The 237899-nt window shown below is 47.7% G+C and overlaps 4 protein-coding genes across 19 annotated transcripts; 3 read left to right on the plus strand and 1 right to left on the minus strand.

Moving 5' to 3' along the window:
• Positions 1-23758: 23758 nt before the first annotated feature.
• Positions 23759-102227, plus strand: FSTL1 (follistatin like 1). Its single transcript, XM_054043095.1, has 11 exons — positions 23759-23941; positions 24092-24148; positions 83293-83397; positions 84801-84930; positions 85642-85674; positions 89893-90023; positions 94011-94129; positions 95294-95406; positions 96318-96428; positions 98120-98217; positions 98552-102227. Exons 1-11 carry the CDS (start codon positions 23939-23941, stop codon positions 98594-98596), a joined length of 945 nt encoding a protein of 314 aa, XP_053899070.1. The 5' UTR covers positions 23759-23938; the 3' UTR covers positions 98597-102227.
• LOC128844939 (uncharacterized) lies at positions 94210-197078 on the minus strand. Of its 13 annotated transcripts, none has more exons than XR_008446575.1 (5): positions 196971-197078; positions 190953-191119; positions 161708-161866; positions 131352-133059; positions 130826-131223 (listed from the first exon to the last, which is right to left on the minus strand). XR_008446575.1 is itself a non-coding variant. In XM_054043107.1 (4 exons), exons 1-4 carry the CDS (start codon positions 197000-197002, stop codon positions 94377-94379), a joined length of 819 nt encoding a protein of 272 aa, XP_053899082.1. In that variant the 5' UTR covers positions 197003-197078; the 3' UTR covers positions 94210-94376. The 13 variants fall into 13 exon arrangements, 5 of the variants coding, with proteins under 5 accessions (XP_053899082.1, XP_053899092.1, XP_053899109.1 ...); XR_008446576.1 differs by having other exon boundaries at positions 130826-131228; XM_054043107.1 differs by lacking the exons at positions 130826-131223; positions 161708-161866 and adding an exon at positions 94210-94786 and having other exon boundaries at positions 132850-133059.
• Positions 128804-142700, plus strand: LRRC58 (leucine rich repeat containing 58). Its single transcript, XM_054043083.1, has 4 exons — positions 128804-129312; positions 136712-136840; positions 138124-138401; positions 140299-142700. Exons 1-4 carry the CDS (start codon positions 128819-128821, stop codon positions 140505-140507), a joined length of 1110 nt encoding a protein of 369 aa, XP_053899058.1. The 5' UTR covers positions 128804-128818; the 3' UTR covers positions 140508-142700.
• On the plus strand, positions 191066-228991 carry GPR156 (G protein-coupled receptor 156). 4 transcript variants are annotated; one of them, XM_054043056.1, is made up of 11 exons: positions 191066-191148; positions 194704-194827; positions 195154-195320; positions 201316-201452; positions 207262-207397; positions 209320-209430; positions 212153-212278; positions 212898-212993; positions 216889-217125; positions 221974-222135; positions 223717-228991. In XM_054043056.1, the coding sequence occupies exons 3-11, from the start codon at positions 195216-195218 to the stop codon at positions 225112-225114; spliced, it is 2508 nt and encodes an 835-aa protein (XP_053899031.1). In that variant the 5' UTR covers positions 191066-191148; positions 194704-194827; positions 195154-195215; the 3' UTR covers positions 225115-228991. The 4 variants fall into 4 exon arrangements, with proteins under 4 accessions (XP_053899031.1, XP_053899024.1, XP_053899039.1 ...); XM_054043049.1 differs by having other exon boundaries at positions 195183-195320; XM_054043064.1 differs by lacking the exon at positions 216889-217125 and having other exon boundaries at positions 195183-195320.
• Positions 228992-237899: the final 8908 nt, after the last annotated feature.

The following is a 237899-nucleotide window of genomic DNA, read 5'->3' on the forward strand; positions in this document are numbered from 1 at the left end:
TGTTAGCCAAATGGGCTCGTTCTCGTCGTCCTTTAGATGGTCAAAATATAAAGGATTACCTGGCCCTAAAGGTCCCCCCAGCATCCCATCAGCTGAGTTGCAATAATTACACCTCCATGCCCCAGCTCCTGCTTTCCAGACACAATCGCAGCCCCATTTTGGCTGATTGGTGTTAGACCAGAATTGTTTAAAACCCCATACTCGAGTTCCATTCTGATTCTGTCATGCCCATTGAAACCACCATACCACGTGGTCCTTACTAGTGGTATTGTCTAGCTGGCAACTCGGGAATAGGGCATCGAAGAATCCATCCCGTCCTACCGCCCTGCAACCCTCGGCCGTAGGGTAGTATTGTTTGGAGCATTTCACCCAACTATTATTGGTGAGCCTCACATGGGTCTGGTTCCATCGCCCCTGATATCTAGAACAGTCATACGGACGACAATAAGGGTCCCAGCAATCAAACCCTGGGGATAGAGTCCAATCACACTTACTTTCTCCCAAGTACACTCCCTCCCGCCTTGTCCGATTAAGGCAGAGAATACCCATTCCAGAAGAATACAGTCGACAGGGGCTACTATCCTCAGTCCAAACCCCCGTTCCGTCGTGGACTATACTCAAATTGCTGAGCCACCATTTGGGCTGTACCGGCTGGGCTACCCAAGGCCATTCATTTAATTCCCCGGGGCCTCCACACACCCAACAGTTACTGAGGTTAAAGGATTTTGCTATTGTCTCCCCCAGCTGTAAAAACCTATTTTCCCAACCATAATAGTGGTGGAAGTACATAAACAAAGATATTAACAATAATTTCATTATCTTTTTCTAAACAGTCCCTTTAGTCCGTCCAGTTGCTGATACTCACAGGTGGAGTCTTCACCTGTGCCACCCCGGGCGTCCGGAGCCGGGGCGGGCAGAGGGCTGGTGTCCTCTTCCGCTGGTTCAATCTCCGGGTTAGGGTTCAGAAACCACTTTACCCGTGTATGGTGTGCCCATTTGTCACTCCCAAGAACTTTAACTGCAGCTTGGCTGATGAGCGAGACAGTGTGTGGGCCGTCCCACCGTGGTGTAAGGGGGTCACACTGCCACTTCTGGAAAGGGTATGTGGCCCATGGCCGGCCTCCCATTGGGGTGGGAGGGCCACACCCCTTTTGGTTGGTTCGTTGACAAACAGGGCAATTACTAACAATTCTCTGGGCTTCCATGTGCATGCCCAGCCCCTTAAGGGATCGGGTGGCCAAATCAACCATTGCCCTGACCCCATATGTCCCTCCTTATGTATGTGCCAAAGAATTTTCTGAAGCACTGGTCGGGGGACAAAAATCTTCCCCCTCCCCCCCCCTGGTAATTTCCACCATCCAGAGGGAACCTGCCGGGCCCCTGCAGCCTGCGCGTGGCACACTTCCTCAGTTGTGTATTGGGGAGGGGAGTTTTGAACTTCCATATCTTGAATCAAGAGGAGCCATGAGGCCCCTTCCCGTGCGGCCTCCTTTGCGGCCTGATCAGCCAATTGATTATATCTACGTTGTTCGGCCTCCGGGGCCCTTCCATGGGCCTGCACATGTATTACGGCGACCCGGAGGGGAAGCATTAGGGCCTCAAGAAGTGTTTTGATGAGACTCCCATGTGCAATTCTTTGGCCTGACGCTGTGATAAATCCCCTTTCTCTCCACAGGGTCCCGTGAGCATGTACCCCATGTAGGCATAGCGACTATCAGTATACAGGTTAATAGTTTTCCCGGTCCCCAACAGGAGAGCATCAATAAGAGCCACTAGTTCCGCTGCTTGGGCGGACAAATTAGGACTAAATTCAAACTTGTGTACTTCTTTGCCCTTAATTACTACTGCCGCTCCGGTAGACCTTTTGCCATCTATCACATAACTGGACCCGTCAACGTACCCTTCAATTTCAGGATTGGGCCAAGGCAAGTCCGATTTGGTTTCCTGTTATAAAACTTCAATACAGTCATGAGTGGGACTAGTCTCATGGGAGACTCGAAGATCGGGCAATAGGGTAGCTGGGTTGAGGGAGCTAACTGTCCTAAAGGTTAAGTTAGGGGCTAGCAAGAGCCCTACTTCATATCTGGTATGTCGGCTGGGATTTAGATGCTTTTCCCCAGCGCCTGTCCCCAGTATTTGAGCCACCCCGTGGGGAACCAGAACCTCAATGTTCCCCCCCAGGGTCAACTTTTCAGCCTCCTGTACAAGAAGAGTGGTGGCTGCCACGGCCCATAAACAGGCAGGCCACCCCCTGGCAACAGGGTCCAACACCTTTGAGTAATATCCAATGGGTCGCCAGGTGGGTCCTGACCTTTGACACAGAACTCCAAAAACCACCCCTCCCCTTTCATGAACGTATAGGGTAAATGGTCTCCGGGGGTCTGGCAGGGCTAGAGCGGGCTGCTGAACCAAGATTTTTTTTTTTTTTTAGCTCTCGAAATGCTTTTTTCATCTTTCTGGTCCACGTCCAATGGAGCAGACCTTCTTTAGTTAAAGATTCATACAGTGGTTTGGCTCTTTCCCTGTAGTCAGGGATCCAGAGCCGACAAAAGCCAGTCAATCCCAGGAAAGCCCTTAATTCTCGGCGGTTCCGGGGTTGGGGACTATTAAGTATCACCTGGATTCTTTCTTTACCCAGACTACGACTTCCCTGACACAAATAATACCCAAGGAAAGTGACCTGCTGCTTAACCAGTTGTGCTTTTTCCTTTGAGACCTTATATCCCTGTGCCCCAAGGTAATTAAGGAGTTCTATAGTTTGCTCTTGACAGGCTGCCTCTGTTTCAATACTTAAGAGCAAATCATCACAATACTGGACTATGTTATATGAAGGGTGTTTAGCCAGGAATGGGGCGAGGTCCCTTCTTAACTGGCTACCAAAAATCTCGGGTGCACAGGTAAGTCCTTGTGGGACAGCGGTCCAAAGGTATTGGGCTTTGTAGTGGGTATCTGGGTCCTCCCATACAAAGGCAAACAGTCTCTGAGACTCCAGATCAAGGGGGATGGAAAAGAAGGCATCTTTTAAATCTATGACAGAGAACCAACTGTGATTTTTGGGAACTTGGCCCAGAATAGTATGGGGATTCGGGACAACTGGATAGGGGGCCTCTATTAACTTGTTAATCTGTCTCAGGTCCTGGACCAACCGATACTGGCCATTAGGCTTAGGCACCCCCAGGATTGGGCCATTGTATGGGGACGTACCCTCCCTGAGGCATCCATACTGCAGAAACTTTTGAATCAGAGGTTTTAGCCCGATTCTAGTGGTCAACTTAAGAGGGTATTGTCGAATTCGGACCGGCCTGCTTCCTTCTTTGAGGGAAATATGCACTGGGGAATCATTCCGGGCCCGAGCGACGCCTCCCTCCTCCGCCCAAACCTCAGGGTTAATTCCTGCCAATTGGCTCCCTCCATTCCTTCTCGGACATTCCGGGGACTGATTTCTAGCCCTTCTCAGGGCCATCTGGTAATTGGAGGAGTGCTGTTTAGGAAGTCTAACTTCCATAGTCCCATTGTCGAATGAGATTTCTGCCTGTAGTTTAGTAAGGATATCTCGTCCGAGGAGCGCGATGGGACAAGAAGGACTGCAAACAAACTGGTGGGAGATTTGACGGTCCCCTTTTTTCACTAGAAGAGGCAAAGTTTTTTTCCAAAGATGTAGTTTGTCCCTCTATGCCTTGGACCATGGCACGTCCCGGGCTCTACCTCGGGGAGCCTTATTCATGGGGGAGCAAACTAAGGGTGGCCCCAGTATCAATAAGGGCTTCAATTGGGCGGCCCTCCACTTTAATTTTTACCGTGGGATCCAGACTGGCAGGTTGCGCCTCCAGGAGGGGCTGCTGGGTCCCCCGGCCCCCCTGTGGGGAAGATCCTTCCCCCGAAAGTCCTGTATTGTTGAAGAGGATGGGAAGGGACTGGGTTCTATCTTTACGTTCCTTTCCCATGGCCTGTCGCCGGGGACACTCATTCTTCCAGTTTCCCTGTTCCTTACAGAAAGTACACTGATTTTGACCCAGGCGAGGGGCCCTCCCCTTTCCCAGTGGCCCTGGTCGTCCCTTAATTTTGTCCCCCCTTTCCTCACATCCTTCTCTCAGGGCCATGGCTAAAACACGGGCCCCTTTCTTCCGAGAATGGGACATTCTGTTGCTTCCAATTATATAGATCACTAGTGGTAAAGGGAACATATAACATAGTGAGATTGCTCTCAGGGGCTACAGTTTCCTGCAGTGGACACAAATAATTCTGTCGCAGGGGCCCTTGGAGTACCAGGCCATTAAGGTCTTAATACTTTGATTTACATTTCTGCAACCCTGGGGGACGATTGGCCACGAGGTCCTGCCAAATATCTATATAGGGATATTGGTTCCTATGCCCATCTCGGGTCACAATGGTATGTATTGCTTGTATAATCCCTGGTTTGAGCGTCCCTCCCTCGGGCCATTCCACCCCGAATGTCGTCCATTCAAGAGTGCAGAATTTTACAAGATTGTCTTTACATAATACAATTCCATAATCAGCCTGGCGTCTAAACGCCTTCCAGTTTTCCAACATACATCCCAGGGGTGTCCCGGAGAAGGTGCTTTGTCTGGACCCCATGATGGTTTATCCAGAGTTTTCTCTTTTTTTTTTTTTTTTTTTTTTTCTTCCTTGAAACAAAAATATCAAAAGGGGGAAGGGAAAGGTATCAGACATCCACTGGGTCACAAGGTTTGACTGACCCCCCTTGCAATCAAGATATCCTGGTCACCGGGTTTCCCCTCGCAGGAGTCTTGGGGCGGCTGAAGTCAGTTTAGCCTCAGACCTGTCAGTGGCACTCATTCAGCTTTCACACAGATCCTTTAATCCGTTACAATCTCGTTTTCCAACACACCATTAAGAGGAGATACAGAGTTACCCATCCCAGAAACAAGAGTAATCCCTGAGATTACTCCAGGTCCCCACAATTATTACAAACGGCCCATAGACTTGTGGACCAAGTTACATTAGTTATTGGCCATTATCCTTTAAACAAAAACACAACAACAAGACATTTACAAAACGACAATAATGTTAACATACCTTCCTGTATACAGGTTACCTAGGGGATTTCCACCATGTCCGACCCACACCTCGGGGGCGTTATTCCTCAAACCCGGGAGGTAAACGCACTTTCCGCCCGAAGTGGCTGCGTCCGGCAGTCAGACTTCCCCACCTTCCGAAGCCGTCTTACTTCCGTGTCCTTCAGAGTTCTCTTCAGAGAGGACGCAGCCGCCCCGGCCGATTGTGACAATCTGAGGCCCGAGCAAACCAACAACTCGAGGTGGCCACTCCCCAGGATCGCCCTGGGCCGCCGGTCAGCGCCCTCTACAGGGAGAGAAGTCCCATCTGGGGTGCTAATGCCAGAGAGAGAGCACCCACTCAGCTGACTGGTCAATAAAAACTTAAAGCCGTCTTCTAGACTCCCGTGCCTCCTTGGGGTAATTGGGCAGCTCCAGGGGGAAACGAGCCCATTTGGCTAACAGAGGTAATACAGCTGCTGCTGCCAATGGCTGTGTGGCTTCTTTTGTAACCATGCTGCCAGTGGAAAGGGAAGGGAGCAGAGCCAGATGCTCTGTAGTTTTGTTTCTAGCCCAAAGTCTGTAAGGAAGAGGGGTGGGAGGGGGTGCTCCAAAATCCATTGCACCCCAAAATAATCCCTTCAGCAGACAGCATGTTTCAAGGAAAACTCAGAGGGGAATCTTAGAGTTGCCTTCCCCTCTCCTGCAGGTTTTCCATAAGAGGGCAATCTGGCTCTAAAAGAGCAAAGAGTCATTTGATCTCCCCAATTATAAATATCTCTGAGAGCGGAACAAGGGCTCTGTTGTGGTAGATACAGCAGTGCTAAATTATCAGTCACAATTGTCCCCTATCACTCTAGTGTATTTTGTGCAGTATAATTATACCGCTAAGCAGAGCTGATATGCAGTTTGAAAGAATGTACAGTATATTCATGTGAGTGCCAGCTTCCCTCAAGTAACTTTTCCAACTGTTACCTTGAAAGAAGAACTCAGCAGTTTGGGTGGTCTTGCCTACATTCTACAGTACAAGCCTTGCGAGCAGCCTGGAAAAGGGTCTCTCTGACCAGACCACTGGCTCCTTTTCTCAGCCTGTGATCACAGAAGCCTCTGGAAAATGGATTGGAGGACAAGAGGCAGTCTTGGTAATGGGAAACATCTGAAGTATTTGAGCGCTGGCTTGCAGTCCATAGACTAAATGCTACCTCATTTAGAAAAAAAACAATAGAGCTACAATTTTCATTCATTTTGTTAAATGAATATACACAATTTTCTTTGTGGCAGCAGGGCCAGGTTTGCTGCTGTTATGGCTGGGTAGCCCCAGCCTGTGACATAAATGGGTTAAAGGTACATATGTTTTAAGTTTGTGACTTCCAGCTGTTGATAAATGGTCTAGTCACTTGCTTAACCACACTTTGCTTCATTATGAAATATATTCAAGAGACTAAATAATATCAGTCAGGTTTATTGCAATAAGCCAATAATATAGTGCAAGAGAAAGATTCTATATGATACCAGTCTCCAGGAAGCCATCTTGTTCAGCAATGTTACATTCACCTTACGCAGAAGGTGAGCTCCCAAAATTACACAGTTCAGTTAGTTATAAGATATTTTACAAGTTATAAAACTCTTTACACATCACTAAAACACAACCCATCCGTGCATCCCAGGTCCTTGACCTGCTGCTCTGTTCCTTTCCTTAGCTTTGTTTTAGATACTAGCACTGCAGGTACTGTCTGTGAAGGTACCACACTAGCTTGTACTAAGACAGAAAAAAATATATCTTGATTTTTACAAGTTTCCTATTTGTTTATGCCAAATGCTGAGCTGTACTATTGCAGGGTATTGTGGGGTGTAGTTTATCATGAATGAACAGAACTCTAGGAAAAACATAGGCCAGTTCAGCTCTTATAACTCCCAGACATTTATATAATGTGTTAGGTTAGTATATAACACGTTTTGGGTAACAGGTCCCCAGTTGTCACTCTATTATTATATCAGGGTGACACCTTTGCTAAATTAATATATGAAGCAGAGATACGAACATTTGTTTGGAAGTTATACTCTTTTAGCAAAATGTGTAGGAGGCTGTATGTAATTAGTACAATTACAATGAATATTTTTTGTAAGATAAGCAAAGCTTTAAATGCAACTTCTATCCACGTGTGGTAAACTATTTTGAATTTTGGATTTATTCTGAGAAAGTGGATTAAGCATTATTATAGTCTGACCCATAATGCTACCTAAATGAGGAGTAAAACAGAAATTAGTGATATTACAAGTGAGGTCTTTATATGTAAATTTCTTGTAATTAGTAACTACACAGGTCTAACCATGTTATAGGTTACCCTTACTGCTGGTTGTCACCATCTAGTAAGCTTCGCCAGACAGGAGCAGCTAGCTTCTGTGTCTCGTACTAGTCTGAGTCATGGTGGCCACACACTGGAGTCTGTGTTATAAGTATCACATTGGCATACATATCAATCAGAGGTGGCTCTGTTTTTTGCCACCCCAAGCATGGCAGGCAGGCGCCTTTCAGCGGCGCGCCTGCAGGCAGTCCCCTGGTAACGCAGATTCGGCAGCATGCCTGCGGGAAGTCCGCCGGTGCCGCGCCATCAGCGTCCCCGCCGCCAAATTGCTGCCAAAGCCACGGGACTAGCAGACCTCCCGTATTTGCGCTGCCAAAAGCCACCTGCCTGCCGCCCTCACAGTGACCGGCAGGCCACCCCCACAGCTTGCTACCCCAGGCATGCGCTTGCTGCACTGGTGCCTAGAGCCGCCCCTGATATCAATATCCCTTAAGGGACCCTCAAACCATGTGTGGTATCCTTTAGGTTTGCAGTGTTGAGTGATACACCAGTAGTTAAGGTAGATCCCAACGTTCCTTGGAGATGCTGTCCATTTGGTAGCAATTAAACATTAGTTAAATATTTGAAAGCATTAATTTTAATAACCAATACTTCTTTTTTTAAACATAGCACAAAGGAAAAGAGTATAAAATTAAAGCAAAATGAAATTTAAATGTAGGTTTATGCAAATACTTTGAGGGTAATAAACTTTCATGACATTTGCTTGTGCTTGTCAGTATTCTAGACAGCCTGTGTCCCCTGGCTGACAGTCCAAACCAATTATGGCTTCTCATCTCCTGGGAGAAGAGGACAATGGTGAATGCCAACAAAGTAAAACCTAGACTTGGGGCTGTTATCCAGGTAGATGGTTCATCTTGTACAGCAATATATGACCATTGATCTGGTCAACTAAAGTTAGGTATGAGCTTGTGCAAGGTGAAAGACTCAGACATCTGGGTCTCATCAGTGGGGAGGCAGTTTATGCCCAGCTGCAATTATGTCCTAATTTTTCTGGGCACTAAAGGGGCCTGTTACTACTAGCTAAAGGACCATCAGCCATTGTTGTAGCAGAAAATCATGATACAGACTATGGAACAGTGTACTTATTGGAGGCACGTCCCCTCATGGCTGGGCATGGTGTAGTGACTCTCCTCCTGCTTTGGCATCCTCTGCTGACTGATGCTCCAGCCTCACAGTGGTCTGCCTCTTCCTGTGTCTTGGCCTTCCAGCCTGGTCACTCTGGATATAGCTATACAGCAAGTAGACACCTGTGGCTAGCCTGTGGCAGGTGACTCGGGCTAAGGGGCTGTTTAATTGCAGTGTAGACCTCCAGGACCCCGTGGGGTAGGAGCGTCCCAGAGTTCAGGCTTCAGCCCCAGCCCAGAAGTCTACACTGCAATGAAACAGCCCTGCAGCCGGAGCCCCGTGAGACTGAATCAGCTGCCATGGGCCAGCCCTGGGGTTTTCTTTACTGTGTAGTCAGACATATCCTTTTAGTCCAGCCTCTTCCAGGGAAACTTGAGTCCAATACACCACTGGCCTGGCAGTACCATAGCAGGGTTTGGTCCAACCTCAGGCTTTTGGGCCTGCCAGCCCACTGGCTTCAGGGTCTTCACACCCCAGCCCTAGCTGGGCCAGTAGGGGAACCCAGATCTGCCCTCTACACTGAGTTCCAGCCCAGGGACCCTGTATGAAGCAGAGGAGATCTGTTTGTTCAGACCCTCTGCTGGATCCTTGGGCTGCTTCCTACTGTGGCTGGCAGCTAGGCCTTCTTCACAGTCTCTTCCTCAGCTGACTCTTCTGCTAGCCCCAAAACAAAGGGGATCCGGACTAGTTATGAGAAACAACAAAGCGGCTGCACCCGGCCTACCTGTCCCAAGGAGGCTCTGCCCCTTAGGATCAGCTGGGGCAGAGCCTACCTAGAGACTCCTTTCTCCCAGGCAGCTTCAAGCAGTCTCCGGTTAGACTCTGGCCCTAGCCAGGCCTTCCTTCACAGGGCTCTCCACAAGGTCTCTCTCTCCCAGTCAGTCACCATTGACCTCTTTTATCTCCTCTCCCCAGGCTTGACACTTTACACATGCGTAGGGTTACCATATCTAATAAATAAAAAAAGAGGACCCTCCACGGGCCCTGGCCCCGCCCATTTCCCCACCCCCTAGCCCCGCCCCAACTCCGCCCTAACTCCGCCCCGTCCTCCCTCCCACTCCCAGCCACGGGGAAAGGGCTGCCCCAGCGCTACCGGCTTTGGGCAGCCCCCGTGCCTCCGGACCCTGCGCCCCCAGCCGGGCACTTCCCCTCCCGGGCTCCGGTGGCGCAGGGTCCGGAGGCATGGGGGCTGCCCGAAGCCGGTAGCGCTCGGGCAGCCCAGCTCTTAAACAGAGCCGAAGAGGAGCAGAGCCTCCAGCCGCGGTGGCTCTGCTCCTCCCTGACTCTTCGGCTCTGTTTAAGAGCCGGGCTGCCCGAGCGCTACCGGCTTCAGGCAGCCCCCGTGCCTCCGGACCCTGCGCCGCCGGAGCCCGGGAGGGGAAGTACCCGGCCGGCGGCTGGGGTCCGGAGGCAAGGGGGCTGCCTGAAACCCATAGCGCTCGGGCAGCTCGGCTCTTAAACAGAGCCGAAGAGTCAGGGGAGGAGCAGAGCCGCCATTTTCCCGGACATGTTCGGCTTTTTGGCAATTCCCCCCAGACGGGGGTTTGACTGCCGAAAAGCTGGACATGTCTGGGAAAAAGAGGACGTATGGTAACCCTACACATGCGTAATGGCGTGGGGTAGGGTTACCATTCGTCCGGATTCCCCCGGACATGTCCGGCTTTTTGAGCTAAAAATAGCGTCCAGGGGGAATTTGTAAATGTCCGGACTCCCACCCCCCACCCCCCTCCCCCATGCAGAGTGTGTGCGGCTAACAGGGCAGCCGGCTGCATGGTGCCACATACATGGGGCTCCGACAGCCAGAGAGAGCCCCTCCTCCCCCCTGCAGCTGAGAGCACTCCCTCCCTGCATTCGCAGATCGCCTCTGGCAGTCTGGAGCTCCTCCCCCGCTCCCCAGCGTGCCGGGACGAACGGCTCAGGCAGTTCCTGAGCAAGCTCACAGAGACATTAGGCGAAGGCCAACAACAAGGGGGCCAGGGGGTCGGAGAAGGGGCAGGGAGGTTCTGGAGGGGGCAGTCAAGAGATGGGGGGGTTGGGAGTTTGGGGGGGGCTTTCTGGGGGTGGGGGTGTGGATAAGGGTTGGGGCAGTCAGGGTACAGGTAGGGGGTAGGGTGCTGGGGGGCATTTGGTGGGGGGGTCTTAGGAGGGGGCAGTTAGGGGACAAGGAACAGGGAGGCTTAGGTAGGGGGTGGGGTTCTGGAGGGCAGTTAGGAACAGGGGTCCCAGGAGGGGTAGTCAGGGGACAAGGAGCGGGGGGTTGGGAGTTCTGGGGGGGCTGTCAGGGGGCAGGGGTGGGGAGAGGGAGCGGAACAGTCAGGGGACAGGGAGCAGAAGGGTTTAGATGGGTCGGGAGTTCTGGGGGGGGGGCCGTCAGGGGGTGGAGAGTGGTTGAATGGGGCATGGGAGTCCCAGGGGTCTGTCTGGGGGTGTGGATAAGGGTTGGGGCAGTCAGGGTACAGGTAGGGGGTAGAGTCCTAGGGGGCCAGTTAGGATGGGGGGAGGGTCTCAGGAGGGGGCAGTCAGGGGACAAGAGGCTGGGAGGCTTAGGTAGGGGGTGGAGTCCTGGGGGGCAGTTAGGGGCAGGGGTCCCAGGAGGGGGCAGTCAGGGGACAAGGAATGGGGGGAGGGTTGGGGGTTCTGAGGGGGGAAAGTGGGAGGGGCGGGGCTAGGACAGGGCGGGGCTAGGGCGGGGCTCCTCCTGTCCTCTTTTTTGCTTGCTGAAACCCCCCCAGCGTGGGGCTGACAGAATCTCATTAACCCCTTCTTGGTCAGTGTGGGGTCTGTATACCCCATCTCCAGACATTTCCGTAAAGACAGATACTCAAGTTCAATTAACCTTGTGTTCACTTTCTGTGCTATGGGGCTAGAACCTGTGGGTTCAGATGAAGTTCTACAGTTGGATCTAGAAAAGGGAGCGCTGCACTTCTACTGCAAATAGCTGCCCTACCTCAGCCTTCCAACAACTGTTAGGTCCCATCCCAATTTTACCTCTGTAACCTGTCTGCCCTCCTTTCCAGCTCTCCTCTTGGGAGGGCTCTTTCATTATTGCCTTTTACTCCTGTTTTCCTTCCTCCTCTCTTCCAATCTGTTTAGCTGTCAGAAACGTTACCTCTCATCTAGTTGTCATATGTAGCCCATTGGTGCTTCCTGGAGCATTGTGCTGACCCTGCATTGTGAGCGTCGTATTAGAACTCCCCTTCCTGCAATGCTTATTCTCTGATGGCAACTTGTCCAGTTTGGAACTGCAGCTCCAGGCGCCAGGGCCCACAAAAGGTTAACTGAGCCATGCCACTAGCATATGAGTCTCAACTGATGTCATTGAAGCAATAACCTCAGGAGGGTTTCTTTGCAGATCTGCAGCAGCAGCACTGGTTGAGCACCTCCTCCACAGAGCATTCAGGGCATGTCTATGCTGCAATGTAAGCCCAAGGTTAGTAGAATTTGAATGATCAGACACTGGGTTTGTTCACCTAGGGCTTGAACATCTATACTCATTTGTAACCCCAGGTTAGGAGTTGTTGACCCCTGGATCTCAACCTGGGGTTCCAGTGTCTTCATTGCATTTTGCAAGCCGGAGTCAAATCAGCCATATCCCAGGCTTCCTAGCGCTCTTCCAAAATGTAGCTGATCTAGCCCTTTTTTGTGGGGCAGTATGGGAAAACCTGACTGTTCACCAAACCTGACTGGCCCGAGGACAAATAAAATTGGCCAATGGAATACTTCTGGCAGACTCCCAGAGCACAAGTCCAGTGGGGCTGCATTTACACTGCAAAGCAATAGGGCTTGAACCCTGAGGTCCTCGCATGACAAAGACTCAGACCCTCTATCCCCGCAGGATGCTGGGACACTAAATCCAAGTCCTGGGTTAGTGCAAATTGCATGTAGATGGGGAAAGAGATTTAGGCTTGAACCTGAGTTCAAAGCCTGGGGTTACGGTTCAACGTAGACATACCCTTAAATAGCACTTCAGCTGTGGCTGCAAGCAGCATTGAAGTGGCACAAATGGAGTAGTGATGCCACAGGAGGGGAACGTGGCTAGATTGTTGGGGAGGGAGAAAATTAGACCATTTCGGTAGGTGGCACCTAATGGTGAGTGAGGGCAGCATCACATAGCATAATCGCAGCAGTTTGGCTTTTCCTTTCAGAGATAGACTACACTAGACCTGGGGGTGGCTGAAGTCTTTGGCAAAGCGGCTTTGCTCAATGCACAATCTTGTGTTAGCTGCGGGCAGAGCCATTTTGCTTTTGTTACTCTGCTCACCAAGCTCTTGCATTCTATACAAGCAGAAATGTACAAGCCCACACTTCACCCAACTAGCTCTCTGACACAGCATCTCAGAGCCACAAGCACCAATAGCAGAGCCATTAGCAACAACCTTTGTCTGGTTAAGGGGGTTATTTTTCCCCTTGTAACACAACAGGAGGTCAGACTTTAGCATCCTGATGGGAGATGTCGGACTATTCTGCTGACCATACCTTTCAAAGGGCAAATGTGACAGCAGCAGTTGGCAGGAGTGATACAGGACAGATATATGGAACATTTGTATTTTGTTGCAGATCACACCACAACTGACAGGTTATAATAGGTTTAAAATCGGTTTGAAAGGATGTTTTCTTGTTGTATGAATTAAATAAATCAGTTGTTTTAAAAGAACACTGGACAAACCAGAAATTTTATTATATGCAATCATAAGGACGGCTGCATGGGTTCACAGCAGGATTTGAACCCCTCACCCCTATCACAGATCCCTTCTGCTTGTGCCAAAGGAGGCATTTTTACCATATATGAGAACCACAATTTGTCCATGTGTTATACAATTATTTGCTAGTCAGCAATAGAATGTTGGGAATAAGGATTCCTGCGATCTACTCCTGCCCCTGGAAGGGGATTGTAGTCTAGTGGTTAAAACAGTCCTTACATACAGGCGAGCTAAGTACATCATTTTAGCATACTTACTGTGAGAGGCTCGGTGGGTCAAAATTGGGCCTGTCCTAATAGAATCTTGGAATCTAATCTGCTAGAAATGACCTTATGCAACCTCTCAATTAAATTATTTGTAAAATGAGCGAGTATGGGAAATGATACTGATCTTCTGCCTCAAGCAGGGGGATAAAGTCATGTTTAATAAAAAAATGCTATGAAGTACACAAAAATATAAAAATGTGGAAGAGGTGAGCTTAAAGCTTCTCACGGCCAGCGTAGAAAGCCTTTTGATAACCTATTTTGTGTGAGAAAGGGGAACAAATGAATACACACCCACCCCTGAAACGTGGAATGTTCCACAAAATCTGGAACAGTTGAAGGGTTTGCTGCTGACTATCTGTAACAACCAGAGCAGGTAGATCTCATTAGTTCCAGCTGAGGCATAGAAAAGGCTGGGTGTCTTTCAGAGGTTAAAAGAATAAACTCTAAGAACAGTCAGCTCAGGAGAGACGTTGGAGATAACATGCCAGATTTTTAAAGGTATTTAGGTGCCTAAAGATGCAGCAAGGTGCCTAGGGGGAGTTTTGAAAGTAGCAGTGAGTCAATCAAATGTATTAACCACTAATGAATGAATTTTACATGGACCACATTACTTGTAGTGCCAGACCGGTAATAAAAGGGCAGACAGTACCCCCAATAAAACCTATTAAAATGAAGATATCTGCTGTGCACAGAAAAACAATCACACAATCTTGTTGAAAAGAATAGATTGTGCATGCACTGAAATACAGCATTAGGACACCATGATCAGTACAACTGCAATAGCTGGGGCAGGAGAAGGGTCTGGAGAAGACACAGTGAGGGGGAAATTAAAAGATGCTGGAAATGAAGCAAAAAATTAAACTGGAAAGGAGAAAAAAATAAGTTATATTTAACTAAGGAAAGCAGAGAACCACATCTTGAAAGATGACCTAACTTCAGGAAAGTGATATCAGTTACAGAAAGAAATACACTATAGAAGGGTATGTAAATAGTCTAGACTCCATGGTATGTCTTCATTGCAGAGTTAACCCAGGCTCTGATCTGCTTTTACCCCTAAGTCCCCTACCATCCACACAAAAACCTCTGCCCTGGGTTTGGAAATGCTTTAAACCCAGAGTTGCTGGGGACATACATTAACACCCAGACTCCACTTAAACTCTAACACCCACTTTGCAGAGTGGATGCAGGCTATTTAACTCAGGGGCCCTATTTTCCTGCCCTTCTACCTACTTCTTTCTGCACCAGCAGTCACCTACCAGTTTATGTACCCGGGTCAGTGTTTAAACCCTGCATTCCATGAAACTTGCTACAGTTCTACCCAGTACTTGAACAGAGATGCCGTTTGGGAAATCATCCTCCCAGCATGATGCCAGCTCACCAGAGGTGGACATGAAGGCTCTGGTGAACCTCTCAGGTGAGATCAGTAAGAAGCCTCATTTGGGGAGATACACTGGAAATCATCACGTCTAAGGAGGGGATTCAGGGACACCAAATCCCTGCAGAGAAAGACTCAAAAACCTAAAGAGCATATACCACAAGGCCAAAGACTCTAAGGGACAGTCCAACAACTATCGACCTGCCCCTACCACAAGGAGTTTGACCAGGGACTTTGTGCTGCTCTGGAGCCCCATGATGTGCTGGACGGGCTTTTGAAAGCAGTTGATGTTATTACTGGACTAGGGGCTGGTGAATGAGAGGAGCCAGAAGAGACCCTGAGGGAAGGTAATCCAGAGGAGATGGGATAGATCCATGGGACAGATGAACTAAAGGAGATGGGACAGATACTTACTCCTTTGGGGCACAGCCATTATGAACTCAGCCCAAAGTCCCAGGAACTTTTTGAGATGGAGGCAGAGGACTAGCCAGGAGAGGAAGCAGCGAAGGAACTAGCATCACAACAGCTGGGTAGGATGCAACTGCCATCATTATTATGGGAAATATTATAACAAAGGAAGGCTAGTTTTGCTGGTTTATGACCAATCTCATTACTATTATGGGGGATGTTACATGCTGTGGGTGGTTTTGCCTCACTTGAGGGGGGGAAGAACCTCCATTTCCCTATCCCCTTTCTTCTCCTTTCCCCCAGCCACCTCTCCGGCCACATGTGATCCAAGAGGGCTTCTAAGTGTGTGTGGGGGGGAGAATTTAAACACGTAAGCAGTGATTTATTGTGGCACACACTACTATATGCATGCAAAGCAGAGATTATTAGTGCAAGCCAAGCAATGCCTGCAGATGCAGGGATATGGGTCAGCACAAGTTTTTATATATAGCTAGATATGTGTGTGAGCTTGTGACACCCTGCCCCTCATGTTCATCCTTATAATATGATTGTGTGGTATCTAATGCAAAGTTTGTTATGTCGGGTGTCTTCGGAAGGCTCATGATACACTGAGCATTGTAGTTATACATGAAATTACAACCTATAACATTATTATACCGTTATGATGCTGAAAATGTGTCCTCATGGCTTAAAACAAGCCCAGGCAAAACTCTCCAGGAACGGAGGGGCAGTTTATACCTCATCAGAGCATGTATGGGACAAACCCAGCCCAGCCTCACAGGAACAAGGGACACTGGCCTAGGCAGCAATAAAGGATCTGTTGGACTCTTGAGTGAGTCACCCCCTTTCCCTCGGTCAGTTTGGGACTATGATGAGGTAATGCTCACCTGACTCTGAAGGTGGGGGGCAAAGCCTAGAGGGAAGAAAGAACATGATAAAAGGGAGAGATGTTTGCCATGCTCTCTCTCTTCCACCTCCATCTACAGACACTATCACCAAGCGACTGAAGCGCTGATCAAAGGGGAGAGCCTGGCTGAAGGACAACCAGCCAGCCTGTGGTGAGAAGCATCTAAGTTTGTAAGGGCAATGAAAGTGTTAAGATCAGCTTAGAATGCTTTTTGCTTTTATTTCATTTGACCAAATCTGACTTCTTGTGCTATGACTTATACTCACTTAAAATCTATCATTTGTAGTTAATAAATTCGTTTGTTTTATTCTACCTGAAACAGTGCCTTTGGTTTGAGGCATGTCAGAGACTCCCCTTCGGATAACATATCAATTTCTTTCTTAAATTGATAAACTTGCAGCATCCAGCAGGCATAACTGGACACTGCAAGACCGAGGTTCCTAGGGTTGTGTCTGGAACCGGAGATATTGGCTAGTGTCATTCGGTGGCACAATCCAAGCAGCGGCTGGCCAAAAGTGCTCACTCACATAGCTGGGAGCAGCTTACATGCCAGAGGCTGTGCATGAACAGCCCAGGAGTGGGGGTTCTCACAGCAGAGCGGGGTAAGGCTGGCTCCGAGAGTTGAGGATTGGAGTGACCGAGCAGATAACACCAGGGGTCCAGATAACACAAGGGGAATGTCACAGTGCTGCAGTGTATTTTTTTTCTCATACTGACTGTAGCATTAAACATTGTCAGAGGCAGCCTAGATATGAAGTCCCACTGCATGACCTGTGGTGGTATTAAAATCACAAATTAACAATAGTTAGACTGATATGTATAGTACAGTACAAAAGATGTACACATGGAGTATTCCACATTATCCCCTGCAAAGCAAAGATGTGGGCACTCAGGGATTCTTTACTTCCCTTGCTTTCCTGGACCCAGCCCTATCTATCAGAGGGATGCTTGCTGGTTGCCTGTACTGGGCATATAAACCAGCACTGTATTTGATTCTTTCCTGGCAAAAGCTCTCCCTCTTCTCCTTGCACATGTTGTGCAGTGAATGACAGGCCCAAATAACATGAATGGCATTGGACACATTGGCATCCAAACAGGGGTGCAAGCAGCACCATCTCACATTCAGTCAGCCAAATGCACACTCCATCCCCAGCCTGCAACTGTTCAGGGTGGAATTAAAGCACCTTCTGCTGTGTGCTCTTAAACGGAGTAGGGTGTCATGAGCCAGGACAGAAGAGAACAGCCTGGGTGCCCTAAAATGACTGTGGGCACACACACATCCCATTGATATCTGTATTTCTGTGAGGTGGTAAGGTGATAGGGAATAGCCAGCATGGATTTGTAAAGAACAAATCATGTCAAACCAATCTGATAGCTTTCTTTGATAGGAGGACGAGTCTTGTGGATAAGGGAGAAGCGGTGGATGTGGTATACCTAGATTTTAGTAAGGCATTTGATACGGTCTCGCATGATATTCTTATCGATAAACTAGGCAAATATAACTTAGATGGGGCTACTATAAGGTGGGTGTATAACTGGCTGGATACTCAGAGGGTAGTTATTAATGGTTCCCAATCCTGCTGGAAAGGTATAACGAATGGGGTTCCGCAGGGGTCCGTTTTGGGACCGGCTCTGTTCAATATCTTCATCAACGACTTAGATATTGGCATAGAAAGTACGCTTATTAAGTTTACAGATGATACCAAACTGGGAGGGATTGCAACTGCTTTGGAGGATAGGGTCAAAATTCAAAATGATCTGGACAAATTGGAGAAATGGTCTGAGGTAAACAGGATGACATTTAATAAAGATAAATGTGAAGTACTTCACTTAGGAAGGAACAATCAGTTTCATACATACAGAATGGGAAGAGACTGTCTAGGAAGGAGTATGGCAGAAAGGGATCTAGGGGTTATAGTGGACCACAAGCTAAATATGAGTCAACAGTGTGATGCTGTTGCAAAAAAAGCAAACATGATTCTGGGATGCATTAACAGGTGTGTTGTGAGCAAGACACGAGAAGTCATTCTTCCGCTCTACTCTGCGCTGGTTAGGCCTCAACTGGAGTATTGTGTCCAGTTCTGGGCACCGCATTTCAAGAACGATGTGGAGAAATTGGAGACGGTCCAAAGAAGAGCAACAAGAATGATTAAAGGTCTATAGAACATGACCCATGAAGGAAGGCTGAAAGAATTGGGTTTGTTTAGTTCGGAAAAGAGAAGACTGAGAGGGGACATGATAGCAGTCTTCAGGTATCTAAAAGGGTGTCATAAGGAGGTGGGAGAAAACTTGTTCATCTTAGCCTCTAAGGATAGAACAAGAAATAATGGGCTTAAACTGCAGCAAGGGAGGTTTAGGTTGGACATTAGGAAAAAGTTCCTAACTATCAGGGTGGTTAAACACTGGAATAAATTGCCTAGGGAGGTTGTGGAATCTCCATGTCTGGAGATATTTAAGAGTAGGTTAGATAAATGTCTATCAGGGATGGTCTAGACAGTATTTGGTCCTGCCATGAGGGCAGGGGACTGGACTCGATGACCTCTCGAGGTCCCTTCCAGTCCTACAGTCTATGAATCTATGAAATAAAGTCCCTTCTTGTCCAAATTTGAAGATGCCAGCTCTCCAGAGTACCCTAGCATCGTGCAACCTGCCCGTGCATAGGCATTGGTGTTCATGAACCTCCCTCAGTGATTGACCAAGGCCTGCATAATGAGTGAGTTGTAGCCTTTCTGGTTGACATACCCATGTGCAGCTTGAGGGGGCAAGGGCAGACAGGGGCACACGTGTGCCATCAGTGGCCACAGCACAGTTCAGAAATCCATTCAGTCAAAGCCAGATACTGGCAATTTTCACCACCTATGGGGTAAATCACATCAATAATTGCCTTGCAAACCTCCATCACCACAGCAGTGACAGTTGCCTTGCCAACACCACACTTACTAGCCATGGACCTGTAGCGGTCTGGGATAGCCAGTTTCCAGATGGCTATAGCGACCTGCTTCTGTATTAGTACAGCCTCCCTCATTTGCATATTCTGGCACTGGAGAATTGGGGCAAGCTCCTCATAGAGCTCCATGAAGGTCTGCTTCCTCATGTGGCAGTTCTGGAGCTGCTGCTGGTCATCCCAGGTCTACATGATGATGTAATTCCACCACTTTGGGCTTGTGATCCTGTTCCAGAACTGCCGGCCAGCAAAGGGGGAATCCATAGCTATTAAAACCTGCATCAGCTGTCCCCACTCCACTATATCTGCATGCAGCCTATGTAATCTCAACAGGGACCGCCATTGCCTTCTCGGGGCGGCAAGCCACTTCCAAAATACCCTCCACCATCTTTCATGCCCTTCATTTTCCTGCTGTTGCCAAAATGAGAGTTGCATTAATGCCAACACCTAGAAGAGGCCATTGTCCTGAGCTGGATCCATGCCTTAGCATCAGTTGGAACGGAGCTTGCAGACAGAACTCTAGAGTGGGAAGCCGGAAGTGCTGTACTTTACTGAGTTGGTGGGCTAGGAACACTTCCACCCTGCTGCCTAGGAAGGACAGTCAAGTTCTCTCCCAGTACACTGTGAAACAATCCCTAGAGCAGCACAGCTTAGTGCAATGTTAAAACCCATAGAATATTCCTTTTCAGGTCCTAGTGCCTCATCTGGGCTATTGTAGCACCAGTGTGGATGGGGCTACGCAGATATCATTCAAGTATGATGTAACAGGGTGGATGATCACACCCAGGCTATGCTAACACAGGTGCCCAGACCTGGGTACCCAATCCAGGTACACTCTGGAGTGAAGACATACTCCATGAGACACAGTGAGCCTCACTTACATGTCTCAGAGTCCCAGTCTGGTTCCTGCCCTGCTCCTGGGGAACCACAGCTATATGCTGACCCTTCCTCAGGATGGATTGTAGGATTATAATCCAGCCCCTAAAAAGTTCATTTGCTAATTCAGGATAACACAAATACCTCCACTTGCGCACAAAATGTGTCCCCTAACTACAACAACAAACATCAGCTATGGAAAAAACAATCCACAACACCATATTTCCTCATCACATCATCTAAACAACACTATTGCAAATGTTATAAACCAGGGGTCAGCAACCTTTCAGAAGTGGTGTGCCGAGTCTTCATTTATTCACTCTAATTTAAGGTTTCGCGTGCCAGTCATACATTTTAACGTTTTTAGAAGGTCTCTTTCTATAAGTCTATAATATATAACTAAACTATTGTTGAATGTAAAATAAATAAGTTTTTTAAAATGTTTAAGAAGCTTCATTTAAAATTAAATTAAAATACTGAGCCCCCCGGACCAGTGGCCAGGACCTGGGCAGTGTGAGTGCCAATGAAAATCAGCTCGTGTACCGCCTTTGGCACATGTGTCATAGGTTGCCTACCCTTGTTATAAACAGTAATTTCTCAGCATGACAAACTCTTTCCATTTAAAAAACAAAGAATTCCTTTCATTACCAATCCTACAACTAACCATCAGCCAAAAATGTGTCCCATACACACTAACCATCAGCTTCTGCACAACAGCACCCTAATGTTCCAGACAATTAGAAATCACCCATTTCTAACCACTCCACACAGCCATGGATAACGGGTGCACATTTTGTATGGAGGTGGAAGGCAGAGGCATATGCGTGGTGGATCTGATTGAGATAATGTGGAGAAGGTGATATCATGGTTATAGACTACAAGGGTTTGGGTGAGGACTTAACTAGTGATTTCCTGACTCTTTTATAGTTGTCTTGATAGCATATGCCCTGGCCTTGAGCAATATCAATTGATTTTTAACAATGTTAGTGCTTGGGGAAATATATACATAATTTGTGGTCCTTTGTGACTCAGATACTATAGATGTAAGAAGGAGTTTGGATTAATAGCAGCAGTGATTGGAAATACTGATGTATGTAATTTTATTTCTGTAGAGGCAATAGCTTTCCTCTCACTAGTGCTTCTGATCCAAACTCTTTGTTATACATACAATACATAAACCACAAGGATTTCTGACTGATTATAAAGCAACAGAGAGTCCTGTGGCACCTTTAAGACTAACAGATGTATTGGAGCATAAGCTTTCGTGGGTGAATACCCACTTCATCAGACGCATGAAATGGGTATTCACCCACAAAAGCTTATGTACCAATACATCTGTTAGTCTTAAAGGTGCCACAGGACTCTCTGTTGCTTTTTACACATCCAGACTAACACGGCTACCCCTCTGATACTTGACTGATTATGTTCTTGAGTATTTAGCTGTTATGTGCCCCTCACCCATGGTCTGCATTGTTAAATGTTAAGTTTTGAATTTTCAGCTATAGAAGTGAAAGATATATCAGACAGCATGCTGTAGTCAGTTATGTGTCTGTTATGTGTTTGTTTTCTATATACAGCAGTTTTAAATCTTGAAGGACTCTGCTGTCTATGGAGGCCATCAGCCATTTTGTGTTCTTTCTGTGCAGACTGTGACAGAGAGATGCACACTGTACTCTCAGTGAGTTTACTTTTGTTCTTTTTTGTTTGTTCTCTTAATCTAAAGCAAATGTCATTCGGACTGAATATATATGGCTGGTCTTTGTGTATAGAAAAACATGATAGTACCAGGTTTCAGAGTAGCAGCCGTGTTAGTCTGTATCCGCAAAAAGAATAATATTGGGATAAATATTGAGGAGATATATATACACACATACAGAGAGCATAAACAGGTGGGAGTTGTCTTACCAACTCTGAGAGGCCAATTAAGTAAGAGAAAAAAAACTATTCCACTCTATATGCATCCGAAGAAGTGGGCTGTAGTCCACGAAAGCTTATGCTCTAATAAATGTGTTAGTCTCTAAGGTGCCACAAGTACTCCTGTTCTTTTTTGCATGATAGTACCATTATTTATTCCTGAAACATTATTGAGAGCCACAGTAGAGTGTTGAGGGTCTTTGCATTTTTCATACACACCGCTACACCTCCAGACACTCAAGGCCCAAATCACAGCCACCATCTTTCCACTGTGTTGTCTCTGTTGAGCCAAAACATAAAGGAATCAGAGAGAAGGAGGCCATGGCTGGCACTTACTGCACCCCAGGGGTGTAGGCAGAGGTAGGTCCGGGTAGTCCACATTCTCCCTCCAATTACCACCAAGGCCCACCCAAAGCTGAGCCTGTGAGCGTGCACCACCACCGTCATCACAACTACTGATTCCTCCCTGGAGGAGTCACCACATCCACTGGAAGAACACCCAGCTCCCATTGGTTCCTGTGGGCACACAGCATAAGGCAGAAGGGAGCTTGAGGGCAGCAGGGGCTGATGCCGGGTTTGTGCCCCAGAGGCTCGAGGCCCCTGCACCAGAGCAGCCCTGCTCCTGCTATGTATCAGAGTGGTGTGTGGGCTGAGCCATGCCAGCCACAGGGCCTCAGAGCCACCAGCACCACCACCTTCCTGGAGAGGTCCTGAGCAGCCATGCTGAGTCCAGTCCCTCCTCGACACATGCAGATGAGGCATGTGCTGCTCCCTGAGCCTGGCTGCTGCTCTCACGTGGAGACCTGCACCCAAAGTGTGAGCAGCGCCAGCAGGTGAGTGGCGGCCTTTGCCTGGGGTGGGGCGTTGTAGCCGTTTGCAGCAGTGGAACCTGTGAAGCTGTTTTGCCACAGGTCGGAAAGGAGGCGAGCATGTGGCACTGGGCTGGGAGGTGGGGTGGCACTGCATCTTGGAGCTAGGGTTGCCCATTTTGGTTGGTCGTATTCCTGGAGGTTTCATCACATAATTCTTACTAAAATTTCTGAAGGCTCCAGGATAAACCCTGGTGGGTTGGCAATCCTACTTAGAGCCCCCACTGCAAGAGGTCCTGCACCTCTGGGTCTGGCCCCAGAGCCTCTTACTTGCAGGGGGTGTGACCGCCCCTCTGCCAACCAGGGAGCCAGCAGGTGCCTCCGTGCCTCTGGGGCGCCTCACGGTAGGTCCAGCTACCGGAAGTTGGGGCCCAACCAAAATTCAACTCTTAAGCTATGTCACTGCTGCATCCCCTCCACCCTCTCCCTTTGTGCAGCTCCCACCTACCCAGATTGGAGCAGCCTTGCTTCAGTGCTGGGGAAGACACAGGATAGGACTCATCCCCGCCCACCCCCCATTTCTTCCCCCCTTCCAGCTACTGGGCAACTCCCCCGTCCCCCAACCAGAGAGCACCTTCCTCTCCTTGTAGGGTTGCCAGTTTTGGCTGGACATATTCCTGGAGGTCTCATCACATGACATAATCTTTAATGAAAGAGTCATCTTTAATTCCTGGAGACTCCAGGACAATCCTGGAGGGTTGGCAAGGCTGACTCCTTGGCACAGCCTGATGCCCCCCTGGAGGTGCTGGCAGGCTCGGCAGGGCCTGTGCCTGCACGTGGTCGGGATGTATGGAAAGCCTCAGCCCCTAGGCTCCTAGCCCCATAGCAGCGCTGGGTCCCTCCCACTAGGGAGCCGGAGCGGGAGGAGTCAGCGCCGGCTCACAAGCGCTGCTGGCCCTGGGTTAGCAGCAGCCGGGACTCACATCGGGGGGAGGAACTGGAGGGGAGGGAGCCAGGGAGGAGCGGGTGAAGGGGGCCAGGGGAGGCTGGCGGGGAGGGGCGGAGCTGGAGGCAGATGGGGGGGAAGCGCTTCCCTCCCAGAGCCCTGATCAAATTTCCAGAAGAAGAAGAAGGGAAAAGCAGCAAAGGTCCCTTCTCCGCTTCTCGCCCAGCCTGCCCCACTCGCGCTCCTCTCCCCGAGCCAGGAGCAACATGGTGAGCGGGGCTGCGGCTGGGGAGGGAGAGGCTGGTGCTAGGAGGGGTGGGGAAGGGGACCTCAGAAGAGGGGATCCCGAGGAAGTTTTCTGGGGCGCCTCCTTCTTTCCCTGCCCCCCTCTCACGCATCTTTCTTTCTTTCTCTTGCAGATTTGGAAAAGTCTGTCACTCTTTGCCCTTGTGGCCATCGCCCGGCTGCACGCTGAGGTATGTGAGGGGCTCCGGGCTCCCCTGGGCACTTTTTACCATGACTAGATTTCCAGCTCGCGCACATACCCGACATATTATTAAGTGTAGCTGCAAACCCAGACGAGAGCACGAGGATATTTGGGGTGGTTCGTGCTCGTAGTTCCACGAATCGCGAGCAGCTTTGATCTGCTGCAAAGTTCGAACCTGCAATCTAGGCAGCGGATGAGCATGAACGCAAATGTCTGCCTTTACCAGGGGAGACAAAGCATCCAAAGCAGGGGGATTGGGGGAAAGAGTAGATGGCGGGGGTGGGTATTTGGAGGAAGTAATGGTTCTGGGGGGTTCAGAAAAGCGCCCTTGATTATTTACACCTTCCTTCGAGCAATTTAAACAATTAACAGTTTCTCCCTCCAAAGCTTTCAAACAGTTTCATTTGGTGAAAAATACACCCACAGTTGGGAAAAGTAATTTTTTTTCTTGGGGTAAAAGTTTCATCATATAAGTGTGAATGGAGATCCTTGTTATGTATTCCTTTGGGTAGCTAAAGTTACATCTGCCTGGTTTAATGTTAGTGCCTTTTTATATTTTAAAAAGCATAACAGAATTTTGTTCCCATGCACTATATTAGGTTTTGGCAGAAGATTTACAGATCTAAGTCCTGTTGTGTGAATAGCCTGTGTTATATTACTGCACTTTCATGCTTTAAAGTGAGACTGTACTTTCTCTGAACATTTCCTTTTTTACTGCATTGACCTTCTTCAGGAATTAAAAGCTATTAACTCCAAACTCATAAACCCCAAAGTCTGTTGATAGAAAATAAGCGGTGTCTGAATTCCTGGTGCTACAGCCTTTGTGAAAGTGAGGTCTGAAACAAACTATTTTATAATTAAGGCAGGAAAATGTGGAAGTGATTTAAAGAAAATGAACTCAAGCTGCACTAGGGCGAGAAACAGAATGTGCATTTATGAAGAAAAGAGATCCCTGGGGGGGATCTTTCTTTCCACTTGCATTTTATCCCCCTTCACATTTGTTACAGATGGCTAGCCACACCCTGAAGCATCACAATTTGGCTCTGCCTAAAAATGTATAAACACATCTGATTTCCTACAAAACAACTCATTTTTCTGCCTCCCACCCATTGTCCTCACTACCATGGTTATGGCAGAGACAGGATTTAGAATAATACAAAAGATTTAAAAAAACCCAGAAACTAAAGCTCTCCAGTAAACTCCCCCAGATATCAGCATCTTGCTGAGGAGATGGAAAAGTTCAGAGTACTGTGGCATGCCAGGAATGGAGGTGAGATGGAAAGGTGATGGGGTCACAGCTAACACTGCCAAACCGGCCTTAGTGCAGTGTCCATGAAAACTGAGATGGAGTAGATTTGAGCTATAGCATGTATTAACATCTCACATTTTTATGTGCATAATAATACAGTAATACTAGCCTTCTCTTAATGCCTGACATCTTACAGAGTCAGTATTTCCATACGTCAAGAAGCTGGAATTCAAACAGGAAACAGTTTTACCCATCTTCTTTGGCACGTCTGCACTTGGAGCTGGGGGTGCGAGTCCCTGCTCATGTAGCCATACTTGCACTAGCTCTCATCAAGTTAGTGTGCTAAAAATAGTAGTGTAGCAGTGGCAGCACAGGCCGCAGCAATCAGCGGCATAGACTATTCGCCTTGAATACAAACCTACCTGGATCCCATGGGTGCATACTCGGGGAAGCTAACGCGTGCCGCTACTGCGGCTGCCCGTGCTACTGCAGTTACGCTATTGTTTTTAATGCACTAAGTTGATGAGAGCTGGTACAAGTATGTCTACGTGAGCTGGGAATCACGCCCCCATCTCCCAGTGGAGATGTAGCCACAGGATAGGTCAACACTAAGGCTATGTCTACACTACTGCGGTAAGTTGACCTACGCTATGCAACTCAACCTGTCAACGTGCCTTAGGTCGAGTTACTGCAGGGTCTACACCCGTCAACTTACCTTACTCTTCTCGTCGGTTTGAGTTCAGGGTCGACTGGAGAGCAATCTGCTGTCGATTTGGCGGGTCTTTACTAGACCCTCTAAATTGACCACCGGGGATCGATCTCAGAGTGTCAATCCCAGCTGTAGTGTAGACATAGCCTTAGAGTGGCATGTAGAGTACAGATAAGGCATGCCCAGATAGCATGGGTATAAATAGCAGGGTAGAAGGTGAGGCACTACTTAGGTGAGTAGCATAGAGTGTTGTACACGCATGACCCCCAGGGTATATATTCTACACGGTTCTCTAGAGTCTAAACACCCAAGCAGTGCTTCCCGAGTCTACACTGCCTTTTTTAGCAGTGTCTTGTCCCGCTGCTGGAGCCTTTACTCACTGCCTCCCCAGGCTGGAGCCTTCCACATGTAGGTACACACCACAGTGAGTGTGGACTCAGCCTGCCTCTGTCAATAGCTACAGGAATCCTACACACCGCCACAAGGGTAAACAAGTTTGGACAAGGCCTCAGTAATAGTAAACAAACTGTAATTAATTCTGGTCAATGTATAAGACAAAATCTCTTTGTAAGAAGGTGTGCATTGGTACAACTGCAATATAAATGTTAAATAATAACCATGATAGTGGTCTGCGCACAAGAGTAGGAGCCAGTGGATTTAGATCAGGGATGAATTTGGACCCTGATGCCAGCTGTGCTACTAGTATTCTGGGTAGCCCAGGGGTTCTCAAACTGGGGGTCAGGGCCCCTCAGGGGGTCGCAAGGTTATTATGTGGGGGGTCGTGAGCTGTCAGCCTCCACTCCAAAGCCCATTTTGCCTCCAACATTTGTAATGGTGTTAAATATATTTAAAAAGTGTTTTTAATTTCTAAGGAGGGTCACACTCAGAAGCTGCCATGTGAAAGGATTTGTAGGTGCCTTAATTTTTTTGATGCCCAAATTTAGGCACAATAATATCTCTGTGCCTTAATCTTCCCATCTATAAAATTGGGATAATAAAAACTTTAACAGCCAAAATTTTCAAAACCAGGTTTAAAGTTAGGCTGTTCAGTGTGGATTTAGGTATCTGAACAGATGGTTTGATTTTCAAAAGTGCCAAGCACCTTGCATTTCCATTTCAGTCTGTGGAAGCTGGTGAGTGCTCAACTCTTTTGAAAGTCAAACCTTTTAGATACCTAAATATGACTGGCACATGCTATGGGAAATCCTGGCCTACTTGTCTTATGAAGCTGGTTTTGTTCGAAGACTAACTAGTTAGTGTTTAGAAAACACTATGAAGTTTAAACCCCTTATCTAAGTGCTATGTATTATTGCTATATGTCAGTGACATGCAATAATATTGTATAAATATAAGTATGTTTTGTTCTGCAGTTAAGTACACATCATAGAAACATATTGTGTGCCTCTTTTAGATTTCAGAGATGATAACCTCTCTAGTTGTTGTCTGCTTTTGGTGGATTCCGTGTTCAGTGCCATTCAGTGTATTCAGAAAATTAACACTGGGCATTAAACCTGTAGTCCCTATGTAGGGAAAATTGCTACTAAGGTCTGCTGGAGTATCTCTCTCTCTCTACCTGTCTAGGTTTTTATCCTGCACTCACCCCAGTGCTATTGTTAGGCCCATTAGTAATCTTTCTTGAGAAGAAATTGCTTCAAAAAAGGTTCCTGCAGTTCTTTTGTGAAGACTGGAAAATTGTAGACTTGCCAAACCGTGGGAGCTTTTTTTGGCCAAGCTCAGTAACAATCACAAGAGCAATAGACCCTGAGCCCTACCACCCAGATGGAATCCAGCCATCACGCTCATGGAGTTCTATTTATCTTTCTCTTCTGGGGTCAGCATCTGGAATCCCCCTCCTGCCCCCTGGTCGTGTTGGATGACTCAGTTGGAGGGATCAGGATCTCAGTGCAAGATTTGTATGCTAGTGTCACAGGGGCTGCCATGAAGACGGGACTGCTTGTGTTCATAGCTGGCCTTTCTCTGGGTACAGGGGTTGATTCTTGGAAGCAGAGTTTATAGTGAGGTGATTGGATGGGATAGAAGGGAGGAAAGCGAGACTCAACATGTCTTTTACCTTCTCCATATCCTCTCCCATGGGAAAGAAAATGAGTGTATTAAAAGTTAATCCTTAAGTCTCTAAGTCTCCTATACGATGCATATCTCATCCCTGGGTACTGAAGGAATAGTATGTAAATACGCAGTTAACAAGAAACAAATCCAGACACTCTGTTCAGTTGTTTTTACGGGGTCAGAGGACTTGTATATATGGGAAAGTTTTACCAGTTTTTAACACATAAAACCCTATTGTAGACAGGACACTTTGTATTTGAACATGTGTTAGCTGGCAGGGGTCAACCCTAGTCAGTTTACCTTGACCAGCTAAGGTGTGTCAAAACTACAGCATGCCTTTGTCTACTGGTATAGACATGGCTTCAAGCTAATGGGAATGTTGCCATTGACTTCACTGGAAGCAATATCAGACTCAACATTTCTTTGAATTTTGTCCTGTCTGATATTTGTGCTCTGACACCATCCACCGCCTTGGAATCCTGCCTTTGCGTCTCCGCTTGGCAGGTGGTTGGACCTGCATGTCCATGGTGATGGGCACTGTAGTGAGTCGGTGTGGCTCCCCTCCTGTCCAGAAGAGGGAGCCCACGTGCCGGCACCAGAGTGGGTGGGACCACCACCGCCTGTCCCCGCCCCCCGGAAGTCAAGGGGCGGGACAGGAAGTATAAAGGCCGGCCGCCAGAGCTCAGTTGGAGCCCAGCCACCGCAGGGAGCAGACGTGCGGCCGGGAGCTCCTGCCCAGGAGACCGTTGAAGACCGGGGCTTGGACCCTGGCTGGCCTGAGCTACCCCGGGCCCGCTACGAAGAGGAGCCGCCGGAGCCCGCTCACGCCCGCCACTGGGAGAACCCCTGGGAACCGGACCCCACTAACCCTGAGGGTGAGACTGGACCCGAACCCCTCCGCCCCTGCTGCTACCCAGAGGAGCCGCCTGGGGACCGTTGGCCTGACTTCCCGGCAGAGCTACCGGACCTGCCACCGAGCCCCGGCCCAGAGGAGCCCATGCAGGTGGACTGGCCTGAGCCCGGCGCGACGAGCGAGGTAGGATCTGAGGGGGATCACGGAAGTGGCCCGGGGATAGCCGACCCCGGTCCGGCTGCAACTGAATGTGAGCCTATGTCAGTGTGTTGCGGTCTGGATACCCCACTGACCAGCAGCGGCAGCAACCGCTGTTAGGGCCCCGGGCTGGAACGCAGTGGAGTGGGTGGGCCTGCGTTCCCCCCTGCCACCCCCACTCACGGGTGGCAGGCATCCCCCTCACCCGACACTCGGCTACAGCAAGCCTAGGCGTGCCTTGCGTGGGCTTTGAACTATTTGCTCGCTCAGCCCCTGCAAACGAGGGCCTGAGCTTACCTGTGTTGGCCCGCCCTGATCCAGGGCCTGGCCTCTGAACTATTTGCTCGCTCAGCCCCTCCAAATAAGGGCCTGAGCTTAACTGTGTTGGCCCCGCCCTGATCCAGGGCCGGGGCTTTGAACTGTTTCCTCGCTCAGCCCCTGCAAACCCGGGCCTGAGCCAACCGTGTTCGCCCCGCCCTGATCCAGGGCCTGGGCTTTGAACTCTTTGCTCGCTCAGCCCCTGCAGTCAAGGGCCTGAGCTTTAACTGTGGCTGCTCCGACTCTGCACTAAAGAGCCGGAGTTCCGGGACTAACTGACTACTTGTTCCCACAGCAGTGAGTCGGTGTGGCTCCCCTCCTGTCCAGAAGGGTCGAGCCCCGGCTAGGACCTACTACATTTGGCGCCCAACGTGGGGCCCGAGCCCCTGCCCCTGTGAGAAGGGGCTAGAGGGGGAGTGGCAGTTGCCCCCCCCCCGTTCTAAGGAATGGATATGGAGCGGCTGTTTCAGCTGCTCACGGAGAGCCAGGAGCGGCAGCAGACGGCCCAGCTGCAGCAGCAACAGCAACAGCAGGCCGCTCAGCTCGCACAGCAACAACAGCGAGATGCCGCCCAACTCCAGTTGCAGCAGGAGCAGCACACAGCCCAGCTCGAGCAGCAGCAACAGCTGGTGCGGCAGTTGGGAGTCCAGCTGCAGCAGCTGCTGGTCACGCTCCCTCGCCCCGCGGCGGGGCCGGCGGGGGAGGCTGCAGAGATGCCACGGTTAGCTGCCCCCCTTCGCTTGACAAAGATGAGCCCAGACGACGACCCGGAGGCATTCCTGGTCACGTTCGAGCGGGTAGCCCTCGTCGCCGGGTGGCCCAGGGACCAGTGGGCTACCCTCTTAGCCCCCTACCTGACGGGGGCGGCCCAGGTGGCCTATCGTGGATTGGCGGCTGAGGAAGCACGGGACTACGACCTGGTGAAGGCCGCGATATTGGACGCCCTCGACGTCAGTCCCGAGACTTTCCGACAAAGGTTTCGGGGCCAGACTTACCCCACCGGGGCCCGACCGCGGGTGGTGGCCCAAACCCTGAAAGAAGCTTGCCGACGGTGGCTACAGCCCGGCACCCGGACGGCGGAGGAGGTAACCGAGCAGGTGGTGTTGGAACAGTTCGTGCACACCCTACCCTCCCGAGGGCGCGCCTGGGTGCTTCGCCACCGGCCGACGACGCTGGCCCAGGCAGTGTCACTAATGGAGGACTTCCTGGCCGCCGAAGATGCAGTAGGGCCCACCTTCCGCCGGCCCGGGCCCGAACCAGTCCGCGGCGAAAAGAAAGGGGAAACCCCGAGCGGACCACGACACCCCGCACCGAGGCCCGACCCCCGCCGCGAGATCCGGACCCGGCACGCAGACCCGGCTCCTCGGACCGGACCAGTGGCCCCGGGCCAGGGGCCCCCAAGGGCTCGGCGAAGCCCCCCCCGGAGCCCAAGCCGAGAAGGCCCCCGGAGCAGACGACCGGAACTCGGACCCTGCTTCAGTTGTGGGAAGATGGGGCACCTCCGGCGAGACTGTCCGGAGATGGACTGCAGCTATGGGCAAGTGTGGGCGGGCCACACTCGAGCCAGGCCGGCCATGAACCCCAAGCTGACCATCCCGGCGGCCGTCGGAGGACGGACGACGCGGGCCTTGATCGACTCAGGGTGTGGTCAGACGTTGGTCCGTAAGGACCTGGTACCGCCGGGTGAGACCCGCCTAGGATCTATTCATCTACAATGCATCCATGGGGATGTCCGACCATACCCCAGCGCCCGGGTCCCCCTAACCATCGCGGGGATCACCCGACACCTGGTGGTTGGGGTAGCTCCCCATCTTGCATATCCTGTGATCCTCGGTCGGGACTGGCCGGCCTTTGAGGAAGTCCTACGGTCCACGCCGGTCCTGGGGGCTGATCGGTTGGGGCCCTCCTCAGAGGACCCCGAGCAGGGTCCGGCGACCGAGATAGACGACACGGACGCAGCGGGACCGCCACCAGAGCCGGCCCCTCAGCCCCGCTTCGATACCGATTTCTGTCGGGACCAGCGAGAGGATCCCACCCTTAGCCGCTTCTACGAGCAGCTCGCGGCAGTAGATGGGAGTGTTGTGGACCCCCAGCGGGCCACCCTGTGGCCCCATTTTGAGCTACGCCGGGACCGGCTCTACCGCCTGGACCGTGACCCCCGCACCCAGGAGCCGCAAACCCAACTGTTAGTGCCCCTGTGTCACCGGCGGGCGGTAATGAAGTTGGCCCACGATGTGCCAGCCGCCGGGCACCTGGGGCGAGAGAAGACCCTCGCTCGAATCCTGGCGCGCTTCTTTTGGCCAGGAATCTCTCAGGAGGTGAAAGAATATTGCGCCTCCTGCCCAGAGTGTCAGAGGGTCGCCCCGCCCGGGATCCCCAAGGCGCCCCTGGTCCCCATGCCAGTGATGGAGACACCCTTTGAACGGGTCGCCATGGACCTCGTGGGCCCCCTCCCGAAGAGTGCCGCGGGGTTTCAATACATCCTGGTCTTGGTGGACTATGCCTCTCGGTTCCCCGAAGCTATCCCCCTACGAAGCATTACCGCCCGGTCTATCGCGGGGGAATTGCTGAAAATCTTCGCCCGAGTAGGACTGCCTAGAGAAATACTGACCGACCAAGGAACGAACTTCACGTCCCAATTGTTGCGACAGGTATGTGCCCTCTTAGGCATCAAACAACTCCGGACGTCCGTGTACCACCCGCAGACGGACGGGTTGGTGGAGCGGTTTAACCGCACTTTGAAAAGCATGTTGCGGAAATTCCCCGCAGAGGACCTCCGCCACTGGGACCAATTCCTTCCACCCTTATTGCTAGCCATCCGAGAAGTCCCGCAGACCTCAACAAAATTCTCCCCTTTCGAGCTGCTGTATGGACGCAGACCGCGGGGCCTCCTAGACCTGATGAGGGAGACCTGGGAACAGTCAGCGTCCCCAGCCCAGGGCCTCCTGAAATATGTCATCCAGTTACAGGAGTACCTTGCCCAGGCCGGAGCCCTGGCCCGCGAAAATTTAAAGACAGCGCAGGAACGGCAGAAACGGACCTACGATCAGGGAGCCCAAGTCCGGGAGTTCCAACCAGGAGACCGTGTCCTACTCCTCCTCCCGTCTAGTGAGTCAAAATTGTTAGCCCGGTGGCAGGGACCTTACGAAGTTGTGCGTAAGGTCGGTCCCGTCACCTACGAGGTGCGGCAACCGGACAAGCGGAAGGAAACCCAGCGGTACCACGTCAACTTGCTGAAACGGTGGCAGGACCGGGAGGGCCTCTTAATCAACCCATGCCCGCCCGAGCCGGAATTGGGACCCCAGGTACCCTCGACGGATGACCCCCCGGCACCCCAATTGGGACAATCGCTCACGGAAGAGCAATGTAAACAGACTAACTGCCTGCTGAAAACCTTCAAGCGAACCTTCACGGCCGTACCGGGCCATACGTCCCTGGTCAAACACTCCATCCAGACCGAGCCGGGAAAGGTGGTTCGAGAAACGACCCGGCCCCTGCCCTATCGGATGCGGGGTGCGGTCGAGGAGGAAGTAAGAGCCATGCTGGCTCTGGGCGTCATCGAACCGTCGCAGAGCGAGTGGCGTAGTCCGGTGGTCCTGGTGCCCAAACCGGACGGTACCCGCCGCTTCTGCATTGACTTTCGGAGGGTAAACGCCATCTCGCGCTTCGACGCCTACCCGATGCCCCGTGTAGACGAGTTACTGGGCCGCCTGGGGGAGGCCCAGTATATCACCACTTTGGATCTTAGCAAAGGCTACTGGCAGATCCCCCTCGAGGAGACCTCAAAAGAGAAGACCGCCTTTGCCACTCCAACGGGGCTGTACCAATTCACACGGATGCCATTCGGTCTCCATGGAGCCCCAGCCACCTTCCAGCGGCTGATGGACAAACTTCTGCAGCCCCATCAGGACTATGCGGCGGCGTACATAGACGACGTGGTCATCTATAGCCGCGGCTGGGAGGATCATCTGCCCCGGGTTGCGGCGGTCCTAAGGTCCCTAAGACAGGCGGGCCTGACCGCCAACCCCAAAAAGTGCCGGATTGCCTGGCAAGAGACCAACTACCTCGGCTATACCGTCGGGGGCGGACGGGTCAAGCCCCTTGTCGGGAAAGTCCAGGCCCTCCTGGACTGTCCCACCCCATCGACCAAACGGCACGTTCGGCAGTTCCTGGGCCTCGTCGGGTATTACAGACGGTTCATCCCTCAGTTCGCGACCATCGCAGCACCCTTAACTGGGCTTCTGACGAAGGACAGCCCCCGGCAGGTACGATGGTCCCCCGAGTGTGAAGCGGCCTTCCGGACACTGCAGAAGTGCCTCTGCCAGGAACCGGTTCTCTATAGCCCAGACTTTAAACGCCCATTCATCCTGCAGACGGACGCCTCTGGCGTAGGATTAGGGGCAGTCCTGTCCCAAGAAGTGGAGGGAAAGGACCACCCCGTAGTATATCTCAGCCGGAAGCTGTTCCCCCGTGAGAGGAATTACGCCGTGGTGGAAAAAGAGGCCCTCGCGGTGAAGTGGGCCTGCGATGCCCTGCGCTTCTACCTCCTCGGGGCCCCGTTCACCCTCGTCACAGACCACGCCCCCCTCCGGTGGCTAATGCGGATGAAAGATAATAATGCCCGCATTATGCGGTGGTACCTCGCTTTACAACCCTACGCATTTACGGTCCAGCATCGAGCTGGTAAGGACCATACGAATGCGGACTTCCTATCCCGCATAGGGGAGATGGGAGGACCTGGCCCCGACAGGCGGGAGCCAGTCTTAAAGGGGGGGGTGTGTAGTGAGTCGGTGTGGCTCCCCTCCTGTCCAGAAGAGGGAGCCCACGTGCCGGCACCAGAGTGGGTGGGACCACCACCGCCTGTCCCCGCCCCCCGGAAGTCAAGGGGCGGGACAGGAAGTATAAAGGCCGGCCGCCAGAGCTCAGTTGGAGCCCAGCCACCGCAGGGAGCAGACGTGCGGCCGGGAGCTCCTGCCCAGGAGACCGTTGAAGACCGGGGCTTGGACCCTGGCTGGCCTGAGCTACCCCGGGCCCGCTACGAAGAGGAGCCGCCGGAGCCCGCTCACGCCCGCCACTGGGAGAACCCCTGGGAACCGGACCCCACTAACCCTGAGGGTGAGACTGGACCCGAACCCCTCCGCCCCTGCTGCTACCCAGAGGAGCCGCCTGGGGACCGTTGGCCTGACTTCCCGGCAGAGCTACCGGACCTGCCACCGAGCCCCGGCCCAGAGGAGCCCATGCAGGTGGACTGGCCTGAGCCCGGCGCGACGAGCGAGGTAGGATCTGAGGGGGATCACGGAAGTGGCCCGGGGATAGCCGACCCCGGTCCGGCTGCAACTGAATGTGAGCCTATGTCAGTGTGTTGCGGTCTGGATACCCCACTGACCAGCAGCGGCAGCAACCGCTGTTAGGGCCCCGGGCTGGAACGCAGTGGAGTGGGTGGGCCTGCGTTCCCCCCTGCCACCCCCACTCACGGGTGGCAGGCATCCCCCTCACCCGACACTCGGCTACAGCAAGCCTAGGCGTGCCTTGCGTGGGCTTTGAACTATTTGCTCGCTCAGCCCCTGCAAACGAGGGCCTGAGCTTACCTGTGTTGGCCCGCCCTGATCCAGGGCCTGGCCTCTGAACTATTTGCTCGCTCAGCCCCTCCAAATAAGGGCCTGAGCTTAACTGTGTTGGCCCCGCCCTGATCCAGGGCCTGGCCTCTGAACTATTTGCTCGCTCAGCCCCTGCAAACAAGGGCCTGAGCTTACCTGTGTTGGCCCGCCCTGATCCAGGGCCTGGCCTCTGAACTATTTGCTCGCTCAGCCCCTGCAAACAAGGGCCTGAGCTTACCTGTGTTGGCCCGCCCTGATCCAGGGCCTGGCCTCTGAACTATTTGCTCGCTCAGCCCCTGCAAACAAGGGCCTGAGCTTACCTGTGTTGGCCCGCCCTGATCCAGGGCCTGGGCTCTGAACTGTTTACTCGCTCAGCCCCTGCCAACAAGGGCCTGAGCTTAACTGTGTTGGCCCCGCCCTGATCCAGGGCCGGGGCTTTGAACTGTTTCCTCGCTCAGCCCCTGCAAACCCGGGCCTGAGCCAACCGTGTTCGCCCCGCCCTGATCCAGGGCCTGGGCTTTGAACTCTTTGCTCGCTCAGCCCCTGCAGTCAAGGGCCTGAGCTTTAACTGTGGCTGCTCCGACTCTGCACTAAAGAGCCGGAGTTCCGGGACTAACTGACTACTTGTTCCCACAGCAGTGAGTCGGTGTGGCTCCCCTCCTGTCCAGAAGGGTCGAGCCCCGGCTAGGACCTACTACAGGCACGTTATAAATGCATTAGAGAAGTGACTTAGCTAGTGCCACACAGCAAGTGCTCAGGTCTGCAGGGTGTTGAATCCTTTGGCCCAATCCAGCAAAACACTTAAGCATGTGCTTAACTTTAAGTGCTGTGCTGTATTAGGCCAGAGAGCTGAGCACTTGCAGGACTGAGGGCTAAATCAGTAGGTGAATCAGCACTAGAACCTCGGAGCTCTGTCCCAAGAACCCAGTGCCATGCTCTAACCCCTACACCACACTGCCTATACATAGGGATGTTACCAAGGATGAATTCAGCAGCCTGGGCTGATTGGGTGGATATTGCCAGCTTCAGAATATGACAAATGTAGGGGTGTAATGCATGAGTGTATGTGACTTTGTGGCATCCCTCTGCAAACAAAGCTGCTGTTTACTGACAAGTCTGGGCTGTGCAAATTCACCAGCATTCAGCGAGGGCCTTCATCTGCCAGAGCACAAATTCTTTGATTGTAATTAACAGGGAGCTACTGGTGAGAGGCAGCGTAGTGTGCAGATCCCCTCCCCACACAAGACGAGGGGAGTGATTGAAACTCATAGTGTTGCCTACTGCATGGGCTCCAGCTGCTGTTATTGGAGCAGCTGCTTCCTCGTCAGGAGGGACTGGGGGCACCTTTGATCTTTCTTGTGTGGTGTTACATGTCGAGGAACATTTTTCTTTGTACAGATGAAAGTTTGTGACAAAACTCTGCCAGATGCATCCTTCCAAAGTAATGAGACTCCTGTTAACCAGACTTTGTTTTCACATCCCATCCCAGGAGCCAGATGAGATTCCCAGAAGTGCCTCGTTCAGCCAGATTGTGTCTGTCTCCACGGGGGCCTCTGTTATAGACGTTTCTGCTATATTCCAGAGTCTGAGCTGATCTAAGAACAAAGTGAACGTTCTTTGTAAAGGTTTATCCCTCAGGCTGGTATCTTTGGTGTTATCAAAAGAAAAGACTAAAACTGTTAATACTCTGGTTTATTTTAGAGACGGGTCTGAACAGCAGAGTTGGACTTAGATCTAAATTTTTGCAGAGTTTGTGGGTGCTCTAAGCTGTGGGTATGGGTTCTAATGTATTCTGTGTCATCCTGTGAGTCTATCAGTTATGAGCTCTCTGGAGCTGGAACTGTCCTCTTTGTACATATCTGTACATAGCCCAGCACAATGAGACCCTGATCCTTGATTGAAGTTCCTAGGCCAGTGGTGGGCAAACTACAGCCCACGGGCCGGATCCGACCCCTCAGGGCTTTGGATCCGGCCTGTGGGATTGCCACCTAGGTGGCGCCGCGGGCCCCGCGCCGCTCCCAGAAGCGACTGGCACCATGTCCCTGCGGCCCCTGGGGGCAGGGGCGGGGCAGAGGGCTCCGCGCACTGCCCTTGTCTGTGGGTACCTCCCCAGAAGCTCCCATTGGCCGGGAACGGGGAACCGCGTCCAATGGGAGCTTCGGAGGAGGTACCCACAGGCAAGGGCAGCGCGAGCCCTGTGCTCCCCCTCCCCCAGGGGCTGCAGGGACGTGGTCCTGGCTGCTTCTGGGAGCGGCGCGGGGCCCGTGGCGCCACCTGGGTGGCAATCCCACGGGCCGGATCCAAAGCAGGCAGGGAGCCTGCCCTGGCCCCGCTGCATGCCACTGCCATCCTGGAGCCACTCCAGGTAAGCGATGCCGGGACGGAGCCCGCACCCCGAACCCTTCCTGCACCCCGCACCCAACCCCCTGCCCTGAGCCCCCTGCTGCACCCTGTACCCCGCACCCCTCCTGCAACCAACCCCCTTCCCTGAGCCCCCTCGTACACCCTGCACCCCTCCTCTGCCCCAATCCCTTGCCCTGAGTCCCTTCCTGCACACCGCAGCCCCTCCCACACCCCACACTCCCTCCTGCACCACAACCCTCTGCCCCAGCCCTACATTCATGGCCCTGCATTCAATTTCCCCACCCACATATGACCTTTGGGCCAAAAAGTTTTCCCACCCCAGTCCTAGGCACTACTACCATAGTATAAATAATAACTAGTAATTGAAAGCCCAGGCTGTCACAGGGGTGTAAGTCATAAAGTCATGTGTAAAAAATCCCCAAATGGTTGAGAACTTAAAAATTGGATGATAACGGACCACAAATCCCAGTGATAATTGAACCTGGTGATATTCTGAACAGAGAGAGTGCTCAGCCGTGCGTGTGGCTGTTTCCATCGCTTCACACTGATTCAGCAGACATATCAGTGACACACAGAGTGACAATCCTGGAATCTTTTTATGGAGATAATAAGGTGCTGGATTACCAGGCCTAGAGGCTTATGTCCTGTGTTTAAGCAAGCTTTTCCTGTCACTCCATCAATGTGTTGCAACCCTGACCTTCTTTAGTGGTCAGACGGAAGTTCCAGCCCGTGACCCATTCAATCCTTGATCTCTCTGTTGGAGCTACCAGTTCAGATACCAAGGTGCTCCGAACGCATGGTGATGGGCACCATGTAAGACTGCTGATAATCATTGTCATTTATGCTGGCACTGATGGCAACGTGAGCTCCTAACAATTCTGAAATGGGCTGAGACCAGTGATTCATCTCACCTAGGCTACTGAGCAGACATCAGATAGTAATAATTGATTATTATTTTCTTGGTCTGCAACTCAAACCACCTACTTAGAGGTCAATGTCTGTAGAGCCTATTCCTAATCTCCTGAGCCCTGTGAAGTCTGATTTCCTATTCCACTCCCTAGTTCCCTAATTCCTGCAGTAAATAGTTGGAGACCCAGATGTTGTTGCTGATTCCTGTTAGTTACTGTACAGTTAAATTAAAGAATAGCCTTTGTGATCAGTCAGTCACAGCAAAGATATTGGGACCCACTGGGCTTGGACTCAGGCTGTAGGCTCCTTTGTGATGAGCTGGCTAGGAAGGGGTAGGGGGTCAGGTGGATTTGCAGGGAAGGGGATCTCGTGTCTCCTTAGCTCAGCTGTATCTGGATCCCTCAATCCCACATTCAAGAAGCTGAGCAAATGTGGTGGTGAAGCAGACTAAAGGCTGATTTGAAAGCAGGAGCTGGCTCAATGGCTTTTATATCATTGGGGGGTAAACTACTCCTCCCTTGCTCTCTGAAACACACCCAGAATGCAACCAGACAGCCAAGAGATAGGAGCTACAGATGGAAAAGATCTGTTAGGTCCCATCCAGGCCATCTCCTGCTGAGTAGCACAGGGTGGTTCCCCATAGTGCTCCGGGGCTGTACCCAGTCCACTTTTGTCCCAAATGGTATGATGCCCACCATTTCCTTGAAACACTATTATACTGTCTAATGTTCTCACGGGTAGCAAGCTTTTCCTGCTGGTCAGCCTAAATTTTCCTTTGCTTATTTCATCCCATTATTCCGAGTAATACCACCCTGAAACTGTAAACTCTCTGGCGTGGAGATTATCTTTTGATTATGCGTGTGTACAGTGCCTAACCCAGTGAGGCCTTGATCCCTGACCTGGATCTCTAGGTAGGTGCTGCTGCAATCCTAATAGATAGAAGAATCAGTGCAGACAGAGGATTTGAAAGACTAGGTAACATGACAAGAGAAAGGGGCAGGTTTCAGAGTAGGAATGCAGGGTGACTGTGCACGCCTCATGCTCCACCGCAGCTCTCCCAAGCTAGGCTAGGGCAGGGTTTGGAGCAGGCCAGAGGAGGGGCTGAGGTGTGGCCAGGGAGTCCGTGGACTTTAAAGCATGGGCACCTAATCTTCATCCATTGACAGGAGATCATCAGCCACCATCACCAGTGCAGTGTCTGCACAGCTCCTGGACCAGAACCCCAACTGAACAGGTCAGAGACATTTGGACTCTAACTCGGGGTGGGCAAACCTACGGCCCATGGGCCGCATCCAGCCCAACAGCCGTTTTAAACTGGCCCTCAAGCTCCTGCTGGGGAGCAGGGTCTGGAGCTTGCCCCGCCCCGGCACTCCAGCCGGGGTGCAGGGTTGGGGGCTGCTCCACGTGGCTCCCATTGGAGCGACATGGCCCCCCTCCGGCTCCTACGCGCTCCAATGGCCCCCTCTGGCACTCCAATGGGAGCTGCAGGGGCAGTGCCTGTGGATGGGGCAGCATGCAGAGCCCCCTGGCTGTGCCTCTATGTAGGAGCCGGAGAAGGGACATGCCGCAGCTTCCGGGAGCCGCTTGAGGTAAGCGCAGCCTGGAGCCTGCACCCCTGAGCCTCTCCCCATGCCCCAACCCCCTGCCCCAGCCCTGATCCCCCTCCCGCTCTCCGAACCCCTTGGATCCAGCCCGGAGCACCCTCCTGCATCCCAAACTCCTCATCCCCAGCCTCACCCCAGAGCCCACACCCCCAGCCGGAGCCTGCACGCCTTCCCGCACCCCAACCCCTTGCCCTGATCCCCCCTCCAACACCCTGAACTCCTCATTTCTGGCCCCACCCCAGAGCCCTCACCCCCAACCAGAGCCCTCACCCCCTCCCACACCCCAACCCCCATTTTGTGAGCATTCATGGCCCGCCATACAATTTCTAGTCCCAGATGTGGCCCTCGGGCCAAAAGGTTTGCCCACCCCTGCTCTAGATACTGCTGGAGTTATCTTGTTCTTGATGATTTCCCCCAGAAATTGGCATTTCAACATATGCTGATAGCTGGAAAGATTATCTGCAGCCAAAGGTGGTTTCTTTGTAATTTTACACTCTGGGTCACACAGAATCTTTGACAGAGCTAAGACTAGAAGCCAAAATCTTGATGATCTAGCCAGAGGTGGGGCTTGCTCCCACCTCACTCCCTGCAGATTGCCTGTAAATTTGTGAGAATATTTCTTTAACTGGCCTTCACTGGTAAATATTGGTAAGAACTCAAAGCCATAAGCCTTCATCACAAAGCTCCATTCACTGTTGATTTCATAGTTAAGTCTTCTCAGGTGCCTGTTCTGCCAAGCAGGAAAGTCAGTGGAGATTCAGAATGTCAGTTGGAGTGGGAGGTAGAGTAGCTTGATGCGTGACTGAAGCCCAGAGAGAAATGTGCCAATCTAAGAAATCTGTCCATACTTAGGACACAGTATGGGACAATAAATCTCCATCTATAGCGGTGGCCCAACCAACTGCAACCTCAGGGCCAAATCTGGCTCTCAGGATCCTGTAATACAGCCCTTGGCTAGTCCCTCCTTGTAACTTCTGCATAAGGATAAAGCTGATCAGCTCCTAAGACTTCAGGTGAAAAACGAGGCATCCATCAGGAGAGATACAAATGAGGCAGAACCTTCAAGTTGCTGGCACATTGCCAGCACGGCCCTTGGTGGTATACAGTCTGGGTGTTGCTCCAGGTGTACAGTCTGGGGCTGTTTACTTGATGACTAATCAGTCTGGAATGAAATTCCTAGAGGCCTTTCTGTGCCACTGGGACCCCTGCCATTAGAGCACGGGTAATTGTAGCCCGAAGCCAACTGCTTTCCTGCTGCATGCTGTAACTCTTCGCAGATGTGCCAAGCTACCTTTGGGCTTTTGTCTTCAGCCTTGTCTTTGGCTGCTCTTTTCCTTTATGGTTGAGGAAAGGGCACTGTATATGAGGAACTGGTTTCCAGCCCTCAAAGCTCAGGGGTCATGTTAGTCACATCTGGATTGTTGTCTGTGCTTGGGAGAAGTAACATTCTCCAGGGACAGTGGGAATGGATGATTTGAAATGATTGTAATCCAGTTTTCAAAGAGGGTAGATTCATGTTGGAGAACAGTTCATTGAATCCAGGAGTATGGACAGCTTAGGTAGTGAAACTGGACCATTCATCTTTAGGTCACTGGTCTGAATTTGGCCTGCATCAGCAGAAACTGTAGTATCTTACTGATAGGCAGACCAGTGTCAAGATGAACCTTTTATTATGAACAGGGACTATGTATAGCAATGAGGTAACAAACTTCCTACTGCCCTGTGTACTGTAGCTTGTGATTGCCCTGCCCTGGGCTGCTTTGTTTCTGACCCAGCAGGGAGTATGTCCCAGGAAACCCAAAGACTGCATGAAGAGTGTACAGGAACGCTTGTAAGTGCATTACTACACTTCCTGGAGGACGTAGGCCTTGTCTACATTGCGGGGACTCCAGTTGTATAGCTGGCTCGTGTAGCAATGCTGGCATAACTCTGTAGACATAGCCTACAGTGATGGAAGGGGTTTTTCCATCACTGTACGAACATCACTTCCTGGAGCGACAGTAGGTAGGTTGACAGAAGCATTCTTCCTTCACTCTGGCTGTATCTACATCAGGGGTTAGGTTGGCTTAACCACGGCACTCAGGGAGTGGATTTGTCACATGCTAGTGCTGTAGCCTCGCCGACCTAAGTTTTACATGTAGACCAGGCCTGACTCTATAGGAGAGAAACTGCAAGTCTGATGGCTGTTTGGTTGGTGGCTCCATGTGATGTGAGCTGGTGAGCTCATTCCTGTCCCTAGAGGTGGGGGTGGTGGTAGGAGGAATATTAAAATAACTTTCCATATAGGGTACTCATGGGGGCCGTCTCAGCAGAGAGGCCCAGGATTGAATTGCCACAGAGACTCCATTTCTCTTTTGCCCCTGCAGGTGAGTCTCCAGCTGGGGCTAAATCACGTCCATAGGGGGTGGCGTGAGGGAAGCTTGCTCTGCCACTGCCCAGTGCCCAGGCTGCACCTGTTCTGTGGCCAAAGAAAGGACTTCAGTGTTCAGGGTTGTCAGCTACAGCACGATATCCACCCAGAGAAAAGCAGCTTCGCCTGACAAGAGATCTGATTATTGTTACCTTGTGAAAACAACACTGTGGTCCACTATCACTGAGTGTCCCAGCTCACCAGGTGTGAGTGTGTGTGTGGGGGGCGTCTTGCAGCCCCTTGCTAGTCTAGTAACAGTTAATAGACCTTCATCCCAAAATAGCCACCTGGACTTTTAATTCCACGTAGCAGAGTGTGGCAGGGCCCCCTTGGCTTCTGCCTCTGCTAGGTTCACAAAGTCACTCAGAGACCCTGGGTTCAGTAACCACTGGTGCACTTTATTCTCAGGCTTGTTCCCATCACCGTTTCACTATGTATAAGTAACCCTTCGCCATCTGCAGGGAGGGGAGAGCTACCTCCCTGCTTCCATTCCCCGCCTTTTCCCTTTCATTCTGCTCTCCCTGGCTTCCTTCCCCTAAGGCTTTTAAGCAGCCCCAGGCTAATTAGGTAGCAGCTGTCTCCGCCTCCCCAGTTAGGGCCAGGTTACCTCCAGCCCCCACTAATTTGTTCCCCTAACGAGGAGTGAATGACACAGAGGGCTGAATCTGCAACCCTTTGCCCAGCACCCTGTCACACTCCACAACAGAGAAAGTTTGTCACACTTTGTAATTGAAGGTGCAGTCAGATTGTCAGGCCATGGCCTGGGGCTGGGTGTTCTGGGTTAGATCCAGTGAACTTCTCTCCTGCCCCAGCACCACCCAGCACCTCCTCTTAGGAGAAGCAGGCAAACCTTTTTATGTCACCTAAGGAGTCCAGATTGCTAATGCCTGATGGAAGTGCTTGGAGACCTAGGTTCACTGCCTGTCCTTCCCAGGTGACACTGTTCTTTGGGCCAGTGTGTCAGGGCAGGGGCACCTCCAGCAGGGGGCACAGAAGAAGTATAGTATGCCTCGTCACACTGTTACACGTTCCCGACTAACTTGCGCTGTCTGTATTGTGCTTTTGAAAGAATCCCTGTGCAAGTCTCTGTGTTCACTATGCTGAAGAGTCAGGACTCAAATGTTACAAAATAAGGGTGTGTAGATGGCTGGATTTGTTGTGTTTTCTCAGTCCTATTACCTACAGAGCAGCCAAGTTAACTATGGGGCAGCCTGACAATCTGGTAGTGCACAAAGCAACAAAGCAAGCTGTGATCGAAGGAGGAGGGTGGGTTGCTTACAGGGAATGAGTCAATCAAGGGGGCGGGTTTTCATCAAGGAGAAACAAACAGAACTTTCACACTGTAGCCTGGCCAGTCATTAAACTGGCTTTCAAAGCTTCTCCGATGCGCAGCGCTTCCTGGTGTGCTCTTCTAATTGCCCTGGTGTCTGGCTGTGTATAATCAGCGGCCAGGCGATTTGCCTCCCACCCCGCCATAAAGGTCTCCCCCTTACTCTCACAGAGATTGTGGAGCACACAGCAAGCAGCAATAACAATGGGAATATTGGTTTGGCTGAGGTCTGAGCGAGTCAGTAACGTGCGCCAGCGACCCTTTAAACGTCCAAATGCACATTCTACCACCATTCTGCACTTGCTCAGGCTGTAGTTGAACAGCTCCTGACTACTGTCCAGGCTGCCTGTGTATGGCTTCATGAGCCATGGCATTAAGGGGTAGGCTGGGTCCCCAAGGATAACTATAGGCATTTCAACATCCCCAATGGTTATTTTCTGGTCTGGGAAGTAAATCCCTTGCTGCAGCCGTTTAAACAGATTAGTGTTCCTGAAGAGGCGAGCGTCATGAACCCTTCCCGGCCATCCGATGTTGATGTTGGTGAAACATCCCTTGTGATCCACCAGTGCTTGCAGCATCATTGAAAAGTACCCCTCGCGGTTTATGTACTGGCTGCCCTGGTGCTCCGGTGCCAAGATAGGGATATGGGTTCCATCTATCGCCCCACCACAGTTATGGAATCCCATGGCAACAAAGCCATCCACTATGACCTGCACATTTCCCAGAGTCACTACCTTTGGTAGCAGCAGCTCAGCAATTGCTTTGGCTACTTGCATCACAGCAGCCCCCACAGTAGATTTGCCCACTCCAAATTGATTCCCGACTGACCAGTAGCTGTCTGGCATTGCAAGCTTCCACAGGGCTATCACCACTCGCTTCTCAACTCTGAGGGCTGCTCTCATCTTGGTATTCTGGCGCTTCAGGGCAGGGGAAAGCAAGTCACAAAGTTCCATGAAAGTGCCCTTACGCATGCCAAAGTTTCGCAGCCACTGGGAATCGTCCCACACCTGCAACACTATGCGGTCCTACCAGTCTGTGCTTGTTTCCTGGGCCCAAAATCGGTGTTTCACGGCTATAACCTGTCCCATTAACAGCATGATCTCCAAAGCACCGGGGCCCGCGGTTTGAGAGAATTCTGTGTCCGTTAGGGTTACCATATTTTGTCGCTCCTAATGGAGGACACTCCCGGGGGCCCCGCCCACACCCCCAGCCCCGCCCCCACCCCCCCGCCCCAACCCCGCCCCCTCCCAAAGTCTCCGCCCCCTCCCCTGCTTCCCGCGAACATTTAATTTGCGGGAAGCCTGAAGCAGGTAAGGCGGGGTGTGGGGGGGAGGAGGCGCGGCCCAGCCCAGCTCAGCCCAGGCTGGCTCCCCCGGCGGCTCCAGCCTGGGTCGGCTCGGGCCCTGGGGTGCCGGCCCCGGCCGACCACCCCCGGCGGCCCGGCGCACCCCCCGGCTCCCAGCCCCGCGGGCCCGGCCCCCGGCTCCCCGATCCCAGCCCGGCTCCCCGCCCCACGGGCCCGGCCCGGCTCCCCGCCCCGCGGGCCAGGCCCCCCGATCCCGGCCCGGCTCCCCGCCCCGCGGGCCCGGCCCCCTGATCCCGGCCCGGCTCCCCGACCCACGGGCCCGGCCCCCCGGTCCCCAGCCCCCCGATCCCGGCCCGGCTCCCCGACCCGCGGGCCCGGCCCGACCCCCCGCCCCGCGGGCCCGGCCCCCCGATCCCGGCCCGGCTCCCCGACCCGGCTCCCCGACCCGCGGGCCCGGCCCGGCTCCCAGCCCCGCGGGCCCGGCCCCCCGGCCCGGCCCCCCGACCCCGGCCCGGCTCCCCGCCCCGCGGGCCCGGCCCCCCGATCCCAGCCTGGCTCCCCGACCCGCGGGCCCGGCCCGGCCCCCAGCCCCCCGACCCCGGCCCGGATCCCCGACCCGCAGGCCCGGCCCGGCCCCCCGCCCCACAGGCCCGGCCCCCCGGCCCGGCCCCCCGCCCGCCCCGGCTCCCTGCCCCGCGGGCCCGGCTCCCGGCCCGGCACCATGCCCCCGGCCCCGCACAAAGAGGCCCTGGCCGAGCCTCCCAATTTTTCCGGACATGCCCGGCTTTTGGGGATTTCCCCCCGGACGGGGATTTGAGCCCCCAAAAGCCGGACATGTCCGGGAAAATCCGGACGTATGGTAACCCTAGTGTCCGTGTCCTCATCACTCTTGTCGCCACCCTGCAGTCGCAGCCTCCTCCTCGCCTGGTTTTTGAGGTTCTGGTTCAGCATAAACTGCACGATAATGCGCGAGGTGTTTACAATGTTCATGACTGCTGTCTTGAGCTGAGTGGGCTCCATGCTTGCTGTGGTATAGCATCTGCACAGTTCACCCAGGAAAAAAGGCACGAAACGGTTGTCTGCCATTGCTTTCACGGAGGGAGGGGTGAGGCTGTACCCAGAACCACCAGCGACAATGTTTTTGCCCCATCAGGCATTGGGATCTCAACCCAGAATTCCAATGGGCGGGGGAGACTGCGGGAACTATGGGATAGCTACCCACAGTGCAACGCTCCTGAAGTCGACGCCAACCTCGGTACATGGACATACACCGCTGAATTAATGTGCTTAGTGTGGCCGCATGCACTCGACTTTATACAATCGGTTGCCCAAAATCGAATCCTGTAAATTCAGAGTAATCCCGTAGTGTAGACATACCCAAAGCCACAACCTAATATCTCTCCAAGTCAGCCAGTTTTTCTTTATATTCTTCTCAAATAAATAAGGCAAATACATATTCCCTTTCCTTATTTCATCCCATTAGTCTTAATTATAGCCCTATGTTCATGAATACATAATTCCCCTCCTTCCTTCTTATCTCCACCCTTCGACCTATGTTGCCTCCACTGCTCCGTGTTTAGCTCTTTAATGTCCTCATAGCACAATCCCTGCCAAAGAATGGTCACTCTTTCAAGTGTCTCCAATTTGGCCATATCTTTTTGGTAACATGGTGCTCAGAACTGAACATTTAATGGCCTCTCCAAACACTGTGGAGGAAAGTGATTGGCGGTGCAGTTAGTCATGGGGTAGTGGGGGATGACATGTCAATCAGATGCCTGCATGGCAATGAAGTAAAGTGGGTTCCTCCCCCCTAACTCTGTTATCTAATGTTTTGCCATTGACTGAAAGATCTCAGATGCTCTTAACAGCCTAAGAGTGTATGAGACACCAGCACAGAGTCCTTGGAGAGGTGAACTAGTTGGGGTCATCATGATTTTATCAGGACAATTTTACATCCTGTGCATGGTATTACTTTGTATGGGGCCCCTCTGCTGAAGCCTATGGCCAGGACTTGCCCAGAGTTACAAATGCATTACTATTAGTGAAGCTCTTTGAGACCCTTGGATGGAAGGTGCTGTAGACATGCAAAGAACTATTATTGTTTTATATTATCTGTTGATATATTAATAACATTTTTCCAGCCACACTGGGCTAAATTATTGAAAAATGAATAGATGCACATGGGGAGTAGCAATGAAATTGAGTTCTAAAATGGGGACCCCCCCCTCATTTGGGATGGGGTACACTTGAATGCTGTCAACTGACCCAGAGATAGAGACAGACATCCATGGAGGCAGAGCTGAGGTAGTGCATAGAGGGGGGGGTTGCATTTTTAAAGCTCGCTTCCTCTCTGAGGGGAGCAGGAAGCAGCTTTCATGGCTTATCACTTATTCATGGCTTTTGTTAGTAGCACAGAGATAACAAATGGAGACATGCTGTAGGGATGGCACTTGACATTATGATAATATAGATTCTCCATTAATTTAATGTTGTCGTTAGGCAGCAGCTCTATGCACAGGGCAGAATTGCTCACTATCCCTGACAGGTCTATCTAAGGTTGACAAGGAGAAGATGGGTTAGCGATTCCCATTAGTTGCTATGGCAACCAACGGAAATTACTTTCCTTCCTCCACTTTTTTCATCCCCCTCTCCCCAGCAGTGAAGATGTTGTTAAAACAACAAGATAATTTTTTTAAAAATATTTCAGCTGCTGTCTTCTGATTTTAAAAAGTATGTTATTCATATTTTTATAGCGAAGTCTTTGTGTATAGGAAAGTAGAGGCTATAGACTAGTGATTAGGCAGGGGTAGGCAACCTATGGCTCCTCAGAGGGACTTAGGCATTGCAATGCTGAGCATCATGGTGCCTAACTTTTAGACACCTAGAAAATCACAGGAACCCTGTGATCCATAAAGCATGAGTTAGACACCTAGGCTCCTATACAGTGCATGGGGAGAGACAGGCACCTTAGCTTACAATGCAATCTACAAAAACCAGCACACTAGGGAGGGAGACACCTAAACTACCCAATGAGAGATGCTGATGACAGAGGTGTGTCCTTAGCCCTGCCCTTTTCATGGAGTTCAGCCCCTATGTTCAGGCTGAAGGGAGGCACCTAGCTCTGCTAGGGATCCACAATCAGGACCCCCTCTCCTGGAGCCAGGTGACTTAGGTGTCCAAGTTGTTTCTTGTGAGAATGAGTGAGTCACCTGCCTCGCTCCACACAAAACAGCTGGAGAAGAAGGAGGTGGTCATGCTGGTAACTTTCAGCCCACTGGTTAGAGCGCTACCTGGGATCCGGGTTCAATTCACCTCTCTGCCTAAGGGAGAAAGAAGATTTGAACAGGGAGGTCTCCCCCCTATCAGTCATTGGACTGAGAGAGAATGACTTTCCAATCCAATGGTTAGGGCACCCATGTGGGAGGTTTGAAACCCAGAGTTCAGTTCCCCTTCTCCAATGACTATTTAAGTATTTATCCACAGAGGAACAGCTTCAACAGGACAGCCTGAGGGAATCCCCCCTTAGATGAGCCCATGGCTCACTGGGTAGAGCACACTCCATGTCGGGGAGACTCCCTTGTTCAAATCCTTTCTCTCCTCAGGCAGAGGGGAGAATTGAACCTGGGTCTCCCACATCCCAGGTGAGTGTTCTAACCACTGGGCTAAAACTTATTTGGTGAGTGTCAGCACCACCAGCACCTCCTCTGGCCAGATTTTGAATGTTTCCCAGTCTGCTGGTAGGTGGCCTCTGAGCACATCTACCAGGTAGGGCCCTACTCGTGAGTTAGGCAGATGAACACTTATCTTCCCCTGGTTTGTGGATCACTCTGGGACTTATCCAGCAGGTAGGCCCCCTGATGCCTAGTAGGGCAGAAATATACATGCACCTAGGGGACTTTTACTGCAAAAACTTAGGCAGCAAGTGAGTTTGGGTGCCTACAGGGTTCGGCAGCAGCCAAGTGGGAGTTTTGTGAATTGCAGTGGAGCCTAAAACAGGGACTTAGGCGCCTAAGTCCCTTTGTGGACCTGGGCGGGGTCTGAAGTGCTATGTTACTGTGACAGCCATTTCCAAACCGTGAGACCAAAGATTCTTCTCTGACTTGTGTCCGAAACAGAACTAGGACCCAGCACCAAGAGCGCTGATTCAAGCTCTGTCACTGACTGTCTGTATGACCCTGGGCAGATCACTTAACTGCTCTGTGCCTTGGTTTCTGCTTCTGTACAATGAGGATAGTATCACTTTACTACTTCACGGGGCGGTTGCAGGGCTAAATTACCTAATGCTTGTACGGTGCTTTGAGATCCGTGGAGGAAGGTGCTTTCTCTCTGTCAGATCCAATGAATTGCGGTCTCTATCAGCCGCTCTTTTCCTTCAGAATAGAGTTTGTGTGTTGTCTGTACTGTTGTTCGTCTAATAAATGGTGCTTATAAGAAAATAAGAGCCCCAGTTCTTGTCACAGTGAACAGTCTGACCTCACAGTCTGACCCTCCCTCCTTGTCCTCTGGCAGCTGAAGCCCAGCATACAGGAAACTGTTTTAGAAATGCGTCCATTTACCTATAGAAATGACCTATTTGTGGGCGTTGAACATAGATTTAGAATGTTTTGCTGGCCCCTGCTACTCCTCCACCCTCTGTGTGTCCCAACCCTCCCCAGACTCCTTGGGGTGAGGTTAGTTAAAGTCTAGACAGTTTCTGCTGAGCCCTGCATTCCTTCCATGCAAACAGCTCAGTCCAGCCATCTGAACGCCCTTCTGTTTCCCCCATACAGTGAAACTGCAGCATAGGCATGGTTCTCCCAGAGAAGCTAGGATTGATCTTGGGTTTGCCTATGATACTGAGGGGGGTTAGTAATAGCTCTGCTACTGGTAAAATAAGAGAATAATCTTCCCACACACACCCGGGTAAGAATAGAGCGAGCTTGGCCTCCATTGAGTTTACAACAACCTCTGAGGCAAGCTGACAGGCCTCATTTTCTCAGCAGGGGAAGGCTGAGGTACTAATTGAAAAACCTGGAGATTGCAGGGGGCACATTGAACCTACTGGCTTAGCCCAGCTCAAAGAGCTGTAGTAATCCAATGGTCGATGCTCAGCCCTCTCTGTAAGGAATGACGTGTAGCTGTGCCGCCTTAGGGAAAGCCCTGAGAGTTGTCACCTCCAAGACGCAGAAAAACCGGCCACCCCTCCTGACCAACAAAAAGGGTCCTTGTGCCGACTCTAGCTAATTATTCATAAAATGTTTTAGAGAATCATTTGACACAAAAAATAACACAACCTGTGTATTTTTATGTTGGTCTATCATTTTTCTTCCCTTATCCTAACATGGCACTGCAGTCTGGACTATAGGGATGTGTACTATGGAGACCTCTGATGTGTCCCAGTGAAAAAAAAAGCCAGCATGTTAAATCTGTTCACTGGCAAGGCAGTACAGCAACCAGGCAGGCCAGTTAAAAATCAGCCAGTTGGCAACCCTAGGAGTCCTGGGATTGAGCCTCAGTTGTGACTCAGGGAGTTGCTGCCCCACAGCACATCACTAGCCTATGCTCCTCATTTCCTGATGAGGTCACAGGGCAGCAATGGTTTGCATCACCTTGGGATTTGCCGTCATGCTGTTTGTCACTGGCGTGCACTCCCCATCCCCCCCCACGCTGTGGAGGGTGCAGCTGCCCTGGCTACACAAGGGCAGGGCTACAACAATCCAGAATCCTTGAATTCTCACTCAGCTGCCTGAACTAGTGAGAGTGCAACCAGGTGGGCTTTTCCCAGCCCCTTTCCAACAGTGCTCATCCTGACCCCTGGCCCATCAGCACAGGACGTCACCAGAACGACACCACCAGGCTCTTGGGAAAGGGCGACAAGGGTTTCAGCAGCTTTAGCTGCCCTGCGAGCGTCCTCCCTCCCTAAGCCCGGCAAGCAGATGCTGAGTTTAATCAGGGGACATGAGAAGCATATCCAGAATAGTCTCAGGCTTTGCAGCAGCACGTTCTGGCGTTGATCCAAAGAACATTCACTCACCCACGGAGCAATTCGATCAGCACAGTGCAACATTCTGAGAACCCCGTAGAGCAGGGCTTGGGAGGGGCCATGAGAAGGTCCTTATGATGCTTTCTGAAGAATGAAACAGCAAGGAAGCCAGGGATTTCCTTCCTTCCTTCCCCTTTCACCTCTTTCTGTTTCATTTCTCTTACCATGATGTGCAAAGAATCCAGACGCATAAATAACCCTAGAGGTGGAGCCAGTCCCTCTGCACTGCACTGCCTGCAGCAAATTTATTCATCCCACACACAAACTCCACATTGTGTATTTCCCAGTCTAGGTGATCTATTCCATATTCAGGAAAACCACAAACAAAGAAAGAACAAACATAAAGGGCCTGATTCTCCAGTGCTTTGCACTTTGTCTCATCAGTTATACCTGTGCAAAATGAGTGTACGATGTTATCAGTGATGCACATGTGAGAGGAAGGATGGTCCAGTGGTTTGGGCTGTAGCCTGGGACTTGCAAGGCCTAGGATTTATTCCCTGATCCATTACAGACTTCCTGTGTGACAAGTCACTTAACCTCTTTGTGCCTCAGTTCTCTATCTGTAAAATGGGATAATAGCACTTCCATATCCTACAGGGGTGTTGTGAGGATAAGTACATTACAGCTTGTGTGTACAGCTTGTGTGGTGCACAGATATTATGGTAGTGGGGACCATATAAGTATCTAAAATCAAATTCTGATTGGGTAATACTTCATTCAAGTGTAAATGAAAAGGCATAAAACAAAAGAGTCCGGCCTTATGTCTCTAGCTGCCATGCTCCTGTTCCATATATGGACTGGTTACGCACATGGGCCGCAGGTATAATAGGCTAGAGGAGGCTAAGTCTCCCCTGGCGCAGCCGCTGCTGACCCTGCCACCGGATGCCTGTCCTGTGGTGGCCCCGCCTCTTCCCCTCCCTGCTGGGAAGGGGCTTCTGCCAGAAGTTTTTGCTTATTTATTATGTGCCATGCAGGTTCCCAGGCGGCTGAGGAGGTGGTATCTGCTACTCGGCTTCCTGGGTCCCTTGGGCCCCCCCAGGGAGATTACTGATGAACCCGGGAAGCTGAGTTGCAGATACCGCCTGCGCAGCTGCCGGGAAACCTGCATGCCACATAGAAAAGCTCAGCGTTCTCCGACCGCCGCTGCCCGGCTGCTTCTCTCCAGCACTCGGCCCCTTGCTCCAGAGGTCCCCGCCCCCACTCGCCAGTTACTCCTCTCTTCCCCGCTCAGCCCGCTCCCCGCTTAGCCCTCTCACCGCATGCGCCCCTCCTCTCCTTCCCCCTCCCCACTCAGCCGCCCAGCTGCCACTTGAGCAGGGAAGCGGGAGGAGGAGAGGAAGGACAAATGCAGTGAGTGGTGGCGGGGGGACCGAGCGGGGGAGGAGAGGAGGGACACACGGTGAGCGGCGGCTGGGGGGGGCAGAGTGAGGAGGAAGGAGAGGAGGGGTGCACCCGGCGAGTGGGGAGGGGGCCAAGCGAAGCCTGGGGTGGAGTGTGGGCGGGGCTGCAGGCAGAAGAGGCGGGATTGGGAGCTAGCCTCCCCGAGGGGAAGCTTCACCCGCCGCCCATGGTTACACAGAGCTTGTTTATAGCACCAGATGTATTAATCAAGATCCTTTAATGCTCTGCCAGATATGGCTGAGGTTCCTTTAAATAAGGTATTTTACACACAGTGTCACCTAGTGGCCAAACAGTATTATACAGTTTAGCATTCCATTACATCTCTCCCTTTAAGTTCTACATTCCTACCATTTACAATATTTACACTGTCATGCTGTTTTTGATGTTCAGTACATATCAATCTGTTAAGTGTCGCTGAATTGTACTAGTTTTCTAATTATGTAACCCGAACACGTAACACTTGGTAAGCTGGCTGTCCTTTAGTTGTAACGACTGGCGGTGGTTCATCTGGAATCTTTTTTGTCTGATTTAGCTACTCTCTTCACATCTGGCCACAATGGAAATAGGTTCTTTTCCATAGTTGGGGCAGTAGTCCTGAGTTGTCTTCCCATCAGGAGTTGTGTTGGACTATAGCCAATAGCCACTATTGTTGTTGATCTGTAACTCAGAAGAGCAAGGAATGGATGTAGGATTTTCTTGCTGTCTGTACATCTCTCTCAGCCTCTCCATTCACTTGTGGGTATTGTGGGTTGCTAATAATATGACCAAAATCATATTTTTTTTGGAATGACTTAAATTCTGCTGCAATGAATTGTGGTCCGTTGTCCGTCACTAGTTGTTCTGGAATACTGAAGTGATCAAAAGTTAACTTCAGTTTCTCGATAACCTGCGATATGTTATGTCCTTCAAGTTCATTATTTCTATATACCTGTAAAAATAGTCCACTATGACCAGGTAATGATGTCTTCTGAACTCACATAAATCTGCAGCTAGTCTATTCCAAGGTCTTTCTGGTAGGGGTGTTTGTACATTGTATGGTTCAGCATTGTCTCTTAAGTTGATTTGTACTGGATCTCATTTCAAAAGTCCAGTGTCATCAAATTCTCCATCAAGTTCTTCCACCTTTCTCATTAAGCCCATCATGGCTGCAACATTGCGGCAGGGAACACTGTTGGGCTGTGATCCTTTGATCACATACACTCTGAATGCATAGCTTTTGTCTTTGTAAGTTATTTCTGTGATGAACTGGCCCATGCAGTTCAGAATACCTCCAGGGCTAGTCAGAGCTGTGTCAGGTGACTTCAGCTCAGGTACGGGTTTCAAGGTGATTGCAAGTCTCTTCTGAGATGACTGTGATGTCAGCTCCTGGGTCAGTTTTAAAGTCAGTAGTCTTGCCATGAATATTCAATTTCACTCTCCAGGCAGACTCTGTCTTCGTAAGTGATAGAGGCCAAAAACAATGGCTCTTGATTGTAATATGAGCCAACTCCGTGACTGCTTTGGTGCAGAAAACAGCTGCAAAATGTCCACATTTTATGCATGGATTACACTGTGTGCCTCTGGCTGGACATGCATCATCTCTTGGGATATTATTTTTTCCACACCTTGGGCATGCAGGCTGGAATTTGTCTCTCTTAGGGCTTGTCTACACTTACAGGGCTGTGCTGCTGTAACACTTAGTGAAGACACTACTTACGCCGATGGGAGAGCTTCTCCTGTTGGTGTAGGTACTCCACCTACCTGAAAGCCTTAGCTCTATTGATGGGAGAAGACCTCCCATCGCCATAGCGCTGTCTACAGCGGAAGTTAGGTCCGTATAAATGCATCGCTCAGAGGTGTGGATTTCCCACACCTGGGAGTTCTCTCTCCTTTCCTCAGGGGTTTTATGATGGTGACTTTTAACACTCATGTGTCTGTCTGTTTCTAGCTTCTAAGCTGGTTTCAGGTTTTTCAATTGCTCTTGCCTTTTGTTTTGTTGTTTGATTAATTCTGTTTCGCTATCTGTACAGCTGTGGTGAGGTTAAATCTCTCTTCAATCGTAGCTGTTATGAAAGGTTTTTATCTTTTATCAATAACCAGCCCCTGTCTCTGATGTTTTCATATTTTGTATTTCCAAAATCACAGTTTTCAGCAAATATATGCAGGGCTCTTATAAAACATTCAGCATTTTCCGCTGGTTCTTGAATTCTCTGGTGAAAACATGTTCTTTCATAATCCACCTTTCTTTGAGGTATAATGTGTGCATCAAACATAGCCAGAATCCTTTCATAGTCATCTTTGTGACTGTCTTCAATAAAGTCAAATGAGTTAAAGATATGCTCTGCCTGTTTCCCCATAGCATACATTAAAAACGATACCTGTATATCTCCAGTTTCTTTGTGCAGCTTGGTAGCAATGTGAAATCTTGCAAAATATTGTGTCCAATCTGCCCATTCTGAATAGTGAAGTTCTCCGGGGCATTGAAGAGCGGCATGTTGATGAGACCCTGCCATGTTTGTTGCTGTTCCTTCTGTCTGCAACCTGTGCTTTGTTCCTTCTATTTCTGTTCTTGTTTACTCCTGACACCGTGTCATATACCAGAAATGGACTGGTTACACAGAGCTTGATTTACACATCAGCTGTCTTCATTGTAAGATCCTTTAATGCTCACTCAGGCATAATGTGCCTGAGGGTCATTTAAAAAAGGTGTTTTTCACACAGTGCCACCTAGTGGCTGAACTGTATAGTGCAGTTTAACATTCCATTACACCAGGGGTTCTCAAACTTCATTGCACCGCAACCCCCTTCTGACAACAAAAATTACTACATGACCCCAAAAGGGGGGACTGAAGCCTGAGCCTGCCCAAGGCCCACTGCCCCAGGTTTGACTCTGGGCAGAGGGGGGCCAAAGCTGAAGCTCAAGGGCTTCGGCTTTGGCCCTGGGCAGTGGGGCTTGGGCTTTAGCCCTGGGCCCCAGCAATTCTAAGCCAGCCCTGGTGACCCCATTCAAAGTGGGTCACAACCCATTTGGGGTCCCGAACAACAGTTTGAGAATCGCTGCATTACAGTATCCCAGAGAGAGCGAGCACACTGTGATTGTCTCTGTGCTATTCTGCACTGGAACTGCAACACAAAATGACATCACAGCTGCCACGGCAGCAGACAGTGACACTTCTCTACATTTAAAGGAGCAGTACACAGAAAATAGAAAGACATTTCCTTTCAGTTACATAGCTACAGTGTAACTATACCTCCACCTTAATTTTGTTTTATTGGTGGGTTTTCCTTGTATTTCACTTGGAGGGTTTCATACCTCTATCTTTTAGATGAAATATAAAACCAAGATCTTCAGACATTTTCCGCAATGCTAATACAGTCTTGATCACGTTACAGCTCAGTTAATTCCATGCAGTCTCCCTACATTCCTCCTCACTTCCTGTCCTAAACTTTTGTATAGTTTTGGGCAGGATGGGAGAACTTTCCACCCCAGAGATGGCTGCATATCAATGGTGGGTGAAATGATCCTTGGGTATTTGGTTTGTTGGGAACTTTGGAATTTCTGGAGGAGAGGGACTCTCCATATGCCAGTCATTATTATTCATGGTGTTGAGCAATAGATTGTCGGGCACCCCACATGCTGCTGGCTGCCTTCCCAGTGTTAGTGTTGCCTGATCCCTCTGCACTGTAGTGTTTCAAGAAAATGACAATGACTTGGCTCAAGTGGGGGTAGAAGACTAGGAAAAAGGCCGAGAAATATAGTACCATAAATTCCAGCACTGAAGTGTGTAGGAGATTAGTGTCTGTTTCTTGGAGTGTTGCTTAGTACATTTGCTGGGGGATTAGGAGAGCAGAGAGGGGTTCAACTAACTGCTTATTCTGCTGTGCATTGAAAGAGCGTGCATTCTGTGGCAGAACTGCACTGATACTTTGGTTTGTCAGCGCATGTTAGGCATTTAAAGCTTGGTGGATTTTTGCTCAGGCTGGGCACTCATCTTATCCTGCAAACACTTACTGCTGAGAGTAACCTTTACTCATGCAGCAGTCCCATAGCATCAAAGGGGCTACTTGCATGAATAAGAAATATTTGCATGACAAGGGTTTGGCGGATTGTTTGCTAAATTAATATCATAGCCAACATACCAAATTGAAAGTTTTCAGCATATCCAAACAGATTCTCTGCTTTTCTACTGTGAAAGATATAGGACAGGGGTCGGCAACCTTTGGCACATGGCTCGCCAGGGTAAGCACCCTGGCGGGGCGGGCCAGTTTATTTACCTGCTGACACGGCAGGTTTGGCCAATCGCGGCCCCCACTGGCCGCGGTTCGCCGTCCCAGGCCAATAGGGGTGGTGGGAAGCGGCGTGGGCGAGGGATGTGCTGGCCGCAGCTTTCCGATGCCCCCATTGGCCCGGACGGCGAACCGCGGCCAGTGGGGGCTGCAATCGGCCGAACCTGCCGCGTCAGCAGGTAAATAAACTGGCCCAGCCCGCCAGGGTGCTTACCCTGGCGAACCTCATGCCAAATGTTGTCAACCCCTGATATAGGATCTGCAGTAAGGCGCTTCTTTTCTCTCTCTCTTTTTTTTTTTTTTTTTAAGAAATAGCACAAATTATTTTAAATCACCCAGAGTTAAGGATGACTGGGCTCAAGAGGCCAAAATTAAGATAAGCTGGATTCTGGAGACTCTGATCTGAGTGAGCTGGACTTGAGAAGCCTGCTCAAGGGTAGCTAGGTTTGGAAGGTTTGAAATCAAATCACCCCAAAATGATAAAACTTACATTCTGTGTAAGTGACTGTCTTTGTTTTCTTGTGGAAAACAAGCAAACAAGGATATCGCTAGCAAAGACGGCTACGTTACTGCCCATTCGAAAGTCAGGCAATGTCAAAAGCTACAGCTGTCCACACAACCTCAGCTCTGCCCCATTATGGTTCCATCTGTAATTACTGAAATTATACTATTTCTCAAATCACATTAAGTGTAACAGCTATATTTCCCTACAAACTTACATACACGTGTAGCAATTTGTATTACTCTGCACAACCGTGTGTATGTAACACAGAGTATGAAAATGTTTGCTGTGAAGAATGTAATTAAGCAGTGTCAAATCCTCAGTATTCAAAGGGTTACTACCGAATAGCCTAGCTCTGTTGGTTCACAGCCAGCTCCAGAAACATATTTTAATAGATGCTTTGTGTGTGTGAGTTTCCGTGGGTTGGTTTTTTTTTTAATTTTGGGGCGGGGGGGGGGGACCTATTGTACCTCCTGAGTTTCCTGGCTCAGGTTCTTTAAAACTGCCTGAGCACACTAAAAACTCTCCCTCGCCCAAGAAAGCTTGACATGATGGATTAGAGGATGTACTGAGCTAGATTTTAAAAAACACTGTTTATCTGTTCAGTTGATCACAGAGTGTCTAAAGCCAAGTGCCAGAAATGAGAGGGCACTTTTGAAAATACAGGCCTTGTGGCCGAATTCTCCCCTTGGGTTTGTGCACTTGCACTGGAGTCCATGGAAGAAGCTCATTCACAACCAAGGGCAAAATTCGGGCCCTCAGTTTATAATTAGAACTTATAGTTACAAAGTGCTTTTCATACTAAGATCCCAAAGTACTTTACAAACAGGGGACCCTTGTCACAGTTACTGGGCTAACAGCCTCTGGCCCTTCCTGGTCTCTTCAGGTGCATCCCCTCAGGCCTTGAGCTGTCACCTCTCTTAGGGTGAAATCATTCAGTTCTCCCACTCTCAGCCCAGGCCGTAGGTTCTACTCCTTTGTTCAACTGTGATTACCTGAGCGGTTCATTTCCCTCAGGGACAATGACAGTGATACCCAGTGACCAAACAGCCTTCTTAAAGCAAAGTATTATTTATTTAGAACAAAAGCATTCAAGAGAAAACAGATCTTACAACAATAAACAGACTGCGTGCATGTCTAGCTTACCAGGTGTCTGTCCATCTTCCACAGGGCATTCCTGGTAGGTCTAAGCTTGCTATAGACCTCCCAAGACAGCGAGGGTCTGGGTGATATAATCTGTTCCCTTAACTCATAAACCAGTTCTCTTGCCAGTGTTGAGAGAATGTCCTTTCAAAGCTGCTTAGTCCTTTTGATCAGCCCCAGTGTATTTCAAGTGTATGCCAAGATGTTCTTATCTGGGGAGCCATTCTGTGACCACCCTACTTGTTCTGCCAACAGCCCTCATTGAATTAAAGCGGTAAAAGTCTGTAATAAATGCCCTCCCCCATATAAGTTATACAGTCTATCTCAGTAACTACGGTACATATCAGTATGCTTAGATTATTACATAGCAGATCCATGCCTGTCAGAGTCCAATTCTCCTATTGAACACTATGGCAAAACTCCCATTGGCTTCAGTGGATGCAAGATCGGATCTTATCTTCTCACAGGAGTTCCTTCACCTGCCACTGAAATGCATCTACTTCTGTGACAGAACACAGCAGCTTTAACAGTGTGAGGTAACACTGCACACAGTTTAGGACAGGAAGTAGAGTATCCTGATTTAGCTGAAACTGCAGAAGAGATTTAGGAAGGTAGATGTAATTATCAGAGGTGGAATGTGACCAGATCATGTTAGCACCGCACAAAAAAGCCAGGTATTTTGTTAATGACCACAAGTGGTCAGGGCCTTAGTTGTAGGTCTCATCCCACAGTACAGTAGAAGGTATGCCATAGGCATACTGCAGCCATGTGTCACTCACAGCATTGCTGCCATATTGCAAAAATAGAGTGGACTCTTTTCATAGTTATTTGTCTTGGTCATTTAATGGGAAGTTTTCTCTTCTCTGTCAAATATCAAAATTTACACTACATTAAACACTAAGAACTTGCCAAATATTTTACGCTTGTTAACTTAAAATATGTCCAAATTTTTTTTTTTAACTCTTTGATTTGATCTCAGCATGAACTATGTAAATGCTGAGTTTCAGCCTGGAGCAAATGTTTCCATGGCAGTTATAAAACTCCACAAACAGGGGATTGGAACAGAAATATTAACTAAGCCATTACTATAATCTGCTTAGGCTTTATGGAACTGAATACTCTGAAATTTAGGGGGGATTATCTAATTTTAGGTGCCACAGGTGGCCTGATTTGCAGAGATGATTGATACCCACATCTCCTATTGACATCAGTGGGAATTATAGGTGGTCAGCATCTCTGAAAATCTGGTTATTTAAGGGCAAATCCTGACCTAGCAGCAGAACCAGTATTGCTCCACTGAGTAAGGAGAGACGTGATTTGTGGGGGTGTTGCAAGAACGTATACAGGGGGCTAGAAGTGAGAGGGCAGAGGACTGCCGCATTGTCAATCCTCCAGGCCATGACTTGGGTACTTAAGGGGAATGGAAGGCTATTTCAGCCAATAAGCAAGGCTACGACAGGTGCTGGGAAGAATGGTAGCTATGTTAACTATGTTGTGGCCACAAACCCTGGCCCTAACTGGTTATAATCTTTGTTTAAAGGAGCCTAAGACAGCTCCCATTCATTCCTGCCTACACTAGGAAACTGAAAAGTCCCCACTGCCACCTTTTTCCTCCCTGTCACTAGGGAAAGTAAATTGACATGGAATAAGCAATTTAAAAAAACAGAGCATGAAAATAATATCTCCTGTAGTCTAAGTGAAGCTGGGTAGAGGTCAAGCTCAGTAATTCAAGAGCTGTTGTCTTTGCAGGAGCCAACTCTGTTCAAAGTGACATTGAAAGTCCTAAGATTTCAATCCCCTGTAAGCCAGAGGCAGTGACCAGTATGGCCACCCATTCACTCTGACTGCTTGGACAATGTGAACTGCTGTGTAAATGTTGTAAACACCCATGTGAGCTAAGGATTTGTCACCATCTTACTCCATCTTCCCCACCCTGCCTAGGATGCCGCTTGTGGCACTGTGACATACTCCAGAATTCCATGACAGACATGAGCTGCAGCTGCTTTTTCATGAAAAATGCATTTCTTCTGGGAGTTGTACACAGTTGAGGCACAGCTTGTTTGGTGGTCGCTGTTTATGTAGCTGGGGCACAGGAGTGAATTGCTTCCAACTGACAAAGCCTGACTGCCCAGATGGACCCTGAGCCCTAGAGACAGCAGTGCAGAACTGTGGGCCAGGGGAAACTGTCATCTTACAAAGACAGAGGTGAATGGACCATCAGGAGGGCAAAGATCCCAGAGAAGAGACTCAGGGATGCTGCAATACAACTGTAGTTTGTATAGCATCCTTCATACACATGCCATCCCCAAATGCTTTAAGTGACACAATAACAGAGGCAAACAGTTGTGATTATACTTCGCCTTCCAGAGCAACCTTCCACCTCAGCGTCTCAAAGCACTTTGCAATCTAGTTAATTAAGCCTCATCCCAACCTCTATAAGGTAGGTCAGCCTTAAACCCTTTTCACCATTGAGGAACACGAGGGACAAATAAGTGAAGTGACCTTTCCAAGGTCACAAAATAGGTTTGGTAGAAAGCTGGAATGAGAACCCAGGATTCCTGATTCTTAGTCTCTGCTCTGACTACTAAACAGCACTTCTCTTCTAGAGATGTGAACAGAACCCTACAGTCCAGACTCCCAGTCTCCCCTTTTCTAACCCTGAAACAACACTTTCTTTCAAAGAAATACATGGAGAACAATAGCAGAGGGGGAGAGAGTAGCATCACAGTTACTTTGGCAGAGAGAATTGCTGGGCAAGGGATGCTGTAAAAATACCTAAGACATCCCCTGCCTCGTTCAGTACATAGCATAGATGGGGCTCACTGCATGAGATGCTAGTTTGCTTTTTCCTCACTGTTCAAGGTATGGCCCAGGCCTCAGTTATTGTACACTATTCAAACCCTGCTCTGAAGACAGAATTATTAATTTCTTTGTGGATTTTTCTATAGCACTCATTGCTTTTTATGAGTAGTTGAATGCTTCATGAACAATAATTAGTTTATCTTCACCACACTCCTGCGAGGTGCAGGGTTGCATTATCCCCATTTTACAAATAGGAAACAGATACCAAGAAATTAAGGTCAAAAGTGTCCTCACCTAATCTGGGGTGCCCAATTGGAGATAGCTAAAGCCTGATTTGTCAGCGTATTTAGCATTATATAGTACTTTACATGTTCAAAGCACAACTCCCATTGACTTAATTGCTGTGAGCACTCAGCACATCCGCAGATCAGACCCCAGAGTCATGAGTTGAGCATCCAGAAAATGAAGAACACACAGTTAGTGACCGCCTGTGGAAAGTTTGGTTTAGTCTAGGTTTTTTAAAAGGCATGCTGAAAAACAGAAATTCATGTGACATCATATTGACATCCACAAGAATCATCAGCAGGGTTTGGACCTTTAGATCCACAGCACAGACTTCTGCCACTTGAGCTGTCAGAGAGTTACAGGTAGCAGTAGTAACTTGTCATCCTCTATGTGGACCAGCACTAGAGGGGGATGAGATGCTCTGCCGGTGGGTTGCACGGCTATTTGCTGACAGCAGAGGAATGAGGAGACACAGGAATCTTGGATTCCATTCCAGACTGTGGAGGGGAATGAGCTAGGGCTACAAGCCTTATCTCTTCCGACCTGTCCCCTCCAGCCTTTCATTGTCCCAGTCCTGTCTTTTCTATCCCCTCCAACCTTGACTCCTCATCCCAATCCCAATCTCCCTGACCAGCCAGTCCCATCTTTCCCTCCTAGTTCCCTGTCAGAGATCCAGTCTCCCTGCACCCCTCCTGCTCCTTATCCAGTCTCCCACCCCTAAGTAGCTCCCAGTCCCCTACTGCTTCTGTTCCTCTCCATACCACAAGTTCTTGGCCTGGCTAGCTCCATTCTCTCCTGCCACTCCCAGCTCCTCATTCAATTTCAGTCTCTCCCATGATCCTGATTCCAGCCCCCACCTTTGGTTCTCTATCCCAGTGTTCTTGCCCAGCTGGTGCCAGTCTCCCCTGCCCCTCCAGCTCCCAGTCCCACTCTCCACCCCACGACACTGCCTGCCTTAGAACTGGACTCATCTCCTGCAGCCATGAGGATATCTCATAAATGTTGAATATTAAGAAAATAATGATTTGGCTTTGGTTTTATGGTTTTCTCTTTTGTGAGCTTTATCAGAATTAACTCTCTCTTTTGGCAAACATGATGATTACTGGAAAATGTTAACAAAATAATTGCAGAAAAATACTTTAAAAATACCCTCTGAAAATATATTCTTTGTTACATTAAGACATGATGAGATTGTAAGTGTATGGATGTGTTTGTATGCCATTCCTCTTACTTCTGCTTATTGTCCAGGCTTGGTTTCCTGGCCTATATTTCATGGTAAAAGTGTGCAGTGTTCTTAGGAAAGGAGTCCAACTAGAAAGTGCTGGACACTGCAGTACAACCTTCCACTGCACCACTCCAGTCCATATCCCTCTGGAGGCACCACTTCTACAGCTCAAAGGGAGATTCAGTCTTCACAGCCCATTCAAGTCTTGGCTTCTCTTCTATGGTTGCCAGCCAACGAGTCAGATGGTGCCAATGAGTTCAATGCCATGAATCAGCCTTCAGATGGATATGATTTCTGGTTTCCAGTGACCTGAGCCACATTTGAAAATTGTGACCTAAAGGGTAAAGGATGCATAACTCAATCCATTGTGACAACTACCTTTTCTATATCCTTGACCTTTTTCCATGTATTTCTAAACACTGCAGATCTATGTATAGGAGCACATCTCCTATTAGAGTTCATCTTGTCCTTCTGTCTGTTCATGCAAAATACTCACGCTCACTGTGTCAAGGACAACGTTGTCTAGCTCAGAGATTTAATATTATAGGATTTGCCCTGGGAAATCATATAAATTTTTTTTATAACAAAGCCATTATGTTGTCAAAAGTTTTCGTTTCTCTTGCATTATCCAGCAGCCAGCAGTGATGTCTAGGGAAGGAAAGTGATTAGTTTTAAATTTTCACTAGCAAGAAAAATGGAATGAAAAGAAAATGAATCTATGATTAAATGGATTTATTAGCGGGTTGAATTGATGGAGGTTTTCTGGTTGCTGCTGCTGGGTTTTTTTGTTTGTTTTTAACTTAGTGAATTTAGTGCCAGATTGGCACCCATGGAGACGAAAGTCCATTATTTCCCCAAAGAACAGACACAAGACAGGCATCAGTAATGCAAGCTTCCCCGACACTCTTTCCAAAACATTCCTCAACTCCTGATCTGGAGGGGTCATCTCAAATGGGGAGAGGGAAATTCAGATTCCATGGTCCATTCATCCTCTCTGCTAAGGATGCCAACAAGGGCAAGTGATTTGCACAAGGTCACACAGCAAGTCAGTGACAGAGCTGGGAATACAACCCAAATCTTGTGACTCCCAATCCCAGGACTATAATGCCCCTCTAGATAGCAGCATTTTGTGGGGAGGGGCAGGACTTGGATCCATTTTCACTTGACCAGTTTTGTAAGTATTACCAGGGGAGCTGTTAGGGTTGAGGTCACCACGGCTGTTGTGGGAATGTAGAGAAGAATGACTATATATCTATGCTGATTTCAAATGGCAAGTAAAAAACCGTTCTTTTCTGTGGGAGTTAGGGCTAGGGAAGCAAAGTGTGAAAGCCAGATGTGAACTGGTCTGTGGCGGCTTGTACCCCTCCCCCCTCCCTCTCTTTCTAAGGAATTGTTCTGGAGTCTTGAACACATTCCATCGGTGTGGGCCTGTGAGCTTAAATATGTGAAGAAATCCCAGGCCGTAGCAGCAATTACTGCATGCAGAATGGTGATTTTAATTGCAGGATGTGTAACTCTGGTCATTAGGAAGGGGGAACAATGCTGGTAAATGCTGCTTTTCTTCTTTTGCCTACTGACTGAGATCATGGGGTGACTAACAGTAGATACCCACTTGTAAAAAGAAGGGAAATTTATTGTGGTGGAGCGCTAGTCCTTCACAGTTTATGGCTGAGGCTCGCTTCCCAGTATAAGCCCTGTTTCTAATCATTCCCATAATAAATAGTGTCATCAAAACCAAACCAATCCCCCTGAAATTTTACATGCTGCTTCTTGTTTCAGGGTAGGGTTTTTTTCTTGGAAAATTTGGGCCAAATAAGAAATTTGGGGGATATGGTTGACTGCAATCTTGATTTATTCTCCACTTTTGAAATTTTGGCCAAACTTTTCGTTGTTGTTGCTTGTTGTAGGTCTAAAATGGCTTAATCTGAAAACTTCAAACCTGATTTATATTATGGTCCCGTACTAATAGCCATGCCTTTGACTGATATGGAGGGGTTTTGGATAACAATTATTTCTATATTTATTTGGATTCAGGGTTCTGATTTGGCCCATTACAGAGCTGTGCTCCGGATTTGAAGTATGGACTAGTAATTGAATTTGAGCTTTGCTAGTGTTCAGGGGTGTTCATTTTCAAAGTTTTGGTGTAATCCAAGTCTTGAAGTGTAGATCCAGGTCTCAAAACTCTGTTTGGGGCTCATCCATAATTTTCATATACAAAAGGAAAAGCAGCAAGGATTTTGGGGAGTGCCAAGATTTTCAATGCCGGTTTAGTGGAGGTGGTTGGGCAGACACCTATCACAATTTGTCCCAAAAGCTGCATTTCATTGGTAGGCAAGTGATACATACAAAGAGTCTGTGAAGTGCTTTGGGAACTTTGGGGACAAAAGAAATAGAAATGTAAATGACTATTAGGTAAGATTGCTTGCAATGAGCACATGCCTTGTACATTTCTGTACAGGGTCTCTTTAAGGCCATTCCAGTCCTCAGACAAAGTAGAGAACAATGTTTTCTGCTCCATTAGTTCAGCCATCAGGTCCCAGGAGGTCGCTGCAGTTTTAAAGCAGGACTTTCAACTCCAGCCTTGTATAGTACCTGGCATACTCTGATTGGTCAGCCTCTCGGAGACGCTGAAATCTGATTGGGCCACATGGTTTCTTTTCCTCCTCCAGCTGTGCATTTGCAGCTGTTTCAGAGAAAGTATGTGAGCGAAGAATGTGTAAGGAGGATGGAATCTGCATAAGGCCTTTTATCTTTGAAACAGCGTCTGGCCAGGCCCTGGGGCAGAAAGTAAAACAGGGCAGGAAAAGTTTAAGAAACATTAGGGAATACTTTGTGCATTTGGGCCTTACTGAAACATTTGTCCAGTGATCACCTTGCAGGGAATGAGGGGATCATGAGCTACAGGAGAAGTTAGGTGGCTTGGGGCATTGGTAAGGGGACTCCGAGCCTTTTTTCTATAGGTCACTGCCTCAAATCCAGTGCAAGTGAATAGAGTAAAAATCGTTAGTGTCTGATGGCCATTCTGTGGCCAGTATGAAAAAAGAGAGGTTGGTGATCTCTTTTTGTGCAAGTATCCACATCGCAAAAATAACCATCACAACCAGCACCAATTGGTTCCCGTGATTGGCAGTCTCAGTAGAGATGTCCAGGTTTGAATGGGCCATGGAGGTGCTGAGCCCAATTCACTGGTTGACTTCAATGGGAACTGCTGGGTGCTCATCTTTGCAATTCAAGCCACCTATCTAGGTGCCTACATATGGATTTAAGAGCCAAACTTTAGGCAACAGAGAAAATTCTGGTCTGAGTAGATCACTGAAAGTCGCACAGCAGAGAATGAAAAATCTGGGAATAGAACCCAGGAGTCCTGAGACTCAGTCTCCTGACCTAACCTCTAGACATTCTATCTCTTAGCAGACAAACTTAATGTCATCCTAAATAAATGTGAGTGTGATATCCTTGTTGCAGGACAATGCCAAACAAAGCAATTCCTTCCTTTTTTCTCGAAGCAACTAGCACAGGCTTCTAAGGAAATGGGGCATGGGAGAATGGGAGGATGAATGTTTGGGAGGAGGCTGTGATGAAGTAGAAGATGGGGGCCTTGCAGCCCAGACAGAATTATGACAGAGAGTTGCCTGGTTATAACAGCACTGTACACTTAACTGGAGTGAGTCAGAGGAGAGCTGCTCCCACTGTAGCACAATTGAGTTTGTTTTTTAAAGAGAACCATGGGAATGTGCATCAAAATTCTTCCTAAGTGGCTAACAGACATTCCAAAGCCCATGATGAGAGAGAGATGCTAGAGTCCTAGATTATTTTTATTAGTTACACACCCACTATGGTGGAAAGGCCCAGATTGCAGGGGCAGAAGGAATGGGGAAAGAATATCTCCACTTTAAACACAAAGTGGTGATGATTTAGGTTAGGAGTTATTAGAGGTCAGTAAACCCTAGATTTATTCCTTAAACAATCACAAAACTCCTGCTCTTGAGCCCCCAGGCCTACACAGTCCCATGCTTCATGCTCTTAGTGGCACATAATCCACATAGGATGGTTCTACAGATCTTAGAGCAGGGAACTAGATGCTATTCCCAGTCCTGTGAAGGATTGTGACTGAGGGGAGAGAGCAGGGGGCTGGGAATCAGGACTCCTGGGGTTTACTGCAAAAGAACCTCCCCCCAAACAATCCCTCTTTCTAAATAACACCCAGAACAATGTAGCTGGCATCCTTTGGGCATGTTTCTGCTCCCGCTTACATTTTCTGGTGTAAATCAGGAGTAACTCCTGGGAAATCAATAGAGATACACCAGGGTAAATCAGGACAGAATCCAGCCCTTTATGTTTCTCTTGAGCTCATTGTTTAAAACCCCCTCCCCCCCAATAGGCTTTATTTTTAAAAATTAGCTTCATTCTGCAGGTCTTAAGAGCTGGGTCCTGAAGTTCTCATGCAAGCTCTGTTCCCACGAGGCTAAATCCTCTGATCCTTTCTCTGTTGCTGCTCAGCCCTCACACTGAAGTGTGTCATCTGCGTTCAAAAATAAAAAATGTAAAATTGTAGAGGCTGCAAGTCCACTCAGTCCTACTTCTTGTTCAGCCAATTGCTCAGACAAACAAGTTTGTTTACATTTGCAGGAAATAATGCCGCCAGCTTCTTACTGACAACGTCACATGAAAGTGAGAACAGGTGTTCTCATGGCATGGTTGTAGTCGGCATCACAAGATATTTATGTTCCAAATGCTCGAAAGATTTATATGTTCCTTCATGCTTTGACAACCATTCCAGAGGACATGCGTCCATGCTGATGACGGGGTCTGCTCAATAACAATCCAAAGCAGAGTGGACCGACACATGTTCATTTTCATCATCTGAGTCAGATGCCACCAGCAGAAGTTTGATTTTCCTTTTTGGTGGTTTGGATACTGTAGTTTCGCATCGGAGTTTGGATACAGTTGCTCTTTTAAGGCATCTGAAAGCATGCTCCACACCTCATCCCTCTCAGATTTTGGAAGGCACTTCAGATTCTTAATCCTTGGGTCAGGTGCTGTAACTATCTTTAGAAATCTCACATTGGTACCTTCTTTGCGTTTTGTTAAATCTGCAGTGAAAGTGTTCTCAAAACAAACGACGTGTCATCATCTGAGACTGCCATAACATGAAATATATGGCAGAATGCGGGTAAAGCATAGAGCTGGAGACATACAATTCTCCCCCAAGAAGTTCAGTCACAAATGTAATTAACGCAATATTTTTTTAACGAGTGTCATCAGCATGCAAGCATGTCCTCTGGAATGGTGGCCGAAGCATGAAGGGGCATACGAATGTTTAGCATATCTGGCACGGAAATACCTTGCAATGCTGGCTACAACAGTGCCATGTGAAAGCCAATTCTCACTTTCAGGTGACATTTTAAATAAGAAGCGGGCAGCATTATCTCCCATAAATATAAACAAACTTGTTTGTCTTAGCAATTGGCTGAACAAGAAGTAGGACTGAGTGGACTTATAGGCTCTAAAGTTTTACATTGTTTTGTTTTTGAATGCAGTTATGTAACAAAAAAAAATTTACATTTGTAAGTTGTACTTTCACCATAAAGAGATTGCACTACAGTACTTGTATGAGGTGAATAGAAAAATACAATTTATTTTATCATTTTTACAAATATTTGTAATAAAAAATAGTATAAAGTGAGCACAGTACACTTAGCATTCTGTGTTTTAATTGAAATCAATATATTTGAAAATGTAGAAAAACATCCAAAATTTTTCATAAATTTCAATTGGTATTTTATTGTTTAACACTTTTTTTAATCGCAATTATTATTATTTTTTAGTTAATCACATGAGTTAACTGCGATTAATTGACAGCCCTACTTTACACTGAGATCACCAATTTTCTGCTCCTCTTCCCTGCTAGATCCTTCACCCTATCACAGCTCCCCTGTTGTCAGTGTCAGCAAAGAGGCCAAGGATCAAATGGGACACAAAGATTTAACTCCCCACTCACGGCTAGAAGGGCCCCCTCCTGATTAGAGGTGAGCAACAATGGTCTGTCTCCAAGGCTGTCAGTTTGGCAGCATTAACTGAAGGAAAATAGCCAATAGTAACTCAGGGTTCACAGTTCCTCTTGTGCTGGTCCCCAGATGGCCCAACTCTGCTGTTATGCAGTTATGCAGTTATGCAGGGGAATCAGCTTGCCACTGGTTTGCTGTTTCTAGACCCTTGTGAGAAGAGAAAAGTGTCCCTCTCTGAAGCATTGTATCCTTGGGACGCCCCCTCTGCTCTTCTTGTACTGATTCTTCATTTCACTGAGCTCTTATAGCTAGGTTTTAACTCCCCTCCCTCTCCCTCCCAAACCCACACATTCATTTGCTCCCCAGTCGTCAGGATTTCAGTAGAAAAAATATCACATTGTAAAAACCAAGAGAGCCTCCTTCGCTCCTGTCGTTACACCACTGCCTACCCCTCAAAAGTTGGCCCCTTCTTCAGGGAGATTATATGGCAAAGCTTTGCAGCACTGGCATTCCTGCCTGAAACCCCATATATCTGCAGACCTTTTCCCCTGCACGCCCCTTCTTAGCAAGCCCCACCTCTCAGCACAGCCCTGTCCTTCCCCAGTTCCTTGATCTTTGGCAGTCCTTCACCAGTGCCCTAATAGATCCTGCGTGTCCATAGCAGAGCTGCACTCTCCCCCAGACTCCCCCACTTTGGCAGATTCCTCTTACTCCATCCCTTTTCATAACCTTCCCATAGGCTGTTCACACACCCCAGCCTCCAGCCTGGGCACCCACACCCCTTAAAGCGAGTGCCACCCATTGGAGACTGCGGCTGTAGAAGAGAGTTAAGACCTAATAACCACAACTCTTGGTGTTATTTCCCATATGTTTTCTTTCCTTCTGAAGGAAATATCAGAGGGGGAAGATGGGAGGAGCTAAGAGAGTTCCTTGGGTCCCTTAAAGCTAGTCTGGGGGCTATTCCCTGGGCTACCACTGACTCACTCTGTGACCTTAGGCAAGTTACTTCACCTTTTTGTACTTTAGTTTCCACCTTGTAAAATGGAGATAGTGGTCTGGATTCTCCATCCTGTCCTGACCTCTATGCTGTGCCCCGGAGTATTGAGGGGAAGTAGTGGGCTCTCATGAGTAGTCCTAGTGCAAGGGGACTGCCTGCGTGGCAAAGAGTTGCCAGAATGTTTTTTCGCTGCCCCACTGGCAGAAGGAACATTTCAAAGCAGGGAGAGGACAAGGCAGGCAGGAGGGAGCCACTGCTGCTTCAGCTCCCTGTCCTTACCCGCCAAACCCAGAGAAATTACAGCCTCGTGGACTCCCATGAGCGTGAACGATCTAGCCCTAAGGGGAGAGTTCCTATCTCTCTCTCATGCAGCCAAGGGCTCGGTCTGGCAGCAGTTAAGGTTGTCGTTTAAGCTCTCGCCAAGCTCAGGCATCCACCCATGTGCAAAAATTCCCAAGTGTCATAAGTCATGGATATTTTTTTAAAAAGTAAACAAACAGGACGTGAAAAGCATAGATTCCATAACCCCAGCCATGACAACATGGCGCCTTCCTCAGAATACAATGGCTCTGGGAACTAGAATCCCCACCCACTAAGAACAAGGAAATATGTCAGATTATTGTCCTTTGGATATGAAAGGCAGGCGTCTGGTCTTGCCACTGGTTCAGGGCACTGAATATCTTTGTTCTGTTCCCAGCTCTGCCTTGTCACTGTTTGACATTGGGCAAGTCACTTCACCTCTGTGCCTCTGTTTCCCTATTTGTAACGGGTATAATGGCCTAATAAAAACAAGGACTGTGAGGCTAAATTCATTAATGCCTGTAAAGTGCTTTCAGATTCTCAGATTGACGTGCCAGATGTTTTTGATTAAATGCAATACAAAATAAACCATGCTACGTGTTCCTCCCCACAGTATTCAAGCACATGATTGTGGCCAGCAAAGTGACTCTGCAGCAGTGGTATCTTGCTGTCTCATAGCTCTTCCCTTCCTTTGGGATCAAATCTGCTACCTCCATAGCTGAGACTGCAAGCTCAGCTTGGTGTCTGCAAATCAGTTTCTGCTCTCACTGTCCAATGCCTTGTCCCTAACCAGCACTGACAAGGAAGTTCCTGCAGTGAGGGTTGGCTGGCAGTTTTGTTGCATGGAGAGGCACAGTGCAGTCCAGCTCCTTGCACTATAGATGCTGCAGTGCCAGCTGGAGGAAAGGAAAAACAGCACCGTGGTTTTGGCCATTAAATCGCAGTTACTGTGGTTCAAAGAGATTCCCAGGAGAGAGATGAGCAGACCCATGGGTAGCCAGGAGAGTGAGGCCGACAGAATCATTCTCTTCCTTCCTTTCCAGATCAGTTTTTATTAGCCTAGGAATGGCCTCCTGCTCAAGAATCTCTTGTGTCCTTGTCCCATCTTCAGGGCATCACAGAATGTTGCTTTGGGATTTTAGATTTAAAATAGGAGTTCCCAAGGCTTATGGGGCATTGATCAGATATTCCTGCTAGCTTAAAAGAAAAGCCAGAATCTTGTTACTATGACGCCTCTGTAGGGTGACCAGACAGCAAGTGTGTGAAAAATCGGGATGGGGTGGGGGGTAATAGGCTTCTATATAAGAAAAAGCCCCAGATATCAGGACTGTCCCTATAAAATCGGGACATCTGGTCACCCTAAGCCTCTGATAGTGACATGTCCTTCTCTATAAAACTAATTCTCTATAAGCAGAATTTCACTATAAAGGAGAAGCTCTGCCTGGCAAAAGATTCTCTCCTCTTCACTAGGGGGTTGGGGCCTGGGCTCCGTTCACCCCTGCAGTTGGAAATGGATGCCAGGGGGAGCTGTAACAAGGCCAGCTCCTCCTCACTCCCCACTGGGAGCACATGCAGCAAGACTAAATGTGGGTGTATGCTTATCAGAGTTTCTGTGTCTTGTAGTGCACCTGTGACATGTCTAAGGATTCTCTCTGCTGTGAGGCCCTCCATTTTGGAGATCAGTTTCACTTCAAGAGAGCAGCTGTTACAGAGTGAATCACACAGACTGGGCCAGATTACATGCTCAATGTGGGCTGCACAGGAGTGCACCATAGAGTTACGTGTATCAGCCCTACTCTGCTCCTGCTCTGGGGGAATTCTCCCAGGGAGCATTGTGGCCTCTTTGCATTGCTGTGAGCATTACATGTTTGTTAACATGTTTTCTAACATCATACATTTCTGCAGTGTGGACATGGCTTATGTCTTGTCTCCTACTGGAAATATCACAAGGGCAGCCTTTTTTTGCAGTATTACAGCACTTCTACTCCCTGGTGGAACAAAGAACTAAAGGCCAAAAATGGAGGGACGGAAACAAGAAATATTCTCCTTTGAATCCTAAGAATTTCAGGCCTGTTCTTCCCTGGCCCATCTGCCTCTACTTCTAGGCTGGGTACTTGATTCAAATGCCTTGATCTCCAGCATAATCAGAAATGCCTGCCTTTATCTTCCATTAGCAAAACCTAGCCAAGCCTCAATTAAATATTCATATTTTAAGCATTAAAAATCTTCCAGGGGCTGCATTTTATTGTGTAATTCATTTATAACAACTGAACCAATCCCCTGGTGTTAGCTGAGAACAGGAGCTACAGGACGTGATTAAGGTGGCTCACATGCATTGTTGCAGTTGGATTGATGGATTTGGGGCACAGGCTTCTCTGCAGTCGGGGCTTCCCCAAGGAAGGGCTTCCATTCCTGGCACCATGGCATACTGGCTGTTAGCAGCCCCTCTGCATTGCCAAGCAGACATCCACTTCTGTTGGAACTTTGCTGATCAGTGAAGAATGAAATGAAATGTTTTGACAATGGAGGTGCTGTTAGAGGCAGATTAAGTAGGGTTGCCAACTTTCTAATCACACAAAACCGAACATCCCCGCCCTTTCCCTGAGGCCCCATCCCTGTCCTGTCCGTTCTCCGAGGCCCCGCTCCTGCTCGTGCCATCCCCCCTCCCTAAGTCACTTGCTCTCCCCACCCTCACTTTCACCAGGCTGGGGCAAGGGGTTGGGGTGCGGGAGGGGATGAGGGCTCTGGCTGGGGGTGCGGGCTCTATGGTAGGGCCAGGGATGAGGGGCTTCAGGTGCGGGAGCGGGCTCCAGGCTGGGACAGGGGGTTGGGGTGCGGTGGGGTATGGGCTCTGGGCTGGGGGTGTGGGCTCTGGGTGGGGCCATGGATGAGGGGTTTGGGTTACGGGAGTGGGCTCCGGGTAGGGGCAGTGGGTTGGGCTGCAGGGGGAGGTGAGGACTCCAGCTGGGGGTGCAGGCTGTTGGGTGGGGGGTGTAGGAGGGGGCTCCGGGCTGGGGTAGGTGGTTGGGATGCAAGGAGGTGAGGGTTCTGACTTGGGGGATGGGCTCTGGGGTGGGACTGGGGATGAGGGGTTTGGGGTGTAGGAGGGGGCTCAGGGTTGGAGCAGGGTATTGGTGGGGGGTTGCGGACTCCAGGAGGGAGTTTGGGTGCAGGAGGGGACTCGAGGCTGGAACAGGGAGTTGAGGTGCGAGATGGGGTGCTGGGTCCCAACGGCGCTTACTGCGGCTCCCAGGAAGCATCAGCCAGGTTCCTACCGCCCCTAGGCAGAGACGCAGCCAGGCGGCTCTGTGCGGTGCATGATGTCCTCGTGCCCACAGACGCCGGCCCTGCACCTCCCATTGGTCACAGTTCCTGGCCAATGGGAGCAGCGGAGCCAGCAGTAGGGGCGGGGGCAGCACACGGAGCCTCCCTGGCTGCCATGGGGCCGCAAGGACCTGGCAGCCACTTCCGGGAGCCACACGGGGCTAGGGCAGATAGTGAGCCTGCCTTAGCCCCTGGATCCCTGGTGCGCTGCCGACTGGACTTTTAACAACCCAGTCAGTGGTGCTGACCGGAGCTGCCAGGGTTCCTTTTTGACCAGGTGTTCCAGTCAAAAACCGGACGCCAGGCAACCCTAAAATTAAGGTGGGAGACTGGGGCTTCCCGGGGATGAGGGGAAAATGTGGAGGAAGGATAAGTTTGGAGTGGGTTAAAAGGGCTTTGAAAGTGCAGTTCCCTAGGGCCATCCAGCCTCCATCCAGGTATCTGCAGCTCCATGTTATATATTTGCCTCTTCTCAAACTCCATAATGGGTAAAGGCCCAGGACTGAGAGTCAGGAGATCTGGATTCTTTTTCTGGATCTGTCTCTTTGATCCAATGATACCAGCTCTAAGGATCTGTTTGCAGTGAGAGGAAACTGTTACAGAGGCATCAGTTGGAAGAAATGTTTGGTTCCCTCGCATGTCCTTGAGATGGTTTAGCAACTGCACAGAGCACAGCTTACAAATGTGGATGTGCCAGTGCATTCTGGGACTCCTGATTCACCTCATTGTGCTCATCGGCACTGGTAGGAGAAGAGTCTTTTGAGTACTTTCCAAACACAAAGCACTGCTTTGTGAGAAGGGGAAGGAGGACTGGCTGACCCAACATAGCTGCAATGCTTATTTTCTCCTGTCTGTCTCGGGAGAGACTGTGGTAAATTGTACCAATTACACCTAAACTACTACTTTGTCCCAGGTGTTGCAGCCAACGGATGCAACCACCTGTGGACTCAAGGGGCTGCATAAACTTTGTAAACGCAGGATGTTCCAACCAACATTTTGTTGCAACTTCCTTTTGGTCTAGCATATGCCGGGGCTTCTGTGCCTCATTTTTCCCCTTGTAAAATGGGCATAATGAACTGCTTCCCAGGCAGGCTTGATTCATTAACATCTGTAAAGCACTGTGATCTCCTTGGATTTTGAGCAGGATAGAAATGCAGTCTTGTTATTACAGTGAACAGTACAGAGCCTAGTATAAGGGGGTCTGGGAATTTTACTAAATTCCGTAAGTAATTTTGGCAGACAGGAGAAAAAGAAAAGAGCCCGAACCTGTTTTCACTACAGTCAGTGTCACAGCTACCTGTTGATGTCAATGGCTGCAGGATTGGATCCCAATTGAATAGCATGAATTTCTTTCCTATTGCAGCGAGGACTGTAGGTAAGGGGGTAAGGAGAACAGAGAAGATTTTACAGTGTATGTATCTACACCAAATGACCTGAGTGGTTTGTTTTATGGCTTGTTATTGAGGCCCCCCACCCCCAATGTAACATGTTGGTTGCCTTGCCAATTTCTCATAGCCTGTGTGCCATTGGGAATAGCTGCCTTACCACTGCACAGGTTTGCAGGGGAGCAGAGTGGACATATGGTCACCTGCACTGTATGCTTTGTACCCACCGTTCTCCCCTCCATACAGCTGTTTTTGTTGTAGAACTGCTCACATTTCTGCCTTCCCCAGATAGTCACATTCATCTTGGGAAAGTCCCCACATCTAATTTGGAAGTTTGTAAAGTAAAAGTGGCTAATGTGGCCCAGCTCCTAGCGCAGGTGTGAGCACCAGGCAAAGCAAGGAAAGGTGCAGTGCATACAGGATTCCCTGGAAGAACATGCAAGGCTAATACTGCCTGTATCTTGAGATAGTTGCCTGTCTTCAATATGCAACTATAGCTCCTCCTGCAGACTTATTCTCATGTACACACGCACCTATGCTCACCGACAGGCTCACGTACACACATATGTGCACTCTTGCATGCCATTCCTACACAGAGAGACACGCTCTTGTCTTGTTAGCGCACACACACAGGTATAGTGCCCCTCCCTCCGTACTTGGGAGAGAGGCCCTGAAATGCTCCCATTGAAATCCCCTGTGCTTCAGACACTTTCATCACTTACAGATTGTGCTGAAGAAGAGAAGCCAAAATATAAACCCAGCTGCCTAATTTTAGAAATCCACCTTGAAGCCTGACATTGTCTGTTGCCATGGCGATTCCTTGTAGCAACACATGCCTGATGAGCACCATTGCCTACAGGTACCTGGTAGATGTCTCTTCCCTGCCCACTCACTCTCTGCAGCTTGGAAGCGGCTGCTGAGGAAGGAGGCATTTTATGTGTCTCGCTGCAGGCCTTCCTCTGCAGTTCCAGGCCCTGTGCCCAGCACAGCACCTCCCTCCTGACTGAACCATTCTTAGACCCCCCCTTGCAAGAGTGGTTGCTAAATGCTCTTTAAATAGAGCTTGTTCCCATCCACACTGCCCAGCCTTCTTTGAAACCAGCTGGGTAGGTATGTTTCCTGGCCCAGTGTCAATAGTCTTGGATAATCTGGGCTGTGTGTGAAGCTGACCAGGACATGGCTGCTTTGGGGTTTGTCCCATCCAGTCTGTATATACTGATGATAGTAGCAAGCAGCCTTCCCCATCATCTCTGAGAAAATAGCTAGTGAGTTTATGGCCACTGCAGCTTTAGCAGGGAGAGACTGAGAGTCCTGCATCCTGCTGCCCAGAAACACTGGGGACTGTACTCCGTGGAGAATGAGAATCTAGAGAGATTTCAGTCCCCGTACTGGGCTCCTTCCTGCTTCCTCCTGAGTCTGAAAAGGAAAACTGGCTTTTTATGGGTATCCTTGTAAATGTCACCACACAGCAGTTAATAACCCGCTGCCCTTTGCTTTCTCTCTATCCAAGCACTTTCTATACATGAATTAGACTTCATAAACCCACTGTGACAGGTGAGGAAACTGAGGCACAGAGAGGCCGCAGTGTCACCAATCCCAAGTGTTCAGAAATCACCAGTCAGGCCTACAAATATGAGATTAGTTTAACTATCATAACATTCCAAAAATACATTCTGGGTTCTTTTTATTCGCCTTCTGGTGTTTGTGCCTTGACTGGTCATGTTTTCAAGTTTTTCTCTGCAACCATGTGGGCTAACTTTGTACTACTGAATGAAAGCCGAGATTCTCACATATTCACATGACTCCAGGAGTTGGGGCTTTAAGACAAACACCAAATACCACCAGGCTCAAGATACAACTATGAGAATTTATATCACTGGGAAAGTACTTGCCCAGTGTCACCAGGAAGCCTGTAACAGAGCCAGAGTAGAGCCCAGAAGTCCTAATTCCCATGTCTAAGCTGTAACCACTAACCCATTATTTACCTTCCCCTGAGTTGCTCCCCAGACTCCACTTAGGGGATCCATGCAGATGATAGCCCAGAATGTAGTCTGGGGTGCAACTGGCTGAGTGGAAACTGGAGGAAGAATACATCATAGTAGTGGCTGGGCAGGCAAATCAGATTTTTTCAGTCATTCAGTAATTTCTACAAAGAAACCATTCTGTTTTCATTTGCAGCCTCACGCCTGAGGGGCCCCTCAGTCAGTGCAGCTGGGATTTAAATGCTGCTCCGAACCAAGGGTGTATGGACACAGGACTGGAAAGGACCTTTTGGATCAGGGAGTCTAGTCCCTAGCTATGAACAATACGGGTTAATTCAAAACAAAACAAAACATCTCACTTCGATTTAAAATTAAAATCAGAGCAACTGGATTTCCTATTCTGGCAACTGCATTTGAGAGGCAGGTTGTCCTTGGACAAGTTGCCTTAAAAGATCATTTCCTGCTGTGTCATCCTGCCAACATTCCTGTCCCACGCCTGGCGAGCAGCAGCCCTTCTCCTGGGGTACAAGGAAGGTGCTGCTGCCAGAGGTGGGATATTGCCAGGCCACAGCAGGGTGGTTTGAGGAGGTTTGAGAATTCCAGCTAGCTTGGCTGTGCCCCCTCCAGGCGCCTATAGTTGTTCTAATGCTCCTAAACCTCAGCTTAATGAGAACAGGAGACTGGTTTGAACTTCAGAGGAGGCACATACAGAGCACACGTTCTGCGGCCTGCGGGAGAAGTGGCTAGGGAGAGGGAGGATACTGCCACCTGTTGCTAGACACTTGAATTGCAAATCTGGTTGTTTTAATTTCAAAATAACATACAACTTTATTTCTTTTTGTTCTGGAATCTGGTCTTGTGTGCTCCTTAGTATGGTGCAGTGCTTGGCACTATATATAAAACCCTAAAATAGATTATTAAGGATCTTACAGCATATTTTAGAAGAGTAGATACCCTACCCAAATTCCAGCTTGGATAGCTCCATATTGCTCCCCTAACACCATTCCAGAGGACATGCGTCCATGCTGATGACAGATTCTGCTCGATAACGACCCAAAGCAGTGCGGACCAATGCATGTTCATTTTCACCATCTGAGTCAGAGGCCACCAGCAGAAGGTTGATTTTCTTTTTTGGTGATTTGGATTCTGTAGTTTCCGCATCAAAGGCCTTGGCTACACTCGCGGATTCACAGCACTGCCACAGCAGCGCTGTGAAGCGCGAGTGTAGTCGCGCCTTTGTACTCCACCTCTCCGAGGGGAATAGCTTGCAGCGCTGCGAGTGAGCGTGCAGCGCTGCAGGCGCTGATTACACTGGCGCTTTACAGCGCTGCACTCAGGGGCGGGTGTTTTTTCACACCCCTGAGCGCAGCAAGTGCAGCGCTGTGAATTGCCAGTGTAGCCAAGGCCTCTGTGTTGCTTTAAGACTTCTGAAAGCTTTCTCCACACCTCGTCCCTCTCAGATTTTGGAAGGCACTTCAGATTCTTAATCCTTGGGTTGAGTGCTATAGCTATCTTCAGAAATTTCATTTTTTTTTTTTTTTTTTTTTTTGCATTTTGTCAAATCTGCAGTGAAAGTGTTCTTAAAATGAACAGCATGTGCTGGGTCATCATCCGAAACTGCTATCCCATGAAATATATGGCAGAATGCGGGTAAAACAGAGCAGGAGACATACAGTTCTCCCCAAGGAGTTCAGTCACAAATTTAATTAACGCAGTATATTTTTAACGAACGTCATCAGCATGGACGCATGTCCCCTGGAATGATGTTTGAAGCATCAAGGGACGTATGACTCTTTAGCGCATCTGGAATGTAAATATCTTGCGACGCTGGCTACAACAGTGCCATGCGAAAGCCTGTTCTCACTTTCAGGTGACATTGTAAACAAGAAGCAGGCAGTATTATCTCCCGTAAACGTAAACAAACTTGTTTGTCTGAGCAATTGGCTGAACAAGAAGTAGAACTGAGCGGACTTGTAGGCTGTAAAGTTTTACATTGTTTTGTTTTTGAGTGCAGTTATGTAATTAAAAAAAAATCTACATTTGTAAGTTGGGAAGAGGCAGGGTGGGCTAGGGCCAGGTCACTCACTGCTGCCGGCACCAGGCCCCCCGCTAGTCCCCCAGGCCACCCTGGACCCCACGTCCTCCTGAAGCGCAGGGCCTGGTTTAGTTGCCCGGTCCATCCTATGGAGGGGACGGCTCTGCTTGGACCCTTCTGGGCACCACCAAAAATCATACAATCCTGGCACCCCTGGATCCCATCACAGTGCCTGATAACTAAGGCTACGATTTTGTCATGGATATTTTTAGTAAAGGTCAGGGACAGGTCACGGGCAAGAAACAAAACATCACGGAAGCTGTGACCTGTCTCTGACTTTTACTAAAACCATCCCTGACAAAATGGGGAGGGAGGAGGGTCCAGCACCCTGCCCCTCCCCTGCCTGCAGCAGCAGGGAGCTGCAGAGTCTCCATTGCCCTGTGGAGCAGGGCGGGGGGGTCAGGTTCCCAACCCCCACCAGTTGGGGAGCTGTAGGGGGCTCCTTCCAGCAGCTGCTGAGCAGCTCCGGGATCCTCTGCCTGCGCGGACGGAGACCAGCTGCTCTTGGCGGGTGAGCAACTGTAGGGGTGGGCCCTGGCAGCGGTGGCAGCTGGGGAGCTCATGGGTCCCTGCTGGAGGCCGGTCAGTTGCGGGGGTTGCCCGCGGAGACTGGGCTGCTGCAGGGGTCCCCCGCTGCTGGCTTCAGCAGATGTTCCTGAGCATTTTCAGCTCGTGTGAGCATGCTCAGTACACTCTAAGTAGCACATTCAGTCAGATGGCAGTTTTTCACACTACAGGGTGGCTGGTCAGCTGTGGGGGCCCCCAGTGTCACAGAGGTCGCTGGAAGTCACGGATTCCGTGACTTCTGCGACTTCCGTGACATAATCGTAGCCTTACTCATAACCTTTAATGTATTTACCCTCACAAAACCTCTTTGAAGTCAGGCTGGACTATTAAAAACCTAGAATGATATAAAATTAATATGGCACACATTGAATGGATTAAAAACTGGCTAACTGATAGTACTCTAAATGTAACTGTGAATGGGGAATCGTCATCGAGCAGGTCTGTTTCCAGTGGTGTCCCACAGGGATCAGTTCTTGGCCTTATGCTATTTAGCATTGTTATCAATGAGCTGGAAGAAAACATAAAATTACCACCGATAAAGTTTGCAGATGACACAAAACTTAAGGGTGTGATAAATAATGAAGAGGGCCAGTCACTGATTCAGAGTGAAGTGGATCACTTGGTAAACTGGGTCCAAGCAAACAATATTCATTTAAATTCGGGTAAATGTATCCGTCTAGGAACAAAGAACGTAAACCATTCTTACAGGATGGTGAACTCTGTCCTGGGAATCAGAGACTCTGAAAAAGATTTGGGGATGTAGGGGATAGTCATCTGAACATGAGCTCCTATTGTGGACAAAAAAGCTAATGCAATCCTGGGATGCATAAACAGGGGAATCTCGAGTAGGAGTAGAAAGATTATTTTACCTCTGTATTTGACACTAGAATACTCTGTACTGTTCTGGTGCCCACAATTCAGGAAAAATTGGAGAGAGTTCAGAGAAGAGCCACAAAAATGAGTAAAGGGTTAGAAAACCTGCCTTATAGTTAAGGTTAAGATTTTGTTAGAGGTATTTTTAGTAAAAGTCACAGACAGGTCATGGGCAAAATTTCATGGAAAATTCATGGAAGCCTGTGACCTCTCTGTGACTTTTACTAAAAATGCCCAGAAGGGGCTGGGAGGACTAACAGGGGAGCCCCACCGAGGGCTGACTGCCAGCCACTGCTGCAGCCCCACTGCTGCCAGTAAAGTAGCTGGGGGGGAGCGGCCGCTCCCCGACCGAGCACAAGTGGTGCCTTTTTAATTTTATTCACCCGGGAGCCTGGGTTCCAACTCACACCAGTGAAAAAAAAAAGGTGCCACCCCCCCATTGGTCTATCCAAACTCTCCCCTTCCCCACCCCCGCCACCTGAGTGACCCTTTAAAGAACTTTACTGACGCCTCCCTCCTTGCATCGGATTGTAACATGAAGCAGCAGCTGATTGGTCAGAAGGCCCCCAATATTATGATTTGATTGGCTGATACAGCACCGCCCCAGGACAGAACGGACTGTACCATGTGCTGGAGAGGGGGAAAGGGGTTAGCGGCACAGTATGCAATCTCCGGGGAATGGGCGCGGGGACGGGGTTGGGACATCCCCACCCTGCGGGTGCTTGGGGGTGCTCTGCTGGATGCATTAGTCTTCGTGGGGGGGGGGGGCAGCTGGGTCCCCTCTCGGGAGCTGCAGCCCGCCCCTCTCCCTCCCCCCCCCTCTCCCCCGAGACGGTACAGCCCGGCTCAGGGATCCCCTGCTCAGCGTGCGCTGCGCTGGGTCTGGCCCGTCAACTCCGAGTCCGCGCTGCCCCCGAGGCGATGCTGCTGCCCCCGCTGCAGAGATCTGGGGTCCCCACTGGGAGCCCCCCGCTGCTGGGATCTGGGGTCCCCCCGGCAGCACCCCCTCCCCACATGTCCCCGTCCCCCCCCAGGCCCTCTCCCGGCATGCGGGGTTCCAGCGCCCCGGGAGCTCCAGCCGCCCCCTTCCTTTCACGTGCGGCCCAGCCAGGCCTGATGTTCCACTCCTTGCCGCGGCATCGGTGTGAACTAGGCGCCACCCACTGCGGTGCTTTTACTGACGGGGCAGCACTCCGGGTCTTTGCCGGCACTTCGGCGGCAGGACCTTCACTCGCTTCGGGTGTCTTTGGCGTCACTGAAGCTTCATCGCCGAAATGCCACCGAAGACCTGCAGAGTGAGTGAAGGTCCCGCCGCCGAAGACCCAGAGCACTGCCCTGTCAGTAAAAGCGCCGCAGCGGGTGGCATCTTTTTTTTTTTCCGCTTCCCCTCTTCCCTCCACCTGGCTACGCCACTGGCTGCTGCTTCTGCGTTGGGGGCTGACTGCTGGTTGCTGCACCAGTCCTGCTGCTGCTCAAGGCCTGCTGCTGCAGGAGGAGGTCCATTAAAGACAGAATCTGAGATCTCTGTGACACAATCGTATCCTTACTTATAGTGACAGACTCAAAGCACTCAGTCTATTTAGCTTAACAAAGGGAACGTTAACGGGTGACTTGATCTCAGTCTATAGGTATCTACACAGGGAACAAATATTTAATAATGGGCTCTTCAATCTAGCAGACAAAGGTATACCGTGATCCAGTGCCTGGAAGCTGAAGCTAGATGAATTTAGACTGGAAATAAGGCATAGATCTTTAACAGTGACAGTAATTAACCATTGGAACAACTTACCAAGTGTCGTGGTGGATTCTCCATCACTGACCATTTTAAAATCAAGATTGGATGTTTTTCTAAAACATCTGCTGTAGGAATTATTTTGGGGAATTTCTATGGCCTGTGTTCTACAGGATGTCAGACTAGTGATCACAATGGTCCCTTCTGGCCTTGGCATCTATGATCCCATTTTACAAATGGGGAACTGATGCACAGAGAAATTCAGTGACTTGCCCGAGGTCATTCAGGAAATCTGTGGTAGAACAGGGAGCTGAACCTGAGACACCCAAGTTCCAAGCTAGAGTCCTAACCAAGGAACCATCTTCCTGTCTCATAGCACAAGGACAAGGGGTCACTCAATGAAATTAAAAGGGAGCAAACTAAAAACTGATAAAAGCAAATACACTTTTATAGAGTGCATCATGAACCTGTGGCAACCATTGCCTCTAGTTGTCATTGAGTCCAAGAGCTTAATAGTATTCAGAAAAGGATTGGACACTTGTAATAATAACAAGAATATTTGCAGTGACATTGGATAAGATAAAAATGTATAAGGCAAATAAACCTCATGCTTCAGGTCATAGGACAACTACTACCCATCTGGGCCTAAGAAGAAATGTCCCCCATGGGAAAGTTATTGCATAGTTATCCATTTATGGAATTTCTTCCTGTGATGCATCTGATACTGAACTACTAGTGGAGGCAGGATACTGAGCTACATGTGCTGGTGTAGTATTGCAGAGAGACACTGGGACCACTAGGCCATTGGTCTTATCCATGGTGAGTTCTCTGTTTCTGTTCAGGATTGAACTCTAGAGTGTATTCTCTCCAGGGCGCTGTCCAACTTACTTTTAAGGCTCGCACACAAGAAAGCTTCCACCCCTTCCCTTGGGAGATGATTTCACAGCCTAATAAGTCTCACTACCAGGAATAGATTCCTGGCAATCAGACTAGATCTTCTGCTCAGATTCACCCCATTCCTCGTTATATCCCCTTGCATCACTCTGAGCAGGTCCTTCCTTCTTGGAATTTCCACCCTCTGGAGTGGTGTCAGATTCTCACAAGCTCTCAGTCATTGGCTGGCTGAGCTGCACAGATAGATTGGTCATTTCCTTCTCATTTGCCCACCTATGAGATGCCAGTCTGGGCAATTTGGTTCAGTCTAAAATGTGCATGAACTTTGCAAAAAGCTATGACCCACTGTGAGCTGAAGGTGGGGCTGTTTTCAGTAACACTGCCTCTGTCTCTGTCTCTCACTTTGTATCCTGCAGGAAGAGCCAAAGAGCAAATCCAAAATCTGTGCCAATGTTTTCTGTGGAGCCGGGCGGGAGTGCGCAGTGACGGAGAAGGGGGAGCCCACCTGCCTCTGCATCGAGGTAGGGCATAGAGCAGCTTCCAGATGACCGGAGGTAGAGAGGAGATGGGGAGAGGGGACTTCTTGAGGTCTAAGGGATCCAGATAAAATACACTAGGGCTCAAGCACTAGCCAATATAGCTTCAATGGGAGTTGCTCTTAAGTAGTCCCAAACCAAGAGGGGCCCTTGAGTCTACAGCCCCTTTTCTTCTCAGCTCTCCCCTGCCAATTCCTCCTCCCCAGTCACACACACTCTGTCTGCCTCTGTCATCCACTCTGATACTCTCCTCCCGCACGCCCAGAACTGGCTCCTTTTTCTCCCCTCATGAGCCCCCAGTGCCCCGCCACAACCTGGTGCTCTCCTCTGGTGCATTGCAGCACAGATGCTGACCCACGCCAGGTAGTGCCAGTGTGGCTGAGCTGCCTATACCCTCGCCACTTACCCCGCAGCCCAGAGTGTCAGACTATGCAGGGGAGAGCTGGCTGGAGCACTCCTCATGTGGGGAGGGTGTGGCAGGGTGTCAGCGCACAGTTGGACTGGTGGAGGGAGGGGCACATACTCTCAGCAAGCCTGCTGTCAGCATAGCCAGTCTGCGTGAGTTAGAGAAACCAGCACTAAACACTTTTTTAAATAAAAAAATCTCTACAGGTATACTGAGATGGGCCTTGAAAGAAGGGACAGTTTTAGAGACATGGAATCTGCCCATTTTGCTGTTCTCTTCCCATTACAAAAAGCCATACATTCTTACACCAATGGAACACTGTTTTTTAAAGAACCCCGCCTATCCCCACCCCCTCAGCATTTGCAACCTGGATGCTGCTGCCCTGGGAACTGGAAAGTGAAAGGAGCTGTAAGCAAACTGACTGGGTTGATTACCTTTACCCAGGCTAAGAGAAACACAAAAAGGAAACCCCCAGCCCAAACGTTGGCAATGCCAAATTGGTTCTCAGCTGCGAGCCTGCCTTCAGTTCCGCAGCAGAAACCTTGAGATGGTGTCTGCAGCCCATGCAGATAGATCCACCCAAAGAAAGACTTACACATACACACACACACACAAAGTCACTCAGAGACACACAGGTTTGCACACACACACCCAGAAGTAGAGACAAACATAGCATAGATACTGAAGAACACAGAAATTAATCACTAGTAAATCTGCTTTCATTAAGTCACCTGTATGGTGGTAGTGCTGGGGAAACAAATGTTTGTGGATGTGGGATCCCCATTTTACAGACCACTCAGCTCCTGCACAAGATCTTTCAGGTTCTGGGTGGTTAGTATCTCTCAGTCCCTACTTGCACTGAGGAAGATGTGCACAGTGCCCACGAGCTGGGCTGAGAATGGGGCTTACACACTGCCTCCCTCCAGCCATCCTGGGACCAGAGGCGTTGGGCAAAGCTCTTCTCTTTCTGGCTCTTTTTCAGCAATGCAAACCTCATAAGAGGCCTGTGTGTGGCAGCAATGGTAAGACGTACCTGAACCACTGCGAGTTGCATCGTGATGCCTGCCTTACTGGCTCCAAGATCCAGGTGGACTATGATGGCCACTGTAAAGGTAAAGCCAGCCCTGAGAGCTTTGGACCTACTGTCACTCAAACAAGACCACCCTGGGAGGAGGTGCAATGGAGGAGAAAACAACCTTGTGCCTTCTGTTCCCTCACACAGATCACAGATGAGATCAAGGGGCACCCATAATATGGCTGCCAGCTGCCTCTTCCTTCCAACAACCAATACAATCAACATACCCTTTCCATCCACCTGTCGAGGAAGGTTCAGGTCCACTAAAGGTTCGGGAGAATTGGCCAGTTCCAAAAGCCCTTCCTCAATCCTTGCTCAAGCAGAACTCTCTGGGTGCCCCTGAGCTACAAGAAATCTGTGCCCATGACATCACTTCCACCAAATAGGGACAAGAGGGGTGCTGACCTTTCAAAGGACTCTCACTCTCTATGGTAACGCTGGTCTGTTAAAGGAGCAGCTCCAAAGAGTAATATGAGGGAATGTGCTAGGGAGCGCAGTCCAGAACTGCCTGATATCCTTCCTGCTGAGATAAGCCCCACCATCACCAAAGGTGCCCTGTTGCTAGGAGGTAACAGGGGTCTTCAGAGGCTGCAAACTCGCAGAGCTGAATCCCTCCCCTCTCACCGCCATTTGTTCCGCGCGAGGGAGAGTCTCATGTCACTCTGATACACAGTATCAGAATGTAAATGTGATACTGAAACCATTTTTTCCTGCTCATTAACGTCCTTTCCCATGTTTCCACTAACAGAGAGGAAGTCTGAGAATCCAGCCGCAAGCCCAGGTAAGAAACCATCTCCTCCCCCGCCACACCTGAGAGCTCTGAATTCCTCCCAGCATATGTGCATGGTGGAAGAATGGGCAGTTTGACAGGGAACTGCACAGCTCTAAGGTGGAATGAATAGAAAAACATGTCTGTTCCCAGAATGGGGACAGAATTTACCTGCAGACTTTCATATTACGGAGCCTGTGCCTGGCTAAGGGACAGGGAGATTGAGAGGTACATTGTAGTGGGCTGAGCATAGGACTGGGAACCAGGAGTTTTCACTTCTATTCCTAGCTCTAATACTGATTCCCTATGTGGCTTTGATCAAGACACTTTACTTTCTTGTGCCTCAGCTTCTCTGTTTGTAAAATGGGGGTGATAATAATACTAATGGTGGTAAAGCACTTTGAGGATCGATGCACTTACATAATTGCTAATAACAGTAATAGATTGTTGTTTATTTTCAGATTGAAGATAGGTTAAAAAAATAACTGGTCCCTCCTTACTCCACAGATGGGCTGCCTGGGTGTAGCATAGTGCAAGCTGCTGAATCTACTGACTGAAATATGATCTGACTGCTTTCTACTCCTGTTAGAAATGCAGAGCTCTGTGTTGGTGAGGAAATACCTTTTAATGGGATAACTTCTGCTGGTGAGCGAGACAAGCTTTTGAGCTTACACACAGCTCTCCTTCAGGTCTGAGAAAGGTACTCACAGGGTATGTCTACATAGCAAAAAAAGACCCGTGGCTGGCACATGCCAGCCGACTCAGGCTCGCAGGACTCGGGCTGCGGGGCTGTTTCATTGTAGAGTAGACTTCTGGGCTGCGGCTGTAGCCCGAACTCTGGGACCCTCCCACCCCACTTGGTCCTAGAGCCTGGACTCCACCCCAAGCTCAGAAATCCACACAGCAATGAAACAGTCCCTTAGCCCGAGCCTGAGTCGACTAGCATGGGCCAGCTGCGGGTTTTTCTTTGCTGTGTAGACATACCCACAGTGTCACAACTAAATACAAGGTGGAACAAATTGTTTAGCATAAGTAGTTAACACACATTTCAAAAAAGCTAGTGGTGAAGGTTTACCATCACCGCCAGGCTTTTTTTTCCTCCTTTCCCCCCTATGACTGGAGAGGTGTTAACTGGCCACTTCACCTTGAATGGTCCTTTGAAATATGTGTTAACTACTTACGCTAAAGTTGGGGTTCTCAAACTTCAATACACCGCAACCCCCTTTGGATAACAAAAATTATTACACGACCCCAGGAGGGGGGGACCAAAGTCTGAGCCCACCCAAGCCCCGCCTCTCCAAGGGGGGGGGGAGCCAAAGGGCTTCAGACACAGGCAGTGGGGCTCACGCTTTGGCCCTGGGTGGTAGGGCTTGGGCTTTGGCCCTGGGCCCCAGCAAGTCTAATGCCAACCCTGGCGACCCATTAAAATGGGGTTGCGACCCACTTTGGGGTCCCAACCCACAGTTTGAGAACCACTGTGCTAAACAATCTATTTCACCTTGTATTTAGCTATGACTCTGAGTACATTTCCCAGATCTGAGGGCAAGTCTACACTACAAAATTAAGTCAACCTAAATTATGTCGACATACAGCCACTGCAGTAATTGAATTGGTTTTACACGGCCACACTACGCTTCTTGTGTCAGCGGTGTGCGGCCTCACTAGGAGCGCATGCTCCGATTTAACTGTCAGCGTGGGGCATTGTGGGATGGCTTCTGAAAGGTAGCAACAGTCGATGTAAGCAACACAGTATCTACACTGACACTGCGTTGACCTAACTACATCGACCAAAGCATTATGTTTCTAGAGGAGGTAGAGTTATTAAGTCGCTGTAGTGGGAGAGTTACATCGATGGCAGCTGCCTTATGTCAACCTAACTGTAGTGTAGACCAGGCCTGAGTAAGGAAGAGCTCTGTGTAAGCTTGAAAGCTTGTCTCTCTCACCAACAGCAGTTGGTCCATTAACAGCTATTACCTCACCCAATTTATCAGAGCGGTAGCCATGTTAGTCTGAATCCGTAAAAAGCAACAGAGGGTCCTGTGGCACCTTTAAGACTAACAGAAGTATTGGAGCATAAGCTTTCGTGGGTGAATGCCCACTTCATCAGACGCAAGGCGTCTTGCGTCTCTTGCGTCTGATGAAGTGGGCATTCACCCACGAAAGCTTATGCTCCAATACTTCTGTTAGTCTTAAAGGTGCCACAGGACCCTCTGTTGCTCACCCAATTTGTCACTCTAATATCCTGAGACCAGCATGGCTACAACAACACTGCAAACAGAGCTCATACAGCCTTGGAAAGAGAGTTGGATTCTATTGAGGCTTGTGCAGAATTGTTAGCATCAGCAGAATTGTTAACAAAGTTCCCATTGCAGAATCTTTAGTGTGAGGGGTACAGAGGCAGACTGCTCAACTGCACTTTGATGGTCAGAGTTACTGGTGATGATGCACAAGATGAAAAGAACCCAGCTTGACTCTCAGAAACCAGGCTGAGTTGGTAGTGCTGATAGATAAAGCAGCCATCCTGTTCCCTGAGCACACTTGATGTGGAGTCATATACACAGTAAAACATGTAGTCCCATGTCCCATTTTTATGCAGACACTTTCCAAAGTATGCTTCAAGGATGGCTAGATTATTGTGCCACTAAAAGAGGGCAGCACTGTTTTGTGAATAGGGGACTGCACTGAGAGTCAGGAGACCTGGGTTCTCTTCCACCAACCTGCTGTGTGACTTTAGGGAAGTCTCTTAACCTCCCTGCACCCATTTCCCCTCCCACTCTTTGTTTTGTCTGTCTGTACTGTAAGCTCTTCAAAACATGGACTGTCTTTTACTATCAGGGGGTAGCCGTGTTAGTCTGTATCTACAAAAACAACAAGGAGTCTGGTGGCACCTTAAAGACTAACAGATTTATTTGGGCATAAGCTTTCGTGGGTAAAAACCTCACTGTTGCATCTGAAGAAGTGAGGTTTTTACCCACGAAAGCTTATGCCCAAATTATGCAACAGTGAGGTTTTTACCCACGAAAGCTTATGCCCAAATAAATCTGTTAGTCTTTAAGGTGCCACCAGACTCCTTGTTGTTTTTGTCTTTTACTATGTGTATATACAGTGCTTAATACAATAGGGTCTTGCTTTCAGTGAAGGCCTTTAGGAGCTGTCATAATACAAATAATAAATAATAATAATTAATAATCCTTATAAGACAGATAAATTCCTGAATACAAACCTAAGGCAAAGGACCTTCTCAGGGCGTGACAATCATATCATAATGACCAAGGAGTTCATAGCTGACCTTACAGAACCCCCAGCTACTGTCTCCCTGTCTGTCTGGTTATTAGAGGTTTTCTTTTCTGCCATAAGGACTAGATCCTTAGGGCCAGATCCTCAGCTGGGGCAAACTGTCATAGCACCTTTGACTTCAATGAAGATGTGACAATTTACACAAGTTGAGGGCCTGTCCCTAAGTTTTTGGGGTTTTTAAATAAAAGATTAGTTTCTGGCACATACAACTGCAGCCACCATGGGAGAGTAGTGGCTTAGCAAACAAACCCAGTTCCATCTCTGATGAGCACTAACTCTCTTCCTTTTTGTATGCAATGGTAGCCATGACAGACATAGTGGAGCAGCCTGGAGACCGAAATCTCCTCCCCCTGAGAGATAGGCCCCTCAAGTTCAGTGCTGAAGGACACTGGCAGAGGGTGTAGTAGGGGAAGTTTGCCCAGCTCAGGCTATCCCTATACTGTGGATGGAGATCTTTATTCTCTCCATGGCTGCCAATCTGGGGCCTTTCGCCAGTGCTAAATATGTTTGCTCTCCCCATGACAGCCAGGATGGTCAGCCTCCATCCTTCCTCAGGCTGGGCGTTCTTTCAACCCACTGGAGGATAACATTGTGTGTGATCAGAGAGGAGTCGGCTCTGGATCCATCTTTGACATCTTCCACATGCCGCATGACAAGAGGGAGAGGAAGTCACCAAAGCAAAGGGGATTGAGAGTATTAAGTCGTTACCATTCTCCTGCCTTTCCACTGGGTGTCACCCTCATCCCAAACATTGTTCACTATTCAGCACCTCCAGCTGGGTTTGGAGATTGCTGATCTCCAGTTCACACCCCTTCTGTGATAAAGGGAAACTCTGTCACTTGTAACCTGGTGTTCATTTTTCAATTGTTTCTTTATGTACTCTCAATTGTATTTCTTCTTCGCTCACCCTTTCTTTCCCTTCTTCCTGAGCAGTTGTCTGCTACCAGTCTGACAGGGACGAGCTCCGGCGCCGCATTATCCAATGGCTCGAGGCCGAGATCATCCCAGATGGCTGGTTCTCAAAGGGCAGCAACTACAGCGAAGTCCTGGACAAGTATTTCAAGGTAAAGAGGGCTGGGGCGGCCCTAGAGATGAGCTCTTGTTTCCTGCCCTACACTTTTATGCAGAGCTGCTGTCACTCTGCAGTGACATGCCTAGTGGCTATAGTAACTGAAGCCCCTGCAGTGTGATTAGGGCCAGAGTGTCTGGGACGGTTCTTATGTAATATAAAGAGTGACCAAGTACCGGTGCGGGGCTGCCTGCAGCAGCACCTCCCTCCCCCACCACACAGGCTGCTGCCCCCCTCCCCAAGCCTGTCCCTCTTATCCCTCAGTTGAGGTACAGGAGCGTCTTTTAAACTATGTAATGCATTAGGGGGCGGGTGGGTCCTGAATGTTGCGTGTTTGTGTCAATGTTACAAAGTGTTACAAGGGGTGGGTGGGTCTTGAAAATCACCAAAAAATGTGTTACGTAATTTATGGGCAGCCCCACAGGAGCCAGAGCAGCTGAGAGGCAGCAAGAAGCTGGTGCCTCCTCCCACCTGAGGAGGGCTCCTGGCTCCAGCTGGCAGACATGCCCTGGAGATTCAGAGGAGGGGCGGATGAAAGACCTGAGTCGGGGGGAAGAAGGGGACAGATCTCTTGGGGTAGGTGGGGCTGGGGAACTGCAGAGGGAAAACTGAGGAAAAAGGAGAAGAAGATGTAAGTGCTGAGCCTTCAGAGACAAGAAACCCAGAAGGGAGGCACAGGGAAGGATGCACAAGGAAGAGGCTGGGGATGGAGGGGGGGTTGGAGGTGGTCCTAGCCTTTTGCCCCAATTCAGATTGGGGTGGGAGGCATGTGGGGGCTTTTCCTTGGGAGCCCAATCTCAAAGGATAAAGCCTCTGATGCAGCAGAGACTCGGCTCAAATCCCCAGCCGCGAAGAGAGAGAATAACCTCTCATGCTTCCCAGCCTTTTCATTCAGCACCTTCCTTGCAGTCAGTAAATTCCCCTTTCCCCCTCTCCTTTCCTTGTGTAACTGGCAGATTACACACTCCCTGCTTGCTTCTGCCACCCTCAGCACATCTCTCCCTCCCCATCCTGATGTGGCCCAGAGCCTGTGGGGAGTTGGGGACCAGGTGGTTTAAATAAGGAGGTGTTGACAATGAGAGATTAATGGTGCCTGACAGAAATTAGCTCTGAAATTTGCCATGGCAATGGGACCCCTGGTGGGACCCGAGAAGCCAGCCTCTTTGCCCCCCTCCCCACCCTCCCTCCAAGCTCTCGGCTTTTATAGCCATTAACACTGGTGCCTTTTATGGGAACCCTCTAGTGATTCACTGCCTCAGGCTCGCCCATGGGCACCTGCCATCGCCCCAAATGATGGGGTGACCTGCAGAGTAGAGCTACGCAATCCCTCCCCCGCACAGACACACTGTCCCCAGCTCCTTCCTCACAGGCTGTGATGTATTATCCAGAGCCAGCCATGTGCTCAGTCCGCTGATGTCAGCACTCTGATGAGCACTCCCCCTGCTATGAGCCTAATGAAAACCGTGTCTGCAGCGCACAGGCAAACCAGCTCCTACTGGCTAGATTGAGCATCTCACTGTTTCCCCTTTCCTTTGTCCGCTGATTCCAGCTTCAGGCTGGGGAATACTCCTGTGACAAAGCCATAGCCTTACTCAGCACGAAAGCAAAAGCTAACACCCCTCCCCTCCAGTTTATCCTGGGCATTTAATGGCATCCACCAGGTAATGTCCATTCCCCAGGGGCTTTACAGTATTTTGGGATGAAATTCAGTCCGTGTGAGAACTGGGGACTAACAAGGCTGATATGAGTCAGGCATAATGAATGGTGGCAGAGATTGTGCAAATATTCCTCCATAGCTTGACAAATGCATCTCAACCCTGACCTGTAGGAATTCTACTGTAGCCATGGGTACCTCACCCAGTATTGGCCAATGCCCCTCACTCCTACCCTGCAGCCCCTCCTCCCCCAGGCTATTCCAGTCCTGGGCTCCCCACACAGCTTTGCCAATGCCCCTCACTGCTGCTCTGCAGTTGTTCTTCCTCCCCGCCCCCTGCTCTCCCAGTATTGGGTTCTCCAAACAGCTTGGCCAATGCACCTTAATCCTGACCTGCAGCATCACCTATTCATCCACTGTGGATACTGCAACCCATTTTTGTTCAATTCGGTAGCAGGGACTATAGGAGGAAACTAGTTTCCTCTTCTCTTTGAATAGTGGTCAGCAGTTAGGGGGCTAAGCCATTTCCCTTATGAGATTCTGTCTTGTGAGATGCATTAATGTGACTCAAGTATGGGACATGAGCCACCAAAGCCGAGACCTTCAAAGGGATTTGTGTCAAGTGCTATTAGGCCTCTTGATCGCATACAGGGACTCAGGGCAGCAGAGGGATATGCAGTGCTGGACAAAGCAGACTTCACTGAACCTGATTCTGTGGAAACTGGCCCTCCTTGTAAACAATGTTGTGGGACATGGGGTGTTCAGAGCCCATGGAGCTAGAGACCCATTAGCAGGACAGTTATGCACTGGCTGCAGAGAGGATAATAATTTTCCCTGCCCTACCACTTTTCATCCGTGGTCTCAAAGCAACCTACAGGAACTGATGAATGGAGCCTCAGGACACCAGAGGGAACTAAGACACAAGGAGTGGAAGTGTCTTGACCCAGCCACACAGCAAAATTTCTCCAGCACCTTTTATAGCATGCAATAAACAAGATTCTTTTCTCCCACCTCTGCATTGCAACCGCCTAAGTTAGAAAGGGACACAGCAGCTACTGAAAAGTGCACTGCAACACTACGCACCAGTTTAGGATAGGAAGTGAAAAGGAATCCTGCATCTATGTGAAACTGCAGAAGGAATTTATGAAGGTAGAATGTAATTACTCTCCTTGGAATTTAGCTAGGACACTGTGGCTAAACACTCCGCTCTTGAATGACATGAGACCTTCATGGCCAAATGTGGCTACTGTGAAAATATCTGTTCTTTTTCTTTAAATCTATAGCTGGAAGACAGGCATACAGGGGCTGAGGATGGTTCTAGGCAGAGGCTCTGCAGTGAAGCAGAGAGAGACAGAGCAGCTTGAGGGATAATACTCGTTTCCTTATTCTAATGAAGTCTCTTGTTCAGAGTTAGCAGAAATTGACTCTTCCTGTGATTCTTTGCCATTAGCACATGACAGTCAAGACCCTGGTTTTACACCTGTCTGAAAGTTTGCACCAACCCAGCACCTCTAAAACATAATTGGCCCATTTCATGCCAGAAAATTTATGGAAGCTAAGGGCCACCTGGAACAAAGGGAGGAAATTATGTGATCATGCTGCGGCCATAAAACAAGCAGCCAGAGGTGAAAAAATCAGTGCGAACTAGTGGCCAGTGCAGAGGAGTGGGAATCAGGACTCCTGCATTCTCATTCCAGCTCTAACACCAACTCTCTGGGTGGTATAGATAAGTCACTTCCTATCTATAAGCCTCGGTTTCCTGCAGAATGGGGGGGAATGATATCTGCCCCACAAAAGAGTTGGGGTTTGAAGATGCAAAATGCTACACAGCACTAAAGTATTCGCAAATAGAGCTGGGTGAAAATTTTTGGACCTTTAGTTTATTTGATGAAAATTGCAGTTTGGGATGACCAAAACTATTCAGAAATTTGACCCAAATAGTTTCAGCCATTGACAAAATGGCCAGAGGAAGAGGAAGAGATGGTGCTGCAGCTGCTGGCACTTCCCCCTTCTTTTCTTCTCTCCCTTTCCATCCCCCCTCCCCCCCCATAACCTTTAGCCCAGTGAGAAGGGCACTTACTTGGGATGTGGGAATCCTGGCTGTAGAGCAGACTTGAAAGGGCTTTGTCAATTCACCGGAAATTCCCAACCATTTCCGATTCTGTTCAGCACACACCAAACTTTGTTTTTCCAATTTATTGGCATTGCCACTGAGCTAAAGAATCGGTCATTCACCCAGCTCCATTTGCAAGTGTGTGTGGAAAATGGAAAGGAGTGGGAACAGGACAGTGCCTCAGCCCTCTCGTGTCCATCTTCTCACCCCTACAGAGCTTTGATGGTGGGGATTCTCGCCTGGACTCCAATGAGTTCCTGAAGTTTGTGGAACAGAATGAAACTGCTATTAACATCACCACCTATGTGGACCAAGAGACCAACAAGCTTCTCAGGTAACCTGGGGCAGGGAGGCAAGCGGGAGGGGCAGCAGACGTGAAGGGAGAGCTAGCTGCCAATCATTAGTCAAACAACCATTGGGAAGTGACACTCAAAATGGCAAGAGAATTCACACCAACCTCAAGTATCAGAGGGATAGCCGTGTTAGTCTGTATCCACAAAAACAATGAGGAATCGGGTGGCACCTTAAAGACTAACAGATTTATTTGAGCATAAGCTTTCGTGGGTAAAAAACCCACTTCTTCAGATGCATGGAGTGAAAATTACAGATACAGGCATAGATATACTGGCACATGAAGAGAAGGGAGTTACCTTACAAGTGGAGAACCAGTGTTGACAAGGCCAATTCAGTAAGGGTAGATGTGGTCCACTCTCAATAATTGATGAGGAGGTGTCAATACCAAGAGAGGGAAAATTGCTTTTGTAGTGAGCCAGCCACTCCCAGTCCCTATTCAAGCCCAAATTAATGGTGTTAAGTTTGCAAATGAATTGTACCTCTGCAGTTTCTCTTTGAAGTCTGTTTTTGAAGTTTTTTTGTTGCAGGATGGCTACTTTTAAATCTGTTATTGAATGTCCAGGGAGATTAAAGTTTTCTTCTACTGACTTCAACCTCAGTATCTTGCAAATCCAGTCCTCCTTGCTTTCCAAAATGCCTGAAATAAAACAAAAATCACATCAGGATTAACCTGACCTGAAATTTTTTCAACTTTTCGATTCACTAAAAATTGAGAAAAAAATGTGTTTTTGGTTTGACTCAAAAGGAAACACTGTTTTTGATTTTTCAGACTTGCCAGCTAAATGAAAAGTCCATTCCGGGTCCATCTCTCCCCGGGGGGCGGGGGGAAGGCAGAAGTTCACAGTGATGCCTCCGTTCTGCAGTAAAACTAACAATAAAATAGCATTGATAAGGCTGAGCTGGAGATTTGCTTCTGCTACTAACTTGTTCAGAATAACTCCCCAGCAAAGCAGCAGTCGGAGCCCGTTTCTCCTTTGCTGTATGTGGTAGATTCTGTTACAACAGTCACTTCGCTGGCTTGGCCCCGAGCTCTAGCGCTTACTGCCCTGCGCTTACTTGTCCAGATCCCTGCACCAGGAAGAGCAGGGGCCGTAGCAGAGGCAGCACCCTGAGCCCCAGGCCCTTTGTATCTGTTTCCTTTCAGAGGACTCTGTGTGGACGCCCTCATTGAGCTGTCTGATGAGAATGCCGACTGGAAACTCAGCTTCAATGAGTTCCTCAAGTGCCTCAACCCGTCCTTCAACCCACCAGAGAAAAGTATGATCTTCTCCCCTGCACCGGGGTCAGACGGGGGCTCCAGAAAGCGGGGAGAGAATAGAAGGGCTTAGAGCCAGACACAGGAGGCAGGCACCCTAAAGCTCATCTAATACACCTCACTCCTGCCCTGCTATTCCAGTGCTGGGCTCCCCACACAGCTCTGCCAATGCACCTCAGTCCTGCCCTGCAGCCTCCCCTTATATTAGGGTGTATGGGACGTGGGTTTCAGAAAGGCAGGTCAATGGGGAATGTATGTTTGGGTGATCAAGTAAGGGGTTCAGCAGTGGGGAGATGAGTCATGTGAGGAGGGTGCGTGTCTGAACGATTGAGGCAGCCGGGCACTGGGCAGGTCTCAGTCCAGAGAAAAGCCTTGCCTTGCTCTGGCTTTCAATTACCAGATACCCTCCCTGACCATCTTCCTGTAGCTCATCAGCCTTCTGAACCCAATTTAGATTTGCAACTTACATGGAAACGGCTCAGCATTCTAAGGGTTAAACATCATTTAGCAGCTGATCTAATTGTCTCACTGGGGAGTGTGCTCCCCAGTAGGCCAGGAGGGTCTGGGTTCATGTCCTACACAAAGGCTTAGTCTCAGTGGTGATGATACAGTGCAGGCCATGGTGATACTGCTGGTGGAACAGTAAACTGAACTCCCTCGTGCCCCTTCCAGTGGAAAGTCAGACATCCCACAAGCACACCCTGAAAATGCTGTCCATGGTGCTCTGCGACAGAAGATGGGGCTTCAAGTCCCAGGGTGGGTGGGAGTGACGAATAGAGGCTGTGGCGGACCCTGCTGTATTAACTCACAAGTGCTTTGGGGAGACTTGAGGAAACAAAGAACTCCCAGAATCCAATTGCCTGTATCTGCCCTGTACATCAAAGCCAATTCCCCTTGTTCTTGCTTCTTCTAGAATGTGCCCTTGAAGATGAAACATATGAGGATGGAGCTGAGACCCAAGTGGAGTGCAACCGCTGTGTCTGTGCCTGTGGGAACTGGGTGTGCACTGCCATGACCTGTGAGGGTAGGTACAACCTGCAAAGGGCTGGGGCAAGTAGGAAGTTACAGAAGAAGTTTTGTCTTCTGGTTTTTGCAAGGCACTGGGTTTCTGGGCCTGTGACTTCTATTCCCAGCTCTTCCTCGCAATCACTGTAAGACCTTGAGCAAGTCACTTCGCTCTATGTGCCTCAGTGTCCCCAGCTTCTGTAAAATAGGGATTATGATCCTGTTCTACTCCAGAGAGAGGTTAGGAGACTTAATTCATGACTGTTAGAGAAGTGCCTTGAGAGCCTTCAAATAAAAGCTCTTAAAGAAGGAAAAATAATTATTATTTGTATGAAGAGAAGTATTCTTTATAATGAAACTTGACCGATCATCCATCTCTTGTCCCTTGGGGGTGTCTCCTCACATCAGTTTCAAGCTCTGACAGCAGTGCTACAGATGGGGAAGCCCTAGTGGGTTTCTTAATTGGGCGCCTTACATCAGGAGGATCAACTCATCTCACACAGTTCATTGCGTATTTGGAAGCCAATTGGTCCCCCTGTGTAAGACTTTGGGAAATGCTTTATTCTCTTGATAAACAGCTGGCCCACCCTCACAGCGCTGCTCTGCATTCTTCTGGCCTCCCTGCTTCTTATGAAGGGCCATTGCATGGAAACAGCACCTCTGTTTCTTAACACATTACCTCTTAAGAGTGTCGGTAGCATGGTAGCTCCCACTGAGAGAGACGCCAGCACCGTGAACAGATGTGGAGATAGTAAAACAGTGACAAGTGTTAACAGAATTACTTCAAAAATTCATTTGGTGATACACAGTAGAGGCCTCTGAATTGATTCACCCCAGTGAACAGTTTCCTTTTGCCCCTAGTAACAGGAATTCCTGATTCAGAGAACATGCTGTTTTAATCCTGATGCTGTTGCCTAGGGAGTTGTGGATCCCATTATGCTATTAGGCAGGCCCACGGGGTTGGGTGGCTGGGAGAGAGACTGTACCTGCTGCCTGCCCAGTGCTAGCATCAGAGGTGGCTGCAAGACACCCTGCATGGCCATCTAGCATGGGTCGTTGAAGTGGAGGGAGAAAACAAGTAGCATGCAATGGGCTAACAATTCTCGCCCTTTCTGCCTGTGTCATAGCTATGGCGGGACCAAAGGCTGCTGTCAGAGGAGTAAGCAGACCAAAGTGGCATGAGAGTCAGGCAGATCTGAATATCAATAAATGAGCAAAAGGCATCTCCATTAAGTGGAATTAAATATCCTTGGGCTTCAGTATGTTCCCTGAGAGAGGTCCTAAATAAGCAGATGTGCCAATTAAATGGAGTGCGTCGTGCGTATTTCTATCTGCCCAAGATTTGTTTAGCCAGTGAAGGTGTCACAAGTAACCACTGGCTTTCTTTTTCAATAATAAGCAGGGAGGGCAGAACCTAGTTCATTTCTGATGTATTTATCTTTTACTCTTGGGGGAGTTGCATGGATGCACGCCTCATGTACCCCAGGCTGAGACAGACTCCTCCCGCTTTCCTGACAGCAAAGAAGGAGGGGCCAGAACTCACCAGCTCTCATTTCTCCAGGCAAAGCAAGCCCCAGTGAGCCTGAGATCTGTTGTGGCATGACACAGGCTGAACCCACCCTGGCTCTCTCCTGGCCTCCCACCTCCGTATCACCGTCTAAGAGCTGTCCTAACACCTGAGATGGCTCTAAACTTCACTTGTGTTTGCAGGGAAGAATCAGAAGGTGCCTGTAGGGGGACAGCAACCCGAGGAGGAGCTGACTGAGGAGGAGCTGGCCAGATACGTTCAAGAACTGCAAAAGCATCAGGTTAGGATGGAATCTCTTTGTCCAGAATCTGTGTGGAAATTTCTCCTTGCTTGAGACCTCCTTCCTCTGCATCTCAGATATTTCCTGGCAAAGAAGGGGAGTGCACTGGCTTGTGGGAGGGGGAACTCCCTGTCTCCCTTTGGGATGATCTCTCCACAGCAGGGGTGAGGCACATTCGATGGAGGTAGTTTGAGGGGTGAGGGTGGAATGCCGGGCCTGCCGCTGCCTGTGTTGTACTGTCCTATAGAGAAACAGAAGCCTTCAGTCTGCTGGCACCTCTCACCAGCACTAATGTGGAACCGCAGGGCCTCAATCTAATGCTCTCTCTCTGCAGGAGACGGCTGAGAAGACCAAGCGAATGAGCACCAAAGAGATGTAAGGGACCTCCTCACTGGAGGAGCCCAGGGGACAGGCCAGATCCGCTGCCCTGTCCTTCAGCGCTGAGCTCAATATGCACAAGTGTTTGCTACAGTCGCCCAGTCACAGATATTTACGTTGTTTAGCAATGAGGCTTTTGTTTTGTTATTAAAAAAGGAAGCAGAGGAGGGGAGCACAGTCCACCTGGTTGGGGGAGTCACTGCTGGAGACTAGTGAGAACAGGAGGGAATTACAGCAGCCTCCAGGATACCCCTCACAGAGGACATCTTCTCTGCAGTCCAGGGCAAGGGTCCATTAAGGCAATGAGCAGGGAATTCTGTGCCAAAAGGAAAATCTGGGGAAGGGGGAGGTAAGTGCTGGGGGGGGCTGAGGGGGGGAGGTTAACCTCCTGGGAATCTTCCAATTTCTAGGGTTTAGCATGCACCCGCCTTGGCAGCAGGAACATTCTGTAAGGGAACGTTCTGTGGCTGAGCATACATCCTGTGGGGCACAATCAGCCAGGGATGTGGCCTCGGGTCACCATCTTCTTGTCTTCCCTGTGCCTTTCTGCCTTCCCCCAACCTCCTTCTGTCCTTTCCCGATCCTCCCTGTCCACCTGGCACTGTCCTTCCCCCTCCAGCTTCCATGGGCCTCACCTCAGGCATCTCCCCTTGGGTTAATTGACTTTACTTGACTCCTGGAGTTCCTAGTGAGCTGCCCAGCCTGCTCCTCCCTGCCTGCAGCCAGCCAATCCCTAGCAACTTCTACAATGCCTGGCGGGCTCCAAAGTCACACTATTCCCTTTGACATCTTCCTAGCCCCCTATCTCTCCAGTCCCCTCACAAAGGTGCTACATTACAATATTTTCTCTTATCACACTCGCATCCTTTTTTGTTTTACAACTTTATTTTCTAGGGTAGCCACTGAGCTTTTGTATTTTTAGGCAGTAGCTTTAGATATTTTGCTATTGAAAGTGCTGCAATTCCTGTGCACGGTTTGCATTTGCCTGGATCCAGCACATGCAATCAGCACAACAGCTTCTGAGCCCAAAGCTTCAGGGCACTTCTCAGCTTAGTGCTGCAGTGTCCCTCACAGAGGAGAGAGACAGGATTCAGTATAGTAAATATAAAGGGGATTCTTTATTGGGGCTACTGGACACAGACAGACCCTGTGGTTCTTTCTCTGGCTCTCTAGTTTGCAGACTATCCCATCCTGTGCTGCCAGGTTTTACTGCACGAGGTCTCCCTAAATCACTTGAATGCCTGGAAGGAAGTGCAGGCTACACTAAACAAGGGACAGAGGGACTGGCCAATATTTAGTTTGCTATCTAGCTAGCCCTTTTAATACAGTATATCTGTCAGCTGCAGCCTGCGATGTGAGTGATCATCTCTCTCCCTCTGTCCAATTTGAGGGTAAATCAGCCAGATTGTCTTTGGCCTGTATTCTGAGGTTCCACCTGAATTGGGTTAAGATCAGGGACCTGCGCCCGTCCCCATGTGGCAGCCTGCCACGCCTGTGTGTTCAGATCAGTCCATATCTGACCGTTGTAGCTTCTCTTTCAGGATCATTTTCTTTTGGCCACTTTTTTTTTCTCTGAGCACTGGGCCTATTTACAACTGTGATATTCTTTGAGGGAATGGTCTTTTGTCAGCTACCCCATCCCCTCAAGCCCAATGGGTTCTCCTGTTATATTCAACTTTACTTCATATACACACACATACATTCCCATTTCCCTGTTCCAGTCATGCCTTGATGCACATTCCCAGTCGTTCTGCTTAGGCTGAGGCAAGATGATTCTGGCTTCAGCCTTCTCCCTTTGAATAAGCTGAACGATCACCTCATGTCCTGCACTCCCTAGTGATTACTCAAGCAAACCTCCCATTGGCCTCAGTTAGAGTTAGTTCTGCTTGAGGCAAGGTTAGCAAGGCTGCGCTGTAGCCTTCCCTTTATTCAAAGCGCTTTCCAGGCAGAGAAGGGGAAGAGCGAGTTAGTGTAGGGAAAAAAGAAAGCTTGGACTCTGGTACAGTTATCAGCTAGTCTCTTGTACTGTTGTCTTGGTCTTGATGTTGCCACTGTCTCTTCATACTGTGGATTTCAGAGAGACAGGGCTAGACTCTGATCTCAGTTACACCTGTGTAACTCTAAGGTATCTCCATTGACTTCAGTGCAGTTACTCCAGATTTACACCAGTGGGAGATCAGAATCTGCCCACAGTGCTTCGAGGCTTTGGAGTAATACGCCAGTGAGCTGATTCTGTGCTCATGTTGGTGTAAATCAGGAGCAATGTCATTGGCATTACACCAGGTTTACACTGGAGTAGGTGAGAGGTGAATTAGTCCCTAGAACTCAGGGGGACCCAGTTTGAGGAGGAAAACAATGCTACTTGGGGAATTCAGAGTGAAATGATTTTTGTTCCCTCTCCCTCATTAGTGGTATCAGAGGAATTGGTTGGTGAGATGGGAGTGCCCGATGGACATGCCCCCTATTCTTCCCACCTACTCTACAAATGGATGTATGGAGCACATTGGGTCTGGAGTCACTTGCACACTGTATTAATTCTTTGCCTTAGTCTGAAATAGTGAAAGTAGCTCATACTTCCCACCTCCTTTCCTGCCACCTTCCCCAGCTGAGACCACTTGCCCCATTAAAGTGCCTTAGGGAAAATGCAACAATATGCCTTAAAAAGCAAACATTTTCATCAGTGGGAAGAACAGCTTATTTTCCAACCAGTAAGATCTCAAAGTAGGAAGGGTCAGCTGAGGAGCCAAGTATGTGCAGTGGGGGGGACGTCAAACTGGATAAAGGCATTATGCAGTTTTCAGAGTTTTATGCAACATGGCCTATGATAATCCTCCAATGTACTGTAGGTGTGTAGGCTGTGGAGACTACAGGTCCCAGCATGCAATGCAGTTAGGCTGCTCAGGTCAACGTGGAATATTGCATGCTGTGATCTGTAGTCTCAACAGCGTGACCCTAATGAAACAGTAGCCATAATCTGCTCCGGTTTATGCAAAATATGTGGTGCCCCTTGACAAGCCACAAGAGTGACCCTTGGTGAGGCAAAGTCTGGGTATGTAAGATTTCACTGCCACACAGATCAAAGCAGGACAACTGAGGCATAGTTAATTGCCCTCTGTAGAGACAGGGCTGCCTCCTACAGAACCTTTTCATTTCCTTTCTTTTCCCCTAAGAAGAAAAATATCATTTAAGATGTAACGTGTTGAAAACATCGCTAGTTTCAAGGGCTATTGTACCCAAATGATGCATGAACATCTCTCAAGTCAAAGGCTGTGGCCCCAGTATGTTATATAAGAAACAGCCCTACCCAGGCTGAGTGGTAGAAGACCATATTACACAACAGGCTTTTCTATCTCTAACTCCTAGGGTGTGATCTGGCCAGTGAGTCAGGAAAATGCTGAGCTCCAAAAAAAGTTCTCTGGGATAGTCGCTGTAGAGTCTGCAAGGGGCAGGAAAGGCATTTTTTACAAAAGCCAACACAAATTAACCCCTTCTCTCTCTATTTCCCTTGTGTATGTGTGTGAAATGTATCAGTATTCTGTAGGTTTCATTAGTGAACTTATTTTACTTGGGTTTGTATTTTTTGTGGGGAGGGAGTTGGATATAACTGCCAAATAAACAAAACAAAATCATAATGTTTCCTTTGTTCCTTATTTTTTTTATAAGACCAAAGTAGAATCAGCTTTAGGATTTCTGAGCTCCCTCTACAGTCCTCACAATCGCTCTAACTTTCTCAGCAATAAAAATAAGAGTGTTCATTATTTGTGCTTACAGACCGTAACTGCTTTCCTACAAGGCTCAAAGCACTTTACAAGGTGGGTCACTATCATTATCCTCATGTTATAAATGGGGAAGCTGAGGCATAGAAAGAGGAAGGGATTTGCCCATAGTCATGCAGAGTCAGGGAGAGAGAAGGGAACAGAACCTAGAAGTCCTGTGTCCCAGTCACATGCTCTAGTCATTAGTCGCTGCTGCTGTTGCTGCCTCCCAACCTGCTCCATGCCCCCTTCCCAATCTGCTCGTTCAGTTACTCATGCAATGTAGTCAAAAAAGGAGGCCAGCAAATTTCTCACCAGAATGTGTCTGTACGGTACCAACTATGATGGGGCCCAGCCAGGATGTGACCACAAGATACATATTTAGTAATAATCCAAGGGCCTCCCTTCTCCGTGCGCTGTGGGTGGATGGGTCGGGCAGAACGAACACCTGGCCAAACGGTGCATGATTTTTAATCCTGGCGCTGACATCGATTCACTGTTGTGTTTGGAGGACAGTACAAAAGACTCCATGCCACTACTGAACGTTCAGTAGCTCTTTGTGGGTACCACACGTACCACAGCTACGTGACCTTGAGCAAGTCACTGCATCGTTCTGTGCGGGGGGTGAGAAAAGTACCCTACATGCGGGTTGGCGGGATCAGTGAATGCATATTATTCTCTCCCCCCTTCTCCACTTCGTAGTAGTTCTTCCGGACCTGATACGGATCTTTACAATGAGGCATAGCTAGCAGAGTGCACATATCAGGCCCAACCACCCCATATAACACTTGTAACTGTCCCGCACAGCAGGGTCCCCACTAGTCACAGGCTTCATAGCTCCTAAAGCAGGCTCTGACCTGTAGGGGTTTGCATCCATTCTGTGTCTTGTGCATTGAGGTACTGTTGTGAAACTACAGGCATCGTTGGTGCCTGCTGCTTGCGACGGCAGGTTTGGAGTCGGCGCCTCGTCCTTTTAGTGTTGTCAGCTGCAGGGAGTATTAGAAAGAATCCACAGCAGGAACACAGGATGGAAAATCATGTGGCAAAGCCACTTTCCAGCCCGTCATCCCAAAGCTATTGCTCCAAAACTCAGCCAAGCTGGGGCAGTTTGTGTACTTGGTAGGAAAAGTCTCAATGTGCATGAACTCTGTATTTCCTCCAGCTGCCAAGGCCACGCCTCCTTCCAGACCAGCGGTGCCCGTTTTTGTCTGTACTGCCCTTTTATGCCACAGCCAGTGCCTGCTCGCTGCGTTTCTATCACCAGGGCCCGTGTCCTGTCATAAAATGAGGTGAATCTATCCCTTGACTTATTATGCCACTGTGCTTCACCTTCACTTTTCCCTGTTGATGTCACTTACCATCATCCTGCCAGCTCTCCCAGTGTGTTTAAGTCCCTCTGGAATGTCACATGATCCGCTATAGTTTTTACCAGGTGAAGCTACATTGTGCGAGTAACAAACATCACCAGCTCAATGGCCAGCCCCCCCTCCAAATGATTAAAAAATGTACTATAGATAACACATATTCAACCCCCTTCCACTCCATGGAGCAACTCAATTCATGTCTTTCTTTACTGTCACCTAACCAACTGGTCATTTACAGAAGTTGTTCCTTACCCAGCAGTTATGCAGGTCCCTTAATACCCACTTACGAGGGACCTTATCAAAAGCTTCATGAAAACTCAGGTAAATTATGTCTAGTTGGTCACTTTTATCTATATTATTAACATTTTACAAATGCAAAAATACCCATGGGCTCAAGGGGCGCAATAATCACAGATGCCAGGCTGGTTTGATTCTATCAAACTATACTTACCAAAGTGTTTAACTACTCTTTACAGCTGTTCCCCTCATATGGAGGGGAGGCTTGAGGTATGTAATTCCTGGGATCCTGCTTGGATCATTTTTAATAATAATTCCATTTAATAACCTTCCCCCCCCCCCCAGTTTGACAGACTATTAAGGATACACAGTTAAGCACTCAAAAGTTAAAAAATACCAACGTTAAGGCTGAACAAACAACCTTAACTCTAAAAAAGCAACAGAGGGTCCTGTGGCACCTTTGAGACTAACAGAAGTACTGGGAGCATAAGCTTTCGTGGGTAAGAACCTCACTTCTTCAGATGCAAGAAGTGAGGTTCTTACCCACGAAAGCTTATGCTCCCAGTATTTCTGTTAGTCTCAAAGGTGCCATAGGACCCTCTGTTGCTTTTTACAGATTCAGACTAACACGGCTACCCCTCTGATACTTAACCTTAACTCTGCCAGCTTTTGTGCACGCTATTACAAAATAGCCTTTAATTATATGCTCACATTCTAGTGCTTAGATAATGTAACATTTTTTTCTACAATCTTAAATACATACATGTAGCAGCTTCAGCTTCTCTGTATTATCCTGTACATACAACAGCTCGTAAGAACAGATGCTCAGAGTGCCTGTCTCATTTGCGGTTTACTTTGCAAGCTAGAAAAAGGTGAATGATATAATATGGGCTTACATGACAAATAGCAGGTAATCATCTAAAGACTGTACAATTTGAGCAAAGGGGCAGAGTTAAGGTTGTATATACAATCTTAACTTTGGCATTTCCTGACATTTGAATGCTTAATTGTGCAACATTAATATTCTCTTAACATAATTTCTTCTTCGAGGGCTTGTTCATGTCCATTCCAATCAGGTGTGTGCGCGCCGCATGCACGCCAGCTGGAAGATTTTTCCCTTAGCAGTGTCCATAGTGTCGGCCAGGGCACCCCCTGGAGTCGCGCCTTCATGGCACCCAATATAGGGCCCTGCCAACCTGCCACCCCCTCAGTTCCTTCTTACCGCCAGTGACGGCTAGCTGGAACAACTGTCGCTCTTGCATTCCAAGCACTTTTGGCAGTGTCCACGTCGGTCTTTCATAGTTTTAAATAGTTTGTTAGTTATTAGTCATAGTTAGTTGTTGTAGTTTTTGTGATTTCTTGGGGGTTCTCCCCCAACAACGTTTTCCCCGGTTCTGGGGTGGTTATGCCTCGGTCCCCAGGGTTCAAACTCTGTGAGGACTGTGGCAAGTTTATGCCAAAGAGTGACCCACACTATTCTTGTCTATGGTGCCTCGAGGAGGAGAGCCACCAGAAGGACAAGTGCAGGATCTGCAAGGGATTTTGCCCTAGAACCCTTAAAGACTCAAATCCGGTAATAGAAGAGACACTCCGATTGCAATCTGACCTGGGGTCAGCAGAACACACACTGAGCACTTCCTCCTCGGTCGGCAGTGCTCCGGCACCAACGGTGCACGAGCCGGTACTGAGGAAGGACCCTAAGGACTGACGGCTCCACCCATAAGAAACCCTCTTCTGTCTGGCACTGTTCTCAGACCCCAGTGCCAGAGAAGAAGAAAAGGCCGGATAAGGGTCGCTCTCCCCCTCTAAAGACTGAGGGGCCTGCGACATCGAAGCACATCTCGAGCCAGGCCACCTCGTCTCTCCCGCCCTGTCTGGGGTACAGTTGAGTCCGAACCCTCAATGGTCCCCGGACCGCCAAGGTGATCACCTCCAGCTCCCCTCAACGCCAGAGGCATTAGACGCAGACCTTATACGCCTCATGGTGCTGTCCTCCCCGCAGAGAGACAAGTCACCGGTGACCGCGCGACCCCACTTTCAATCAAGAGGCAAACTAGCGATCATGGCGCGCCAATCCCCATCTCCGGCACCCCTCTCCCTGGCCCGGCCCACCCATGCGGGGGATCCGCACCGGTCCCCGACCTCTCAGCACCACTCTCCGGCGGCACAGAGTACCACTCTTCCATGGTCCTACTCAGAGACCTTGGAGGCGGCGGCGGAGTCCTATCTCTCAGATAGGACCAGGAGCAGGAGGTCAAGATCCCACTGTGACCACCAGCCCTACCTGGCACCGTGGCCTCCGCAGTGGCAACCTTCAAGGCAGTGGCCCTTTTGGACACCCCGTGCATATTATCAGAGCCAGGAACAGATCCAGGGCCCAAGGTCGAGGTCGGCGTTGGTGTCCTTCGTCCCCCTTCGTCCCCCCACAGGCACTGCCAGCACCATCGGCAGCGGCACTGCCTACAGAGGTGCTGCCAACACTGCTGTTGTCCCCTGCAGCTCTGGCACCGACCCTCCCATCAGTGGCACCGCTGACAGCTGCAGCCTCGGTGCCACCAGCATTGACGATATCAGCACCACCGAAATCAACAACTGTACCATCGCCTGCCTCGGCACCGATATTTCTGCCCCCAGCAGTCCCAGCACTGCACACTTCAGACCTAGGGGCTCAGCAATACTGCGTGCCGTGAGACCCACAGGGCACTGAAGGGAGTGAGCAGGGCCCGCTGCCAGGCCTCTCCTCCTCATCCTCCCCAGATGAAGCTATGGTGGGGACGTCGACAGCCCAAGCTCTGGAGGATAACAGGGTCCTCTGTTACGTCGCATTGCCCAGAACCTGGGCATAGAGACGGAGGAGGTGCTGGAGGAATCCCACCCAGCTATCAACATCCTCGCACCCTCCGGTCCCTCTCATATCACCTTGCCCTTAATAAGGATGATTACAGAGACAACGGAAACCCTATGGCAGACCTCTACATCTCTGGCCCCTACAGCCAAGAGGAATGAGAGGGATATGAACATTTATAAACCCACCCACCCCGACTTCCTAGTGGTTGATGCAACCAATCAGCGAGAGTGCCAGAGCTACCAGGACCCCTCCCCTAAGAATAGGGAGGAAAAAAACTTGACCTTTTTGGCAGGAAAGTCTATTCCACTGGGGGGACTACAGCTCTGCATTGCAAACCAACAGGCCATCGTGAGCAGATACACACACAACACCTGCACTGCAATGCCCAAGTTTGCGGAGCTACTGCCACAGGACTCTTGTGCAGAGTTCTCAACATTGGTGGAGGAGAGAAAGCTGGTCTCCCAAGCATCCCGGACGCAGCAGATGCAGCCTCATGTACAATGGCCACGGGAGTTGTAATGAGTAGGGGCTCCTGGTTGCAGGTCTCTGGTCTGCCCGATGAGGTCCAGAAAACAATCCAGGACCTCTGCTTTGAGGTTTCGGCCCTCTTTTCTGATAAGACAGATAAGAGAGTCCATAGTCTGAAAGACTCAAGGGCCACCCTCAGATCTTTGGGGCTCCATATACCAGCCACTCAACGTAGGCATTTCCGGCCACAGCCTCCCTCTAGGTTCTACCAACCTCAGAACTGCCAGGATGCTCCTCGTAGGAGGAATAGGAGCGGTAGAAGGAGGCAGCACCCCTCCTCAGGCCAGGGCTCGGGCCAGCCCAAGCCACCGCCTGGCCCCAGACCAGCTTTTTGAAGGTGCAGTCCAGGACAGTGCACCAGTACTGGAACTGGATCCAACCTTACTTACCTTTTCGTCACGACTGTCCCCTTTCTACTGTGCATGGTCCTGTATCACCTCGGACCGCTGCGTGCTCCGCATGGTAGAGAGGGGATATTCCATACAATTCTGTGCCCTCCCACCCTTCCACCTACCTTCTCTGTCCCTCTTCAGGGACCCCTCTCACAAGCAACTTCTTATATGGGAAGTGCACTTGCACCTCTCGGTAGGGGCAGTGGAAGAGGTTCCTCAGGAGCAAAGGAGCAAGGGCTTCTACTCCCGGTATTTCCTAATACCGAAAGCCAAGGGTGACCTCAAGCCTATCCTGGACCTGTGGGAACTCAACAAGTTAGTAAAAAAACTCAGGTTCCGCATGGTCTCTTTGGCCTCCATTATCCCCTCATTGGATCCAGGCGACTGGTATGCTGCCCTCAACTTGAAGGATGCGTACTTCCACATAGCGATAATTCCACCTCACAGATAATACCTCAGGATTATGGTGATCAACAGCCACTATCAGTTTATTGTATCCCCTTTTGGCCTGTCAGCGGCACCTCGGGTGTTCACCGAGTGCATGGCAGTCGTGGCAGCATTCCTGCACAAGCAGCAGGTGCAGGTACAGGTGTTCCTGTACCTCAACGACTGGCTAATCAAAGGCCTCTCCAGATCTGAAGTGGAGGCGCAGGTCGGCTTCATAAGAAGGACGTTTGATGAACTGGGTCTCCTTATAAACAAGGCCAAATCGACACTGTCCTCTCTGCAGAGGATAGAGTTTATAGGGGCAGTGCTAGACTCGACTCAAGCCAGGGCATACCTCCTGGAAGCCAGGTTTCAATCACTGGGTGACATCATACGGGACCTCAGGCAGTGCCCCACCACTACAGCAAGGAATTGCCTGAAGCTCCTAGAGCACATGGCTGCTTGTACCTACATAGTACAGCATGCCAGACTCAGGCTTCGTCCACCTCAGTCATGGCTAGCGTCAGTATATCGACCAGTTCGGGACACTTTGAACAGCATCATAACCCTGCCTCGCCCGATACTAGACTCCCTCCTGTGGTGGCTCGACCCACAGGTAGTATGTGCAGAGGTCCCCTTCACCAGCCCCCAGCCATCCCTCTCATTAGTGACAGCTGCGTAAGATCTGGGATGGGGGGCACATTTGGGAACCTCAAAACACAAGGTCTCTGGTCTCAAGTGGACCTCACTCAGCATATCATGTCAGAGAACTGAGAGCGGTGCGCCTGCCGTGCCAGGTTTTCAGAGCCCACATATCAGGCAGATGTGTATCAGTCCTCACGGACAACACCACGGCAATGTTTTATATCAACAAACGGAGTGGGGGAGGGGGGACAGGTGCATGCTCCTCTCCCCTGTGCCAGGAAGCCCTCATGCTGTGGGACTTCTGTGTAGAGCACTCAATACACCTGCAAGCATCATATCTCCCTGGGATACAGAACAAGCTGGCGGACCATCTCAGCAGGTCTTTTCACGGCCATGAGTGGTCCCTCCGGCCAGACATAGTGAGCTCAATCGACCTGTTCGCCACACGACACAACAGGAAGTGTCAGCTATTCTGTTCCTTCTTGAGTCACAGCCCAGGCTCCATCGCAGATGCATTCCTACTTCCATGGGGAGGCTGCCTCCTATATGCGTTCCCGCTGGTTCCTCTCGTTCACAAAGTACTCCTCAAGATCTGCAGGGACCGAGCCCTAGTGATATTTATAGCTCCAGCCTGACCATGCCAGCACTGGTTCACATCGCTCCTTGAAATGTCCATGGCAACTCCAGTCACCCTACCACTTGTCCCAGACATAATCAAGCAGGATCACAGCCGCCTCCCACATCCGAACCTCAAGTTGCTCCACCTGGCTGAACGCAGTGGAGCTGTCCTGCTCTGATCAAGTCAGACAAGTTCTCCTTGGCAGTAGAAAGCCCTCCACAAGGGCGACGTACCTTGCCAAGTGAAAGAGGTTCTCCGTCTGGTCAGAGCAGCACTGTCAGTCTCTGACACTCGCCTTGGTGCCATTTATACTGGACTACCTCCTCCATCTTAAGCAACAGGCATTGTCCATGTCATCAATAAGGGTTCACTTGGCAGCCATCTCTGCCTTCCATCCAGGTGCAGATGGCTACTCAGTCTTTGTGAATCCAATGGTCAGCCATTTCCTTAAAGGTCTTGACAGACTATACCCACAAGTACGACAGCCTATCCTGGCTTGGGACCTCAATCTAGTCCTTTCCAGACTTACAGGACCACCATTTGAACCACTGACGACGTGCTCCCTGCTTTATCTCTCATACAAGGTGGCGATAACCTCAGCTAGGAGAATGCTGGAGCTCAGGGCCCTTACATCAGAGCCCCCTTACACTGTATTCCATAAGGACAAGGTTCAGCTCAGACCTCACCCGGCCTTTCTCCCAAAGGTTGTCTCCCAGTTTCACATCAACCAGGACATCTTCCTCCCAGTATTCTACCCTAAGCCGCATTCCAGCGGCAGGGAGCAGAGGCTTCACTCATTGGATGTCTGCAGGGCGCTAGCCTTCTATCGAGAGAATGAAGCCGTTCCGAAAGTCCATCCAGTTATTGGGGGACGTGGGCGATAGAACGAAAGGCCTCTTTGTCTCATTGCAACGTATCTCGTCGTGGATCACGTCATGCATTCGGGAGTGCTACAACTTGGCGAAGGTGTCAGCTCTGCCGATCACCGCACACTCCACCAGGGCTCAGGCCTCTTCAGCAGCATTCCTGGCGCAGGCCCGCACACAGGAAATCTGCAGGGCAGCAACGTGGTCCTCTATACACACTTTTACCACATAGTATGCAATCACTCAGCAGGCCAGAGACGATGCGGCCTTCGGACGAGCCGTGCTCCAATCTGTGGATGACTCCGACCCCACCTCCTGAACTTAGGCTTGTGAGTCACCTGATTGGAATGGACACGAACAAGCACTTGAAGAAGAAAAAATGGTTACTCACCTTCTCGTAACTGTTGTTCTTTGAGATGTGTTGTTCATGTCCATTCCAATACCCACCCTCCTTCCCCTCTGTCGGAGCAGCCGGCAAGAAGGAACTGAGGGGGTGGCAGGTCGGCAGAGCCCTATATTGGGTGCCATGAAGGCGCGACTCCAGGGGGCACCCAGGCCGACCCTACGGATGCTGCTAAGGGAAAAATCTTCTGGCTAGCATGCACTATTGTAATGGACATGAACAACACATCTCGAAGAACAACAGTTACAAGAAGGTAAGTAACCGTTTTGTTTTTCCCAGTGGAATTTCCTAGGATTTTAAGGAAAAAAAGAAATTCCATTACCTGAAACAATTTGGCTAGATGGCATTAGAATACTCTGTCCTGCATAAGGTGTGCACTCAGTGAGACAAGTACCCCTTGTGTCTTTTACCCCTTTTATACCTCCACCACTGGTTCCTCCTCCTTCCCTCAGCCTTTCTCACAATCATTGGCTCCTTTCACCTTCCAACCTCCAGCTCCCATTGAGATTCCCCTTTTGTATGGAGTTCAGCAGCTACAGAGAATACTCCATCCTGTGTGCTTTCTGGGGTCCACAGGAAAAGGGATTCTTTTTGCTTTTCTGCAAAATTCCTGAGCTCTGCAGAAGAGGAGATACTTTGTACCTGATCCCCTACAAAGTTCCTGGGCATCTACTGCCAGTGAAAGAGACAGTGCACATGGGCATAGTGTAGTGCAGCTATCTTTTCTCCACACACTGGTAAAAGTGCTAAAAATGGATCTATTTGGAAGCTGCATGCAGAATGTGGGATTTTTTTCACCAGATGCTCAAAGGGGGTTTCCCCGTAATGAGGGCTGTTATCCCAGGCAAATGTCACCGTTCTGCTCCTAATATTTTTTTCCTCCACTCTTTCTTGTCTTAAATGGATGAACCATTTTACCTCAAATTTTACAGGGAAAAAAAGTTCCCTTTGAGCAGGCTTAGAAAATTTCAACCTGCTACCTCAGACTTTTGGGAAGTTCTGTACAACCAAATATAGGGTGTTAGAATGCAACAACCCTCACTGCAGCTGTCACTACACATTACAGCTACAATACTTAATATTTCTATAGCACCTTTCAGCTGAGGACTTCAAAGCACCCTGCATACATTCTCTGCAACCAGCCGTGTCTGGCACCATCAGTTAATACCCAGATTGTAGCCCTCCAAACACAAGGGCTCTTTGAAGAAATTGTCCTGGCCCCCTGCTACGGTACCACCTTTCTCAGCTCATGGCCACATAGAGTGTACAGTGTGTCCATCTGTATCATCTCTGGTACGGATCAATGTACTTCATACTGAGGAACAGTGCCCAGGTTCACAAGGATCTCCAAGTCATGGAAGAGCCTGAATTCCTTTTGCTGAGGGGTACCAAAGCCCTGAGGTAAGTGGGGAAATGGGATCCTGGGAGGAAGCACAAGCAGGAGAGCGCAAGAGGGGAGGACTCCTGTCTCATGCTGAGAAAGAGGGACGATCGTTGAGTTATCTTAAGTGCCTATACACAAATGCAAGAAGCCTGGGAAACAAGCAGGGAGAACTGGAAGTCCTGGCACAGTCAGGGAACTATGATGTAATTGAAATAACAGAGACTTGGTGGGATAACTCACATGACTGGAGTACTGTCATGGATGGATATAAACTGTTCAGGAAGGACAGGCAGGGCAGAAAAGGTGGGGGAGTTGCATTGTATGTAAGAGAGGAGTATGACTGCTCAGAGTTCCGGTATGAAACTGCAGAAAAACCTGAGAGTCTCTGGATAAAGTTGAGAAGTGTGAGCAACAAGGGTGATGTCGTGGTTGGAGTCTGCTATAGACCACCAGACCAGGGGGATGAGGTGGACGAGGCTTTCTTCTGGCAACTAGCAGAAGTTGCTAGATTGCAGACCCTGGTTCTCATGGGAGACTTTAATCACCCTGATATCTGCTGGGAGAGCAATACAGCGGTGCACAGGCAATCCAGGAAATTTTTGGAAAGTGTAGGGGACAATTTCCTGGTGCAAGTGCTGGAGGAACCAACTAGGGGCAAAGCTTTTCTTGACCTGCTGCTCACAAACAGGGAAGAACTAGTAGGGGAAGCAAAAGTGGATGGGAACCTGGGAGGCAGTGACCATGAGATGGTCGAGTTCAAGATCCTGACACAAGGAAGAAAGGAGAGCAGCAGAATACGGACCCTGGACTTCAGAAAAGCAGACTTTGACTCCCTCAGGGAACAGATGGGCAGGATCCCCTGGGAGAATAACATGAAGGGCAAAGGGGTTCAGGAGAGCTGGCTGTATTTTAAAGAATCCTTATTGAGGTTGCAGGAACAAACCATCCCGATGTGTAGAAAGAATAGTAAATATGGCAGGCGACCAGCTTGGCTAAACAGTGAAATCCTTGCTGATCTTAAACGCAAAAAAGAAGCTTATAAGAAGTGGAAGATTGGACAAATGACCAGGGAGAAGTATAAAAATATTGCTCAGGCGTGCAGGAGTGAAATCAGGAAGGCCAAATCAGCTACAGACTAGGGACCGAATGGCTAGGTAGCAGTTCTGCAGAAAAGGACCTAGGGGTCACAGTGGACGAGAAGCTGGATATGAGTCAACAGTGTGCTCTTGTTGCCAAGAAGGCTAACGGCATAAGTAGGGGCATTGCCAGCAGATCGAGGAACGTGATCGTTCCCCTTTATTCGACATTGGTGAGGCCTCATCTGGAATACTGTGTCCAGTTTTGGGCCCCACACTACAAGAAGGATGTGGAAAAATTGGAAAGAGTCCAGCGGAGGGCAACAAAAATGATTAGGGGTCTGGAGCACATGACTTATGAGGAGAGGCTGAGGGAACTGGGATTGTTTAGTCTCCAGAAGAGAAGAATGAGGGGGGATTTGATAGCAGCCTTCAACTACCTGAAGGGGGGTTCCAAAGAGGATGGAGCTCGGCTGTTCTCAGTGGTGGCAGATGACAGAACAAGGAGCAATGGTCTCAAGTTGCAGTGGGGGAGGTCCAGGTTGGATATCAGGAAAAACTATTTCACTAGGAGGGTGGTGAAAAACTGGAATGCGTTACCTAGGGAGGTGGTGGAGTCTCCTTCCTTGGAGGTTTTTAAGGCCCGGCTTGACAAAGCCCTGGCTGGGATGATTTAGCTGGGAATTGGTCCTGCTTTGAGCAGGGGGTTGGACTAGATGACCTCTTGAGGTCCCTTCCAACTCTGATATTCTATGATTCTATGATTCTATGATTTATTAAGCCTCCCAACTGCAGAGTGAGGTAGGTAATTAATTATTTGTTTCTTTCTTTTACGGGTGGGGAAAACAAAATCACAAAGAAGTGAAGTGACTTGTCCAGGGCCCCAAGCCTGCAAACACTCATAACTTTACTGTAATGTGACCAGGTAACAAATGTGAAAAATTGGGATGGGGGTGGGGGGTAATTGGCGCCTATATAAGATAAACTCCCGAATATTGGGACTGTCCAAAATCCAGACATCTGGTCACCCTACTTTACTGAGAGGCCCATTTAATTAAGCCCATTTCTACCCTACAGGTGCTACAGTGACACAACTACGGCGCTGCAACTGTGCCACTGTAGCACCATGGTGTGTAGATGCTTCCTACAGGGTTTCGGTCACTGCAGTTAATCCACGTCCCTGAGCGGCAGTAGCTAGGTCGATGGACCGATTCTTCTGTTGACCTAGCTGCATCTACACTGGGGTTAGGTCAGCTTCGTTGTGGTGCTCAGAGGGTGTGAAGTTTTCACACCTGAGAGACATAGCTTGGTCAAGCTAAATTTTAAGTGTAGATCAGGGCTAAGTGTTTGCAGGATTGGAGCCTCAGGCCAGGTCTATATACAAATTTTTTATCAGCATAGCAAAGTTGGTCAGGGATGTGAAAAAAACAACCACAAGCCTACATAGCTATGCTGACAAAATCCTTGGTATACACGTAGCTGTGCCCACAGAAGATAACTTCTGGCAGCATAGTGTCGGAGAAAAACTGAGTTCTCACTATTTGTTTAGGTACAGCAAGTCAGAGCTTTATTAACTTTCACATGTGCAGAGGGAGAGCAAACAGGTCTTTCTCTTTGGTAACTAATTACAGCAAGCATTTATACTTTTCATTACAAAAATAATGAGGGACAGCAGCATTTTTGTTTATACATAGGCCATCTTGATATCTTATTTTTTTAGTTGTTTTGACTCTTGCTAACATACAATTATTTTCTATACTTTATTTACTTAAGGTCTTTTACACTTTATTTATGCTGAGGTCATCATAACTTTTTACACAGCTCTTTTTCACTCGCTTCACACAATTCTCGCTTCTACAAACTTCGCGTTATCAGGGTTACAGTTAGCCTGACTTTTGCTAACAAACGTCATGCATTACAGTTCCCTTCTGTCAGTTCTTTTTTCTGCTTCTACAACCCCCCCTTTTGTACTTCTAGTACAACAAACATTCTTAAATTTCTATTTGCATTAAGTCTTGGACTTCTGATTCTAAATCAGATGCTTTAACTTTAGGGGTTTTGATTGGATGCAATGACAATGCATGATTAGCATGAACATGAAAGGTATTACTATTATTACGTTTTTTACAACAACAATAACATAATTTTAAACTAACTAATAACAATACAAGCAATAACATTCCCATAGCAATACTATAATGGGGTTGTTGTACAGCCTTTGTTATAAAGCACAATATATTATATTTAGTACATAAGGTAGCTACTTTATAAGCAGTGTGAAAGGCATACTTTTTTACTTGATATACATTTTGAAGCATGTGAATTTGCCCTTGTACCTCAGAGATTTTCTGAATCTTAGGTAACAATGAAAGCAAATTTTGAAATCTATTAGATAGTAAGCTAGTCCAATTAAAGGGTATTTGGAACTTAAGGGCTACTTGAAAAACTCTATTTGCAGGCCAATAAATGATATGATTGCTTGCAGTGGTAGTGAGATTAAAATGTATGTCTTGCAATGTAGTGGCTTTAACATACACACAGCTATTATTAGCTTAAAAAAATAAGTGTCTTGTTAGGGTAGTTTTTTGTCTTTTACTTTTTTAGCAAATGTAGTCATGAAGAGTAACAACTTTTTTTGGCTTCAGTTTACGGATACACTGAAGCTGTGGGGGTTGTAACGGCTAAAATGTCTATTGTTTTTTTAACCCCACCCAAATGTCAGATGTAATTCCAGGAGCACTGACTAAAAATCGATTGGGCATACTAGGAGGTCTAATTTCCCAGATGTCTCGGTGAATTACTCAATTCCACATGCATCCTCTTCATGGACCTGGCAGGATTCGGTATGTGGGAGCCCACACCCCCTGAACCGGTCTATATGCTTGGAAGGAGCACTGAGAACGTCCACACTTTCACTTAGAAAGTTTCTAAGTATGTTTTTATGGCCACAGATTAGATGGTACTTTTAACGTGTTTGTAAGGGCAGTGGGCCAAGCCTGGTGCTCTAGATCATTCCGAATGGCCATTAGCTGGTCATTCAGGAAATTCTGAATTTCTGAGCATGCTAGATCTCACTGCAATGCCTTTTTAGCCTCAGTGATATTCAATACCATTTTTGTTAGCAACTTTTGGGTCATTGAACTAAGGGCGGAAATAACATGTAACACACCAACTTTAGCTTGTACTTGGGTTAGTTGTGCTTCAGAAACAAGGCCAATGGCCTTTTTTAGTTGCCTCAATTTTTTATTATGTTCTTGGTTCTTAAAAATATTTTAAACTGCTGCTGCATTATTGGCCCCATCCCAAAGGGATTTGGTCAAGTTTTTTTTTTTTTTAGAGGAAATAACTTAAGCCCTCTGTTGTGCTAATTTAATGGCAGCCCCCTGTGAGCAATTTGGGTATGTAGAGGTAATTTGGAAACTGGATAAGGGTAATGAAAATTTAACAGTCTTTAGTGTAGTGTTAATTACAGTTTATTGATATTCTAATACATTTTTTTTGGTGTAGTACTATACTACATTTTCAAGCATGGGTCCCACAAGTTTTTTTTTGCCAGTGTATAATTTTTTGTTTTTTTACTAGGGTCAGTTTTTAATGTTTTTTGTAGTCAGGAATCTTTGGACTTTGTGGTTTCAATGAAGCAAGTGTTCCTTTTTTTTTTTTTTTGAAACAGTGTGGTTTAGCATCATACAGGGGAGAGGTTACTAGCACATCACCTTGTAATGGTTTTGCTTTTTTTAGAAAAATCCAGAGGCACAGTAGGTCTGTCAGTGGACAAGGGAGAGGTTACTAGCACTTCACTTTGTCTTTTTTTTTTTTTTTTTTTTTTTTTTTTTGCTGTCCAGAAGACACAGCAGAGCTAGAAGGAGAAATAGGTTTATTATCAGTCGGAGAGTCCTCTTGAGGTGGAGGGGTCTTTTTACAGTGAGAAGCATGGGTCTAGGCAGGTAGTTCTTGGCACTTCACAGTGGTGGTGGTGGTTAACAGGACTTGGAAAGGGCCTTTCCAGTGTGGAGCCAAAGCAGTCTTTTGTTGATAGACTTTACGTAGACTCAGTCTTTTTGTTTCAATGAATGGCAGGGCTGCTAGGGTCTTTGGGTAGCACTTCTTTTATCTGTGAGAAAAGAAACCTAACACATTTTATTAATGCTTGGCAGTGTTTTTTAGATTTTATAGTTGCTTGGGCACATTCAGGCCTTTTTTTTCTTGGCTATTAGCCAAGTTTTAGCTGTGGGCAGTGTTCTTGGATGGTGCCAGCATCTTATTTTTGGACTGAGCTTGCTAGCTATTTTTTTTTAGTTAACTTATTTTGTTTTTTTGTTTTTTTTTTTTTTTTGGCTTTTTTTAACTTACAAAGGAAACTTTTACTTTTTACTTATACACTTTTTTTTAACAATGAACACATACACATTGCCATTATACAGTACATTAGTTTTATTATTTAATGTATGCTATGTACACTTTTTTAGTAAAATAACTTTATTACAGAGCTTTGGACTAACAAACCAGGACAAGCACACCCACTTTTGAGGAGTCTACTCAGTACAACTTTAGGTGTCTAATAGCTTTCTTTTCTTTTTAGCCTTCTGGCTAGAAATTTGAGGTAGCCAGAAGGATCCCATGGGCAATATGGGGAGTGGGTTAACTTTTTATGTCTTTGCTTTCAAAGACTGTTGGTATGCAACTTTTAACAACAATTTTTTTTAATTAAAAAAAAATCTGGCCAATGAAGTTTTTTTTTTTTTACTTAAGCAACTGTATTACACTTTAGTATATTACATTTTTTTGATTTATTTAAACACTTTTTGTATTTTAAGTTGAATAAAACAAGTATTTGCTTTTTTTGATTTAACTTTTTTATTTAATTTTGAACTAGACTGTTTTATGAAAATATTAAACTCAACAATTTTGGCCACAAGACAAACACTACAAGACAGGACAAAGAACACAAAAATAATTTCAATGTACCAGTAAATGCATGGTACATTGAATGCTGTTCAGCTGGCATCCGTTTTCTCTGATGATCTGAAAGACAAAAGAACAGAGGTCTACCCCTTTTGGGTAGTCAGTTATTGCTTAAAATATTTTTTTTATATACACACATACTTTTGTTGATTTTAGACAAAACAGAGGAATTACTCTATATTTTTTTGTATTTGTTTTATAGGCAGCTTAGGTTTCAGTGGCTTTTACTTTATTAGTTAGAAAATTGCATTAATACAGATGCTTTTTGGCTTGCTTTTAGATTTAAAGCTATTTACAGCTTAAAAATTTTTATGTAAAAAGTCACAATTAACTTTTTTAGACTTTTGATTGCTTTTTACTTTTAACTTTTGCTTTTAAACACTCAGTGATCTGAAAGAGACAACACAACCTATATTGGTAGGTTTGCATTTTTTTTACTTTTGCTACAATATACACTGCACATGTTTTGGGGAAAATGCACATTTTATTTACAATTTAATTTTTACAACACTAGCCACATTAATTTTTACACAAGGTGTAACTGTTTTTTTTGTGCTTACAAAATTTTCATGCACTTTTAGTAAAGTGACAGTTCGACTACACAGAGCCAGGGGCACTGTCTTTTTCTTTTTTTTTACTAGATTTTTTATTTGCTATTTTGTTACTCAAAAACAAATTCAAATTTTTATTTTTTTTTGAACACTGGGTAAAGGCCATTTATTTAACATATAATTTAAAGGGCTATCCTTAGAGAGTTTTACCAGAGACCTACTCATTTGCCTGCTGACACTTTAACAGAGAATTACACAGAGAACAGAGGGAATTATGGCCTAATAGGATTTTATTACAGGAATTTTTACTAATACTGACCGCTACAGGGGACGGGACAGAAGGATCCCAATTCAACCTTAGAGCTTCATTGCACGCGATGGCTTCCACTCTGAGGAATTACGAATGAGAGGCTCAGTTCCATCCACACACTTAACACCTAAATGTATAAGACAGAAATTCATTAACTGGAGTCGCCATTAACTGTCACCAAAATATTGGGTCTACTTAGCTGAGAGCCAATAACAGCCAGACAGGGATAAGGAAGAGTTGCTTTATTTTGCAGAAGAAAGGAGAGCCTTGCACTTTGGTACAAAGACTCTGTCTTACACATATTTTACTATTTCAATTATTATTTTGGGGATTTGAAATTCCCATGCTTATAATTACTTACTTTTTTTTTTTTACTATGCTTTTAAAGTTTTTAACTTGTTTTTTAATTTTTTTATTTATTGCTTGCCTGCTTGGGCCCGATTCTGCTTTTTTTGCTGAACCATTTTTTTCATGGGCACCAGCTTTTTTACTACCAATTTAGATAGGAGGGTGGGCTTTTTAACTAGCCCCCACTCTTTTTGGTCTTTTTTTTTTATTTTTTTACTTACAAGGCTACTTAAGTCTTTTCTTGTGAGGCTTGCCACTTGGGCAAAACGCATTGCCCATTGGCATTTAACTATTCAATTTTTTTTTGTGGCAAACACACTGCTCTTACAGCATATGCAAACACAAATGGTTAAATTTTGACAAGTCTCTGAAGGACTGGTACTTGCTTAGCCAGTGCTTCTTTTTTTGCCTGGAAGTTTTGTCTCAAGGCTTGCAACTTGCCCTGGGCGTAGGTTTGAGTTGCTGCCTGGTTCATGATTTATGCTTTTAATTGCTCAATTCTAGTTATTAAGTACACAACTCTTCCCTTTTCTCTAACTTCTCTGTTGCCCAGTCTTGCTACGACTGGGGTAGATCCACCTGACACCCTTTTTGGTCAGCCGGGGTGGAAAGAGGAATGCTAAATCCTTCTCCGGTTTTTAGACTTATTGCGGCTGAGAGTAGACACACTTTCATACTCACACACGTACGTCCAGACTGGCCACGTTTGTGTATAACGTTCAGAGAAGGTGCTGTGCAATCTTCAACTTGCTTTCTTTCTTGGGAGGGCAGTTCTTTTACACCCTGAGGTCTCCTGGGGCGTCTTTTCAGTGATTCCAGTCCAGGCCGGCTACTTGTGGCTTCTTCAGCTTCCCCAAACTACGCCAGCTCCAGGGTCGCAAAGGCAGACTGTTGGATCTCACTGGACAGTTAAGCTTTGCAAATGTAATTTCAGCACTTTAACTTGTATTGCCTTTGGTTTGACTATGTCTATATTTTTTCACAGTCAGCTGGGGCCGAAAGCAGTTTTTTTTTATACTTAGCTTGGTTTGCATTGATTTTTGACTTTGAACGCAGATTAACTTTTTCTTTATTTTTGGACTAAGCTGAATTTCAAATTAACTCGTTCCTTTCTTTAATAGACAAATTGCTCCCATTTGTGTCAGAGGCTTTTTTGTGATTAAAAGCTCCTTTGAGATGTATGATTTTATTTAGATTGAAGGTACCTTCTAGTGGGCATTGTTTAGATGAATTTTTCACGCGTGTAATGATTTTAATTCTTTAAATACCTGCAGGTTTTAGTACCATAATGTACGTACATGAAATAAGCTGGGGTACCCTTAGTGGGTGAGAGGGAATCCTTAGACTGTCCCCCACCCATTTTCCAATCACACACACAGGGAGGAGGATGCCCTGTCCGCGCTAGCGGCACATAAACTAAGGATCTCTCCCTACAGGGTATTCACACAGGAGAGACTAACGAGGATGGCCACGACCCTCCTACACCTCCCTTCAGCAAAGAGCGTCGGCTAGTCTCAGAGAGACGGCGCCGCTTACTCTGTTGCATCCAGTGAGATGATCAGACTGTCAGTGGCTCACACGGAGAGGAAAAGGGGAGGGAAGATGGGTGCACACACTCCTAGACCCAGGTAGCCTCCTCGCCGGACGATGCCAGGCCGAGTCAACCTACATGGGTCGGATCTCCTAAAAGATCCTCTAGTTACCGGGCTTGCGTTAGAGTAGTTCTGGTCACGAGCTAAAAGACTTCGCAGAGTACTCTGGGCGTCTTCCGGTAACACTCAATTCACACTGTGTACACACACACACACAGACCACACACACACCAAGGCCTTATACCAGGTACTACTCCTGAGTACCTCCAGGTACTATTCCTAAGTACCTCGATGCATCACTTGAGGCGGTAAAAACCCCTCTTGAGGCGGTAACAACCCCTCAACACAGGTGCAAACCTTATGCACCTAGCATATGCATACAGGGGGCGGCAAACAATTCCCCTATTACGCCGCTCAGCATCTGACCTTGCTGCACAGTCAATAAGTTCGGATGGCGTGAGCCCAACAGGGGCAGACGGCCCCACGGACAGTCCTCCTCCGACACCCCAATAGAGATTTCAAAAGGTCTCCTACCTCTATTGTGGCGCCATGGGGTTCAAAGGGGAACGATCCGTAGCAGCTGCCGGTGCCTCTGCGGGCGTTGCCATCCCGGACGAGCCCCCAAATTGTCGGAGAAAAACTGAGTTCTCACTATTTGTTTAGGTACAGCAAGTCAGAGCTTTATTAACTCTCACATGTGCAGAGGGAGAGCAAACAGGTCTTTCTCTTTGGTAACTAATTACAGCAAGCATTTATACTTTTCATTACAAAAATAATGAGGGACAGCAGCATTTTTGTTTATACATAGGCCATCTTGATATCTTATTTTTTTAGTTGTTTTGACTCTTGCTAACATACAATTATTTTCTATACTTTATTTACTTAAGGTCTTTTACACTTTATTTATGCTGAGGTCATCATAACTTTTTACACAGCTCTTTTTCACTCGCTTCACACAATTCTCGCTTCTACAAACTTCGCGTTATCAGGGTTACAGTTAGCCTGACTTTTGCTAACAAACGTCATGCATTACAGTTCCCTTCTGTCAGTTCTTTTTTCTGCTTCTACAATAGTTAATGCCATTCAGGGAAGTGGTACTATGCTACTGGCAGAACTCCTCCTTCTTTCAGTGTATGCCACATCTATGTTTACCCACAGCACTTAAGCCAGCAGAGCCCCCTAGTGCAGACACAGCATACACAGACAGAAGGGGTTTTTCTGCTGACATAGGAATACCACCTCCCTGAATGAGTGTATGTATCTACACTGGGGTTTTGTGGCATAACCATGTCGCCTCGATGTGTGTGTGATTTTTCTCATACCCCTTACCAACAGAGCTATGCTGGGATAAGTTTTAAGTGTAGACCAAGCCTGCATCTATACTGGGGGCTCTGCCCGAATAGATGTATTAACAGAACTTGTGTAGTGTAGACCAGGCCTAAGTCAGTGTCAGAGCCAGGAACAGAAATCAGATCATAAGAGCTGTCATACTGGGTCAGACCATGGTCCATTTTGCCCAGCAGCCTGTCTCTGATAGTGGCCTCTACCAGAGCTGCAGGGGAATGAACAGAGCAGGGCAATTATGGAGTGATCCACCCGTCTTCTTGTAGTCAGAGGTTTAGGGTTATCCCAAGCATAGGGTGAATCGATGACCATCTTGGCTAATAGCCATAGACGGACCAGTCCTCCATGAACTTATCCAGTTCTTTTTTGAACCCAGTTATACTTTTAGCCTTCACATCCCATGGCAACAAGTTCCACAGATTAGTTGGGCATTGTGCTAAAAAAGCACTTACTCTGCCCATTAATTATCTGACAGGCTTTGTCTACACACAAAATTTGCACCACTTTAACTACAACTCCCATAATGTGGACACAGTTATAATGGAACGAGAATATGCTATCGCAGTATAAGCACTTTTATTCTGGTATAACTGCATCCACACCACAGGGTGTACTGGGATAACTATTCTGGTAAAAAGTCATGCCCATAAATGACTGAGGGCATGGCTACACTTGCGAGTTAGAGCGCATTAAAGAAGCCCCGGGCACCCTAACTCACGACATGTCCACACTGGCAAGCCACGTAGAGCGCCCGGACGCCGCGGCTGGAGCGCTCCTGGTAATCCACCTCGACAAGAAGCAGTACGCTTGCTGCGCCCTGGCTGGAGCGCCGTGGCGCCAGTGTGGACACCCTGGTCTGTTAATGCGCTCTGATCGGCCTCATGAAGTGTCCCACAATGCCTGTTCTAGCCACTCTGGTCATCACTTTGAACTCTACTGCCCTGCCCTCAGGTGACCAACCGTCAGACCCACCCTTTAAATTCTCTGGGAATTTTGAAAATCCTCTTCCTGTTTGCTTAGCAAGGCGTGGAGTGCTCTCAGCGAATCTTTCCAGGTGATCACATCCAGCCTACGGGACCGTCCTGCCCGGCCCCTGAGCTCCTGGCCCGGGAGGCCAGCCCCTGGTTCCTCCCCCACTGTTCCCCCTCACCCGCAGCCTCAGCTCGGTCACTCTGCCGCCGGCGCAATGCTCTGGGCGGTGGGGCTGTGAGCACCTGGGGCAGTGCAGCTGCAGAGCCCGGCCTGACCTGGTGCTCTGTGCTGCATGGTGGCAGTGGCGGCGGCAGCGTGGCCTGGCTCCAGCCAGACAGTGTGGCTGTAGCGCTGCCAGCCACCAGTGCTCCAGGCAGTGCGGTAAGAGGGCACGGAGCCGGGGGGGTTGGATAGAGGGCAGGGGAGTTCAGGGTAGTGGTCAGGGGGTGAGGATGTGGATAGGGATCGGAGGAGGAACAGGGGGTTGAATGGGGGCAGGAGTCCTGGGGAGCAGTCAGGAAGGAGGGGGGGGGTTGGATGGGGCTGCAGGGGGCAGTCAGGGGTAGGGGTTCCCCGCAGGGGCAGTCAGGGGACAGGGAGAAGGGGTGGTTGGATGGGGCAGGGGTCCCGGGAGACTGTCAGGAATGAGAGGAGGGGTTGGATGGGGCAGCAGGGATCCGGGGGCAGTCAGGGGACGGGGCAGGGGGTTGGATGGGGCAGGAGTCCTGGAGGGGAGATAGAAGGTTGGGGCCGGGCCACAACCCCCTCCCCTAACCGGCCCTCCATACAATTTACGAAACCCGATGCGGTCCTCAGGCCAAAAAGTTTGCCCGCCCCTGGTGTAAATACACTGCAGCGCTTTCCCTAATGTTCTCTCCGAGGGCTGGTTTAACTCACAGCGCTCTACATGTGCAAGTGTAGCCATGCCCTGAGTTAGGTCAGGCACATCTATACTAAACATTTTTGTCGGCTTAGCTATGTCAGTAAGGGGTGTAAAAGAACCACGCATCCTGGCTGACGTAGCTATGCTGGAGAAACCACCGGAGAAGACACCTCTATGCAGACAGAATAGTGTTCCTCTCAGCATAGATAATGTTATTTGTGGAGGTGAACTCCTCATTCTGTTAGTGTATGCTCTGTCTATGCTAGGGGTTCTGCAGCTTTAGGGTATATAACAGCACGTAGTAGTAGCGTAGACAAGGGCTTATATTGGTACAAAAATCTATATGAAGATCGGTCCCATTCTCTAGTCACTAGTGCACATACTTTCCTCCTAAAGCTCGCACGTGCACTGGCAACTTTCCCATATTCAGTGCCAGTAGCTGCTATTAAAGATAATAATATAGGGTGAAATCCTGACTCCGTTGATGTTAATGGGGAAACTCCCATTGACTTTAATGGGGCCAGGATTTCACTGAGTATTTCATACATCTTTGTGAGAATCTCTGCTATTTCACACTGGATTTTATTTTACTTTTTTGCTCCTTTATGACTTTATGATGTATAAAGCCTGAAAGGGTTGGTTGGTATTTCCCAACAACAACCACCACAAAAGTGCTTAAAGTGCTTTGGGCTGGGTTGGGTTTGCTGTTTGCATTAGAAATTTGGGTGCTGTCTACCCTGGAAAACTCTATGGACAACAGAAGAACTAGTCAGATTATGACATCACAGATAATAAGGAAGTGAAGCTTGATCAAGTGAAATGGGAAGTGATTTTTTGTATTCAGACTGTTTATAGGTGACCTGCAAAGAAAAAAATAAATACAAAACATTAAGCTACCGCCCTTGTCATCGATGAAGGAAGATGGAAAGATTTATTTTACATTGAGGATTTTTTTCTGCATGTTTTCTCCATTAGACATTTGATTGTTAATTTTTTTTCAAACCTGGAAGACTTTATGGTGACCAAAGAACTAAATAACATAAAAAAGGCCATACTGGGACAGAGCAAAGGTCCATCTAGCCCAGTATCCTGTCTTCCGACAATAGCCAATGCCAGGTGCCCCAGAGGGAATGAACAGAACAGGTAATCATCCAGTGATCCATTCCCTGTTGTCCATTCCCCGCTTCTGGCAAACAGAGGCTAGGGACACCATCCCTGTCCATCCTGGTTAATAGTCATTGATGGACCTATCCTCCATGAACATATCTAGTTCTTTTTTGAACCCTGTTATAGTCTTGGCCTTCACAACATCCTCTGGCAAGGAGTTCCACGGGTTGACTGTGTGTTGTGTGAAAAAATACTTTCTTTTGTTTGTTTTAAACCTACTGCCTATTAATTTCATTTGGTGGCCCCTAGTTCTTGTGTTATGAGAAGGAGTAAATAACACTTCCTTATTTACTTTCTCCACATCAGTCATGATTTTATAGACCTCTATCAGATTCCCCCTTAGTCGTCTCTTTTCCAAGCTGAAAAGTACAAGTCTTACTAATTTCTCCTCATATGGCAGCCATCCCATACCCCTCATAATTTTTGTTGCCCTTTTCTGAACCTTTTCCAATTCCAATATATCTTTTTTGAGATGGGGCAACTACATCTGCACGCAGTATTTAAGATGTGGGCATACCATGGATTTATATAGAGGCAATATGATATTTTCTGTCTTATTATCTATCCCTTTCTTAATGATTCCCAACATTCTGTTAGCCTTTTTGACTGCCGCACATTGAGTGGATGTTTTCAGGAAACTATCCACAATGACTCCAAGATCTCTTTCTTGAGTGGTAACAGCTAAATTAGACCCCATCATTTTATATGTATAGTTGGGATTATGTTTTCCAATGTGTATTACTTCGCATTTGTCAACATTGAATTTCATCTGCTATTTTGTTGCTCAGTCACCCAGTTTTGAGAGATCCTTTGGTAGCTCTTCACAGTCTGCTTGGGACTTAACTATCTTGAGTAGTTTTGTATCATCTGCAAATTTTGCCACCTCACTGTTTATCCCTTTTTCCAGATCATTTATGAATATGTTGACTAGGACTGGTCCCAGTACAGACCCATGGGGGACACCACTATTTACCTCTCTCCATTCTGAAAACCAACCTTTTATTCCTAGCCTTTGTTTCCTATCTTTTAACCAGTTACCAATCCATACGGGGACCTTCCATCGTATCCCATGACTGCTTACTTTGCTTAAGAGCCTTTGGTGAGGGACCTTGTCAAAGGCTTTCTGAAAATCTAAGTACACTATATCCACTGGATCACCTTGTCCACATGCTTGCTGATCCCCTCAAAGAATTCCAGTAGTGGTGAGGCATGATTTTCCTTTACAAAAACCATGTTGACTCTTCCCCAATAATCATGTTCATCTACGTGTGTGACAATTTTGTTCTTTACTATAGTTTCAATCAGTTTGCTGGGTACTGAAGTCAGGCTTACCAGCTTGTAATTGCCGGGATCACCTCTGGCACCCTTTTTAAAAATTGGCGCCACATTAGCTATCCTCCAATCATATGGTACAGAAGCTGATTTAAATGATAGGTTACAGATTACAGTTAGTAGTTCTGCAATTTCACATTTGAGTTCCTTCAGAACTCTTGGGTGAATACCATCTGGTCCTGGTGACTTATTACTGTTTAGTTTATAAATTTGTTCCAAAACCTCCTCTACTGACACCTCAATCTGGAACAGTTCCTCAAATTTGTCACCTAAAAAGAATGGCTCATGTTTTGGAATCTCCCTCACATCTTCAGCCATGAAGACCTATGCAAAGAATTCATTTAGTTTCTCTGCAATGGCCTTATTGACCTTGAGTCCTCCTTTAGTATCTCGATTGTCCAGTAGCCCCAACTGGTTGTTTAGCAGGCTTCATACTTCTGAATTTTAATCTTAAATCTTAAATTTTTTTTTTATTACTTTTGAGACTTTGGCTAGCTGTTATGACATCACAAGAATCAAGAGAGTGAAACTTTACCAACTGAGTGCAGAAGAGCCTTTTAGTCTAATCTTTTAAAAGCTTGTGCTAAATATTAGGAGACCACCAGTGAGTGCTGCAGTACAATGAAATTTGATATTTCTGAGATTTCTCAGGGAAAAAACACAGAAAAAAATTATGAAAACCCTTTCATTGTGGCTTTATGCATCATAAAGATGCATAAAAGAGCACAGCCCCTCCTATTTTGTTATTAAGCTTAGTCTCTGTTAGGGCTAAAGGTTGATTTCTCAGGAAAAGTGCTCGGGAATGTCAATTTACCCATTGTGAAAACACTTTGCTGCTTATGCAGATAAGTGATAACTGATTACACACCTTTTAACCTGTGTCCAAAGGGCCACAAATTGAAATCAAGGAGCTCAAATGCCCTGCTAAAGTAATGCCCAGTCATCAAGCGCTTACCTGCCAAATAACAATGTTCCTTTGGAACATTTCAGTCTAAGGCTGACTGCTCTTCCTCAAGCAAGCATCAGATTCAGGACGTTCCAATGGGAGCTATTTACAGCAGATAGCCAATGAATCATTGAGGAACTCCATTTTTTACAAACAATGGGAAAAATTCCAGGGAAGTCTAAGGCAGTGGTTCTCAACCAGGGGTGCGTGTGCCCCTGGGGGGTACACAGAGGTCTTTCAGGGGATATATCAGTTCATCTAGATATTTGCCTAGTTTTACAACAGGTTACATAAAAAACACTAGTGAAGTCAGTACAAACTAAAATTTCATACAGACCATGACTTGTTTATACTGCTCTATATATTATACACTGAAAAGTAAGTACAGTAAAAGCTTTTTTTTACCCGGCAATCAGTGGTGTCAGCACAGCCCCTCTGTGACATCTGCAACCCTTCAATAAGCTCCATATGCACCGCTGTGCACAGACTGACTCAGGAGCAAACTCATGCCACCATGGGTCTAGAAACCAGGTAAAGCCTTAGGCTGGAGTCTGAGCTTATCTACAGTCCGGTAAATCTTGGTCTTCCCAGCAAAAAGTGTGAGGTGGTGATACACATGCAACGTGCAAGTGATATAAACGGGGCGGGGGCAGAGAATCACCCACAGAAAGGGTCTAAAAATTAGTGGAAAAATAAAAAGCGGTGCAAGCTCACCAGCTTGGCAGGGGCCCCCTATTGCCAACTACAGACAGCCCGGCCCGGCTGCACCCCCAGCCCCAGGGAACCCCGCACCAGGCATAATACATAAGGCCATGTTTATGTCACAGAGGTCATGGAATTCAGATCCCTGACTTCCAGAGACCCCTGTGACAGTCTCTGCTTCAACCCCGGGGACTCTGGGGCTGGCAGCCAGCGGGGCCCTGGCAGACTCCAGCGAAAGGTGACAGACTCCTGAGGGGGCTCAGCCTCGGGCGGCGGGGATGGGGGGCGGCGCCCCGTTTTCTCGTTGGGAAATCTGGTCCCCCTGCAGCTCGCAGCCCGCCCGGCACCTGCAGCTGCAGCCAGGGCGAGCCCGTCAGCGGCGGGGTGACGCAGGAGGCGACGCGCGGGAACCCGCCTAGCGCATAGCGAGCTGCAGCGCGCGTGCAGGTTGCGGGGCCCGGGGCAGAGCCGCCCCGCGTGCCGCATGGCGCACCACGTGCCGCGAGCGGGCGGGGCTATACAGCGGGCGGGGCCCGGCGGCGCGGCTCGGGCCTAGCGGGGCGGCGGGATGGAGCCGCAGGAGGCGGCCGGGGCTGCGGGCGGTGGCGGCGGCGCGGGGCTGCTGGAGCTGCCGCGCCGCGGGGCGGGTGAGGCGGGCGCGGTGGCGGCCGAGCTGGAGGCGCGGCGCAGCGGCGAGACGCGGCGCCTGGTGCTGTCGCGGCGGCTGTCGGGCCCGCTGCCCCCGGGGCTGGCGCGCTGGTTCCCGGCGCTGGAGGTGCTGGACGTGAGCGGCACCGGGCTGGCGGCGCTGGGGGCCGAGCTGCTGGAGCTGCCGCGGCTCCGCACCCTGCTGGCCAAGAACAACCGGCTGGGCGGGCCCGGCGCGCTGCCCAAGGGGCTGGGGCAGGCCCCGCTCGCCCGCTCCCTGCGCGTCCTCAACCTCAGCGGCAACCGCTTCGCCGAGCTGCCCGCCGCGCTGCTGGGCCTGCGGGGGCTGCAGAGCCTCAGCCTGGGCGGCAACCGGCTGCACAGCATCCCGCCCGAGATCCAGGCCCTCAACAGGTGAGAGCCGGGCCACGGGGGCTGGGGGCGCCGCCAGCGAGGCGGGGCCCCCTGAGAGGCCCGGGCCGCTTTGGCTGTGCCAGGCAGCCCCCCGAGGGGCAGCGAGGATCCCCGGCCCCGTTTCGGCTGGGGAATCTCAAGCACAGGGAGGAGAACCCAGGTGCGCTGGTTCCCCTCCTGCGCCGGTCCCTGTGCCACGCTGCCACTGCGAGCTGCTGCCCCTGAGGATGTGGCGAGGCTAGGGCAGAAGGTGCCCCTAAAAAGCATGAGCTGCCCTGCCTTAGCGCCTTTTTTGAACTCCCTTGGTGGCAGCATGGGTTGCCTTTAACACGTCAGCCTGGCCAAGGTGTGCCATGGGGCCTGTCAACTGTTGGGAATAGGCCACATCCACCTTGATTGCATTGGCCTCGTTAGCACTGACACACACTTGCTAAGGCAACTCCCATCTTTTCGTGTGCTGTATATTTATACCTGCCTACTGTATTTTCACTCCATGCATCTGATGAAGTGGGCTGTAGCTTATGCCCAAATAAATTTGTTAGTCTGTAAGATGCCACAAGGTCTCCTCCTTGTTTTTGTTGATACAGACTAACATGGCTACCTCTCTGAATCCTGTTGTGAAGGCAAGGCCATTTGTGGTTTTCATATGAGTTAGCAGGGTCAGGGTAAACCCCTATGTGCCCCAGAGTCTCTACCTTATGTGATAGCGACAAACAGCCTTACTGGCTTCACTTGGATTTTACCTCCTGTTAGGTAATTTAAGAACACACCTATTTTTTTCCAGTGAAGCTGTGTCCTGAGAGTATGTCTAGGCTATGGGAAAAGATGTGGTTTTAAATGATTGCCCCACCCCATTTGAAACACTGGTAACGTAATCTAATTGCATCAGACAATTTAACACTCCTACACCCCTGTTATCTGGTAAACGCTGAATCTAGGGGCACGTCTTCACTACCCGCCGGATCGGCGGGTAGCAATCAATCTATTGGGAATCGATTTATCGCGTCTAGTGAAGATGCGATAAAATCGATCCCTGATCGCTCTGCCGTTGCCTCCGGAAATCCACCGCAGCAAGAGGCGGAAGCGGAGTCTACGGTGGCACGGCAGCGGTCAACTCGCCACCGTCCCCACAGCCAGGTAAGTTGACCTAAAATACGCAACTTCAGCTACGCTATTCACATAGCTGAAGTTGTGTATCTTAAGTTGACACCCTCCCCCGCCCCCTCCACTCCCCCCCCGTAGTGTAGACCTAGCCTGAGAGACAGTTTGAGGTAGCTAACTCAATTTTAAAATGCACTTCTTTCTCTTCTATAGCGTATTCTAACTAGGTAGACAAAATCACGTGAGTGTTTTTTGGTGCTGTATCGGGTTACATGGTACAGTTGTCCAGTCTTGGATGTTAAACGTTATGGGTTTCCACTTAATACTTCAGGTTATTTTTCCAGTTTTAATCCAACCTCTGATGATTTAGCCAGTCTAGTGCTGTTTCTTGGACTGAGAAAATAGTCAGTGATTGTGTAATGATTAAGTTTTTTATTTGGGGAAAAGAGGTAATCCCATTGAAAATTAGAGTTGGAGAATGGTGTGGGAATATCCATCTGACATGCAATGTTTCCCTCACTAACATACCACATTTTCACTTTAATATAGAACTTTTAAGTAGCACACTTTTTTTTTTCTTCTCCTTTCCTCCCGTCTTGTCTGACTTTAGGCTATAATAATAGTTTCATATGTGCAGCCAAAGAACATAAGAACGGCCGTACTGGGTCAGGTCAATGGTCCCTCTAGCCCAGTATCCTGTCTTCCGACAGTGGCCAATGCCAGGTGCTTCAGAGGAAATGAACAGAACAGGCAATCCTCAAGTGATCCATCCGCATCAGGGAAGTGAGTGTTTATTTTTTGCAACATCCACTAACCTCCAAAGAAGAGAAGCAGACGTTAAGCATAGCTTGGTATAAGGGAAAGAATTTCTGAGCTCTGCTCTTGGCTAAGCTACTCAGAGGGATCTAGATCTTCTGTCAGAAACTTGAGCTGTTTACCTTATGCTGGGTAGGCTGCTGATGTCCCTGGGCAAGGTTCAGGAAGATGTGATGTAAGTATGGTGAATCATGTGGAAACCCTGTGACCTCTTACTGGAGTCTTCAATGTGCTTCAGAGTTTGAACCTATGTACACCTGAGCAATGACCTCCTATGCAAAAACAAGAACCCAGATGTCTGAGAAGAGTGTATGTGTGGGAGAGTGGGGAGAGAAGTGTCAAATCACCTGTAGGTCTTGTCTGTCTAAATTGGTACAGAAACTGATTTAGTTAAATCAGTGCAACTCCCTTGTGTGGCATTTTGGTTTTAAGAATGCCTTATACTGATTTTGTATAAATTATTTAAAGCACTCTTAAACCAAACAACCGCACAAGGGAGTTGCACTGATTTAATTAAATTGATTTCTGTAGTAACTTAGGGCTTGTCTACACTGGCACTTTACAGTGCTGCAAATTTCTCGCTCAGGAGTGTGAAAACACACACACACACACACATGCTGTTTCGGCACTATGAAGTGCCAGTGTAGACGGTGTACCGGCGCTGGGAGCCATTGCCCTAGTGGAGGTGGGGTTTTTTATAGCTCTGGGAGGGCCGTGACTACACAGGCACGTTAAAGCGCTGCCGCGGCAGCACTTTAATGTTGCTAGTGAAGATGTGCCCTTAGGTTAAATTGGTACAACTTTCTTACATTGACAAGGCCTAAGTTCTCCCTCATGTCTCTAGTCCTCTGTATACTCACCCCTAATTTTCATTTGGTGAACTGCTGTATAATTTGGCCATTGAGGTGACTAGGTGCCTGTTCCCAAACTATTCAAGCTCCTGTGCTAGTTTCAGACTACAATCTCAGTTGTGCCTACACTGTGCAATGGAGCTTGGGTTGCTGCAGATTTTAGTTTAACAGTCAAGAGTAGCTTATGCTTTGTTAGTGGTGATACAGTGGGGCCCAGCACAGAAGCTCACTAGAAGCCTAGAATATCAGGCTGCAGTTCGAAATGCCAGTGCTGGTCCGTGTACCAATAAGTGAAAATACTGTTCTGTAGCTGTAGAGTTTCACTATCAACAAATACCTGAGTGGTTTTTTGCCTTAGAAAAACTGCCTATTGGTCACAATACAGCAGAAGGTTACTTTTTCTAGTGTAGAACAAGCCGAATAAATATACCCTCAGCTTCCCAAGCTATCTGTAAAGTTAAAAGTAATCGGGCATGTGCCCTCTCTTGCTACTTCAATGTCTAAAGAGAACCTGAATGATAGTATGCACCCCCCAAAAGCATTTCTGACTGTTTACATTAGAAATAAAGTATGTTCTCAGAGAGTCTTTGAAGAACTAATAAGGGCATAACACAGATACCAAGAAAGTAAACGTCTAGTGCATGCCAGCAAGGTCCATACTGGCCAGTTAGTGTGTGACACACAGGTATGGATTAGTACAGGGATCTGCAACCTTTGGCACGCAGCTCGCCAGGGTAAGCACCCTGGTGGGCTGGGCCGGTTTGTTTACCTGCTGCATCTGCAGGTTCGGCCGATTGCTGCTCCCTCTGGCTGCAGTTCGCTGCTCCAGGCCAATGGCTGCGGGAAGCGGCGCGGGCTGAGGGATGTGCACTTATGTACACTAATGTACTGTGTAGGCAGCCTGCGCAAAGTTTTAAGTTTCTGCACCGGGACTTGTTCAGTTGAGTTATGAAAATGTTCCCAATCCACTGTAAGTCCTCTGTCAAAAACAACAAAAGCAAGATTCGACATCAGTAGTGCTGAGAGAGAAATAAGCAGACAACCTTTTTTGTTTCATTTCAAATCAAACACTGAATTATTTTGTTTTTTTCTTGCTAAAATGAGAAGCAAAACAAAAACCCTCTTTGGGTCAAACAAAGTGACATTTCATTTCTAAACCCAATGTCAAAACAAAATATTTCAGCATTTAAAAAAAAAAAGTTTTTTTTTCAGCTGAAACCACTCTGATGTGAATTGGTGAATAATTTTGGTGATGTTACTATTTGCTGAAAAAAAATTCACCCAGCCCTACTCAGCAGCCTGCTCTGTAGGACCCAGCAACATTCGAGCCTTTTGCACACTCTCACTGCTTTCAACAGTTGGGTGTTAATCAGGAGTATGAAAGACAACAATAACTGCTGCATGAAAAGAGTGAAGTTAAGAAAGTGGATGAGAACCAGTTTAATTTAAGTGTTCTTGATATCCAATTGGTTTGAAACATGATGATTCCCCTTTCATTTGCACTGATGTAGATCTGGAGTAACTCCACTGAAGAGGAATTAAACTACCCAAAGACTCGTGCAACTGCAAGTATAGAATACTCAAGTTCCCAACAGCAAAAATCAAGATGCCAACTACTATGCTTACTTAAGCTGTTAACCGTTTCCACTGAGATCCTTTTATGTAATGACTTTGAGGCAAGTCTGAGTAGCATTACAAAGATTGAGCCCCATTCTTTTGAAACCCATCTGTGAAGAATCTTACTCCGACTGCAGGTGTATATATCAGAACCACAGTAGCACTGCCTCACACTAAGGGTTACTATACAAAGGCAGTTAGTCAGGAATAGCTATTTTGGAGTAACTGCATATGTGGGTACTCTTATTCCAGAATAAAATTGCCTTATTTTGAATTAGCTTAAACCATTCCAAAGTGGTTTAAGCTAATTTGGAATAAGACACTTTTATTGTGGAATAAGAGCATCCATATATGTAATTTTTCAGAAATATTTAATGCACTCTAAATTCTTATCCTACCTTATTCCAGATGAATTTTCACGTGTATACAAGCCCCAAATATTATCTCTGCCTCCACTAGAATAGAGGCACTGCTAAGTTATATTACACATGCAGGTTTGCAAATAATGGCTCCTCCAGGGTGCATCAAATTAGCAATATAAAGAACCATGAATCACTAGCAGCAAGAGAGCATGTTTCTTTTATTTTACTCCCATATAATGGTTTATGGAAAGAAGTTAAACAGAAAAATTGGGCAATACATATCAGAAACAACTGACACATTTTAAAATGACCTGTGAGGAAAAGAACAGTGAAATTTGTCTGGATTTTTCAGTTTGGCTGCCAAACTGAAAAATCAATTATTCATTTAGCTCTGCTATAGAGTCTTCTGTGATGTTAGAGAACTGTGTGCATACCCTTTGATGCAATGAGTGCCAAAGTATGTGCTCTTTTACATATTTAATACCAAATGTACACTAAAAAAAAAAAAAAAAAGCCAGGTGCTGTGTGTGTGGATAGACTTGTAACTGGAGCTGTGGTAAAGATATGATATTAGAGGCAACCCACTAGAATTCCTTTCTTCAAACATTTTACCAATAGTTTCAGGAGACTGATCTTAAATTTGTTGCGTCTCAGCAGCAGCTGTGTTGTTCTCTGTAGAAATGGCAAATCATAGAATGTGGTGGGCATAAGTGTATTGTTTGATTAAACTTTTACTTCCTCACTCCACTTGCAGACCAGATGGGGAAACTTCTTATTAAAGTTTGTTTCAGGAAATTTTGATCTCATATCTGAATTTAGAGTTCTGGGCGGATCTCTCTACTGCCAGCTGTTAAGTTTTATGCTAGCCAGCATCTTTGGGCAGTGGGGCATCATTAGTTGTAAAGAAAGGATAGATCCAAATGTTGGAGCGCTTCTAGGCTGGGAAACTAAATGTTAGAGCATGGCCCTGAGGTATCATAGTAACTAACAGGATGCTAAACATGAGTTAGTACTCAGCAGAGAAAGGAATTGTTGTGTTTAACATAAATCGGTCTGTCTCTACTGAATGTTTTATGTGGCATCCGTTATCATGATTCCTCCAGGCCATATTCTAACACATGTGGACAAACCCTTGGAATCTTAGTTCATTGAGGTGGGAAGCATTGTGGCCTAGTGGATAGAACAGTGGCTAGGGACTTGAGAGCTCTAAATTCTGTTCCTGGCTCAGCCACTGGTCTCTAGGATGACCTTGGGCAAATCATGTCACCTATCTGTGCTTTAGTTAACCCATCAAAAAGGGGATAATGAGACTAACTTCCTTTTTAAAGCACTTTCGATCTAACCGTGAAAGTGCTATGTCAGAAGTAGTCCTTATTTCTCTGAGTAAATACATCATTACTGAGCTCAGCTGAGCATCCCTCTATTCCATTTCTAAATGCAAAAGCCCTGAGTGGTAAAATAAAGCATATACTCTGACACCCCAAGAAGGGTCTTAACACAGCTATACGCGAATATCGCACCATACATGTAAATATAGTTACACTTATCTAAGCTCAGGTCAGGTTCAGTGACCACAGCATATCACCTTGAGCTATCCAGTTACTAGGACAACAGACTGGAAACCATCTGGCTTTTCAACAGAGCCATACTCTTGCTGCATATGCTCATTTCATTCCGTTAGGTTCATCAGTTCAGCTTGTGCTGACCTGGTGTTACAAACTTCATTCTTAATAAACCTTTACGACCTCTAGTTCTCATAACAAGAACCAGGGGTCACCAAATGAAATTAATAGGCAGCAAGTTTAAAACAAACAAAAGGAAATAGTTCTTCACACAATGTGCAGTTAACCTGTGAAACTCTTTGCCAGAGGATGTTGTGAAGGCCAAGACTATAACAGGGTTAAAAAAAGAACTAGATAAGTTCATGGAGGATAGGTCCATCAATGGGCTATTAGCCAGGATGGGCAGGGATGGTGTTCCTAGCCTCTGTTTGCCAGAAGCTGGGAATGGACGACGGGATGGATCACTGGATGATTACCTGTTCTGTTCATTCCCTCTGGCTCACCTGGCATTGGCCATTGTCGGAAGACAGGATACTGGGCTAGATGGATCTTTGGTCTGACCCAGTATGGCCATTCTTATGTTCTTAATAACTTTTTCAGTGTATCTCTAAAAGGGTGGTGAATCCCATGCTGTAGCTGAGATCAGTGTGGGGAGGGTTGAGCAATAATTTGAGCCCAAGGTGTACATGGGAAAAAAATTAGAAGATCCAAGTGATTTTGTAAATAGCTGATTATTTTTGAGATGTAGCTCAGGAACCTCTCGGTCAAATGACCCCAAATTTGGATGCTAATCCTATTCCACACAACAGATTTCAACACCATCTAAGCTGCCATATGGATTTTGGTGCACTTAGAGAGTCAACTACTAAGCTGAAAGTGACACTCAACATTAACATAGCAGAGCTGTTCCACTATCATTTTATTATGGTCATTGATAATATGTCAACTTTCTCTTCATATGGTATGTCTTACAAAAATTGTTTTATCTGCAGTGCAAGCTGTAAATCTCTCGTAAACTAAATGAGACCCAGCGCTAAGTGAAACTGCAGAAATAAGATTAATGAAGTAATGCAGTCTTCTTCTCTTTCAGTTTAGAGTTTTTGTACCTTGGAGGGAATTTCATTACTTCTATCCCACCTGAGTTAGCAAACCTGCCTTCTCTAAGTTACCTAGTGCTGTCTGACAACAAGATCCAGAGTATTCCTCCTCAGCTGGCACAGTGAGTATATCCAACTAATTTGCTGTCTTCAGCCACCAGCCAATGCTCAAACCTCTTTATTCTGCAAGTGTGGATGACAGTACCTGGGAAGATCTGGTTGGTCTTTAGTTCTTAATCACAGGTTAGGTCTGCAGGGGGGAGATTCTCAGCACCAGGCAATGCAAGGAGGACTTGTAAATTCAAAATATTGTGAAAGTGAATGTCCATTTTAGGATTTGTTATAGGAGCCATCACCATAGCATCTAAGCACAGACACAGGAAATGTGAAGTTGAAATGCCAATAGCAAAAATAAATGCTACGCTATACGTTTTTCATCATATTGTGCTCAGCCTCCTTTCCCTTGTACCCAAAATCTTTTCCTGGTCTTATTTGCATGATACTCTTTTATAGCATCTCATTCAAGGAAATCATCATGTTTTAAATGTTCACTAAGGCTCACAACACACCTCTGAATGTAAGATTGTTTTATCTACTACAAAATAGAAAAAAATCTACATAGTAGTTCAAGACAAAAAATAAAGAATACCCTGTGCAATTGAAACTCCAAGCTAAGGTGATAAAAGCGGGGGGGTTTCCAAGTTGGAATTTGATCAGGATAGCAGTGTTTAGCATTACTACTCTTGACATGGGATCTCTGATGTCAAGTGTTCATAACCTTAGTTTTGTTTCATTTGAAAGATGACTCTTCCGGCAGTACGATGTCCTTATGCAGTATGAGGAATATTGGTTTGGTGCTGACAGATGGGAGAGCTCTACATACAAAAATTCAACATGTTGTGTCTCCCAGTCACACTCACTTGGTCTGACCTTGCTTAGCTCTTGAGCTCTGACAGGATCTGAGCATGCGGTGATGCAGGTGCAGACAATGAAAGCATGGAGTTTGCCAGAGTTGGCTAACTGCTAGTCTGCTCATCTTTAATACATGAGTGAGAACAGGTGACCTATTCAGAGCATTGTGTGGAGGCTTTTGAATACATACCCTTGGTACAAGGAAACATCCCTCTAAAAAGCGTTATTTTTGTGTAGCACTATTTAGTTCTATACTAGTTTTTTAGGGTGGGTTGGCAGACACATTTAAGACCCTGCTTATTTCTTTAATATGCATTGAAGAGCTGAGCCAAGTTCTGCATAGGCTAGTCTGTGTGCTAGACCAGGAACTCTGTTAGCATGGCTTTGTGCTTAAAGGAAAAAGCCAAAGGAAACAAGCTAGTGAGAAAGGTAGTAAATGGGTGGTGCTTTGTAATGCTTGTTCCTCTTGACTGTCTTCCTCTTGATTTTTCAGGTTGCATTCCCTACGTTCCCTTAGCCTTCACAACAACCTACTGACATACCTCCCCCGGGAGATCCTCAACCTGGTTCACCTGGAAGAGCTGAGTTTGCGAGGGAACCCACTGGTTGTTCGCTTTGTCCGTGATCTGACTTACAATCCCCCAAGTCTCCTGGAACTAGCTGGACGCACCATGAAAACCCGCAACATTCCCTATGCTCCCAGTGATCTCCCAGGGAATCTTGTCAGATATTTGAGCCTGGCCAGCAACTGCCCCAATCCTAAGTGTGGAGGTAAGTTAGCTGCTCTCTGCTTCCTGTTCTTACCTGACGGCTCATCTATTTCTTTCTAATCTAGCTCTCCTTTTAGTAGCTTAATTGCATGTGTTGTCACACCAGTCAGTTCCTGCTGTGAGCATTTCAGTAGCCCCAGGTGTGTTGTCTTATCCTCTTCCTCAAGGGACTGTGTCAGTGAATCTAAGGGTTGGTGGGTAGTAATCGATCTATCGCGTCTTGTCTAGACCCCATGCCTTGAGGACCTGAGGTAAATCGATCTAAGATACGTCGACTTCAGCTATGCTGTTCTCGTAGTTGTAGTTTCGTATCTTAGATCTAACCCCCCCCCGCTCCCCAGTGTAGACCAGACCTTAACTTGGGCTGTCTCTACCCTAAACAAGAAAGTCCCTGCAGGGTCATTGCTAAAAATCTTAGCACTGGTTTGCAACTTCTGCACAGGAGCACTGTTTTTGATAGAACTGTTTTAGTTGGTACACAAAATGCACTTTTAGAACTATGCGGCTGTACCATCATGTTCTGGGATTCCTGAAGCACCTATCCCATAGCGTTCAGCGCAACCTGTATGCAAGGGATTTCACGGGCATTGTACAAGACTGGGGAGTTCCAAGTAATGCTTTTTTTTGCAAGGGATTTATTCTAATTCAAATGGTCTATTTCTTAGTCTGTTCCTTAACTACCACTTCTTTGGTCATGGTTCTGTTCGCTTCTTACCACTTAATATGATAGCTTCAAAACAGGGAGTGGATGGAGGATGGAGAGGCCAGATATTGGGTTGCGTTGAGTGGGAGAGGAATTTGTTTCCTTGCATTTCACACAGCTTGGACAATGAAAATAGATAGATTGGTTTCACTTTATCGTGAACTAGCAGTGTGCTGCTACAAATGTGCAGAGGCATAGTTAACTCAAAGGCAGCTACAATTAAAACAAAAACCCACAAACACCTCTAAAAACATTTCTGAAAATGCCTGCGTCTGAATAAGAACCATCTCCCTGCAGTAGGAGAACATAACTGTGTGTTATGGCATCGTTCTGTTCTGTTCTCATGGAAAATAACATCCAAGTTCATCATGGTAACGTCACTCAAGCAGAAGAGAAAATGAGGTTATGAGGGAGAGAGCTTTTATTTATATACACACACTATTGATAACTGTTAGAAGGAGCCTGGTAGACTGGAAAATACAGCGGGTAAATGGATTTAACATTTAAAGACATGTTTGACAATCCCCAGCATGACGTTCCCTCTTAATTCTTAGAGAAATTTCCTTTCTGTGGAATGAATTGGCCATTGTTTCTCTCTTCAAATAGTACTTTGCCCTCTATAACTCTTTCACCTGGATGTATCAAGTGCTTTAGAAACATGAATTCTCTCAAACCCCTGGGAGGTAACTGCTAACTATTATCTCCATTTTACAGGTGGGAAAACTAAGAATTTAAGTTGCATGGCCACACAATGAATCAGTGGCAGAGCTGGGAATAGAACACAGATGTCCTGACTTTTGGTGCCCCACTTCCAGCCACTTTAGCAACTACTTAGCAAACACTATCCTAGGGTGAGAAAATCGTTGGCAAAATTAGGCAGTGGGGCTACTGTATAAAATGCATGGGATGCAGGTACCTGGCAAACTGCTACTTTCTCTGAAAAAATCTGATAAATGTGTTACTAGAAGCTGCACATAAACTGATCCTTTCAGTTTCCACTTCAGCACACAGATATGCTCCTCCCCACCAAAAATTTCTTATTTCCCTAACATTTGCTGTTTGAATTCATCTCTAAGATGAGGCAGGTGCATTAGAAATCATGTCTGGCTTACTCATTTCTGTGGAGCATGCAGGTTTCACAGCAAACCATTGAGTCATTGTTCTAAAAACTGCCTTGCTTTCCTTTCCCTTGCAGGTGTCTACTTCGACAGCTGTGTCCGACAAATCAAGTTTGTAGACTTCTGTGGGAAGTACCGCCTGCCGCTGATGCACTATCTGTGCTCCCCAGAATGCTCCTCCCCCTGCAGCTCCGCCTCTCAGAGCTCCACTTCCCAAAGCGAGTCTGACTCAGAGGATGAAGCCATTGTTGCTGCACACAGGATGCAGAAAGTTCTTCTTGGATAAAGGGGAGTGGTGGACTAGAAGAAAAACATGTCACTAAAGCAATAGTGGAAATGCAGAGCCGGAGGCTCTTTCCTGAGGGGCTCATTAGAAACAGTCCTGTAAGCAGCAGCACATCTGAGCAAATCTAGAATTGCTTGGTATGATGCTGCTTAGAAGAACTAACTCAATGCCTTGCCTACATAGGGATGTTGTGGGGCTAGAGTTATCACTAAACTACCATAAAGATCTGTGTAAAGGGGATCGGGGAGAGCAGACCTGCCATGTCTGGGAAACCTGTCTAAAGGGGTTTTTGATAGCATGATACTTCGCTACTGTGATTGGCTTAGCACCATATGAAGCAAAGAAGACTGTTCTTGTTCTGGGATATTACACTACGGTAAATCAGCGAGAATGTAACTGTGCTATTCTGGGTGTATGCTGTATTTATCATGTATCATGTTTCAACACTCTGCTCTCTCCCTTGATTTCCGCTTACATATTTACATACTCCCCCAAAAAATTAAATTTCTTTTTGTTGGGGATGGATTTTTTGAAGATCTGAGTACTGTCTTCCTTTGTTCCAGACTTAGGGTCTTCATCTACTGTAGATGTTAGTTTATTATAGCCCTAGAATTGAGCCGGTTTGATATTTATCTCCCTTTTTATACTAGGCTGCTGTTAGTGTCTCCTTCTGACTCATCCTTATCTCCTCTTTGCAACTGGTGCATCGGTGCTCTCATATTGATTGAGAATACATGCAAAGCATCTCACTGAGCCTTGCCACCAGTACAGATCTACAGCCATATGCCCCTGTTTAAAGGACCAAGTGCATTGCCCTCCACTGTACTTTAAACTCATCTGGCCCCAGTGGAGCAAATGTGCACCTAAACTTGTGTAAATTCCATAGTGCCTCTCACTCTATCTTTCTGTTGTGTCCTCTTATTGAGGATAGCTTCTTTTCACTTGTTACAATATAACTTTGCATATTGGAGGCCACGCACTAAGGCTGTCATTGCCTACATTAGGCGTTAAGCAAAATCTCTGTGTGAGAATCTTATTCCATGGTTTCAGCAACTTGTGCCTTGAGAAAGCTTACTACTTTCCTTCAGCTGAAATACAGAGTAAGGAACATTGCAGCGCACTATTCTTCCTTACCCCCCATTCCAGTATGAAAAGAGAAGCTGGTAGGTGGAAGTGGAAGGCAAGCTACTTTGAGCATGTTGTGTGGGAGACAAGTTGGTGTTGAAGGCTGTTGTATATTTATTAATTTTGCATTCACTCTTGTTCATGCAATCCTTTGCATTGTTCAGATAATGTATTCACCTACCTTAAACTGTATTTAAAGGAAAACTGCAGAGATTAGATATAATTCTGTAGCTAAATATTTAATACACGTATCTTTTAAAGAGTTAATGAAATTGACAGGTACTTCCATCTCTTTGCCAAGGAGCGCTGATGGTGAGTTTCTGAGTACAGGTAGTTAATGTGAACAGTGGGATCATGTTTTTAAAAAAAAAAAATCTACTTGATGCAAAGCAGTTTATACAGTTGCCAATTCTTTTATGTATCTCTCTGTTCAGTAAGAGGCTAGACTTTCAGAAGTCAATAACGAATATCTGAATGAGTTTTGCAGTGGCCAAATTCAATTTATCATGGACTTCTGTCCTGCTCACTGTCTGCTTTTAAAATCTTAGATTGAATTGTATGGGGAGGAATTGGCCTCTTTTTGTTCCTTACTCCTGTTGGCAGTAATGAATGGAAAGGTTTTAATCAACTGAGTAATGAAATTTAATCCCCACAATGCATCTTTGTTACCCAGTTCAAAGAACTGTTTTTAATGCATTTTATTCACACCAGGGAGATTTTTTTTTTCTTTCTGCTTGAATAGTTTCAAGATACTTCAAATAGACTTCTTCAGGGTGCATTCTAATACAGGAATAACTCCATCTTGGAAACCTCTCTGATTGTTTTGTTTTTCTAACGAGAGCATTGGTAATCTTGTATTGAACAGTAAAGGATTAAGGGGCTTTAATTTAGCCCTCTTGTGGAATTTTATCATGAGCAGTGTGTTGCTTTACAAAGTCTTAAAGGTGCCTTATGGTTTATAAAAGTATATTTTGCTAGAAATGTATGAATATAGAATATTTCTAACAGTATTTCATTATGAGCTGTAAACTGATTGTAACACTAAGCAAAAAATGTTATTTCTGAAAACTGTCTCTGTCCATTATTTGGTAATATCTCAACTCTAGTGTGGTGAGAAATGGAGGGTTCCATCACCAGAGTCAAAGAAATTAGAGATTTTTCTCTTTCCCCATTCTATATAGGATTAGAAAGTAGAACAGTCTCCTGGGGGAAGTAGTAACACTCTTGCCCCTTGGGTCAAGTCAAATTAGACTGTAGGCAGGATTGTGTGTATTTTATTAAAATCATTGTAGAATTTTGCTGCAGAATCTTAGATTTTAAAAAAATCTTGACTTAATGGTTCTACAGATAAATGTGAAAACACAACCTGATTGTAAACTGAGTGGGTAGTGTTCCTGAGTCTGCCAGCAGCCTGAAACAATAGTGCTAAGAGTTGTGAACTGCCCCATTTATCTCAATGGGGCACTAATGCTGAAACCAAAAGGTGACAATTTAAATATCAACGTAGCTTTCTGCTTCACTGTTGATCATGTTAGAAACAGTCAGTAAACCTGCTTATCCTACAATCCCAAACTGCCTCGTAGGTGCCAATAGCTTCAGCTACCTCCTCTTGCCACAACCTCCAGCTTTTGCACTGCAGTTAGCAATTGTCAGTACAAAAATCTGCCCCATATTGGAAAATGGGACAGTGTAAAACACGAGCTTCTTTTCTGAGTGTATTCAATTTCATGTTTAACTATAAACCTCAGTATTTTAATTTAAATGGAGCTGCTGCAGACTAAAAAAAAAAAAAAACTATCTCAAGTGCTGCAGATTCTACAAAACTTGTCCACTGCCCATAGATCCAGATTACTGTAGTCTGTGGGGCTTTGGGCTGTCTTCTGCCACCAGCAGTCTTCTGCTATGGTAGAAAAAAGAATAAATCTAGCTTCATGCTGTACCTGATTACCAGGCAGCGGGCATATCTCCCTGACCCCATTGCTTGTCTTTCTGGGAGCATGAGCTGTAGCCCTCTTACCTTTTATCCTGGCTATCACCACTAATGCTTTGAGGGCTTTGTATGTGATCCTTAACTGAAATGATTTAGATGACTGCCTGAAGCTGATAAATGTTGAGCAAACCAAATGACAATTTACCTGCTATTACAGTATTGCCAAGACTACATGGCATTTCTCATGTAGGTGAACTGGAACCACTTCCCATACAGACAGAGATTTTCCCCCATCCCCCCACCCCGAACTTCCCCAACACCCCCCAGTTATGTGTTGCCAATTTAGTCAATTGGAAATTTGAATTGAAATTGAAACATTAATACACATTTAAAAGCATATACAGTATATGCAGGGCCCTACCACCTTCAGTCCATTTCGGTCTATTTCATGGTCACAGGATTTTAAAAGTTGTAAATTTCATGACTTCAGCTATTTAAATCTGAAATTTCAGTGTTGTAATTGTAAGTCCTGACCCAAAAAGGAGTGTGGGGGGGAGGGAGGGGGTGTCATAGGGCTACTGTACTGGAGTTGTCCTGCTATCCTTACTTCTGCACTGCTGCTGGCAGTGGCGCTGCCTTGGAGCTGGGCCACTGGAGACCAGTGGCTGCTGACTGGGAGCCCAGCTCTGAAGGCAGCGCCAACGCCAGCAGCAGCGCAGAAGTAAAGGTGACATGCTATGGTGTTGCCACCTTTACTTCTGCACTGCTGCTGGTGGGGGGCTGCCTTCAGAGCTGGGCGCATGGCCACCAGCAGCTGCTCTGCGGTCGCCCAGCCCTGAGAGCAGTGCAGGAGTAAAGATGGCAATACCGTGACCCTCCTAAATAACCTTGTGACCCAACCCCCCCTGCAACTCCCTTTTGGGTCAAGACCCCCAATTTCATACAAATATGAAATCTGTATAGTATAAGATAAAAGCACACCAAACACTAGATTTCACAGGCAGAGACCAGATTTCATGGCTGTGAATTTGGTAGGGCCCTATGTATATGAGAAAATACTTGTACGTGAGAAAGCATAATGGGTTTGAAAAGTATGAGCAAAGACTAGCTTCTTCACATAGCTGTTATTTCTCACTATATCAGTGCATTTGTTTTGGCTGTATTTGCCTACCTAATTTCAAATTATTCTTTATAAGCAAGGTCTGAATGAACTCTCCCCTGACACTTAGTGATGAGCCAGAGGTGGGTGGAAAGGTGTCAGGACCAGACTACATGAACATACCTACTCTCCCTAGGTATCCAGCAGACAGAGCTATGCTGCCCAAGTGAACAATTTTGGCTGGTATTGGGTTACAAATCACTTTAGTATACGCCATCTGATATTAAACCAAATTTTGCACCCCTTGATAATCTGTACGTTATTCCTGGATCACCAGAAACTTCTACACTTAAACTCTGTACCGTTCACATTCTTTTTTTTGTTAAACATAATCTTAATTAAATGTGGGGGTCATGAAACGTTACCATCCCTCCTGTATGAATAACGGACAGCAGAACTGTACTTAGCCTGCCTGAAGGAGGGGGGGTCTCGGTCAGTGCTTAATTTGTGCTAGGGCTGAGGCCTGCCACCTCTAGCCTTGGCAGTTCATAGCTCTGGGCCCTCTGGGCTTATCAGATCAGTTACAAAAGAAACAAACTTGCTTGAGTCCTGGCACCTCTTTCTTTACAAATAAAGCACTGGTCATCCTCAAGTGCACTCTCTAAACAGGAGGTTTGGATGCCATACCCCAGTGAAGAGAGAGCGTGAGTTGGTGGGGGCACAAGTGTTTCGCTTGTTGACTCTGCATAAGAATCACAGGCACTTATTTGACTTGCCCCTCTCTCCTGTTTAAAGACAGAGCTGATTAGGCTCCATAGAGAGCCTTTTGGTTGGTTAAGTGATCACTAGAGCTGAAATCACTGATAATCATCAGGTCTAAGTACTTAGGGGACAGTGTTTCTGTGGAAGAGAGATCAGCCTGCACTAGTAGCAAGATTCCCCCTCTGAGAGCTGAAATCACTGAGAGCTGCAGTATCCCCACTGGCTGGGTGGGAAACCGGGGTTCGATTCCCTGACAGGGAGGGTGGTGCCTTTTGACTGAGGGAGAATAAAATGCCTTTCCTGGGCAGCCCATTCCTCACCCCCTCCATATATGGCGACTTCCGTTCACGCCCTGCAGTGCTGATTTCCACCTCTAGAGAGACAATTAGCCCGCAAGGCCACCCCTGTCTGCTTACCCTAGCGAGAGCCTCTACATTGTCTTCTGCCACTGGGCCCAGCTTCAAGACCTGCACGTGGGGGCACGTTTCAGAGTCACAAAGGGAAATACTCCAGCCAAGGGCATGAGGTAGGGTTACCATCCGTCTGGGTTTCCCCGGACATGTCCGGGTTTTTCAGTGTTAAATGGCCATCCGGGGGGAGATTTCTAATCAAGAAGAAATGTCCGGCATTTCCCCCTTCCCCTCTTGCAGAGTGCGGCACAGCTGATTGGATGCCTGGCCTGATTGAATGCCGCTCGCAGCCACTAGGGCCTCTAGCAGCCAGAGTCCCTCCCCCTCCCCCACTTCCTCCTCCCCCACAGAGCAGCGCGGCAGTGTTTGAATCCACGTGGAGCCTGCAGTTCTCCCTCTGCCTGGTGAATGGGGGGAGCAGGGCAGGCGGCAGGGGGGGTGTAGAGGCTGCAGGGGGTGCAGAGGCTGCAGGGTGAGTGGGGAGCAGGGGACACAGAGGCTGCAGGGGCAGGGGATGCAGAGGCTGCAGGGGCAGGGCAGGCAGGGGGCGCAGAGGCTGCAGGGGCAGGGCAGGCAGGGGGCGCAGAGGCTGCAGGGCGAGGAGGAGCAGGGCAGGCAGGGGGCGCAGAGGCTCTAGGGTGAGTGGGGAGCAGGGGGCACAGAGGCTGCAGGGGCGGGGGGCGCAGAGGCTGCAGGGGCAGGGCAGGCAGGGAGTGCAGAGGCTGCAGGGCGAGTGGGGAGCAGGGGGCACAGAGGCTGCAGAGGCGGGGGGGTACAAAGGCTGCAGGGTGAGGAAGAGCAGGGCAGGCAAGGGCATAGAGGCTGCAGGGGCTGCGGGGCGAGTGGGGAGCAGGGAAGCACTTAGCAACCCCCAACCAAGATCAGAGCGGCGGGGAGGAGGGGACAGAGATGGGGCAGGGACTTTGGGGAAGGGGTTGGAATGGGGGCGGAGAAGGGTGGGATTGGGGTGGGGCCGGGGGTGGGGAAGGGGCGGAGTTGGGGCAGGGCCGGGGGCGGGACCGGGGCCCCGTGGAGTGTCCTCCTTTTTAAATGTTTGAATATGGTAACCCTAGCATTAGGACAATCACTGAGCGAAACGGGGTGGCAGCTGATCAAGGAGTGAGGAAGAGAGAAAAGCGGACAGGCAGCAGGCTGGCTTCCTTTTTTCCTTTTGTGATGATTTTAACTGTGACAGTATTGGGGAGACTTGAGAAATACCTGTGGCTGTAGGTGAGGTAGCTGGCCGCCCCAAGAGCACAGAGCTGAGCATTTTCCACACTACTGCTGGGTCACCCTATGGCTGGCTGTGATCGTATAGTGGTTAGTACTCTGCCCCATGGCCACAGCCTACTCGTTTCAACTCTGAGTCACAGCATCGCTTTTTCATGGGGGAGCTCCTGACGCATATCTAGTGGCTCAGCCTGATTGTGTCCATTTGCAAAGAGAGCCAGCAGCTGGTGCCTAATTTCCACTTGGTAAAGTAAAGTAAATCAGGTAAATCCATCAGGAAAAGAGTAACAGGGAAGAGTAACAGGAATTCTTCCTGAGTGCCAAGGTCCAAAAGCAATGTATCCCATCCCAGAAACGGCTGTTTCAAATGTCCAGCCACTGCGCGTTGAGAGGAAGGTTGTGCAGACCTGAGAATCTGTGGTCCTCAAGAGGCGCTTCTAAAGCCAAAGGGCCTTGGGGGAGTTTGTGATGGTGTCATAGGCGCCAACTCCGTGGGTGCCCTGGGCTGGAGCATCCATGGGGAAAAATTGGTGGGTGCTCTGTACCCATGGGCAACTCCCGCCCCCCAGCTCGCCTCCGCCTCCGCCTCCTTCCCTGAGCGTGCCGCTGCATCCTGCTCCTCCCCCCTCCCGCCCAGCGCTTGCACCACGAAACAGCTGTTTCACGCAGCAAGCGCTGGGAGGGAGTGGGGAGGAGGAGGAATGCGCTGCGCGCGGGGAAGAGGCAGGGCTGGGGTGGGGATTTGGAGAACACCCACCGGCCCCAAGGAAAGTTGGAGCCTGTGGATGGTGTGACTTTGAGGAGCATCTGAAGTGCAGAAGGGGGAGGGTAGAAAGAAAGGATTGTGAGAGGAAGAAGGTGCTGAGAAGCTCTTCAGTGAGGGCAAGGTCCCAGGCAGGTATTGTAGGAGGAGCTGTGTAGCCCCCAAAGGCAGCCTGCTGTGCAAGGGCATGTGAGGAGGGACAGCATTTTTCCCAGGGCTGTTGTGGAGCCAAAGCCTTTAGGAAAGAGAAGAGAGCAAGGGTGGTGGTGTTGTTTCCCAGTGGAGTCCATGGTGTGATGTAAGCTGACCATAGCTGGTCCCTTGGAGCTCCATGCGCAGTGTGAGTTTGCCCTGTTCCTTGTTAGTATAGTGGTGAGTGTGACATTCCACCCCATAATGCTTTATAGAAATATGCTTATGAGTGTAAATATGACAGAACTGGAATGTGTTTTATGCTAAATATGCCATGTAACATATCTCTGCAAAGTTATGATCTACTGGATATATTCATCCTATTTGTATGCATGTATCATTTTTGTATTCCAAGTTATGAATATTGGCTAGGTACTTGTTTGATTTTAAGTAGCCTCAGTGAAGCAGTTGGTCAGCTTCCTGAGGAAAGACTATTCTCAGTAAGTGCCCAATCAAGAAACACTTAAGCTAACAATGAACTTTGAGAGACGCCAATCCATATCTGAACTTTTCTGGGAATGTGGCATCGGCCAGTAAAGTTCTGAGTCATGCATGGACATATGACTTGCCCATGTGACTCCAAAATTCCATCTTGCAGCTGGATTCTGCATAGGAGAGGAGAAGGGGTTTCCACCCACAAGAGAAAGTCTATTTAAGCCCCTGGAAACCCCACCATTTTGTCTTCAGCTGGCTCAAGAGGTAGCCTCTCCACCCCCAAAGGATACCTGAAAGAAACTGGAACAAAGGACAGTAACTACAGGGGTGTGAGTGATTGCTGGACCCAGACTAGAATAAAAGAAGCTTACTGGAACATCTCTGAGGGTGAGATTTCATCTGTAATCACTTTCTTACTGTATTAGGCTTAGGCTTGCATTTTTTTTTATTTTGCTTGGTAATTCACTTTGTTCTATTACTTGGAACCACTTAAATCCAAATTTTGTATTTAATAAAATCACTTTTTACTTATTAATTAACCCAGAGTATGTATTAATACCTGGGGGGGACGGGACAAAAAGCTGTGCATATCTCTCTATCAGTGTTATAGAGGGCGAACAATTTATGAGTTTACCCTGTATAAGCTTTATACAGGGTAAAACAGATTTATGTGGGGTTTGGACCCCATTGGGAGTTGGGTATCTGAGTGCTGGAGACAGGAACATTTCTTAAGCTGTTTTCAGTTAAACCTGCAGCTTGTGGGTGATGTGGTTCAGATTTGGATCTGTGTTTGCAGCAGGCAAGCATGTCTGGCTCAAACCAGGTAAGGGACCGAAGTCCCAAGCTGGCAGGGAAAACAGGCTCAGGGGTAGTCTAGGGACATCAGGTGGCAGTCCCAAAGGGGTTTCTGTGATCTAGCCTGTCACAGTGACTATTCCTGACTGTAATGCGGGAGACCAAGGTTCAATTCCCTGACGAGGGTGGACCCTTTAACTGGGGGAGAAAGAAATGCTTTGCCTAGCCAGCCAGCACATTGCTCACCTCCTCCTTCTATGGCGAATTCCATTCACGCCCTGCAGTGCTGATTTCTACCTCCAGAGAGACAATTAGTCCGCAAGGCCACCCCTGCCTGCTTGCCCTGGGGAAAGCCTGTACATTGCCTTCTGCCACTGGGCCCAGCTTCAAGACCTGCATGTGGTGGTAAATTTCAGAGTCGCAAAAGGAAATACTCTGGCCAAGGGCATGAGGACAATCACCCAGCAAAGCGGGGTGGCAGCTGATCAAGGGGCGAGGAAGAGAGAAAAACGGGCAGGCAGCAGGCTGGCCTCCTGTCTTTTTTCTTTTTGTGACGATTTTAACTATGACAGTAATGGGGAGACTTGAGAAATACCTGTGGCTGTAGGTGAGGTAGGTGGCCGCCCCGAGAGCACAGAACTGAGTATTTTCCACCCTGCTTCTGGGTCACTCTACGGCTGGCCATGATCATATAGTGGTTAGTACTCTGTGCCGTGGCCGCAGCAATCTCAGTTTGAGTGATGGCCTTGCTTTTTCTTGGGGGAGCTCCTGACACGTGCCTAGTGGCTCAGCCTGATTGCGTCCATTTGCAAAGAGAGCCTGCAGCTGGTGCCTAGTTTCTGCTTGGTAAAGGAAAGTCAATCAAGTAAATCAGGAAAAGAATAACAGGGAAGAGTAACAGAAATTCTCCCTGGATGCCTAGGTCCAGAAGCAGTCACTATCCCCACGACTTCCGTTCACACCCTGCAGTGCTGATTTTCACCTCCGGAGAGATAATTAGCCTGCACGGCCACCCGTGCCTGCTTGCCCTAGCGAAAGCCTCTATATTGCCTTCTGCCACTGGGCCCAGCTTCAAGACCTGCATGTGAGGGTACGTGCCCAGCTTCAAGACCTGTACGGTGGGGCCCGTGGTGTGGTGTAAGCTGACCATAGCTGGTCTCTTGGAGCTACATGTGTAGTGCGAGGCTCTGCCCTGTTCCTCTTTAGTATAGTGGCTGCGCAGGAGGGAATGAAGGGCTGCGCACCTAATTAGTGGAGGCGCTCAGGGGTGGTTCCTCTGATTAGGTGCCTCCTGGACCCTGGAGAGAACGTGGAGGAAGGTGAGGTGATGGGTGAATTAGGGGAATGTTGGGGGAATAGGGAGTGGGTGAGGGTCAGCGGGGTGAGGTGGGTGTGGGGAGTTTGGGGCATCCCGACTCCCAGCTTGGCTGCAGCTGCTGTGGAGAGACAGGACTCTCTCCCAGCCCCAGGGGTGGGCTGGGTGGAGCAGTCTGCATGGGGAGGTGGAGGGGCAGGGGGGAGCAGACTGCATGGGGGGGTGGGGTGCCAAGATTTCAGGCAGGTTGGTGGCATTTTGGGGCATGGGGGGATGTGGCTACATGGAAGGTGGGGTGCTGGGGAAACTCCATTGTCTGATTAATGCAGGAGAGTAAGGTCAGTACAAGCACATCTTCCTTTTTCTTGTTGTCGAGGTAACTATGAGGCTGGGGTGAGGACAAAGCTGGTATTAATTACCAACTGACTGTTGATATAATTACAAGATCTGAAATATGCCAGGGATAATATGATGGGAAAGGCATAATGTGGCACTCCCACTATTTTCCACTGTTAGACGGGGAAAAATTAGTGGGTGCTCTGCACACACTAGCAGCCAAGCTCCCCTCACCCCCCGCCCCACCTCTCCTCCCCCTCCTCCCCTGAGTGCGCTGAGTCCCTGCTCCTCCACCTACCTCCCAGCACTTCCCACCAGGCTGCCACCAAACAGCTGTTTGGCAGCGTTAGCACGCTCCGGTAGGGAGGGGGAGGAGTGGGAACATTGCGCACTCAGGGGAGGAGGCGGGGAAGAGACCGGGACGGGGCTGGGATTTGGGGAAGGAGTTGGAATAGGGGCAGGGAGGGGGCAGAGTTGGGGCGGGGCAGGGGTGGGGCCTCAAGGAAGGGGTGGAGTGGGGGTAGGGCCAGGGGCAGAGTGGGGGTCGAGCATCCAGGGGAAAGCGGGGAAGTCAGCACCTATGGTGTTAGGATCATCAAGCAAACACAAAACTGTGAATCATCTGCAGTTCTAGACCAAAATATTTTTCACCTAGCATCAGCAGGGAGAGATGAAGAGCTTGCTTTTGGCCACGTTGAGTTTCAGTTGACAGCTGGTGGACCTCTGCCAGGAGATGTTAGAAAGACTGGGTTAAGATTTAGTTTGATTGGAGGGAGACAGATCCAGAGCAGAGAGAAAAAGAGAACTGAGGGATTCTGTATTAGCAGATCTTAATGCGGGATCTGACTTGGTGTTTTTTTATTGTAAAGCATTTAGGCTGCTTTTGTAGATAAGTGTTAATAATCTGTCCTCTTTCTAGAGTTCTGAGAAGGTTATGAGAGTATTTTTAAAGAGTGCAGATTAGGTTGCAGTGAGGTCTTAATAAGTGCAGGATCAGACTCTCAAATGCTGTCAAGTCCACACAGTGAACAAACTGAAAAAACACTTTGATCTTTCTGTTGTAGTGATCTTATGGGTAAAGTACAGCAATCCCTGGTTAAAAGAAATAGATCTGTGATTTTATTTTGATTGGTGTGGCTTTAAGAAGCTGCTTTCATGCTATTTACTCTCTCTATGCTATTTACTACTCTCTATGGCTACACAACACAGCATTTAGCACAGGAGTAGGCAACCTATGGCATGTGTACCAAAGGTGGCACACAAGCTCATTTTCAGTGGTACTCACACTGCCTGGGTCCCAGCTGCTGGTCTGGGGTCCCGGCCACCGGCCAGGGGTTCTGCAGCCACCCCCAGCTATGGCCCATTGGCCCCAGCCTGGGGCAGTGAGGGGTGTAGATTGGGGCAGTGAGGGGGTGCAGCTCAGCACCCCCACCTTAAAAATTGTTCTAGCGCCACTGTGCTGGGATATGTTTACGTCCTGATTTGCTGTTTACATCACTATCATGCCACGTGGAACAGCGCACTGCGTTTGATGTTGAGATTAGAATGTACATCCAAGAACAGGAATTGGAATTTTCTAACGGATTTCAAGATGTCCAGCGATTTGGCCCAATGCTTTCTTTTCTAATTAAACCTGAAAAGTTCAACAAAAGCGACTTGGATTTGTCTGTATTTCAGTGGATGGGTGTTGAAGATTTCGAAATGCAGCTCATTCAGCTAAAAAGTTCAGAATTGTGGGCATCGAAGTTTGGAGATCTGCGGAGTGCACTTGAAGCTACTGAGAGAGATCATGGGGCCTCTATTCTGACCTGCTGGACGTCCCTGCCTGTGAAATTTAACTGTTTGAAGAAAATTGCATTTGCAAAGCTTTCAGCATTTGGATCCACATACCTGTATGAACAGGTATTTTCACACATGAAATCTGTCCTCTGCCCCTCTCGGAGCCGGTTAACAACTGATCACTCAAAAGCCTGCGTGCAGCTTAAAGATTCCAAATACATGCCAGACATTGGAAAACTCAGCAAGGAAAAGCAAGGGTAAGGATCACACTAAACTGGTAAGATCTGCATTTTAATTAAATTTTAAATGAAGCTTTTAAAACATTTTAAAAACCTTATTTACTTTACATACAACAATAGCTTAGTTACATATTCTAGACATATAAAAGAGACCTTCTAAAACGTAAAAATGTATTACTGGCATGCAAAACCTTAAATTAGAGTGAATAAAGGAAGACTTGGCACACCACTTCTAAAAAGTTGCCAACCCCTGATTTAACGACATGACTGTGTCACCACAGCCATGCCACTAAAAGTTGCTGTGTAGCCGCTGTTTGTTGACTCTCCTACCAACAAAAAACTTCTACCCCCAATGAGCAGCATTCGCTTGTCGGCAGGATAGCGCTTCTGCTAACAATTCACACTGCTAACAGTTCACATTGGCACTTGTCATGGCAAAACTTTTGTCTTTCAGTTTTGTTTTGTTTTTAACACCTCTAAAAGACAAAAGTTTTGTTATTCAATTGCCAGTGTAGACATAGCCTTAGATACTGAGGCTGCAAACAGTTATGCATGTGGAGGACTCCCATGCATAGGTGTTTGCAGGATTGGGGCTTTAGTGACTGAATACTGGAACAAAAGCATGTGGATAGGCCTAGATCATGACATTTGCATGGTTACATTTCAAACAAAGTTTGCATAGGTGTTAATGGCTTAAGGTAAGAAAGAAAAGGATTTTTTTAACAGCATAATTCTTTTGGAGTGTTGTAGATATCTGAAAACTGTGATCTTAATGATTTTTTAAAAAATATCTTATGTTACTAATTAATAACTAATTAAATTGTTAAAACTGGGAGAACTTTACCATGGATGTTGTTTATTTGTTTGGCCTTTCAATTAGAGTTGGATTCCAGACAAGTAATTTCCATTAAGTTTTAGAATTTGTTTGGGGAGAGGTATTGGAAACCATTAAGGCCAGATCTTTGCCATCTAGTATAGTTCTGGCTCTTCAGAATACTCCTATTGATTCATAAGTAGCAGGCACTAGGTGTGGTGCTAGGTGTTTTGTAGAATCAATGAAGACCTTATTTGCAAGCTCTTTGAAGCAGAGATTTGTCTGCAAACTCCATAGCTAAGTGTTTATGTGCTCCGGGGCTTCTACTCTGAATTTTTGAGCCAGTGACACACACACAATGTGAAACCAGAAGAACTTTGATTCTTTCTAAAAGGCCTGTTGCACTTGCAGTGTGGGTCCTCCTAAACACTCATTTAAAATACTCATAACCAACCATGTGATGTTTTACTTCCCTTCATATTTTCAGTGTTGTCACCCGTTTGTTTGTGGTTTTGTTTGCTGTCTGTGTCGCTTTATCACTTATTTTTACTGTTCTATGTGTGTCCAGTATTAAATTAAGAGTTGACATCCCAGAGAAATTGTATAAGCCTGAGTGAATGCTTTTTACTCTCCTTTCCAGTATCAGAAAATATTGTATTAATATTTGCAATGAAAGCATGACTATTTCTAGTTGACTCATAGATTTGTTTAGCATCTTAAAGCTGAGCTATGTGTGAAGATAATATGCATGCAACAGGGATAGTATTGTGAACTGCAAAAGTCCGCAGCATGCTAGTGTTTTGGTAGATGCTTCATTTTTTGAGAGCAGCTTTCCCTGAAGATTTAGTGGTCTATGGTAGGAGTAGGTTATTAAATTGGGCCTCTGATGCATATTTTTTATGCCTTTCCTTAATTCCCATGACTTTGTTTTATTTATATAGCTGTTTTCAGTATGCCACATTTGGTATGTTTACTAGCTTGAGTTGTTACAAAGGATGATAAAATACATGTACTCCAAAGGCAGTGTTGATTTTCTTTTTCATGGAATCATAGGGTTGGAAGGGACCTCAGGAGGTCATCTAGTCCAACCCCCTGCTCAAAGCAGGACCAATCCCCACACAGATTTTTATCCCAGTTCCCTAGATGGCCCCTTCAAGGATTCAACTCACAATCCTAGGTTTAGCAGGCCAATGCTCAAATCACTGAACTACCCCTCCCCTTATTTGATTTGATATTAAATAAACATCTTAAGCAGTGCACCTTGTTAATTATCCCTTGTTTTAATATTCTTTCTTCTTCTTCTATATCTATGAACTGTTTAAAAATATATATTATTTCTAGTTTTTTTTGTCTGTACTGGTGGCGCACATCCGCACATACCTTGATATTGGTGCTGCACATAACATTCATTCAGCACATGGATGGAAAAAATTAGAGGGTACATTGCTCACCACTATACTAACGAGGAACAGGACAGGGCCTCGCACTACACAGAGCTCCAAGAGACCATCTATGGTCAGCTTACACCACACCAGGGGCCCCATCAGGTAACAACACCCCTTGCTCTCTTCTCCTTCCTGAAGGCTTTGGCTGCAGCAACAGCCCTGGGAAAACGCTCGCCCTCCTCACATGCCCTTGCCCAGCAGGCCACCTGTGGGAGGAGCTGTGTAGCCCCCAAAACACCTGCCTAGGACCTTGTCCTCACTGACGAGCTGCTCAGCACCTTCTTCCTCTCACAACCCTTTCTTTCTACCCTCCCCCTTCTGCACTTCAGACGCTCCTCAAAGTCACACCATCACAAACTCACCCAAGACCCCTTTCACTTTAGAAGCACCTCTTGAGGGCTGTAGCTTCTCAGGCCTGCACAACCTTCGTCTTACTGCACAGTGGCTGGACATTCAAAACACAGCGGTTTCCAGGATGAGCTACGCTGCTTCTGGACCTTGGTGCCCAGGAAGAATTCCTGTTACTCTTCCCCATTATTCTTTTTCTGATGGATTGGCATAGAGATGGGACTAAGCCCTTCATTGCTAGTGTCTTTCCTACCCTGGCCCCCAAATGAATGTTATGGAACTCTCTAATTTGCCAAGGTCATTTTTATTCTAATCCTGTCCTCCAAAGTACTAGCAACCGCTTCCAGCTTGCAGTCATCTGCAAGTTTTATAATCATGCCTTCTATTATACAAGTCATTAATGCTATTAATACTATTAAAGGAATAGTACTGGACCCAGGATAGACCCTGCGGGGCCCCAGTAGATACATCCCACCAATTTGACAGTGAACCATTGATAGCTACTCTTTGAGTATTGTGTTTCAGCCAGTTTTGCACCCAACATATAATAATTTAATCTAGATCACATCTCCCTAGTTTGCTTATGAGAATGTCAGGTGGCAGTGTGTCAAAACCCTTACTAAAACCAAGAGATAGTATGACTACAGCTCCCCTCCCATATCGATTAAGCCAGTGATACTCAGCTCTCAGTGGTTCAGTAGCCAAATTAGTCATCAACATTATCCAAAAGAGCCACTGTAGTGTGACTTCATTGTTTCATTTACAATGTATATATAATTCTCACAACAAAATGACTGACCGAGTATTATTTGATCAACTACAATTGGTTAATAATATAGTAAAAGCATCCTAATTGGTTAATAACTTAGAATGGTTAATAATTAAATCACACAGTGTTTTAATATCATGTGCTGGAAAGAGTCGCAGGAGACACATTAAAAAGGCACATGTTGCTTGCGAGGCTCAGTCTGATTATCACTGCACTAAGCCAATAACCGTGTCAAAAAAGGAAATGGGTTGGTTTCGCATAATTGGTTCTTGACAAATTAATTTTGACTATTACTTATAATTCTATTATCCTGTAGGGGATTACAAACATTGTTTTAATAATTTGTTCCAGTATCTTTCCAGGTGTCAAAGTTAGGCTGACTGGTCTATAATTCCCCAGGTCCTCTTTGTTCCCCTTTTTAAAGGTAGGTACTATGTTTGTCCTTCTTCAGTCATCTGGGACCTCACCCATCCTCCATGAGTTCTCAGAGATAATCACTAACAATTTAACAAAAACAACAAGGAGTCCTTGTGGTACCTTAGAGACCAACACATTTATTTGGGCATAAGTTTTCATGGGCCCACGAAAGCTTATGCCCAAATAAATTTGTTAGTCTCTAAGGGTACGTCCAGACTACCCGCCGTATCGTCGGGTAGCGATCGATTTATCGGGATCGATATATCACGTCTCGTTAAGATGCGATATATCGATCCCCGAATGCGCTCCCCGTCAACTCCGGAACTCCACCGGAGCGAGCAGCGGTAGCAGCGGAGTCGACGGGGGAGCCGCGGCCGTTGATCCCGCGCTGTGGAGACCCAAGGTAAATCGCTCTAAGATACTTCGACTTCAGCTACGCTATTCACGTAGCTGAAGTTGCGAATCTTAGATCGATTCCTCCCCCCCAGGGTAGACCAGCCCTAAGGTGCCACAGGACTCCTCCTTGTTTTTGATGATACAGACTAACATGGCTACCCCTCTGAAACTAACAATTCAAAGATTCAACTAGTTCCTTAAGTACTCTGGGGTGAACTTTGTCAGGCCCGGTTGACTTAAGTTAGATGTATTTATCTAAATAGTCTTTAACCTGTTCTTTCTCCGTTTTGTCTTGTATTCCTTCCCCTTTGTTGTTAATATTTAATTGTGTTGAGTATCTGGTCACTATTAGTGAGGACTCAAGCAAAATAGGCATTAAACCTCTTCTTATTGCCTTTTATGTCCCTTGCTAGGAGTAACTCATTTTGTGCCTTAGCCTTTCTGATTTTGTCCCTGTATGCTTGTGCTATTCTCTTGTCCTCCTCTGTAGCAATTTGTCCACGTTACATTCAGAGGAATCCTCTCCTAAAGTTCTTCTCAATGCTGCAATTTACATATAAGACTCGTGTTTAAGCTTAAGGAAGAGTGAAAGGAAATCCTCTTTTCCTTAACAGGTCTCATGGTGGAGTGTGGGGTATTCCATTATATTTAAGTTTTTACACTACTTTCAAGTCTGTATTCTCTTATGCCACGTGCTCAAAAGGAGATTTCATTTTCATATTATTCAGAGTCAGGAGACTTGGGGAAAATCAGCCATTGAATTTATAAACAAGCCCTTTTCAACCCTCAAATTTCATTTTTTAAAAGAGTGTTCTACATAAGAACATCCATTACTGGGCCGGACCAACAGTACATCTAGCCCAGTATCCTGTCTTCCAACAGTGGCCAATGCCAGGTGCCCCAGATGGAATGAACAGAACAGGTAATCATCAAGTGATCCATTCCCTGTCACTCATTCCCAGCTTCTGGCAAACAGAGGGTAGGGACACCATTCCTGCCCATCCTGGCTAATAGTCATTGATGGACCTATCAATGGTGACACCTCACTGCTGACCAAGCCTTCTTGTTCTCCTATCTCCCCACTTCAACTATGACATCTTCAGAGACCTTAAAGTAACTGCACCTGTGTTGGAAGAACAGCCTGGGATTCTACCGGGAAGAGGAAAGGAGGAGAGAAAAAGCTTACTAGACTGGCATGAACACACTGAAAGAGAGTCAGCCTTAAAGGAAGAAAGGGGGTACTCACCAACTATAATTTTGCTCTCTGAATGTGGATCTGGCCGCCAGAGAGAGCAGAGAGCCCCGGCCGGGCTCTCCGCCCTCCTCCCGGCGCTCCGGCTGGTCGGGGATTGCGGGCCCGCGGCCGGGCTCGGCGCCCTCCCCTGCCGTGCTGGGGGTGTGTGTGTGGCTTTTTTGCCTAGGGCGGCAAAAAAGCCAGAGCTGGCCCTGAAGAGAAGATTGCATCATAGTCTCTTTACTGGTAAAATGTTCTGAAAAGGCTCATTACCATTGTGAGAATGCTTGCTACCCAAAACCTAGCACTGCATGGCACTTCAGATCAGCTGTATGTGCCAAACAATGGAAACTTCCTTAAAATTGTGGCGCTGATGGCTGAGTTTGATGCTGTACTTCAGGAGCATATAAGAAGAGTCACCACACAAGAAATGTACACACACCACTACCTTGGAAAAACAATTCAAAATGAGATCATACTGTTACTGGCAACAAAAGTCAAACAGAAGATTGTGGCAGATCTGAAGTCAGCAAGATATTACTCCGTTATTCTGGACTGCAAACCTGACATCAGCCATACGGAACAAATGACTTTAATGGTGCGTTTTGTAACAACAACAGAACCTAGTGAAAATGTCCCTGCAATGGTGACTGTCGGAGAGCATTTTCTAGAATTTATTGACATTGATGATACTACAGGAGCTGGTATGACAAATGTGCTTCTTAAAAAACTGGAAGATATGGGGATTGTGATAGCTGACATGAGAGGTCAGGACTACGATAATGGTGCCAACGTGAGAGGAAAGAACAGAGGAGTGCAGACACGGATCCGAGAGTTAAACCCTCAAGCTTTTTTTGTCCCATACAGTTCTCATTCATTGAACTTGGTGGTCAGTGATGCAGCATCAGCTTCTAGTGAGGCTGCTGAATTTTTTAATGTAATTCAAAGTATCTATGTATTTTTCTCTGCATCAACTCATCGATGGCAAATTTTGCAGCAACATCTGGGAACATCTTCTCTGACACTGAAACCACTGAGTGCCACATGATGGGAAAGTCGAGTGGAGGCGATAAAGCCTATCAAACACCAAATTGGGAAGATAGATGATGCTATAGTTTCCATTATGGAGGATAATGCTATGACAGGAACTGCTTGTGGGAGAACAGTGGCAGAGGGAAATGGAATCACCAGAAACATACATAACTTCAAATTTCTGTGTGGCTTAGTATTGTGGCATGACATACTGTTTGAAATAAATGTTGTAAGCAAGAGACTCCAAGGTGTTGACCTTGATATATCTGAAGCAATGGAACAACTGGACAAAGCAAAGTCATACCTACAGTCTTATTGGTCAGATGCGGGATTTCAAAACGTTCTGAAGAGTGCACAGAAGTTGGCAGAGGAACTTCACACTGAAGCTATTTTCCCACCCATTCAAGAATACAAGAGTCACTGAAGAAGAAGATATTTTGATTACGAGGCATGGGATAATCCCATAAGAGACCCCAAACAACAATTAAAAGTTGAATTCTTTAACCAGGTTCTGGTACAGAGTCTTACAGTCCCTTTAGGCCCTTCTAGAAAATGCTTATCACAGCCGTTAGCTGGGGGGCCTTTCCCAAAGCATGAGAGACACTTGTCATGTCTATCTGAACCAGAGACCATCCAGGGTTAAGAGGAACACCTCCTAAACCCCATCTCATTCCCTCCCAGATAGGTTCACCATCTTGTGGAGGACACCAGGCAACTTAGGAACACCCAAAGTTTGGCAAGCTCATTGCAAAATTAAAACAATTTTTTCAGACACAATACAACTATATTTAAAGCTGTTTTAAATAACATGATAAAAGAGAGAGTTGGTTTTTTGCTTCCTCCATCTATCCAAGAACAAAGAAGGGGGCCAGATATTTATACTTCAATCTATGGAATACTGTAATCAGGTACTCCTTGAGAACTACTGCTCAAAAATGGTCCCAGGGCTAGGCAAGCAACTACTGCAGTGCGGTTCTGTAGAGGCCATATCATGAAGGAGATTTTTTTTTTATAAAATAGGCTTCAGATCATTGACAGAGAGACCCTGGACCCAAATCCCCACCACCACCTCCTGTTTTCGAAGGTAGATTCAGGCTGGCTGGTTCTAATTAGAATCAAGACTGCTGACAACGCAGTTTCTATGGATATTTTCTATGCTACATCACCCTGCAGCTCACACTGAAAATTGCCAGCCAAAGGAATTCCTGCAACTGTGGATTTAATGGAAGTTTAGCTTCAGTGTTTAAATAAGCTTTAAAATCACAAGCCTCCATTCCCCCTTTCCTAGAAAAAGCGAATAATTAACTCTGCATCCTCAGTGACCTCAAAGATAGTAATGCTAATGAGGTTACAGAGTAAATCTTCAGAGCACAGGACATATTTGCACTGTGGTATCTGGACAGAAGATTAAATGTCTGCAATACATTTCAGAAGAGCCCCAGGCTACATACACCCGCCACTAAGACTCAGGGCAAGAAGGCTGCATTGTACAAATTAGATGCAGAAAGACACTTCCAACAAACTATATGCAACTCTGAGAGGATCTGACATGGATATGGATAATGAGAACATTCACAGTTACATTAGCTAGGATTTAAACAATTAGAAGGAATATAAAACCCTGGTGTATAGGGGATGAGCTCATCTCCAACTAAAAAAAAAAAAAAAACACAAAAGAAACTCCACCAAACTTCAGTGAGCTGGATATTCCATTGTCCATCATGGTGTTTCTTGCACGTCTCTGAATCATGTGGTATCAGAGAGGTTACCGAATGAGCTGGCTATGTCAACTAATATTAAGCCCCATAAGCTGCATTTAAAAAGGGGAGTGTAGCAGAGTTCACTTGGGGCCAGTAGGCCTAGTGGACAGGCCACATCTCAACAGTCTCCCAGTCTTGGGATGGCCTTGCCAGGCAATCTGAGGACCTGGTGGCCAAGTTATAGTCTCCCATCTGCTGGTGTTTCCTGGGTTCCCCCAGTCGGCCGGGGAAGGGTAGTCATAGCCATACCATTGGGGTCTGTAAACCCAGTCCCAGGGAGTGAGTTACAAAGCCTAATATGAAGAGAATTTCTTTTTAATCCAGGGAAGACACACTTTTAGGGAAGGTGTAAATATTTCCCAACAACATCAGGAACCCAAACATTGTATCAAGTTGTCTTCTTCTGTATGCATCACACATCGGTATCTAGATTGTTCAGCCATCTAACTGCTGCATCATTGAGCACAGCAAGGTGGTGCAGTCCACCCACCAATTGTCTAATTCTGCACTCTTCCACCACGTGTCTGACCATCTGCATTGCGGCCCCACAGTTACACTGTGAAGATTGGACTTACCCATATTGCTGCATTGTGGCAGCCAGTCTGGACGTTCCAGTCAGCAGCCTGTTAAAGCATAGTCCAGGAACTGCATCCCAGGTTGCAAACAGGTGGATTAAGTTAGGGCTTCAAAATTGGTCAGCGTGCCTGTCTCTCTATCCCAGAGTTGCTGCCACTCTGTGAGGACATAAATGTCAGCCCTGAAATGCTGTTGTTCATCCCAGATAGGCAGGAGCAATACTGTATGTGCAACCCTTCCTGCCAACACTGCATTGTAATTTTCACTTAACTGACACTCATTCAGGAAGCAATTAAAGGTGGGAGGGCGTATTTTGGAGGCAAGTATCTGCCCACATTTTTGCCGCAGTGAATGTTTGGCTGGGGTGAAGGTCAATAGGGGGAAGTAGTTTTAAGGCTTCTAATCTCAAAGAGAAGTGGACAGCAAGAGCAAGACACACTGAATTGGTTACAATTCATATGGGTTTGTGGCCTCAAAGACTTCCTATGAACTGTACCGAAGGCACTCTGGCCCCATTGCTGAAATCGCCTCCACCAGAGCAGTTCGGAAGGCAGTGGAAATACTCACAGAAACTCCAAGTACCGTAAGACAGGTTGACTTGTACACAATGGTCTTGTTGAGGTGCTAGAGCACAGAGCTTGGGTACAAGTATCTAAATCACTTTTGAAAAGAGGACTGATGTTCCCAAGTCATTTAGGTGTTTAAACAAATTACCCTTGGTAACTATAAGAAGCCAGAGACCGTGGTTTAACTTTACTTACCGCCAAAACAAGATGTTCTCTTTTAATAAATATAGTGGACTAAATTTGGCCCTTGCTTACACCCTTGTTACCCCACTGACATCAGTGAGGTGCCATGGATGGAACGCAGGGCAACATTTGAGGTCATGTGTTCTCTGTGAGTGTGAGATATAGTGGTACAGGGGGTGGGGCAGTTGAGGTGGGGGGTGTTCAGTTTTGGGGTCTCCACAATAGGCTTTTGCTCTGCTTGGGAGGGCTTATTTGATGCTATCCTGACTTTTATCTTTTCCAGGTTGAGCTGTAGGGACTGTGTTAATTCTTAATTGCATATGATTATTTAACACAGGATGTCTCTAGCATGCGTATGTCTTCTACAGACTATCTTGCAGGGATGATAACATGGAAGGGAGTCCTGCCATTTCCAGCCCCTGGAGCAAGACTGTACAAGTCTTTCCCTAATGACAAAGTGCCCAAACAGCCCAACAACATCTGCAGGAAAACACCACACAGATAAGTCCCTCTTAACAAGGTAGCTTAAAACAAGGAAGAAACCAAGGCCCATTTTTCCAACTAATATAACTGTGGTGCTTGACTTTTATATATGGCACCTAGATATAAAACTGTTGTGTGCATTAAACAGAGAGATTTTTTTCTTCTGTCATTCAGAGGGAGACATACTCAAGTTCAGGAGAAAAAGAAAAAGGACAGGGGTGTGATTATCCAGGTGAGATCATTATACGACTTTATGAATGGGCATGACATTTCATGATTGCAGGAAGCTACTATTTATCACCTCTTATTTAGCAGCAAGGCCTAGCTGAGATTTTATTGCTACACTGTCAAACATGGAGAAGCTGAGATACCTCCAATGAGAGCATTAATCAGTATTGGTTCTAGAGTGTTGCTGACAGCAATGAGTGAACCTCAAAAGGTGTGGAAGTTCAGATTAGCATGGAAGAGTTTGGACACTTTTCTGCTGTCCTGGGTCATGCTAAGCCTTTAATAAGAGTAATATACTGAGATTCAGTATTAAAGTAAAGAGCAGGCAAGTTTATTGTTCATAAGTCATGTGCTCCAGCCCCCTAATCATGTTTGTTGCCCTCCGCTGGACTCTTTCCAAATTTTCCACATCCTTCTTGTAGTGTGAGCCCAAAACTGGGCACAGTACTCCAGATGAGGCCTCACCAATGTCGAATAGAGGGGAATGATCACATCCCTCGATCTGCTGGCAATGCCCCTACTTATACAGCCCAAAATGCCACTAGCCTTCTTGGCAACAAGGGCACACTTCATATCCAGCTTCTTGTCTACTGTAACCCCTAGGTCCTTTTCTGCAGAACTGCTGCCTAGCCATTCGGTCCCTAGCCTGTAGTAGTGCATGGGATTCTTCCGTCTAAGTGCAGGACTCTGCACTTGTCCTTGTTGAACCTCAGATTTCTTTTGGCCCAATCCTCTAATTTGTCTAGGTCCCTCTCTATGCTATCCCTACCCTCCAGCATATCTACCACTCCTCCCAGTTTAGTGTCATCTGCAAACTTGCTGAGGGTGCAGTCCACGCCATCCTCCAGATCATTAATGAAGATACTGAACAAACCGGCCCCAGGACCGACCCTTGGGGCACTCCGCTTGATACCGGCTGCCAACTAGACATGGAGCCATTGATCACTACCCATTGAGCCCGACGATCTAGCCAGCTTTCTATCCACCTTATAGTTCATTCATCCAGCCCATACTTCTTTAACTTGCCAGCAAGAATACTGTGGGGGACCGTATCAAAAGCTTTGCTAAAGTCAAGGAATAACACGTCCACTGCTTTCCCCTCTAGCCTGATTGCTCTGAACTCCAGAACACTGATGTGGAGCTAGATGTCCTCTGGGGACCAAGTCCCTTGCATTTTTAGATGGCCCCAGAGTGCTTCTAACAGGTTTTGTTGAGGAGGGTGCACCAAATAGTACCCCTCCATGCACATTTCTGGGCTGCTTCCACCAACTCAGTTCTGTGACAAGATGAGGAGGGACCATGCCCTCCTTGTCCTTCGGGTATTTTTCTGGGGAATAGACCGACCCAAGCTAGAGTTGGAGCAGTCACAGGTGAAGTCCGGCAAATAGTGTCACTTACATGCACGCACACACAGCATAGCAGCTCCAGTCACATCCATACCATTGTAGTAAGGTCTGATTCTATCCCAAGCACTAGCAACAACATTGGCAGGAAACTGTCTTCAGAAAGGTATGCTGTCACTGACCTGGAGATTATTAGGGTTGCTATGAGCATTATCATCTGTGATGGGATGAGAGTCTATTTTTGTATTTCACCAAAGGCCCATCTGGGCGAACAGAAAATGAGCATATTCTAGACTGCTGTCTCCTGCTGGGACCTGCCCCTGATCAGTCTTTTATCTAAGGGTAGGTCTACACTTACTTCCTGGTTCAGCGGCAGGCAATCGATCTTCTGGGATCGATTTATCGTGTCTTGTCTAGATCCCGGATCGATCCCGGAAGTGCTCGCTGTCGACGCCGGTACTCCAGCTCGGCGAGAGGAGTACGCGGCATAGACGGGTGAGCCTGCCTGCCGCGTCTGGACCCACAGTAAGTTCGGACTAAGATATTTTGAATTCAGCTACGTTAATAACGTAGCTGAATTTGCGTACCTTAGTCCGAAGTGGGGGGTTAGTGTGGACCAGGCCTAAGTAAGGGTAGATGTGGATATCTTCAGAGGCATGCGATGCCCATAACACCACTAGGCATTTTGTAAAGACTCTTCGTGCTATGGAGAATCCTAATGGCAGTACCTTGTCCTGGTAGTGATGTGGCCCTGTGAACCTCAAATAATTCCTGTCTGAAGGGTGAATGGCTATATGAATCATCCTGCAAGTCAAGAGCCACAAACCTGTCTGGAGCCTGCAGAGATGGAATGATGGAGGCAAGTCTTCCCATCCTGAATCGAAGGTGGTATATGCACAATATGTGTTCAGTTTCCCCAGCCCTAGGACAGGACAAAGACCCCTTTCTTCTTCCGGATGAGGAAATATCAGCATGAGAAACCTTTTCCCCTGTACTGCTGTCATATCTCTTCAATGGCTCCTAGACAAAGTGATGAAGCTACTTCTGTTTGTAACAGGCTCTCGTGAGAAGGGTCCCAGTAGAGGGACAGAGACGGGACGCAGATAGGGGTTTGTGAATGGGAATGTAGAGTGTGATCTTACGCAATGATGTTTAATGCCTGTTTGTCAGCCGTGATAGCTTCCCAGGCCTGAGGGAATGGGGCAAGATGGTTCCCAAAGGTGAGGGCAAGCTCCAGGGTGACCCTCAACACTCCTGAGAAATTTGCTACCTCTGAGAGGGTGCTGTGTTTGATAAAGAAGTAGAAGATGAGCGCCCCCGGGAGTATGTAGGTTTCTTCCTTTGCTGGCATTCTGACTGTCAGCCCCAGGAGTAGAAAGGCATCCTTTGCCTTTATTGGGGCTGATACTTTTGGGGATTTCTGTAGGGAACAGAGGCCATAATCTAGCCCTTGTGGGAATGGAGTGCTTCATCTGTCCTCTTGGCTGAAGAGCTCCATCCCTTGAAAGGCAGGTTGTCTATCATGTCTTGCACTTGACAGGTGCTTGTATGGTATGCCCAATACCTACAGCCACAAGGCCTGGCTCATTGTGACAGGTGTGGCCATCAACCTTGTAGCCATATCAAAGGCATCTATGGCTGTTCTGCAGTGACATTCTCATGACCATCTGCCCCGCTTGATGTTCTCCTTCATTTCATCCCTGTACTCTGGTGGGATTTTTGAAAGGAAGGAGTGACTCTGTCTCACATGAGGTGATTATACTTGCTGAATAATACCTGGTATAGTTGCCACCCAAAGCTGCACTGAGGCTGAAAATTTTCCTCAGCAGTGAGGAAAATTTTTGGATAGAAACAGGGGTTGTCGTAGTCATCCCTCTGTTGTCTCCTCCTCCTCTGGGCCCCTATCTGGTTCAGTTGTGGGAGGCTTAGCAAGTGAAGACACTGGGGAGTGGGATCTTCTCCTCTTTCTAGGTGCATGGGAGGTTGAGCTGCTCCTCAAAACATGGTAGCACAGTCCCCAGTAAGGCCAATATGGCCCATGTGGCATGCTGTACAGGTACTGGCCTTCTTGAGACTGGCTGGGCTAAGTGTCAGTCCCATGCAAGTTGGGGTGGTGCTCTGAATGGGGCCTCCCTGGAGCCCTCCTAAGGGTCATATTCTGATGGCAGGAAAGAAGAATCTGTGCTCAGTCTCAGCAAGGAGGAGTTTATCTACTCTTCAAAGGGTGGCATGGAGGGGTGGTATGGAGCCAGTGCCAGATCTGGTGCTGGTTGACTTTTTGATACAAAGAGAGTCTTTGGAGGTTATATGGATACTTCAGGTCCTTGCTCAACTCCATCATGGTACCAGGATGGGTGCTGGGTTTCTTGCTTTGCCCAACTGCTGTGGGGCTTTGCCCTTAAAGGACTGATGTATTATGTCCTCCTTCTGGAACTTCCCTTTGGTTCAGAACTATGCTTAAGCTTGGTCCAATTACGAGAGACTCATTTTGAACAGGCCTAGGTGCCCGAAGTGCTGGTGTCAAGGTAGCCACTATAGAAATTGGAGTAATTGGCACTGAGGCTATCGGTGCTGAGGTAATTGGTGCCAAGACTGTCGCTACCAAGGCACTCAGTGCCGAGGCTGTTGGTGCAGAGGTCTTGTACGCCAAGGACTTCACTCATGTTTAGGTGCTTGGTGTCAACTCTGTTGGCATCCTCTTTGCCTTGTTTCCCATGCCCAACCCCGTGGTCGAATGTGCACTCAAGGGAGCACTGGCCAGTAATGGTTTATCCAGTCTTGCTCTGATCATAACTGTCACCTTTGGGTCCAAAGTGACCCCCCATGGACTGCTCTAGGATCCTGGAAGAGAAGGACTTGTACATAGAGCACCTGTCTGGGATATGGCCCTGTCCTAGGCAGAAAAGACATCAGCTGTGTCTGTCCTTGATGGAGATCAGCCTGTTTCAGGGTTTGGAATCTGCCATGAAGAGTGGCAGTTGGCACAAAACACCTCACCCCATTGTAAAGGAGGTGTCCAAGGGGATTGCCAATCAATTCCTCTTCCCGCACACACCTTCTTTTAAAGGATTATTCTTCAGACGAAAGTGTGAAGATAAGATTTCTTCACCAAATAGTTTGAAAAATAATTGGTTTAGTGTGTCTCGAGAGAAGTGGGTCGGACACTTACTGGGTTCTGTCTTGCTGCCACAGGCAGTAAGGAGAATCAAGTGAGGGGCTTTGGCCGCCCCCCCACCATCACATCCTTACATAGGAGCACAAGGAAGCTCAGGGCGCATTTTTGAACGTTATAATTCTTGACATCTGATTTGTGTCCATTTATTCTTTTGTGTTGAGACTGTCCAGTTTGGCCAATGTACATGGCAGAGGGGCATTGCTGGCACATGATGGCATATATCACATTGGTAGATTTGCAGGTGAATGAGCCTCTGATGGTGTGGCTGATGTGATTAGGTCCTATGATGGTGTCCCTTGAATAGATATGTGGACAGAGTTGGCAACGGGCTTTGTTGCAAGGATAGATTCCTGGGTTAGTGTTTTTGTTGTGTGGTTGCTGGTGAGTATTTGCTTCAGGTTGGGGGGCTGTCTTTAAGTGAGGACTGGCCTGTCTCCCAAAAATCTGTGAGAGTGAGGGATCGTCTTTCAGGATAGGTTGTAGATCCTTGATGATGCGCTGAAGAGGTTTTAGTTGGGAGCTGAAGGTGACGGCTAGTGGCGTTCTGTTACTTTCTTTGTTGGGTCTGTCCTGGAGTAGGTGACTTCTGGGTATTCTTCTGGCTCTGTCAATCTGTTTCTTCACTTCAGCAGGTGGGTATTGTAGTTTTAAGAATGCTTGATAGAGATCTTGTAGGTGTTTGTCTCTGTCTGAGGGATTGGAGCAAATGCGATTGTATCTTAGAGCTTGGCTGTAGACAATGAATCGTGTGATGTGGTCTAGATGAAAGCTGGAGGCATGTAAGTAAGTATAGTGGTCAGTAGGTTTCCAGTATAGGGTGGTGTTTATGTGACCATTGCTTATTAGCACTATAGTGTCCAGGAAGTGGATCTCTTGTGTGGACTGGTCCAGGCTGAGGTTGATGGTGGGATGGAAATTGTTGAAATCATGGTGGAATTCCTCAAGGGCTTTGTAGCGAGGTGGTGGGATACCCCACAGCTCCGCTGAGGGACGAACCTCCCCTAACACCAACGTGGGCGGAGCCACTGGGTCCTGCGCCCGCCCCTCAGAGGTCACGGCGCAGACCCGGAAGTATAAAAGCCCGCCCGCAGAGCTCAGTTGAGAACCAGCCGCCGGAGAGACCAGACATCTGTGACCGAGCTCCCACCTGGGAGACGGCAGCAGGCCGCGGCCGGCCTGAGGTCGCACCGGGCCAGCCGAGCCTACCCCTCGCTCATTACCCCGAGGACTGGCCAAGCCTGCCCCTGTCCAACTACTCCGAGGAGGAGCCGAGCCTGCCCCTTGCCAACTATCCCGAGGCGCAACCGAGCCTACCCTTCGCTACCTACCCAGAGGAACTGATGCTGTTAGAGACCGCCGAGGACACTAGCACGACCCAGGTACCCTACAAGGGGGAGTGTGGAAGTAGCCTGGGGGCAGCCGACCCCAGTCTGGCTGCAGCACTGCTAGAGCCGATGTCAGTGTGTTGCGGCCAGGATCCCCACTGATAGCAGCGAGTTTCCGCCACTGCTAGGGCCTTGGGCTGGGACGCAGTGGAGTGGGAGGGCCTGCGTCCCCCCTGCCACCCACTCCTTGGGTGGCAGACTCCCCCTTTCCCTGGCCTGGAGAGGCTAGGACCTCTTCTTGCTTATTGACTCAGCCCCTGCTTAAGGGCCTGAGTTCCTGACTGTTTGGTTGCTGCCCCCCCGACCTACGGCCTGGGCGTTGGTATAGAACTATTGGCTCAGACCCGGCCTAAAGGGCCTGAGCCCCTAACAGTGTGTTTGCTGTCCCACACTACCGCAGGGCCAGGACTGACAGCGAACTAGAGCGAGGCGGTGGGATACCCCACAGCCCTGTTGAGGGACGAACCTCGGCCAAGCCCCATTACAGGCTTCTTTTCCATGGGTCCAGATGATGAAGATGTCATCAATGTAGCGCAAGTAGAGTAGGGGTGTTAGGGGACATATATAACGTTCAAAAACCAATCGGAGAACACTTCAACCTCATGACTTATGAGGAGAGGCTGAGGGAACTGGGATTGTTTAGTCTACAGAAGAGAAGAATGAGGGGGGATTTGATAGCTCCTTTCAACTACCTGAAAGGGGATTCCAAAGAGGATGGATCTAGACTGTTCTCAGTGGTGGCAGATGACAGAACAAGGAGTAATGGTCTCAAGTTGAAGTGGGGTTGGATATTAGGAAAAACTTTTTCACTAGGAGGGTGGTGAAGCACTGGAATGGGTTACCTAGGGAGGTGGTGGAATCTCCTTCCTTAGAGGTTTTTAAGGTCAGGCTTGACAAAGCCCTGGCTGGGATGATTTAGTTGTGGATTGGTCTTGCTTTGAGAAGGGGGTTGGACTAGATGACCTTCTGAAGTTCCTTCCAACCCTGATATTCTATGACTCCCTGGCTTTCCTACCCATTCTGCTGCACAGTTTCTGTGATGCCTATTCTATCATTATCTTCATTTAATACCAGGAACTCAAGTTCACCCATCGTAGTATTTAGACTGGTTGCATTTGTATACAAGCACTTAAAATTTGTCAATATTTAGTTGTCTGCCTTCATGTGATGCAATTGAATGGGTCTTTTTTGTGTTTGACTGTTTCTTCTGAGTTCCTACCTGTACTTAATCAACTTCTGTCCTCTTCTCTTTACTGGGATATAGAGAATCTCCTTTAATAAATTCTCCTCTAAAGGATGTCTCTGTCCAAACTGTGTGTTCCTCTTTACCTGTCATTTTTTTCCCAGCCCTTAGTTTGAAAATTCCTTTATGACCTTTTTAACTGTATATGCGAGTGATCTGGCTCTGTTTTGGTTAAGGATCTGATCTGGAAGTAAATATAAAATCTCTGCTGATAAAATTTGCACATTACACAAAAATAGCAGATTGCTTTATTCTCATAATTTACCTATCTGGATTGCTGGATAAACTGGGCCCAGTCAAACAAAATTAGTTTTAATACAGCCAAATGCAAGGCTGTACATTTTGGAACAAGGAATGTAGGTCACACAGACAGAATGGAGGACTGTATCCTGGAAAGCTGAGACTCTGAAAAGGATTTAGGACAAACAACTGACCATTAGCTCCCAATGTTAATGCAGTCCTTGGATGTATAAAGAGGGGAAAAGTGAATAGAAGTACAGACTGGATTTTACCTCTATATATGTTATTGGTGAGACTAATACTGGAATACTGTGTCCAATTCTGCCATCCACAGTTAAAAAAAATCTTGAAAAATTGGAGAGGGTGCCAAGAAGAGCCACAAAAATGATTCAAGGACTGAAAAAATGCCTTATAGAGAGAGGCAATCTGTTTAGTTTATTAAAAAGGAGACTGAGAGGTGACTTGATCACACTGCATAAGTAGAGAAAATATTGGGTACTGACGGGCTCTTTAACCTACCAGAGAAAAGCATAACAAGAACAAATAGCTGGAGGCTAAAGCCACACAAATTCAAGTTAGAAATAAGGCGCAAATGTTTTAACAGTGAGGATGATCAACCATTGGAACGAACTACCATGGGAAGTGGTGAATTCTCCATCTTTTGATGTCTCAGATCAAGACTGGATACTATCCCTTATGCTTTCTTATGGAAGTAGTTGCCACAGGGATGCTTTGAGGTTGTGAATGGGAGAGGAGGTGCCCATCAGACAATCACTGTAGTAAGATGTGGGCCACACTACAAACTGCTGCCTTCAGTAATGCTGAAAATGTCCTTTGTCGGGATGTGTGATGTATAAGTCTCAATAATATTTAATTTAGATACAAAACAGGATCCAATCCCTGAATTCTGGGCAAATTTGGTTCCTAATTCAGATTCAAACTACTCAGCTGCTTTCCTTTGTTTCCGTAACCAAAACAAAACCAGAGAGCCAAGAACCCCCTAACTGTGGGGCTCTGATCCATCTCCAATTTCAATACAAATATATGTTTAAAAAAAGCAAATATAAATCAATTATTATTATTTTACAGTATGTGTTAGGCACTGTGTAAACATAGTCCCTGCTCTAACGATTTTACAATCTAAATCAGGGGTCAGCAACCTTTCAGAAGTGGTGTGCCAAGTCTTCATTTAGTCACTCTAATTTAAGGTTTTGCGTGCCAGTAATACATTTTAACGTTTTCAGAAGGTCTCTTTCTATAAGTCTATAATACAGAACTAAACTATTGTTGTATGTAAAGTAAATAAGGTTTTTAAAATGTTTAAGAAGCTTCATTTAAAATTAAATTAAAATGCAGAGCTCCCCATACCGGTGGCCAGGATCTGGGCAGTGTGAGTGCCACTGAAAATCAGCTCACGTGCCACCTTCGCCACGCATGCCATCGGTTGCCTACCCCGATCTAAATAGACAAGAGAGGAAATTGAGGCATGAAGATTTACCCAAGTTGATCAGTGGCAGGATTAGCAATAGCACCTACATTTCTACTCCTAGCCCTGTCTTTTATCCACTGGAATACACTCTCTGAGACTAGAGAGAATAATATGATGCTAAAAGCAGGGGTGAAAATTAGGACTTACCGATACTGCCGGAGTCCTGGGGGGCGTGGCCTCATCTGGAAGAGGCGGGGCCTCTCAAGATTTAAAGGCCCTGGGGCACTGGCTGTGGCTGGGAGCCCCAACCCGGCAGCCGGGCTTGGGCGTGGATTTAAAGGGCCTGGAGCTCCCGCCGCTGGAGAGCCCCGAGCCCTTTAAATCCCAGCCTCAGCCTAGCCACTGGAGTTGCGGGCGGGATTCAAAGGGCTCTGGGCTCGCAGCCGCGGGAGCTCCAAGCCCTTTAAATCCCGCCCGCAGTTTGGCGCCTGGGCCGAGAGCCCTTTAAATCCCCGCTGCGGAAGTCGGTGCGGTTCAGCACGGCGTACTGGCTCTTGCCGGTATGCTGGACCCGACCGGAACGGCTTACTTTCACCTCTGGCTAAAAGGGTTAGTCTGGTAGCTTTCACTACACTCTTAGAAGTAGTGCTGATTATGCTATATTGGCTGCAGCATATCTGCAGCTGTAGCCGGTTGTACTATGGTTCTGTTAGAGTTTCCCAGCTAAATAAGGCTCTATTGGGTCAAAATGTGGATGGAAAAGTCGTATAGAAAGTGTGTGTGGCTCAATAGAGGTCGCTCTAGCACAGACATAGAACTTTCCCAAAATAATTTCTAGAGGATAGCTTTTAGAAAAAGCTTTTAGAAAAACACCATGACCCTTAGTATATTGTTAATCATTAATTACTCTCATCATTGAAAAGGTATGCCTTATATCCAGTCTGAATTTGTCTAGCTGCAACTTCCAACCGTTGGCTCATGCTCTACCTTTCTCTGCTAGACTGAAGTGCCCATTATTAACTATTTGTTCCCCATGTAGATACTTACAGTCTATAACCAAGTAACTTCTTAACCTTCTTTTTGTTAAGCTAAATAGATTGAGGTCCTTTAGTCGATCACTATAAGGCATGTTTTATAATCCTTTAATCAGTCTTGTGACTCTTCTCTGAACACTTTCCAAATTATCAATATCCTTCTTAAATTGTGCACCCCAGAACTGGACACAGTATTCCAGCAGTGATTGCACCAGTGCCAAATACAGAGATAAAATAACCTCTCTACTCCTGCTTGAGATTCCCCTATTTAGGCATCTGGTCACCTTATTTCTGTATGCATTTCCCCAGGTTTTTTTGTAAAAATCAAAACTGAACTGCCCCAGAAATTCTGGCATGTGGAATCATCGTGAAACTCGTATGCCTCCAACCCTGCCGATGAACCTTTAGATCCACTGCACAGACTTCTGCCACTTGAGCTAATGGAGTAAGTGATGGCAGAGGCAGTAGGTTGTCATCCTATATGTGATAGATCAGCTCTATAGGAGTATGCGACACTTTTTTTGCCACTGGGTTTCACAGATATCTGCTGACAGAAGAGGAACTGTGAAACTCAGGAATCCTGGGTCTATTCCAGGCTCCTGAACAGAGTGGTCTCTAGTAGTCAAAGACCCTTCTTCCCCGTCCCCTGCAGTCTATGTCTATCCTATTGCTGTCTAACCCGCCCCAGCTCCTCATCTGATTTCAACTGCCCCCACTACCACTCTGGATTCCTTGTCCCAGTTCCCTGGTCCTGTCTCACTCTCCTCTCTCCCTGCCCCCATCCCTCAGATGGGATGTTCGTTCCAGACTGGCAAAATTATAAGGCTTCCCAACATTTCAACACTTCCCATTCTAAATTTTTGGTTGCTTAACTATAGGCTAGCTCTGCCTACAACAAAGCATATTCAGAACCTCTGATTGAAGGGATTATAAGTGTAGCAACCTCCATCATAGCTAGTCACCAAAGATGAACCCGAGCCATCCAGACTTAAAAGCATGAGCTTCTACTACTTGTGTTCAAGATATAACTCCCTTAGCTGGTACCCTGTTTCCCCGAAAATAAGACATCCTCCGAAAATAAGGCCTACTTACAGTTTTGCCTCTCGTTGTAATATAAGGCATCCCCCCGATAATAAGACCTCCCCGATAATAAGGCATCCACCGATAATAAGGCATTTTTCATTTCTGAAAAATAAGACATCCCCTGAAAATAAGACCTAGCGCATCTTTGGGAGCAAAAATTAATATAAGACACTGTCTTATTTTCGGGGAAACAGGGTAGCTATAGTTATCCTCTAAAAATCCACCAGAGGAGGGCACAAAACACATGTTGAAAAGTGAATTACAAAAGTGCTAAATATTATTATTAGACCTGCAATACTTTTCACAATGAACATCAGCAGGGGATAAACTGGGAGTTTAAGAATATTTGGAAAACAATTTTAGAATAACATTCAGTGCTGTGGTTTAAAAGAAAAAAAAACTGTTAAAACTCATAACTTAGCAGCATTCAGTGTTTGAAAAAAACAACAACTTCTAGGAGCTATGGGATACAAGTTAAGGATGCTGAAACAGGAAGATGTTATGCTTAATTACCACTTGGGCAAGGCGGCGTGCTATGTAATACTTGCAGATTTCACTGTAATGTTTTACAATATATAGCAGCGCAATGCTGATTCCATTGATATTGTTGAGCAATTCCTGCTGATTTTATTTCAGCCCACATCTTAATAGTTTTGAATACTGTAGATCACAATTTTCAGCTCAGTTGGTCTGAACATACAGAGCTTTAAAATTGCTATGCTCTAAACTGTATATTAACTACAATTTTATAAACCTGCATGTCAGAGAACTGTGTGCCACTACTACTAGACAGTGGCACAAGGCAATTCAGTGTGAATCACAGAAATGTAGGACTGGAAGGGACATCAACAGGTCATCTAGTCAAACCCCTGCACTGAGGCAGGACTGAGTAATAACAACTAAACCATCCTTGACAGCCTGACAGGTGTTTGTCTAACCTCTTAAAAAACTCCAATGACTGCTATTCCATAACCTCTCTAGGTAATTTGTCCAGTGCTTAAGTACCTTTATAGTTAGAAAGTTTTTCCTAATGTCTAACCTAAATCTCCCTTGCTACAATTTAAGCCCATTGCTTCTTTTTCCTGCATGTCCTGAGTGGGATGGGGGTGGGTCCAGGCAGTGGGATTGGGGGGACGGAGGTTGAGGGAGTTGGTGGGTGTGTGGGGATGGACCCGGGGAATAAGAGTGGAGGAACTGAGGGGGACAGGACTGGGACTGGGGGAGTCGGGGGGCTGAGGGGGATGGGACAGGACTGGGATGGGGGGAGTAGGGTAGGGGCTGAGGGGAGCATGAATGGGACAGGGTAGAGAGAGCTGTGTAGAGTGGGGCGAGGCGGGGGAGACAATGGGGCTGGGCTGGGGAAGGTCAGGGGATTGGGGAGAGGACAAGGTCTGGAGGAGATGAGACAGAGGGGAACAGGACTGGAATGGGGGGAAGTTGAGGGGGTGAGGCAGCAGGGGGAGCGATGGGGGTGGGATGATGGGGGAGGCTGAAGAAGAGATTTGGGGTAGGGCAAGGCTGAGGGCAGTGGGTTGGGGGGAGCAGGGGGACTGCGGGGGAGGCTGTTGGAACGGGGACAGGGACTGAGGGGGCTGAGGGCAGTGGGTCGGGTCTACACTGGCACCTCTCCGCATTGCTGTGCCGGGCGGCAGACCTGCACCACCGCTACCCTGGCAATGGAAGAGTCCTCAGTGGAAATGCAGACTTCATGACACAGACCCTCCTCGCCACTTCAAACCTGGCACTGCTCTGGTCAGTCGCTAGGGAGGCTCTTGTCACTTTCAAACCCATGCAGGGTATCTGGCTCTTTTTCAGTTCTCAGGTTAAGAAAAGCCTCTGCATTTTGTGAGGGCTTCAGCATTCACTTTTCTACTTGACAAACTGTCTGCCTGACACATTGCTCCCAGGGCATTCATCTTTATTCATTATCAGCAGGTCCATCAGATTAACGAGCAGGGGGAAGCAACACAATGGTGTCAAGGATTTTTAATTTTTCAAACCACTTTGGCCTCAACAGGGATAACAGCAAATCTGGACAGAGCAGATGGGTGTCAGGATGGGTTTGGTTTTTTGTTTTTTGTTTTTCTCAAGTGAAAATGTTTGGGTCTGAGCAAAGGCTGCAAACTTCCCTTTGGAAACCTCTGCTGATCTTTTGCCCCAGGGGCTAACAACAGCCTGGAATCTGGGACAGATTTCCACATCCATGCAGGGTGAGATGATCGCAGGGGGGAGGGGAGGGACTGTGGGGGAGGCAGAGGGAACAAGGTCAGGGGGGCTGAGGGCAGTGGATTGAGGGTGGGGGACACAGGGGGGACTGTGGGGTAGGCAGAGGGAACAGGGTCAGGGTAGGGGCTGAGGGCAGTGGGTCTGAGGGGAGCCCCCCCAGAGGGACCTGCCAGGGGGCCAGGTGAGCCCAGCAGTGCTTACCTGGAGCAGCTCCCAGGAAGCATCCAGCAGGCAGGTCCCTCCCAGTCCCTCTGGCTCCTTCCTAGGGTAGGGTCGGGTCGGGTCGAGGGGGGGGGGGGGCGCTCTCTGCCCGGTGCTCACTGCCGGTGTCTATAAGCCCCGCCCCGCTGCAGCAGGCGGTGGAGTGAGACCTCCTCGCTGCCTCTCTGTGTGCCCGGGGCAGGGCTGCGCTCTGCAGGCTCCTGCCGGCCGGGCAGCTGGCCCCGTGGGCCCAAGGAGGAAAGGTGAGTGGCGCCGGCGGGGCCGGCTTGCCGCGATCCCCCTCATATAGGGAGACCAGACATCCGGACGCGGGACAAGTCCCCTAAAATCGGGACTGTCCATCTGGTCACCCTATCTACATCTTGGTTTTCTTTCTTCAGACAGGGGTGGTGATGGGCTATTTGGAATCTCCCTGCACCTTGCTGTGGGTGGAGGATAAAGAATTGTACAGGCTTCCTCTAGTTGGGCAAACACAATTTTAAACAAGAAGCACAGAAACTGTTCTTTTTAATGTGGGTTGGGGGATGTATTTTAATCAAAAAATGCACTGGCTGCTCAGGTAGGGATGAAGGAGGGTTGATAATTTTCGCAGAGTTAATGGAAAGTTCAGCTCACTAGTTTATCTGGGTTAAAGGTTTAAAAAAAGTTGTAAAAATAAGGCTGTGATCCTGCATCTAGCTCTGTGCAGGCACAGGATTGGGACCTAAATGTCCTCCCAGTGTTACTAACAGCACAGGGAATTAACTTCAGGTAGTAGTTTATTAAAATGGAAGGACAGTTAAAATCTGACTTGCTTTTCTACATTAATGCTCTGTTTACTTTTGTGTTTCATTCAGATTGGACAATCAAGCTAGAATAGTTAGTTCCACTTATCCGTTCTAAGAACATAAGAATGGCTGTACTGGACCAGACCAATGGTCTGTCTAGCCCAGTATCATGTTTTCTGACAGTGGCTAGTGCCAGATGCTTCAGAGGAAATGAACAGAATAGGGCAATTATGGAGTGATGATCCATGCCATGTTGTCCAGACTCAGTTTCTGGCAATCAGAGATTTAGGGACACCCAGAGCATGGGGTTGCATCCCTGAACATTTTGGATAATAGCCATTGTTGGACCTGTCCTCTTATTTTTTTAACCCAGTTATACTTTTGGTCTAATTCTTTGTATTACTATGACAGTGCTCCATACGTTTTCACAGAGGAATTAGCAGTGCTTTCTTGACTGTCCTGCATTAGCACAGAGCAGTAATGTTTGGGTTGCAAATACTGTAGGTAAAAGTTTGCATGATAATAGAAATATCTCCTATGTAAATTACTAACCCTGCATTTTGGCCTGATTGGCACTTTTTGAAGTGACAGGAAGGTGTAACCACAATTTGCAAATTTCTTGCTGCAGATAATTTTTCTGAAAAAGCTATTGTATGTAAATACAATTATTTTATAGTCGTGTTGACAACATCCTGGAAACACCTCAGCTCTCTAAAAGGCAGTGCACTAAAAGCATTTTTGCTTTGTTGTTTGGCATTTTGTGGTGACACAGCTGAGTGCCTCACTGAACAATTTTTAAAAATTAAAAGCAATCCTCTGGAAAGATCCTGTTTGTAGTGGGATCCTACTGTTGCTAGGTAACTGCAGGGATTTCTTGCAAGAACATCTGGTAGCAAGATGCCAAATTATGGATCTGTTCAACTACTTGTTTCACAGAAGGCCATATGTCCTCAGGAAGTTTGTTGGATTGTGTATTTTATTTTTGGGCTCGGGTGGTGAGAGGGGATGAGATGTGAGCATCCCTACTGTTACAGTTGCCGTACAATCAGTCAGCATGGGGGAAGAGAGAGAGGGAAGCTGATGTGCCTTTCAGTGTTGAACCATCATAATTGTTCTACTTCTAAGCAATGGGAAAACTGGGGAACACTTGGCACCCAAGCCTGAGAGAGGCTGAGCATCTTCAATTCCACGTGTCTTCTCTGGGAGTTAAGGGAGTTTAGCACCTCGGACGACTTGGCCCTTTGCATATTTCAGAGAATGCAGTTTAATTTTTTTTTCTAGGTGCCTTTGCCTAAGTCTGAATTTTCCATTGCAGGTAGTTTGCAGACTAGAAAGGTCTGAGCTTTTGCCTGCCACTGTATATGTTGCCTGTAGGAAATTAGATCCCAGGTAACTCGGAGCTGTCTGTTAGAAGCCGTAAGTATTGTATTACAGCTGGCATTTCTTATGCAGCCTTTGTGTATCTCCTCCATCGCCTTATACATACAAAATGCAGTTATGCTGTATGTATCTTTCATACATACCCCAACACTATACAGTTAGCCCCAGATCTTCAGAGGTTCTTAGGAGCTTAAATGCCTTTGAGGATCTGGACTTGAGTCCGGGTGTTTATGTTCTAGTACAACAAGAAGATACGGATTTGATGCGGGAATCACTGGGGGGAAGTTCTATGGCTTGTGTTATGCTGGAGGTCAGATTAGATGAGCATTATCACCCCTTCTGGCTCTCAGATCTGTGTATCTGACTTTACTGCCACAAAAAAATGTTTACTCCTATTAGGCCAACATAACTATGGAGGAACAAGCTGGGCCCCATTCTGCCTCTTCATCAGCAACACAACTATTAACTAAATTCCACAGCTGCACCATCCTGAAATTTGTGCCATCCGATTTTTGTAGCAGTGCTGCTTTGCTCGGCTCCTGGAGTTATTAAGGAGACCTCAGTATGTCTGGAATGCTAGGGTGCTATTGTGAGGGATCTCATGAAAACTGTAGCTCTACCTTTAAGCCTGGTTAGAGCATCCTTAGAGCACTGTTCTGCTCTGAAAAGTGACTTATCTAAAAACAACCCCTTCTTTCTCCATAGCTCTTCCTCTTGGGTGTATAGCTGCTGACTTTAATGATTAATTACATTGTATTTTTAATTAATTGTCCCCCTGCACCTACAGTGTGAGCTAGACGCCTACTGTTTTATAAATCAAATAAATAATCAGGTTTTACTGCCTTTTACTCCTGTGAGCCCTACAGAAACAGCATAGCTAAGAGGAGAGGAGCTATAGGCTATAATTATTCACCATGCTCTGGTGACACCTGTGCAAACTCATTGAAGGCAATGGCAATAGGTGTCACAGAGGAGGCATAATTTATCCTGCAGAATCTTTACTGCTGCAGATGGAGGTGACAAGGAAAGAGCCCAGCATGACCCTCAGATCCCAGGGTCAGCTGGCAGGGCTGATATTTAGAAACCCCTCATTTGACTTGCAGACTGAGCACATTTGGTATGGATATCACTGAGAGACCATAAACCAGAGCCCCACAGTGCCATTTTAGAATCACTTTTCAGAGTAGACCTGCACTTTAAACACTGGGTGCTGGGTGGCGTTGGCAGCCTGTGATATACAGGAGGTCAGACTAGATGATTCCTTCTGGCCTTAAACTTTATGAATGTACGACACTCTGACTCGTCTTTGCATGGCCCATCACCATATAGCTGTGCATTGGACAAAGAATGAAGCAGCAGTAATTGAGAGCTGTGCCGAATGGCACAGAGACGAGCAACCATTCAACAGCCAAGCAAGATGAAATCTCAGAACAGTGGGAAAGGACATCACAGGGAACCTCAAATGTCTTGGAAGGTTATAGTGGAAAAATGGTTGTCCAGAGATATCAAACCTAGATTATTGAGGCATGATGAGTATATGCCAGTATGCCCCTGACATTGCATCCCAGTATGAGGATAATAGTCCACAGCATGTTGATTTAGAGCTACAGTGAACAAGTGCAAATGTCAGACTGTCATGATACAACATCATGACATGTCTTTGTCCTGCAAGACAATAGAGCACAGGTGGCTGCCCTCAGTAGCTTTGACTCATGAGTAGAGCATTCAGGGGTTTGTACTATGGAGAAGTTTAAATATTCATGAGAATGGAGAAGAGAGATGCCTGGTTCAGAGTCTGAATCTGCTGAAATATTCATTGTCTTCAGTGATGCTTATCTTATATTGGAGTAAGGAAGCACAAAGCAGCATGGAGTGGCTCCTCTATTGGGCAGTGGGGGCAGGTGTCAGGATGTAGAAACTATAGTTAGATATTTCAAAAGATTGGCAGGCTCATGGGGCTGGTGATAGAATAGCTCATCCTTCACTTTAGGGGACTACTTGTAATCCAGGCTGGGCTAGCAGGGTTGAAAAGTGATGATCATTTCAGGGGTGTTTGGTGATCTCTATGAAATGAGTCTGGGGGAAGGGAGCGTCAGTCCAGTTCCCAGTGGATAAGTGTCCACAAAACCACCATCACATCTGGTCCCCTAGTAGGCATTCTCAGCAAAGAAGATAAGGACTTACAGGCACAGGGACTGAAGTGTGCTGGTACCAAGAGGTCAGATGCGAGACACATTCGTGGATTGTAGAGTGTTGTGGTTTGCCCTGTTGCTGTTTGTGACTAAACAGAGGCTACAGATTTCCTTTTAAAAGTAATAAAAGGTCTAATTTCATTTCATTATTTCATTAAAATGTAAGAGGGTTGTTTCCTTCTCCCAGAGTTCCTCTGCATCCATGCTAATGGTAATTTACTGATGTGTGTGCACCCTTATGCCCTCTGCTTGATGGGGATAGGGTGTGCATGTGTGTGTGCATGCATGTACTCTTGTCCTCTGTTCTGTGCACTGAAGTCAGTGTTTGGCAGTCAGATGAATTTGTCATGATGGTAAGTTTCCCAGCACAATGCCATAGCATTGGCACAATGTAATCTTTAATCACAACATTGTCTTTCAGCAACATGCCCTGCAGTGGTGTGATGGATCATGACAAGAGGTGATTCGTGGGAGGGGCATGAAGGGAGAGGAAGGGGCAGGACCAGAGCTGGAAGAGAAGAGACGAGACGGGGCCAGAGTTTCTTCCAGTCACGCTGCCTGGGACGCTGCCCGGTGGAGCGCAGCGGCTGACTGGGAGATTGCCTGGCTGCGGCAGCAGCAGGCTGTCCCCCGTCCAGGCTTGCTTAGCTTCTGGGGACAGCGGCCGAGTGAGCTGGAGCCCCCCGCCTCCTCTGGCGTGCTCAGAGTTGGCTCCTGTCCCCAGAAGTAGTCGCTGCCCCCTCCCCAGCCAGGCTCTCTCGCAGCCAGCTATTGCTGCGCACAGAGCATGCCAGAGGGGCGGGGGGCTCCGACTCGCTCAGCTGCTGTCCCGGAAGCCAAGCCCAGGTGGGAGGCAGCCCGGCACTCTCCCAGGTAACTGCTGTGCTGCACCAGGCAGCATCCTGGAGTGGCTTCGGGGCCTGGCTGCTAGGGAGAGCAGCCGAACATCCGGGGGAGCTGGCGCAGTGGGAGGATAGAGCCCCCCCAGTATGGTGGGGAGGGGACAGGGAGAGCGCAGGGCCCCTGAACTGGGAGCTGGGTGGGGAGAAGTCACCTGGGGGAAGTCACATGTCCTCCCTTTCAGCAGGTGCCCCCAGTATGGGAGGGCACCAGTCATGGGGAGGAGCATCTTGCACAAAGTGACAAAATTTGAATAATCACATTAGATCTGGGGGGTGTAGTAATCTTAGTAGGTTAGTTTGCTCTTGGTATCTCTCTTTATTGATTGAGGCCTGAAAAAAGCCAATAAGCCCCAACATTGCCCAAGTGGTATTAACCTGGGTTTGGGGGAGTGATCACGATTCCCTTCCTCACTGCACAGGTGATTCAGCTGAAAACAGTGACATCTCCGCGGAGGTGGCTACTGCCCTCCCTGAGGTCACTGAGATCTGGTGTCATGGCCTGCAGCCTTTCAAACAAAGTTGTTGGTCAGGGCTGCTTCTTAACTGTCCAGGTTGTTTGCAGTTGAATAATCTGCAGTTCTCCCTGCCCTCAGCCATTTAGGGTCCAGCCTCTACAACAACAGTGATCCCAAGCCCCTGACCTGAGTGTTGCACTAAAAGAGGCCCCTGGACTGGGACACCAAGGGACGGTAAACCAGTGGTTCTCAACCGGGGGCTGGGGCCCCCTGGGTTGCTGCAAGCTGGTTTCAGGGGGTCTGCCAAGCATGGCTGGTGTTAGACTCACTAAGGACCAGGGCAGAAAGCTGAAGCCCCACCATGCAGGACTGCAGCCTGGGGCCCTGAGCTCCAGCACCTGGGGCTGAAGCTGAAGCATGAGCAACTTAGCTTCATGGCGCCCCTTGTGGCATGGGCCCCCAGGCAACTACCCTGCTTCCTACCCCTTAATGCCAGCTGTAGATTTTATATGGAGAAAAACAGTTGTTGTGGTAAAGGAGGACGATGGAGTTTTTATAGCATGCTGGGATGGGGGTGGGGCCTCAGAAAGAAACAGGTTGAGAACCTCTGTGCTAAACAACCCTTTCAGTGGAGCCGCTCTAGGTAAAATCTCTTGCTGTTTCACTTTCTGCATGTGCAGAGCCTGCCTGATACTTCGGGAAAGTGCTGTGAGCGCTGCCAAGCTTGTCGCCTGGAGCTGTGGATTATCTCAGCATGATGGGAAAAGAGAATCCAAACATGGGGGCTGCATTGTTTCCCTGTTGCTTTTGGAAGGCAGAGCTGTTTACAGATTGTTTTCTTCATTTAGTCCATGCTGCGGACTTACACATGGCATTCAGCAATCACCACAGGAGGGTTCACTATGGGGAGGGGTTGTTTAGATGGTATGGAATTGTTTAGAGTCAGTTACAGAGCCAAGGACTCTTGTTCTCTCCATCCAATAAATTCTTGTCATGTCATTAGCAGCTTCAGTGAGTCTTTGTGCCAAATCTCCTTTTACTGTAAATTTTGTTTCCCCGTTTTTCTTTCTTTGGGAATCTATCCATCTGTCTCTGTGTATTTCTGATGTGCCTATCACTGTACTGCCAATAGGATTAGGCAAATATCCTGCAAGGTGCAAAGAGCTCTTAACTCTGTAGTGGGGGATTTGGGTGCTTAACGCCTTGTAGAATTATCCTCATGGCTCAGAAAATCTGAGTGCTTTTTTTGGTGCATATAAATATCCTTTGTTGCTGAATATAAACAGTAGATCATGGAGTTAAAGGGCCTGGACTATCTATATCTATCTAGGTTTTATACATCCTAGAACTTAATAATAGTGATAGTTTTATATTTTAATGCTAATGAAACTATGATCACTTTTTTACATTAATACCTTTTGCTGCAGTGAGTGAAGCCAAACACAGCTGGGCTTCCTTCACTCTGAAAGTCAGGAAGTGAAATTGGCGAAAAATAGAATGAAATTGACCAGCCTGCTTTCACTCTCCCAAGGTAAATAAAATGCAAAGAACAAACAAGCAGCATCAGTGGCAAGAAATTTGATTTAAAAAAATAATAATTGTTTTAATAAACTTGGGTATTAGCAGCAAAATGGATAAGACTATTTATGTGGAAATATTTCCCCACCAGAGGGTAACTCAGTGACGTCCCCTCACTGCATTTCTTGTAAAGTCAGAGTGAAGTGTTTGCAGGGAATGAGACCTCTCCAGTGTTGCCAACTCTTAGGATATCTGGTGATTTTTTTTTCCCCTTACAGTCTCCGCTCCTGGAATCATGGAGATTCTGAGCTTACATTTTTTTAAAAACGAAAGCTCAGAAAGTGGTTGTGGAGAAAAGCTTGAAAACATTAACCTTGAAGGTTTAAATACCAGAAGGCAAACTTAAAAAAACCCCTATAATGTATTATTTAAAAACACATCTCATGACTTTTAAGTCAGTCTCATGGTTGTTGCGGGCCTTGACTCATGACTTGTGAGTGGTTGGCAATACTGCTGTGGATAATGGGAATCAAAAGAGAAAGGATCCCTCTGAGTTTGTTGTGATTTTCACCAGATCAAAAACCCAGTGAAAAACCTGAACCCTGGCCTGAAGGTTTTATTAAATAAAATGTAAAACCCATACTCTTGTGATTCCTTTGTAGGCATAGTTACTGCCACCTTCCATTGTTCTGTACTGTTTCCTTAGACATTACTACACTCTTTCCAATTTACTTGCTTTTTTAGCATCCAATTACAAAGTTTTAACTAAATCAGTCTTTAAATTTAAAACTTGTTTGATGCTGACCTAACTGGACAGGAATGCAGGTCTTTTAAAAATTGACACAATTCTGAATTCAGCTGTTCACGCTTCTGAGATTTTACATCCTCAGTTTTCCACCTTTTGACTCATTGAACTGTGACACAGCCTTCTTCACAAACACAAATCAAATCTGGATCTTCTATTTTAAATGCTAAAAAAAAGAAAAGAGCACGGAACCAGCCAGAATTCAGGCTTTTTTGTCTTGTCTGGACTCTTGTATTTTGTATCAGTTTCATAACTTTTTCAAATAGTTTTTTTTTATTTTTGCCTCTTTATGTGGTTCCACAATATAATTACAGATTGGTCCTGGATTTTGGGTGGTTTTAAAGGCAAAAGGAGACTGCTCTTTAATGAAGTTGAGAGCTTTAAGAGAGCCTGGAACAGGGATTTAAATGATCATTGCAGCTGTTCTTTGAGGAGAATGAGGGCTCTGAAAAGGTCGTCGTTGCTGAATCTTCATATTCATCATAGTTTTGTTCTTCTGCTTTGGTAGACAAAGTTTCGTTCAATGACGCCTTTGATCTTGAAGAATCCAAAGAGATATTTCTGGCAGATTTCATGAGACGAGTATGAATCTTTTCTATCTTACACTTATGAACTTTTACATTAGAAGAATTTGGTGTTCATTATTTCAGGCCAGTTAGTCACTTGTTTCCCATCAATTTAAGGCACGCTGAATTAGAGAAATTCCGACACTGATGTTTGGTAATAACTAAATGCTTATAATTCATTTGCTATATTGATCAGCAGCTTTCACATGTACTACAGTTAGTATGAGAAACAGCAGTCTAGTGAATTCAACACTCTGAAGACTGAGGAAAAACAAAGAAAGAAAAGTGAGCTAACCACTTTTAATATAAAACTTATATTATCAGATGCCCTGACCATCTTCCTGAACTGTCTAGATGCTAGTTGGCTGAGCCCTCCTAACAATTTGTGACTCCTCTCACAAAATCCAATGCTTGTTGAATCCAGCCACAAGCTACACCCCTCTCCCCAACCAGTCATGACTTCACTCGTTTCCCTTCTCCTCTAGCTTATTGTTTCCTAACAAGCCTAATGGGCATAACCAAAAAGCTTGACCTTCTCGTCACTTTCTGAGAACTTCTTAGAAGCTGAAGCGCTTAAGCGAAGATGCTACTACACCAATGGGAAAGCTTCCCTTGTCAGCACAGTTAGCTACTGCCTCTCGGGGAGGTGGATTATGTCGATGGGAGAAGCCTTCCTGTTGACATAGCTCTGTCTACATGGGGGGGTTAGGTTGGTATAACTACATCGCTCAGGGGTGTGGATTTTTCATACCCCTGAGCAACATAGTTATACCGATATAGGTCTGTAGTGTAGACCTGGCCTGAAATTGGAGGCTATGGGTTTCTAGTATCAAAACCCTTTCAGCTATATTCATGTAAATATGTCAAAGTGACAGAAGCCCAGAAAAGGAGGGGGGAAGACAACTTACAAACAATCAACATGCTTCAGTTTTGTGTCAGTGTGATGGGGTCTGGCTCACCTCTGCGGCACCCCCTGCTGGATGTCCCAGGACCACAGCGTCCTCTTCATGACACAGCCCTCTGGCTATGCTGCGCTCTGTGCCCCCCACTTCCGTGGGCACAGCAGTCCACTGTCCAGCCACTTCCCTAGTGGTGAGTGGGGGCAAGGGGGACCCACGCCCGCCCACTACTCCAGGTCCTGACCCAGAGACCCTGTAGATGGCAGCCACATGCTGCATCCCCTCCAACCCCTTAGTCTACTTCCCTGGGCCACTTCCTGGCAGCCCCAGCACCTTCTCTGCCCTTGTCTCAGGGCCTCAGTCTGCCAGTAGTCAGCTGGGAGCTCACTCTCACTCCCCTGATCCTGCCCAGCACTGCTCTGTGAACGTGCAGCTCCTGCAAGGCAGCCAGTTCTCCCTCCTCAAGCTCCAGGGAGTGACTGAAGCTGCTCTGCAGCCCTTCTTATATGGGCCAGCCCAGCTCTGATTGGCTGCTTCTCCCAGCCCCTCTCTAATTGTCTGCCTCCTGCACAGCCTCCATAGGGCTCTGTTAATCCCTTATGGGGCAGTGTGGGGCACACACCCCATCATAGTTCCCCTCAGAAAACACAGATACCTGCACATAAAGCTGACCTACCGTTGTTAATCTGACACATTGCAGCATTAGTTCAACACCGACTTGAAGGAAGGGCGCCACCTGTTGCGTCACAACCACCACTTCCTGCAACGCTCTGGGGCTTCTCATTGACCTGCCAGCCCTGTTTTGTGTATGAGAGCTGATAAGATGGTCGCCTGAGCTTCCTGATTGGAGCCGAGCGCAGCAATGAACCGCAAGCGTCAATGCACCAGCCCTAATTATTACTGCGGAGTGATGTGATTTGCACTGCAACACTGGCCATTGCATAGCAAAGGCATCGGAGCCTTCCCAAAACGGGGGGGGGGGAGGCAGGTGTCCCTATCCCCGAGGCCCTGTCCTCTTTCCCCCTGGAGACCCCGCCCCTGGCTAAGCCAGAAGTCGGAGTGGGGCCGGGGAGCCTGCACCCGGGGTGAGGCCAAAAGCAATCCCCCTCCCTGTGTCCCTGCCCCTCAGGCCCCCGCCCAAGGCAGGTGGAGGGACCCAGGCTCCCCACAGCTGCCCGCACAGCTCTCCCCAACCTGGCTCTGGTTGTGGGAGGAGCCTTGGAGCCATCACCCGGTCATGATAAGAGCCACACGGGCAGCTGTGGAGAGCTGTGACATGGACCCTTCACCTGCCTGCGGTGCAGGGGGTCCGGCAAGAGCAGCCCCCGGCCCTGGGCCCCCCACTCAGGGCAGGTGGAGGGACCCAGACTTCCCACAGCTGCCCACGCTGCTCTTCCCATGGCCAGACTGTGGCTCTGAGGCTCCCCTCCCAGCCAGAGCTGGGTCGGGAAGAACCCCGCAGGCAGCTGTGAGGAGCTGGCACGGAGTCGCAGACCTTCCACCTCTACCTGCCCTGGGCTGGGCAGGGGCACAGCCCAGGGGCTGCTCTCAGCCCCCCTGCATTGCAGGCAGGTGGAGGGTTTGCATGGCCCATACCAGCTGCTGGCCTGGCCAGGGGGATGGGGCTGGGGCCACCATGGGGAAAAGTGGATGGACTATGGTCCCCGCCCCACCCCTGTTCCGGCACCACTGTCACATAGAGTTCTGCTGCTGGGGACTGCCATGTTGGACTTCTCATTGGGGCCTTAAAGAAGCCATCATCTCCTGTTCGCCTGGCAGCTTTCTGAAGCTTGATTGATGCTCCTTGCTTTCCTGGGCTTCTGTGAAAGGAAGTAGTGTGATTTCCACAAGCTCTAATTAGAGGAGGGAGAGCAAATGAGATGGTTGTTGCCTTTTGGCAATATTCACATGAGCACTTTATTGCATACTAATGAATGCTAATTGTCGTTGGTGACCATTTTTTATGGAAACAGCACTGAATCCATTTGCATAATAGCATGAAAGTGTTTTTGAGAGGCTAGGACCTTGGAAAGTTTGAAGAATCCCCTTCTCCTGCGAAGGGGCATCAGCGCACTGGAACGCAAAGCCTGCTTTGAACTTTGCTTCCTGGGCAAAGGCTCTGATTCCCTGCCAGCTCTCCATGTTATGCCTGAAGCAGAACTCTTGCTAGATCTCTGGGCTTCCACACTTTTTTTTTTTTTAAACTGGAAGCTCCCTTTTAGATTCATGGATTCTAAGGGATCATTGTGATAATCTAGTTTGACCTCCCGTGTAGCACAGAACTCCCCCCAAATAATTCCTAGAGCAGATCTTTTAGAAAAACATCCAATTTGATTTAAAAATTGTCAGTGATGGAGAATCCCCCACACCTGGCTGGATGGGTACATGGGTGTCCTTTCCCCCATTCCCTCTAGCCCTGCATCCTGTGTGAGAGGAGTTCCTTTGTTGAGAATTTCTCAGATATTATTTTGTATTCAGTTGCTAACAAACAGCATGGCCCACATGTGCCACTCTGGGCAGGGCTTGCGTGGGCAGGGGAAGTGTACAGAGAGCCTCCCTCTCTTTCTGCACTGTCACAGTCGGAGTCCCTGTGCTAGGGAGAATCCCAGATGCCTGGAGAGTTCAGGGATGGTGGGGCTCTGCATAGGTCCCTATAAAGGGCAAGGAGTAAAGCATACAACGCGGTCCTCTTTGGGGAGTGTGAGGTTCACCTTGTTGGAAGAAATTTGGTCTTAGAATAAAGATGTGAGCATATGGGATTCATGGTGCAACCTTTGCTTTCCTTGCTGATAGAAGCTCATGGCCATCTGTTATTAGGTGTGCAAGGCTACTGGGGTGATCCCTTTGGGGGAAGTCACAGAGCTAACTTCTTTCCTTTCTAAAGAGCTTGGCCCTTTCACTTGGGCCAGGCCGTACTCTACTAGTGGCCCAAATTGTACCCCAACCAGGGAAATCCCAACCCTCTGTGCAGGATCTCCATGAGCTTCTTTAGAGTTTCCTATGAACTTCTTCATGGTGGGGTGGGATGGGGTTTGCCTCTCTGTGGAAGAAACAGGGCTTTGGCCTCCAGATCATACAGATCTTCTGATATATGAAAGTACTTGTGTCTGGGAGATTTGGTAGGGACCAGTGCCACCCATGCAGCAGTCCTGTATTTGCACCAGCTCCAGAGTCCTGTGCCTGCTTTCTCTGGCTCCCTGTCCATGTGGCTCCAGTGACCTTCTCATGAGCAGGGAGAAATCCATATACACAGTGGGAGAATGACCAGGCATGCTCTGGGCTATTAATATTACACGGATCATTTGCCATGGGTGTGCCTATCTCTCTGTAGCTCTCTGCATTCTGATACCATGTCTGTGGGCTCTGGCACACTGTGCATTGGTTAGATTAAATCCAAACCAAACTTTTCCTGCAACAATATCCCTTTTTATTTGTTCAACCTGTCATCTGTGCACTGGATTATAAAATTCTACATTGATTTACATAAAAAAACCCTCAATGACTGACTCTGGGATATATAAGTGGGAGTTGCTGCAGTGATCTGAAGTCAAAGTAGCAATGGTTTGGGTGCTCTGATCTATCTTGTCACCCAGGTAAGCTTGCCAGTGTGATAGACAGTCTCTTACACCAAAAAATCACAACAATATTCAGGTTACTCCCAGTCCCAAAGGACTAATCACTTACCCCAGGTCAGTTGCATCTTAGATCTCTCCCCAAAGACAATGCTTGTAGCTGATCCTATAACTATCTAAAGATTTATTATATTGGAAAAGGAAATGAGAGTTATTTACAAGATTAAAGGCGGCAAACATAGATACACGCAAATGAGTTCCAATCTTAGGTTTCAAAAAATAATAGAAGATTCTATAATAAGATTCTCTCTGTCCTTTAGGGCTAACCCAGGCCAAGCGCTGGGGATCTTTTGCTTATGTTTAGTAATCCTTGCCCCTCAGATTTGAAGCAGCATAAAAGATTCACTTCCTCCTTGTCAGAGTTTTTTATTCCTTGCCCTCTTCTGCTTTGAGTTGCCAGTTCAGCTGTTGGGAGCAATTTACTTGCACAGCTCCTCTTCCTGGGGTGGGTGGGGGCAATCAACAAAGTCTCTTGTCCTCTGAAGTTTCACAATGGTTCGTCTGGTGCTGATGGGCCTCCCTTGTTTGGGCGGAAGATAACATCTCCTGTTGGAAACTGGTATTTTGCACTTGCTAATGCTTCTCTCCTGTCTGGTGATTTACAGTTACAGAGCAAACCTCTTACATATTACCTTATACATGGGCGGCAGGTATCGTAGGCATGGGAAGGCTCTGCCTTCCCAAACAGCCTGATGTGTTCCCGCCCATGCTCCACTCCCAGGCCCCATCCTGCCTGCTGTAAGGTTGTTTCCTTTGTGCCAAAGACTGGGGCAGGTAGGTTGGGGGTCACGCCACGCTACCCATCCTCCTGGTGCTGGGGCTGGAGCTGGCAGCTCGGGTGGGGGGCGCCTTCAAGGGTGAGGGGGCCGGCCTGCTGGGGTTTCGGGAGGCTGGGGCCATGCTGTCCAGCACTCTGGGACCAGGGGGGCTGGGGCTGTGCTGTTTGGTACTCTGGGGCCAGGGGGGCTAGGGCCGCCATGCCTGGCACTCCGGGGGGGTGGGGAGGGGCTGGTGGCGCTAGCCTGGGACAGTGCCAGTGGCCACAGGGGGAGGGGGTGGACTGGGGGCACTGGGCAGGGGCCTGCTGCCACAGTGGGGGCTGGGCTTCGGTGGGCATGGAAGGGGCGGGGCCTCGGGTGGAAGGGGTGGGGCTGGGGCTAGCCTCCCCAAGCCAGGGGTTCACCCACTGCCCATGACCTTATACCATGGGATACAGATGTTATAATGCATGCAGCAACTCACACACATTTCATAAAAGTTTAACACATTCTTATAATAATTCTAATACCTTTTTTAACAATATTAACCCACAGGTGAGCCAGACGGCTTCCAGCTACGTACTGATCAGTGTTCAGTTGAGACTTAGGGGTCTTGGCATGAGCTGTCACCTGGTCTGCCACACCACAGCTGGATTCTTGAAAGAGCAGAATTGTGTTGGTATTTGGATTGGGATATCTCAGAAGGAAAAAAAATACAGTCCTGTGGTAAGCCAAGCAGTTGTAAATCCTGTATATAGTTGGAAACTGATCACGAATAAAGAACACGGGTGTTGCACCAGACTGAAGTATCCCTGATTCATGGAGGAGAGGGACCAAGGGGCCAAATCTGGAGGGGCGCTGTGGGTACCTTGTTACACACATGTACAATTTTTTTGCATAAGCTTTTTAATAATAGGCTCATATAGGACAACTACTGAAACAGTAGCTTCTTTTTTCACTAAAGAGGTAGCCCTCCTGCTTTTTGGATGCAGAGGTGTGGGGCTCAGTTCCATGCTGGAATGGATACTTCACAAATACAGATAATCCTGTGGAGATGATGTAAATCAGAGTCTACACCAATTACACTAACGGAGAACCTGCCCTTAGGTTCTGTGGCAATATGAGCCTTGATCATCTAAAATGAAACTTAATAATTGTAAGTCAAATCATGAGACCCTTTTTCAGTTTTCACCCAGTTCTTCCTTACACATTGAAGTCCATAAGAGTTTGGCCTGAGGAAGGATCCCAGAATCTGGCCATATTTCTGACCAAAGGGAATTAATTTTTATATCAGGAAAGCTAGCAATGCAGTGGAGAAAACAAAGGAATGTCATGAAGGAAAGGCCGTGTACATGCCAATGTACCTGATTTGCATTTAGGCTACAGTCGTGAAGTTACGTAGCTGTTAAACAGCAGCTAGGAGAAAAGTCTGAATGTTGCACTCACCTAATCTATTGTTATGAGCAAATAAATAATGGTCTACCACCCTTCTGTCCCTCTTCTACAACTGCTAACTACACTGGACTCACTTCTGGTTGTGTAGCGGAAGCCAATTAAAAATGTTGCCCATGCTAATTGAATAAGGATGCTTGAATAGAAGTATGACCTCATGTCTAAAATGGTAATGAGGGCTGTTAAACCCAACAAAGAATCAAAGAGAAAATAGAAACTAAGGTGATGAGGAGAACCATTGCAGAGTGACATGATATAATACCCGGCAGCCAGAGTGCTGCGAGAGAGGAAAAATGTAGAGATGTTAGACTTTTAATCCTACTTAATAAATAGACTGGTCCAGTGTCGATAGCTAAACTGTCACTCAGACCCCCATTCAGAAAAGCACTTAAGCATATTCATAGGTCCATAGATTCCAAAGCCAGAAGGGACCATTGTGATCATCTAATCTGACCTCCTGTATAACACAGGCCATAAACTTCCCTCAAGTAATTCTCAGAGCAGATCTTTTAATAAAACATCCAATCTTGATTTAAAAATTAGCAGTGATGGTGAATCCACCACAACCCTGGGTAATTGTTCCAATGGCTAATTAAATCTCTGCTAAATTTTACGCCTTATTTCCAGACTGAAATTATGTTTAATTTAAGCATACAAGTAATCTCTTCCTTGTTAAACAAAGCACTTAAGACCATACTTAAATTGCATTAAATTTCAGGTGATTGTGTTGCTGCTTGTGTTCTTTCTTTATTTAATGAATTTGTTATGTGCTGGAATGAGCTGAATCCCCAAGAAGTCAGCTGCAGCCCGCACGGAGGGATCCAGTGTAGTTTTGCCCTGGAATTCTTCTGCTGCTAAATAATGAGATCATGGCTGAAAGCAGTCAGTTCATGATACTGCATAGATTGTGGCCATGCACATGGAAACTGAAGGGTACTTTCACTGGAGAGCCCCCTCTTCTGCATGGGAGCAAGAAGAGTCATGTGACAGGGTTAGCATGGCAACCCCAAACCTCTGAATCTGAGCAGGGATGAGCCCCTGCAGAAGGGCCCTCTCTGGTGTGCTTGTTCAAGCCAGTGGTAAGACCTCATTTGAAATACTGCATACAATTCTAGTCACCCATGTTTGAATTTAAATTGGAATAGATGCAGAGAAGAGCTATTTGGGTAATCAGGAGAATGGAGGGCCTTTCTTATGAGAGGAGACTGGAAGAGTTTGGCTTGTTTAGACTAGCAAAAAGAAGCCTAAGAGGGGATATGACTGTGCTCTATAAATACATTAGATGTAAATATTATGGAGGGTGAGGTGCTATTTAAGCTAACCGACAATGTTGGTACCAAAAAAATGGGTATAGGCTGGCCATGAACAAATTTAGACTGGAAATTTAAAGGTTTCTAACAGAGGGGTGGAGTTGTGACAGCAAATGACAAAATTTGTTTTAAGAGAGAGCTGGACACATTTGGGAGAGCAGTTGTATACCAGGGTTGCTTGTGATGGTGTGGAGGGAACAGGGCCCAACAGCCCAGGACTCACTTCTGGTTTATGGCCTGTGCCCCTAAGTGTCATGCTTCAGGGGTTCAGCTGGCTGCTGGCAGGGGGTTGTTTTTCCCCAATATATTCTGAGGGTTGAGTTTTTTAATATATTCTTCCTCAGAAGGATCAGGGATGACGATGGCTGGAGATGGGACACTGGGCAGGGCGGCCAGGGCTCTGAGATGGCACCGAGTATTCTCTCTTTCTATTCTCAATCTCATGCTTGGCTGGCTGGTTCTTGCTCACATGCTCAGGGTCTAACCGATCGCCATATGTGGGGTCAGGAAGGAATTTCCTCCCAGATCAGACTAGCAGTGACCTTGGCGGGTTTTCACCTTCCTCTGCATTGTGTGGGTGTGGGTCACTTGCCAGGATTATCTGAGTCTATCTGACTTAATCATTTCCCTGCCATTTCAGGGGCATTGGGCACTGGTACACCTTGGTCCCTCCTATTCTCTACCTGAAGCCCATAATAGTCTAGTCTCCTATGGATCTTATTTTCTTTGGTCTCATTTCCATTGTTGGGTTTAGTGATGGGTGCTGGGTGGTGCTGGTGGCCTGTGATATACTGGATGTCAGCGCAGGTGACCTAGTAGTCCCTTCCGGCCTTCAACTCCATGACTCTGTTCTTTCCCTCCTTCTGCGCCAGAGTGAAATCCTCCAGGGGATTCCCCTCTTGCAAGTGCTCCGGGTGGCACAGCCGCAGCACCCCCAGCTCCAGAGGTCCAGGCAGTGCGTGCTCCTGTGCAGCCAGCCCCAGAGCACCGCGTGGTGCTGTCTGAGCACCAGGCGGGCAGCACTGCTCCACCACCAGCTGCCCCCAGTCCCTGCAGGAGGCAGGCCAGCCAGCCCCAGCCAGCCTGGGCCAGTCAGGGCAGAGCGCTGGGAACTGCAGGAGGGGGCCTGGCCTGGGGCGGAGTGTGGGCAGGGCCGCAGTAGGCTGTTTGGGGAGGCACAGCCTCCCCTACCTATGATACCCACTGCCCATGTGGACAGCCTTCTAAAGTTCTGCAGCCCTGCTAAATTCCCCACTTCTACCTTGCTCGGAAATACTCACGGCTACAAATGATTTAATAATTTCTAGACAATCAGACCTTTGGGGCTGTGTCTTGGCATGAGCTTGTGCAGTACCCAGCATAAAGGGGCCCCAATCCTGAGCAGGGCCTCTGGGCGTTACTGTGGTATAAATGTTAAATATATTAATCATTTAAACCATATGGACCCTAGAGACAGTATGTTTTACTCCATGTGCCATCTCAAATAACCAGCGCCTGTAATAATTGCTGTTCTTTTCAGTTACAGGGTTAATGGCAGCCTTCCTTCTCTGTGGCCCGCAGGCGCTGTCTTCATTGTGGAGTGGGGAGAAGCTAGGGCCGTATCCATACAACAGTGGAGGAGGCTGCCACCTGGTGATGAAACAGTAAGATTGTCATGTTATTTGAAGGGGATCAATACAGCTGATTTATTCAGACCTGTATGGACAGCCAACAAGACACTGCCTTGACTGGGTGTGTGGAGGTGGAGGTTTGCACAGGTGCGGAGTGGGTTTCTGCTGTGACAGAGAATGCCTGTTAAATAGTTGCCACCACACAACTGTGGTTGAGCATAACAGTGTCACTGGCTGCAAGCCCCCGGCACACCTGAGACATGGGGGAAATGAGATGAATTTCAAGGTTGTTATTGTCACTGGAAAAACGTGAGCTGCTGGAGGAACTTGGCCCAGTGTTGGCCTCCCTTCCACTGCAGGACTGACCACCACCTTCTCCACTGCCCAGAAAATATGGCCGAATGAAGACTAAGGATGTGCTATGGAGCCTGGATTCAACTGCTCTGACCTGTGTGACAGCTACTCCAGTTGGAACAGCCAGGCGCGGAGGCAGAGGACCCTGCAGGATCTCTGCACGATAACGATTGTACGTACCAAGATGGGGACTGGGCTACTCTGACCTTGAATAGCTAGGTTCTACTCAGAGGAATGAGTTTGGGGGAGGCCTCTGGAGAGGAGGAGCACACCAGAAAACTTTCTAGGGGAAACTTCTCCCCAGTGGGAGTGAGGATGCTTGGCTTGTGGAGCAGTCTCCCAAGGGAGAGGAAGGACACCCCAATACTTGTGGTCTTTAAAACTTGTCTGGGTAAAAGTCTGGCAGGTAGAGTGTAAGGAACCAGCCTGGGGAAATAGCCAAGGAATTTGAAAGAATCTTTCCCAGTTGAGCTAATGTGAGAGTGGAACTGAAATGGCCTTCCGTCCTCTTGACCCCCCACCTTCCCTGGAACTTCAAAGTGCTTTTCAAATATTAATAAAGAGGGATTTAATTAAAAGCCACCGTCCATGATAGTTGGGACCTCCTCTCCCCTGCCCCGTAAGTCATTGAGCTCTTGGGGATGACACAGGAATGATCTTAGTTGGCTAAGTCTATTTTGATATAATTTTGGAAGAAGAATGTAAGCCACTGTTTCCAATCTGGGGCTGCTGTCTTTGTGCCTGTCAGCATTTGCATGGGCCCAGCTGGGCATGAATGCTGCTTGGCCTTCTACTGAATCCCGTGCTAGCCTCCACGCTGACCTTTAATTAGAAGATTAAAGCTCTTTGGTTCCCCTAGCTCTGGCTGCTTTATTACAACTAATATTCCCCTGTCTGGGCCATAAATTATACTCCACTCACCTGCTGCTGAAATGCTCCCCCAGAGTTCAGAGCCCCGTGACCTCCAACAGAACAGTGATTGTTTTGTGTGTGAAGGAATGCTTGGCTTCCCCAGGTGGTTCCTGAGATAGAGTTTGCAGCCATGCTTCAGGCAGGGGCTGCTCAAGGCAATCTGCTGCCCTAGGCAGAACATCACTATGTCTCCCTCCCCTCCCACTCTCTTATAGCAGCAAGCTCCTCCGTAAACAGGCTGCCCTGGAAGGGCCCCCACTGGGATCCACCAACCCTAAGAGCCAGCAGCCCTGCCCAGCCCCACCCCGCATTAGGGATCTAGCCCCAAGAGCACTTGCAGCATAGGGTTCCTTCCATTTGTTCCCCCTCCCCATTGGGCTCTGAGTGGTGTCAATCCAAAGTGCAGGGGGAGCTGCACCGGGATGGGGGGAAGTCCCTGACATGAGGCTAGGGGGGAGGGTGGCTATGCAATACATGGGTGGAGCAATGGGAGATAATACAGGGGGACTGGGAGTAGGACATAGAGGGAAGATGGGGGGACTAGGAAAACAGGGGCAGTGAGTAGATCATGGGGCAGATAGCACGGGGGATAGGACACAGGGCAGATGTGGCAGGAGGCTAGAGAATGGGGCCAGTGGCTTGGAAGGCAGCAGGACACAGTGGGACAGGATCATGGGGGAGGGGAATGACTTGGGGGGCAGACTCCAAGGTGTCAGGGAGCAGATGAGGTGAGAGGTAGATGAGGGGGCAGAACCTTGGGGGGTAGCTGGGCCAGGACAGGGGGAGAGATGGGGCCAGGAAGGCTAGGACAGGGGGGATTAGGACATGGGGTGAAGTAGGGGACAGCTGGGGAGTGGGTAGTATGGGGGGAGGGGCAGGGGACAGATAGGGGACATGGGGTGTCACATACCTGGTTGCCTCCTGCCCTGGAGTGCCCCTCATCCTTGACTTGCCTGGGGAGAGACCAGCAGCAGCTGGGCCTGGCTGTGAGCTGCTGCTGGGCTGGGCTCTCCAGCTGTGTGCTCCATGCCAAGGCCTCTGCGCAGATGTTAATGCACCCAGATGCTGCACATCCTGCTGATACACATTAACAGTTCGTTAATGCACTTTGATCTAGTCCTGTTTCAAAGATTAGATCAAAGTGTATTAAGAAACTGCTAACATGCGTCTGCAGGGTCCGCATGGACAGTTACTCTGTGTGGGGTAGATTCACATGCCAGCTTGCCGTGAACTAATCTAAGGTTTTGTCTACACTAACACTTTTGTCGGTAAAACTTTTGTTGGTCAGAGATGTGAAATAAATACACACACACCCATCTGACATAAGTTTCACGAATAACAGCACTGGTGTGGACAGAGCTATGTTGGGTGGGAGACGCTGTCCTGCTAACATAGCTACTGCCACTCGTTGGGGGTGGTTTAATTATGCTGGTGGGAGTGCTCTCTCCCATCGGCATAGAGCGGCTACTCGGGAGACCTTACAGCTGCACAGCTGCAGTGGTAAAACTGTGCTGTTGTAAGGTCTGTAGTGTAGACATAGCCAAAATGTTCATTTAGAAATCTGCCACCCGAGGCAGCTGCCTAGCTTGCCTGTGTCTAGAGTGGCCTCTGGCTTCAGGCATAGCCCAGAGGGGAAAGGGGATGACTCATGGATGGACTGATGGGAGCTCTCCATCAGCAACAAACCACTCTTTGAAGTACAGTAACATCAGGAGGTGGGTGGTACCCCTACATTATTGATACAAGTTACTTTTCACCATGCTGCTGGAACAAAGCTGTCCTAAAGCTGGTGCAAAAGGCCATGGGAGGATCACGCCAGCATAGGAGGGTCTGTCAGTAGCATCAAGCCTGTGTCATGGCTACTCTGCCCTCCTCTCCCCGTCCCTGCAGCCAGTGTAGAGGGCAAGGACTGAGTGTCACGGCTTCCCACTGATCCCCGCTGCTATATCGGCCTCTTGGGAACTCTGACAGCTGGCACAAGTTAGAGCAGCTTTCAGACTGCTCCGATTTGTGTAGGGGGACCAGCTTTGTGCACAGCTGTCCTAGGATCAGGAGAGCGCAATGGTGACATAAAGTCAATTTTGATCTTCCTGGGCTACACTGTTGGCTCCTGTGCTGTCGCCAGGGCTTGGAGGCAAAGTGCAGCTATGGCCCAGAAAGGGACTATGTGAAGCTGGCTCCTTCTCAGTTCACAGATCTGTCCCCTGGATATTTTTTGTAATAGTAAATGCTGGTTTTATTGATCCAAGCCAGTGTTTACTCCTGTTAGCCCCAGCAGGCAGAATGGACTCCAGCTGTGGAGGAGTGACCTGAGCTCGCCTGCCTTGTGTGTAATTGGGTGGCTAAGTTCTCAGCAGAAAATGTTTATTTCTAGTGATGCTGAAAGAGGTAGAAAAAGCCCAGCCTCATTCTCAGATCCCTGGGGGAGAGTTTGTGACAGCAGCAGTCGGAAAAATGGTCTTCTGCCTTGCAAACTAAGCACATGCAATCTGGAATTTGGGACCATCCGCAAGCTATTTTTGGAGTCTCTTTCAAGGTGTGAGTCTACTCTCAAAAGAGACCCTGTAAAAATGTTATTCTGGGGCTCCATGTTTGTCTCCTGATGTCTCCAGCTCAAATGTGCCCAGTTTCAAAATAAAAGGATTTTTGTCCTAACCACAAATAAACTCGGGGACCTGAGAGTCAAGCTGGGCTCTTTCCTTCTCACATGTTACCCCCAGGAATGAAGATTCTACAGGTTATATTAGGTTCTTAGTTACATCTCTGCACTCCTGTTGCCTTCAGTGAGTTTGCACATGTGTAACTAACAGGAATTTAGTAAACAAGTCTGCTGGCAATGCACAGGAAGGTATAGCTCCAGCTCCCTTTCTTCTCTGTGTCCTGTTTTTCATTGTTCCCCTGGCATCTTTTAGAGGAGAACTGAAGTGTCGTTTCAATAAATGTAAAAACTGTTTTAAGATCTCAGTAACAGACTATATATATGATATACACCAATAACTCCATTAAAGGAATGCTGATTGGGACTGTAACTTTTCATCTAACATGGAGGGTTGCTTTGGTTTGGTTTGGTTTTAAAGTGGGATCAGTTTACACATTTAAAATAAGGATATTTTAATGATTTGTTTTTCAAATTGCAATCAGATTTAAAAAAAAAAATTAAACTTCCTTGTGTGTAATATTCAGAAGAACCAGCAAGTGGAGCTAGCCAGTGTAGTGTCACTGTTCAAACTGAGGCCAAGTCTACAGGACACGCTTAAATGGGTATAACTATGTCACTCAGGGATGTGAAAAATCCACCCCCCTGAGCAAAAGAGTTATACCGACCTCACCCCCGGTGTTGACAGCACTATTTGGATGGGAGAGCTTCCGTAGCTACCGCCTCTCGCAAAGGTGGATTAACTACGCTGATGGGAGAAGCTCTCCCGTCGGCGTAGTGGTGTCTTCACTAAAGTGCTACAGCGGCACAGCTGCATCAGTGCAGCGCTGTATGTGTAGACAAGCGCTCTGTGCAGTACAGAAAGGGAGCAAACAGCATTAGTGGTGAAAAGTCTATTCGTTCCCTCCTGATAAGTGACAGTGTCTTTAGTCACACACCGCCAGGGAGAAGCAGGGTTTCTATGTGCTTTTTAACTGAACAATTACTAGTAATAGTCCTTTGGGCTGGGCTGGCACTTCTCGTATTCAAAGCACTTTACAAAGCCTTGCCTGGGAGCACATGAGGGAAGAGGACGAAGCCTCCCTCTTCCCCTATGCCCCACGTGCAGGGCCCAGGTGCAGTTGCACACCCTCTAATCTCCTGAGCATAGGGAGTGCTCCCAGCTGATATCCCTAGGGGCGCCAGAGGAAGGCAGGCCAGGGCCTTTCCCTCTTTTCTGACTGCACAGTTCATCCCACCTCCCCTGCTCCCATTCCAAAGCACACCAGGGCCCAGTAGTCACAATCTGGCCATAGCTAGTCAAGCTTCACAATCCTGCTCCTCCTTCCCATGTCCTCAGAAGTTACCCTGACTGGCTTGTTTGGCTTTTGTTTTTTTAGGCACTCACCCAGTCAATACTCATCCCCATCTCTTCATCCCTCCTGCCTTCTCCAGCCCTCTAGTAGCGCCCCTCTCCCTGCTTGAAAAGCACTATAATCTGATCCCCTCCCACTGCCATTCCCGGCCTGATGTGATGGCCACTCCTGACTGCTATCCTCTGCCATCTCCTCTGGCTTCCATCAGTTCCTTGTCTGATCCTCAAGGAGTTGAGATCCTAACTCACCTCTTTTGCCCCCCAGTGGCTCCCGACTCAGCAGTTTGCTGAGGAACTGGAGAAGATAAGCTGTGTAGCATCTGCATGCTGGGGAATCAGGGCAGGGGTTTTCCCACAGCAGTTTAGGTGGATCAGAAATGGACTTGCTCCTTGCAACGGGTAGCCCTCCTTTGTGCCCCAGCTAGTGCTGCCAAACCCTCAAGGCTGGTTTTCAGCTGTTCTCCATCTAAGAATGGCTGGTCAGGGTGTGGGATGAAGCCCGGGTGTGTACGTGGGTGTTTGTGGGTAACCCTTTTGAAAAAGCATTCACCTTCCCCGGCAACTTCTCTGCACCTGCTGGCAGCTCTGCTCATGATGAAATCAACCCGCTTGATTACACAATGGGGCATGGTGAAAGCCTGGGTCCCCTTGGACGCCCGGCTGTGTGTGTCATACTTCTAGAAGGCCTGGCTGGCAGAAGGGTGCAGTCTCTTGCCCCCTTGTGGTGGTGCTGGGGGCTAAGGGAACATGAAGCCCTTCTCCTAAGATACATTGGACTCCTCTGAAAGATAATGGAGAAAATGAAAGATTGGTCACATTGGCCCAAGGTATCAGTACAGGTTCTAACACTGGGCTGTGGATGCGGAGGGCTCGATGAAGGGAATTCTGCAGTGAAAGATGAGTTCAGATGCGAATGGGATTTCCCTCCATTACTGTATTTAATCACAAACTGAGTGTGTAAGTTCAGTGGATGGTGAAAGGTGGCAGACTTCAGTTGGGGGAGGGGTGAAAGGTGCCAGACTGAGAGACTTGCAGAAAGAAGACTTTATCCATAGAGCAGGCAGCAGCTGGGCGGAATTCAGCTTCCATGGCCACTTCAGTCTCTGGTGCTGGTACTGAGACTGCCGACAAGGCGTCAATCAGTGCTAGCTATAGAGGCATTTTTTACAAGGTGGGCACCTCTCTCCTGGGAACCCTCAAGATTTCCCTCCACACCTACAGTCTCCACCCTTTGCCTTCTCTCAGACGGCCTACGACAGCAGCAGTAAGACCTTCCCCTCCTCCTCGGCTGCCCTCCTGGGAGTTGTGTGGACTTTCCTCACCGGTGGAGTCCTGCTGGCTCTTTTCTTTCTTGTCTTCACAATTCACTTCAGGAAGAACAGGTGAGCGACGCATCGTTTGGTTCCATCCTCCATTATGGAATTTCCACACTAGCTGGGAGAACAATTTCCAGGGCTCTCATTCCTCATAGAATCATAGAGTATTAGGGTTGGAAGAGACCTCAGGAGGTCATCTAGTTCAGTCACCTGCTCAAAGCAGGACCAATCCCCAACTAAATCATCCCAGCCAGGGCTTTGTCAAGCTGGGCCTTAAAAACCTCTAAGGATGGAGATTCCACCACCTCCCTAGGTAACCCATTCCAGTGCTTCACCGCCCTCCTGCTCCCCACCATAAACTGATCATTAGCTGCGGGGCTGGAAGGCATTACCCCTTTGGGATAGAATTGGACTATTAGGGGCAGTTATGCGGGTCCTACCTGCCTCTGTCACATCCAGCGTGGAGACAGAATGGCATGGACCTTGGGTCTTCCTACCTGCCTCTGTCACATCCAGCGTGGAGACAGAATGGCATGGACCTTGGGTCTAACTTTGTAGGGTAGGGAGATGAGCTACTGGACAAGGTGACCATAGGCGTGATCTGCTGTTGCATCACTTACGTTCCTAAGTACTGATGTGAGTGGCAGCCAAGGAGTGAAGGGGCTCCATCCCGTTTCTCCCTTTGGCTGGGGTGACCGCTCACACCACCATTTCTGAGGTCACCATTGGTGATCCTTAGCAGAGCAGTCAGCAGAGGTGGGAAGAAAGAGAGATGATTCCCACCTTCACCTCAGAGTCTGAGGACATCACTTCAAGCAATGCATCTAAGGGAGTGAAGACATCCTGGTTTCAAACCATAAAAAAACATAAGAATGGCCAAAGTAGGTCAGACCTATCTAGCACAGTATCCTGTCTTCCAACAGTGGCCAATGCCAGATGCTTCAGAGGGAATGAACAGACCAGGACAATCACTAGATGATCAGTCTCCTGGTGTCCAGTCCCAGCATCTGGCAGTCAGAGGCTTAGGGATGCCCAGAGCATGCGGTTGCATCCCTGAGTAGCTTGGTTAACAGCCATTGATGGACATCCCACTGCTTAGTGAAGAGGGAGAAACAGTAACAGGAAACTTGGAAATGGCAGAGATGCTTAATGACTTCTTTGTTTCGGTCTTCACCGAGAAGTCTGAAGGAATGCCTAACATAGTGAATGCTAATGGGAAGGGGGTAGGTTTAGCGGATAAAATAAAAAAAGAACAAGTTAAAAATCACTTAGAAAAGTTAGATGCCTGCAAGTCACCCGGGCCTGATGAAATGCATCCTAGAATACTCAAGGAGCTAATAGAGGAGGTATCTGAGCCTCTAGCTATTATCTTTGGAAAGTCATAGGAGACGGGAGAGATTCCAGAAGACTGGAAAAGGGCAAATATAGTGCCCATCTATAAAAAGGGAAATAAAAACAACCCAGGTAACTACAGACCAGTTAGTTTAACTTCTGTGCCAGGGAAGATAATGGAGCAAGTAATTAAGGAAATCATCTGCAAACACTTGGAAGGTGGTAAGGTGATAGGGAACAGCCAGCATGGATTTGTGAAGAACAAATCATGTCAAACCAATCTGATAGCTTTCTTTGATAGGATAACGAGCCTTGTGGATAAGGGTGAAGCGGTGGATGTGGTATACCTAGACTTTAGTAAGGTATTTGATACGGTCTCGCATGATATTCTTATCGATAAACTAGGCAAATACAAATTAGATGGGGCTACTATAAGGTGGGTGCATAACTGGCTGGATAACCGTACTCAGAGAGTTGTTATTAATGGTTCCCAATCCTGCTGGAAAGGCGTAACGAGTGGGGTTCCGCAGGGGTCTGTTTTGGGACCGGCTCTGTTCAATATCTTCATCAACGACTTAGATATTGGCATAGAAAGTACGCTTATTAAGTTTGCGGATGATACCAAACTGGGAGGGATTGCAACTACTTTGGAGGACAGGGTCATAATTCAAAATGATCTGGACAAATTGGAGAAATGGGCTGAGGTAAACAGGATGAAGTTTAACAAAGACAAATGCAAAGTGCTCCACTTAGGAAGGAAAAATCAATTTCACACATACAGAATGGGAAAAGACTGTCTAGGAAGGAGTACGGCAGAAAGGGATCTAGGGGTTATAGTGGACCACAAGTTAAATATGAGTCAACAGTGTGATGCTGTTGCAAAAAAAGCAAACATGATTCTGGGATGCATTAACAGGTGTGTTGTGAGCAAGACATGAGAAGTCATTCTTCCGCTCTACTCTGCTCTGGTTAGGCCTCAGCTGGAGTATTGTGTCCAGTTCTGGGCGCCGCATTTTAAAAAAGATGTGGAGAAATTGGAAAGGGTCCAAAGAAGAGCAACAAGAATGATTAAAGGTCTTGAGAACATGACCTATGAAGGAAGGCTGAAAGAACTGGGTTTGTTTAGTTTGGAAAAGAGAAGACTGAGAGGGGACATAATAGCAGTTTTCAGGTATCTAAAAGGGTGTCATAAGGAGGAGGGAGAGAACTTGTTCACCTTAGCCTCTAAGGATAGAACCAGAAACAATGGGTTTAAACTGCAGCAAGGGAGGTCTAGGTTGGACATTAGGAAAAAGTTCCTAACTGTCAGGGTGGTTAAACACTGGAACAAATTGCCTAGGGAGGTTGTGGAATCTCCGTCTCTGGAGATATTTAAGAGTAGGTTAGATAAATGTCTATCAGGGATGGTCTAGACAGTATTTGGTCCTGCCATGCGGGCAGGGGACTGGACTCGATGACCTCTCGAGGTCCCTTCCAGTCCTATAATCTATGAATCTATGAATCTATGACATATCCTCCATGAACTTATTTAATTCTTTTTTGAGCCCAGTTATAATTTTGGCCTTCACAACATCCCCTGGTAATGAGTTTCACAAGTTGACTCCGCATTATGTGAAGAAGTACTTCCTTTTGTTTGTTTTAAACTTGCTGCCTATTAATCTCATTGGGTGACCCCTGGTTCTTGTGTTATGGGAAGAAGTAAATAACATTTTCTTATTTGCTTTCTCCACACCAGTCATGATTTTATAGACCTCTGTCATATCCCCTCTTAGCCATCTTTTTTCCAAGCTGAACAGTCCCGATCTTTTTAATCTCTCCTCACATGGAAGCTATTCCATACCCTTAATCATTATTGTTGCTCTTCTCCATATTTTTTCCACTTCTAATATATCTTTTGTGAGATGGGGTGACCAGATCGGCACGCAGTATTCAAGGTGTGGGCGTATCATGGATTTATAGAGTGGCATTATGATATTTTCTAGTTTATTATCTATCCCTTTCTTCATGGCTCCTAACATTCTGTTTGCTTTTTTGACTCCTGCTGCACGTTGAGTGGATGTTTTCAGAGAACTATCCACAATGACTCCAAGATCTCTTTCTTGACTAATAACAGCTAATTAAGACCCCATTGTTTGTTGGGATTATGTTTTCCAATATGTATTACTTTGCATTTAACAACATTGAATTTCATCTGCCATTTTGTAGCCCAATAACCCAGTTTTGTGAGATTCCTTTGTAATTCTTCACAGTCTGCTTTGGATTTAACTATCCTGAGTGAGTTTGTATCATCTGCAAACTTTGCCACCTCACAGTTTATCCCTTTTTCCAGATAATTTATGATTATGTTGAACAACACAGGTCCCAGTACAGATCCCTGGGGAACACCACTGTTTACCTCTCTCCATTCTAAAAACTGACCATTTGTTTCCTATCTTTTAACCAGTTACTGATCCATGAGAGGACCTTCTCTCTTATCCCATGACTGCTTAATTTGCTTAAAAGCCTTTGGTGAAGGACCTTGTCAGAGGCGTTCTGAAAGTCCAAGTTCACTGTATCCCTAGGATCACCCTTGTCCACCTGTTTGTTGACCCCCTCAAAGAATTCTACTAGATTGGTGAGGCATGATTTCCCTGGACATCCAGGTTTCTTTCATGACACCAGACCATTCGTGGTTTGGATATAGGTTGCATTTTATCTAGGGCACTGGGTACTATGCAGTGTATTAGACCAGTATACAGCCAGGCACCCGGCATGGGTTTATATGGTAGAGCAGTATTGAATTCTGCAGCAATCTAAATTGATTACAGAAGGACTTACAAACCTTCTAAGAATGTTCTCACTGTGGAACTGGAACAAATGCACAATATTTATTTGCCCTCGCGCAAATAAACATAGATGTGACTGATGAGCCTAGGAAAGCAGCGGGAATACCCCATATGCAGCTAGAGGAGGTGGCCTGGCTAGTATCCTAAACCAGTGGTTCTCAAACTTTTTTTTTCCCACGGACCACTTGAAAATTGCTGAGGGTCTCGGCAGACCACTTAATGATCTTTCTGAATGTTGTTTGTACCATTAGCTAACTATTGTAAAGTGCTTTGGATAAAAGCGCTATATAAAAATACTTTAATAATAATTAATGGTTTTTTGTTTTACAAATAAAAGCACACAACTCATAGTCTTACCTTTCTAATGTAATTGATGTGCCCTCTTCCCAGCCCCAGCTCGGGGACTGCTGCGGCAGTGGAGTGAAAGGGTGTCTCTCCCCAGCAGCCGTGAAGCTGGGGAAAGTCGCCTCTTTCTCTGCCCACCGCAGCCCTGCACATCCCAAACTCCCCCCACCCCTTCTTCTCACCCCACTGCCCCCTCCCACCTACCCTCTATTCTCCCCAAGGCCACCACCTCACCTTACATGTGCGTCTTCTCCAGGGTTCAGGCACCTAATTAGTGGAGCCACGCCTGCGTCCTAAACCCTGCTGGAGTGGAGCTCTGAGGAAGACAGTGGGGTGGAAACACCTGGAATATTAATTCTGGGCTCCATGTTACCTCAGGGATAGTGCAAAACTGGAGAGACTTCAGAGAAGAGCAATAAAAATGATCTGGGGCTGAAGGCACTGAGTTATAAAGTGAGATTAAAGGAGCTAAATCTGTCTGATTAGACTGTGGTGACTAAAGAGCGGAACACATTAACAGTCTGCAAAGATCTGAAGGGTGGGAGCACCAGGGATGGAGAGGAGTTATTTATGGTTTGATCCCTGTGTACAATTAAGAATAATGGGATGAAATTAAGGAGGAGGAACTGTAGACTAAATATTGAAGGAAACTTTCTGGATATGAGGTGTATTAAACTATGGAATAATCTCCTCTAGGTAAGGAGTGGGAATGCCATCAGTTGGGACATATAAGACTGGACTAGACAACGTACTTGACGTGTTCAGAAACTATGGTGATAAGTGCGGTATAAGAACCTATATAGTATAGAATAGAACAGAACATGTACAACCGGGGACAGCCCTGCACTGTCCCTGGAGATGGACTGGATGATCTAATAGGGATTGTCTGACTCCAACTTCTGTCATTCTATGACAGGTGGAGGTTGTCCAGTGGTTAAGGGCCCTAGTTTAGGAGTTAGGAGGGCTAGGTTTAATTCCTTGCTATACCAGAGACTTCACGTGTGACCTTGGGCAAGTCACTTAATCTTTCTGTGCCTCAGTTCCCTATCTATAAAAGGGGGATAACATCACTGCCCTACCTCACAGGGTGTTCTGAGGATGGATAGATTAAAGCTTTTGAGGTGCTCAGACCTAGAAGATGGCAGCCCTAGAAGAATCACAGCTAGATAGATGGCAGAGTTCCTAGTGAAAAAGTTCAACTGGTGCATAGGAGGCTATTTCCTGGAGGCAGCCCCTGCGGATAGCAGCACCCAGGTAAGAGGCCTAGCCCCTTGCTGGTATGTAATAATGCTGTGTGGGAGGCTAGTCTCTATCTGTTGTATAAACTCCCCTTTTTTTAACTGTCACCCCCTTGCTTGCTTTGTTCCCTGGAGAATTGTGAAGATGTCCAGCCCCAATCTGAACATTGTGACACTGCTGGGCAGTGGCTTGACTTACGCTAGCGCTTACCTCTTTGGGATTCCGGAGCAAAGTTTGTTTTCTGGAGCCTCAATGGAAATGCTCATTCAGGTGAGTGAAGTGAACCAGGTGGGTTGATTGTGTTCTTGATTTGCCAGGATAGGTTTTTAATGGACACACCGCCCCTGCTGAACTGTGATAGTCTCCCTGTCCTGGCTGCCTTGGGCACTGTGTTGAGCTTGTATTTTCACATACGCAAAGAGAAACCAGATACTTCCAGTCTGAATGGCCTCTGTTGTTAGATTGAGAGCAAACAACTAAACAAGAAAGAACATAAGTAAGGTCTCCAGGAGAGAGCACAGTTTGTGTAGGAGCTGCTCCTGCAGACAGGCAAGCAGACTCCTGCACTTTTAAAGGAGCGGTACAGAGGGCATGTAAAAACTCAGCAGTTAGTTATCTATATATAGCACAGGGTCCATGGGCAGCAAGAGAATGGGCACAATATCTTGGACACAAATATCACTTGGAAAACTTCATAAAAACTACACTCTGCCTACTTAATTCCTGATTTCTGTCCTGGGTATGGCCACTACCAGCTAGGGACCCAGTGCAGAGCAAACGAGGTGTGTGTGTACAGGGGTGGAGATGACAGCACTGCAGAGAGAAAGAACATCCAGCTCTCGGAGAAGGCAAACGCTGTGGAGAGAGTAAGAGGCAGGGAGGTTGTGTTCAGCCACCTGGATGAAGGTAATTAGCTGAGATGCCAGCTACTGCTTTATTGATGCTGAAGTCATGTATATGTTTCAGTCACTCTTGTGCTGCTTTGGTCTGTTTGCTCCTCTAACAGTTACTCTTGGGGGAATTCTGCGCCACTCAGCATGCAGAATTTGCGCAGAAATTAATATTGTGCGTGCAGAATTTTCTTCTCTCTCCCCCCCAGAAATGGGCCGTAGAGCTGCTGGCTGCCACTAGGGGCTGCTGGATCTGGCAGAGCCCAGCTTGCAAATAGAAGACACTGCTGGGGTGGGGGGAGCTGGAAGGTTCCCAGCAGCTGCAGTTCTCAGCATGCCCTGAAGGAAGGAGGCGGCAGCGTGCAGGAAACTCCACACAGGCCTGGGACCCAGCATCAGGCTGTTTCTCCTTCTGGATCCCTGGGCTGTGGAGGGGATGGGGTGCAGGTGTCTAGGCGGGGTGGGTGCCTTGTGATTGGGCTCTGCGGGGCGGGAGCAGGGAAACAGAAACTAGGTTGACATAGGAGTTTCTTTAATTCTACTCCTGGGGGAATTGTGTGTGTCTGTGTTGTGAAAGACATACTTGCTGACAGGAATTTTGAAATAAATTACAAAAATTAATTGAAACTGGCTTGATTATAGTGTTATTTTGATAAATAAAATGCGCAGAATTTTGCAGAATTTTAAAATATTGTGCACAGAATTTTTAATTTTTTGGTGGAGAATTCCCCCAGGAGTAAACAGTAGCTTTTGGTTCCTCCACAGACTGGCAGAAAAGGAAGGGATTGCATCCTCATAGCCTGCTCCTGGCTCGTTCTGCCTCAGATACGCATGCTGGGTGGCTAGTAGCTGCTCCTGACGGTGACACTGGGCACAGCCCCTGCCCCAGGGTGGATAGTGCCACTCCCCAGCCTTGTGGTCCTGTCCAATAACATGAGCTCTATGGGCAGCAGCTTTGCTATTAAACCGGTGTCTTTTTTTTTTAATTGGGAATTCCTGAGGATGGAAGGCCACTGCCCAGTGTGGTGTCCTGATTGGGAGACCTTCTGTACTAGGTTTGATTGGAGTTCCTCAGCCCAGAGTTTTCTGTCTACCAGGCATGGACTGGCTGGCAGATATGGGGTCCCTATTTACTAGTTTTCCTTTCCTTTCTGTGGGTGCTTGGTCAGGGAAGGGGGCAGAGCTCCCTTGGGAGCAATATGGAAGCCCAGCAGGGAAAGTGCTACTTGTAGCTGCCGGGTTTCGCTGCCTGGTAACAGGAACCTCCAATCCCATCTCTCACTGTCTGCCTCCTGTCTGCAGGTGAGGCTCTGCTTGCTGTGTGTTGGGAGCTCCCTGGTCTTTGGGCCCATCCTAGGCAAAAGCTGGCGGTTGTACAAAGTGTTCACACAGCGCGGTCCAGAAAAGAGGGTGGTAAGTACTCGCAGTACATGCCCCGTGCACTGGAACACAGAGGCTCCTCACCTGTGAGGTGCTGGGGCTCTCCGCATGGGCTGCACTGAGAAGCAAAGGAAAATGCTTGACAAAAACCATACTCTACAAGGTCCATGAATCATTTGCAGAATGTGGATGGGCTTGAAATGAGAGATAATAGGGAATGCCAGGACGCATAGGACCGACAGTGGGAATATAGCGCTTCAGGCACTTAGATACCAGCATCACAGGCACAGAGTAAAACCTAGCTAGACCGGACCTCATTCCCCACTGCCTTGTGCAGTCATTTACACTTGTGAAAAGCAGGGGTAAAATGCTACCAAATCAGAATAGTGGAAATGACACGAGCAGCAAGGCAGTGGAGAATCAGGCCCATAGAACAGAGAGGAGGGAGGAGGAGTTTAGATACCTGACTTATCTAAAGCATTTGTTCTCCTGCCAGGTGGGGCATGCCCATCTGGTGATAATCACTGGTCCCTTTGTGAAATGAGTTGATGGTTTCTTACACTGTCCAAGTGTCCCCATCACAAAACCCACCAGCAGGATTGCCATTTGTAGGTCCTCTTCATGTTAATCGCACATCAATGAGGTCATGGAGACAGAACTCCCTTCTCTCACTCCTAGAGGGGTCTTCTTTAGTGAAACATTGAATGAAGTAAGTTTGCCTTGCCGCTACCCATGCTTTCTGCTCATCCTGTGGATAGAGGTTGCCAGACTCCAGGAGTGTTGGGTTGGCGCCTTCTACCAGCACTAAATTCATATACAAATATTTTAAGAAAGAAGAAAATACATCTCTTACAAAACAAAAAATATCTGAAAATCACTTAGTACCAGCTTTTTCCAGCACACCCTCTGCAGATTTCGGTGTCATATGAAATTGCCAGTTTCTGCTGCTGGGGAAACCCCAAGCCCGAGCTCAGGTCATGGTAGGTAGAATAAAAATATTTTCAACTGTCCTTTAAGCAAAGACCTCTGGGTGCCCTACCTTTGCTGGCTGGGACTGAAGTTTCTTTATAACTAGGGTGACCAGATGTCCCTATTTTATAGGGACAGTTCTGATATTTGGGGCTTTTTCTTCTATAGGCGCCTATTATCTCCCACCCCGTGTCCCGATTTTTCACACTTGCTGTCTAGTCACCCTATTTACAAGAGAATTATCCAACCAGCTCTATTGCAGGGCATTGCTCACGTATCCTCTGGGGGTGGGATGTAAATCAAGTGTCTTTTCCAGAGTTCACTCTCTGGAAAAAGATACCAGGAGGCCGAACTGCCGAAGCAAAACAAAAAAAACAAAAAAAAGCCTCCCGGACTGTGCCGCCCCAAGAATGGACGGAATGCTGCCCCCCTTAGCATGTGCTTCCTGAGGCACGTGCTTCCTGGAGCCGGCCCTGCCAGAGCTCAGTCTCTGGGTTGGTGGCCTAGCACTTAGTTTTCAGCACCACTGGGGGGAGGCCCTAAGCTCAAACATCTGGATCTTGTTCCCAAACTTTGTTTTAATGATGATACATCCACGCTTCAGAATTTAGACCTGGATTTGGAACAATTCTAATTTTTGGGAGGTTAGAGAAAGAGTCAGATCCAAGGATTTGGATCAGATCCTTAAAGAGAGAAAGCTCTTTGTGAGATATGGTCTGGATCTGGGTTTGGATCTCCAATCATACTTGTAGTTTGGAGCTGTTTGGACCTGGGTTTTTCTTCAGAGCCATTTTTGTTTTTTCTAGTTATTTTTAATATAAAAACGAGTGAAACAAATGTCAGCAAGTATTCCTGACTCCCCTCTCCTGGTGCAACCACTTCAGGAAGGGCTGGAGCAGACCCTCTTTCTGCTGGGGGAGGGTTCTGAAGACCTCTGTGCAGCACAGGACAAAAGGGGGCATGCCGACTGGGAAGAATGTGGGAATTATCTGTATTGATTTTATGAATGTTATCTATATATCTGTGTGGACTTGGGGGTTATTTTGTTGCTGTGCAAAGGGGAACGAAGGTGCTAAATCAGTTTGAGCTAACTTTGGACTGCATGTACCAAAGGCTACTGGGTGTAGACAGCCATAGGCAGACGTACAAGGGAGGAGATAATGCCTTTGACGTTTACCTTCACAAATTGGGATTTGGCTAGTCCTGCAGTCCGAGGTTAGTCTCCAGCTTGAAATCCCAGGGCTTTGAGGTGGGAACTTTCAAACAATAAGATTTGAAGCAATTAAAAAACGGAGCCTCAGAGGAAAGGCGAGACAGCGGGTCAACGGGGAGACTGACGGTAACATAGTCTCCAGGTGCTGGGGCCCCAAGATAAATGGGGGGCCTACCTAAACATGCAGGTAAGGCCAAGCTTAGGTAAGACAATATGTGTATATCGGCTTTTGTTATTTTTAACCTTTTTCTTTCTGCTTGCAATGTCCCTATGGATAAATAAACCATACTCTGTTTTGGAACAAGCTGTTTTCTGTCACTGTATTCACTGCTCCCAGGGAGGATTCTAGAGCAGGAGCAACACCAAGTTGGACCTGCTGCACATAATATGGTTGAGAAACAGGAGGCGCTGTCAAAAATGGTCTATTTTAAATCAGTAGGGTGAATTGTGGGATTCCACTCTGGGGGAAGGGGCAGTATAGACCTGTCATTTGAAAGAGCCCATGAAGAGCCACAGAGGTCACAGGTGCAGCTCATCCCTGAACCATAACACTGACCCTTCTGTGTGTTGCAGATTATCAAAGACCTCCAGCTGCTGGTGGTGGTGGTGGTGCTGGTGCTGGCAGATGCCATGCTGCTCACAACATGGATTGTCTCTGATCCAGTTCAGTGTTTCCAAAGCTTCAGTGCATCCCTGAGGGTAAGAGGACAATAGCAAGAGGCTGAACACTGCACCTTTGTGTCTGTCATGCTATTATTCAGCCCAGCAGATCTCTGCAGGCATGAAAGATGGAAGGGGTTGTTTTAGAGAAGTTTCTAAGCCACAAATTTTGGAGCTGATCTTCCTCAGAGGTGTGAGGTGTTGTAAACTGGGGTTAGGGTTGGACCCTTATGGAGACAGAGGCCATTTGCGGAGTTCCAGCCAAACATGCCTGAAGCTGGACAGGAGGATCTGGTTCCAGAGCTTTGATTTGCTACCATTATAAGTTCTAACCAATGCCCTGTCTGCTCTGCAGAGAGCATGACCTGGATTCTGCAGCTCTCCAGCATGGGAGACTGGCGAGTCAGTGGCAGGTGCAGAGAAATTTGAAAACTGAAGCTTAATGAGCATGTTGGCAGATGAATACCGAAGCTGGGTATCTTTCCTCCTTGAATTCTCTGCTCTCAATAGCACTTTCCCAGTCGTTAGACCAGCTTTCACGTTTCCACTTTGAAATTTGTGCTTAGACACCCCCTAAACCATGTATCCATTTGTCTGTTTGTCCATCCCTATGGGCTGGAGCAGGAGCCTTCATTTCTGTGTTCTGACTGCCTCCCAGGTGACTGACAAGGGCATGACCTGTTCGGTGGGTAGGATGCAGTTCTGCGCGTCTCTCTACTCCGAACTTTGGCTCATTCTCATTTTAGGGTTTAAGGTATGTAACCTCTCTATTCATCCCTGCATCTCATCTCACCTCCCTCCAGTCTAGCTACAAAATGCTGCTGCTGCTAAAATTCTCTTCCTCCCCTAATACTCTGGCCATTTTACTCCCTTCCCTGGCTGCCTCTCACCTTCAAATTCAAGGTTCTCGTGCTCATCTTGAAGGTTCTTCCCATTCCCATTCAATTCTGCTTCTGTGTTCTCTTTCGCTGTTGCTGTTACCCATCTCCCCTGCCAAGACTCCCTCACAAAAGTCCCCTTTGTATCTTTCTCTCAGTCTCATCTTCATGCTTTTTTCCTTGCTACCCCTTATGCTTGGAACCATCTCTCTCTCTTTGTTTGCAAAACAACATCTCTCACCTCATTCAGATCTCTCCTTAAAACTCACTACTTCCATGAACCCATAGACAAATTGCACAGCTGGGGTAGGGGACCCTGAGTCTGTGCAACAGAACAATATTAATAATAACCATTTAGGTTTTGTCTACATGGGAAAACTTACTAACATAATTATACCAGTTTAATTATACTGCTGTAGTTATACTGGTTTGATTTCCTGTGTGGCCATTCCTATTGTAGAATAAGAGTGCCACGCAGGGAGTAGTACTGACATAGCAATATAATTACAGTGGTAAATTTCCCTGTGTAGACAAGATTTTAGTTCTTACATAGCACTTTTCATTTGTAGACCTCAAAGGGTTTTACAAATATACATTAACCCCATTTTACAGGTGGGGAAAACTAAGGCATCCAAGGGCCAGATTTAAAAAAGTATTTAGACATTGCTGAGGTGCTTAGGAATTTAGGTCATGGTATCCAGGAGCCTTAGGCAGTGTCTAGCCTTCAGCCGCTGCAGCCGCACCACTGTAAGGTGCGCAGTGTAGCTGCTCTTTGTCACCAGAAGAGAGCTCTCGCAGTGACAAAATAAAACCACCCCAAACGAGGGGCAGTAGCTTCATCACCAGGAGTGTGGCTCCTGCTGACAAAGTGCTGGCCACACCGGCGCTTTCTGTCGTTCAGGGGGTGGTTTTTTTCACACCCCTGAGCAACAAAAGTTTTAACAATGGAAGTGCAGTGTAGACATAGCCTTAATCTCATATTCAAAAGGGATTTAGGCATTTATGATCCAAAACCCCATTGGCAGACTGATTGGCTTCTATGTGCAAGTCCCTTAAATACTCAAGATATAAGCAATTACTTGGCTGCTCTCCTTGATATCATATGTGTTGATCATCTACATCAGCTACTTTGCTCCTGTTCTGTATTAAATTTTCCTCAAATCCAGAGGGATTATCTTTACAGTCATTGGCCTCTATGAACTCTTACTGTTCTTGCTTTTAAAAATAAAATATTCTCTTTCCTGATGCCAGCTGCCCATGTTTAATAATTCACTGAGCCTGTCTCTGGTCTCATCTGCAGGGTTTCACACCCATGTAGCTCCATTGTCTTCCCTGGAATTAAGCCTGATTTACACCAATGTAAGTGAGAACAGAATCAGTCCCTTTGTGTACATATGTCACTCCTTATCTTTAAGGGCATTAACATTCTCAACCCCTTGGGAGGCAGTTCAGTATTCTATCCCCATTTTACTGGCGCAGAAATGGAGTGACTTGCCCAAGGTTGCACATAGAATCAGTAGCAAAGCCCTTTCTAGAACCCAGGAGTTTTGCATCTGTCCTGTACTTGTTCCATTAGAGCAACATCCCAGTTTGCCACAAGATGGTACCTTAATCTGTCCCCTAGATATTGTTGCCAGGACAATTACATAGTTTTAAATGGAACATAGATGGCTGCCTATTCTGGCTCGGGGACTAGAAATTGGCTATAGAGCTTTTCACCTTTTTGTCACGAGTTCACAGGTAGCTTGTGGCTGAAAACTGTGATAGTGCAATGTCTGCTTGATGGTGTGTATGAATGAATTTGAGTCTCGGTCCAGTTCCTAGTGAGACAGACATCAACACCGCAGAAGCACCATCAGAACTGAACTAGTGGCAATCCCAGCAGAGAGGCCACCAGGAGTCATGGTCTTCGAAGCGGAACTCCCTTCTTGCCCATAAAGATGGCCTCTCCAGGCTGATGAGCATCCAGCCTCCCGGCAGGCTCATGCTCATTACAAGGCATGGTGAGGGGGCAGTTTGCACTGTCACTATTCCTGTTCTGTGGGCAGAGTGTCGATTGACTGCGTGCAGGGGTGGCAGGTTTGTATATTTTTTGATGGTGCCCAGAACGGGTCAAAGTTCCGCCCCTCCCCCGACACCTGCCTTGTAAGCCAATATATATATATTTTAAAATAATGTAAAAATGTGAGGGCTCTGGAGTGGGGCTGGGGATCAGGGGCTTGGGCAGAGGATTGGGATGCGGGGGTGTGGGCTGTGGGGTGGGGCTGGGGATGAGGGGGTTTACAGTGCAGGAGGGGGCTCAGTGCTGGGGCAGAGGGTTGGGCTGTGGGGGGTGAGAGCTCTGGCTGAGGGTGTGGGCTCTGGGGTGGGGTGGGGTGGGGCCAGGGATGAGGAGTTTGGGGTGCAGGCAGGCTGCCCAAGGCTGAGGCCAGAGAGGAGGACTCCCTCCAGCCCTCTCCCTGCCAGCAGCACACTCACCTCACACCACTGTCACTGCACATGCTCCTAGGACCCCTCTCAGGTCCAGGAAGCCCCCTCACCTCCCCTGTGGTGGGTGCCAGGCCGGGGGAGCTGCCATCACATGTGTGCCTCCTCCTCTGCTGCTGCCCCTCACTGTAGCCTCACTGGGGGTGGGGGATGGGGCTGCCCCTTGCCCAGCGTGGGGCAGAGGCGGTGACTGTGGGCGGGGAAGCCCCCTGTGCTGGTGGAGGGTCCCACTGCAAAAGGGAAGAGTCTGTCCGTCCGAGGTAGAGGGGCAGGGGCAGGGTCAGCCTGCCCTGGCACTAGTGGTTGGGGGGCACTAGGACCCTGTAGTGGCAGTTGATGCCGGGAGCCAGCAGAGCCCAGCGCAGAGATGCAGGGGGCAGCAGTCTGCTGCCCAGGGTGCAGGCAGGGACACGCAGAGGAGGCGTGTGGGGGCGGCAGGCAGGACCGGGGGAGAGACCCGGCCCCAAACATTGGTGGAGCCAGGCCCCCATGCCCTGAATATTGCTGGAGCATGGGCACCACGGTCCCATATAACTCGCCGCCCCCGACTGCGTGCTCCCTTCAGCACCTTCCACCAACACTCAGGAAATTTTACAGAAGAGAAGAGAAAATAATTGTACTTTACAGGCCAATAGTTTCCCAGAGCTCTCCTTAAAATATGCACCATTTTCTGCTCTTTCTCCAGTCCACTATTTCCTGTTTCTTCCTCTTTTGCCACTTTTTTTTTTTTTCAATTTACAGATGGCTCCTCTCTGTTTTCTTGGAGTTAGACTCATCGTTCTTTGATGGTAGAACTAATTTCTTCTGTTTCTTTTTCTTCCTTTAAGGAGTTTCTGTCTGTCAGTCTTTGGTGTTCTTTTTCCAGGACTCCGTTCCATTTTGGGCTCCTTTACAATTCTTACTATTGGTTCTGATCAGCAGCACTCTCTGTCAATCTAATCCTAGACTCCCCCCTCACAATTCTACTAATACTTCTCAGTCTTGACCTGCAGCACCCCCTATTATTCCAGTCTTGCCCCTGTCTCCATCCAGCTCTGCCTATGCACCTCAATTCTGACCTGCAGCAACATGCTGAGTATTTGCTGCCGAGCTACCATATCAAACTGAATTTCTGCATTATAGATCAAAGAGTGTTAATTAAAATTGCACTGAATGTATCTGAGCTTCATTGGCTCAGTATGGGTTGGGGGAAAGACTGTGACATACAGTAATTTTCTTCACTCTGGAAATCTGTAAAACCTCTTCTCCTAAACCAAACCCCTTATCCCTATTTTCTGATTCCAGAGCATCCTGTTGATATATGGGACGTACCTGGCTGGTCTGACAGATAATGTCAGTGCTCCACCAGTGAATCAGTCCTTGATCCTCATTGTTGGGGTCAACCTCATTTTCCTTGCTGCTGGGACAGTTTTTTTAGTTAACTGGTTTTTCTACACTTGGCACAACCTGGTCTTTGGTTTTACATCTGGAGGCATCTTCATCTGTACGACCACAATCAATTGCTTCATCTTTGTTCCACAGGTATGAAACAGACTGTGTTCTAAAGGCCTGGCCTGATAGGTCTCCTCAGATATGAGCTCTCGTAGATAATGTGTTCTGAAATGCTCACTCTCTTTTTCTTCTGGGATAGCACAACAATACAAATACACAAAGTCTGGGCGGAAGCTCCAGCTGGCTCAGAGGCTGGAGTTGTGATATGGAGCCTTTCATCTTTAACTGCTGGTCATCAGGTCAAATCCAACCAAGGTGGTAGCAACTAAAAAATCTTTCCAGTCTGTTTGCTAGTCAGTGGCTTGAGTGAAATGAGTTTTGGGGCCTCTGGTTTTAAGCATTTATATTACACTCATTTATACCAGACTCCTTGGGCTTGGTTCCTTCTTGACTGAAAGCTAAGAATCTGGAAGAGAAAGTGGTGGTTTGGGAAAGGAGGTGGTATGCTGTACTGCTGCTTCCTTCCAAATCTGAGCCCTGCAAACAATGCAGGAATGCCTTCCTTACAGGACATACCAGACTGGAATGTGTTTGCCGAGCACCCCAGAAGGGGTTAGGGGAGGAAGTTGGGGTTTATCCCTGTCCTTACGTTCCTGGGGATCTGTGGTGTCTGCAGAGCGCACAGGACCTCAGGTCTGCAATTTTTTTCCAGTAAATTAAACCTTGCACTTCAAGTTTTTGAATACTATTTCAATTAAATGTTGATAAATAGTGACTAAAATATCACCCAAAAAAGTGACACTGCATTCTCCTGTTTGGACCAAAGTGGCTCAGAAACTGAAGAACTGAGCCAGACCTTGTGGGATTTGAAGCTCTGGTTCCAGGGAGTTTGGACAACCACAGTAACCACATGGCCTCCATCCACGAATCCACAAGATCACTTTCCTTCCAATGCCTCCTGCCACTCCCTCAAAATATCCAGGGTAACTCACACCACCATCTACTTAATCCCCAAGTCCATAGCAGCTCTGTCCTTCTGGTCAACCCCCAAGAATCCAGTAGCTATGCGTCTCCTCCCAGTCCTTAATGGTGCCTCCTTTCCCTCATGTTCCTGGTGTTCTGACCCCTCCTCCACTTCCCACAGGGCCCTGGTGTCTCTGCTAATCTCCTCCTCTCCCCCTTTCCTCTCTGTGGCTCTGCCCCTTATTTATGGGGTTTGGTAAAAGAAGTGGACACTGCCATCTGCTTCTCCCCTGGGTAGGTGACCACCTCCCCACATATTGCTCCCATAGCAAAGCCAGGGTGCTCTAGGAGCCACCAGAGGAGTTTGTGGAGTGGGAGAGGAGCAGGCAGATGGGCAAGAGGCTTCAAAGGAGACACTAGTTGTTTTTCTAGCTCTCTGGTAGCTGTGGGCTGTTCCTGCCATGGAAGGGGTGAATTTGGCAGTTTTCCCCACCCTACTAGTCCTCTGCTCTCCCCTCCTCTGCCTTGACAAGCAGCGATGGGAGGGGCAGCCCTTGGAGCCACCCCTAGACTTGTGACTACCAACCGCCACTGGATTTGGTCAATATGATACCCCTGCAGGGAATACTGGTGTTTGAATCAGAGGTCATAATACAAGAGAGTGAGCCCAGCACTATACATGGGTGCAAAGGTCCATCAACGGGCAGTTGTGCACATGGAATTGGACAACGGGATTGGTTACTGCTGGTGAATCTAATCTGTTCTGCTGAGGTTCTTATACCACACTCATCATCATAGTACTGAGCACCTTACAGCCTCTACTCCATCTCTCTTGTCCTTCTCTCTCTCTCTGCCATAGTGTTCCTCTTCCAGAGAAGCAGGTCAGTGAGCGAGCCTGCGTGCTGCAATGCAGGCAGGCAGCTTCACCGGGCTCTGATGCTTCCTGGGCTGACAGTGGGTTTTGCTGTCCCCTGGGACCTCTGCTCTTCTCCACACTCAGATAGTAAAGCCCAGCTCTCCAGTGTGGGAGGGGGAGGAGTGGGAGCTATTTTAAGAAAAGCTATTGACGGGGCTTCCTGTGTATTTCAGGAGGAATCTGATGTGCTAGGCCACAGTCTGTCTGTGTTAATGGATACAATCTGCAGGTTGCTATAAGAAGAGAGAAAAGAAGAAATGGATGGTGGTTGGTTTCTATATTGGTTAAGGAGTTGAGGGCTCAAGGGAATGAGCCAGGGAGGGAGGAACAGAGATAGAACTGTCTTAAACCAGGCCCAGGAAAGAGAGGGTCTGTACGAGTGCATTTGCCAGCACCCCTCAATCTTGACCTGCAGCCCCCCCTGTTACTCTGTCTGTGAGACCCACACAGCTGCACCAAAACACCTCAGTCCTAACCTACAGAACCTCCTGCTCTTTCTGCCTACCCACAGCTCATTCCTGCTCTGCATGATGATTCCTCCCATCTGGTACTTGCATCACTCCCCAAGCCCAGTTCTGTCCTCAGTGAAATATGGAAGCTACAGAGAGGGGTGACAAATACCCTTCTGTTCTGTTCAGCCAGATGGTGAGGCACTTTGGCTACCTTACTTTGTGTTCCCCACTTTGAGGCCCTTCTGTCTCAAACACTAAAATCTGCTACTCCCTAAAGAATCCACCCAGATAGTGCTTTCCCCTCCTCTAGCGCCCTCACTCCTGAGCTTCATCAACATGAATTAAACTTCACAATCCTGGGGAGGTCTGTGAGCCCCATTCTACAGATGGGGAAATGGAAGCACAGTGAGAGGCAGCAGTTTGCCTGAGCCCACACAGCAAATTCATGTCAGAGCCAGAATATAACCTGGAACTTTTGATGTTCAGTTTCCATCTTCTACCACTAGATGACAGTTCTCCCTATAAAATCACCTGAGTGAACCCTGCCTTCGCTCCTCTCTCTTCCTTTCCCAGATTGGGTAGTCTGTCTCCCTGGGCTGTCAGTTCAGTATGGTGCATGCTGCATTGTTACCTTCCACCTGCTCTGATGAGGACACTGGTGGTCAAATGATGAGGAAGAACAGGAGGAGGAGAATATGTTGCTGTGAAAGCAATTGATCAAGACAGTGGAGTGGGGACCAGATCATTGGAGCAAGATTCCCGGGACAGGGGAAAAATTAACTAAAGGGGTTACAGAGCCTATCACTTTAGGGTGTCTCTTTTAATCTGGATTAGGTTAGTAGTGCCAAAGGTCATCTCTGATAGCCCATGAAAAATTAATTAGTGGACAACAGACCACATCACAAAAGATACCATCACAACTGATGCTTGCAGTCTCAAAGGGGAAAGCACTGAATGGACCACTGAGTTCCCCTTTCATTCCTAGGGAAGGTATCTTTTGTTTATGACTGAGGCACATGGATACGGGTGGAATAGAGGAAAATTGACCTGCTGTTGCTTCCTGGGTAGTTCATGTTCTCTGGTTAAAGGCAGTCACTCTCCAGGGCTGTTGATCCAGTGCCTTTCACCAGCACTATATGCATGTAAACATTTTTTTTTTAAAGCTAGTGCAATTTTTTAAAAATACCTGTTTAAGATTCCATATCATAACAGAAGTACATAAAATAATGAAGTGCAGAGAGAGGGTAAATCAGGTGTTCCTCTTTACTCTCATAATACAGGATTAATACAACCCATTTAAAGAAAAAGCCCATTGTATGATTAACCCATGGAACTCACTGCCACTAGTTATCACAGAGGCCAAGAACTTAGGAGGATTTTAAAAGGATTGGCGTTTAAATTGATAATGAAAACATCCACAGTTGCTATCTGTGATACATAAATGTATAAACCCTCATTCTGCAAGGCAAAAGCCAACTGCTGACAAGGGTTAGGCAGAAACGTTTGCAATAAGCAAATTATTCCATAATTGTCCATTACAAGGTTTCTTGCACCATTCTGTGAAATCCTTGGTACTTGCCATTGTTGGAGACAAGATAGTGGACTAGGGCTGGCAATTCTTATGTTCCTCTCAGTAGCAGAATTCATGTGAAAACTGAAGCATAACAAGTAATTACATTTTATACCCAAATATTTGTGAATAATTCCCACCTTTATTTCTTCCTGATATTGTGAGGTCAGGTCAGGTGCCTGTTTCTTCTTCAGGACCTCATGTCCTCAATAACTTTGTCTAGGGAGGGCTGGAAGTTGCTCTGTGATAGATCAGCTGTGTCAGGAATCAGTTGCTGCAGTGGAATTGTCCTGATTAGCTAGACTGTAAGCTCTTTGAAACAGGGAGCAGATCCTCTCGGTAAAGTGCCTAGCATTCTGTTGGTGCTATTCAAATAATAATATCTTTTCAAGTAGTGAAGGAGGAGCTGATTTCCAGCTATTGAGCTGCACCATGCAATTTATCATAGAGTTCCTGCATGCACAGTTGTTCTGTTGCTGATCTGAGAGCTTGAGCTTTTTATCTAGCTCAAGCTTTGTAATTCACCTTTTGTTTTGTCGGCTTGATTTTCCTAATAGTTTTGCTCTTCCATCATTCATCTGAAATAGATGAACAGCTGGAGCCTGAATGCACTAGGTTTTCATTCTGACACCAGGGAAAAAAAAGCTGATATTGAGTGGTATTGGTTTTCAACATATCATTCATGATTCAAGATTAAGAAAGTGTGTGTGAGACATTATCTTTGTCTATTTCTGACTCAGAGGGGCCCTGGTTTACAACACAGTTAAAGACTGTAGCATAGGCAGGATCTAACTGTCTACACAAGCAGCCAAAACCAAAGGCTACACAGGGATGGGGGTGAGGGGTGAGGGGAGGATCAAGGCGCGCGTGTGTGAATTTACCCCTTTGTCTCTGTCTCTGTGCATGTCTGTGTCACGCCCTCTCTTTGTCTCTCCCTGCTCTTTGTGTGTGTGTGTGTCTCTGTCTGCATCTATCTGTCTGTCTCTCTACGTGTATATATATTTCATGTGTATATAATGGATGTTTGCACTCAACAGCTCAGGCAGTGGAAAGCCTTTGAGGAAGAACAGAACCAAACCATTAGCCACATGGCAAAATATTTTTCCAGCCCCAGCAAGAGCTTCCACTCCATGTACAGTGAAGAGCAGATCTGCCAGCTGATAGGGGAGAAGAACTCCATGCAACGGCTGCTTACTGAGGTAATCTGCACTCAAAAGCAGCTCGTGCTAGTGGAAAGAGCAGTCCCAGCCATTGATCTCCCTCTGGCTCAGTGGCCAGCAGCTGTTGTCCTCCCTCTGCTGTACTCCCTCCCCGCCTCCTGCTTTGTCTGCTGAAGGATTTGTAGGTTAGAATACCCTCTGTCACAAATCGATCAAAATGGAGATTTCCCATTGCATCAGCTTTCCTCAAGAAATAATACATGGAAAGGAATTTTTTTAAATGATTTTACCTCTTTTTCCCAGATTTATCAAACCTGATGCATAAATTAGGGCAACTGGCAGAAAACTGGCCTGATTTTTTGGAGCTCACACAAAGATCTAATTTAGAGGGGATGCGTCCTATCCCAAAAGGTCTCCAGCTCCCACTCCCTTTCAGCTTTCTCCAAATTATACCACCAGAAGTGCTTTGGCTGTTAGAACAACATTATGTTCCAATGTAATTGGTGCAAATGTTTCTATATGCAATCTCTCAAATACCCACATCTTGCAAATGTTCAAGGACATGTTGAGGTGCAGCTAGGAAAGGAACAGGTTGCACATGCTTCATGTTTCATTTTAAAGATATGTGATTCTGCTATTTCAAACTATAATTATTTAAAATCTAGAAGCTAATAGGGTAGAACTGTGCAAGACTGGAATTTTAGAAGCTAGAATATCAGGGTTGGAAGGGACCTCAGGAGATCATCTAGTCTAACCCCCTGCTCAAAGCAGGACAAATCCCCAAACTTTTTTTTTACCCCAGTTCCCTAAATGGCCCCTTCAAGGATTGAACTCACAACCCTGGGTTTAGCAGGCCAATGCTCAAACCACTGAGCTGTCCCACTTCTATATGGAACTTTGAATGATTGTATCTGGATTCTCCAATCTGTACAAAGAAGTGCCATTTCTGTACTGCAGTGTAATGGTTTGCTTTCCAGTAAGTAGGCCCCAGTGGAGCAATTTTTTTCCTGCTGCATTTTCTTAATGTCCCACTTTTTTGTCTCTAAGACATTCATCTATTCTATATAGACAGCTCAAAGACCAGGTCTAGACTCACAAATTAAGTTGCTCCAGCTACATCGCTCAGGGGTGTGAAAAATCCACTCCCTGAGCGTCGTAGTTAAGTCAACCTAACCCACGGTATAGTCAGCACTAGGCAGGGGAGCTGGTTTTTATAGTAGGGGAGCTGAGAGCCATTGAACCAAACTGTAAACGCTGGATATGATGGAAATCACTTCAAGCCAGGGGGTGCAGCAGCACCCCCAGCACCTCTAGTTCCCGCACCTGCAGTAGGTCAATGGAAGAATTCGTCTGTTGACCTAGCTATCGCCTCTCAAGGAGGTGGATTACCTAGGCCAATGGGAGAACCTCTCCGTCACTGTAGTAAGTGTCTGCACTGCAATTGTGCTGCTGTAGTGTTTCAAGAGTAGACAAGCCCAAAGACTGCCACTCTAGCATTTCCTCTGAAAAACAGACTGACTTCCTGACCTGTTTGCCTTTAAATCCTCAACCTTAATGCAGTATTAGCATTGTTTTCTGCACCAAATTTGATGTATTTATTAATTTTTTTATTTGTTACAGAAAAATGCTGTGATCGAAAGCCTCCAGGAGCAAGTGAACAATGCTAAGGAGAAGCTGATGAGGCTGATGTCTGCAGAGTGCAGCTATGATTTGATGGGCCTCGCTGTTCCTTCCACATCCTTCTCCATCTTGCCTCAGAACACAGGTAGCCATGTTGAGTCCAGTGGCTGTGCCATGGAAGCTGAAGGGCTGCATGGAGACAATTTTCCTCCTGGTCAAGAGCAGAACCCTTGGCACTGTCCCAGTCTCCCAGATACACAGTGCAGTCCAGTGTCTGTTGGCAAACAAGTTTGTGTTGGTATCACCCAGAACCATAAACATATAAAGCACCAAAACACTTCACCAGAAGATCTTAGTTGCTATGAGGCACTGTTTTGTAACCCTATGGACATCTCCAAATACAGCTCTAAGGATGTCCAAGAGCAATGGAGGCCTCCAAACAACAAGAAATGTATCGACAATCCACCAATACCATTGAGCCAGAATCTCTCAGCAGTTGATGGGAGAGCAGAGCAACCAGAGAGCTCAGCAGCAACCAAAGAGCAGCCCTCAAAGGTCAGTGAAAAGTTGCAGGAAATCTTGCAAGAGCTGAGCATTGGCGGCATAGTTAGTGCCCAGGCATCACCCAGGGGGCCTAGGCAACCCAGCCACAATGCAGAACATGAAAAGAGTGCAGCCTGGAGACCCTGGGAGAGTTACACAGGCATCTGCACTTACCTTAGTCCTTACAGGACAAGACGGCAAAGAAGAAGAAGAATCCCAGTCCATCCACCTTCCACCTGCTTTCCTGCGTCCACGACCCCACAAGCGTGGAGTCTCACAAACAAGGCAGTCAGCAGGACACAGAGCAGACAGAGCACTTGGAGCCGTCATGGATTAACACAAACATCTCTGGATAAAGCAGGTGACACCAGTGATGGAAGGTTCCTCTATCAGCCATCACCCTCCTCATCAGTCATCGACAAAATGTGCAGCTTCCAGCTGAAGCATAGGAAGAACTGGCCTGACGAACAAAGCCATGAAGGGAACGGCCAAGTTTCAAACAAACACCAAGGCTCTGCCCAAGTGAAGAACTGCAATGCTCGGCTGTATCCCTCCAGTCCCCGCAGCCTCCAGCAGCAGCAGGGGGATGCTGGGAGGGACCTGGAACAACCCCTTGTGCCCTCCCTGTGCCTTTATCCAGACTCTGACTCCAGTAGCAGCTCGGAGGAGACGTTCAGCTGCTGCCACAGGCCTCACTGTGAAATCTGCTTCCACAGCCCTGGGGACTCCAGTGACAGCTGCACCACTGACACAGACCCAGAGCCTGGTGGGTTCCTAGCCCACTGGGCAAAGCTTTATGGCAGGCCTCAGCCCATCGTGAACTTCAAAGATGATCTGAAACCCACGTTGGTGTAAATGTAAATGAAGACATCCTATTCCAGAGGCATCCCCCCAGACAAGTTGTATTTTAAACAGCATGGAAGGAACGCACTATCTGAGGGAAGTGGGTTGCTCAGAGAACTGGGAATGGGATATAAAGGCCCAGATTCACAAAGCTGCTTAAGTGCCTAGTTCCCAGTGAAATTAATGGGAGTTAGGTGCCCAAGTACCTTTGTGAATCTGGGCCAAAGCCTTTACCTGTCTAGGATGCTAATTCAGATCCAGTCTAGGTCAGGAGTGACTGACAATCACAACCATCTGATAGCTGGTTAGTGGTATTATTGAAATGAGTTGGCGGTTTTAGTCTAGTTGCTATGGACAGCTGCCCACATCACATACAAACTCATCACACTAATTGGCCTTCTTGTCAGCACTCTGAGCAGGGAGGTCAAGGATTGAATTGACCAGGCTGACTGTACTACCCTCCCATCCTAGAGGACTCCTTCTGGGTCGGAGATGATTTGCACAGCTGGGGAGCAGTGTATGGGGAAGACTTGAATAGCTTTGACCCATGCTCTTCCTGCTCTGTACAGCACCCAGCCAAACAGAGACCTTCAGTCCCCCAGAGCTGTCAATGTGGAACCTTTCACCAACATTGCATTCAATTCGAATTTGTAAAAAAGAAATGTGGAATTATTTTCACCTTGGCATTCAGCCTTAATGAGCTAGTCTCTCAACACAGCAAGAATCTGGGGGTGGCAGAAAACACTAGACTTCCTATTTTTATTTTGTTGTCTCTGAGCAAGCTAATGAAATCCAAGGCTGACTTCTCCAGATCTGACTTTGCATTTCACTCAGTTTAAATATACAGCAGCAGGTAGATACTGAGCAGAACTGAAGGGGGAAAGCAGAAAAAGCTTGACAGCACTGCAGACGATTTTTTAAAATTGGGTTTGTGTCCTTTTGTGCTTCTTTATGGTGGACCCAATAGGTGAGAAAGGTTTGGAGTTTCTTAGTATTTTCTGCTCATGTTTACCTTAGATATATCAGGAATATCAAATCTAGTGTCCCTGCTTTTGCTGGAAGACTTCTTGGGGGAGACAACCTCAGATAGTTATTGCGATCTGCCGCATCTTTACATAGGAGGAGAGGGGTGCTGAAATTTTGGTTGAATGGAGGTCTGTGTTAGACAGGCATTAACAAAAATGAAACAGTTTTAAACAATGTAAGTAAAAATCCCCTTTCAATTACTCTCTGGCAATGTCAGAATTCTACTAGTGCTCTAGCCTTGGGGTTCTCAACCTTTTTCTTTATGAGGCCGCCCCAGGATACTATAAAAACTCCATGGCCCACGTATGCCACAATAACTGGTTTTCTGCATATAAAAACCAGGGCCAGCATTAGGGGGTAGCAACCAGGTCAACTGCCTGGGGCCCCATGCCACAGGGCCCCCCCATGAAGCTACATTACTCAGGCTTCGGCTTCAGCCCTAGGTGACGGGGCTCAGGGCCCTGGACTTCAGCCCTATGTGGTTGGGCTTCAGCTTTCTACCCTAGGCCGCAGCTGGCTCCAGTCCAATGTCTTTCTACCCTGGGCCCCAGTCTATGCTAGCCCTGCTTGGCAGCCCACCTGAAACCTGCTCGCAGCCCCCCCAGAGGGCTCCAGACCCTGGCTGAGAACCACTGAGAACCCATAGAATCTTCCAGGCTTGACAAGGCCTGGATTTCTAAGGTAAAAACAATCAAAAATGTATCTTCTGAAAAAAAAATCCCACCTTTCAGCCCTGCTTTGTCCATAATAAAGACACAAACAAGAACACCATCCCAATTTTGTTTTCCTTCACTTGTCACCTCTAACAGTTAAAGAAAACCAGTTTCCTCTAGCTGTATTCATTCCCGAGCTGCTGTTTCCATAGCTGTCTAAGCAAGTGTTTGGGGCTGCCCAGTGTGGCAGTTCTGTTGCTGATTAAATGCATTGAATAGGTGGAACCTACTGACACAAAGTAATCACACAGCATGGGCCCTCTATACAGGTGCACAAGGTGGGGAAGGAACAAAAGACTTCTCTCAGTGCACCCCAGCACTGGGGCTGGCCATCAGCTCCCCTGGCATAGGAGGCACCCTAAGGAGGTTGGGGGACACAGGAGAAAAAGATATAGCAATATGCACTCTCCCCATTTGCTTGGGAGCTCCAGCAGGCATTAATGCATAGGGCCTGGCAGTGCTTCCACAGGGGTGTGGTGCAGAGTTAATTCAAACCTGTGGACAAGCCCCAGCTGAGCTCTGCATGGTGAACCATATCTCTTGGACTGAGGGGAAGATGCTGGAGCCTGGTGCATAGAATAAAATTTTGCTGATGTTTTATTTATAGCCATTATTTTTCTGACAGGCTGCTTGGAGCTCAGCTCGCCTAGCTGGAAGTCACTCCAGCTCTGTCTCTTGTAAAGCTGGGATCCCCTAAGGGACAAGTGCAGCCTGCAGAGACCTAAACTGTGGCCTCTGGCTGAGCGTTCCCTGCAAGTGCAGGCAGGGCACGCATCTGAAGGACTCAAACATACCATGGCGGTTCCTCAGTTGAGGCGGATGCTGCTACAAGGCTCAGCAGATCTCAGGGGATGCTCATGGATATGCAAATATGGGGGTGCCCACAGAACTCGGGGCAAATTGCCAGGGAGTTGCTTAGTGCTGTACAGTTGGGGCTCCTCTGAGGCACTGGCAGGTCTGTGAGTATCTTGTGGGTATTTTACACCAGGCAAGACAGGGAACGTTATTGGCATAGAGCAAACAGCCCCGGGCCTTAAGCAGCTGGGCCTGGAAAAAGTAGCCGTAGTTCTGAGCTCTGACCAGGAGAGGCTGCTACTGCCCTGCTTCCCCTCCCAGCTCTCCATCGCTTTGCTGGTGGCTCCACACAGGAGGGGGAGCTCGAGTGGGGCGGCAGCAGCTACCTGCATTCCACCCCCACCGCAGTGTAGCAAGTGTGTGACTTGCTTGGAGACTGAACTGTACTTCCGGGCCCCAGTCACCTGACCAAGGTCAGGGTTACAAAAGGTCAATAGCCCTGTCATGTGGGAGGGGTTGGTGTCTAGGATGCCATCCTGTGCAATGGACAAGGCTCGCTGTAAGTGAAAAGGAAGAGATATAAAGCCTTTTATTATTATGGGGTCTGTGTGCTGGGCACTGTACAAACACATAGACAGAAATAGTCCCTGCTCCAAAGAGCTTGCAATCTAAGACTGTCCTCCTAGGAAGGATATGTCTCCTTGCTGTACTCTGAGCCAGCAGCAAAGAATGCGACCACTGTCACATGGAACTCAAAAGGCAGGGTAAGTGCCTGCTCCTAACTAGTGAACAGGTGATCTCTGTGTTAATTGTTCCTTTTGCTGAGATCACAGTCCCTTGTTTCTCGGTTACTTGAATATCTACCGAGTAACCCCGGCAATCCCTTATTCTTCATGCCAGGGTTCTATAACTCTTTCACAGTGTGAAGAACATTTTAATAGAGAGGTTGTCACTTCACATCCCTGTTGCAACTACAGCATTTGCTTACACTGAAAAGTAACATTAAGAAACTATTTCATGGCTATTTAGCGACTGGAAAAGAGAAGAGCTAGCAGTCTGTGGTCCACCAGCAAGTGTTCTGCAGCCACCAGTGGTTCACAGACTACAGTGTGGGAACTTGTGCTCCATGCCGTCCCTTATGTGCTGCTACCATTTGGCATGATTCAGATATTGGGCTGTCTGTGGGGTTGGGAACAAGTTGGGAAGAGGACTCCCATTAAGAGGGTGCATCATTCATTTATTTTGTCCAGTTAATTTGATTTGTACTTTACCTTTGGTTGATTTGTACTTTCCTTGGTTTCTGTTTCTCTTAGCTTGTTCAAAACATTGTTTAAATGAAAGGTGTTTTTACCACAGTCTCTTGCAGTGACTTTTGTGTCTCTTACTTCCCTGAGTGGTTGTAGACCCCTGGAAGATAAAAAAAAACATACTACTAGTAGTAGCAAAGGAATGTTCCTGTGTAGCTCAAGTAGACAGGACTTGTGTCTTAGGAGCGGGAAAGTCCTGGGTTCAGTGCCCATTCCTGCAGCTAGGAGCATAGGTGGGGGTCTAAACCCAGGACTGTGTGTCATCCCTGATGCTGGATAAGTCACTTCAACTTGCAATGCCTCAAGCTTTTAATTCTGTAAAATGGGCATAATTCTGACCTTCTTGGGGGTGAAGTGTTGGGAGGAGTGATTCACTGGTGCCTGTACAGTGATTTATTCTGTTTAATGATTTAAACATTTATGTTTGTGATTTATTGATTTTATTTATGATTTAGCTGGTGACTAAGGATATGGACAGACAGTTCTCCCTTCTCTGTATTCTCCATTATACGCCTCTTGGTGGAGAATGAATCGCTTCTCTATAGTCCCTGTTACACTTTGCATGGCCCAGCTGGATCCAGAGTTCCTGACCCTTTCCCGGTGTGTTCTGTCGGGTGCTAACAAGCGCATATCCATTCCAGCATTGCACTATCCAGCCCTACCAGGCAATCCTGTGCAGTGAGGCGGGGATTATTGTGTTTCTGCTGAAAAGGGTTTTCTAGAGGAGCCTGATAATAACAGTTCCCCCTCGGCTATCACTTGTGGACAAGAGGAAAAAACAAACTTCAAAAGATAGAAGGAAGACAGAGCAGCACTCTGCAGTGCTCCCCAGAGCAAGCTCATTGGGGTACAGGGGCTCTGCACTGGTTCTGCACATAGAGCATGTTATTAACAATACCTAGCATTTACGTATCACTCTGCATCTTCGGAGCACTTTGCTTATTCTCACCCAGTGTAGCTCAATAGCTCTATCTCTCTCTAATAATGGGGAAACTGAGGCACTGAGTGGTAAAGTGACTTGTCCAAGACCAAACAGTGAATCAGTGGCAGAGCTGGGGTTAAAATCCTGGAACTCTGGCTACCTTGAAATCCTACATTTTGGAAGCAAATTCCTGACATCCAACACCTGCCACTATTACAAGGACATAAGACTAGTCCCCAGGTGAACTCAAAGTCATCATCCTCCCTTCTAGAAAGCAATGTTTGTTGGAAGGGAGTTTAGGAGACTCTCCCACAGGAAATGATAGTAAAGTTTCACTTTATAAGTAAATTTTGGTCAATTGGACAAAACAGGCAGGCAGCACTAACACAGTGACATTTAGGACACTTACTGCAACTCTTAATAGCTTATGTCTAAAAAATAAAACCTACTGTGACTCTGTTTAATGAAACTGTCTATATATGTTATGGCAGCACAGATAGTGAGCTCTTTGGGGCAGGGACCTGGCTTGTATTTTCTGTGCAGCACTTTACAAACCTGAGAGTATTGTAAATACCAGTACTACTGCCTAGAAATAATGTTATTAAAAGTAAGAAGACATCACCCTACTCAGGGTGTATTTGTGGGTGGTGGGGATGACCCACAAAGCCAACACCAGTTTAATCTAAATGATCCCTACGGTTTACTCAGTGGATATCTCTTTATAATAAATTCCATTAAAAAAAAATCAAAAGAATGTTAAGGTTGCCTGGTTAAGAACACAAAAGTCAGGAAATGCTGAGTTTAACGGTAGCACATGTAATCTTAATTCTCCTTACAATGCATTTCAAGTGTTATTACACTGTAGACCACATCTTACTAGAGTGATTGTGTTTTTGATACCTTCCTTCTGTCCAGGATCACACAACATCCCTGTTGCAGCTACAGCAATGGTCGACATTGAAACGTAGGATTAGGGAAGCACTTGATGTATTTTTCATTGTCTTTGTGAAAGTTAGCAGCTGACAACCAGGAGAAGAGCCGAGCCACGCCACGCCACTCTCTGCACTTCAGCAGCAAGTACTCCATGGACCACACTGTGAGACCCACTATGTTACAACACAGCCTTTAATTATGTGATCACGTTTGGCAAGAGCCCAGTCTCATTCACTGCCCAGCATTTGTCGTGTACATTGATCCATCACCAAGATCGATGGATTCACTACAAATCTATATAATGGTAATCGCAATCAGAATGGAGTGTGAATGAAGGCACAGAGCAGCCTGTATGACCCATCTCATTCATTATGTTGACTGCATCATTCAGTGCACGCACTCTGATCTGTTACTAACAAAGTTATTCATTGGAAACATCAGAATGGCATATCGGAAGCATCAGCTTGCCCTTCTGCCACAGCCATGTCATTGGTACAAGTGTCTTAGCACCTGATGTGCCTCGGGAGCATCTTGGTGTCTCCAATAGCTGAGAAAGTCTATCAGTATCTACTACAACTAGATTAGGAGGCTCAGTAGCACCTCACAGTGTCTTAGGCAGTCTGCAGGGAGGGAACATGAACAAACAAATGTTGCAGTATCATGGTAGCCTCTAATACATCAGGATACAGTAACTTTATCATGCAGAGCAAATATAAATAGCTGGGAATCCTATGAGGGGTATTTGTCAGTTTTCAGGGAGAGTGCAAAACTACATGCATGATCTAAATCCAATAAGCAAGGAAGACGCTTAAAACTAGAGAGCTATAGGAAGTAATGTGGGCTAACAGCTCTGTATCTTGTATTTGTAGCAGTGCTGGGCAGGGCCTTGAATAGTGAGTTACACTATAAATGATTACAATACATAAAAGCCCTTGTTAGAGCACAGCTATTTTTTAACTGCTTACCCAAATAATAACGATGCTGGATAAAGACCGATTTTCCTCTGACGGTTAAATCTCTCTCTGTGGTAGATTATAATGGTTGTAAATATCAGCTCTTGTTAGCCCCATTACAATAGTTTTCATACCAATAATAGTACATCAAGTACTCTCCTGCTTTATAATCCAGCCCCCATGCTGCTCTGATGGAGAGAGACATTTCCCAGTTCTCAGAATATTTGATATCAGTGTGCTTCAGTATATCAGCTATGCAGTCTTTCCTGTCCCTATACACATTGCATTAGCTGGTCAGCTACTGTGTTATAGGATAAATCCTTTGGGTTATATTCTGGCCTGCAATACAAAAGTACTGAGCTCTCAGTAACTTGTATGACAGGTACATGACTATATCTGAGGACGGAATTTGGCCCTCAAAATAAAATAACAGAAATAGGCCCTGGGGAAGAAATGTGGCCTATTGGTTAAAGGAAAGAACTGGGTGTCAAGAATCTTGGCTTTGCTTACTGACTTGTGTAACCATGGACAAATCACAAACTTTCTGAACTTTAGTTACTGTCTCTGGAAAATGGGGATAATAATGATTTCAAGCTTACTTAATACACATTTGAAAAGCACTTTGAGGTCCTCAGCTGGTGGATGCTAAAGATGTGCTGAACATTATAAGAGCAACAGCATGAAAGGACATGTTCCTCCTCATCCCAGACAACAGGCCTTGGGTCATAATTAAGAAACCAAAACATCTGTTCAGGAAATGAATAAGCAACCAAAAGAGCATGAATTGGGGGAGAAATTAAGGGGGAAAAAAGCTGAGATGTCAGCTCTGGAGATCACTGTCTTCTCTCCAGAGGGATCCAGTACAATTTAATTTTTAGATAATGACCACTTACTCTGTGAGGGTCAGTTTCTAATCATCGGTTTCAATGAATGCAAACGTACTTCTTTGTGTGGTTGTATTATGTGTTTGTACACATAGAGCTAGAAAATGTCAGTTATAAGGGTCACCTGACTTCTGGCTCAAATTGGAATGTAACCATAGGCTAACTGACGAGCCAAGAGCCCTTCTCACATTCAGAAATGTATCTGCTACTGTAAATTTGGGATTTCTATCACACACCTATGTGGCGATTTTTGCAGACCCCAACAGCACTGAAACAACACCAAGAGCAAGCCAGAGAGGTCTGGAGAAGTATTTCAAAATCTCTGCCGATGGGAACTTGACTCACTGTGCAATCAGACTGCAAGTGGCCATGGTCATGGAAGTAAAACAGATGCTTTTATGCTGGAACAGCAGCAGCCTGTTTATTTAGTGGCACTGGGCAAGCTTCCTCATAATCCAGAAAATCAACACTCTTGCAGCAGCAAGGGGAAAGCTATGTTTCACAGTGACCAAAACCTACCATAGCTACTCAAAATCCAGAATTTTAAAAAGAATTCATAGGACTTAGAGAGTAGCTGCCAACCTCTGTGCACCTGAAACCTGGATAACTGAGATTTTGCCTCTCCTTTTACAGGATTATGGTAAAATAATTTCCCTTTGTGACCAGTCTGGGTTGTTTTGCTGCAGAGTCAGAAATGAGACACTGACTTTTAAAGATCTTCCTTCCCACAGGGGTGACGGGTGAAAGAACAGGTCACAGTTTTGTTCTGTTGCAACATGCCTGGAACTGTTGAGAGGGATCTTTTCGTTATAGCAAAATCTTCAAGTCCTCAACGTTTTTCCAGGTTTGCAACCTACCTATGTTGAATAGAAGCAACAGGAATGCCTGGTGACTGTAGCTGTTTTAGTGGATTGGCTTAAAAATGGAAGATGGACATCAAAAGTTGCCCTTGCAATGGACAGTTCTGCTGAACACACCACAGAACTGTCCATGTGCATCATAAACATTGTATCTCTTCCCTCAAAATCAGCAAATCTGAGACAGCCCCAAGAGCAGAGTATCAGAAATGCATTTACAATAGCAAGCAAGATGATTGATGGGAGAGACCTGGATGATTCATTGACTGGGGTGGAGGTCATTCAACATATTCCTTTATTTGAAACAGCCCATTGTATTTTTGTCACTGTCTATGCTGCAAGTCCACAGTGGAGTACCATTAAGTATTTTTATGAGTGGGATATTTGTGACCAACCAGTTGATTCAATCAGTTAATTTAAGGACACTAGAGCTTATACGAAATTGTGCTGTCTACAGGCTGAGATCCCATCCTGGGCTAGAGAGGGTTAAAGGCCAGATAGCCACACTTGCTCTGGGTAGCTCTGGGTTTGGTTTTAAAAAGGGGGAACTCCAACAGTGGAAGCTGGGAAAGGAAAGAGTGTAGGAAGGTAGGGACAGTCAGGAACTAGAAGCCTTCCTGAGAGGCAAGGTATGGTCTGAGGACTGTGGCTGGCCAGACTTGGTTGCTGAAGGAAGGCTCAAGCCAGGAAGTTAGTGACTGAACCTGAGCTTTCTTTGTGAGAGGCACAGAGCCTGGTGTAATGGCTGACAATAATTTACAGGGACTCTGTATATTCATAGATTCCAAGACCAGAAGGGACCATTGTGATCATCTAGTCCAGTGGTTCTCAAATTTTTGTACTGGTGACTCCTTTCACATAGCAAGTCTCTGAGTGCAACCCCCCTTATAAATTAAAAACACCTTTTTATATATTTAACACCATTATAAATGCTGGAGGCAAAGCGGGGTTTGGGGTGCAGGCTGACAGCTCGTGACCCCTCCATATAATAACCTCACAACCCCCTGAGGGGTCCTGACCCCCAGTTTGAGAACCCCATATCTAGTCTGACCTCTTGTATATCACAGGCCATAGAACTCCCCTAAATAATTCCCAGAGCAGATCTTTTAAAAAAAAATCCAATCATTTAAAAATTGTCAGTGATGGAGCATCCACACCCATCCTTGTTCCAGTGGTTAATTACTCTCACCCAGTAGCGTAGCTAGGGGGAGTTCAGGGGAAGCAGCTGCTTCCCCTCAGTACATTTTTCAAAAGCAGTGCCTGCCGGGCCGCCGCTGGGGTCCTGCAGGCAAGTTGGGGGGGGCAGCACGGTCAGACTCCGGAGGAGCCATTGGGGGGGGGAGGGGTGCGGCCAGAGGAGCGAAGGGGCCGGCTCCTCGGCCATCGCGCCCCACACTCAGTGCAGCCCCAACATCGCCACCGCGGCCGCCTCCTGCGGCAACTCAGGGCTCGGTGGCCGAGCGCTCCGCAGCTGGTGGGCAGATCCCCTCTCCCCGGCAGTTTCCTGCTTCCGGGCCGAGGGAAGCAGGCTGCGGAATGCTCGGCCGCCGAGCCCTGAGCCGCCGCAGGAGGCGGCCGCGCTGAGCGTGGGGCACGATGGCTGAGGAGCCCGGCTGCTTTGCTCCTCCAGCCACGCCCGCTGCCCCCCCAAATGGCTCCTAGGAGACCGGCTGTGCTGCCCCCCCCTTGCCTGCAGGAGCCCAATGGCGGCCCGGCAGGCTCCGCTTTTGAAAAAAATGCTGGGCTACCCGGGCGAGGGAACCAGGAAGCTGTCGGGGAGAGGATCTGACCGCCAGCTGCTGCCCGCCCCACTGCTTCGCTCCCTCCAGCCCCCAGGAGAAGTGAGCAGCACCCGCCCGCCACCCCTTCCCCCGGGACCGGCGCCCCCTCCCCCCCACTGAGCCCCTCCGAGGGGGAGCGCAGCATGGCGGCAGCATGGCCGGAGGAGCCAAGCGGGGGGGCGCGCAGAGTGACCAGAGGAGGAGCCAAGGAGGGGCGCCTTTTTTATGGTTGCTCCCCCTGCACTGAGAAGCTGGCTACACCACTGCTCTCACCGTTAAAATTTTGCACCTTATTTCCAGTCTGAATTTATCTAGCGTCAACTTCCAGCCATTGGATTGTTATACCTTCCTCTGCTAGATTGAAGAGCCCATTATCAAATGGTTTTCCCCTATGTATGTAGTTGTAGTCAGTAATCAAGTCATCCCTTAACCCTCTCTTTGTTAAGATAAATAGATTGAGCTTCTGGAGTCTATCACATAAAGGCATGTTTTCCAATCCTTTAATCATTCATGTGACTCTTCTCTGATAACCTCTCCAGCTTATCAACATCCTTCTTCAAGTGTTGACACCCAAAACTGGACACGGTACTTCAGCCACGGTCGCCCAAGTGCCAAATATAGCTGAGGTAAAATAACCTCTTTACTCTTACTTGAGATTCCCCTGTAAATGTATCCAGGTGACCTTTTCTGTGGGAAAACACTAGCACCACATGCTTTAGAGTTTGAAATTTAGCAGAAATTTGGTCTTTGTGACAGACTTGTGCCTTGTTCTGATCCTGTGAAAATCTACCCAAATTTGGCCAAGCTATAGAAAAATCTTAGTGTGCACATACTCAGTGGTGACTTTTTAGAAAGTTTAGTGGCTAAAATCTCTGAAGATTCTATGCACCCTGAGCATGCTCCATCTCCTCATAGGTTCTAGGGCTGACCAGGCTGTGCCATCCCCAGAGAGCAACTGAGCATGCTCCAGCCTAAGGCTACAGGGGCAAAGCCTGAAGTTCTCTGTAGTTGCTGCTCTGGATTGCTCTGGTGCTAGGCAACGGAACTGAGAACAGAGATGCTGTTTCTCTTGTGCTTTCAAAGACACGTGCTCCCACCCCATCCCCTGCTGGTGCCCAGGCAGTGTGGGGAAGGAAGCTGCCTGGCTTGAATACAGTGGGGACAAGAGTCAAACCAGGAGGAAGGGCAAGGAGAAGATTGAGATGAAGAACCTGGTGAGACTGGGACTGAAGGGTGGGGAAAGAGGGTGTGGGAGACTGGGAGCAGTGAGGGACTGGTGTGTGTGGGGCAGGGAAGATAGATCTGAAAAGGAGCTGGAGTGTGGGGGAAGCTGGTTGGGCAAAGAGATAGGGGAAAAGAGCTATGTATGGGGTGGAGGTGAAAGAGACTAAGATTGGATGAGGAGCCTGGCAAGGGACACAGGGATGCAGCAAGGAGAATAGGATTGGGATGAAGAGCTAGGGGTAGGGAAGAGACAGGTCTGTGGCAAGGCAGAAAGGATGTGAAACAGGCAAGAGGGTCTGTGCCCACTAGAAGACACTCCCCTCCACAGCTGGGAATGGAACCCAGGATTCCTCAGTCTCACCATTCCTTTGCTGGCAGCAAATAGCTATGAAACCCATAGCACAGTATGTCTTATATCCCTTTGGTCCAGGTCCACATAGAGGATAACATCCTACTACTGCTAACAGTTACTTCATTACTTCAAGTGGTAGAGGTCTGTGTGATGGTTGAAAGGTTTCAGCCCTGCTTATGACCCATGCAGGAATTTTTTTTTAAGTTTCCTTTAAAAAAACCCAGAAAACTATGATAAAAGAGCATTACGGTTGCAAAATCAAGTCCTCAAAAGTTAGTAAATACCAGAATTAAGTTTGCTTGTGTATCCTTAATTTGGCCCCCTTGTGCATATGCATTATTATACAATCTTTATGTAATCACATACTGCTTTTCCCATAGAACCCCTGCCTCATTTAGTGCACCAGAATTTTCCCACCTCTCGGATGAAGGCTCTAACCACTCGACTATAGAGTCATTCTCAATGCCTCTGGCCCAATTAATATTGGATTATTTATACAAAGTGGAATGGCTTCAACAACAGAATATAAGAGAAACCTCCATCAGAATTACCCCATGGTCTAGTCACCTCATCTGAGAGGTGGGAAAACCCTGTTTAACTCCTTTTGCCTCATGAGGCAGAAGGGAAAATTAAATTATGGTCTCCCACCTCCTAGTTAAGTATCCTAACCCCTGGGCTAAAGGTAATCAGGAAGGCTGGCTCCTCTTTTGGCTGTCTTGTGTAGAGCCAGATATGCTCTGAGCATCCTACCAGATCAAGCCCTGCAGGTGACATAGGTGCTGCCCTGCCCATCTTCACCTGGTTTGAGTATCATGCTGGGTGTTAGGTGTGAGATAGACATCTGCACACCTGCCTGAGGCAGCAGCACTCATGCTTAGAGGAAGAAACTTAGGCACCTACTGGACCTTTTACAGCAAAAACATAGGGACCAAGTGTGGGTTTTGTGGATTGCAGTGGTGCCTAAAACTGGGACTTAGCCACCTAAGTCTGGGCTTTAGGTGCCTAAGTGCCTTTGTGGATCCAGGACTAAGTTCTTGGCCTCAGTGACAT

Source organism: Malaclemys terrapin, chromosome 1 (assembly GCF_027887155.1).
Source record: "Malaclemys terrapin pileata isolate rMalTer1 chromosome 1, rMalTer1.hap1, whole genome shotgun sequence".
NCBI classification, from domain to species: domain Eukaryota; kingdom Metazoa; phylum Chordata; order Testudines; family Emydidae; genus Malaclemys; species Malaclemys terrapin.

Bases quoted from the DNA above. Each gene is read 5' to 3' on its own strand.
- LRRC58 (XM_054043083.1), top strand. From the start codon at position 128,819: ATGGAGCCGCAGGAGGCGGCCGGGGCTGCGGGCGGTGGCGGCGGCGCG. The intron at 136,841-138,123 runs GTGAGTATATCC...TTGATTTTTCAG, and splicing joins ATTCCTCCTCAGCTGGCACA to GTTGCATTCCCTACGTTCCC. The intron at 138,402-140,298 runs GTAAGTTAGCTG...TTTCCCTTGCAG, and splicing joins CCCCAATCCTAAGTGTGGAG to GTGTCTACTTCGACAGCTGT.
- GPR156 (XM_054043056.1), top strand. From the start codon at position 195,216: ATGGAGCCTGGATTCAACTGCTCTGACCTGTGTGACAGCTACTCCAGT. The intron at 195,321-201,315 runs GTACGTACCAAG...GCCTTCTCTCAG, and splicing joins ATCTCTGCACGATAACGATT to ACGGCCTACGACAGCAGCAG. The intron at 222,136-223,716 runs GTAATCTGCACT...TATTTGTTACAG, and splicing joins TGCAACGGCTGCTTACTGAG to AAAAATGCTGTGATCGAAAG.
- FSTL1 (XM_054043095.1), top strand. The intron at 90,024-94,010 runs GTAAAGAGGGCT...TCACCCCTACAG, and splicing joins TCCTGGACAAGTATTTCAAG to AGCTTTGATGGTGGGGATTC. The intron at 94,130-95,293 runs GTAACCTGGGGC...GTTTCCTTTCAG, and splicing joins GAGACCAACAAGCTTCTCAG to AGGACTCTGTGTGGACGCCC.
- LOC128844939 (XM_054043107.1), bottom strand. From the start codon at position 197,002: ATGAGGGGCACTCCAGGGCAGGAGGCAACCAG. The intron at 191,120-196,970 runs GTATGTGACACC...TTTCCTTCTGAG, and splicing joins CCAGGGCAGGAGGCAACCAG to ATATCCCAATCCAAATACCA. The intron at 94,787-132,849 runs GTAAACAAACCG...GTTTTATTTCAG, and splicing joins CGAACCTGCAGATGCAGCAG to GCATTTTGGAAAGCAAGGAG.